The sequence below is a fragment of the Microcebus murinus genome, chromosome 8, assembly GCF_040939455.1.
Source record: "Microcebus murinus isolate Inina chromosome 8, M.murinus_Inina_mat1.0, whole genome shotgun sequence".
Classification (NCBI taxonomy): Eukaryota; Metazoa; Chordata; class Mammalia; order Primates; family Cheirogaleidae; genus Microcebus; species Microcebus murinus.
The window spans coordinates 80,272,142-80,541,942 of NC_134111.1; the positions used below are offsets into that span (position 1 = coordinate 80,272,142).

Genomic DNA, 269,801 nt, shown 5'->3' on the forward strand with positions numbered 1-269,801 from the left:
TAGGCTCTGGACCTTGAACCTGAAGACCTGAGTTCAAATCCATCCCTACCCTCAACTCATTCTGTTAACTTGGACAATAATTTCACTTTTCTGGGTCTTTTTTTTTTTTTTTTTTTTTGAGACAGGGTCTTGCTCTGTCACTTGGGCTAGAGTACAGTGATGTGATCATAGCTCACTGCAACCTCAAACTCCTGGGCTCAAGCAATCCTCCTGTCTCAGCTTCCTGAATTGCTAGGACTATAGATGTGCACCACCACGCCTGGCTAATTTTTTATTTTTTGTAGAGACAGGGTCTCACTATGTTGCCCAATCAGGTCTTGAACTCCGGGCCTCAAGATCCTTCCTTCTTTACTTCCCAAAGTGCTAGGATTACAGGTATGAACCACTGTGCCCAGCCCACAGTACTAGACCCTTTTTCAAAGGGAAAAATTATAGCTCAGAGATTAAGTGGCTTGTCTAGAGTCACACAGTTTATAAGAGAAAGATGAAAATTTGAGCCTTTTGACCCTAAGATACATGTTGTTTTCTATTGAACCATGACAAATCCTCTTGATAGTTGCTTATTTACAACAAATGCTATTTTCACATTTTGATTTAGAAGTACATCTTTCCTGTATATAAAATAGAGTTAGGTGCTTGAGTTTTTGTTCTTTTCCATAGGGAGGCTATGGGATTTATAAGTCAAGGGATCAAGTTCTCAGTTTCTGGGACTATAGAAGTAGGTTTCTCTATTGAATAGGGACAAAGCCTAAATAGACAACAATAAGGAAATGGTTTAGTCGGGTATGATTCTTCTGCTCAGTGGAATACATTGAAAAGCAAAGGTGGAGTCTGGAATAAGCAAGGCAGGTGGGGGGGGCAAAGAACCACTTTGGCTGGTGACGGGAATCAGGATTAGGGAGTGACAGTTATAAGACAAGAACCATAGATGGAGCAACACTGAGAAAGAACTTGGATGACAAGGTAAAGATCAGGAATTTTGTTCAGGTGCTTGAGCCAGAGGCAATGTGCACACAACTGTGTTTTGTGGAGTATAATCTGGCCATCATTTGCCAAGTAGATTGTAGCAAAGAAGCTCTGCTGTTTACGGGATCCCTGGAGATCATACCAGGAGTCCAGGGATGAGGTGAAAAGACCCAAGCTAGGTCAGTGGCTGCAAAAGTAGAAAAAGAGAGGCAGACACTAAGCCATCATTCCTCAGCCTACCCTGCCTGGACATGACTTTGACATTCCACAGCATGCGCTTACCTCCCCTGGCAAGTCGTAATTACTGTGACAGTTATTATCTTGGGTGTTACAGGTGTATAATGCTGTTGATTGTGCAAGAACATGAGGGTCAACGACAATCATGTTCCACTTGCATCTCTGGCTCTTTGTCCTCAGACTGTCACAGATTGAAAACTGATGGGGACCATGTCTTCCAACACTGCTCAGAGCTGCACCTAGCCTGCTGCCTCATCTGCCGTGAAATCATAAGCCTAAATCCACTTCCTGAAAACAAAGATTTTCTTGAAAGTTATTTTTCTAGCATTCAAAATTCTAAAATTTTGATCGATGCTTTTATTTAAAAAAGGGTTATTAAAATAATATGCCGCTGTTTAAAAAATGAAGACTGTGAACGCTATCATGTAAAAAGGTCCACGCTCTATTGTTAAATGGTAAAAGCAAGTCTGCTGACAGTATGACTGTGCACTGCTTCTGTTTAAAGCACATTTAAGACTGAAGTCTGGGAAGTCATCCTCCAGGTCCAGACAGGGACTGGGGAAGGAGGGGACAGTATGGGAAAGCTGCTTTGTGCTCCATCATTGTCATAGCAGCTTACAATGAGGTTATATTCATAATGAAAAGATTTTTGGAAGCATCTAGTATATCCCAGAGCAGGACAGCCCCCACATTGCCTTCCTCAGGCTTGAGGCTACTATAGGAAAATAGAAGGAGATGTTGGTTAGGGAAATGCAGGCAGGACAAAGTATAGTAAAGGTCTTCCTTGGTTCTATGGACTCTACTTTTTTATACTAATGGCCCAGCATAGGCTAGTGTGGTTACAAGCTTGGGCCTGTCCAGTTGAGCAAATTAGTTAATGTCTCTAGGCTTCAATTGCCTCAACTGTAAAATGGGGATGTTTTGATTAAACGAGGTGAGATTAAATTAAATTACCAATAGGCATTAAGTTTGACATATTCGAACAAGGACATACTCTGTAGCCATAGATGGATACTCGTTATCACAGAAAGATGTCCCAAATATATAGTTGGTGAAAACAGCTGGTTATCAAACAGTATCTATAGACTAATCTCATTAAAATTATTCACAGAGTTCATATTTTTCTATATTTTCTGAATTTTTATAATGAACATGTATTACATTTACAATCGTAAAAATCTATAAAACTATTTCCACCTTGAAGAAAAAAATAAATTAATTAAGAAGTATTACTTTGCACACAGTGGCCAACATCTAGTCAGCTTCCAATAATTACTGGCTCTTGCTGTTACTATCTACCTGACACCTGACATTCCAAACGTCTCACAGCGACCTTGTACTTTCCCTTTACTCCTTAGTTACTTACTTCCTTGCCTTCTTGCTAGGATGTGCAACCCAGGAAGGCAGGTTTTGAAAGGTTTTAAAATTGTTTTTCACCCTTGCTAACAAAAATAATACAATCTTACTGGGGAAAAAAAAATCTAAGAATCTGCCTTAATCTCAATTCCTAAAGATAATCATTGTAGATAGTGGTTTTTATAGATCCGTCTAGCATAGTGGTTCAGGCAACACTGAGACCCTTTTTCCTGTAAAGGGTTAGATGGTAAATATTTTGGGCTTTGTGACCACATAATCTCTGTTGCAAACTCTCAACGTTGCCCTTATAGCTGGAAAGTGGCATTAAAGAAAAAATTATTCACAACCCTTGTTAGATATGGGAAGGGAGAGTTTATTCAAGAAGAACAGGGACCACCGTGGTGGGGGGTTGCAGCGGGGAGAGAGAGACTGGGCTCAACTCTCAGACCAGCAAGGACAAGCGTGGATTCATAACCAAGGAGCAGTGGGTGGAAAATTACTAGGAGGAAACACCAGGAGTAAGGGGGATTCTTGCTGGGCTGACTCAGTAGAATTCTTGCAGAAGGCAGGCCAGGGTGATAAGATATTGAGGGTGGGGGATGTTCACTAAACTGACTCAGCAGGATCTTGCACAAACTGGATTCTACAAGGGCAGAGAGGGAAGCTCAAGGTCAGCCCAGTCCAGCAGAGGAATCAAAGAGACTGACTCAAGTTTGTTCAAAGGAGAGAGTCTTTGTCAGCAGCCACGGACAATCCCTAAATGAAGGAGTGTGCCTGTGTTCCAATATCACTTTATTTATAAAAATAGTATTTGGCCCAATTTGGCCCTGCCACCATAGTTTGCCCTGAACTTAGAACAATGCTGTCCAACAGAAATAGAATAGGAGCCACATAAGTAATTTTACATTTTGTTGTATTCACACTAAAAAAAAAAAAAAAAAAAAAAAAATTAAATAAAGGTGAGTTCAATTTGAATATTTTATTTCACTCACTATATCTACACTATTATTATTTTAATGTGTAATCAAAATAAATTATTAAAATATTTTACATTCTTGTATTTAACTAAATCTCTTCAAAATCTGCTGTGTATTGTACACATACAGCATTTTTTCTTTCTTTCTTTCTTTTTTTCTTTGAGATAGGGTCTCACTCTGTCACTTGGACTAGAATGCAGTGACATCATTATAGCTCACTATAACCTCAAACTCCTGGGCTCAAGCAATTCTCCTGCCTCAGACTCCCGAGTAGCTGGGACTACAGGCATATGCCACCATGTCTGGTTAATTTTTTGTATAGATGGGGTTTTGCTCTTACTCGGGCTGGTCTTGAACTCCTGGCTTCAAGTGATCCTCCTGCCTTGGCCTCCCAGAGTACTAGGATTACCACAGCACATTTTAATTCAGACTAACCACATTTTAAGTGTTTGATAGCCACCTGTCAGACAGTTGAGCTATAGATTCTAGATTGTCTTTGAATGCATATAATTACATATACTTTAAAAAATAAAAACAGTATAATATACATTTTTTTACTAATCTTTCTTGTACATCTTTCCTCACCATTTCATAAAGATCAACAGTTTGGGGGGACAGTTATAGTATTCCATTGTTTAGATTTATCATCTATTTTATCAGTGCCCTATTGGTGGACATCTGTATTGTTTCTAAATTTAGACTGTTATTCCAAATAGTGCAGGGATTGTCCTTTTACATATAACTTTTGGCACCTGTGGGAGTATATCTTTAGAATACATTTTTGTAAGTTGAATTGCTGGGTCAAAGGCTGTAGTAACATTTAAAAATTTTCAATAACTATTGCCAAGCTGGAGAGCTGAAATTCTATGCATATTTTGTTTTTCTTTGTATCACCAGCATGTTGACACTCAATGAATAATTGTTAAATGAACAGGTGGATAAAAAAAAAAATATCCCAGCATGGGGGTGGGGGTGGGGAGACAGAAATAAGTAAATGAAATGGGATAAGTGGGAACAGCTAATGGCATATGAAGGAGACACAGATTGAAACCCCGGGGCTGGTGTACCAAAAGGTGCTTGTTTACTACCTGGTTAAGCTCCTGACTTTCACTGGATCCCCACCCCTTCCAGAAAGCCTCTAGGCCTTGGGTCTCAGGCTGTGGCACTTTGTGTTTCTCTGGGAAATTGCTCTCTACGTTTAAAGGGCAGTGTGAGTCTGAGTCTTACCTGCTGTGAGCAGGACAGAGTTTCTGGCCCAGCAGAGAGGGGGTGGTTAAAGGTCCTGTCCCCGCCCAGGGGCATCGGAAAATCCCCTGCTCTGCAGCACGCAAACTCCCAGAATGTCAGGAGTCCTGTCTGTGGCGGTCTCGGACCCCAGCCCGCTGCCCTTCTGAAGTGAGGGGAGGCTTCCTCGCCAGAGGGAACAACTCTTCACCACCACGGCCAGGGAGGTTCTATTCCCCAATAGCCAAGCACACGGATAGAAAATCTAACTACGAAAACCTGAACTTATCGTGAGATCGCCTCCCTTCCTCCACCTGTCGCGAATTCTCCCCTGGTCCTGTCTCTCAACCCGCCCCTCTGGCCACACTCCCAGCCCTGGCTGGTCCTGTCCAGCCACAGCCGCAGCCTCGGGCTGGCTCTGTTCACCAGCTTCTCACGTCTTCCAGGTCAGCCACCCCCATGAACCCTCACCTCCAACCTGATCCTAAAACCTAGCTCTTCTGTAGCCCCCGGAAGGCGGGGTCTGGCTTCCTTGTGTTTCCCAGAGGTGTCCTAGTGCCAAACCCATAATAAATGTTATTAATAGTTAAATAAAAGGATAAAACGATCACCAGATTTTTAAATTTGCTATCCAAGGCCTTCCATATTCACTGGGCAGGTATTTGTCAAGTGCCAATGATACTCCGGGCATCGTGTCAGGTAAGCAAAACAGAAGAGTCCTAAATTCACGGAGCTCATGCTCTCTGATCCTGTCCTGACCATATCTAACACTTCCCTAAACAAATTCTTTTCACAGCTCCCCCAAACACCCATTGAGCAATCTGTACTTTTATTCAATTTAAAATTTTATTTGAGCACCCATGATGTGCTAGCATTATGCTAAATATGCTAAAGATAGCCCCTTAACTTAGTGCTCACAAGAATCCTTCCAGAGGGGTCATCCTGGCCCCATTTTATACAAGGGGAAAATGAGATTAAGCAACTCACTTAATCCCATGTGAAGGTGCCCACTGCCCACTGGTTAGCATTCCACCCCAGGCAGGCCCCTCTTATCATCCACACCTGTCCCCTGGAGCGCCACTACTGGCAAGGAAGCATTTGACCCTGCGGGGCCGGGGGCATTCCAGTCCAGGTACGTACCTGGAGCCCGGCAGGAAATCACCCTGTGTGTGCATGTCTGTCTGTCTGTCTGTGGGACCGGTCCCATTTGGCTGTGGAACTAGAAATAAGGATATTGAGAGAAGACTGGAAAAGACAGGAAGTAGCTGGCTGCAGAGTTCCTGGATTGCTTTTCTTTACATCCCTAAACCGTAGTCCTCAGCACTTCCCATGGCGAACTTCTACCGACATCTGCCTCGTCTTTATTATTGTACTGCTTTGTGTGTTGGCCAAGGAAGCTCCCAGAAGTACTCAGGATGTGAGGCAGCTGGTCCAAACTGCCTTGGTTAGTGGAGGGTCAAGTCTAGAATCCGAGCTTACTTTCCAGGTTATGTTCATTGTTATTTTTTGAAACAAAATGAAAGTCAGTGGCATTCTTGCGTGTTCGGTGCTGTGACCAGAGCGCAGGCGTCGCGCAGCCCCGGCGCAGGAGCAAGACGCTTCGCGGCCCAGCCTTTGCCTTCCATCCGGCTCCGGAGTCCCCGCCCCAACCCTGCTTCTCGCAGCTGCCAAACCGTCTCCCTCCCAAGACCATGCTTTTGGGAGCAAGGAAAGAAAAGCAACAGTAAGTCATTTTGATAAAATAAGAGCTGATAGATCCAGGTAAAATTATTGTAATTGGAGCCACAGACGCTGCACTGGCTAGCATGGAAAAAAATCAATAAAATAATAATGCTCACATCTCCTCTCTTTTTTCCCTCCCCTTCCCTGAAGTTCTACTTTGAGCCGTGTATTTTCTGCCTTGGCAACGTTTAATATCTTGCCAGAGGCAGGGACACAGGGGGAAAAAGCTCCTGCCTACAAAGAAAGGGAAAGGTTTTGTGGGAAAGACTTAGAATTTCGAGACTTATATATTGGAACTCGCAGGAGGAAAATCTAGCACTCTGGAAATAATGATGCCAGCACTGGGTCACGTGGGCAATTCAGCTTCCCTGCATTGCCTCAACAATGATCCCGCAGCCTGATTTCTCCCCAACCTGACGTCAGAAGAAGGATGGTTTGTTCATTCATTCAATATGTTTGTCCCTTACTATTTACAGGGAAATTGAAGAAACACAAAATGAAAACATAGCTCCCTGGACCCCTAGGTGGTGTCACAGGGCAGTAGGGAAGAAAAAACAACTACAGAGTGACCAACACAGGTGGTGGCCAGAGACTAACAGGGGTCCTCACACAGCCTCTGCTGTGCCACTCTCCGCCGAGGGGCCAAGACTGAGGGTCAACCAGCAACGTCCCGTTACAAGTGCTAAAGGGCACCCTGCCCCTACTTTCACTTTTCACGTAGCACCTCACTTCCACCAGCACCCCTAGTGTTTAGATATTATTATTATTATTATTGTTATTATTTTGAGACAGAGTCTCACTCTGTTGCCCAGGCTAGAGTGAGTGCCATAGCGTCAGCCTAGCTCACAGCAACCTCAAACTCCTGGGCTCAAGCGATCCTCCTGCCTCAGCCTCCCGAGTAGCTGGGACTACAGGCATGTGCCACCATGCCCAGCTAATTTTTTCTGTATATATTAGTTGGCCAATTAATTTCTTTCTATTTATAGTACAGACGGAGTCTCGCTCTTGCTCAGGCTGGTTTCAAACTCCTGACCTCGAGCAATCCGCCCGCCTCAGCCTCCCAGAGTGTAGATATTATTATTATTAGCACATAAAACAGGGGTCCTCAGACTTTTTAAACAGGGGGCCAGTTCACTGTCCCTCAGATCGTTGGAGGGCCGGACTATAGTTTAAAAAAACTATGAACAAATGTCTATGCATACTGCACATATTTTATTTTGAAGTAAAAAAACAAACAGGCAAAAACACCTGCATGTGGCCCACGGACTGTAGTTTGAGGACACCTGACATAAAATCTAGGCTTGGATCTCTGGCCCTCTGGCTTGTGGAGAAAGGAAGAATAGGCACAGAAGATGGGAAATTCACCTCCACAAACTGTGAGCTGGAGGCTAAACAAAGAGACAACTTCCTGGATCTAAAGGAGTCACTGATTTATTTTTTTCCTGGCCATGTGCAGAAAGTCACAATGGACATCGTCTTTTCCTCATGTGTGCTCAGTGATGGCATGCTTACCACACATTTTCCCAATTCCAAGTTCACAGCCCACCCTCCTTCCTGGTGCTCCTGCCTGAAAATGTGCCTCCCACCTTCCGCCTCTTTAGCATGATTGCTCCTCTTCACAGATGAGGAAACTGGGACCCAAAGACAAAGAGCCTGTCAGAGGAGAGGCCAGGGCAGGGGTGAGGTCTTCTAATCACAGTTCCTGGTATTTTCCATTCTAAAATGCTGCACCTCCTCATTCCAGCTTTTATTTTCCCAAAACTCTCTCTGCCCCCATTTCATCCTGGCAGTGGGTCACAAGTCCCTGAGTGATAAGAATGCATAAAACAGTCAACTTTAATCCAGCCATTCCACTCCTAGATATTTACCAAAGAGAGAGAAGATGTGTCTTTAAAAAGACTTAGACATTAATTTTTTTTGCATCTTTATTTGTAATAATCAAAAACTGAAGACAGTGCAGGTGTCCATTGATGGATGGCTGACGTATTAATGGTACACAGACTGTGGCAGGTCCATGCCATGGAATATTGCTCATCAATAAAAAGGAACAAACTACTGGTGCATGTAAAAACATGGATCATCTCAAGACATTATGCTGAGGGAAAGAAGCCAGAGACAAGAGCACACACCGTGGGATTCTGCTTAGATGAAGCTCTAGAATGGGCAAAACGGGTGTTTGCTCGCAGGGACTGGAAGGATGCAGAGACATAGGGGGGCTGCAGGAGGAGGGAGGAATTAGCTGGGAAGAGGCAGGAGGAAACTCTTTGGAGCTCTAGATCTTGAAAATGTTCCCTATCTTGATAGGTGTGTGGTTTCATGGATATATGCACTTGTTAGAACTGACCAAATTGTACACTTAAGATCTGTGCACTTCAACATCGTGAGTTCTAGCTACACATGGAAGACAGGGCAAAAAGGAAGTGCATGACTGTTGGAAAACTATACAGAAGTAAAGAAGTAAGCAGAAATGATCCTGATTTTCTGACATCCAAATTTGACACCTCCAAGTTAACTCCTATTCATTGTTTCACGCAATTACCTTTCTGGGCATCCTGGAATATAATTATACTTGAATGGGCTCACCCATTTGACTGAGCTGTACCCGGCTCCATGACAACACATAGAGCAATAGGCCAAGAGATGGAAAACAACCAGTTCTGAATCTCAACAGTTTCCTTTATTTTGTTAAATATTAATTGTTTTTCCACCTTAGAGCACTCAGAAACATTTTTGTGGTTGCCACTGACGGGTAAAAGAATGTTTTGATGACATATTTTTCTGAATGGTTTTTCTTTGGGAGCCACACCCTCCTTCCCCACCTCATCCCAGGTTCCCATCTCCTTATCCCTCTTCTCTTCTTGACATGCTGTCTAATCATTGCTGCCTTTTTTCCACTTCAACTGTGCAAAACTCTGCCACCTCTGCCACCTGAGCCCTCCTGACAGGCACAGAGACAGTGTTGATCTCTCATAGGCTGGATTAGAGTCCAAGAATGAGGACTCCTCTGAAAGTCTAAACACTGCAAAGACATTCCTTGTGACACTTTTGTTATCTATTAAGTGGGAGAATACACAGAGAGGAAAAGCTACTATTAATTACATGTAATGCCTTTAAATGGATTTGTATCTTATTAACTATAAGAGAATCTGTATGCATTAAAACATTATTAAAATAATAATAGCAGCTACTATTTATTGTGGACTTATTATGTGCCAGGTATTTTGCTATAGTAATTGTTCTCCATGCATTTATCAATAATACAGCATTAATAGCTATAATAACTGCTACATCAATAATATAGCAATAATAGCTATAATAACCACTCTCCATGCATTTATCTGTAATTTGTGCCATGACTCTACAGGGTGGGTACCATTGCTATCCTCACTGTATAGGTGAGGAAACTGAGGCACAGTGAAGTTTTTTTTTTTTTTTTTTTGAGACAGAGTCTCACTCTGTTGCCCCACCTAGAGTGCAGTGGCATCAGCCTAGCCTACAACCTCAAATTCCTGGGCTCAAGCGATCCTCCTCCCTCAGCCTCCTGAGTAGCTGGAACTACAGGCACGAGCCACCATGCCTGGCTAACTTTTTCTATATATTTTTAGTTGGCCAATTGATTTGTTTCTATTTTTAGTAGAGATGGGGTCTCACTCTTGCTCAGGCTGGTTTCAAACTCCTGACCTCGAGCAATCCACCCGCCTCGGCCTCCCAGAGTGCTAGGATTACAGACGTGAGCCACCACGCATGGCCTTACAGAGAAGTTAAGTAACTTGCCCAAGCTCACACGAATGGGCAGGAGTGGCCCAGAATTCAAAGTGTGACAGGCACAAAGGATTTAGTGCCACTCGATCCTGCCTCTTTTATTTACTTACTCTGTGGACAGTGTGTGCCACGCCTATGGGTTCTCCAGCGCCTGGCTTACACTCGAGGGCCTCCCAGGAATCTGAGTCTGCCAGCAGAGAGTCACAGGCTATTTGGGGAAGGTAGGTGCACTCAGCGTGGAGTTGAGCTTCAACCTGTGGGCCGGCATAGGACCTCACTAACTCTGGCCCCATTCTTTGAACATAGCTCAATCCCCTGAGCTTCTGCCCAGACCGGCTTGTCCCAGTGTCCCCAGAGGCTAGAGGGGTTAACAGTTTGCAGACCATTAGAAACAATAATCACCTTACCCAGTAACCTGATCTGCCTCCAAAGAAGGGTCTTGATTTTGGCAAACAGTGTAAGTGGCCCGTGTGTAAAGTGGAGGGCGGAGGCAGCTGCCCAACTGCCACACTGGTGTTGCTTCTGAGGCAGTCGGAATTCGTGCAGGGATCAAGCCAGGCCCAAGGGTCAGTTTCTGGGCCTAGGAGGGTGAGCTCACGCCCTTCTGGCTGCTCTCCCCTCCTGGAATTCTGGAAATGCCTCTCCTATATATATGGTGGTTTCCCACACCGTTGCTTTCCCGGCCCAGCCAGGGGGAGCGAGTGACTTTCTTTGATGTCCACTTGACCAAGCGCATTCATTGACTCTTTACTGTGTGCTCAAGGGCACGCTCTTCTTTAATCCTCACCACTAAGCATTTTTGCTTATTGAGATTTCCATTTTGCAGGTGAGAAAGAGGAGACTTAGAGACAGCAGTATGCAGGAGCCAGATGGTTAAACTTTCAGGAATTTGGCAAGCTAGCGTTTAAACACAGTCATTACTGAAAGTTAAAATTATGTAAACTTATAATTAAATACGTTACATTTGAAACAAAGCTAATAAATACTCAAAATTCTTCACTTCCTGATGATTTTACTCCATTTCATGAGTACCGTGCTTTGGAGGTTGTTGATGTCTATGGTATCTTTTTTGTGGCAGAAATGCTGTAGAGCCGTGTGCTTGCCCTTCTACTTCTCTTCTCAACTCTCCATTCAGCGACATCATGTTGATACCTTGAAGTGGGCCATGGTGGGGGTATATTTACACCACAAGAATTGGCAAATGTACAAATTAGGGGTTGCATTTTTTTTTTTTTTTGCCCCAGAGAGCTGGTTGTTAAACATTTACCAGTCTCCCAGTGCTTAGAGGGGTCAACTAACTTGACAAGGTCACAGGGCTTGTGGTGACCCAACCAGACATTTGGACTCCAGAGAGCTTACAGCTATGCTCTTCTACCTCTTAAAAAATAATAAATGTTCTTCAACAAGTTAATTGCTAGAAAATAATAGACATGAAGAAGGGTTAAAAAATGTCTTTTTTCTTTTAAAGCACTGGATATTACAGAAGAAATGATATGATGTCTAGAATTGGCTTTAAGAATAATACCAGAAGTGGCCAGGTGTGGTGGCTCCTGCCTATAGTTCCAGCTATTCAGGAGGCTGAGGCGGGAAGATTTTTTGAGCTCAGAGTTCAAGACCAGCCGAGGCAACATAACTGAGACCTTGTCCCTAAAAAATAAATAAGTAAATAAATAGAAATTGAAAAAATAAATAAAATGAATGGATCATTCATTCATCAGGGATCCTCAAAGTGTGGTTGCCTGACCAGTCACATACAAATCACCTGGGAACTTGTTAAAAATGTAAAATCTCAGGTCCCACCTCAGACCTACTGAATCAGAATCGGGCCTGGCCATGTGTGTTTTAACAAGGTTCTTCAGATGATTCTGATGCAAACTCAAGTTCAAGAAACACCAGTTTAGGTGAAGCATGATTCACCATGAGTTGATGGTTATTGAGGCTGGTGACAGGTACATGGGGTCTGGGGAGTTCATATGTGTCTTTGAAATGTTCTATTATAAATATATTTTTTTAAATGATTAAGCACATTGGAAGGGGGGAGTGTCAGTATGATTGGGGAGGGGTCACTGCTAGATGACCTGTGGATATGGAGTAAGACAAAACGGGTTCTTGTGCCTGCATCTTTATTGCCTTTTGAATTAAACATCTAAGATTAACAGGCAGTTCTCCCCCTTGCCCTCACCTCCACCAAGTCCAACTCCTCATGTTTCTCCTCATTCGGGGATTAGATCCTGGAACCTCAAATCTCTTAGAGAAGCAGCTATTTGAATTATCAGCTTCTACCTAAAACCGTGTGACTATAAAATATGCCACCCACCAGACCTGCTTTATCAGCTGCAGACTTGAGGCAATTAATTAATTTTATGCAGCCTCTCACCACACAAGCTGCTGGACTCCTGGCCCATTGTATTTCTGGTTTACTTAGCAGATAGGGCCTAAGAGCCTGTAACTATTTACCTCCCTCTGGAGGGGCCCTCTGGGGCAATGAATTCATTAGTTGGTGTTTGCAAAGCAGCAGGAAACCAAAAGAAGCATTATGCACGTTTTTATTTTTATTTATTTATTTGGCTTAAGCTCACATCGTAGTAACGTTGTCCAGTCCTGTGGGTGTCAGTTTTTCTCTGTCTGGGTCCCTCATGCCCCCTTCTCTCCAGTTCATTTTTCTCTCGTTTTTGCTATTTCCCCCAACTGGAAACCTCTTTGATGAAGTTCTGGCTCTGTCTGCCCATCAGATGAAATATTTAAGAACTTTTAGGTGTCCTTTTACCCCATCTCTGAGCAGCAGTCCTTTTTCTTTTTTCCTTTCTTCCCCACTTTTCTTTTGTCTCCCTTCTCTTTTAAAAAAGTCCTAATGGACTTTGTCAAGAAATAGCAAGGTCATCCTTTCTAGGAACTATGGAGAGGGGACAAGAAATGGAATGGTGGTTTTCTTGTAGAGAAGGAAAGGGAAACAGACTATAGAAAAGGAGTTTGATTCCGCCTCCCAGAGTGCAATCCGCCTCCCAGAGTGCTAGGATTACAGGCGTGAGCCACTGTGCCATGTGTGGCAAGTGATACACATTTAAACATAAGTTTCCACATCATTCCAGATCCAAGTGCTTGTCATGATCTCTTTGATTCCTTAAGGGATACTTATTGATGAGAACTTTTATTATTCTAAAAACAAGAGCAGGCAGGCATCTGTATGTAGCCTAGGGCCTGGGTCATAGGAGGTGCTCCACTCATGCTTGCTGAATGACTAAATTAATTTTGGACAGCACATGGTTTCATTAGTGTTTCTTTTTTAGGGTTTACTGTGATTAGTCAAATCTAGAAACTAAATTAAGTCTCCATGCTACCTCACAACACAGTCTTCCCTAAGTTTAACCTGTTCTACCAGTCTCGGAAAAAAAATTCAGCCAAATTGCTTATAAAAATAGTAGATAATTCAAGTTTCTGCGATTTGAAAAGCACTGCAAGGACACTGTACTGCACAAGGCTTTATGAAAAGGAGAATCGTTAGTACTCAAGCAATCCATAGCTTAGGGAGAAAAAAACCACAGTGGCAAAGGGACAAGTCCTTAACTTGTCTCCCTACCTCTTCTTCAAGAAGGGTAATCCCAACTGTAACAGCTACCGAGGATTACAGGCTTAATATGCTAATACCAAATAATTTGCTGAACACTGTACAGCTATTATTTAATATCTCACTTAATCTTCATAATAATCCCACAGGGAAGTATTATCATCCCATGTCACGAGGTGTGGAGGGTTTAGGAAAGCTGAGTCCCACACTGAAGGTCACACCATTGTGGTAAAGGTGGAGCTGGGACTTCATCCCTGGCCCTTTTGGTGAAAGGCACTGAAATCTTTGTCACCATTATCCTAGTCCGTGCTCCTGGAAACCCTATCGATGGGTTCTAACAGGAATCACGATCAAGAGCAGGTGGCTTTGCAGGCGTGTGTGCACATGGAAGTGGGCAGGACGGGCCCGTGGCTGCACTGTGGGAGCCTCTAAGGCCGGTGCGATGACCCCAGTTGTCACCCCTTGGCAGTAGCTCTGCTTACTCCTCGGTGACGCTGCCTCCTGACTATGGCCTCTGACTGAGATCTCTGCCTTTTCCACCTCTAACCACACAGAGAGTTCGTGATTCATAACTTAACTCGGGCTTGTAGTCATTCTTGTATTGCTCTCTAAACTTTGTTCCTTGTCACACCACCAGACAAATAGTGATGCTTCTGAGGCCAGAGACCTGGCTTACGTTTTTTGTACACAACTCTTCTTAAATAGAGCACTGGACTCAAATATTGACTGACAAAGTACATTTTTAGTAGACAACCATCCCAGAGCCTCTATGAGTCAGTTAAGATTAATGAACATGAACAGCTACTCTAGCAGAGGAGGAGAAAAATTGAGGAGGAAACCCTCAAACCCTCAAACTGAATTTTATGATTCTGGAAAGAATGCTGTGTATCTATTTTTAAATGCAAATAGCAGAACTTTAAGGGGTGGACATCTCCCACCCTATAACACACATAGTTCAGCTACCATTTCCTTCCTCTCATCCTAACTTCTCAGCTGTAGCTAATTTTCTAGCATCTCCTGTGAAGACAGGGATATCCTTAGGGCACCTAGAGTCTGTGCAGTGAGGGTGGGGGGTGGAGGGATGGTGGGGGTGGGGGATGAGGGCAGGGAAGGTGAGGGGAAGAACCAACATTTTGCTTGGAAGCCTGAAAATAAATTTATCCTTTTGATGCTAATAACTTAAAATAGCATATACAATTATAGATCAAATCCTGTAGATATTTTCTCTTTTTTGCAACTTTGTGGATCATTTTAAATACAAAGAGGCGGGTGGGGTGGGGGATTTACTCTTTTGTAATTTGTATGTGTGGTCCCGATTCTTGGTGGTCTAGGTTTGTTGTGATTTCTACTAACCTAGCTACTCTTAACTTTGAAATTGTGTGCAGGCAATCTACTGTTACCTGTATCAGATACAGAAATCCTCAATGAAAGAAACAATGCACCTTGAAAATGGAATCCTCTCTCTTTTTGCATCACTCAATCTTTGCCCACCCAGCATCAGACCTACCTCCACTGGTGTGCCCGGCGCTGGAGTCCTGGCCTCGCAGGACCTGTGGCGAGCCATGATTAACCTCAACAGGAATTCCTTGGACACTCTGGAGGAAAGGAATGTAGACTAGTCATATTGCCCTTGGTAGCCTAATAGAAATATTTGACCCCAACAGGTATTTCCCTCCCAGGTGTGGAAGACTTTTCCCCCTAATTTCACCGGCAAGGCTAAGGGTGTCTACACCAGGGAGAGTCCCACCCTGTGGTTGGCAGCAGAATGTGTGTGGAGAGAGGCTGGTATCAAACAGGGAAAACAGAAAAGACTGCTTTTCTTTTCACTGAAAACTTTTCTCCTAGGGAGGTGTCCAAGGGCTTGAAACATGCAAAGAAATCTTCCTGAAACAGCAAGGTTTCCGAGCTGACTCGCTCCCTGGCCCATGGCAAGGATCAGGTAATGTCAAGGAAGGCTATGCTGTCCAATGCCACATGGGGCTACTGAAATTTAAATTAATTAAAATTAAATTAAATATTCAGTTATTTAATTGCATTAGTTACATTTCAAGTGCTCAATATCACATGTGACTAGTGGCTACTGTGCTGGACAGCGCAACTACAGGACATTCTCATCTTTCCAGAATATTCTACTTGACAGTGTTACTGTAAGGCAAACCACTTAGCAGAGGCCGCCTCACTGGTCCCAGACGGTGGTGAGCTGCAGCCATGATCCTGAGGGCCCCTGGTGAGGCTGGAGTGAGGATACAGAGTCATAATAAAGCTGCACAAACAGCACAGGTATGGTCATCAGAGTGAACACTTAATGACACTTTCAATAAACACCTTTCTTAAATGTAGCACTTGGTTCAGTGTCACTCCAATAAGCATTAGAAACCCTAGTTCTGTGCAAGTCACAATGTCTGCCCCCTTGGAGTTCTTAACCTCTAAGTAGAGGCAGGAAATAAATAATAATAAGCTGTGATAAGCTGAAAAGTAGATATTTGCCAAGAGACAATAAATTACTTGGAGAGGGGGATCAGGGAAGGTTCCCGAAGACCAGGATAGGTAAGCCAAATTTTGAAGGGTAGCTAGAAGTTTGCAAATAGATGAGGGGGTAGGAGAAGGTTCAAAAAAGAAGAAACTGCAAAACAGTTTGGAGAATGCAGGACGTTTGGCGTTAGAGGATTGTGAAGCGGAGGAGGGTTAGTGGCAGAACAGGCTGCCGCATTTGCAGGGCACATGCAAAAGGAAACTGCAGGGACCCTTGCTCAAAAATGATTCAGATTTTCAAGATGGTGATAGGTGAGCATTAAATCCAGTGAATGCACAGGTCACATGCCCATGAAGCAGGCTATCCTGGTGGCAGGAGATGAAGTTAAAGAAAAAGGAAGGACCATCTCATTAAGGCCTTTTAGGATCGGGATTCAGAGGTTGGACTGTGTCCTAAAGCCAACAGTGAGCATGAAAGATTCTTAAACTGGGGGAGGTGAGGCCAGGCTTGCATTTTATAGAGACTATGCTGGGGGCAGCACCGCAGGAGCCCTGCAGGAAGGCTGGTTAAGAAGTGATTGAGGCAGTGGCTCATGCCTGTAGTCCCAACACTTTGGGAGGCTGAGGTGGAAGGATCCCTTGACCCTGTCTCTATAAAAATAGAAAAATTAGCTGGGCATGGTGGCATTCATCTGTAGTCCCAGCTACTTGGGAGGCTGAAGCAGGAGGATGGATAGAGCCTAGGAGTTTGGGGTTGTTGTGAGCTATGATGACACCACAGCACTCTAGCCCAGGAGACAGAAGGAAGACTCTATCTAAAAAAAAGGAAAAAAGAAGGAAGAAGAAGAAGAGATTGAAAGATTGAAATGGGACATTGTCTGGAGAGAGAACGAGGACAAGAGCAGTGACAGACCATGGGACAGAAAGGCGCTGGGGCTCTCAGAGCTCTGTAGGTGTGAACCGCGTAAGGCACACTGACGGGCTAGCCTATGTGCAGCCGGCTGCTCTCCAGCCAGATCTCTTGTGCCGTCTCCTTGGCATGTTCTGGAGTCTTTGGGTTCCCATTACCTCACACAGGGCAAAGGCTGAGGGAGGAGGGACAGTGGAGGGGCTGATGCAGGACCTGCCACAAGCGCTGTGCCAAGAACCCTTTCAGGAATCGCCCTGCTCTGCTTCCCAGAGGCAGGTGTTTTCTCCAGCTCTGATCTGGGGAGAGTCACATAACTGCTCCTCTCCAATCCAGTTCTAGAAACACAGCCTTCAGAGGAAGGTAAATGATCGTGGTTTCAATAACTGCTCTCTCAGATTTGCATTTCCTGATTTGGGTATCTGTGACATTCCCTGGGCCATTGTCAGAGGGTTTCACTTTTCATTTCCTAGCTGAATCAGGACCTTTTGAGGCTGGTGAGGGTGAGGGAGCCAGGATGTGACAGGACATCCACTAAGAGCAGAGGATGATTCCACAACGTAGCAGAGAGGGAATAAAAGAGAAACAAACACCATGAGGGCACAGCCCGGAGCCCTCCTTGACTAGCTGGACAAAAAAGGAAAAGTGTGTTATCAGTGCCAGGCCTCCTTGCTTTTGATGGACTATCTCTTCTAATCCTCATTGCAATGCCTTAAGGTGAGTATAATAATCCTTTTACACATGAACATGCCCAAGACTCTCCCTGTCCAGGGCCACCTGCCCGCTGGTTGGTGGGATGTGGATTAAAACTTTGGTTTCAAATTCACATCTGGGGGTGGCTGCCCTGCCCCTCCCGACCCTAGTGAATACCTGGGAGCAGCCCTGCATCTTCTTGTTTCTATTTCACCTGCAGAAAGACAAAAAAGAGAAGGCAGGACAGTGAGACAGCCTTGGGTAAATTCTACCTGCCTTGTTTCTAAGGGGTGGTGGTGGTGGTGGAGATTTTATTCAACTCTTGCATAGAGCAGACGTCTCCATTAGCTTATTTGTAAAAAAATTAAAAAATGAACAAACATTAGGACTCTGGTCTGACCCAGAGAGGGAAAGGAAAGGCATATTTAATGCATTTGATGGGAAATAAAGAAAAACACAAGTAACAGAATGAAGCAGGTACAGGCTATGAATTGGCTGCATTGGGCTAGGTTGTTCTAAGACATTTTTTAGAAATGCTACATGAATACCCTTGTTTGGTAAGTCTGACTTGGTGAGGTGACTCTGGACTTTCAGGAAATCAGGGAAGGTGGCGGGGCTGGGTGGGAGCGAGCCAGAGAAGGAGAATGAACTCGGGCATCGGTGAGACCAGCCTAATTTTAGGGTAGCTCCTCTGCCCCGCAGAATGTTCCTCGTACCATGAGCTCTAACAAGCGGGGAGCACACCCGGTTGTTTTAGGGATGAGTGCAGAGGAAGAGAGGGAGAACGACACCAGGAGGAAGGTTCCAGCACGGAGGTATCTGCACAAGAGCTCAGAAGAGAGGGCTGCTTTCTCAGGGCGATCGCTCGTTCACATTGGGGTATTAATTTTACAAGCAGGAAAAGCTGTCCTAGACATAAAAGTTTTCGTGACAGAAAAAGTCCACAACCCGTGAGCTCTGGATGAAAGGCCTGGGCCTCTGGGGGCATCTTCCAGGCTGCAAAAAGGGCCAGGCTGCTCGAAAGGTACTTGAAACAAATAAAACAGTGACTCTAAAACGCACCCATATGTCACATTCTTACAGAAAAATACCCTCTGTAATTAGTTACAAGCTTTAGAGAATAAAATCCAATTTACCTGTCAAAGGGAGAGGCTGAATTGTCCCCCCCACTGCTGGGGGGTTGTGTAGCGTGTGGACTCCCTCCCTCCCAGCCCTATCTTCCTCCCACCCCTTTATTGGTGAAGACTGGAAAAAAAAAGTTGGAAAAATCCTCTAAAGACACACAGTGTTCCAAGCACAATCAGACCACTAATTACTGTTAAGCTTGAGCCCCTTTTTGTGTTCTGAGGGGGGACTTCAGTGGGTAGCAACCACTTGGGCCTTTTCATGAGTTCGGGCTCACTCCTGAATAGCAGATCTTTTCTTCTTCCCCTTTTCAGCGTTTGCTTGCCACCGCCTTTCTTCTCCTTCATCTTCTTCTTCACCTTCTCCTTTTCTTTCTTTCTTTCTTTCTTTCTTTCTTTCTTTCTTTCTTTCTTTCTTTCTTTCTTTCTTTCTTTCTTTCTTTCTTTCTTTCTTTCTTTCTTTCTTTCTTTCTTTCTTTCTTTCTTTCTTTCTTTCTTTCTTTCTTTCTTTCTTTCTTTCTTTCTTTCTTTCTTTCTTTTTTCCTTCTCCCTCCCCACCCACCCCGCCCGTTTTCCCCTGCTTTTGGCTTTTCTGATAGCGTTTTTTCTTCTGGCGTTGTGTTTTAAGTCTCTAAATGAAACTTGACTGTCCCCACGGCCGGTTGGAGAAGCACAAAGGCCTCCCCTTCCACTGGCTACAGTAACGCCATTGTGTGTCCTAACAATGCACTAATTGGCGGTGACAATTGTGGAGTTGGGGAGGAAGAAGGGGGCCGCCTTTTCCAATCAGGGAGGCACGGAAATAAAAGGAGAGGAGGAGAAGGAGGAGGAGGGCGGGAGGCCCAGGTTCCTGCCAGAGAGGGGGAGCAGCCCCACGGAGGGGCACAGCGCTCCGGTTTGTACCGGGCTTTCTATATTAATAATAAAAGTGAAGGAGAAAAATCATTGTTTTGGAAAAACATAGAGACTTTGCTGCAGTCTGCTTTAGACCCCTGGTGGCAGGAGAGGGGAGGGGACGAGAGGGAGGTGTTAGTGGACAACCCTGCCTGACAGAAGGGCAACTTGAGGGGAGCCACCCCCCGGGCGGCCAACACGCCCGGTTCCCGCAAGCACACGGATGGTTGAAAGTTGGGGTGTCCAGGCTGGTGCATAGTGAAGCCCCCCCCATTTCAACCACATTTCTGAATGAGTGGGTGAAGCCAGAGAAGGGAGTCCAGGAGATGTGAACGGTTATTCTGACCTTTAAAGAGCATGTGGGTTGGATGGTAGACAAGAACAAAATGGTAGCCAAAGAACTCTGGGGCCCAGGATCTGCTGGAGAAAGGCGGGAAACCCTAGCAGGTCACCTGACACCTGCAGGAATCTCAGAGCCACCCGGTTGCAGCATATCCCCCCCTTTACACAATGACTCACCTTTCCAGCCATCTCCTGGGATGCTCTTCCTGGTCATGTGGGTCAACCCACATCCTCTCTCTTGCTTTCTCTCGGCACCCTGGAAATAACGGATCCTGACTGCTACCCCTGCCCCCGGGTGCCTGGCTCAGTGCTAAGTGCCTTGTACACATCGTTCACTTAAATCTCACAGCAGTCCCGTGACTTGACTACTGCTATTGTCCCCACAGGAAAGGCAAATGGGGAAATTGAGGCCACTTAACTGCTCTAAGAGGTTAAGTAACTTGCCCAAGGTCACCCAGGATGAAAATGGAAGAGCCCAGAATCTAAAAGTTGGACTCTAGAGCTTGTCCAACTTTCAATGTCTTCAGGAGCATCTGACAGAGGACTTGGCACACAGGAGGGGCTCCGTAAAGGTCTGCTGGCTGAATGGGGGTGGCAGAGAGGGACAAAGTATTGGCAGAGATCCTCGAGCTTGCAGTGGGTCTCAGACTTCAGTCTGCACCAGAATCCCCCGTGCACGTGAGTGCGTGTGCGTGTGCATGTGTGTGTGTGTGCGCATGGTGGTGGTGATGGTAAAACACAGGCCCCTGGGCCCCACCCTCAGAGTGTCTGGGACAGTAGGGTGAGGTGCTGCACCCTGAGAATGTGCATTTCTAACACATTCCCTACTGACCCAATGCTGCTGGTCTGTGGACCGCGGCGTGCAAACGGCAGCTCTAGCTGTAGTACACTGTTCCCATTGCAGCAGGGAATTCCATTTCTCCCATTATCTCTGTCTTTTTGTGGCTCGAGATCAGGAGTTTTATTAAGGGGAAATTAAAGTTGAAAAGTTTTGACCATAATGATAGATAATTTTCGGCTCCCACCCGCTTTAAACAACAATCTTAATCAAAGAGTCATTTATATCTAATGAAAAAAAAAAAGTCAGTTTTGTCTCTGACTAACCACACTGCGAACAATGACATTTTCTAGAAAATATCTGAACAGATTCTTTTATTTGGGAGGACCCTTTTGGGGAATCTGTCTCTCTCACAGATTTTTGTGCCTTTTAATTTTGTTTCATGAATGTCTAATACTGTCAACTCAGATACTCACCCAGTAGAAGAAGTGAATAAAGAGCACTTGAGTCTTAAAGGTTTTTTTGCTGGGAGCAAGGCTGGAGATAGGTCAAGAATCGAGGCGTCTGTCCCTGAGGCCCAGGGTGTTGGCTTGGCCTAGGAGGTAATAATTCCTTGGGTGTCAACAAGGTGCTAGGGAACAGGCAGAGACTTTTGTACCCCGGGGTTCTCTTTACACTCAACTCTGTAGGACCCAACCTCATTTCTCGAGCATATCATTTCAGTTAGTCAAGTTATCTAGCACCCTAGGTAAGTCATGTAGAAAGCTTCTGAAGAAGCGTGTTGTCTCCATTAAGGAAAGTTTTCCTTCCAGCCCTGGTAGAGCTTTCTGGATGTAGAGGCCAGGCACGGTGTGCCCTGGCGGGGTCCCTCGTTTGTGTTCACGCTGCAGTTAACTGTGGGGTGCGCAAGCCGGGATGAGCTTGCAAATGCATAGATACAGGAGGGAAACTGTCCTGAGAGATTGTGTGGGAAAGGCATTGGGCCAGAAACCCGTTCTGACCAACTTAAAGAGAGAAGTCATTTGTTGCATAGTTGATACAATGTAAGGAATAAAAAAAAAAATCAGGTTTCAGCAGAACAGAATTCGGGGCAGTTTCAAGGGAGCAGAAATTAAGGGACAACTTCTTCAGAGGCTGGAGTTCAAAGTGTGTGCTTAGCATTCCCCCAAGATTCGAATTCCTGCTGGCCAAGCTTGCATATGGGGCTCACCCAAGGAATAGGGCATCAGGGCTACCTGGGATAGGGGCGTGGGGCGCCCTTACCTTCAAGAAGGAGGTAGGCATGCTGGGGAAACACCACTGCCTTTGACATTTTATCAAGCCTTCAGGAGGGGGACCTCATATTCATTCATGCATTTACTTATTTATTGATCTTTATGCAGTGGCACAATCACAGCTCACTGCAGCCTCCAACACGCCAGTGCTCAGGCGATCCTTCCACCTCTGCCTCCTGAGTAGCTGGGACTACAGGTGCGCGCCACGCCCTGCTAATTTTTGTAGCGAGGTAAGTGAGGTGGGGCAGGTGTGCGTGCGTGCGTCACTATGTTGCTCAGGCTGGTCTTGAACTCTTGGTCTCAAGCGATCCTTCTGACTCGGCCTCCCAAAGTGCTGGGATTACAGGTGTGAGCCACTGCATCTGGCCAAGAAAAGACATTTTTGAGACAATTGGATAAATTCGATTTAGAACTGAAATCATACCAAGAAATTATTGTTCCTCATTTTAGGTGTGTAACGTCATTGTGGCTGCACAGAAAAAAATAAACATCTCTTTTAGATGCATACTGAGGCATGTGGGGATAAAATGTCACTATGTCTGGGATTTGCTTTGCTTTGTAATATTTCCTCAAAGAAGTTAATAAAAGAAAAAAACAAGAGTAAGAAAAAAATGAGTTGAAAAATCGCATAGGTTCATATTTTTTTAAATGTTCATTGAAAACACCCTGTGTGGACTGTTTGGGTGCTTGGGGGACTGGTTTGGGGTGATTTGGGTCGGTCAGTTTCTGGGTTCACCATCTCTTTATGTCCACATGCAGACAGACACTCACTGCAAGCACTGGCACTTGACATAGTCTATAGGCGGTGCCTGCATTCTGATGTCCCCCTGTCACCTTGCAGTGGAATTGAACGTGCAGGAGCAGAAGCTGCTTCCCGAGACATCTGCAGCCAGGCATCTTCTCTGGGCACCTCGGCTGCCAACAGCTGCTTCCTAGGTTGCCTCACTCATGGGCAGCAGTGAGCAAGCCATTTGGGGAGGTTGACCCAGTTTAGAATTCAAATTCACTCCCTGTCTATGCAATTGGAACTTATTTCCTCTGCAAAAGGCTTGAGTCTCAGAGCAAAATACCTCTAGCTGGCTTGGGTACACGTGTGGTGATCCTAATGGAGAAGAGCTCTGGTTTATTTTCATAACGGCGTGTACCTTGCGATATCCTCAGAGCCTGACATTATTAAGAGTGTGTTATCACAATACATCACGGAATCTAAGGCAATTTGGATGTCCTTGGGCCCAGAATTAATATGTGCTTTGTATAGTCTTGTAATTTGGGAGGCAATTTTCCATAACACAGTGAGAGATGTTCCTTTATACATTTGAGATAATTTAGCTCAATGTTCATTTGGAAAAATTACTGTGCTAATAGCAGCTCTTCAGCCTCAGAACAACAGACCATATTGGGAGAGTCTGGACAAAAGCTGGAGGAATTTTCCCCAGACCAACAGCTGCCTGAGGTTGCAGGACAGGATCTGAAATATTATGTGAACTCATGAACTCTAGCTAATTTGCTTAAAAACAATAGCCCTTAATGGAGGAATATGAAATAAAGGTGGAGGAATAATGAATTTCCGTATTGTCCAGGTAAATTGGTTGTCAGAACACATAAATCAGAATGGCTGTATGCTCAGCTATGGGAACGATTTGTTCTTCCTGCTAGACTTTTCTGCCCAAGATGTGAGGGAATAGATGCAAATGAGAGAGAAAGAACTGTATCTTTCTGATGGGTGTGTTTTGCCTCAGGTTTCCAGAGTATTATGTACCAGGGGCCTTTGTTATCCTGGGAGAGAAAGCCTCTACCCTAATCAATATCCAATATAATAATAAAAATACATTGAAAACATTTTTTTTTCTCCAATCAGGAACGTGGTTTCTAATGATGCTGCTTTGGAGCAAGTCCCAGGTAAGACCCTGATAGACCCAAGTTCATTTCTAGTTGCATTCCTGCCCCTTGGCACTCGCCTCCCACAGTGTTCTAGGAGAAGGGTGTTGCTGCCACGTGTTAGGCATTGTAGGCACAGAGGAGATCACATCTTTGGTAGGAGACTCTGAACTCTTTGGTGAAGTGCTCCATTAACCAGGAATACTTGTCATGAGGTAATTTACTGACTTCATAAAGGCAGGAGAGGATAAACCTCCCATCTTTCTAAGTTTCCATTTACCTGTAACTGGCAGTTGCAGTTGAAAATCAGCAGTTCCACAGGTGCCTGGATTGGGAATGACTCTGGTTCATTTTATAGCCTGGTTCTTCTAAGAACCAAGGTAAATCTGGACACAGCTCAAGATCTCCTGAATAACCTGGGACTTTCTGGGCAAGAAGCGCCTACCGATTTTCCATTTTAAACACCACCGTCCACAGTGATGAAGTTCATGTTCGTTAGATGGGCCTGAACTGGGAGTGGGCTCTCACATGCATTTAAGGACCAGTGGCAGCATAACAAGAAAGACTGAAAAATTGAGTGGGAGAATACAAGGCTCCCTTTTTGGCCAGTTTAGTCACCTACAGCCATGACCTGGACACTTCTATTCGCCAGGCTCTCTGGGGATGGTATACGCTGGATAAATAGAAGCTAACCACACCCTGGAAGAAAATAAAAGGGTGTAAAGGTGAGGTTTTATGAAATGATTGCAGTCCATGTACAGCAAGTTCCGAAGTACTGTTCTGTGTTTGTTGGGGAAAAGGGACATGACAGCTGTTAACTCAAGGGTGACTGCAGCCGTTCAGTCCCTCCACATCCCTTTGACACTGTTCCTGCTGTTGATCACCAACATGCCAAGCAAATGTTCATTTCAGGGCAACTTGCTTCATTTAAACGAGTGGTTCTTAATTTTCAGAATGCATCGGATCATCCAGGGAGATTTTAAAAAGTAGAAATGCTCAGGCTCCATCTAGGGAGATTCTGTTTAATCGTCTGCTAGGAGGCCCTGATGTTCTGCTTTTATTTTTGTGTTTCTAATGTGGGAACCACTAATTTTAACCATCATCCTGAGCCATCATCAAAGGACAGGATAGGAGAAACAATTAAGGGAGATTGAAATCACGGTTTCCCAAGGGTGGGAAGAGGTGACCAAAATGGTGTCGCTTTGCACACTTCTGACAACATCTCTGCCTACCTTCCCTTTGATGATAGAAAACTTCCTGGAGTTACCTGCCACACCAGTTTACCACGACTGGGGGAGAGCTAACCTGTCCTGTGGATCAGATAATCCGGGCTCTGACCATACCGTATGTCTAGTTTGCTTCAGTGAAACATTAACTCGTTTCTTTTTATCGTGGATTGTGGCAGGTTTCGTGTGAGGATGAAGTCCAGTGATTCCTTGGACAGAGTAGGGGTGAGCCCCGGTGGTGTCCTGAGGGTGGGGTAGCAAAGGCTGCGCATAGACTTGCTTAGGTGTGTCTCAGGGAGCAAGGCTCAGGGTTCACCATCGGTGAATGTTTTACCAGAAGTGCCTTTTCTAGTCTCTTTTCAATATCTTTCTTTGGCAAAGTGAGTTTAAATGTTGTTGCCTTTGAAAGGTTCTGAGTGGACAGTTGTTGCACTCTGTGGCTTTTTTGGTGCAAGGGTGAGGGCCGGCCCAGGCAGGAGGTAGTACAGGTATTTCTAATCATGCCCCGAATCCCAGAGAGCTGCTATTTCAAGCTCAAACCCTACTTCTACTTTTCACTCTTTGCTCCTTCATTGCTCCCAAAATGTGGTCCCCTGTGGAACGACCAGCAGCTCTGCCTACCTGAGTGCCTGGCGCTTGTCCATCTAATTTGGAGAGTGCAGGAGTGAACTGAAACCAGGATGAGGCTTGGGGAAGAGCCAGGTAGGGAACATTCCATACATGAACTTTGGCAGCTTTGTCTCAGAACTGAAGGTAATTGTGCTTTGATTCAGCAAATAAGGCTCATGACACTACATCTGCTTAAAAGTTGCACTATAATTTATCATTAGCATGGGAAGGGCTGATGAGCATATTGAAGGTTGATGAAGTTAGAAAAAAACCAAAGTCTATCTGTAAGATATTAAGAGACATTTTAAAATCCTAATAGCTCATTTTCAATAAAGCTCAAATCTTGACTTTGAATTAATATCCAGGCTCCTTTGGGCTTCCACCACCCCCTCACGAACAGTATTTTAATGAAGCTGTTACGAGAAAAGAAAGTACGTTCTGCATTGTTTATTGAGAGAGAGAGAGATAACTTTATACATGAGGAACTGGTGCACTTAAATTATGTGACAGATGATCATAAAATTAGGAGTCTTGTCAACAGTACAGCTTCAATTTTATATTATTATAGTTACTGATATTTAAAAAATGATGTAAACAAAAACATGGATAAGTTATGCCAAAACAAAAGGCAATAAATCCAGAAAACAGAAAGAGCACATATGTAAGTTAGCACATTAGCTACTACAAACAGCTGAACACAGAGCGATATAATAGCTCAAACTCCAGGTTTTAGTCAATTCTGTACTGCATGGGCAGAACTAAGAAAAAACGACATGGATCTGACCCAGGAGCATGAGAACAAGTTGTGCAGGAGTCTTCCGCATGGCCATGTTCAATACTCTTCATTTGCTACCTAAGTGTTTTCTCCCCTTTGACTATTCCTTCTTTTACCTACCATTCCTAAGAAACTGAGTTTTTTCTTAAATCTTCTATGGGAGGATAGTACCGTGTTTCCCTGAAAATAAGACAGGGTCTTATATTTATTTTTCCTCAAGAAGACACCCTAGGGTTTATTTTTAGGGGATGTGTTACTTTTTTAAGTATGGTACAACAATCTACATTTATTCAAATATAGTTAAGTCGTCTTCTTCTGGAACATCATCGTAACTCTCCAAATCCCGAATTCCATCCTGAATTTCTTACAACTCTATTTCCTTTAGAACCATTGGCCTCAATCTCTCATGTCGAGCAGTAGAGCTCTCATGGGGCAGATGAGAAGGGCTGCTCGTCTTCTTTACCACTCTGCGACAAAATGCATGGGTTGTGCAGATACGCTGCGTAGCCATGCCCATCACCAGGTCTTATTTTCGGGGTAGGGCTTATATCGTGCAAATGCTTAGAAAACCTGCTAGGGCTTATTTTATGGGTAGGTCTTATTTTCGGGGAAACATGGTAGTTATTCACAGTAAGATTTTCATAGGTGACCAAAGCCAGAAACTAGGCCTCTGGCAGCCAAAGCCTAATTTGAGAGCTGACCACACCACACAAAGAGACATTTTTATCACAATTTATCCAAGAGGCTTCCCACTTCCCATTTGGAAAACAGGTGGCAAAATAAAAAGAAAACCTTTATACAGTAAAGGAAAAGAAAATCCTTGTGTATGTGTCATTTTTGAATTTGGAAAAGGCTAACTTCACTGACTTTACAGATTCTAGATAGCTGGTTTTATTTCTCTACCCATTGGCCTTTGTGACATCACGATATTCCCCTGAGTTCGGTTAATGAAAGCAAACAAACAAAAAGAGTGATTAAAAAACAGCATAAAACAAAGTTAAAACATCATGTGGTTGTGTCTTTTGTATTTTCGGGTAAAAGTGCCAATGGCACCAAGAAGCTGATGTTTGTAGCTTTCCACTTTAACGACGTGTTCCCAACGTGAACCCCATTACTCATGAGGTTAAGGCACCAGGTTAAACGCTGACATGCAGCAGAATGCGCAGGCTCCCAGCGCACCTGTTTCAGAGTAGCCAGCAGGGAGAAGCAAAGGATCCATACTTAGCTGAAGAGTCCTATAGGCTTCTAGTGGAGGCAGACAGACTAGACTAGAAGCACTAGATGGTTCTATAAGGCACTCCTACGGGGAAAACAACAAACAGGATGGTCAGCATGGAGAAGGAGCCACAGGCCCCGGGTGCCCACTATCTGTTATTAGCAAGGAGGCCTCAGTCTGGGCTGGAGCTCAGAACTAGGGCAGGGAGGACCGAGGGAAGGAGAGAGAGGCTGGTTTGCAGCTTCACAGCCAGGAAGAGGAGATCCTCACTGTGCTAAGGGTTGCTGTAGGTGCCTGAATCTTCTATCCTGGGCAACAACTGCCTTCACTTGAGAGCTTTCTAACAAGATGAGCAGCCAGTGGCTTCTCTTCCCACAGGGAGGAACCAAAGCAAAGCAGCAGTTGTCTCACTGGAGTTTAACAATACCTCCCATCACATCACTTTATGAGGAACGTGCCGCATAACATGATCATTTGGAACCCACTTTAAATAAAACCTCTGACAGCTACAGGCATGCTCAGGAGGGTATTCCATACTTTTCTTGTGTCTTTAACCTAGAGTTTAACAATAACGTAGATTTTACCTCAGCCATGCAGCCACTAAAACACACTAAAGAGTCAGAGATTTTAGAATCTAATGAAGCTGGAATCGTCTACCAATAAGGAGACTGCAGGGTGCTGAGACTTAACGGCCAAAACACTGTCCCGCATGATAGAAATCAACATTTGTCTGTTTGGATTAGCCGAGCAGAGCTCATTCACCCATCAGTAGACTCAACCTCAAGCAGTTAGTCCTACTAGACTCGGGGTCAGGAGAATGGTACAAGGTGTCCATTACTAACAGGTACCAAGGAAAGGACAGTACCGCTAATGATGCAGTTCATGCCAGGGAAGAGGTTTTGTTTCTTTCAGTCTTGCCCCAAATTCTCTATATTTTCACATCATCTCAGAGTAGAAAAGAAGTAGGGCAGAAAGCTCAAGAAAAAAAAAATGGGCAAAAATTGCACACATCTTTATTTATCATAGAAGTAAAAAGAATAAAATAACTTTCGTGTTGAAGCCAGGCAGTATTAGAATCAGGAGTGGAAGATTTAGTTCATAATCTAGTTATCCCAATAAAGTGTGGCCGACCAACAGAGATGGGTAATTCTGCACAAGCACACGAGCAGCAGCACTGGCTTTGCCCTAAATGAGGAGAGCACGCATCACCACTTCCCCGAGAATGCCCCTCTGCGGGGAGGGTTTGGTGTCTACGGGATCATGCTAGTCCCACCCTGATATATTAATTCATAGATGGCCTTTTCTGGCCAATGGGTAGAGAACAACCCCCCAGGTGTGGGATCAAGCCTCTCTGAGGAGGCACAGAGAGAAACTATCTGGTGCGATGTGCAGGGTATGCACACAACACAGAGACAAAAACAGAGGCTGGACTCAGTCAAAGGGCGCAAAGGCTGCATTCGGCAGCTAGAGTGATAGAAACACCTCGGGTTCACTGCGGCCGGAAGGAAGTCGTGGCGCAGCCCCATTTCAGGAGCCTGAAGGATACCACTGTGTTGGAAACCACAGATCCCGAGCACTAGCTGTGTCCCCTTGTTGGTGGAGGCCCAGAAGGATCAGAAAGCGGTTACCCTCTCAGCGGACCCAACGTTAAAGCTCCTAGCCAGATGACCCTTTAGCACTACAGACAAGAAAATGACTAAAACACAGTCCCCCGAAAGGCAGTGAAGCAAAAGGGGACCACGAGGGTTTACATGGTTTTTGTATAAGGAGGCTTTTAGCTTGGGAGAAAGGGCTCTGGAAGGAACGCTACTCCCATTCCAGTTGACTGCCTGTTAAGTACTCTGCGGCCTTCCCGCAGCGGTGCAAAACGAGGTCTATTTTAGGAACTGGCTTCTTCACTGCGGGGTTAGATGCCAACATTTCACCAGGGTTGGACGATCTCACACATGAGTTTCTGGCACTTTTAGGAGGGATTTCCTCAAGTGATCCACCAGGGACTGGGCCTTTCAGTGAAAAGCGGCTCCCCGGAGTCAGCTGCGAGCTCTAGGAGATTAATTGGCCATTTTCTCATATGCTTTATGTGCAAGATATTTAATATGAGATGAAAAACGGAACACGAGGAAAAGCAGGTATTAGCGTGGTCTTAAAGAGGTGGTAATCCACAGATTTGCTTTTGTTTCGACAGTTTCTAAGCAGTGGAACAATTACCTAACAGTGCACCAAGTAATTTGCTAGGGTTGAAAACAGTAAGGGCGTTCATGTGCTCTAAGGCTTTCTGGGCTGAAAATAGCAATTTTGAATTTTCATGGCAGACCCAACTCTGAAGCTGGCTCCGCTCTGTCCTATCAGATTTTGGTGGTGGTGGCAGGGAATGAGAATGTCGCAGGCCTGTGGCTGGTACCAACCAGGCTGTCAGGGCTGTACAAAAAGGAGAAGAAACAGAAGCAGCCGGGAGACAGCTCCAGTTCTGGGTAGCTGATGGTGATAGCACATCTATTTTTTTTTTTCCCTTTTGAAAATAAGCAGAAAACGATGTGGGTGGAAAGTTCTCCTTATGTGTTCACAGGGACTACTCATATTTAGCAGGGCCCTCTGAATGGACACTGGTGAAAACAAAGGTGTTTTGAACAGGGATCCAGAATTTCACCCTTGTCTCTCAGTAGGCCTGATCTGACCCTGGGTGCCGTGAGTTGGGACAGGAAATTCTGCACCTAGAGCAAACATGTCAGAACAGGAGGAGACGCCCTGCACTTCGGGTCTCCAAATGCAGTGTGCTGGGAATGGCCTCGCTGACAGCTGGAATCACAGATACATTAATTACAGCGAAGGCAAAAGTAAGCTACAGTGACAGGGAGCTGGGGGCGGAGGGAGAAGGCACTTTGCCATGGGAGCACATCTGTTTTATAATAAGCAGGTCTATAATTCTCTTGTGAAAGATCATGTTCTGCTATCTTTTCTGAGGCTGGAAAATATAAATACTGTATTTCATGAAGGGAAGGAGGAAAGGAGATGATCAAATTTGTTTGCCTGTTTGCCAAGTGTTTGAGATTTTCCACCCTTTTTCTTTTGTGTGCAACGTTCTCTATAACTAGGATGGGGGGGGAAGTCAACCTGCTTTTTTAAGAGTAAAAGGCACCGTGAGGAGTCTCAGGAATAGGGCCCTGGCCTTTTAGCAAGTTTTCATGCCTTGGTTACGGCTACTGTATAGTCAGGAAATGAATGCATGCGTGGTGCTGAGCTATTAGGCTGAAATGTGTGGTCTGGGGCCTAAGCACCTGGCACAAGTTGACAGGTAAAAGCACAAAAGTTAGCCTGAAATGTCACATCTCTAAATGGACAGAAATGTCCTGAGTTGGGATCTGGAGGGCACAGGACAGGAGTAATGGGGTTGAAGGTACCGTGAACTCTGAGCTACTGATTTCCCAGGTCCTAACAGCAGTGAAACTGCTAAACCATGAAGGCATAGAAGACATCTGCTCAGTGCGAACAATACAGAATCTTCTCATAAAGTCTATCGAGAATTGTTTCATTTTAAGCATATTTTCCTGTTCCAGAAAGAGTTAAGGTGGAAGGAATGGGAGCCATGAGGTTTCCAGTGCTGTCCTGCCTGCCATTTTGGTCACAATGGCTGCTACACTGGCTTTTAAAAGGGCACTGCAGTGGGAGAGCACCGCCCTTCAAATAGCAAAGCAGTTCATTCATTTTCTTCTTCCTATTATATTATTTATTTGAGCTCTTTTTCTTTTATTTTAAGCTGGCAATTATATATGTGTCTATATATTTAAACGACAGTAGATTTAATTCATTAATTATATCTGTAAGTTTGGTACTTTCTTAATAGTCTAAAGTTGGTATTTTAAAGTTCCATGTTACTCTGACTTTTTAAATAATTCAAAAATGTAAAAAGCAAGAGTGGTTAAATTGACAAATTAAAGGTCAAAATGAAAGTGCAGTGAAGAACAATGAGAAATAAAGCATTTAAAATAAATAGGTAGAAATGGCCTACAGAGGATTCTGTGGAGAGACACTGAAGACCATCTCTTTGAGTATGTGTACCGTATACCTGTACCCTGTCTACCGGTCTACACGCCGATGTCTTTAACAACAGTCCCAGGACATTTCCTCTGGCCAGCACCATGAAAAAATCATAAATATCACCCTTGACACCCTTGGAAAACCGTTCTTAAGAGAGCGATGTTTACAACCCGGCAAATACGGAAGGTGTCACATCGTTCGGTGGGCGCTGGGGTTCGTGGCAAACAGACCGACAACACGCAGTTATTGGTCACAGAGGTTCCTTCTTTTTTCAGGACAAGCCTTTCTGAGATTAACTTCACAACCAGAACCGGCTCTCCTCGTAAATTCTGGGTGCATGCTTTCTGTCAGAGGAGCCCGCCCTCCTGCTCTCCAGCATTCGGCTCTGCTTGGGTCACCCACCCCTGCGGGAGGAACGGAGGCGGGAGCGCCCGGGACGCCGGGCCCTGGAAGCTTCCAGAGGCATTCTTGTGTTTTGAAGATTTTCTTTCGAAATGGATGATGATAGATGCCTGCCTCAGTTACCTCAGTCTCTGTGAAAGCTAAAAATAAATAACACAAAAATAACCCGAAGCGCCGTCGTCCTGCAGGAAATGCTTCCTCTTGTGTCTTGTGTAATAAAATGCCCCAAGAGACAAAAAATAAAGAGTCTGAACTATAAAGCATTGTGTGTATACCACGTTTTGCCTGGGAGCAAGCAGCTGAAATTCATGGCTAAGTGTAATTTAGCTATTGGTAGTTTTTCAAGCCACAGAGGCTCTGTGGACCTTTTAGACAACGATTTATACAGAACATACGCACAGGACGTATAGGTGTGTGTGTGTATATATATAAATAAATAAATTCATCTATATCTAGCTGAAGATGAGACACACTCTTCTTCCAAGGGGTCTAACTGGCTAGTCAGGAAGCCGCTCCAGGGCTGGCGGGTCTCTGATCGGTGATTCCCTGGTGTTCGGGCTGCCGCGTCAGGTGTTCTGGTAGGACAGCTCGAACATGGTGCAGGCCTCCTCCAGACTCTCGTCCATGTTCAGCCTCTGCCAGAAAGACTTCTGCTTCTTCTGCAGCTCTCGGCGGACACACCTCGGGCAGGGGACAGACTTCTCTTTGCACTCAGAATGGAAAACGGCTCCACAGCTTTCACACCTGCAAAAGCCAACCGTGGATATGATGACCAGGACACAAACACTTGAAGCCCAGTGGCCTCTGGGGCAGCTAGGAGCACAATCGGTTATTCTGGACAACCCTGCCAGTGGGAAGAGAAATGACTCACAGAAATGGGCTGTCTGCTTTTCCAAAACGCTCAAGGTTGAATTTCAATTGAAAAACATTTTTGTTTTCCTGATTCGGACTAGATTATGGCGTATGAGTGTGGGGGAGGGGAGCTGGCAGTCACATGGCAACTCTGATTATAGTGACAATGGACAGAGCACGAGAAGCTCTGTGTGTTCATGTCCTCTCCATTGAGAACGAAGTGCGGGTAGTAATTCTAGGGAAAAGAGGCAGAAAACGAGGGGGAAGTGTGAGTGCAGACGCCCCGCACACCAGTGACAACCCTGTGTGACATCTGTGGAAGTGGAGTTTCTACATCAGTTAACATGAGCCAAGTGGCTCTCTGTTAACTCACTGCCTTTATTTGACAGTATGAAAAGGTAAAAACGACACATTTTCATTTTCTGAATGACACTCTGTGGTCTATCAAATTGTGTGAGTTTTTCGAAAATTAGGAAAAATCTCCTGTCTTTATAAGTCTACCTTTATAACACAAGCATGAGCAATAAAGCATGAGAGAGTGAGGAAGAAAACATTTCTTTTTCCAACAAGACGACAGATATTGTAATTTATAGAGAGGAGACATTCCAGGTGGATGACTAGTTTGTTGTTTGGCTTACTGGAAGCCTGCACAGGAGTCTGAATAGCTTGTTTTTACTGCAAAGTTTTTAATAATGAGTAACTGACAAGCTCAACTATAGCTGCCCCAGTGAGTGGCTTGCCAATGTGGACCGAGTTCTCATCCTTCCACAAAAGTGACAAGCAACTGTTACCTCACCCTCGGAGCCCAGGAATTGCGCCTGTGTGGTTTTGTTCAGCCACCAGCCTCTAGGGACTGGGTTTAAAGAAGGCTGCAAAGGAATCGGTCCTCAGGGCTCAGCCTCGGGTTCTTTTGCTTTTCCCACAGCATCTGGAGATTGAGCCCTGGGCACAGGAGGGTCTTGGGGGCACTGTTCCTGCCACTGACTTACCCCTGGCACCATTCAGGTTTCAGAGGGTTTGGCCAAAGGAGTATCTTCCTACCCACCCTCATACCTTGGAAGGAAGTGAGTTGGAAGGAGAGAGACACTGTGGGGCAGGGGAGGGTGTTTCAGCTGGGGGACTGGAAGAGAGGAGCTTCCCTGCACCCAGCAGCCCCAGCCCCGGCTAAGCTTTCTGGTGGTTAGGAGAGCCTGCAGGGGGCACGTCGTATCAATTTCTGGATGTAAGATTGCTATGAACTGAATTGTGTGCCCCTAGAATTCGTGTGTTAAAGCCTTAACGCCCAATGTGACTGTATTTGGAGAGAAGGTGTTTAGGAGGTAATTAAGGTTAAATGAAGTCACAAGGTTGAGACCCTGATCCAACAGGATTAGTGTCCTTACAAGAAGAGACAACAGAGAGCTCTCTCCCCTCCCCCACGTCAGAGGAAGGACCATATGAGGGCACAGAGAGGAGCCGAGAAGACAGGCCTCACCAGAAACCAACCCTGCTGGCACCCTGACCCGAAACTGCCAGCCTCCAGAACTGTGAGAGATGCCTTGCTGTTGTTTAAGCCACCCAGTCTGTGGCATTCCGTACGGCAGTGCGAGCAAACTAAGATAATGACCTCCAGCGAGTGCCTTCGCCTCTCTGTGCTTCAGTTCCCTTATCTGCTGAACAGAGATAACACTGGCACCCACACCTCATGGGGTGCTGCGAGCCTCACATGACATGACGCTGTTGACATGGTGGATAAAGTGCTTGGCACAGTCCCTGGCCATGGTGAAAGACTGCTGCTTCCATCGAGGGCCCCAGGCCTGCTGCCTCTCTGGGAGGCTTCACCTACGTCACTACAGTGACCCGAGGCCATCTCAGTCAGCCCCCTCACTGCCTAGATGAGAAAATTGAGACTCCAAGAGGGCGACTGATTGTCTCCCAGGGACACAGTGGCTGGAGACGGGGCTGTGACTAGAACCCAGGGCTCCGGGCAGCCCAGCCGAGGCGCTTACTGAGCGCCTCTCTCCTGGGCCGAGGCCTGGTCACCCGAGCAAGGACACAGGGGGACCTCCAGTCAGAATACCTGTGTCAAATCACAAATCTTTCTTTAGAGCTGAGTGATCTTGGGCAGGTTATTGCTTCCTTGGTGCCTTGGTCTCATCTGTAAAATGCTGCTCACAATGACCTTCTTCCTACTCACAATGTCCTTCTTCCTGCTGTGAGACTAAAGGGAACAGATACATGTGGAAGGACCCTGCAAATAGTAAGTGTGACACCCCCCTCACAGGTGACTCCAGTGCCTGCTTCCTTGACACTGGCGCTATCTTGGTCTTGGCAGGGTCACCTTTAGCAGTGGCCTCTCCCCAGCCCCTCCCTCCTTTCAGTGAGGATAAAGGTCAGACCCAGGCCTCTCTCACCTAGGCGAGCTCCTCCCTAGTGGCAATGGCTTTGTCACCACTGGGTCACACCTCTGTAACCTCCTATCACTAAAGTGACACTAATGGTAGCTTTCTCAAATAAATTTCCTCCTTCCTGCCCCCTTGGCCCTGCTGGGTCAGTCAGTGATTTATACCGTAGGGTTGTTGTCCCAGGGCAGTGGGTGGTAGGAGGTTCCTTCCCTCCCTTATCTCTGCTGATACCAGGCCCCTGTGAGGGGAGAGCCTGAGTCTTATTGGATATTTCTGGCGCAACAAACACCCATGGAGTGATGCAAAGAACAGTGCACCTGCTCTTTCTAGCCAAAGGTCAGTAACTGAAAAAAAGCATGAGATAAAAAAATTAATGATTTCAAAATAGTACCAATCTTATTTTCTAGCAATTTGTAACCCAGCGGGCATCTTTTAAACTGTTGTATGGACAGACTGATCAATGACCTTCCCATGTCCAGCAAGTCTACAGTTAATCCCTCCCCCTGCCCTGATTTTCTCTTTAAAGGAAAAGAATAAGGACTGGAAAAGGAAGGAGAAAGAGAAACTGTTCTCTTACATAAAATTTATGTATCTCTGTAATAAAAACGTAATGTGCAGGAAAAATATTTACATAAAAAATAATATATAGGTGTGCTCTTCTTCAAGAATAGGGCTTTATTAAAAAGGATTTTTCACTTTAAAAAGATTCACTGGCTCCTGAGTGTTTACCCAGTTTCCTGACTATATTTAAAATATGATTTAATGCACACAACTTTTCAGGAATACATCTTTCATATAAGGCAAATCTACAAATGTAATCATCTCTGCTGAAAATTGCAACAGGTAATGAAAGAGAAATGTCCCTTTGGTGTTCCTGTGTGATACATCAAATGAAAGCCGGCGTCTTCATTTCTGAGTCATCCGGTGCAGCCCTGAGCAGTTTCATTGCTTTTTGGCTGTTGCTGTACAGCACAGGAAACAAAGACCTATGTCCTCCTTTTCCAGTGTCATAGAGAATGCAACTGGAGGGAGATATATTGACCCGACCAAAGTCATCCAATGGGTCTTTCTATTTTTTTCAGGAAAACATTCATTGCTTCACTTAATCTAGGGATCTCAATTTGGCACTACTGACATTTTGGATTAGACAGCTCTTTGATGTGGGGAGTTGTCCTGTGCATTGTAAGATGTTTAGCAGCAACACTGGTCTCTCTACCCACTAAGATGCCTGGACCAACGTCTTCCCTCTCCCCAATTGTGACAACCAACAATATCTCTAGACATGCCAAATGCCCCTGGGGGACAAAATCATCCCTGTTGAGAGCTATTGACCTAATCTATCTGGAAAAGGCATCACAGAGGGGGAACTCAGGAGGCACTTAAACTGCACCTCCCCACACCGAATTTGCAAGTGTCACCTGCTGGCTTATACTCTTACCAACCAATAAAGTCAAGCACAGTGTATTCATATAACCTACTTACTCTGATTTTTCAGTTCTACCCAAGACCCATCTTGGTGGTTGGTCCTCAGTAGCATTTGTTTGGTCTTTGGCCAAGAACTCTGGGCTGTTTCTCTGTGGTGTTTTCTGCTTCTTTACACCCTACCTAGGCCACAAAACTTTTATATTTGCTTCATAAAACAAATTGCTTTCGAGCAACTGTGAAGCAGTTAGGTTTCAGCAGCTTCTGCAATGAAAAGGAGACCAGTAATACACGAAGGAGGCTGTTTACTGCAGGGAGAAGAGCTCGACTTGTGTGAGAGGTCCTTGGCCCAGGTTGGCCTTGGCATTGCAGGGGTCTTGGGTCAGTTACTCCATTTCTAAACCTCACACTACACAGAAGTTGAGTTAGATGGGATCTAAGGTTCCTTTCAACTTGCAGATTTTGTGTGGGGGAAGAGAGGGGGTGGGAATCTACTCTGGGTTGTTTCCTCCTCTCTTCAAATTTTCTTGCTTCAAGGTCCATTTGCTACCTCCCCCTTAGAAGTCTCAAACTGACAAGCTGGGACTGAATGACATCAGCCTTAGGTGTAAAGCATTACTTTTAATTTTATTTATTTCCATTGATTAATCAAGCTATAAAATAGCTTATATAAACTAGTATATACAACTCTGACTATCAGGAATTTGGCCAAAATGAGCTGACTCTGCTCCTATCTCATAAAATTTCAATTAAACATAAGGACTCCTTTTTAAGCCATCTCCCAATCCTCCCTCACCAGTACCCCTTCTTCCCACAAAAAGAACAGAGTTGTTAAATGTTGTGGGGTTTTTTTGGGGGTGGGGTGGGGGAAGCCTGGCTAGAGGCAGCAGCCATTCATCACCCTATATGGAAATATTTTTGTGTTTTAACCACTGGGGCAGCTGCGCTGAAGTGAACCAGGTATATACACCATAAGATGTAGGACCAGGGTGGCAGGACTGGAGTTCTGTTTCTGTGGAAGCTCCAGGGGGCAACACTACTAATTATCTGTGTGTGCCCTGGCAAACTGGTCCCCTTCCTGGGACAGGGGAAAGAGAACCTCTTCACTATTTTGGGGCAACATAAATCTCACTTTGCATCTTAGGAAATGCACCATGGAATGAGACTATGCATTTTATGAACAGTCTTTGACCTAAACATTAGCTTACTGACCCATGGCAAGTGAGGAAGAAGTTCATAACCTAGGAATCTAATAGTCTATTGCCAAGAGATAGGACAGACATGATATTCTTATTATAGCTATCGAAACCAAAAAAACGAACCTGCTGCAAACTAGCAGAACTAAATATGTGCAGGGGAAAAAGTTTCACTTCTCAAATATTATGGCAAAGAAGCAAGAATTCCTGGCTGCAGACTGTTTCCTGTTCTGGAATGCTGATGATGTGAGACCAATTAGAGACAGGCCCATTGGCTTTGTCTGCACCCTTCCAGATTCTAGCTGCACACAGGGAGGTCACAGGAAACTGCTAAAGGCCCCTGCCCCGAGTTGAGGTCACTGAAATGCTTCTGCTCTGTTCCTGTAGGGTTCTTCTCCTGCTGCGTTTTTATTTTTGGCTCAGATATTTCACTTGGATTGAAATTCAGGCTTCAGTTTGGTTGGATCTCTGACAAGCAAAAGGACAGGCCTGCAGAGCAGGGCAGAGCCTTGGCTGATTGCCACTCTGCAGAGCCCACAGCGAACAGGGTGGGGCGCAGAAATAAGTGCACGTTATCAGGTATGCGAGTGTGGTTTTGTGTGTGGCTACTATGTAAGGCGCCCCATATGGCCACTAGCTATTATTGGTTTTTCCAAGAAACCAAAATGATTACTTAAATCTCTTAGCTGAGGGAGGTAGTTATTGGGGCCTGGTTATTTTAATGTTTTGGGTTGGTGTTTTCTTCTGTTATTGTGTAAGTAAACGAACATAAGCAAACAATTTGTAATTTGTTTAAATTAGGACATCAGCCAATGTCACGTATGGTATCTGCTTGCATGTGAGCATAAGGGTATGTATGTTATTCAGAAAAATACACAGAACAGGTTACTATACATTCTAAGGTTAAATGAATTATATGATTTAAACAAATGATAAGGTCCATTTTTAGGGGGTAAGTAGGAAGATTAATATAAAAAAAGGTTAACGCAATTTCAGCAAGAAGCTGACAATAGTTGGGTGCTGACAGCTGGGGAGAGAGTCCAAGTTTCACAGCTGCTGCTTGGAGCATCACCTCCAGTCAAGACTTTCTCCAGGCTGAGCAGAAATCCTGACTCTTTAAATGATCCTCTATTTTGCTCAGTAGCTCAAAGACCCCAGGAGAAGCTATTCCAGTAGTTTTGAATGGCAAATACAAATACAGTAGATCAAAATTAGACATTTAAGTTAGGCAACATCTATACTGCCCTTTGCCTCTATTTATAGAAATATTATTTCTTTTTCTGTTTTTTTTCAGAGATGGGGTCTCATGTCTTACTACATTGCTCAGGCTGGTCTAGAACTCCTAGCCTCAAAGCAATCTTCTGGTCTCAGCCTCCCAAGTAGCTGGGACTACAGGTGTGCACCTCCCACCCTGTGCCCAGCTAAATTTAGTCCTTATAACAGCTCTCCCACTTTTATTAAGTCAGTCAGTAAGTAAATAGATGCAATACAATAAAATATAATAACTGACATTTTATCTGGCTCCAGAGTTAGTAAGTGGGTGATGAACTTTGGACTTGATTACAGTGTTCTGATTTGAAATCTGGCCCTCTTTCCCCTGTTACCAGCCACATAGTTCCTTAAGTTATTCAACACATGCCCAAATACCTGCTAAGACCCAAATCTGGGAAGAACAATTGGTATGTCCTGCATGGATCTTTTTATCTAACCTTTAAGCCCCAGAGTTAATTAAGGAGGAGTTTTCCCTGATTGCAGCCCACAAAGCATTAAGCTTTCACAGGTCTTGCACTTTTAGTTTGCAAACCAAGCTCAGCTAAATACCTTTGACAAAAGCTTTACTTAAAATCTTGGCTTTAAAACAGAATGTAAATAGGGGTTAATTAATTCATTTGTTAATTTTGCTATCCTACTGGGAACATTAACTCATGGTCATCTTTTGTGCAAATGCTTAATAAATTCTTCTTCCTAATTTGCGGAGGGCCACAGAATTTCTCAGTTATACTCTATATATGTGTATAAAATCATAATAGATTTGACCTCAATGAAATCATTTTTGGCAGATAGTGAAAAATAGACATTTCTGACACTTCTAAGTTTTTATTTTAAAGTTCACCTAGCAGTTAATGTAATTCTCAAGAAACAAATACCCATCTTTTCTTGGGATTACTTTAGAAAAATCTCTTTAATATTAGAAAAGTAAGGAAACTGCAGGGGGATTTTACGCATTTTTTACCATTTCTCAAAAAAAGCTAGAATATATAATTATAGCCATAGAGCAATGGTTTTCTGTAAAAATTCCTAAAGTAGTTCAAAATGCCTGAGTCCAAGGGATGTTTAGAATTGTCTTGCTACATCTAAGATAAAGGCAGTGAATATAAGAATATTATTAGGCTAATGTAGCTTAAAACAAATAATCTTGGTTTATATATGTACTTCTGTTGATTTATCAGTCTACCTTTTTGTGTAAAATTGAAAAATTTAACTGCCAATTTTTGAAGTAAGCTCTTCTAAAAGAAATAATAATTTATAAGATGATACATTTCTAAGACTATGGGGCTCAATTTTATTTAACATATGTTATTTCAGTTTTTCAAAGTACTAAGATACTTAGTAGAGCCAAAATAAAAGAACTTTTCAAGCATAGGTGCATTAAAAAATGCAAAAAAAAGTCTGGAAAACTTGTCTCATTTTATGAGCAACATGATTAGTTGCTGAGGAATAAGTTATTGGTTATTGATGTAAATTCAGAAGGAGAAAGGCCTTCAAATAAAAGACCTGAAGCTTTTTGTCAGCTTTAGATTATTTCCCTATTTGTCTCCTGTCACTAAGACAATTCTCTTTACAAGATGGTATTACATAATTTTCTAATACTCAATTTATTCTAGGCTACTAGTGTTCAAAGTGTGGTCCCTGGACCAGCCAAACCAGCATCACTAGAGGATTTGTTAGAAATGGAAATTATTGAGACCCACTCCAGACTTACTGAATCATAAACTCTGGTGTAGGGTCCAGCAATCTGTGTTTTAACAAGCCCTTCCAGGGAATTCTGATGAACTCAAAAGTTTGAGTACTACGCCTCTAGGTCAATCATTTTGAAAGACAGCAGGGCTTTTATTATTCATATATTTTAAAAAAAATATGGCCTTTTCAAAATGACAGTAGGAAGTGATATTAACCAATGTTTTTATGTAGGGCTTTACATTTCACATCTCCTAAGATTTTCTCATAACTACTAAGTAAAAATCTCATTTTCCTTTAAAGTACAATATGGAGTTGTTTACCTCTTTATTGGCCATTTACATATTCTTTCAGTAAATTAGTTCATGTCCTTTGTTCATTTTCTATTGACTTTTTATTTGCTGATTTTAAAAGATTTTTTATATTAAAGAAATCAATACTTTGCCATATTTTTGAAAGCATTTATTTCTCCAAGTTTCCTGTTTACGTTTGCCTTTACCTGTAGAATTTTAAGCATTTAACACTTTTTATGTATTTAAAAGCATTTTGCCTGTATGGCTTCTTGATTTGTGTCAAGCTTAGAAAGTCCTTTCCCACTTTAATATTATACAAATATTCACCAACCTTTTCTTTCTTCTACGTTTCTGGTACTTCTTGGGTTTTATTTTTTTATGTTAAAATCTTCGATTCACCTGGAATTTATCATGATTAAGGAGTATGGTAAAATCCAGCATTATTTTTCTTTTTCCAAATGACTAATTAGTTCCCAATTCCTGTTAAAGAATGGTCTATTTTTTGTTTCACTAATTTGCTGTGCCACCTTACTTGGGTCTATTTCCATACTTTCTAAATCTTGTTCCATTAATTTGTCTATCTCTAGGCCAATACTATACTGTCTTTTTTTTTTTTTTTTTTTTTTTTCTGAGACAGAGTCTCAATCTGTCGCCTGGGCTAGAGTGCATCATATCTCACTGCAACCTCAAACTCCTGGGCTCAAGCAATTCTCTGATCTACGCCTCCAGAGTAGCTGGAACTATAGGTGTGTGCCACCATGCCTGGCTAATTTTTCTATTTTCTTCAGAGATTGGGTCTTGTTCTTGCTCAGACTGGTCTCAAGCAATTCTCTTGCCTCCACCTCCCAAAAGTGCTAAGATTACAGGCATGAGCCACCGCACCCAGCGTAGACTGTCTTATAATACATTTTTGTATATGGTAGAAACAGTTTTCCTTCATGTACATAAAACTTTGAAAAGTCAAATTCTATAATTCTATACTGAATATATTAGGGAAGTTTACCGCCTCCCATCTTTATGTTAAATAAAAGTAATTTTTGGAATGTATTTTACCAATATGTATACAATTTAAAATTTATATTATAGTTTTATGTATAGGGCTTATTTAAAATGAGATGCACCTGTATAACACCTCAGGTAGTCAGAAACTAACCCTGGTTTAGATGTTTGACTTTCTGAGCATCTCAGATTTTTTTCATTTTTATATGAGGATAAAAGTATTGTACAAGTTTGGTGGGTTAAACTAATTAGGATGATTGTTTACATGTTTATAAAGTTAGGTAACATGGTTTAATTGTTTAATAATGTATACACTTTCAATAATTGATTTTTTTCTACTTGGTATGAATCAAGCATGCAAGAATGCTTTAAGCCTGATACGAACTAACACCGAATGCGGGAAGAAGATTTGAACAGCAGTGCATGTTTTAGCAGCTCCTTTTATTCGCTGAGAGCATACTTTGGAGCTTTTGCTTCCACTCTGCCTATTAGTAAGAGTTGCGTGGAACTGATAGTCACAGTAATAAAAATAGTTATGCTATGTACACAAGCAATAAACAGACATGAGAAGTCACTGAAAACCTTATTTTTTTCAACACCATGTATACTCATAAGATAGGGACAGAGTAGAGAAGGCTAAATGGTGACATTTCAACAATGGAATCTCTCACAGGGAGCAACCCACCCCAGTGGCTCACTGGAGGAAGCCAGTGTGAGCCTCTAGCTTAGGCTAAAGCCAAGAACTGCGCTAAGAACTCAGCTTTTGCTTTTCACTGTCTCTGAGTGGTGACCTGAGCAAGCTCTCCAGAACCCTCCATAAAAAAAACTGAGGTAAGAAGATTTCAGGTGGAGTTAGCCTGGGAAAAGGAGGCTTGAATACTGCTCTTAGGTACTGTCAAAGTAGTAAGGCTGCCCTAACTGTTCTCTCTCTCTCTCTTTTAAATACTGTGTACCTCAAATATGCTCCGGGAAGCTGGAAGAAGGGAAAAGTCATTTTTCTTGCTTGCTACTTGGGGACCCCTGGACCCCTGAGCTGGTGATTCTTTCAGCTACTGCAGGAAACCACGCTCTCCCCAGAGGAGGTGAGCTCAGGCCTGGCTCAGCCCGTTCCACCCCGCGCTCTCCTCCCCAACTCCTGTGTCTTCCCTGCTGCCAGGGGAAATTTGCCTGTTTCTTTTCATTCTAGAATTTGAAGATGTTCTTTCCAATCATTGATGTAAACTGCTTTGCCACCAAATCTTTTATTTTAAATTTCCTTTCTCTCTGCCATCAAGGATTCCCTTTCTAGAAAAAAAGTGGATGTTAACACTCTTGTTAAAACATGGCTTTAAGATACTTCAATCTCCCAACTCTCTAGGCCAAACTAGATCTTTCAGTTTAGGTTAAATCAGTTCAAGTTGGTGGCTGCCAATATTTCCAAGGCAGTCTTTGAATCAGCTTCATTATTTGTAAGTTAGTCTGTTATTGATTTTACAAAATGACAATTCACACATTTATTTTTCACATGAATTATTACTACTTTTTAATGCTCTCTCTCCGTTTTTTAATCAAAAGGCTACAAAATTCTTCCCATTAATTGTGGTGGTAAAGAACCCCCACTCACCACACTGACTACTAGAAGTGAGACTAGTTAAGGGTAGGTGGTAGAGTCTTTTACCACCCTAGATGGTTGTGGGTCCCCAGATTTCAGAGCTAGTGCTCTGACAACAGGGTCAGGCAGAAACGATACCCACTGGTATTCAGCAGCCTGGATCTCCCAGTAGCTATAAGGGTGGTGCTGGATGGCAATTCTGGCCTCTTTGAGGTGGGGGTGGGGGGTGGGTGGGGGGGTGGAGAGGGGTTGTGGGCAGATGATTGCTCAATTCCCTGCTGGCTCTACAAAGGTTCTCTGCTCTGGTACAATTCAGTCCAAATAGCAAATTTTGTACAGAGTGTTAACATGGACCTTTATTTCTATTTCAAGTGCTTTGGAAGTATCAAGAGCTGAAGAGGTAATTATTAATGGTAGCTGTAGATAGTATGTGAAGATGTTTTCTGATGCAGCATTGTTGAGTGGTTTAATATTCAGAATATTGCTGGGGTTTAATAAATATATGATAATATGTATTAGATTTTAAAATTAAAACAAAAAAGAATTTTTAAAGACAAATTTAATAAGAGAGCACTATGTGTATTCCTGTAATTAGTTATATGGAAAAAGTCTCAAAATATCATAAACATATACTGACAAAACCAAGATACTATTGTCCCTTTTGTAATTCTAAAGCATGAAACAGTTCATTTCAGAACATACTGCTCAGTCTGAAAAGTCAACATTTTTTGTATGGAAAGGTAAATACTCCTTCGCTTCCCTATTGTGTATTCAGGTTACTTATTTACAGTCCTATGGGGAAGAAAAAAAAGCACATGCTAAAAAATCACCTAAAAAAAGTTTTGAAAATTAAATTATCTAAGTTAGCTTAGCAGAGCTCAAATTTTTGACATCATCTCTCTTCTGATGTTAAAGTTTCCCTTGACACAGTAAAACGTATGTATTTCTAACATATGATAGAATGTTAGCTGTCACTCAATAAAGTCACATATCTTGGGAATGTCCACTTAAATAACAATTTCCCTGAAATCAGTTTGTAAACCATTTACAAGGAAAAAAATATGTTACTAACTACAGATTGGCAAAATTAAAATAATACTAACTCTCTATTCATAAATTATTTTTTGAGCAGTTACTGTGTAGTGTTCTAGATGGAGCAGTGAGCAAAATATATAAAGTCCATTTCCTCATGGAGCCTTCATTATTTCAAAATGGTAGAGTGAATCACAATTTGAATTTGTGTATTAATCTCTTTGGGTAACTAGTATCAAAAATCAGTCAATTTCACCAAAAACATCATGACAAACTGTCAGACAAATATGAAATGCTAGGCAATACAGTTGAAGCAAAGATCTTACCCCTTTTGTCAATAAAAGCTTAGAACAGTGCCATATGCCTGGTGAGTAGTGGTGGCTTGTCAAAGATCACACAGCAAGTTAGTGGCAGAGTTAGGAATGACATCTAGACTTCTTTTTTCCTGGTCCAGTGATATTCCCATGGACTAGCCTACCTCTACTTATTAAATTGATCTTAATGATTTTAGAGCCAATTAAACTTTATTTTCTATAAAAGTAACCCATCAATAAAAGTTTATACATTTAATGTGACTATTTTCCTGGTTCTGATATTATGTGATAAAAATGGATATAAAATTATATATTCAGTATGATCCAAATGTTATTTAAAAAGATATATATGCATACATATGTGTAGGAAAAAATAAATAGGTAAAGATTTTTTCTTCACTTTGGTGTACTTTTCAAACCTCTATAATGAATATCAATTAATTTTACAGTTAGAAAGTTAAAATATGAGTTAAATAATGATGAACATTTCCTCCATTAAATAATAAAAAATTAGATTGTCTGAAATGCATAAAGATAAGATGATTAACACAGTATTAACCAGATAACTAATTAGATGCTTAATAAGAAATGTGTCTAGGTGGAGATGACAGCTGTCTATTCAAGTGACCAAATGGTCTCAAAACACAATGGCGGCCTTACCAGCTAGGACTGTGCTTAGAGATGCATAGTATTTATTAAGTGGCTTGATGGCATAAAGGGTCAGATTACCCCTGAGGGTTTCACAAAAGTCTTGTCTGTGTTAACAGACATTCTGAAATATTTTGACACATGAATATAGAAGCCACCAGGCCAAGGTGAGATAAAATTTACCAAGTTACTCTTTGACCACAGTTTAAAATCCAAAAGAACTAGCATTGTGTTGAAGAGTTTTTATCAAGGAAAATCATCATTGACACAATAAATACATTTAAGAATGGGCAGCCTCATAGCCTAAGAAGGGTGGGATTCCATCTGGGAAGTTATCAGTCTGCTTTTGCCATGTATAAAACGTGTGAGCTCTCTAGGCTTCAGGTTTTCCAGTCTAGATGGTCCCCATAGTTCCTTCCATCTCTGTTAGTTTATAATCCTAAAACATAAGTAGGAGTCTTGTCTTCCACCATCAGTGTTAGAGGTCCATTGAGAAAGTTCCTCAAAATGCTCTTCTTCAATATCAGAGCGAGAAAAGAACAATAAGAAGATGGAAACAAATAGTTCTTTGGAAAAGGTGCCTACAAAGAGGAGTCCAAATTTCCTTTAGCTGTTTCTACGATCCCACATCTCATTACAATACTCACTGAGTGGCTGCTTCCCAAGAAAAGCCACAGAAAGGAAATATCATTAAAAAATCGTATATATACATTGTGGGAAGCTGTTACCTCCCTAAGGCCAAGCTAGCCAAGGCTGTTGTTCCCTATTGTTGAACAGGATGTAACAAGACTGCCAAATGCAGCCCACAAACCTGCTAATTAGGTGCACTGACAGTGTTTGTTTTGGAACCATTTACCAACAAAGGAATGTGTCAGGCTGATTAGTGAGAAAAGAGTATGTAATGTATGTGTATTTGAGTCCAGATGAGGGCATAATCCAGGTATTCAGTCTGTTTGTGCAAGGACTCACACACACACACAAAAAAAAACGAGGGCTGAACAAATAGGAAGCCACAGTGAAAGAACCTGCTTCTGGGCAGTGCTTCTCTCTCCTCCTCCAGAGTTTTGTTCCAATTCCTCCCTTCCCCACCAAAAAATTCCTGCCTAAACACTTAACATGAAATTCTCTTTCAAAAAGTGACAAACTACAACAGGCTCCCCAGAAAAATGAAAGAGTCTTTGTAAGGTTGCTGGTAAATCTGGAGTTTGATGGATATTTTGGCATGTAAATGACAACTTTAGGCAAAACCATCTCCACATTCAGCCTCTCTAGAGCTTTCTCTGAGCACTGGGCTAACATGAGCAAATCAAAGGGAAATAGGGCAACAGAAAACACAGCTCCTAATGGATTGTTCAAGCTGTGCTGAGAAAAATTATGCATCTCAGCATCTTCTTGGGAAGAAGTAATTCTGTACTTTATAATAAAGTAGATCCTTTCTTTATAAACAAGCCTTTATAAGGTTTGACTACAATTAGGTATTTAAAGCCTCATGTGTATATGAAGCTTAAAGAAGGGCAGAAAGTATCAAGGCAGAGAAAAAAGTCCATGCCCCAACACGTCTAGGTCCTCAGGGGCAGGCTGGTATGGAGTGCAATGAAATGCAAAATGACAAAGAGCAATTCAAAAGGTCAGGTGCGTTGGGAGGAGTCTCCATGTTCTTCAGTACAAGCTGGACATTTCTGGAGTTTGGCCAGATGGATGAAAGCAATGGGGCTCGGACTAAGTTCCTAGGGAGGCCTTCTTTTTCTGTAAGATAACCTGACGAAATAGCAGAGTATGTTAACTCGACTGACAAGAGTTTGGAGTTAATAAGTTCAATGTCCTGCATGCCATCGTCATTTCTTGGAGATGGGGATGGAGTGGCCGACTACTTGTACACAAAGAAAAACTGGCAAACAATGCTCAGTCTGCACTTCCAAGCACTGGTGCTTTAAAAAACAACCCTTTAAGAAGGGAAACCACTGAGCTGCAGATGCCCCACTAACACAGGAAGAACACCTCCTCTGACTCCTTCCCCAGGGCAAGGGAATATTGTTGACCAGGGGTGGCTGATGCTCCCATCAGAGAAATAACCCTAAATGGTAGGTTGATTGCTTCAACCCTATATATTAATATAAAGCTGTAGCGTTATTTTCAACTTTTACTATGCTCCTCTATCTTTGAAAGTATTTTAATTTCCCTTAATTAATTAATTAAGAACTTTGTCAGTGTAATTATGAATGCATATATACCTGGGGGAGCTGAACCAAACAATAAGTATTTCCTGAATGCTGTCTCAGTCTGTTTGTGTTGCTGAAACAGAACACCCAGGACTGGGGAATTTAAAAAGAAAAAAAGCTTTATTTGGCTCACAATTCTGGAGGCTAGGAGGCCCAAGAAGTATGGCAATGGTCTTGCCTCACAACATGGCAGAGAAGTGGAAGGGGAGGTGGGCATGTGTGAAGAGGACCAAACACTAGAGGCAACCTAGCTTTATGACAACTCCCTCTTGAGGAACTAACCCATTCCCTCCAGGACTAATCCATCTTAATGACCTAATCATCTCTTAAAGACACTACCTCCCAATACCGCCATACTGGGAACCAAGCCTCAACATGAGTTTTGGTTGAGACAAACAATATTCAAACCATAGCAAATGCCTATTACATGGAGAATACCCAACTCAGTGTTAAGTATCATCTTCTTATAGAATACCCACATCTAAATACAGCTCCAAATGGCACAGGAGTCATAAAGTCTTGAGGTGCAACATTTTCCATATTGGAAAACCTGTGGGGATGACTTGCATGTCACATGAAAAAAAAATCAACAAAGCCAAATGGATCAAGACAGAAAGGATGGAACTAATTTATGATAGCTGGTTCATTTTCTAAGTCCCATGTTAAAATGCATGCTGAGTGTTTTTGAGATGAAGTGTTTATGTACTTGTGATCTCGAAGCACTTCAAGATTCAGAAATGGCATCTTCACAAAAATGTTGAAAGCAGGATGGTCTTCTTAGCATTAGGAAGGTGTTCTTATAACAAGAGAAGATTAGTGATGTGTAGAGATGTCAGAAAGAAACCTGCATAGGACACAACTTAAGGATTTTAAAAAAATCTAAGTCCTGGGTCATTCTGTGGATTTACATGATTTTTTTGCTTTTACATTCATTGTTTTCCCTTAATCTTAGAGCAGTGTCAGCCTAATCTTCTGATTTATAATTCTTAAAAGTTACAGCCCTTATTTCTTGTTATCAATCAAGGAGGGCATGTTGTATCATTTCTATTTCTTTAGGATATGCAATTTTATCATTGTTTTAGCAAAATGTTTCTCTCTCCTAAAGCTGTGCTTCCCTTATAGTCCTCTAGGAGGGTAAATGCCTGATTAGGCTTAGGCAAAGCAATTTTACAATTCAGGATCTTCTATTTAAAATCCTGCAATTTGGATTGTAGGGTTTTCCTATTTAGGTTCAAGAGAAGTCTGTACTTAATTTGTGTTTGAGAGGAAAGCGTATCTCAGGGTAAAGCTGGCAGTGTTATCTTCCGAACAGAGGGGAGGCTGGCGTGGTGCACCAGACTCGAGTTTGCCTACCGAAGCCTGATTCAGGCAGACCCTCAGCTTCCTGCGTCCCCCTTCCCCACCCTGACCTGCCTAGGAACGCACAGGGGTGGAAGCTCTGCTGTAGCCGCCTTCTCCACTCCCTTTCACAGTCTTTTGGCCTTTTTACAAAAGAAAGGTATATCGTTCCCTCACTCCAATCTAGCCATCATGGCCTACTGCTCCAAGTGTAAAAACTCCCAAGGTAGTAAATTAAGGGACAATTCAAAATAGCAGTTTTAGGGGAGGCTTCTTTAATGACAAAGGTACATAATTTTTTAAAATTAATTTTAAGGGATATATTGCAAAATGGTTTGAAGACTACAGGTACAGAAGTAGTAGTGATATATAATGAAAAAGGCATGGATTTGAGTCAGATGTAGTTGGGTTCAAGTTCTGGCCTTATCTCTTGGGCCAAGTTAATTGGCTCCTCTGAACCTAGGTTTCCTCATTATTAAAATAGAGGTAACACTATTTCCTCAGAGGACTGGAAGAAGAATTAAATGATGAGATATGTAAATTGCTGGCTCTAGTACTAGTAAATATTAGTGCCATTCCCTACAATCCCAGCACATTCTCTGCATCTGTTAGAGATGGGGTCCTAAAAATTAATACTAGGGGTGTATTTAAAATTACATATTCATGAAACTTCTACCTGCATAATGATTAATTTAAAAAGAAAAGAAAGTCTGAAAGAGTTCACCAGTGTTTTATATATGGTCATAATCAAATAAGCATGCTAAAACTGAGTATATTCAAATCCTGAAGTATATTAATCAATCAGTGTTTTAAATTTCCACATAAAGCTCCCTAATATTTTTATCTTCTTCTTCTTATTTTTTGAGACAGAGTCTCACTCTGTTGCCCAAGCTAGAGTGAGTGCCATGGCATCCTAGCTCACAGCAACCTCAAACTCCTGGGCTCCAGCAATCCTCCTGCCTCAGCCTCCTGAGTAGCTGGGACTACAGGTGCAGGCCACCACGTCCCGCTAATTTTTTCTATTTTTAGTAGAGATGGGGTCTTACTTTTGCTTAGGCTGGTCTTGAACTCCTCAGCTCACGCTCTCCTTCAGCCTTGGCCTCCCAGAATGCTAGGATTATAGGCGTGAGTTACTGCGCCCGGCTTCCCTAATATTGTTAGAAATTGTGGAACAACTTTTCTCACTCACAATGCACACTGCTCCTAGGGATGACGGAGCCCCTCTTGGAGCTCCAGGTCCACCTCTTCTACTGTGCTCCTGCCACACTTTCATAGAACTGCCTAATGGCTTGTCTGTCCCTTACTAGACTGAACTACCAGTATTTGTGAGTAAGGAGCATGCTGAATTCCTTGTGTCTCCAGAATCTAGCCCAATGATATACTCAGTAAATCACTTACTGAAAGAACAGTTCTCGTGCTTGTGAAGCATTTTTTACTGAATTGTAATTATGCTATTCAAATGACATTTGGATCTGAAAGGATAGTTAATATATTTCTGAGGACACAGAGGTGCTGAATTAAGCAGGGTGCATATGTGGCAACTAATTTACTAAATATCCCTTTTCTAAGATTTTTACATACAGATTTTTCAACATCTTTTATTATGGAAAATTTCAAATGAATTAAAAAGTAGAGAGAATAGTATAATAAATCCCTGTGTACCTATCACCTAGCTGCCACAATTATCAATATTTGGTAATCTCTTATATCTATATCCATCCCCCTACCCCATTATATTATTTTGAAGCAAATCCCAGATATCATACTCCTTAATCCATAAAGATTTCAATTACACATGGATTTTAAAATTTACTTCATTATTCAAATTTATTTTTATTTATCGCATTTATTTATTCAACACATCTGTATGGACATGTTTTGAATCAGAATTTGGTATTTCTGACTAAAATTTTCCTTTAATAATTTCTTTATTAGTGTTTCTTTTTGCCTTTTCTCATAGACCTGTATAAACCACTCCCAGTGTTTAACTGGAAACTGAATACCAAGAGAAAGCTCAACAGGTTCCTGAAAAGTATTAGCAACCTGGAATTCCAGGAAAGCTGGTCAAGGTTCCTTGTGACTCAGACATTTGTGCAAGCATGGAGAACTGCACTGACCACGGAAGAAACAGGAATCTAAATAGCCACATGGTCCTTCCGAGTGGGTAAAGGCCCCTAGGAACCACAGATGTGCTAATGTCGTCATTTTGGTGAGAATCCAGCACCTCTAACTATGACCACAACTATCTTAGAGGAGTGATTCTTTTTTCTGGTGGCAACTCATAATCATATGAAGTCTTTAAAGATACAGTTTCTGGGATTTCAAAAAACCAAGTTTCACCAGAGATTCTGATCTGCAATCAGAGGACAGCACCTCTGCCCCAGCTAAGGGATAAGTCCAGGAACTGAGGGTTTTAAAAATGTATGCAAAACCCAGTGTCCAGATCTTGGTTCCTAATATCATTCTCCAATAAAAGGAACCAGGGCTCCTTGGACAGATGGCTGCTTCTAGGATTAGGGCAGGAAATATATGATGAGCCTGGAGCATCTAGTAGTGCCAGAAAGTAAGAAAATGCTAAAGAAAAAACAAAACAAAACAAAAACCCCAAAGAAAAACCTGATCATATTATAACTGGAGTATGTCAAAAGGATGAAAGAGCCAACTGAGAGTTTGAATGGCCAAAGTTGGAACAGTTGGAGCAATAAAATGAAGTATTATTGGACTATAACCCAAAATATAAAATAACTATATATAAGTCTATACTGATATGAATAAACAATTGAAAAAATAAATAAATGGGGAAGAAGAAAACCTCCCATGCAGAAGGATTCCAAATAATTTTGCATATACTTTTCTCCCAAGGGGCGGAACATAACTCCCCACTCCTTAAGTGTGGACTGCACATAGTGACTTTCTTCAAAGGGTACAGTATGGAAAGAGAGAGAAGAAGAGTAACTTTACAGTGGAGAAACCTGACACAAACACTTCAGTGATGAGTCATGTTGATAGTCTGTACCTGTGATACGATGTGATGAGAGTGGCACTTTACTTCCATGGCCTTCCTCCCCAAACCCATGAGACCCAGTCTAATCATAAGACAGATATCAGCCAAATCCCAACAGGTAGATTCTATGAAATATTTGATGAATATTCCTCAAAACTATCAAGGTCATCAAAAAACAAGTCAAGTCTGAGAAACTGTCAGAAGTGCTAGGGAGATGTGAAAACTAAACATAATGTGGTACTTGGAAACAGGAAAACGGTATTAGGTAAAAACTAAGGAAATCTGAAAAAACCACGGACTCTAGCTAAGAATGTACTGCGATTGGTTAATTAATTGTGAGAACTATACCACACTAAGGTAAGACATTAATAATAGGGGAAACCGGTTGTGTGTGTATATGGGAACTCTCTGTACTATTGCCATGGCAAATGTAACATTATTCCAATAAATTGTCTGTTCAGCTTTGATGATAGAGTCAACTGTTCAGTTGGATGAATTTTTTATTTTAGTAGACTTCATTTTTTTATAACAGTTTTAGATTTATAGAAAAATTGAGTAGAGTTCCCATATTCCCTGCCCTGCACTTGCCACATTTTCCCTGTTACCATGTTGCATTAGTGTGCTACACTTGCACAATTAATGAACCAATACTGACACATCATTATTAACTGAAATCTACCGTTTAAATTAAGGTTCACTCTGTTGTATAGTTCTAAGGGTTCTGATAAATGCATCATGTCATGTATGCATCACTAGAGTATTATATGAAATAGTTTCATAGCCCTAAAAATCTCCTATGTGTCATCCAGTCATCCCTCCTCAGCCCCTGAATACCTGGCAACCACTGATCTTTTCACATCTGTATAGTTTTGTCTTTTTCAGAATGTCGAATCATACAGTATGCAGCCTTTTCAGAATGGCTTCTTTCACTTGCAGTATACTTTTTTTTTTTTTTTTTTTTGAGACGGAGCCTTGCTCTGTCACTCCAGGTAGAGCGCAGTGGCGTCATCATAGCTCACAGCAACCTCAAACTCCTGGGCTCAAGCAATCCTTCTACTTCAGCCACCCAAGTAGCTGGAACTATAGGCAGGTACCACGCCTTGGCTAAATTTTCTATTTTTAGTAGAGACAGGATCGCACTCTTGCTCAAGCTGGTCTCAAACTCCTCAGCTCAAGCAATTCTCCTGTCTCGGCCTTCCAGAGTGCTAAGATTATAGGTGTGAACCAATGCACTCAGCCTGCAATATGCATTTAAGTTTCCTCCATGTCCTTTTGTGGCCCAATAGCTCATTTCTTTTATTGCTGAATAATATTCCATTGTATGGCTCTGCCACATTTTGTTTATCCATTCACCTATTGAAGGACATCTTGGCTGCTTCCAGTTTTTGGCAATAATGAATAAAGCTGCCACAGTCCTGTGCATGTTTTTGTGTGAACATAGTTATCAACTTGTGTTATTTAGAAGTACTTTGTTCAATTTCCAAATATTTCAGGATCTTCCAGGTATCTTTCTGTCATTGATTTCTAGCTTAATTTTATTATGGTCTGAGAGCATATTTTGCATGATTTCTATTCTTTTAAATTTGTTCAGATACGTTTTATGGCCCTGAATGTGTTCTCCCTTGGTAAATGTCCCATGGAAGCTTGAGAAGAACGTGTACTCTGTTGTTGGTGGAGGAGTCTGTGGATGTCAATTAGATCCAGTTGATTGACAGTACTCTGTTTGGTTTTTTACTATGTTTACTGATTTTTTGCCGGCTGGATTTGTCAGTTATGGATAGAAGAAGGGTGTTGAAGTCCCTAATAGTGAACTTACCCATTTCTCCTTTCAGTTCTATCAGTTTGTGCCTCATATATTTCAACTTTCTGTTCATAAACATTAAGAATTGTTATATCTTTTTGGAGAATTGACTCCTCTTAATCCTTGTGTTAAGGATTTTATTATTTCTTTAACTATTCCATAAAATTCACTGGTGAAGCCCCGTGGCTTCTATTGTGGGAAGATTTAAAATTACTAATTCAATTTCTTTACTTGTTATAGGTCTGTTCATATTTCTATTTCTTCTTCTTTTTTTAGAGACAGGGTCTCACTGTGTTGCCCAGCCTGGACTCAAACTCCTAAGTGCAAGCAATCCTCCCACCTCAGCCTCCAAAGTAGCTGGGACTACAGGCACACACCACTGTGCCTGGCTCTGTTTCTTCTTGGGTCAGTTTTGGTAATTAGTCTTTCTAGAAATTTGTCCATTTTACCTAAATTGTCCCTTTGCTGTCATAGATTTATCATACTCCTTTATAATTCTTTTAATTTCTGTACCCTTTTTCCTTTCTCATTTTGGCAGATTGCATCTTCTCTTTTAACTTTTTTGATCTTTCAAAAAAATCAACTTGTGGTTTTTCTGTTTTCTATTTCACTGATATCTGCTCTAATCCTTATTCACTCCTTTCTTCTGCTTGCTTTGGGTTTAATTTGTTCTTCTCTATCTAGTTTCTTAAGGTAGAATTTAAGGTTATTGATGTGAGCACTTTCTTCTTTCTTGAGATAGGTACTCATATAGCTATCAATGCCACTCTAAGTATATTTAGCTGCATTTCATATATTTTATATTTCATTTTCATTCATTTAAAAATATTTTTAAAATTTCACTTGTGATTTCTTCTTTGACCCATCAGTTATTTAGAAGCATATTGTTTAATTTCCAAATGTTTTAGGGTTTCCCAGATTTTTTTCTACTGTGGATCTTTAATTGAATGTGCGAGAGAACATATTTGGTAGAGCTTCAGTCTCATAAGATCATGTAACTATCAATACAATCTAATTCCACAACATTTTTATCACCCCAGAAAGAAACCTGTACCCATTAGTAGTTACTCCTTTCTTCCTTCCCCTAAGTCCCAGACAAATACTAATCTACTAATACTTTCTGTCTCTACGGATTTGCCTATTTTGGACATTTTATATAATTAGAATCATAAAAGATTCTAATCTTTTATGGGTTTTGTGTGTCTGGCTTCCTACACTTAGCATGTTTTCAAAATTAATACATGTTACAGCATTTATCAGTATTTTATTCCTTTTTATGGCTGAATAATATTCCATTGTTTGGATATGCCACATTTTGTTTATCTACTCATCAGCTGATAGATACTTAGGTTGTTCCCACTTCTTAGCTATTGTGAATAGTGCTGCTATAAATATCTGTGGACAAGAGTTTATGTTGTGTGCATTTTTAAGAGGTATCTAATCTCTAGGGTATGAGCTAAGTATTTGTACTCAGGAAACTGGAGGCTGGACTCTGTGTGTGTGTGTGTGTGTGTGTGTGTGTGTGTGTGTGTGTCTGTATGACTGTGTCTATGTGTCTGTTTTTCTGTGTGTGGGACCAACCCAAGTTTCTGGATGTTTACAAATAGTCTTTAGGGTTAAGAAGAGGCCAAAAGGGCTTAGTCAACTCTTAATGTCTTAGCTCTACCCTACATACTTCAACTCTCCCTGGCTACATGCCTCACCTTCTATTCTGAACCACAGTGTAAGTAAGCACTGCAGGGCGGGAAATGAGCCATGACATTCATGCCCAAAGCAGCCAGTGCACATACACACACCCATACATAGACTGTATATTTCTATTATGCTTTGGGAATGAAAGGAAAAGTGATATGTATCATTTTGTGAGTCAAGAAAAGCAACAGTAAAAACTCTGATCTCATGTTATGGGAGAAAAAATCATCCATCAATCAAAGGATGTGATGATGTTCAAATATTACTTTGGTTAGAAAAATAATCCCACATAAACTCTACTTTTCTCTCCTTTGAATCCTAAAACTTTCCTTGCCGCTGCAGAAAGAAGCATGTGGCAAGGCAGACAGCTGTTCATCAGCATCTCCAATTTTTCTCCTAACGCTCGGTCTGGTTTTGGCCTCCTCTGAGGCTGCAACTTCCCATTCCCTATCACTTGGCCCTGAAAAGGTGGTGAGGATTCTTCCTCCCCAATCTTCATTCTAAAAATGAATCTGAACACTCTTTGTTACCTAATAAGGCAGAGTTAGGCGACGTTTCTTTGCAACTCTGTTATCTCATTCTGGATAAAGGTAGCGAGGTAAGGGTTGAAAATAAATATAGAAAACCAAAGGGTAAAAAATGTTCTCCAGGAAAAAAAGAAACCTGATCCAGGGTAAGAGACAGAGAGATACAGTACTTGACTAAAAGTTGGCCTGAGCTGGCCAAATAAGACGGCATGCGACATATTCAGATATTCTTTTATAAGACGGTACCTGCTCGTTGAAATATCCTCAAAAGGGTAGAGGATCTCTCCATTGTTACAGATTTCGCAGATGAACCCCTTCTGGCTACAAAGACTGCAGCTGTACACATGTGCAGTGGCAAATTTAATGACCTTGCCCAAGAATGGAGCCAGCTTTCCCTCTATCACCTGCAGAAAGAGAAATTGGACAGGGAAGCAAATTCATTGAGAACAGAAGTCTTGCAGACACAGGAAAGCAAAGGAATTCCTTTCCTTTACACAACAGGAAAACCTCTAATTATAATTTCTCAGCAACTCTGAGGAAGAAAAGACATAGTGTTTTTGCTCCAAAAGAACGTTCTGGTTTAACCACTAGAGGTTGGAAAATGAAGATGTTGAAATTTCTTTTGTATTCCTCTTTATTTATAGTGTGGTATAGGGCACTGAGGACAAAAAAATGGGGAACCCTATTTTCATAGACCAACTTTATAGTTACGATGTCATGTAAGAAGAGTGTTGCAGGTTTTCCAAAATAATTGAAAATATACATAGTAAATATGAACACATAAGTTTATGTTGTAAATTCAGTAACATCTTTTTCTTAGATGAATTAATGGGATAGATTTTTTATCATCTCCCCCAAGAACACATAGCAAATGTGGAAACGTGGGTTTCTTTTGCCACTGGTATGTATAATATAAAGAAGTTGTAATTTGGCAGTCTGAGGGCCATTTTCAGCCTGTAGATTTTTGTTTCCAAAAAACTCATAGTGTTAAACAAAAATGAGCCAATTTAAAAATTGGGAGATTTCACATTAAAATCCAGACTTTTTGGGTTCTTTTGAAAAATTAGAAGATCTAGCAAAGCTAGGCCTGAACATGATTATTCTCCTGGCCCTGTGTAGGGGCTGCTTGTTCTCAAGGAGGCACGTGCTCTCTCCACTGGACCACTGCACCCACCAGGCTCGGGTGTCTTGCATCTTCCTGCCTCCCACAGTTACCCGACCTGTTGCTGGACACACTTCCATGAGTCTGGAACCCAAGGTCGGTCAGAACCCTCCTCACTCAACTGAGAGCCAGGGGCTTCAAATACTTCAGCATTTCACACACTAAGAAGATAAAATCTGCCTTTACTTCACTCTCATTAATGCATCTACATACACATGCCGATTTTGATATAAGGAAAAAAAAATTGAAGATTAAATTTAATTTGTAAATAGCTGGAAATAACTGGAAATAGCTGGATACTTTCTTTCCAATGAATACATAGTTAAAATTATAATTTTACATAAAAATAACATCAAAGAGAAAAATAGTAAATCATACCTAAAAAGAAATTACAATGTCTAGGTGAGTAGGTAGTAGTGACTGGTAATACAAAAATAAAAGACTACAAAGAATATAATCATGTCTTTTGTAAAAACTTAAGCTATATATAATACTGGAGATTAAAAACCTGAGGTGGTTTTTAAACATTATGGAACAATCCCACAATATTTTAGAAATAAATATAACAGTGGTTAATTCTAGGGAGGGGAACAAGTCAGATGAGCACATCTGTCACTTTGTATACAGTTGTGTTTTTGCATTTAAAAAACAATGTATATTAATTTTGCATTCAACTGCAGAAGATGAACAGAAAAATCAGGTTTACTCTCTGTAAGAGTGGGGTTTTTTTTCTTAGTAAAGGGGGTAGAAATCATCCTGGCTGTTTTTTCAGTCAAACAAGTACATTTTCCACCATTCTTCAACTTACTCTCCTCTCTCCACTACCTTTAGGAAGCCATAGAGAGACCACATTTTATTTATGTTCTCTGAGAGACCATTAACTCCAATAACCCCCAGTAAGGCATGCTCCTAATACCAACCCATGACACATACTTTCTAAGAAATAACCACTATCAAATCATATATCCAACCACAAGTAAACACTTTCCAATGTGCCATGGGGTTGTTTCTAAGTTGTGGTGATAATACTTTAGTTGAGTTTGGTTTTCCTCATTTTACTCTTCCCTAAACAATCAAGGCTAATGACACATTTAAAGAGAGGAACTAACAAGCTATAGCTCATTTAGGGGAAAACAACCAGGATATAGAACAGCCTGGAAACCAGGTGAGTAAAAGTTGTTTGAAGAAACTGGGAATGAGAAAAGAAGACCTTGAGGAAGACATGAGAATTACTATCCAGGATCTAAAGGAGAAGCCTGAGTATCTTTGCATAAAGCTTTTTCTCTAACTAGATGATTTCCTAGGACAAAGAATATGAACATTTTGAAGGCTCTTGAAATATTTCACCAAATTTACACTGCCAGCAATGTACACTTATTCTTAAGTAGGGACTTTAATAAGCTTCAGGGATTGATATCTTTATAATATTTAGTCTTCTTATCAAAGAATGTGATACATATCTCCATTTTATTACATCTTTGTTATTGCTTAATAAAAATTTGTTTTTTTTCCTTGCATAATCTACTCACATTTATTATTTAGGTTATTTTAAGGGTAAACTTTTGTATAACATTTTCCTTATTAGCTCTTGCTGGTATATTAGAATATACTGACATTTGTGGACATCTTACATATGACCCTATTACTTAATTTTCATCAATGCTAATCATTTTTAAATGATTCTTTTAGGTGTTCTGAAAGTAATTAACTGGTTTCTTTCTTTCTAATATTATGCTTCTTGTTTATGTTTCATGTCTTATTGCATTGTCCAGGGCTCCTGAAACAATATTAAATAATAATGGTGTTAGTGGCCATTCTTATTATTTCAATGAGAATCAAACTGGAAATTATGGAGTTTATAGTGAGTGACTTATTTTCTCCACAAAACACATATATCCTGTCATTCACCATGTTTGATTGGCTCCTCTTCTCTCTTTTTAAATAATAGCTTTATTGACATATAATCCACATACCATGCAAATTCACCTAAAGTCTACAATTCAATGGTTCTTAGTTTATTCAGAGTTGTGCAACATCACTACAATCAATTTTAGAACATTTCATTAACCCTCCCCAGAAAACCCATACCCATTAGTAGTCACTTCCCCTTTCCCTTCTACCCTCCCCACTGAAGCCCCCAAATCTACTTTCTATCTTTATAGATTTGCCTATTCTAGACATTTCACATGGATGGAATCATACAATATGTGGTCCTTTGTCAAAGGATTTCACTTAGCAAAAAGTTTTCAAAGTTTATGTTGATTCTCTTTTAAATGCCTTCAGTGTAAGTTTCTTTTTTCCATCCTACCCTGAATTCTCATCATCCTTTTCTAGATCAACAAAATACTCTAGTTTTATTTCTGGATACCCATCTTTTTCCTTTGATCCATCTAGCTTACATATTCATCAGTTTTAGACATCATTTTAATCACATGTCATCTCTTCCCTCAAAACTTCAGTGAATTCTTATTTTATCATTAATCAAAACTCTTTATTCTTTCATTTCATAAAATTATATTGAGTTACTATGTCCCAGATACTTGATATGACAGTCAACTAGACAAAACTGGAGCTTATATTTTGACTGGTGTGCAAAATGCAATCTTTACAAGTTAATTTCACACTATCCTTCCAAACCCATTTTCCATTTCTCAGTATCCATCTTCTGTTATAAGCAAACTTTTCCCTGTGTAGAATATGCACGCTTTTGTTCCTGTGTGTTCACCTATATCATTTCCTTTATCTGGAGTTTTACTTCTTTTCTTAACTCTTATTTAAATTTCACGTAGACCTCCTGGCTTGCATCTATTCTGGTTCGTTCTGGAAAGCCATCTTTGGTTACTTCAGCTACCATAGATCTCTGTGGTAACAGAGATCTCTTCCATAATTTAACATGGAACTTGGTGCTGTTTTCTACTCTTTGCTTTTAACATGTGATTGTTTTGCTTATCCAATTGTGGATTGAATATTTAAAAATGATGACATTTGACAATTCTTATCCATAAACATGGCAATTTTATATGGGGCAACCTAAGAGAATATAAATTGCTTGAGGGCAAAGACTGAGTCTCATATTTCTTTTTTTTAATTTTAAAATCAACTTTATTGAGACATACTTTGCATTTAATAAAATGTACACATTTTACACATTCATTTTGCAAATATATGCACCCATGTAACAATGACCTCATACTTTTTTAAATATCCCATCTCTGCCAGGCACTTGAGTTCTTGTTGACTGACCAAGGATACTTTTCTGTCTTCTCCCTTAGCTGTCAGCAGTCCTATCTTAGGGCTGTCTTGGTGTCATACACATTTTCAATCATTCTGCTGTGTGATTTGGGGAGGGACATAAAGAGTGCATGGACCTGGTGGTAGCTCAGCTATTCTGGGACCCTTTTTTCTTGTTTATACTTGATTAACAGCTCTTCTCATTTGTCAGCTTAGGTTCATGGCCATGTTCCAAATGGCTGAAGCTGCTGGACGTTTTTCCTCCAGAAAAGTGAGGTAATAGTCTTAAGTTTATTTTAGAATTTATAAACATTCCTTTAATATTATAGAAGGGAAAACTTTATAATTTTCCAGGGGTAAAGATATATTTAAAAGCTTTAAATCTTGTCTTTGAATACAACTACTAGCAGCATTGGGAACAGAACCCAGACATTCTGGCTTCCGTTCTAGAGGTTTCTTCACTATGAAGAAGTTGGCTCCAGGTGTGATATCTCCTAAGGTTCTTTTTAAAAGCCAGATATACATTTATTTTGGATAATTGCTCAAAAATAAATCAATTGTCTTGTCTCCCACCACCTCCCCTCCAGCACCCCAAGAACCTTGCATCTTTCATTCCCACTTCCTAGCCATCTTGGTGGGGGCTGACAGTTAAGACCATATTCCACAAACATTAGGACAATGGTGGCCTCAAGCAAGATCAAAGCCTGAGAAGCCTACTACCTTCAGGCTCCAACCAATTACGATGAGTAGAAAAGAGCTGCTGAGATGCCATTGAATCTGGAAAATGACTATGGTGAGACAAAGTCAAATGGGACTTTTTTTTTTTCATTTGTTATATGGAATTCACAATAAAAAGTATTATGTTTTTATTTGTAAATGTGTATTAAACATCCTTTATATCAGCACAACTTATAATAAATTTATTTAAGTATATGTGTACACACACACACACACACACATACACACACACACATATTTTTTCTGGATAGCTAGTTGTCCCAGTTGTCAAATGGTCAACGAGTGCACAACACTGAGGAAAGTCAGACATTTGAACTCTGCTATGTCAACCCTAAACTCTTGTGCCATGCTAGAGTGACAATGGTCCTCAAGAGGCCTAGCATGGAGAAAAGTCCTACAAACTGTGTACCCAGGCTAGAGTTGATCCAGGGATTCTCCTACCTCTGAGATCAAGCCAGGACTGACTAAGACAAAGTAAACCATAAAACTTAATAAAACTGGCCAAAGGTTGTTTAAAAAAATCTAAATATGATATAGTTTTTGCTTCTCAATAAGTTGGGGTATTCTTCCAGTGGGTAGTAGCTTAACTCATTAGGGAGTTTCCCAGAAGGGCTGAACCTATGGAACTTCTGACACCCCATCAGAATTCAGTTGTCTCTGGATATTGGGAAGCAGTGGGATAGAATGGAAAAAGCAGGGCTGATCTGAGGACAAATTCTAGCTCACCCATTTTCTAGCTATGAGACTTTGGCAAGTTACTTAACTTCTTTGAGTCTCAGTTTCCTTAACTGAAAAATGAGGATGATATCTACCCTTGCAGGGTTGAGGGAAGGATCAGATTTAACATAATGACATCTGATTACAGCAAGTGATCAATAAATAATAACATATTATTAGCTTGTCTTAATCTAAATAGAACTTTTCTATGATTGAGACTCATGCCTCCTTTTAAACACTTGAGATTTATGGCAGAGGGAAAGAAAAAAGGTATGAAGGTCATACCTTCATATATCATTTTTTAGAGGCAGATAAGTGTTCTTCTGTTTGGATGGGATCAGTAGAAATTAATATAAACCAGTCAGATCAATTTCTTTTGATATTGCTGTAAGTCAGAGAACAGGGCTTATATACATATACTGGGGAGAAGTATGTTTTGCTAAGGCCAAAATGCTGGGGGGAAAGACATTTAACACATCTCAAACTTGATTTGAATCACTCATGTAAGATAACATTTTAGCAACACCTAAAAATTGTCTTTCTTATTCCTTTCCTACTTAAATTAGTCACAGGTTAATATAACTTTATAACAAGCCCTCAGAAGTCAGAAGGACATTTCATCTTTAGCATTAAAAGACTAGTGGTTTTAGTTAATGACCCAGGAGGTCATTTGGATATGTCACGAATGATGGTGAAATAGACCTCTGAGATGAGGTTTTAGTTATCTCTATTTATTTCCCTCAGAGTACATGTCTATGTGAACAAAATCATGACAAAGTAATTAGCAAAAAACATGTGTAGCTCTTCTCCTGTAGCCTCACTCCCCTACACTCAACCTCCTTTGTCTCCATATACCAAATTGCCCTATCTCCCTGAGAAAAGGCAGATGTCCAAAACAGGGCTAAAGAGTTTGTTTCTGTTTTCCATTAAATTTAATTTCTTGCACTAAAGAAGGTACTAGTCTGATTTATTTACTTGGAGAGTGTGTACATATGACTATTTCAGAGGTGTCATACTGACTGAGTGTTCAAAAACTATACACTTCATTTGTAACTTAAAATTATGTCATTTTATCACACTATAGGACAAGGGTAAAATGTAGCATAAAGCTGATTATCTTCTTCCAGATTTTGCTATTTTTCACTTTTACAGTCTCTCTATAATTTCTTTTCACTATCATTTCAGCTACTTCCAGAACTCGAGGGACTGTCAAATATCACTTTCCACCATGCAGTCCCTGATAAATACACCAAATATGCTTACCCTCTTGTGTGAAGGCAGCCCACGAAAGCTGACTGGGTGAACTTCCAGCTCAGGGATACACATATTTTCCCCCTTCTTCTATTCTGGTCAAGATGGTCACCATTGGAATTTGAGGCCTATGGCTTTCTTGCAGACTAAGACAACAGACTTTATTTGATTTACTTTCTTGCAGACCAATCAAAAATTACAATTAAGTTAAAAAATAACCTAGTGCTGCCTTCTCCAAACCACAGTTTCAGAAACAGCTGCTTATTACTCATGTGTGGCACCAGGAAATTGCAGTGTCATGTTCAAGGTCTGCAGCCAATAGAGATCTGTGGGATTGGGAAAAGGGTACAAATGATTCTTTTATGTCGGTTACCTTCACTCCCTTGGCACCACCACAAAATTCAAAATCTACAGGGGGAGAAAGAGCACTAGTAACTTGGACAAGAAAAAAGAAAGAAAAGGCTCTTTCTCTTTGAATTTCCTTATGCATCAGCTAATTCCTTCCCTCTGATTTGTCAAGTTACCTTCCATTTCAAAACAAGCTTCCTCGGCCATTGTGTTACATCTAGCTTCTGGACAACTGTTGGGAATACTTTGATGAAGAGAGCTGCTGCACTTGACAAATGGCTCCTTTCTAAAAGTCTAACCAAAAGACCCAATTCACATTGAACAAAGCCACCTGCCACTCACTAGGAACAAGCTAACTTGAGGAAATGCAAGAATCACAATCGTCACACATTGTGAAATAATTTCCAATATAATTTAGTTTGCATTTCCTTGGCCAGACAACCATGAAATGTTGTATTTTGTCTCTAGTGCCATTTCTCAGCATTAACCAGTGGGTGGAGTGAAGTCTGGTGACCTAGGCCAGGTGAGTTGTGGGAAGTTAGGAAAAGACAGCCTTGTGGATTCTGCTCAAGCTTGAAAACTCTAACATACTGTGAGAATATTCTGAATCCTCATTCAATTCTAAATTTTACTCCTCTTACTCACAAATCCCTCAAAATAGAAAATAAAAAGCACGCCACCGAAAGTACATGGGATATTCCTACTTTAAAATGTTGGTTAGAATCTTGTTTTTCCATAATTAACCTTTGAACTCCTTATTATGGCTCAATGCTGGATGTTTGTACATGAACACAAAAGTGTCTCTTTTCTAGCTAGCTTTTCTAGCTGCCCCTACTCTCCCCTAACCATTTTGAGACTGTTTTAACAGGACTTAGATTTTGGATAATCAAGCACTTCACTGAGGGTAGATTGTGATGCCACCAATTAGCTCTTATCTGATCCTCTTCCAAAGGTGACAATTTCCACTTAGACTTTGGAAGCTATGTGATAATTTGATCTGGTTTAATGGGTTTAATGTAATTGGGTAGATTTGTGAGTGGCCATCAATCATTCCTATCAAATTACATTTTGGTTCCTGCTGGAAACTAAGTTTTAGGGAATAAAAGATAAAGGAATTTAAATTTAAATTTTCTGGCCAGCCATGGTGGCTCATGCCTGTAATCCCAGCACTCTGAGGGGCCAAGGTGGGAGAATCACTGGAGTCTAGGAGTTTGAGACCATCTTGGGCAACATAGTGAGATCTTCATCTATATAAAAAAATTTTTTTTTAAATTTGCTTTAGTGGTTAGAGATGAATCCATGAATGTAAATTTCTTATTCAGAAAAATACACGGAATGGGGCCTACTTTAGACAGTTCTTCTGCACTAAGTAAAAGGAACTCGATGGAACTTAAAATGAAGCATTTGCAAAGAGTAAGTACAATAATGTGGTCCAAATATTCTGAGCCCCAAATAGGCTATAAAGTCTGCTACAGGTACATGTATATTACTTATGGGGAAAATAGATTAAAATATTTTAAATTGAGATAGTTCCAGAAAGTTCTCATGGGTGATCAGAAGAATTTTGCTTCTCTGTTGAGTTAATTAGCTATATGTTTGAAATAAAACTGATTTAGGTCTCTACTATTCATTTTGGCTATAGTTCTGACAGTATTGACTCATTGAACAATAAATGAGGAAAAGCACTAAGTAATCGTTTTAACTCAGCTTCCTTATTTAACATATAAGAAAACTGAGGCCCAAAGAGAATTGCTTAAGACCACCCAGCTAAGACTCCTGACTCTCTTAAGCACCCTTCACTATTCTAGAAAATAGAGGGCACCTATTGAGGGCATCTGAGATCAGTGTACAGCCCCAGGGTTTGGTTCAGCCCAGGCATTCTGAAGTCACTGGATGCCCACCTTGCAGAAATGAAGGATTTCTAAAACTACCTCCATGTCTACACGGAAGCATGATGCTAGATTAGCCCAGGCATATATATACCCACAATTTTGATCTGAACTAGATCTGCCTTTGGCTTATACGAAGATAACACATTTAGTTTTTGTATAAGGCCCTTGCATAAAAATTTTCTTATGATCACACCTACATAATTTTCTGAATATGGACATGATCTTGTATAGTGTCTTATTAATTGGTTGAACTACTGGGAAATTAATAAGTTAAAGTAACACAAAATTTTGTGACAAGAATGGACTTATCATCAACTTAAATCTAGGCTATTTACCAAAACTACAGAAGCAACTTTATTAAAGGGAAAAGCAGCCACAGCTGGAAAAAACAAAGCAACCCTCTATATACACGTGTGTAGGAGAAACTGAAGAAATATAGTTTTTCAGAGAGGACTTGGGGAGAGGCCAACGTTAACAAAAAATGACAGAAGACCCCACATTTAAAGGGATAGAGAAATAGAGGATAAACTAAAGTAGCATTACCTGCACACGTAAGGGAATGAACCATAAGAGTTAGGAGAGACATAAAAGGCTGAAAGCAAATAAGGGAAGAGGAGGGGAAAAGATGGAAGCAAAAATTTAAAAAAAGGTTAAAATATAGCAGATGCTCACAAAGAGAGAAAAAGGGATGAAGCTGATTGAGATCTGAAATGGGAGCTAGAAATCTTGGTTTCTATTCCCAGCTATGTCCCCAGTGAGCTGTATGACCTTTTTTGTAAGTCACTTAACTTCTCCATGCCTCAGTTTCCTCATCTACAAAATAAAGTGATTGTGCTAAGTCATTCAAAAGTAGACGATCAATAAGGATCTCTTTCAGTTTGAAGATTCTATGATTTTGTGATTAACTAACAGGGAAACATCAAAAGAAGCTTATTGAATAACCCCAGGAATGTAGAAAGGGAATATCTGGGGAGATAGATAAAAGGTGAGTTTAACCAGACTAATTAGAAGATATCCCAGGAAATTTTCAACAGAAGTGAAATAATGTCACCAGCTTTTTGTTCCCCTGCTTGCTGAGTGCCATTCAAAGAGGGAGGTAAGGCCTTTTAGGAATCATCCCCTCGCAGGTGTGCAACCAGATATCAGTCTCTCTGGAGACCTCTGCAAATCCCTTCCTTTCATCAATGCATTTAATTAGTTAATGTTTAGATAGCACTTTAGGGATGAGAAGTATAATATAAGTGCTCAGTGTTATTATTACTTAACAGCTTTTATGAGACCAGCCATACCTGAGGTTAAATGAGAAATTAAAGTGAGTCCCTGGCTAAAAGGTTGTGATTTAATAAATTGCTGGTCACTGAGGAGGAAAAGCAAATCCTGCACATAAGGTGAAATAGGTGCTCTTTGTGAGCTTGCGTCCCATTGTCTAAGATTGTCAGTGCTTTTTATTCTTTGCCTCAAGGTGTCAACAAGTAGGAAACACCACTCACAACACAGTACTGATTATGACTCCATGCATCCTGTTTTCCCAGAATATTATCTGCTGTGTCTACAGTGTCTGTATGCCTGGGCATCTCTATACCCAAGATATGCATTCAAACCCGTGGAAATTTAGTATAGGATAAAGATGTGGTAAGATCAGTTATTTATAAATGATGTTGGGGAAACTGGTCCAACAGGGGGAAAAATAAGCTGAATCCCTAACTCATTTCATAAACAGTGTATTTCCTGATAAACTGAAGATTTGAATATGAAAAGAAAACCATAAATGTATTTTTATTTTTTTCCACTGCTAATCAGACATAAAAGTATTTTTAAAGCTGTAAGAAGGTATTAGAGAAAAATATTAGAAATTTAGAATTTCTAATAGAGTTTAGAATATTAGAAAATGAATTTACCCCATTTATATGGGATAATGATTTTATGATCTTAGAAGCTATAAAAGGGGGATAAATCTGAATCTTTAAAGTCAAAAATTAGCACAATGCAAAATGCCATTTTTGAAGCCAAATGACAAAAGTCTGTGAAAAGTATTTCTTATTTATATGAAAAAGTACCAATTTCCTTAATATACAAAGAGCTCTTTCAAATTAATAAGACCAATCACATAATTTAAATACTGGTTAATTAAAATGGCAATTCACAAAAACTACAAATGGCCAGTAATGATAAAAAAAAAGATGCTCAATCTTATTTCCAATGGAAAAATGCAAATTAAAATAACAGTGTGATGGTTGAAGCTCTGACAACTGGGGTGGGGGAGGGGGGAAATAAGGGCAACACATGTAGATTTGTTCCCCCATAATGTGCAGAAATAAAAAAAATATTTAAAAACTAACAGTGTGAAGTTATCTTTTATTATCAGATTAGCTAGGATTAAAAATATATAGGAAGTTAATGTGTGTTCAGGAAACAGACACTCCCAAGACACTGAATGGAAGTATAAATTGGTTTCACCTTTTCAGAAGGCAACTGCAAAGCATGCATAACCTTTGACTTAGCAGTGTCACTTTAATGAATTTCACTAGAGATATATTCACACATATGCACAGGGAAATGGATAGGGTGTTCATTGCAATATAGGTCCTAAAAGAGAAAAACTAGCATAGGTTAAAAAAAACTTAGGTTTAGCCTGGCATGGTAGCAAGCACCTATAGTCCCAGCTACTTGGGAAGCTGAGGTGGTAGGATCCCTTGAGCCTAGGAGTTCAAGTCCACCCTGGGCAACACAGCAAGATTTCTTCTTTAAAAAAAACAAAAAACTTAGGTTTAAGTTACCTAGCTTAACTTACCTAATTTAAAGCTCAGTTATAAGGTAACTCTATTATGCAGCTGATAAAAAGAATGAGGTAAATCTTTATGTGTACCCAATGTGCATATATGCCCAAATGTCCACAGTGTACTGTTAAGTAGGAAAGGCAAGCCATGAAAAGGTAGCATAGTCTGATCCTATTAAAAAAGAATTTACATTTGAAATTATGTAGAACTTTCTACACAATTGTAATTGTGTAGATTTTAAAAACAATAAAATTCTGTATTCTTTGATTTTTAAATAATGAATATGAATCGTCACTTTTATAGTAAACGTTTAAATTGTAAAAAAACAAATGATAGCTTTATAAAGCATGGCTTTAGAAATATATAAACATAAATTACATATGTGTATATGCAAACATTATAAAAATGTAGAAAACTTTCTTCATGTTTTTGGTTTTATATGACCTATGTTTTCACTTGTCCCTAACAACATGTTTATTTTCGCAGAAGTTGTTGAAAATTGCCAATCAGTTGAAGCTGTTGTGAGTACATCAGACTTGACGTTTGTTTCCGAGGAGACCTGTCTGCCTAATCAGAATGTTTCTTGGGTTTTGAAAAGTAACATTGTCCATTCAATTAGAATGACTTATGTAGAGTGTCAATAGCCATATCTAATACCAGGCAATTTAAGGGTGGTTTTTGTTTACATGCTTTAACACTGAATTCTAGACATTTAATCTTATCTCTTTAAATACTTGACTGGGAGTCCATAAGTAAGCAGTTAGGATGCATATAGTGTTTTCTAAGAATTTACTTACATGTTTTAAATGCCCTCTTTTGCTAAGCTCCAGCTCTGCCCAGCCAGGGTTGTTTCCTTTCTGCTCTATCAGAAATGACCTACTCTTGCTGGCTGCACCCCCTCCAGCATGTTACTTCCTCTTGATCACCTGGTTGGTCTCATAACTTGTGTTAGTTTCAGATTGTGTTTTTTGTAATGAACAGCAAAAGGAGGAGAAAGTATTGGTTTCAGATTTTGCAATGCATTCCCTCTCCATTCAGAGCTCACGATCATTTCACACCATCCAGGGTACCACTCAGTGTGATGGCAACCAACCCAAGGAAGAGTCAATGTACTGACTGACCTGCCTACAACTTGGCATGAAGAAAGAAAGGAAAACCATAGTTTTACAAGACATTCAAAGATAAGATTAGGTTCAAAGAGAAAAGCATTTTGAATAGCATGCCCACCTGACACATGTTCAGAGGTTTGGTAAAATCTAAATAAACAGGAAAAGGTCCTATGAAAGGGGGCCCTGTAAACAGCCTATTTTCCAGAGGGCTGGGGGCAGGCAGTCTGTGATCCGGCCCAACACCTAACGTCTCTGCACTGTCCGGTTCGCCTGCTTTATGCAGCTCTAGCATCTCTGCACTGCCAGGCCAGGAGAAGACAGAAAGGGCTCTCATCTAGATTCATTTGCTACTGCTAGAAGCTCTAGCAGAGGAAAAACTGTCGACCAGGACGGAATCTTGTATGAGCTGTAGAGGTTTCAGTTTTCCTTGGGCTCCCTGTCCTCCAAGAACCAGGGTAATTGCAGAAAAAGGATTTTACTTAGTCCCTCATAGTCCATTCTCTTAAGTGAACAGAATTCAACTAACTGAAACTTTAAGAGGTTTTTAAAATTACATTTTTAAAAAATTGTAGTATAACAGATATAGGGTAAAGTGCATAAATCTTACATGTACAACTCAATGTATTTTTATACATGTATGTGAAATTACTACTGTCCTACTATCTTGGCTTCCCGTTCCAGCCACTCTACACCGTTCTCTATGCCATTGCCAGAAGGATCTGATTAAAATATAGATTTGACCAAATAACAATAAAAAGGACACCAGCAACAATCACCACCACCTACCTAGCACTGATTGACTGAAATATGCCAGTCACTGCCTTAAGATTTTTCTCCCCTTTAAGATAACACAGGCAAAGCATTTAAATATTGGCAGGCACACAGTGGAGCATTAAATAAATAGTAACTATTATTTCTATTATTCACGAGAGCCCTAAAAGGTCAATATTTTTATCATTACCAAGTTACAGGGGAGACAACTGAGGCTTAGACGGCTAGTGTAGAGGGTGGAGCTGGATCCCCAGAGCCCAAGCCCTAATCGCGATGCTTTAGTGTCTTGCTAGAGCTGGCATTTCTTTAAAGAGAAAGCCCTGAAGCCTCCTCTGCCCCTACAGGATGAGGTTTCAACCCCTCAGCATGCTCTACTGTCTTTGCATAAGCTAGGTACAGCTTATTTTTCCACACTTGCTTCTAGTCTTTATCTATTAATATCATGCATCCATCTTCTGCTCTTGCATTGCCTGCTTATTCCCTGAAAAAGTTATGATCATAATAACTGTCATTTATGGCTGTTATCATGTATGAGTTCTGGATGCTTTCTGTATTTATTTCCAATTCTTATTGTAACTTTCCCAAATAAATATTACCATACTCATTTTATACATAAGTAAACTGAGACATAGAGAGATTAAGGGACTTGTTTATGGTGAGAGGAATTATGCATCAAAACTAGAGTCTGAACTCAAACTCATGTGATCTTAATGCGTTGTTCTTCCTCCTCTACAACTACTCTCAAGTCACATTCTTTCACACCTGGCTCAAATGTCACCAAGTGTCTAAGGCATTTTTGACTTTGGTCACTAGTTTGCCTCCTCTTGCTCTGTTACCATCCACAGTTATAAACAGATCACTCATTAAGGAGGAAGGGCTCTTGCCCCATTTCTATTCTAGGCCTTTCTAAGAACATTTAAGCTTTGCATTCAAAAATCTGAAACTAAATATTTCTGGAACATTCTCACTGCTGGCCCTGGATCCAAACATTTAAATTGCAACTTTGTCTAAACAAAATGGCAACTCTTTGACCAGATGGGGTTATGGTCTAATGGCATGAACAAAGAGGGCAAATGGAGAAGTCGCTGCCAGTTACGTACCACACATACTTAGAAGAACCTCTAGAGGATGTGTGATTCATGAGCTCTTGGGACATGTGCAATTCCTGAGGGATGAGCTAGCCAGTTCTCTAAACATGAGGACAACAGAGGGTGAATTCTGTGGGCAGCCAGAAAGGCCATAATGGGCAATTCTTGAATTGATCTTGAAAAGCATTTTATCATTGGAATAGCTAACATTCTTGTTGATTATGTAGGATAAAAAAATACCCAAACCTTTGAACATCTGATACATGTTCAGCTCCTTCTGTACACCAAAAGTGAACATGAATGTCCAATCTGTAAAAGTCTCACAACTTGATGGGAAGTGGTTCTGTAACTGCCTCCTGACAAGTATTGGTGGCATTTGGTTGTGATCATTCAATCTTACTTGTATTTAAGATTATAAAATAAGTTAATTCTTTAACTTATTAGTTTTACATTAATTTAAACTACATATGTATTTCTTTCAAGTCCCAAATTAAAAATTCTCATTGTTAAAGAAAAAGCAAAAAAATTAAGCTCAGAATAAAATTAATTTAAAAGTAAATTGGCCAGCCTGGGCAACATAGTGAGACCACATCATATCACAAAAAAATAATTAAAAAGTAAATTGGGTTGATAAGATGATTCCAGAGTTGATCTAGAAGGCTAAAAGTTCGGGTATAAGGAAGACAATTTTTTAAAACAAGAATATGAAACTGTACTTGTGCTACCAGACATCAAAATATATCATAAAATTCAAATAATTGGTACTGGCATCAAAATTGCCATTGAGGAAATAGATGTGATGGCTCAGAAACAGACCTCAGGACATATATGTACTTATATTTGATGAAGATGGAATCAAAAGTCAACTTATTCAGGATAGATTATTAAAAAATGGAGCTGAAATAACTTAACCATTTAGAAAAATAAATCAAGACATATTTCTCACTGTATACCATAATTAAAATAAATTCCAGAAATTTATTAAATTAGTAAATGTATAAAATAAATTATTTTAAAAAGACAAGAAAATGCAAATGATTATCTGATCTGAGAATGAGGAAGGGCTTTGTAGGCTTCAAAACCACAGAAGAAATCACACAAGAGAAAAATGAATAGATCTGAACACACAGGAGTTGAAAACTTCTGTTTATCAAAAAACATCATATATAAAATCTAAGGGCCAAAAACAAAACTAGGGAAAATATCATGCGTAAAATATTGATAGATTTAAATACAGGAAACTCATGTAAACTAACTGAAAAAACAGCTTTCCCCCAAATGGGCAAAAGATATGATCAAATAATTCATTAAAAAATAGATATAGTAATAAACATGTAAAAAGTTTAACTTCACAAATAATAATAAAAAAGATATGTAAAATCAAGCAATCATAGAAACATTTTTAACCTCTAAAATTACCAAAGATTTGTGTATTTTTTAATGACAAAGATTAACACTCCAAATGAAGGGAAAACTTGCTTATACTATACTATATGCAGAACTTTCAAAAAGTTCAAACCCTCTGATTATAGTAGCCCCTCTCCTGAATTTATCTTAAATAATCAGAAACTAAACGATTTTGCACAAGGATGCATATAATAGTATTATTTATAATAATACAGAATTGGAAACTCCTAAATGTCCAATCAAAAGGAGAAGCCTAAACTAACTATAGCAATGGCATCTTATATAGGCATTCAAACTAGCTAGTTATTCTGAAGATTATTTAATAATTTAAAAATTTATTTTAAAGCAGGATAAAAACTGATGTACTATAAAGAATGAGTCATGTTTTATACCTATATATACAGAAAAGAACAAGCTGGATGTGTAAATGTTAGCCTTGGTGCTGTAATAAAGATTACAGCAGCTGTAGCTAACACCAAGCATATGATCTATATGATCCCTTTGAATCTTCACAACATCAATATGAGGATCTTTTGACTCCTGTTTTATAGATGAGGACCCTGAGCAGAGGAGCTGGAACTCAAACTCAGGTCTACCGAGAGCGAAGGTCTGAATCTCTCTGTCATGCTGCCTGGATGGTTATTTTCTCTTCAGTAACTGTCTGTAGTTCCCCAATTCTCCACAGTCAGCATACTTTTATAAGCAAGAAAAAACAACTTTTAAAAAAGTGAATTTGGGCCAAGAAGGCCCTTTGAAGTTCTGTGTTCTGTCCCGTGACAGCCTGCGGTATAGGGATGGTACCGCCACTGAGTCAGTCCTCTTACTTTTCCCCTTGGCCCTGGGCTCCCTTCCTTCAGTTTCCCTGCTCTTTCTCCAGTGTAAATCATGGAGGCACTTGGCCGAGGGAGGGAGGGAAGCCTCGATGCGCGGAGGTGCTATCCCCAGGCCAGTCTGACCTACTGGTTTTCTTTCCTCTGCCTCCCTCTGTTGCTTCCCTCCTGCCTACCCTTCGGCTTCCACCGCCCCCTGGAAAGGAGCCTGGTTCAAGGTCCCATTTTAACAAAACAACACAGGGCATCTTGGGGTTAACTCTGGGGTTGGCCTTTCACAGTTCTATGATTAAATTGCATTTTTCAGTGGTTCTGCCTTTAAACTCAAACCCCTTTAAAAAGAAATTTAAGGAGAGCAAAACATAGGAAACAGTGCCAAATGCCAGTAACATATTTTAGTAGTTTGGGGAACGGGCAGCTTTAGAAACCGCAAATTCCCACTTATGCAAGGGCTACTTGAGCTTTTTTCTTTATTGCTTAGTGACAGAAGCCTGGCTCTTAGACCATGGTCAGAGTTGTTCTCTCTTGTTTTCTTTTCTTTCTCTCTCTGAAAACAGTTATAAAAGGCCTGGGTTATCACAATGGGAGTTGGCTAATCCTACAGCCCTAATCAAATAACAAAAATCATTTTCCACTGATGATGTAGTTCACTCAGACTACAAGGCAGACCAAGTCTATGACTTAGTACGTGTTATACCAGCCCGACAAGCTCAGTCGTATTGAACCATACATTCTAAACTTTGCAGGCGCCACACCTGTGATTTTACCATCAGCTGGCAAGTCTTTGGTACCATGTGTTCAGCTGGGTGTTCTGTCTCCTTTCTCCTAAAGAAAGTGACTGAAAAGGGAACATAAGATGCGAGTGTTGTTTTGTGACTATGCTTTCCAAAACCATGGCTGGCCCAAAATGGAAAGAATTCCAGACAGCTCTTTTCTGTGGCCTTAGATCTATTTTGACTATCAGGGACTAAGCATCAAAACATCAGAGTCCCAGTGGTGAGGTTTTTCTTCTCAGGCCTCTACCATCAGAGCTAGATTAAGGTGTGGCCCAGCCAGCCCCACATAGGAACTAGTAAACTGCATTCAATTACCATCAAATAATTAGAAATAAAGTGCCAGTGAGCTCAGGTTTCCACATACATGTCTCAAATTACGGGCAAATATGAACTAGTCCCACTTGAGGATAAGTAGACAGCAGTGAAATTTTTAAAAATTTCTTTATGTAGCGAGTACTAAGCATTTTGGCGGTGAGCACATGTAAGGTGTAGGAACAACTATGAGCCAGGAAAGCAGCCTTGGAATGAGGCACCTGACAGTCATCTGAGTAAGCAACCAACTAACTGAGCAACTGATTTTATCATATAAAGGTTAAAACGGACTGATTTGGTAAAAATTATAAACAAAAGACTAGAACAAATAAGAAATATAGAAAAGTTGTAAAAAGATACAAATACTTTCAGCAAAATACTAGCAAGCCAAATGCAGCAACGTATAAAAAGGATTATGCACTTTGACTAACTGGGATCTATCCCAGGAAAGCAAGGTTAGCTTAACATCTGAAAACCAAACAGTGTAATAGACCACACTAATAGAATAAAGAACAAAAACATATTGATCATCTCAATAGACACAGAAAAAGCATTTCACAAAATTTAACACCTTTCTGCAGTTAAAACACTCAACAAACTAGGAATAAAAGGGAACTTCCTCAATCTGATAAAGGGCAACTATGGAAAACTCACAGTTAACGTCAGACTTAATTAATGGTGAAAGACTGAATGTTTTCCTACTAAGGTCAGGAACTATAATAGATAAGGATGTCTGCTCTCATCACATCTATTCAATATTATACTGAAAGTTCCAGCCAGGGCAATCAGGCAAGAAACAGAAATGAAAAACTCCAGAATGGAAAAGAAGTAAAACTATCTCTAGGCTCAGATGACAAGATCTGGTATATAGAAAAGTTGGAAATATTTAGATGCCATGAAAGTTAGAAAAAAATATATTTTGAATACGACTTTGTAACTATATCCAGTATATTGCTTCTACTCTTGAAGAGACTAAATGACTAACACTACCCAGTTCAGAGTTACGGAAACACTTATTAGGAATCTCATTCCAAATAAGTTAAAAAGGTAGTGTTACTGCAAGAGCATGTAATTCTCATTTTCAACACAATGATTATCTATCTATATTTTATTAAGAGAAAATCAGTTTTTCTTCCTCTATCTACTAAATATATTGAATACTATTTAAATGCATATTGAAAATATGTTTACAAAGTATCAATGTGTAGGATGCCAAATCACTAGCCTGCCTGGGTGCCACACAGTTCAGTTTGGCCCTGCTTCCTGCAGGTACTCTGGGGCATGGCTACTCCTGAGAGAACAGATGACATTAGTCTGGTAGGCCTGCTCAGGTCCCCTTGGGCTCAATCATAAAAGACTCCACATGAACATGGGGCTACGGTCAGACTAGAAACAAGCCATCACCCTGTGCTGCTGGAACTGAGGTCCTCGGGTAGGTTAATGTGAGAATCTGCAAGTCTCTCTACAATGATCCTTAAGGGCACAAGGAAAGCCATGTATGGGACAGAGCCACTCAGACACCTTAGAGTTAGAAAAATGCAAGCTCCACACCAGCCAGTAATATCCATTGTGTTTACAGAGTGATCCAGTGGTTTGGGAATGTCTTGGTCTGAGAGATCTCTGAATAGTTTCTACTCTTTTAGAGCAGAAACTTTAGTTTCTGCTCTTTAGAGCAGCAACTACAGCAGTGATCCTATTGCTTTGGGTTTGCTGGCTTATACTGGTCTTGAAATTACCAGATCTTCTTTGGCTAACCCAGACAGCATATCCTGACAAACCACCTTAAATCTTGCTGGAGTTATTAAACTTTGCTTCTTGTTTGTGCTTTGGCCCTACTGTAACCCTTCCTTGACATGGGGCATCTTGGGGCTTTTGCAAATCTATCAGCATCTCCAAATGGCCTCTTTCTAGACCAAGTCTGAAATCCCATGTAAAATAATGTGTTCATCAAAGCAAGAAATGAAGAAGCTGAGACAGAGAAAGGATGGGCTTTTAAAATTTTCTTAAATATGTGCAAGATTTTTAGCTTCTCTATTCTCCTGAGTCCCAGAAACAACAGCAGCAACATTAAAGAAAAAAAAAAAAAGAAAAAGAAACATAAAAACCCCAATGACTGTTTAAGTATTTCTCAATTGTGCTTTGAACTTTCCATTTTGGAAGTGAATATGAAATAGACATATCTTAGCAAGTACTATGTAAGGATTCCATAGATTGATTGCTCACAATAATTAGTTATTATATTTCAGATACTTAAATTATTTTCTTAATAATTAGGATTGCAGTGCTGATAGGAAAACTATAAAGCTAGGGAACAGACATAAGAGAGTTTCACAAGCAGAGGAGCTCTTTAACAATCTCCTTGAAGAAAAAAACAGTTGAGTACACTTTAAAAAGAAAGACTGGTGTGAGTCCATATCACCCTTCCTAAAATACTCAAACTGTTAGGCAACTGGGAGGAATTATATTATGAGTCGAGAGTGACTGAGCATGGCATCCAAATTTTGTGTTTTGTAGATCAGCACAATTTTTTAAAATTTTCCAATTTTTAATTTTTCCAAGTAAGGACACCAAAAATAAAATCTAACTTGTACCATCATCACCATCATTTCACAAAAAAGGGAAGAGGATTTTAACACTAATAAAGTAGAAACATTATGATTTTAGGAAAAATAAATATTTTAATAAATTGAATATATGTGTTATTATTAAAATTTGGTGAAAACTCCCTCCCAGATGAGCCTCAAACCCATGGAGGGAAGTTGGGAATCTTTGTGATAAGAACATGGTGTGGGAGTGGGAGGTGGTGGGCTTGGTGGCTCATGCCTGTAACCCCAGCACTTTTGGAGGTGGAGGTGGGAGGATTGCTTGAGGCCAGGAATTCAAGACCATCCTGGGCAACAGAGTGAGACCCTATCTCCACACACACAAAAAAGACAGAAAAATTAGCCAGGCATGGTGCATGCACCTATAATCCCAGCTCGGGAGGCTGAGGCAAGAGAATCACTAGAGCCCAGGAATTTGAGGTTGCTATGAGTTATTGCACTCCAGCCTGGAGGTGACAGAGCAAGATCCTTTCTCTAAGGGGGCTTAAAAAAAGGACACATGGGATTCCAGCAAGGAGGAGAGAGGGAGAAAAATAACCTAAAGCTTAAAAGCCATTAAAAATTATTAAAAACCAAAGCCATTGTTCAAAAGTGAATTTAAAAATGAAAGAATCAGGACAGTGTTTCCCAAATTTCAGTCATGTGAAAACACCTTCACAAGCATTGTCATAGGTGCATTTCATCTGTGTTATTATTTATTTAATGTTTTATTTAAATTGAGTCATTTATTTACTTACATAAGTTTATTTAAAATAAAACTTTATATAAATACCATAATTGGAAAACCAGTGTCCCTTGCCATAAAACGAAGCTAACATAGATGCTGGAGGTCCCTGAGCCTTCTCTGTGGAAAAGGGAGAGTAGCAGGTGTTAGGGGTTCCAGTCATACCAGAGCCAGAATGAAACTTTCTGTTTGATTTAACATGAATGACAGAAATAGAATTGAAGAGAATAATCTTCTCATTATGTATTTCAAGGTCATTTTAAGCTGTGTCTATATACTGCCTAAAATCATTTTCTATACTAACTAATATTGTTTTGGCAGACATTTCGTGGAATCATAGGCATCCTCACATAATAATTAAGAACACTGGCCAAAATAGCCTTCCTGAGTTCAAACTGTGACCTTTCCGTGTACTAGCTGGTGACCTTGAGCAAGCTATCTACCTTCTCTTCTAAGGTTGCATCTATGAAATGGAGATAATAACCGTAAGCTCTTAGAATAGTAAATGGCCCATATTAAGAACATAAAAATGTTATTCATTATCTCACACTTTGGGAACCGCCAAATTAGGATATTGGTGTAGGGCTACATTAGACTAGATCAGGCAAATAGTAAATACAGCAACACATTTCTGGAAAGAATATATGGCTATGGTATAAGAATGACAATTCTTTTGCTAATATAAATTACAACGAATAACATACTACACATGTACCTAAGGCAATTTACTATTCATTTTGCTCATATTTCCTTCCATGCCTCATTTACCTGACCAGCAGCAAGTCTGAATGATATATTTCTGCCTTCAAGGCATAGTACACAATGCATTTGACACAAAGATGTCGCACCACAGAGAAAGCCTTTCAGGATCTTAACTATAAGTCACTACTTAGGTAAACAAAGCTGCCCAAATATATTAGCTTTTAAATTATGAAATCAATGTCTCCTATATTTAGAGTAAACAACAGAATTAACGTAGGATTTAATCCTCAGCCTGGCTACACGTTATAATTTAATTCACATTGTGAAATACAGTAAGGGAGGACTTACTGATCAGTAAATCATCAAATAAATCTGCTAACATCAAAAAGCAGTAGTTCTAGGGGTCTCCTAAGATGGATTAGTTGGTCCTGAACAAGAAAGACACATATTAACATATCCTAAGCTGCTGCCTTTCATGTGCCTCATCCCTTTGTCCCTGGAACTATATTTAGTACACAGAGAACAACGGTGCTGCCAGGGCAGTCAAGTAGAAAGAGAGGGTATTAATTTAGTAGGACGTGGTCAAGGTTAGGGCAGGAGATAGTGGACAAGTACATATTTGCCTTATTGAACTACAAGATAAGGTCATATTGGAAATTTACAGCAATCCCTAGACCTCGTACTGGGCCTACCTTGATGGTGGTCTCTCTCAGAAAGAACTGGACTATAAAAATACCTGTCTTCCTCAGTCCCTATCCATTCGCCAAAGGACTGTTTCTTCCACTTCTGCGGCATGCTTCTTGGTAACGTCTTTGTCACCTCCCCTTCCTCTCCACTCAGCTCTGGTTGCTTCTTCCTCCAGCATCTCCATGTGAACCCTTCACTTCAGCTATTGGTTTTCCCTGTCACCATCCACCATTTGCAGCTCGTCCCTTTTTCTTCGCAGACCCATTCACTGCCAGGCTGCTGCTTCTCTGAGGAGGCGAGGTTGTCATCCTTGCTCACTGTGCCCTTTCAAGCAGGTCCCTCAACTTCAAACATTAACTAGTCTTCCTTTAAAAACGTGGTCTGTCCTTTCCCGCTTTCCTTCTTCCTCTCACACTGTCAGGGATATATACACATGTATTTTTTTATATATGTAATTCCTTCACTCTACTCCTGTTATGTCTATAAGCAATAAAATGTTCCCGATCCTGGAGTGCATCACATACTACTCCTCTTACTTAACAGGCCACATCTTTTCATTTTCCTCTGCACTTTTTCCCTAGAACCTATTTCTTGTAGAAGGCTTTGGTACTTTAGGATACCAAAAAGAGCAGAATAAGCTCAGATGCAATGCATTAAACTCCTTTCCCCATCTATTACTGTCTTTGCACCTGGCCTGGGGTATCTAATCAGAGTGTCCAGGACTGGACCTCCCTAAACTTAACTAGTTATTAGCAGTGGCTCTAGATCTACACTCTACCTATAAATGGCCTCTATGTTCTGGGGTAAATTAACTTTTTTGTCCAATTACTTTAAATTTACAGTGTAAATTAACACTGTCCAATTACTTTACAGTGATCTGAATGGGTCATTTATGAAAGTAAAAAGTGTCCTAGAAATGTCATTTTGCCACCAAAATAAGAAGAAAAATCTTCCTATACATTCAAGAGGAGCTTGCAGTATGTCTGGCACTGTTCCAGGTGCCATGGATACGGGTGAACAACCCAGACAAGGCCTTGCTACTGTGGAGCCATGACTTCCTATTTAAAGGCCAAGGAAAACGACTGCAGTCAACGCTGGTCAAGCAAACCAGGTTAAAACCATCCTACTGAGGAGGAGGGGATCAATTTGTCGGTGGATAGGCCACTATATTAACAAGAGCTCCACCTCCCTGAATTGGGATACACATTTAAGAGTGGGCTGGAGGTTTTTAAACACACACACACACACACACACACACACACACACACACACACACACACACAGTCCTAACCCAACCCAAAAGATAATGGGAATCATCTGTTTTGCTCTCATGTGCAAACCTATAATTTATGGAAAGATGGGAAAGAGAAAGTCCCTTAGGAGGCCTAGCCAAGTTCTGTGGTGAAAATGCAACTGCACTCAAAGCTCAGACTGGAAGAGGTGGGGGTGGAAGGGAGCAAGAAGCCACAGGAAAAATAACATGTCTTGAGGCAGCCAGCTCTCTCTGCTCTCCCTGTTTCCAGTGCCATTCCTGGGCCAGGCTGCCTTCCTCCCTTCCTCCTGCCACCCCCAGCCCTTCCACATTCACATGTTTTTCCTCATTATTTTTCATTCATTTTTTAAGAATCACAAACTACCTGCTCATAATTCTTGTCATAACGTGATGTCTGTCGTGAGTATAATTTACAGGGTACCCTAGAAAACAGGCAGTTAAGATCAAGTGAGAATACGTGTTCATAAAGTGAAACAGAGTTACCAGAAATTCTCAAATTATGGAAAGGAGTCCATTTCCTTGAATGCATGACTGTGTGTAATATATATTTGCGTATATATCTGTGCACACTTATAAATATGTACATATAAAGTAACTTACTGCTAAAGGACATACTGTAAGACCTGACAACAGAAAAGGCCATTACTTAAGAGTGCAGTGTTGCTAATGATATCATCCCAGCAAACTCTGATTTTGAATCTCAGCTCTATATTGTGATGGCTACATTGTCTCTTTTGCTTCTTCTATTGGGTTATAGTTACTTAGCTTTATAATATTGCTTTTAAAGTTATAATTACCAAAGTAAGTCAACTACTGTTTTCACTGTATTTTTTTAAATGTGAGCATCAGCGATTTCTGCTGGGCCATTTGAAAAAGCATTTTTATTATAGTTAATTATTAGCTAACATCCTTCAATAAAATTTCAAAATCTCAATTTATATTTTACTAGTTTCCTTATCAGTCATTATTATCCATGTCATAGAGGAAGAAATTGAGGCCACATAAGCTAGAAAAGATTAGAAGTGGTGGAAATAGGATGTGAAATAAATGTCAAATTGTCCATGTAGGGAATCCCCTTTGTAACATTTCAGATAGTTTCTAATGTTGGTTAAAGTGTCCTTGGTATTCATGGATAGTTTTAACTGGTGATCAGAATAAAAAACACAGGGAAAGAATCTGTGGTCATGGGGGCATGATAAAGGCTCATTGCAGTGTCATAAAATCTAGTGAGCCTTGTTAATATTACAGTACGGGGCTTTCAGTAACAGCATTCACTGTATGCCAAGCATTATCCTTGTTTGACAGAGAAGGAAACTGAGGCACAGAAAGTTTAAGTAACTCTCAAGGCCACACAGCAGGTAAAGGGTACAGCCAAGATACAAATACAAGCTGTCTGGCTTCTGACTCTATGCCCTCCACCATTAGGCAAACTGCCTTTCAGGGGCCATGCTGAAGTTAACCAACAGATCAGGGTTATCTAAAGATTTACTTGGACGTCAATTGTTTACTTGAACTCAGGACCAAGCAGTCCTAAAGAAAAAACAAAACATAAATATTAGTGAGGTTTTCAGTTCACAAATGCTCACTTATGCGATGACATAGCTTGAATGAACAGATGGCCCCCTTTGAGTTGACTTTTATCCTCACCTCCTCTTCCTATAACTGGATCATTCTTTCACCCCATATTTATTGGCCACTTCCTCTTGCCCAGGCACTGCTCTCAGGAGCAGGACCAGGATGGATAAGATAAGGACCTGCATTCAAGGATGAATCTTTACTTACAGATTATTTTAAAAGGCTCCTGCGAGCAGGCCCGAGAACTAAGCAACTCAGGTGACATTTTATTTTGGGAAGGAATGACACAGTCTTGGCAAGAATCATAAAATCACTTGTGCTTGTGCTCCCAGCCTAGGAACAGAGGATGCCCAGCTGGGTGAGCCCCTAGACCCCGGGTATGAGGGGCTGGTCATTCCCTCCTCTCAGTTCCGACCAATCTTTCAGCACACGCCCACCTAAAATGTGTGTCTTGTCGTACACATATTTTGAGTTCACTGCATCACAGTGCATTGGACCTAGCACTTAAATACTTTAAAGGTTGTAAAATATACTCCATAAGTCAAGGAGTGCCAGTACTTCTAAGGTGTTCATAATCATTTTTTAACGGAATGGTATTTTTTTTCTTATTGTGGCAAATATACATAACATGAAATTTACCATTTTAACCATTTTTAGTTGTATTATGATCAGTTTCGGTTGGCTACACTTCACAGACTACCTTTCTAAATACTCTAGCTCCTCCACTGCTAACCATTTCATGGTAATAACAATTGCAGCACAGACAATAAGCTAGTCTTCCCTCACTAGCATGCTGGCCATGTCCGTTTCTGTGAAAGACTTCAGCTCCTCTCCTAGATGGAGATGATTTCAATCCTGTGGTCCCCTTTCCCTCTCCACCCTCGGTGGATTCAGAAGCTAGCTCCAAGGTCTGAAGTTTCCTTGCCTTCCTCCTCCGAAGCAGCTGAATCAACTTCTCTCTCCACCCCTTTCATTATCCCATTCCATCCACCCCATTGCCATTAGTGGGGTGGAGACTCATTGCTTAAAGTGTGCTGAAGCAAAACCCAGAAGCAAGAAACTAGAATAACTTGCTCTTGCTAACAAAACAAACCAGAAAACACAGCAGGGGCCAAGACCTCACAGTCGCCGAGTTCCAAATCCTTCCTTATCCCAAGGAGACAGACTGCCTGCCTCTCTATTCTAAGCTCCAGCGATGTGGCTTAAGCAAACTCAGAGGAGGAATTCAAGCCTCAAGATCCATTTTCAGCTTCCCCCAGCCACCCATGTGCCTTTTCCTTGCCCAGGCAAACCTGGAAGCCTGTGCAAAGGCCATTACATGCCTCACTTTGAAAGGACTCAAATACCCTCATGAACTAACTCCTGGCTGAAATCTTTGGTCCCATGGAGCCAGAGCAAGCAGCAGCCAGTTGGAAAAGATAAAAAAAAAAAGGGTTGTTATCTCTATGTTAAATTAAACTCAGATTTGCTTAATATCCTGGCCAACTTACACCACAACTATTTTGGCCCTTTCTGCCATCCCAAAGCCTTCTGTGGCCAAAATGTGCCATTGTGCTGCCGTGTGACGCCGTGTGCCAGGAGGCCCCTGGGCCAATGCCAAGTAACGCCCTTCCTTCTTTGGGTTCTGGGTTAGCAGGGGAGGGTTGCTAATTTCTCTTGTGACCACGGACTAAAAGCTGAGTGGTCAAAAACTTGATAAATTATATGTATACCTAATGTTCTCTAGCTTTTCAGTGGCTGAAGGAAACCTTTAGGCTGATGGCAGTTCTAGAAGCCAGGTTTTCTAGCCACATTCTGTAGGAGAGATGCTAGAACTCCAGACAGGTGGATCCTGAGCAGCACAGAAGCATCTTTGATAAGGGCATATGCCAGTGATTAACCAGTGGAAGGGGATGGGAATTAAAAGCGCAGTTATGAATACACACATGCACGCATGCACGCATGCACGCATGCACGCACGCACAAGGATGGGGGAGAGAAGAGGAGAGGAGAGAGAGAGAGAAAGAAGCTCCACTCCAAAAGTTCTTTTGGAATCAGACTAGCTATAAATACATAAACACACTGACACAGGTCAGCCATAGCTATAGATACAGAAGGCACTAACTCCAAATTTTTGAAAAATGAAACAAAAAGGGCATTCACAGCACCATAAATCCACATCTAATTAGCTTGCTCTCCCTTCTGGACTGTAACATACAGTCTGTGGATTATCCAGTTTCTTTGTTCTAGAATCTTGCTGTTTTAGATGACTATAGGTCATTGATGTGGATACAGTAGAAATATTTTGACCACCATGGCACTGGTTAAAACTGATCTATAAATAATTTTAGGGTTCATGGCCTATTTGGGGGAAACTAGGCAGGAAGCTGGGCCTGACCAGCACAATCACAATGTCTCTCTGGGCACTGGGTTTCTGCCACGTGTGGTGCTGCCACACTGGGGCTAGTGATGGGGGCGCCTGCCTGGTTCTCTTTGCCCTTTGCCCGATTATTTCTTCCTTCCATCCAGTGGGAAGATGCGGTGGAGCTGCAGAAATGGGGGTGCAGGGGTGTGGTGGGGTGCTTGCATTGCTGCCAGGTGGATTTGGTAGCAGTTTCCCCTCTAGAAATAGAGAATGTTAGTGCTGGAAAAAAAAACAGTCCAATTTGGTGGTTCAGAGTATGTGCCCATTTCTCTAATGAAGGGAGTCCTTCCGCTGCAGGAACAGCCATGAACCTGGTAGTATGCATTCTTATTTATGTTTTGATAAATCTGAAACATTTCACACAAAACTGGAAAAACAAAAGAAAATGGATGTGTGCTAGAACATGACAGCTTAGGTTTGAATCCCAGCCCTGCCAGGTTAGCTAGTCAACTTTAGGCAAGTTCATCGCATTGGTAACATGTGGATAATAATAGTACCCATCTCAGGGGGCTGTGGTGAGGATTAAATGAGATAATCCACGTAGATTTAGAGTCTGGCCTAAAGTAAGCACTCAGTAATAAAAGTAGGTATTTCTTGAGCACATAATAAAAAGGAGCTATTATTAATCTAATTATTTAGTACAGCCATCTCATTTGATAAACATTTTAAGCACCAGATAGATATCTTTAGTAGCTTGGTATAGGGTAAACTGTTATTGCCACCCTGGCTCGTGGGTTTTCTGATCCTCCCTCCCTCTGTCCTCCTGGCTGAGTGCTGTGAACGAGAGTGAACTGAGCAGTCCCCTCGCCTTCAGTGAGACCACACCTTCACAGTCAGGGCTGGAGTGAGCAGGCTGGCAATCCTGGTCCTTTCTTAGCCCCTTCTGCCTGTCTGCCACACGAGCAGGCCCTGTACCCAGCAGGCAGGAAGGCAGAGAAAGGAGAAAAAGGTGAAACTCAAATCAGTAGTTTTATTACCCACGACTGCCTAGCCTACTTTCTCTCTGCACCCTTGACCTCTGTTCTCACAATCTCCTTCCCCTGATTTCCTTTTTCCTCTAGCTCCAAACCTTCCCTTACAGTGCCCCATTCCTTTAGTGCCCCTTATATCACAAGTCCTTAAATAGTTCCACCTCTTGCACACCTGATCTGCAATGGGCTCTCTGCTGTTCGCCTGAACACAAACATCAACCGTTTTTAGCAGGAAACCCACTAGATGACATTTTATCTTCTGCACATGTTTGCTGGTCAACTTTTGGGTGCTGGCATTATTTTAACTGCCACTGGACTGTAAGGTATAAAGAAGACAATTTGTCTTTAAGAAATATATAAATCAGTATATTTTACTTGCTTTTGTAAGCTGTCCTTCAGATCATATTTGTAGAAAACGCATAAAACTGCTATTTAATGACAAAAAGTTGAAGCAGCTGACCTTTGGCAAATGGAAATCTCGCCATTTGTCACTTAGAACTGAAGGTGCTGAGGGCACATTCGGCGATCTGGCTCTCATCCCAGGTTCCCTGCTGCACCCAGAAGCTTGGATGTTTTATGCAAACTTGCGAGAAAGTCCCAGAAAATGATACATGCAGAGAGGCTTCCACAATTTAGTCACCTCTCAAGGAACATAAAATCATAAAACCAGGACCCTACAGCTGGAAAGGGCTGGAAAGATTGCTTAATTCAACCTTCTCACTTAATGAGTGAGGAAACTCAGGACCCAAGAAGTAAAGTAAGAGACAGTTTCTATGCAAATATATGCCTGTGGTCCTCTTCTTGGGACAGAAATGTACCAAAGCCAGACTAAAAAGCGGTCCCAATGGGCTGTACTGTATGAAATTGTCATTTAAAGCTGCCATATATCTTTAACAGGGGTTAAACCAGGTTGAAAATAATCTTTACCAGGGTTAAGTTAAAAATCCATTTTTAAAGAAAGAAAGACACTCTGCTTTTACAAAGTAATGAGAAATGATGGAGATGGGGCTATTTTCAGAGGTAAGCTGTGCTTCCACTTCTGACTAAGACTTAGTGGAGGAGACACATTCAGGGAGATGCATGGAATTTAAACACAATTCAACAGCAGTTAATTCTAAAAGTAAAGGCCCTTCAGTCCAGCTCCCTTCCACCTCAACGTTAAAGGAAGCTAGAAAGCCAATTACATTCACAGCAGGGCCTCTTCCCGACTGCAAGGGAAGAATGTACTGCAAATTCTATGTGTGCTTTACAAGCTAGTAAAACTATAATTGCAGGTGGGAAGGAACATGGCTTCTCTTTGTTTCTGCCAACATTTCAGTCTGGTAAGCTTCTCTCCTCTGTAGCTGCAGAAATAGTGTGGGCTCCATGATTTTCTTTAAGCACAAAAATGTGTACTCTGATTCTACAAAATTTACAGAAAGATTTTGTTGTTGTTGTTAAAATTGAAAAGCTGTCTGTGCACACCCCTGTGCATCCTTCAAAGAAACCCATGCCGAAGGTGCTTACCTTTTTCGGCAAGCCAAATCCCACCTTGTGTTGCAAGCTCTGAAGATTTCTCTTAGTGAGAGCAAAGAACGGTGGTGAGGCTCAGAGGGCAGTACCTGGCGCTGGCGTAGTCTCAGGGAGAGCTCACTGCCTCCAGAGGGTGGGGATCCCAGAGGCAAGTTCTCCGCAGAGCTGCTGGGGAGGTCCAGCCCAGCACCCTACTGGAGGCAGGAGGAAGGCAGCGAAGGTTTTTCTGCTTTCACTACCAGGGTGCTGCTCTGCACGGGGACCATGCGACTGTGGCTACAACAGGTTCCTATGGCCTAGATTCCCTTGCAGAATGTGACAGGCAAGTATTACGTGCCTGTAGCAAGTATTACTTCCATAGTGATGGCTGCACTCCAGTGTCCACAGAGGCAGCATCTTGATAACGCTGAAGAAAGCTCCTGGGAGCCATTTATACAAGGTCCATATCTCGCAGTAAGGCTAATACCAGCACTTGTGATGTCAGTAGAGCTCCCATCTCCTCTGCCCTTGTGCATCAGGCAGAGCTCTAAGAGCTCTACATGAACTAACTCTAGGCCTCACGACAACATTTGGGAGCAGGTGCTATTATCCCCACTTCAGAGACAAGTGCTTGAGGCTTGAAGAGAATGACTTGCCCAAGGTCGCCTGCTACATCTGGGGTGAGTTGGCATTTGAGCATGGGCAGGCAGCCTCCAAAGCTCCAGCGTGTAACCACAGCAGTGGCCGGCACCTCTGGGATGCCCACTGTCAGCAGATATCATCATCCTTTTGGAGACCTTTGCTCCAGGCAGAAACTCCATCTCATGTTCGCCTCACACTGCTGTGCTGGCCTCCTAAAAGCTCCTGACAGCCATCTTAATTTTGATTTCTATTTAATTTTCCACCTCACAAAGCAATGCCAGGGAGAGGGAGTCTGGTGATATCTTTTGAATATGATTTATTAACCAACGGCTCGAGGAAATGTGGGGCTTCCTTGCTGCCGCCTGACCTTTGTCTCCGGCCTTCCTAATGTTTGCATTGCTGCCCTGACCTTGCAAAGTGACCTGGAATAGCTTCCCTGCTTCCTTGTGTGTGTCCACTTTCAGAGCCCAGCTGTCGGCCTGTGCAAGTCTGTCAATTAGTATCTCAAGGGTTTGAGATGGGGTCTGCAGCCTTTTGAGGAGCACAATCTAACACTAACCTCCAAATTCCTTCTCGTAATTGAGCATTCATTAGTTTGACGGAACAAAAGCAGGCATTCTCTATTATAAAGCAGAGGTCAAAACTGGTGGCTGTGTTTTGTTTGGCCTGCAGAGTGTTTAAATATTGAGAAATTTCACATAAAAATACGGATTTCCGGCTTCTCTTGGAAAACGGGAAGAGCTGACGCCTCTGGGCCTGAGTTGCCCCCGTCAGATAAAGGTGCAGTCTCTGGTTCATCCTCACATCCTGAGGACTCACCTAAGCCTGCTTTGGGCACAGATGCCATTTGCCGGGTCTCTGCAGGGATCCCAGTCAACATAGCTCTATTCTAGAGCCATAATTCCCTTCTTTAAAACATGGAATGGATTGGCAAGCCGGCCTCTCCGACGCGCCTGCCACACCAGTACAGAGCTGGGAGAGAATGTGCTCCAAGAAGGTGCATGCTGTGCCCTTTCCACCCTGTCCCCAACACCTGCCACAGTAAGTGCCTGGTACATGATAGATGGTTATCACTTAGATGAATAAATGAATGACCAGCTCTCAAAAAGACAGTCAGTTTCTGAGTGACAAGAAACCTGCTCAACAGCTACAGAAATCCAGGTTTATTAATGTTCCAGCAGCTTTTTCAATGCTGCTTCCGGTACTTCTCGTTCACTTTTATGTTATAAAGATCTTCCCTGCTATCATAACTTGTTTTGAATCTCATTTAAAATTCCAGGCGCAAATGTGTTGCTGGTTCACTAGGATTTACCCAGAATTTAAAATAAAAGTTAAACAGCAACATGAAAAGCTGCCTCTGTCAGCCTTCTAATGTTTCCTTGGAAAGATGGGGGTGATATTGTTGAAAAGCTGCAAATTCCAAATGTAGGTGGAATAAATAGTAGGCTACCATCACATGTGGGCAGTGGTGTCCACGAAGACAACATGGTGATGGTGCTGTCTTATGAGGTTGCCATACTTCCTGGTTCCATTTCTGGAGCATCATCAAGTGAAGTGCTAGAAGCCTCTTTGGCCCTCAACACCTGAATAGACATGGCCTTCTAGTTATCCCTCTGGGTCCTGGAAGGTCAAGGAGAGTGTGGTGGGTTGGTTGGTATGAGGCATCAAGGGTAAAGTCTCCTTGGATATCACTCTGCTGAGCAGAATCACGAGCAGCTTCTAACTAGAAGTTTTTAGCACACAGGCAGGTGCAGGAGTTGGGCTGTAATTGGTAAGAATCATTAGTCCTTTTCTGAAGATGTGTCCTTTCAAATTCAGGGCTAACATGGCTTTTGGCACATGGTTTGTGCTTGACAAATATTTACTAAATGAATACGGAGAAAACAACAGGCCAGGGGCCTGGTGACAGAGAGTTGGGCCCATGCTGCAGGTGCACAGGTGGGATGGAGAGATGGAAAATGCAATTCCTTGCTCTTTGCAGCTCTAGGCACATCATGGACTCTTTCGTTTCTGAGGGAAGTGAAGTGATACCATTATACTCATTCCATGAATGTTTTGTTGAGACAATTTATCAAAATAATCCTGAAGCATGCATCCAATGTTCTTAAGAAATGTCAAAGTTAGTAATGCAAATTTTTCTCCTGCTTGCCCCATGACAGAAATACTGTGGATCAGAGCATCGAGGGGATTGAGGTTACCAAGGCCTAAAAGCCCTCTTCCTGTTCCTCTTTGCTGGCCTCACGATTACAGGCCCCTCATCTTAACTTTCAATCATAGCCTCTAGGAAGCCTTCCCTGATGGCAGAGTTACTGGGTGTTCTGGTTACCATTGCTGCAGAGCAAATTACCCAAACCCTAGTGGTGGGAAACAGTCATTTTATTATGCTCAGGAGCAGAAGTTCTGTAGGCCAGGAGTTCAGGCAGGACACAATGGAGATGGCTTGTTTCTGCTCCAGGATAGCTGTAGCTTCATCTGAAGCCTTAGCTAAGACTTGAAGGCAAGGAGCTGGAATCATCTGGGGTTGTCTTTGCTTATAACTCTGGTGGGTGACGTGGCTGTCATCTGGTGCTCAGCTGTGCTGTAGGCTAGAATGACTACACATGCGGCCAGTGCATGTGATCTTTCTGTATGGGCCAGTCTGGGCTTCCTTAGGACATGGCAATTAGGTTCCAAGAGTGAACGCCCCCAGAAAGCACCAGGTTGAAGCTATATTACCTTTTATGACTTGGCCTTATAAATCACATGGCTTCACTTCCATGGTCACAGGTCCACCCAAATTTGGGGAAAGGGAACACAGATCCCACCATTGGATGGGAGGAGTGTCAAAGTCACAGTGTAAAAAGGGCACATAGGATGGGAGGTACTGTTGTGGCTATCTTTGCAAAATACAATCTGCCACACCTGGTTAGATGTGTTTCCAGGTATCCTGTATTCAACTCCATTGACAAAAAACAAAAAACCATAAATCAAACAAAAAAGCTTGTCTGCCTCTCTCATTAGACTGTAAGCTCAGTGAGGGAAGGGACTGTGTCTTATTCACCTTTGCCTCCTCTGTCGCTGGCACAGCGCCCGGGGCACACAGGCATTAGATATATATTTGTTGGATTGAGCTGAGTAGAAAGGAAGAACAAGAGGGACTCCTGGGGCCCCCTTTTATGCTGGGTATTGGCGGCATATGTAAGTTTGACCAGGACAAGAAAAAGCACCTCACTGGGACCCAAGGCCATTCCCTGAGTGTATCACAGGGGAGCCTTTGCTTTCTGACGTCTCTCAGGCTGTGCACAGTAACTGTAAGAATCATGATTGACTTCGTATTTCCCTTTTCTCGTGCTTTTTGAAAATACTATTTTATTTGTACCCCTTATATCTCTGTGCCGTAAACACGGCAGGTGTCACATTACCCAGGAGGCTGCCTATTTTTATACATATACACCCGTATGGCACAGGAGAAAGAACACTGGACGAGGAGTCAGAGAACCTGGGCTCCGTAGTAGAAGCTGGGTAGCTCTGGTAAGCCAGCTAATTTCTCTAATGAGTATAAATGTGTATAAAATGAGGCAGGCGTGCCTCTCAACAAAGTTGTTTCGGAAATAATGCTTTTTAAACTATAGAGCAATAAACAAACATGAGATGTTATTATAGGATATGGTGGTTGTTCGTTGATTGATTGATTGATGTGATCTTACTCTGCTGCTCAGCCTAGGGTATAGTGGCATGATCGTAGCTCACTGGCATGATCGCAGCCTCAAACTCCTGGGCTCAAATGATCCTCCTGCCTCAGCCTCTTGAGTTGCTGGGATTACAGGCATGAACCATTGTGCCTGGCAATATGGTGATTTTAAAATATATTCACGTATGCCTAATGTGGAGCCTAATTCTCCTTCTCTTAAACATAGGTTGGACCTAGTGATTCATTTCTAACGAATAGAATGTGGCAGAAGTGATGGCACCTGACTTCTGAGGTGAGGTCATGAAAAGGATAGCCTCACCTGGCTTTCATTCCCTCAGATAATTGACGAGCCTGCTCTCATGCCACGTGGACAGTGAAGCCACCTGTGGGAGCCTCCCACGCACAGCCACACCAACGCGCTGGCCGTGGGAGAACCCTCCTTGGACGCGGGTCCCCCAGCCCCACCCAAGGCTTCCTCAGGTGACTACAGCCCTAGCCAACATCTTGACTGCAACCTCGTAACAGACCATGTGCCAAAACTGCCCAGCTAAGCTGTTCTGGAATCCCTGGCCCACAGAAACCATGAGAGACAATTACTGTCTACTTTTGTGTTAAGTGATTAAGTTTCGGGGTAATTTGTTATACAGCAACAGATAACTAACACACAGAAATGTGCCTTGCTAACCAGCAGATAGTGTGGCAGGCATTTCAGTTTCTCTGATCACAATGGGTTAACTTTGACCCAAGCCCTCCCTCACCTGCTCTCAGCGACTAGTAGACTAATAATGTTTAGGTGTGAGATGGCAGGCTGAGGGGGCAGGCAGGGGACAGCCCAATTCCACCACTGGCAAGGTTGACCCTAACTTACTCTATATCTTTAAGTAAATCTTCTTTGAAGACAGGCCCTCACCTAGCCAGTATTATGATTGTTTTTTATAAATGTGAAACAACAAAAAAACCCAACAACATTCAGATGACTGGAAGCCAAAGCAGAAGTTGGAGCCAGGAGCCTGGACTCCAGGGAAAGCGACTGAGTATACACCACACTGACTATACACTGTCCAACCCTGCGGCCGCGCCCTCACCCTCTACTCTGTGTGTACCTCGGGACTCCGGGATGGCTTCTGGAATCCTTATCTCAACTGAGCTCTTTAGCACCTGGACAACCGGGTTCTCTATCCAACACATTCAACACTTAGTCATCTTTCTGATCTGGTTTCCCAAAAAGGGCATTACCTTTGCCCTTAGCTCTCCACATTTTCTACCACAGCCCCCACCCAGTTCTCCCAATGCTTTTTTTTTCTTTTGAGACAGAGTTTCACTCTGTTGCCCGAGCTAGAGTGCTATGGCATCAGGCTAGCTCACGGCAACCTCAAACTCCTGGGCTCAAGCAATCCTCCTGCCTCAGCCTCCCGAGTAGCTGGGACTACAGGCATGCACCACCATGCCCAGCTAATTTTTTCCTATATATTTTTAGTTGTCCAGCTAATTTCTTTCTATTTTTTTAGTAGAGATGGGGGTCTTGCTCTTGCTCAGGCTGGTCTCGAACTCCTGAGCTCAAATGATCTGCCTGCCTCGGCCTCCCAGAGTGCTAGGATTACAGGCATGAGCCACCACGCCCAGCCTCTCCCAATCCTTTAATGAACTGTGGACTGATCAGAGTCAGCTGTGCTGCCTGGGTGTGCAGAACAAGAGATGCTTTCTCTGGGCAAAGACTAACCAGCTTACATGAAGAGCAATCTGCACCATCACTGTGTTGATCACCTGCTCTAACCCACTCAGCTAACTGGCCTCACCACCACACTAGGAACCCAGTAGTTAGGATCAGCAGGTGGTAAAGACACCAAAAACTGAAGGTGAGGTGTTAGAAGACCCAGCTCCGGTCTTGGCACTTAGTAAGTGCCCTCACCCCACTCCCCGGCACAAGATTTGAAATCCCCTGGGAGCCTGAACACGAGGCGTGAATGTTCAGCACCCACTCAAGATACACCTGCTCCCCTGAGAAACTGCACTTCTCCATTCGCTCTGCTGCTGACCTGTCAAGACTTCAGAGTAACACTTGATCCCTTCCTTCCACCTTAGAAAGATCTTCGGAGGAAGTGTGCATTCATTTTTTAAAAATCCATTTATTTAAAAGGCATGATTTGTTCCCCAAATAACTTATGGTCCTCTTTCCTAGCTCGTTAATTGGTTGGAACAACCCGGGCTCAAATAGCTAACAGAGATTTAGTGATGTTTTAATGGAGTCCTCATTCCTGTCTCGGCCCAGATTACGTTCAGGGGTTTCTGAAGGCAGTGCCGGCTGCAGCGGACACAGGCACTGGCCGTGGAACAACACAGGCGAGCTGTCACGCTTTGTTTTTCTGCTTGTTAAATCCGAATGCTCCTAATTAGTTATCCTGCTTGCTAACGCCTGGGTGGACAATGGCGCTGGGATCAGGGCTGCTGAGAGGCTGTGAATAAACGTTCCTCCAGCTCCTGTGGCTTGGGACTGGTGACTCGGTTGTGGGCACTGAGGCGCTGTGTTCCTGTGGGCTGTGGATTCAGAGATGTCAACCGCCCTGTGAATAAAGGTCATCACCTGTTACTTCTTCGGTGAAAGGGCAGCTGCACTGGGTGCCCACTTAGGCCGGGCCTTTGTCTGCTGACTGTGAAGAGTGCCCCAGAGAAGAACATTCTCTGATTGTGTGTTTGCTTGCTGGGGCAGGGCCATGCAAAATAACTCACATAACTTTCCTGAAGAAGAATTCAGTAAACTATGTTGTTAAAAAGTGGCCTCAAAACCCCTTACACATTGCCTTTTGGTGATCTTAAGCACTAGCTAGAAAACACTAGGAAATACTCAAGGTGGCCCTACTGTTGGTATTATTTCTTTCAGGGGCCAATTCTGACAAATGTTTAGGTCACATAGAGGACAATTTCTAAGCTCTATGGGTATGAGGAACTGGCAAAAACTTTAACTGAAAAGTTAGCTGTTCAGGAATGCTTGGCGTTCAGAAAGTTTGCAACACAGAACTACTCACCATTATTCAGAACTTGTTATTTGGTTTTAGAATTCTGTGCATTATTATTTCACAGGTCAGCATTTCTAATTCTGTTTTGCTTAGGGGCTAACTTCAAATTAATTAGTTTCCTTTGCTATTGGGGGGAGAGAACTAGTGAGTTCAGGATAGTACATGTATGTATGTATGTAAATATTTATCCATCTATTCATCAATTCATTGAACATTTGCATGCTCTGTAAGTTATGTCAGTTGCTAAGTGTTTATTGCTTTAGTATAAAACAAATAGTTCAGACAATTCCAGGCAACTCCAGAAATGCTGTGTGCATTTGGTTACTCCTCTCTCTTTTCACGGCTCTTGAATGCTGTGGGTCCTTCCCGCTGGCATCCTTCCCAATTCAAAACTCTTTAGTAAGTACTCAAATTCTAGAATTTTCCATCTTTTTTTCCTTCATTAAAACTTACCTGTTGAAATGTCTCCCCCCCACCAAATATCATGCTGTGTTTTCAACTCAGTAAGACAAACTATTTGTGCCAAAATAATAATTTATTTCTCTCCAGTAATATATTTCATATTAATTAGAATCTAAACTGCCTTAACCTAAAGGTAGAGTTTATTAGTTTGGAAATTTAGGACCCAGGGAAGGTAAATAATGGGAAAAATCAGCTCCTTAGTTTGTCTCACCAGAGAGGGGTGGGTGTTGGAGGGTGAAGTGGTGGGGGTGGAAGGGCCACTCTAACCAACTGCCTCACCCATGGGATCATCCAGTATCCTTTCTCAGGAATCGCCACAAATAGAATCATTCAATGCTTAACTTACATATGCCCCAAAGGTGCGTAACACCAGAAGAGTTGGTCATTAATATACATTTTAGGTTTTGTCACAAGAGCACAGGTAGCCAAAATTTAGAAGTCAAACCTGACCTTTTCTTTCAGCAAGTAGAAGGAACTTCAGAAGAATTCTCCTATCGTTTACACAATCCAAAGAATGACATATTAAACCAGGGTTCTGATTTGCTCCTTAAGAACAACTAAGAACTCTTGACCATTAATTTACTTATACTAATGTATTCTACTGGCAAAATTTGGAGCCTTTTTATCGCTGTTAAAAGAGCCAAGGGGATGTGAGTAAGGAGATGATTTGTCACATAGTTCGCAGGGAAAGGGGACAGCTAATACATAAAGTTAAGGCATTGAGAATTATAGTACTGTTCCTGCTATCTCATATGAACGTATCTTTTTATTGTGTCTTAAAACCTTCCCATAGATTTGTAATACTGCTGAATAGACTGAAAATAACAAAACACAAATTCTATTCTCAAATTTCTCCTTCTCAAAGTAGCAAACCAAGAGAAAACTCTTAAAAAGAAGGGCCTTAGTTTACCCATTCAAAATATGGGGAAACTAAGGAATGGACCAATACTTGTCCATTCATTCATATATGCTTAGTCATTGCCTACTAAATCCCTTACAAGGAACTGCTCTCTCAGTTAAAAAAAAAACCATTATGCATTCACTTCTCCTGAAAGAATGTTTGTAAGATTTTATTTAAAAAATAATTTAAAAGTATATTTGGTTAGACTAGGATTTGCAGAGCCACTGTCTCTAAGTTAGGCCCCTTCCTTGGTCCTGCTACTAGGCTAGGAGCACTTGGCCCTATTGTACATGGCATGGCTAAATGCTGCCAGCTGATTACAGTCAGAAAATGACTATGTGCTTTTCAACTAATACCTTTTCAATATGCTAGTAATACCCGGTGAGCAACTCAATCAATGGTGAAATAAATAGACAATTAGGGGCTTAGTACCAGCATAAATTTTGCTAATAATTGTCACTCAGTGACCAGTGGGCAAGCAACTATAGATCCCAGAACAACTGGAGGAAATCTCCTTTGCTAAGCAATTGTCAGTTCTTGCTATTTTTTTTTTCTTCTCACATCCAAGTGTACAATAGTAAGGGAGAATGCATGCAAAGAGGACAGTAAATTCAAATAAGGAGAAGAGGAGGGAAAACTGTCTTGAATGTAACAACAGAAGCACTAAGGTAGCTTGAAATCTTCAGCCAAATTGTTGAATAGCGTCTCCGCTAAATTTTAGGGATTGTTACTATAAACAGGAAACCAGAGAGAGACAAGAAGATTGCAAAATGTTTTTGTAGCAGAATTCTTTCAGCACCTTTTAGTAGTATTAGTGCTTTGTGTACTATATTATTTTAAAGTTATCTATAAATTATAAATCTTCCTTTACCATGTTTATTAAATTCTTATCTTTTTTCAGAGAGGAAAATGTCTATGTTTTGTTTTTTAAATAAAAGCTAATGGGAAAAATCACACTTAAGAGAAATTTGTAGGAAAGAATGTGTGTTTAGGAAGAATATCTGTATTATTATCCAGGATCTAGATGTCTTCAATCACTTGCTTTAGTTTATCTCTTTTCCTCTGCAAAACCTGTACACCGAAAATCCTTTCCTATAGTTATTTTATATGACAAAAAGATATATTTTCATAGAAACTTTTAGCAGTGAGGAGGGGAATCAGGGAGAAATAATTTACTCTAAAGGTCCTGAAACTGGCCAGGCTCGGTGGCTCACACCTGTAATCCTAGCACTCTGGGAGGCCGAGGCGGGCGGATTGCTCAAGGTTAGGAGTTCGAAACCAGCCTGAGCAAGAGCGAGACCCCGTCTCTACTATAAATAGAAAGAAATTAACTGGCCAACTAATATACATAGAAAAAATTAGCCGGGCATGGTGGCGCATGCCTGTAGTCCCTGAGGTTGCTGTGAGCTAGGCTGACGACACGGCACTCATTCTAGCCTGGGCAACAGAGCAAGACTCTGTCTCAAAAAATAAAATAAAAAAATAAAGGTCCTGAAACTGACGTGACACAGGATGATGAATCAGGACAGCAAAGTCCAGAACACTGCAGGACACCCTGGGGCTGGTGGCTGTCAGGTAGGTAGGGTTTCCTGCTAGCACTACATGCTCTTTCACAAAGCAGTAGTATTTTTCCCCTTTCTCCTTGTGTCCCTCCCCTTACATATTTGTAAGAACAATTCAGATCTAGAAAGCATGCTTGTTATTTACTCAGAAACCAGGGAAAGATGGGGAGAGGGTGCCTTTCAGTGCTGATAGTCAAGATGTAGACAGATCAAAAGCTAAATCCAATTTAACCCACCTCAGGCAGAAAAAGTAATTGAATTAAACTTCCTCTAAATATGATAAGTTTGGGGCTCTGAGAGCCAGGCACAAAGAACCAGGTTAGAGTGAGCTGTTAAGTAAATGGAGGCATTGAGCTCTAGCCACCCCACCCAGGGGGAGTTTGATAAGCTGGTGATTGCCTTGATCACTTTACTACTGAGGCCGAAAACTGATTAAGCTGCTTATGGGGCTCCGGGGGCTAATGGCTTGGCCCACCAAGAAAACCGCTGCCACTAATTTAAGTAAGCTGCTTGGCACGTATGGTTTGATTATTACAAGGGGGAAAAAAAGAAAGGGGGGGGGGAAGACAGCAGGGTACAGGAAGCCTGAAAAAGCAGGCTTTATTATTCCAAATGGATACACTACTCTGACACCCTAAAATGAATAAGGAATTACTCTGATTCTTTCTCTTCATCCGATATCAAAACTCGTTTTTGAAAGGCTTCCTCAAAGAGTACTCACTTTGGAGCCCACCCATTCTATTTTAAACCACCTTTACAAGAATGTTCTGGGCTTTTCAATGTACTTCTCAAGTGATAGAGTCTGTGTCCTCAGATACTATGATCAGATAGACTCTGGAAAATAGACAAATGTCTAACGGGTGTTTTAACCAGTTCCTTCCCTTGAACACCACTAGACAATTGTAATTAAAAATATATCCCTTTCCAGCCCCCCCTGCTTGAGTGTATACTAAAGGGCAGGCAGCACTGAAGGAGTTGGGGAGCTGATGACATGCAAGTTAAGTTTAAACTTGACACACAAGTAGAAATCGAAGCCCTAGTCTTCTCTCAGCTCCTTCAACTAAGTGCTCTAAAATCATTCCTGCCATTTAAAATACATTTCCTACCTCTGGGTGTGTGTAGGGGGCAAACAGAACACAAAAGTGTTAACTTTTCAAATTAAAGGGGAAAAAGAGACATTTAAAAAAAAAACTTGAAAAGAAATTTAAAGTCTGAAAAATGACTGAAGGATATGAACACAGTTTTTAAGTTGACCTAATTTCTTCTGGATAAACCCACCAGAGAGGAAAACAACAACAAAAGATCAGAATCACAGCAGTCTGAGACATTCTGAAAGTTGTCACAATTGTTGTTGTTTTTTTAAATTGACTCTTGAAAGAATCATTTAGTGTCTAACAGCTTCTTAGGGAGTAAGTTGTTGATTTAAATGATTAACCAAAGGTAACATATTCAGGCTTAGAGCTGAACACAACAAAAGGTCAGTTTCTTCCTGGCTGCTAACCTGGTCAATCATTAAAAGTACATGTGCTAATAAAAGTATAAATAGATGATTTTGATTCTTATGTGCTTTGCTATATTTTATTAAACTTAATGTATTCATTACCTTTTACATCTTTTTTCTTGATATGGTTTTTATCGATAGAATTCACGTACCATAAAATTCACTCTTTTAAAGTAAACAATTCAGTGGTTGTTAGTATATTCACAAGGCTGTGCAACCATCAGCACTACCTAATTCCAGACACTTTCATCAGCCCCAAAGAAACCACGTATGCATTAGCATTCGTTCCTCATTCCTCTGCTCTCCCCAGGCCCTGGCAACCACCAAAGTACTTTTTGTCACCATGGATTTCCCTATTCTGGACATTTCATTTAAGTTAAATAATACAATATATATTTTCTGTCTGGCTTCTTTCACTTAGCATGATATTTTCAAGGTTCGTCTATGTTGTTGCATGCATCAGTACTCCTTTTTATAGCTGAATAATAAATATTCTATTATATGGATACACAACATTTTGTTCATTCATCAGTTGAAAATTTGGGTTGTTTCCACATTTTTGCTATGATGGATAATGCTGCTCTGAACATTTGTGTACAAGTTTTTACATGGACATAGGTTTTCAAATCTCTTGGGGATACACTTAGGAGTAGAATTGCTGGGTCATATGGTAACTCTATGTTTAACTTTTTGAGAAACTGCCAAACTGTCTTCCAAAGTGGCCATACCACTTTACATTCCCACCAGCAATGTATGAGAGCTCCAGTTTCCCTATCCTTGCCAACATTTGTTGTCCTATAATATCTTTTTATACTAAATTCTGCTCCCCCCTCCCTGTTCTGAATAGAAATTAACTGAGGACCAGGGCTCATGATGAAAACTGCCCCCATGATGGTGGAATTCAGTGCCAAGACCATAATCAACAGAAAGAGAACCAAAACGAAATGGCCCCTCTGAGCACTTACCTGCTGCAGGTCGGCGAGGGAATACAGGTGGATCTGTTGAAGGAGGTATTCTCTGGGGAAAATTCTGAAAACAAGGGCAGATACACAAGTGAACTGTGGTTCTGCTACAAAACACATTTCTTTCTGTTAAGTTTCAAAGTCTCATTCAGGAATTCTTTTCCTCTGCCTTCTTTCCCTTCTACCTATTCTCCTCCTCCCCAAACCCTCTGAGAAACCTGTAATAATTTCCTTTTCTCAGATATTTTTCTTCCTAACACAGATATCAGAATGCAAGTAGAAGTTTGGTCTTTGATTTCTGATGTAATCTGAAATGCTACTGTGCAGTGGCCCAGGCCTGAGGACCAGAACATGAAGTTTCTAGTACCAGCTGTGTGTCCCTTCCATGCTATATGATCATGGACAAGTCCCCAAATCCAACTGGCTTAGGCTTCTTCACTGTAGAATAAGAGTGACTGGACATGGAGTATCTAAATCTTTCTAGGTGTATTATTCTATATCTAAATAAATTGATTTTAGGGAGAAAAATTGGAGTTGCAACCTGTGTGTCTAAAGGCTTCTATGGCTTTCATTAATGGAGAACAGTGGCACTGAACATCACATTACATGTGATGTCCTTTTACGTGTACAGTGATGATAATTTTTAGCACCCAGGTATAGGTGGGAAGAAAGGGACAAAATATTTTATTTAAATCAGGACTCCTCCACAAAGTCCAATCTCTTTGGCTGCTGTCAGTTTACAGCATCTGGATAGCTGACAGCGAATGAACAGGAAAAAACAACCCATTATGGACAAGCTGACAAATACCAAAGTGCAGATGGCTGGAAAACACCACACATACAAACTAAATCCAAAACAAAGATCCTGGTGCTAGCATTCTCTCTCTTTGTCTTATGTGTACTATGCAATTTTCTTCTGTTTTAAGTGAAAGAAATCATCAATTTATTCAATTAACATTTATGATTTCCATTATATGCCAAGCACTGTGCCAGGTACTAGGAAGACAATTATGAACTCAGTATCTGAGTTCAAGGAGCATAAAGCCAAGTGAGGAAAAGACACACAAACTGCTCATTGTAATACAATGTGGTAATTGCAAATGGTAAGAGTTATGCATGGGGTACATATTTTTAAAATGGCCTAACATGGTGGATTCCAACCCTGGTGGTCTATTAGAATCATTTGGGGAGCTTTTAGAAAATGACAGGGTATACATGTGGGTACAGCCCAGAATTCAGTGTTAAAATGAAACAAAAACTATCCTGGTGATTAGTACAGCAATCAAGTACACATTGTTGCCAAATCCTAGAGGTTAAATCATTCATCCTTCCATCCATCCATTATTGATTAAGCACAAACCGTATACCAGGCACTGTACTAGGCCACTGAAAATGGAGCATTGAATCAATGTGACAAAAGTCCTGACCCCATGGAAGACTGGGGTAAGTGTATTCTAGTTTGGAGCTCTCCTGGAAAGTAGGATAGGCACTGAAGAACTCTGCTGAAAAGCATCACTTCACCCACAGGAATGAGACAAACCAAGTGAATGACAAGGGCATTATATTCTGGGAAATAGAATACAGTTCCTAAGGCTGGCCTCCCTTCAACTGTAATGGTTCAGAGCTGCATCTGTGGCAGGAAGCAGAGCATAGGCCCAGCGCAGATGGGTAGGGTATAGGGAAAGTGCTCAATTCCTCCACCTGGGATTAGCTTCCCTACAGAAAGGGACCTGGTGTGGAAGGAAGACCATGGTCCCTTGGGGGGCCATGAGATATAATCAACCTCCATTTTCAATAACATACACACATGGCAGAGATGAGCAAGGGACCTATTCCTCAAGGCACCCTAGTGTTAGGCACCAATAACAATAAGGGCAGCATACTCTGAGCTTGGCACGTGACAGACATCATTTTGTTTAATCCTCACTACAGCCCTGCATGGTAAGTACAGCCTCCATTTTACACAAGAGGAAACTGAGGCTCAGGAGCAAAGACTAATTTGCCAAGGTAACAAAGTTCAGATTCAAGGTCAGGACTTTCTGACGCCTGTGCTCCTGCCATTTTCTGAGGGTTGGGGGTGGAGGAAGGAGGGAGGTGGCTTGAGTTGACCATCTAATTTAGCTATATCATGCAAGTATTTTCTAGGTAGATGTTTCTTACTGTTCAGGCCAGTAGCAATACAGAGTCACTGATGCTTTTTTTAAACAGGAAAGTCACGCTGATGCCCTCTGTTGTGCCCTCTTTCTGAATGCAGTAAGCTAGGTGGAGAGAGGTATCCCTGACGAGCCATTCGAAGGTCTGTTGTAGGGTAACAACACGGGGATAGTGAAAGGACTAGGAGGGCAGATACAAGAGACTTTCGAAAACAGAGCTGAAAATGTTAGAATGAGTGAAAAAGGAGAAAGGAATCAAAATGATCCTGAAGCATCCAGCGTGGGTATCAGAATGGTTATGCCATTGGCCAACAGAGGCCAGGCTGTCGGGGCTGGGAACAAAGGATTGGGTTTACATGTGCCCAACATCCAGTGCTTGTGGGGGTGGGGCAGCAAGTATGGCTGTGGGACTGAGACGTGGAATGGCCGGGACACTTTTGACCTCAGCACAGAGGGCACGGGTGGAGCTGAGGAGTAGATGGAAGGGACCGAGGAGAAACCTGAATAGGAAAGGGACTGAGCATGGATGGATTGTTTTTACTTTGTTTACATCATAATATCTAGAACCATCTAAAAGTATATTTTTGGTGGCCTGCAATGTTCTCATACTTGCTCATACTTGAAAAATTATGTTTTGAAAATAACCAGGATGTCCATGTATACTTCAGGTTCTAACATTTCCTCTTTTTTTTGATAAAATGTTCATCCCTTGTACCCTTTGCCAGCTTCCCCTAATGTTTACATCTTATATAACCATGGTACATTGATCAAAACTGAGAAATGAACTATTATGTACATTATAGACTTTATTCAGATCTCATCAGTTATGTCACGAATATCCCTTATCTGTCCAGGATCCAATCCAGACTATAACATTCCATGGATTGTTGTTTTATTGTTGTTGTTTAGTATATTTAAGCATCTACAAGGAGACTTGAGACACAAACATATGTGCAGAAAAGGAAACCTATGACATACTCTTTCAGGGCAGCAGTGTATGATAATACAGAGGACAGACAGTATTGGGGGCAGTTGAATGGAAGGAATAATTTTTTCCAAAGGTAACTGATCTACAGCAGGAACAAATGCAGGATAGCATATCCATAATGTTTTGCTGCTTAAAGTTCTTTCTTCTCTAAAATCTTAATATTTCTATGACTGGGAGTATATAGGATGTAAGAATTATTTACAAATTTACAAAGCAAGCCATGCTGGTATATCCTTCCTAGAATATGATAGTCAGCGAGTTATCACACAGCCAACAAACCCATATTGAGTGCCTAAAATAAGCCAAGTGTGCTAAGTGCTGGGCATGAATACTTCAATGAACACAGTTGATGAGCAACAAAGAGAATTTCCAGTTTTGCCTTAGTAGGCTGAGTCCTTCTTGCTTCCAAATGCTGTTCATTATTCTTCTCACAACAATAGACCAACTTTGGTTACAGTCATCTCTAATACTCCTTCAGCATTATTTATACAGTATAGCTAAAGTTAGCTATGTATTTAATGTTTCTGTGTGTACAAATATATCTCACATGTTTATTTTCTCTCTCCCTTTAGAAGAGATTCTAAGTTCCTCCAGAAGCACTTGTCCTATTTGTCCCTGCATCCCTCTTCAGTGTCTAATACTGTAATTTACATGAGGTCAGTCATAACAGACACAAAGAACTGGAAAATGCAATATAGGCAGAAAAGATAAAGAAACCAAGCTTATTGTGTCTGGAGATGTTGTGTCCAAAAGATTTAGCGGTGGCCATTAACCACACAGACATTCAAGATAGATAATGTCAATCAGCTTTTCTTCTCTCTGGAGGACAGAATTTGTAGCATGAAAGCATTGAAGTCAAATATGAGAATAAATTTCCTGAGAGGTAAGACTGGCAAGTATTAAAAAGCATCTCTTATGCTAATGCTTTTTAATGTAAATAAAAAAGAAAAGGACTTTTTGGGGCAGCTTTTTAGAGACAGCGACTCATTTTTCTGCTTTGAGGAGGTAAGGGTTTCCAAGGCAGGGCCAGATGACTTAGGCTCGCTGCAGCTAGTTCATTCCTCTTTCTCCTAAGGCAGGCTGAATTTGCAGGACATTCTCTGAGTATCTTCTTTAGGCAGACCAAGCATGGCCCAAGGTAAATAAGGACTACAAGCCAAGCTCAGGGAAGTGTGGGCCAAGGCAACTTCCCATCTGGGTGACACCAACAGCTTTTCCCTGCGTGGCTTACGTGCTATAAGTCAGCCTGTGGGACAAGTGGCCTTTAGGAAATAGACAGAAAAAGCAGGTATCCCCAGGGTGGGTTCTCCTTAAACTCAGATTAGTAGAAGGGGTTCTGGAAAACCTGTAGGACCAATGTGTGCTCAGGTATCATTAAGCTGCCTTAGGCAGATCTGAGTAGGGAAGACAGGGCTCCATAGGGCATACAGAGATGAATTTGCAGTCACTTCAGGGACTGGGGAGTGGGAGAGCTGTTCATGCCTGGGAAGCAAAGCTTGGTGTCCCCTTAAGATAGTCATGTCTGCATTAATTTTACAATTAATGTATTCAATGAAGAATGGTTATTTGCATTTTTGTCAGAAAACACTTGTAATCGCCACATCTCCCATGAATTTAATGCAAATAAAGCCCAGCTTTATGAAACTCTGTGACTTGTCACCATGCTTAAAAACCTAAAATCAGGCTGGGTGTGGTGACTCAAGCATGTAATCCCAACACTTTGGGAGGCCAAAGAGGGAGGACTGACTGAAGCTAGGAATTCGAGACCAGCTTGAACAAGAGCAAGATCCTGTGTCTACAAAAAATAGATTAGCCAGGCGTGATAGTGCATGCCTGTAGTGACAGCTACTCTGGAGGCTGAGGCAGGAGGATCGCTTGAGTCTAGGAGTTGGAGGTGGCAGGCGTGCGCTATGATGACACCACTGCACTCTAGCCTGGGTAACAGAGCAAGACCCTGTCTCAAAATAAATAAAATAAAATAAACCGTAAAATCAGAACCTAAAATCAGCACACATTTCATTGCAATAAGTAGATGCTGGGTACATAACTTGTGCCAGGCATTGTGCTGGGCACTGATGATTTGGAAAAGACATAGCCTTTTAATGTCAGAGAATATGTAGCCCAGGAGGATCAGCAGACAAGTAAACCAAAAGTTCCAGCTCCCAACACAAAGCGCTGAGCTCTGCAGATGCAAGTGCAGGGAGAGGAAAGCCCGCAGGACGCCTGGTCAGGACAGGCCTCAGAAAACTGACAAGTCAGAGTTATTAGGAAGAAGCTGAGGGATGGGTGTTCTAGGTGGAGGGTAAGAGAGAGCACAGGGGTAGGGAGTGTAAGACTTTCAGGAACTTGCTCTCTGGGCAGATGAAGGCGTTGTCTATGCGCACGTGTTTGGAGGGTAAACGGCAGGGCACGAGCTTAGAAAGTTAGGTCGTAACCAGACATGAGGAGTCCTGGAAGCCATGCTAAGAGTCTACCCCAAAAGAGATGGGGGCCATAGAAGTGCCTCAAGAAGAATGACATAGTTAGCTTTGTGACTTTAAAAGATCACAGACAGCAGAAGGGAACAGAGAGAGAAACTGAAGGGAGAGAATTTTTTTTTTTTTAAACTATGCAAGAAATGATGAGGGCCTGAATAGAATGGAAATGGTTGCCCTGGGGTTGGAGAGAATGGGCCTGCCACAAGAGAGATTTTTGAGGCAGAATCTACTGGTCATGATGACTCCCAGGACGTGAAGGCCAGGAAGAAGCCTGGGATTGCTCCCAGTTTTCTAACTAAGCCCAGTAGGTAAATGGCAGTTCCGTTTACAGACATTGGAATAAGAAAGTGGAGTTGTCTTTGTGGGGGAAAGGGTAGCTCAGATGTTGGGGCAGAGGACTGGAACTGTCTGGAATGTCCAGTGGAGTGGCCTGTGAGTCCAGATAGGAGCTTTGTGGGCCCCGAGCCTATAGGCTTCGGGTGAAGCCATGAGAGGAAGTGATGGCCTGGGACTGCACAAACCGGGAAATGAGAAGAGATGGGTCCCTGGCGAAACAGTGCTATGTGAGGAGTGGATGCAGGAGGAAGAGTGGGGAGGAGTGGCTTGACCAGGAGGAGGGAAAGCAGAAGAGCCAGTGCCAGAGAAGCCAAGGATGGAGAGAGTTTCATGAAGGAAGACGGTCAGTTGCATCAGAGGCAGTGGGGAGGTCAAATGACACCAGGAAGATGCCTGGACAGTGCCTGCTGGATTTGGCAACACAGGCCCATCAGTGGCCTCAGGGAAGTTTCAGGGGAGGAAGGGGGAAACCAGATGGCGGAGGGGTGAGAACTGTGGATTACTCTTTTAAGAAGTTAACTTTAAAGGAAAAGAGGGAAATTGGGCCATAGCTAAAGAAGGATGTAGGACTAAGAAAGGAATCTTTTATTTTTTAAGAAAGGAGAGACTTGGGCATATTTATATGCGAAAGTGAAAGTTAGTACAGGGGCAGAAGCTGACGACAGAAAATTAGAGATAATTAACAGAGCCTGGCCCTGGAAACGCCTACCAGAAATGGGATGTAGACCCAGCTAGACACTCTTTCAAGTACACACGTTTGCACATGCATGAACATGTACTTGAAATGATTCAAGTTTTTACTACAATGTTATATAAAAAAGTAAGTATAATTTCTCCAGTGTAACCCCCAAACTTCATTATATTAAGAACCAAAAGCTACAAGCTAACTGAAGGTTATCTGACTTAGCAGTCCTTTGGTAAACAGGGTCCTTGCTACAGGAGAATGTTGCCTTTTGTTTTCTGATGAGGCTGCTGTGTTTAGGGCTTTCTGTGCATTAGGTGACCTCATTGCACTGCAGGCCTATTAATCACTAGGTCTGGCAGCATTTCTGCAGTTGGCCTACCACATGGACAGCCCTGCTATGCCAATCCAAGTTTATCTGGTAGGCCCTGACACCATGGTCAAAGGACAAATGAGATAAGTGTCAACTCCACACTTTACTGACCCATCAAAGGAAACCGCATCACTGGCAGGCAGCACTATAGAGTTCCTTGTTACCAAAGAACACTGAAGAAACCTGTTAAAGGATCATGAAAATCAACTAGCACAATTGTTTTTAGTGTTAACATTTTCTGTTTTTTTATCATTTTTAGAATTTCCTGACACACTGGGAAGGTAACTTAGGCTTCATTTATAGATATAGCTAATGAGAAAGATGAGAAAAGATGAAAATTAAAAAGGAACAAGGTCATATATGATTCACAGCCCTTATATTATGCAGCTGGTACTTGGGTTAAAATGCAGAGATAATTGCCTATGAAATCAAAGGCAGTAATCTTAACAGAAAAGGTAGGGGGGCCTCATTCCATTTTGTTCCATGACATTAAGTCGAATAAATCAAGACTCATTTAACTCGACTAATTTCTGAGGACTTTCAACTCAGCTCCCATCAAGCCCTAGTGCTCATAGGAGAAAAAGGAGTGGGTCAGGCTCTGAGGTAGGTAGACCCCTTGCAAGATTCTGATAGATTTAATAATATCGCCATTTCCTTGAAGCTCAGTTCTTAGAGATGCAAAATTGGCATTTAAAGACCCAATGATTAAAATGAAAAAAAAAAAAGTTTACAATGGGAATATCTCATTTTAGACAGGCTTCAACAAAAAGACCCACACAACACAAACACACACACATAAGATCAATAATGAAAACACAACACCAAAAGCAAACCTCTAGAATTTGATTCTAAATGATAAGAGTCTAAAGGAAGAATGTGTATTAAGGCACATAAAGAATAGTTTAAAAAGGAAAAACATTTATTCACATAGTATTCCTGTGTTTTCCAAGAATATGTGCTCCAGAGTAGGTAATTTGTAATGAGTATCTCTCCTTTGGAGGGCACATGCACCCACAGTGAAATCAGCAAAAAGCACTATGAAGCATCTCTGGGGAGATGCAATTTGGTGTCCTTGATATGAGCTGCAAACTCTTCCTGAAATAGTTACATTAGGCTGGATGTGGACAAGACTCATGTGTAGCCATGCTCCGAACTAATGGAAAAACAATTTTAAATCAAAGGCAGATATTTTGATAGCCCAGGTGGAAGAAACAAGCTTCAATCATTTCTCTAGGTACCTCATTTTGCTAATCTCATTGGCTGAAAAAAATGGCAAGATTGCACCAGATATTTTATCTTGGCAGATAGTTATGGGAAATAAGGGTCTCTTTTACTCGCTCATTCAGAAATTGTGCTTAAGTTTCTTAGCAACAATCTAAAGCCTTGAACAGAAATACTTGGGCAGTAATATTGGTTGTGATTATTGTGGGGTCTGATTATGAAGGTGACAGATTGTGTCACAGCTATTATATGACCTAGTTCAAGTTCTTAAGGTGTTTAACAGTTGTAAGAATGTAACACTTTTCTTGTAATATGTTTTATAAAATGATTTTAGAGAATTTATATATATTTTGATCTCAGAATAAGGTAAAATCACTTCCTATTTGTAAGATCTCTCAATAAAGAACTATGTTTGTGGACAGTTTAGTAAAATTAATATATAATTTTCCAGAGGTCCTTTTCAAAGTTTTTTAATCTGTTTAGTTGTGAATGACACTTTTACAGGCAGTCTGTAGCTAGCTCCCTTTTAGAATGTTGATACTGGTATACGTACTTTGCTGAGTGAGATCTCTGGAGAAAATGAAGGAAAAGAGAGGAGCTATTAGGAGATCAGGAAGACAGATGACTTGAAACCATACTTCTAGAAGTCACCCATGGGAAAAAGAATTGTTGAGGTAGAATGAGAAGAATGGTTGCTATCAAAAACTATCAAAATGACATTCTGTATTTTAGTAGTTTCTGAGTCTTGATAGATTCATGCAGCTAATTTATTAAGGTGAAAGCCCCAACTGCAGCTAATAACATTTGTAATTAGCTAATTTGAAAACTATCCATAAAAGTTTGGCTAACCTTAAATCTTACAGAGAACATAAAGAGTTGTATTCATTTACAAGAAATGTTACTGATACATTTGAAGAGCTAATAATTACTAGTCTTTAATGAGACTAATTTAGCACTAATATTATCACTAAAGTAGACCTATTCTTCTAAAATTCAATATTGACCAGGCTTTGCACATTTAGAGATCAGATTTTGCGAATAAGATATTCCTTATGTTCAGTTCCAGTCTGTATAGATTGTGTGTTAAGAATTAGTCTGCTGTTCAATGCTGTGTACGGAAACTTAAAAAAGAAAAAAAGAGGCCAGGCATGGTAGCTCACGCCTGTAATCCTAGCACTCTGGGAGGCTGAGGCGGGGGTGGGGGGTGGGGATTGTTTGAGCTCAGGAGTTTGAGATCTGAGCAAGAGCGAGACACCGACTCTACTAAAAAAAATAGAAAAAAAATTAGCTGGATAACTAAAAAAAAAATTATATATATGTGTATATATATAAATAAATAAAATTAGCAGGGCATGGTGGCGCATGCCTGTAGTCCCAGCTACTCGGGAGGCTGAGTCAAGGAGGATCAACTGAGCCCAGGAGTTTGAGGTTGCTATGAGCTATGCTGACGCCATGGCACTCTAGCCTGGGAAACAGAGTGAGACTTTGTCTCAAAAAAAAAAACCTAGTACGTACAAGAAGGATAGTTACCATAGGCTGGGAAGGGTAGTGAGTGGGAGGAATAAAGTGGGGATGGTTAACAGGTATAAAAATATAGTTAGATAGAATGAACAATATCTGATAGCACAACAAAGTGACTATGGTCAACAATGAATTATGGTATACTCTAAAATAACTAAGAGTGGAACACAAAGAAATAATAAATGCTTGAGGTGATGATACTCAATTACCCTGATTTAATTATTACACATTGTATGCCTGTATCAAAACATGACATGTACCCTACAAATATATACAATTATGTACCTATAATAATTAAAAATTAAATAGTATGTATAATATAAAACCATTTTAATAGGGGAAAAATGATCTGCAGAGGAGAAAGTCTGGGAGGACATATATCAAAGTGGTAGGATAATGGGTAGCTTTTTAATTTTTGTTTTCTATGATGAACAATATTTTTTAGAATTAGGGAAAAATAAATTTGGCCAAATTGGGCAGAATCTTGGTAATAGTACTACATTCACTTAGTTAATTTATTCAACAGGTATTTACTAGCCCCTACTCTATGTCAGGTATGGCTCTAGGCCCTGGAGACATAGCAGTAAGCAAAACAGATAAAGAGCATAACTTTTTGTGCTTACATCCAGTGGAGACAGCAGAGCCACTGCATATGGTTGCATAGGTTAAGCAAAGCAAAACCTCCATATTCATACATGATAGCCTAAGAGAGGGAGGCAGAAAAACCAAAATACTGTGTTATATGGTAAGCAAGGAAAGAAGACAGGAGGTGAGTGTGCTGGTAGGGAGGCAGATGGACACTGGCTGCAATTTAAAATATACTGGTCAAAGATGCTTCATTAAAGCGACCGTTGTACACAGACCTGGAAGAGGTTAGGAAGCAAGCTCTGCAGTTATCTGAGGAAAGTAAAGATGGAAACTCAGGTAGGAGCCTGCTTGGAGTGCCCAAGGACCAACAAAAAGGCCAGTGTGCCTGGAACAGAGTAAATGGTGGAAAAGTCGTGGGAGATGAGGCAGGGAGGTAGCAGGGGCCAAGATGGTGTACAGCCTTGGCTTTGACTTGGAGTGAGAGGTGAAGCTATTAGTTTGGGCCAGGAGCGACATCATCTCATTTATACATTAACTCTAGCTATAATCTTAAGAACAGACTGAAGGGGGCCAAGGGTGGAGCAGGAGATCAGGTACTACAATAATCCAGGTAAAAGTTGGTGATGTCTTGTGCCCAAGCAGTAGCAGTGAAAGTGGTGACAAGTGGATATATTTTGAAGCTGAAGCTGACAGGGTTTGCTGATGGATTGGACGTGGCATATAAGAGAAAGGTGTTTGGCCTGAATAACTGGATGGATGGAGGTGCCACTGAACCAGATGGGAAAGACTGCAGGAGGAGTGCTTTGCAATGGGAGTGGGGGGCCGGGGTGACAGGTGCAGCTCAGTTTTGGACATATTAAGTTTGGAACGTTATTAGATGTTCAAAGGACATTTAAATCTTTGGACTTAGCCTCAACTCCTGTGAACTGAAAGACTGTTTTTCTCATATACCAATGGAAGAAGTAGGAAGAGAGTCTTGGTAAAACAAGTGACATTTATGGGGACTGGTCTAAGAGCTGAACAAGCTGCTAAAGTTTGCTTGAAGGAAGAGGAAGCAATGAAAGTCTGACAGGACACACACACATACACACAAACACACACACACACACACACTCTTTTTCTGGTACTCACCAGAATAAACAGTATTCATAAAAATGGGAATCTTTAAGATGGAAATCTCTTACTACTCAGTAAAGCTGGTATTTCAGTAGGAACTCCTGCTGGATATAATCATAATTTCAAATAAAATGTGAGACCGAGAGACCAGAAAAGGTGATTCTGGTATTCGCTTAAGACTCCCAAGTCAAGCCATTACGTTGCTTGGAATGATCTAAGGCAAGAATTAAACTTGACAAACATGTAGGACCAAATGTTCCCTGAGAAATGACACAATTCTCCTCTAAGCAACTGGGAAAATAGGCTTAATATTGCCTGTTGCCTTCAACTGGTGTTGGAGAGACACTAGTTTTAAATTTATATCATAATGGAAATGTTGGATTTACCAGGCACCCTAAGGCCCCAAATCACATTTTTGATCACAGAGAATGGGAATTACTGAAACATCTACATAAATTTCCCTAGAATGGATTTCACTTCACTCAAAAAAGAAAATATGACTTAAATTGAGGTTTCTGAAAAGCTAGTCCAAACAGCTGGTGTCAGCCTGGTGATGTTTTCAGCAGTCCAAGAAAATAAGGAAAAAAAAAAAAAAAACAAAAAACACTGGAATGATTTGTAAATCTATTCAATTTTAAAAAACTGTTTGATTTCTGAAGCTATCTGATTTCTGAGGCAGTTTATCTTTTTTTTTTAGTGTTTCTATGTCCTTATGTGAAATGATGGTGAGGAATAGATGGTCATGCTACGTTTGTTTTTATTTCTGTTTTGGCTAAAGACAAATATAAGGCAACGCTATAGGTCTCTCCACATTTCTGCTTTTAAGTTTACAGGTCTGAGACATGGAAGGGGCTGGCAAATGCTGACCGACTGCGAATGTACTTGCCGGCACTGCGCCAGTTGTCATGCCTGGTTCTCCACGGCTGACTGAGCTCGCCAATCGGCAATCCTGCCTCCTCACTCAAGGGACACCACCGTCTGCCACCTCCCTGCCTTCCTTCACACTCTTCTAGATGACCTCAATAAGAGCTTCAGGAGAATTAAACATGGTTCCTGTGGAATCACCAACAGCAGTTGTGCTGGGGACGCAGCATGACCTAAGCAGCAGAAAACCTGGTTCTAGTGTAGATGCTGTTGCTTACCAGCTTTGTCACCGTGGGCATGTCGCGTAGCATCTCAGAGCCACAGTTCTTTCTCTTCTTCTTTTTTTAAAAGTATTATTTTTAATTGACATGTAATAATTATGGGGTATACATGTATTGATATCAAATGTGTAATAAGCATACCTATCACCTCAAACATTAATGATTTCTTTGTGTTGGGAATATTAAAAATCTGCTCTTTTAGCTATTTGAAAATATACGATAAATTATTAGTAACTATAGACACCATACAGTGCTACAGAGCACTACAGCTTACCTGCCCTTCCCATCTATCTGTCAGCGCTGAGGGAACCTGCAGAAAGTCAGCTGGGAGGTGGGCACTCTGAGTATCAGGGAGCTAGAGGAAGATGTGGGGGCCCACACATCTCCCCATACGTAGGGTCGGGAGACCCGGACGGGATGAGTGCAAAGAAAGGCAAGGAGAAGAGAGGCCTATGGGAAACGGCAGCCACCGATGCCTCAGGGAGTCAGGGTGCCAGCAAAGTGCAGGCCTGAGTCAGGCCGCAAGGGCCCAGGTGAGAAGTGAGTGAGTAGAAAAGAGAAAATGGAGACGTCTCTGAGAATTCTGGCAGTAAAAGGAATGCCTGAAGATGTGAGCTTAGGTGACAGCACAAGCAGGAGAAGGTGTTTGTTTGTTTTTAAGTAACAGGACAGTGAAGAAAACTAGAGAGTGAGACATTAATTAAGTAAGCTGAGGGGGGATTAGGGGCACAGTCTTTGAAGGACCCCGCTGAATCACTGCTGGTGGGCCAGAGTCCACATCTCATAACTCCTGCTGCTGCTGCTCGCTCTGCACAGAGTCGTGGCGGAGCCCAAACCCAGGCTCGCGGGTGCTTCCACACTCACTCTCTCTTTCCCTCTTCCCACACGCTCACCTCGTGGCTCCTCCTGAATTAGGATCTGCTATAAGGAAAGTCACGGCAACCAACATGTACTGAGCACTTAATCTATTCTGGGCATTAACTTTCTCAATCCTCAGACTTTTGCTATGAGGCGGTATTGTTGTTATTCCCATTTCCAGGTGAGAAAACTGGCTCTGAAGGCCATCAGTGGTAGAAGTGAGCTCTGAGCTCAGGCAGTCTAACTTCAGAGCCTACAATAAACCATGTCCATTGGTGCCTCTACTGTATTCCTTTTCCTCAGTTTACCCTACCTGGACTTGGTAACCCAGCTCTAATCCTTAGCTGTGTGGTGACCGGGAATCACTGCAGGGTGCCGCTGCAGGTCATGATCCCCCACGTCACTATACTGCAGCTGCCTGCAAAGCATGTGGCGATGGCCCAGCCCAAGCCCAAGGATACCCCAACCTGTCTTCAGAGGAACTTCAAAGTTGACCTGGTGTGATTTCTTCTAGTTCATAAGCTACTGTTTGTCTTTTTTGTTTGTTTTTTGAGACAGAGTCTCACTTTGTTGCCCAGGCTAGAGTAAGTGCTGTGGCATCAGCCTAGTTCACAGCAACCTCAATCTCCTGGGCTTAAGCGATCCTACTGCCTCAGCCTCCCGAGTACCTGGGACTATAGGCATGTGCCACCATGCCCGGCTAATTTTTTGTGTATATATTTTTAGTTGGTCAATTAATTTCTATTTATAGTAGAGACAGGGTCTTGCTCAGGCTGGTTTCGAACTCCTGACCTCAAGCAATACACCCGCCTCGGCCTCCCAGAGTGCTAGGATTACAGGCATGAGTCACCATGCCCGGCCTACTGTTTGTCTTTTAAGAGAACCACATCTACGATTTTGCCACCTTTTGGGATGGACCTCCCAACTGAAATAAGAGTTATGGATCTGGTATCTGAGACATTAGCAAACTATTCTTAATATTGAATTACAAATAGCTGGGGTCAAAACCTCACGTGCCTACAGACCCAGGCACCACCATACAGAAATCAAATGGGCTCGGGGTAAGAAAGACAGGGCAGCAATGTGTTACATACCAAGTGACATTCGGATTGGGGAGACAAACAGGAGCAGTAGAGGCTATGACACAGTGGAGAGTCAAGCATCTAAAGCTGGTTGCTACTATACAAGAATGAAGGCCCGTGTTATCAGAACTGGAAAGCGAAACCAGAAAGCTTCATTTTGTGTGTGCATGAAAACTCCTGATTATTTAAACGTTAGCAACTATTTCACAATTTCAAAACCTGGTGGGGGCCATTGTAAGGCCAAACAAAACATGTCTAGTGGCCAAATGTGGCCTTGAGGTGTCTGTTTGTGACCTCTGTTTTACACATATCCTACTGTTCCTGTGTTCAGCGGGATGCAGAGGGCCGAGGCCCTTTCCAGCTCTTACTGCCCTCCCAAAGACTACCCTAATGGCTGCTGAGCCAGACATGTCCTGACATTGCCGTGTGTGCCAAGAGTTTCCACAGAGTTCTTCATGCACCTTCACGTGTGGACAGTGTAAATAATTCTTCTCATGAAAAGTTAACTAGGCCTTGAACTCATTCAGCAGGGCCGCCATCTGGGAGTCCTCAGAAACAGTGAATTGTCAGCACTGTAAACATTTTAGGCTTCAGGGAGGACACTGACTTTTTCTAAACTAATCACCCCTGCCAGTCAAGATTTGCAGTATGGGTTCAAGAACAAGGCGTTCATTTAACAACAATAACAAAAACAGTGAGGATGAAAACCGGACAGTCATCATAATGAAAGGCCTAAAAGCAAACTGTGACTTCCCTAATAAGGCGACAGCCAAAGTTGGCTCCCTGGCGGTCGAGCGCCAATACGATTAATCAGTCTGTTTTCAGTTTTCTCACGACAGCAATATTAACAGTTTGCTTTATTCTGTTTATATGGTGCTGACAGGTCTTCAGCATGTTGGGCCTACTTGCTGGAGATTAATGGCCACTCGTGTACTGAGGTAAAACCAGGCAGGGAGAGTGCCTTTTACGACTAGATAAGAACTGGATTCTCTTGAGTTTTTTTGTTCCCCCATTGGCCATCAACTCCTCCCTCTTTTATTAATAATTTCTATCAGGGAAATGTAAGATTAGGGATAAGCTGTGTCCAGCATGCTCCCCCCACTGTTTAAACCCGCCCCACTTTCGATGTCATATCCTCAGGCAAAACAAAGGGAACCTTAAATACTGATTTTGGATAATTTTATCTTGAAAGGTATTGTTGGATAACTTTGTTTTTAAAAAGTCAGATTCCATATAAAAGTAATAGGAATTTCAACATATTAGGTGGGCAATGGTTCTTCTTTGTATTTATAGTTATTTTTGTAGACACTGAACAAGGTAGAGTTGACATTAAATTTGACCTGGTTACAGGAAGTATGGACACCCCAGAAAATATCTTAGAGCTTATTTCACTAAATAGTTATATTTTAAAATAAATCAAAAATATTTGAAATAATACAGTAAGACCTGCCTCTCCTTTATCTAGCCCCCTCCAAAATCTGTAAGAGTACTACCTGTTACTGGTATACTTTTCTCTGTCCCAAGTTGGAAAGAAACAGTAATCTCAAATATTATTTTAATAGTATATAAGTATAGAAAATCTAAAATAACAAAATTGAAAAAGCAATCCTCTAAGGTTTGGGAAGAATCAACGTCACATTGTTTGCTCTTAGGGACATTCTGTTCCACTGATTTTGTGAAACAATCACATGGTTTGCATTGTATACCTACGAACTGCAGGCCTTGGCCCAGCTAGGTGCCCAACCCATTCCCCTTACTCACTCTTCCCCTGACACAGAAGCAGGAAAAGGGGATTAATTCTAGTAGAGAGGACATCAGGGATTGATGTTTAAGTGGAACATTCTATCTAAAATTTTTAAAGCCAGATATAAGAACAGTCTAGGATAAGAAAGCATTAATAACACTAATAGCATTTACTGAATGCTTACTATGTACACATACTATTTTAAACACTTCAGTTATACAAACATTTAATTCCTGCAACAGAAAACTTCAAGGGAAGAGTGAATAATTTTGCTTGAAGTGCAGGATATTTGAGAGTGTATTACAATATACTGGGCTAGATTTGGGCAGATCTTGAATTCTATACTTGTATTCTAATAATTTATCTAATACAAAAGTTGGATTGGAGAGGGAAGAAAGTAATTTAGATAGATTAGTTAGAAGTATATGGCAATAGTCTTGAGATTCTCAACCAGGATGGTACATTGGAAGCAAAAAGGAAAGATTTGAGAGCTATCTCAGAATCAACTAAATTTTTTTGACTGATTGGATTGCTCTTTCATTCATTTGTTTATTCATTCAACCACTATTTTTGAGGGTTTTAAATGGATCGGACACTATGCTAGATGACAGGGAAGTAAGAAATATAATTTGAAGACTACTCCTTCGCCCAAATTGAGCTGCTAGCTGTTGCTCAGTGGTCTAAAGTGACACCTAATGACATCCATCCCACCCTCCTTCCTTATCTCCCTCTATCTAGCCATTCAATACTTATTAAACACTACCTTGTGCCAGGCATTGCATTATATAATGGTCATGAACAAGTTTCAGTAAAGAAAAATGAAGGGAAAGTAAAAAAAGACTGCTGTCTTCACTCTCATAGCTGTGGGAGTGCCTTCTTTCGAGAACTTCCATTTTTTTTTCCCTGGTGGTCTGGCCATAAGGCACAGTACGTGGTGGTAAACCACCAGACTGCTAGAATAGAGTAGGGATTCTTAGTCATCCATATGAGGAGAAGACCTCCTATTTAATTTCTAAATGTGTGCCCTGATTTGGCATATTTTAACTAAAGCACAACATTATGCCACAAACATATCTAACATAATGCCCATGTGTACATTTTAATATCATCTAAAAATATAAGCACAAGAAAAACAAGCTCTGAGCAAAGCCAAAAGGTACTGAAAATAATAGAACAAACATACTTTGAACATGAAAAATCTTATATCTAGTTTAGTTGGTAAATTGGTTTGAGGCATATAATTCCATTGCCTTCCAAGGTAGAGCCTGATCTTTTAAAATTAAGATCTGCCAAGACTTAATAAATCCTGACCGCTTTCTGGTGCTTTCTGAAAAACAACTAGGTAATAGAATGACTACCACTGAGAAGTATTTTACTTTATGGCAGCTGCCTTTTCATTATTATTTTATGAGAGCTTGTCTAGATATTATGTATCCCTCACTATCTACATTTGGTTCTTTTAAAAATGTCTTCTTCAGATGCCTGGGGTTATGTCAGTGTTGTTGGATCCAATTGGATCTCAAATTGCAAACTCCATCACTTTAATATTTTCCAAAGGTTGTTATGCAGGTAGGGTTACCTCCAAAAACATTTAACATGACTAATGTATGCTGTCGGTCATTTCTATTAAAACAAAAAATCAAAAGGTATTTTTAGGGACTTATGAATGCCATCAACAATCATTTCAAGTATAAGCTAGTTCGTATATGCCAATGGTAAGACATTAAATGACCATAAAATCTAACTGGAAAAGAAGGAGTTTTATGAGAGCAGGCACATTTTAACTTCAATTTTATTCTGAAGATCTGAGTCTGGTTTGGACTTGCATGTCTGTGAACTATGAGCTAACTGAGCTATGAGACAGCAGCCTTCACCAACTGTAAGATGAAAGGGCATGATCCTGAGCCTGTTTTAATTCCAGCTCTACTTCCTGCATCACTTAGCAAGTTTGGGTATTTGTTTCTGTATGGAATGTAAGATTTGAATAACCACCTACTTATTTCCCGTTGTAAATGTTTTTTAGTTATGAAATATGCTTTTCAGTTATGCTTATTTTTCCTGATGATAAACAGGAATTGAAATTGGGAAAAGTATAAAACACCACATAAGTGACCAGTGAAGACACTCTCATGATTATTGTCTCAAATTAACACATTGGTAAGAGAAATATTCACCTTCCTGGGCACTCAATGGACAATTAAAAGCCTTTAGATACACTGAGACGTTATTTTCATTTTGCTTGGTTCAACCAGAGAGGAGACCTTGGAGGACATAGTCAAAGATGAGCCCGAGGGAGGCCAGTGGTGGAGACGCAGAGGGAGAGTTGGAGAATTAGAGGCGATCCGTGTTGGAAAGGCCCTTGGAGATCATCTAACCACCCTCCCAGGGCGGGAAAGAAAAACTAACCAGAGCCGTCAGACTTTTATGACTCTTACCTGCGGCGCAGATCCTCGGCCACCGCTGCCCGGCAGCTGAACAAATAGGCTCGCAGCGATTTCAGCCGCTGGCGCAGCCGCACCACCGCGGCCAGCGGCTCGGCGTGCTGGTACAGCAGGGGGTTCTCCTGCTGGATGTCGATCAGCGGCTCTTCGAACACGTACTCCAGGAACTCTTTGGCCTGCTTGGACACCTACGAGACATGCATCGTCAATCAGTTCCGGTGAGCCATCCAGCTTTCCATACCTGCTCACACGAGGAATCACAGCTTAAATATCACAGCAAAGTTATTATATTCTGAACACAGCCAAATGAAAAAGCCCACAGTTGAACCAAATATAAATTCTGGCTTCACTCCCACCTAGAAACTCCACGAATGACACAGACTATACTAACTCATTATATTAATACCAATGTCAATGTCCTATTTTTTTAAACATATATTGCACTATAGTTACTTAAGATGTAACCAATGAGGAAAACTGGGTGAAAGGTACATAGGACCTCTCTGTACTGTCTATGCAATTTCCTGTGAATCTTATTTCAAAAAGAAAAAAAAAAGGAAATCATTAAGACCCTCTTAACAGCAACGCTGATTTAAAAACTACAAAAATATATACATATGTGCATGATATATGTATGTATATTCCGTAACACTTTTAAAAAGTAGCCACTTTTAAAAAGTAGGTAACTCATGCACATATTACAAAATTCAAAAGGAATAAAAGGATATCCTCCAAAAAAATGATATATGCAGAATAATTTGAATAGAAAACAGGCTCAAACACACTGCTTCAGTAACTAGAAAGGCACTGCTCTTATTAGAACAACTTTGAACTTGGGTGGACTCTGGCCAATATATCCATCCAACTCTATATCCACTGCTTGTCCTAAATAACAAAGACTACGAAAGTTGATTTTAAAATGTCCTGTCATCAGATGAAATAAAAAGTGCATTGTAAACAATGCATCAGAGATATAGAGGGAATAGCTTAAATGATACAATAACATGTAGGTAATTTTTCAGAATCTCTACATACCAGTTCACTGAAACTGAGATGTAAATTGGCTAGTGATATAAAGAAAGCTGGCTCAGTTTCTATTTATGGAAGGTAAAACCTCTCCAAAACTTTCCACTAATACCTCTCTAGGAGCAAGGCTGGAATTCAGCATTAAAACAAATAAACAAAAACTTTGCTTAATTAAAAAGAAAATTGAAAATCTATCTTTCACACTCTAGGCTAGAAGCTTAGAAGATACCTTAAGAAGATTAATATCTTAAGAAGATATTAATAAATATGATACAGTTACTACCCCGAAGGGGCTCACTATTTAGCATAAGAGACAAATATTTAAAACATGCTTATGCCTGTAATCCCAGCATTTTGGGAGGCAAAGGCAGGAGGATAACTAGAGGCCAGAAATTCAAGACTAGCCTGGACAACAAACATAGTGAGACCTTATCTCTACAAAAAAAAATTTTTTTTAAATTAGCCAGGGATGGTGGTGCACACCTGCAGTCCCAGCTACTTGGGAGGCTAAGGCAGGAGATCACTTAAGCCCAGGAGATCAAAAGTACAATGAGCTATGATAGAGCCACTGTACTTCAGCCTGGGCAACAGAGCAAGGCCCTGTCTCTAAAACAAATAAAGAAAGAAAGAAAACAAAAACTGCATGTAACATGTGGCCTGTAGCTTGTCATACACTACAAAAGAGTTACAGATAAGGCCCACTCATGGCTTTAAAGGAGGGAGAAATCAACTCTCATGGTCAGCAGAGGGCTAGGAGCCAGGAAAGGCAAAGCAAGTGATACTGGATCTGGGTCTAGAAGATACATACAAATTCACTTGGTGGACAATGGTGGGACAGAGAAGAGTATAACAGCTGGGCACAAACACGAAAACCCCTCAATATGCACATGTGATAATTAAATGTATAGCTATTGTGTGTTGATTTAAAATACAAATTTCTTATACATAGATATGAAATTCAATATGATTTTCTTATATTGTAAAGCTCATACTAAAGTTTATGTTCCTTAAAGGGATGTAAAAATTACATCATTTAAAAAAAAGAAGTCATTTTTTTTCCTTATAAACAATTATTTTTGAGGTACCTGTTGTATTGTGTGATCCTGTGGCATCCTGCAGAGTTAGAGTTAAAGAGTTAGAGAAGCTTATGGTCTCTGCAAATCCAGGTCACAAAGAGGCATGTAGTTTTAGCCAAAACCTTCAACCATTTAATGAGATTGAAAATAACAGTTATTCCAAGGTGATAGAGCTAAACAATCCTCACTCTTATTTTTGAGGCATATAGACAAAGGAATATGCCTGCTACCATAACAGGCATTAGGCAATCAGTAGAGGATAAACCAGGCATGGCTCTGTCCTTACCTAGCTCACAGTTCAGTGGGAAAAGACAGAATTGGGTTTAAATATTTTATTTATGATGTTTAAATATTTGTTATATATAAATATCTTAAAATGAGGAAAAAACTGATGGCATTCAGGGAAATGAAGTACAATCCACTTGAAACTGTTGCAAAAAAATGATGTATTGTACAATTCAATTAGTCTTTCTGGCTCTATTGAACAGTGTTTATATGGAGTCAGAACCCTGCTGAATTAGGTTAACAATGCTACCTTTTAGTAGGTGAACAGAGGGACAAAGGGCACTGGCCAGTCTCCCAGGCCTTAAAAGGCTTCTCTCTTCAGGTGGTACTTAAGCCCAAAAGGAAGAAAAAATCTTTTACAGAGACAGTCAAAGCAGTGAGACAAATGGGATAGCTACTGACATCAGTATTCATAAACTGAAATTACGAAAAACGAAAACAGAGCTAGTTTCAGAAACGTTGAAGGCATTGCCTTCACAAGTTATTAAGGAGTGTTAAGCATATAGAACACATTGTTACTGCTGCTGCCTGAGTATGGGAACAAATCCCTGCCACGTTGAGCCATTTTTGGCAGCAAGGCTGAGCACATGCTCTAGTTTTTGAGAATCAACCACTAACACCGGTGAGGGAATTTCTGAGGGAACTAAAATTTGGCATGAAATGCTATTTTTACAAAATAGAGCACTGTATCCCCACTGATTTCCAAAGTTCTAAACAACCCTCCATACTGGCATGAGGATTCCACTTGCAAACTCAACTATAATTAAGAAGCATTTTAGAAAAAGAAAATGTTAAAAAAAAAAAAAAGTTACTTGGGGGAAAAAGGCAATGATATTCTTAGGTGATAAAGTTTATGTGTAAGAGAGTTTCTTTCTTGTTAATATGAGTAATATGTGAACACTGAGTATGTTCCAATGAAGAGCTAAGAGCTACTGTCCTACTTCTTGTCAAACAAATTATGGAAAATATTAAAAGCCCAAGTGTTGTTTCTGATGTAAATAAAAATGCAGTTCATAGTCAGGTACAGATGGATGAGCCCCAAACTCTTTATTTTTAAAAATGAATGCTGTTGGCTGGATCTCTTTTCCATGATCCACTCCATTCATGTTAGAATCAATTTTTACAGGGTCAATGGTTCATTTTTCAAGCCTATTGGCCTATTAGTATTATGCTAAATAATATTTCATATTTATTAATGATATTCATACTATTTATATAAATGAATTTCTTTAAGAACTCAACTCTGTGACTGTGGATGTATTGCAATTTGTGAACTGATTCTCTCTTCACAGCCCCGCAATCCACATGATTCAGAGAGATGAGGAGGAGGAAGTCTAGGGGTAAACAGGTCTTTTTCCCCACCTCACATTCAGGAGGAGTTGGAGAAAACAGCACAATCACATTACAATGAGCTACAAACTACTAATGACCAAATCTGCTATTTATACATGTATAAGTAAACATCTGTGTCATTTGATTTGAACATTAAGTGTCATCAGTATAGATTCTAACATAGCACATCTTTTGTTATGCTGGTGGCAACTATCTCTTTAAAACAAAGTTCTTGAATGTTGTTCAGGTTTGCAGTATCATGAGAGAGGTTCTGGAATGGTGCTCTGGTATGTTCCCCCACAAAAATAGCCCTGAGCAATAAAGTAATGGGGCAAAGGGAATGTTTAACCATAGACCTCAGTTTGGAGACGATGTAGTGTTGAGGTGGTGGGTGAAGACTTTACTTTTATTAAGGGAGGAAAATGTATCAGAATAAAACATATGAGAGAACATAATCGTAGAATAATAAGGACTGGTAAAGATAATCTAGTTCCGTTTTTTTCAAATTGTGTTCCTGGGAATATTGGTCCAACAAAAAAGATGTTCTGAGATCCAATAAGAAATATGCCACATATCACTTTCTTTTCTTGGTGATTCAAAGTACAGCATGTTAGCATATTAAAACTCTGGGACATCTTGTACTAAAGAAAATCTGCTTAACCTAGTCATTTACCAAACCCATTTGACTACAGACAGGGCCGCTATTTCGTGTTGCACTGGATGCAGGGGGGCGGGTGGGGCGAGAGTGTGGGAGCCTGGGCCCCACCCACCAACTAGAGGAAAGGGCATCTTTCCTACCTTGCTCCATCCTTTTGCCAAGCTGTAGTTTGCTGGGCTGTGTTACCTTGAGGGGTCCTTTTCTTTTCCAATTCTCATAAAGTTGGCCTAACTGTGGCCCTCCTATGGAGCCTCTTTTTGAGTAACATCTGTTAACATGTATAGAACTTGTTAATGTTCCATGGAATACACTTTGAGAAACACTGAATTAATCTATCCAGAGAGCTTAAGTGACTTACTTGTGGTCATTTCACGGCAGAACTAGAGCCAGAACTCCTATCTCTAACTACTCTACTCTGTGCTTTTTAGTATTCTTTACATTCACGGTTCTTTTTATTTTTTAATTACTCTGCTGGAATCGATTAGCTCATCACTCTATAAAAAAGGTAATACTGGGCCGGGCGCTGTGGCTCACGCCTGTAATCCTAGCTCTTGGGAGGCCGAGGCGGGCGGATTGCTCAAGGTCAGGAGTTCAAAACCAGCCTGAGCAAGAGCGAGACCCCGTCTCTACTATAAATAGAAAGAAATTAATTGGCCAACTGATATATATATAAAAAATTAGCCGGGCATGGTGGCGCATGCCTGTAGTCCCAGCTACCTGGGAGGCTGAGGCAGAAGGATCACTCGAGCCCAGGAGTTTGAGGTTGCTGTGAGCTAGGCTGACGCCACGGCACTCACTCTAGCCTAGGCAACAAAGCGAGACTCTGTCTCAAAAAAAAAAAAAAAAAAAAAAGGTAATACTTCTTTGCCTTTAAGCAAGTAGGCTACAAGTGGAGACTAACCTATAAAGAAAGTAGGCAGTACACTGGCATGCAGACTCCCATCTGATTTTAACTTTAAAACAAAAACTGAAGTTCAGTAACATTTCACTTATCCAAAAGTCACTTATTTGTGTTATTTGTTTACTGTCTTCTTCCTGCCACCGGAGTAAGAGCATCCATGGGGCAGAAATTGTGTCCCCAGTGCCCAGTGCCTAGAACAGTGAGTACAATAAGGATCCAATAAATACTTGTTGAATGAGTAATTTACGATGCTTTAACCATGACTTTGAACCACATACTTTTGCTTTAGACACAATTCTAACAGCTTAGTTATTTGTTTCTAAGTTTATAACACATTTAGAGTCAATAAAGGAGAAAAGGGGAAGGGCAGCTAGAGGCAGCACAGAGACGACAGAAGTGACGGCTAACATCCTGGCACCAACGAAAGAAAGTCGGCTACAAGATCCAAGGTAAAAACAGAGCATACGGCCCCTGGTGAGGGCAATTTGGCACTATCATCAAAGTCATGAATGTACACACCTACATCTAGGAAGTCATCTACAGATAGTTTTACTCATGAATGAAATAATTTATATTTAAAATGATAATGATATGATATAAAGTTATTCATTGACTTGCTGTCTAAAATAGTAAAAGACTAGAAAAATCTAAATGTTCATAAAAAGAAAACTGGTTAGACAAATTCATGATGACATATGGAGTGGCTGTAAAAACAAAAAAGTCCCAGGAAGAGTTTTATGATCTAAATGGAAAGCTCCTCAAGCACAGGATGGACACTACATCACCTCTCGTCATTTTTATTTGAAAAAACACATGTATGTAAAATATCTCTGGAAGGACACACAAGAAAGGAATATTTTGGTTGCCTGTGAGAAGGAGAATGAGGTCAGTGAAAGAGAGATTATTCTGTGTGTAAGCACGCCTCTTTTGTATCTTGCAATTTGTAAAAGTATATTGTATTCAAAAAAGAATGAATAAAATATAGTAGTATAAAGCATGTGGAGGAAAACAGCCTCCTTTACCACATCAAACCCTGAAGTTATCTATCCCAAGACAGAACAATCATTTATAATTATAATTCTGGTGCATTAAAAAAGTTCATTTCTAATATGTATTTTAGAATACATGACTGTTAAAAAAAGAACACATGTCTGAAAAGAATACATGACTGTTAACATTTATAAAATTATAAAAGTCATATAATCACATTACTGAAAATTTGGAGAATAAAGATCATCAGAGGAAAAAAATATCCTTAATTTTATCACAGTAAAATAATCACTACTGCTTAAACAAAACATTTCCTTCCAGTATTTATTCCCATCTCTATTGTGAAAAATCATAGCCAAAGAAAGTCTTAATAAAACCGATCCTGACCATATTTCTTGGTCCTGTGGGGTAATGGAGGAGGAATCAGGAAACCTTAAGTTTAATTACAATTTGTTCTCAGAATCTCCAAATGACCCTGATCAAGTGGTTTTTCCCACCAGTGAGCTTTTCTCCAGCTCAGCAAGGGCAACAGAGCTTGCCTTGAATGCCTCTCAAGATGTAGAGATAGGACATGGTTTATGTAACATGGAAAACCCCTAGCTAAATGGAATGTGAATATTCAGGCTAGGATACAAAAAAAAAAAAATTTTTTTTTTAAGCACAACTAAGGGGAACTATTTAGGAAGAGTTGGGGCTGTTTGAATTCCTTGCCACCTCTTTGTCATGTTTGATATTTTTTAATGTGGGCTAGGGGAGGTTATCTTCAAAGAGAATTTCATTAGAAAATGGCTATAGAATTTGAGGATAGGGTTTAGCTGCTTCGAGTAATCTTGGAGCTCAATTCAATCTGCAGGATAACATGAGAAAATAGATGAAATCCTGCTTTAAAAATAATTAGGATTATTAATGCTCCAGAGGGCAGACAAGGAAGTGCTTAAGATGACAGATTTCATTCTGTTCTGCAAAACCATTTTTTCACTCTTTTAAATGGATATTCAAGCCAGTCACGTACTTGCTATTAAGGATAGCAGGCAGATCTAACAGAACGATGTCTGGTCTTGGAAACAGATAGATCTGAATTGATCCTCACAATTAGGAGCATTAAGTTAAATCCTGGTGTCTGAGCAAAGACAGACAGACACTAGACTAAATGGAATATAGTTACTTAATGCCAGTGGGACATGATCCAGATATAATCGACCTGCTCTATTCTGCACTAAAATATTCCCTGACCCACTGAGAACTTGGGAAGAAGTGGTCTGACAAAGGAGATTTTCCTCATGTGCAACATGGATGAAGGGAGTGTACCTAGTATCTTCAATTAGTTACCTATTCAAAATCAAACCTAGTACTTGAATGACTACCACAACAAAACATCCTGCTTTATAGAAAGATTTCAGGTGTCAGTGATGGCTAAACTGATGGTTTTTGTGGCTTTTAGAGCTCACTGCAAACAGATCTGGATCTCCTCCTCTATGTCATGCCTTCATAAACCATGCTTGTTTTTCCTTTATTTCTTATTCAGTGCTACCTTTTCTGCTTTTGCTCCATAAATTGGTGTGTATTCTGCTGGCAGGTGCTACCAGTCTGAGCTCTCAACGGATCATAGGGCTGAAACTGCCTCACTCACTCGCTCTCTAAGCACCTCTCTATGCTGCCAAAGCCCCGCTCCAAGAGGATTAATCTAAACCTTCTAAACCAAACTCAACTAGCATTCTTTTCCTCTAAATACATTTTTATCTAATACACACATGGCAAATATATTTATAGCCCATATTCAAAGTGTCAAGTACACGATACAGAAGAGAGAATGATAATTCTGTCTGGTAGAGGGGAAGGAAAGAATCAGGAGAGGAAATGAGGTTTTAAGCTGGGTTTTAGGATTTGCTATGGTGGGTGAGGGCAAGAGGAAGACCAGAGGTGTGAAACAGCATGGCATGACAGGGAAACTAAAAGGATGCATGCGATCTTAATGAAGAGATCTGTGTGGGAGAGGGGCTGTGGATGGACAGGCCAGGCAGGCAGGCAGGGACTAGGAGATCACAAGAGGTCTTGTATGTCAGGCTAAGAGAATTGTATTTATCATGTATACAATCATAGTAAAAGCTAATCTTAACTGAGTGCTTATTGTGTGCCAGACCCTGTGCTAGGTGCTTTCTGTGAATCATTCACTTAAGCAAACAGCAACCTTATGAAATAGGTAGCAGTATTATCTCCATTCTAAAGGTGAAGAAACTAAGAGTGCAAAGGTAAAGGTAGGACTTTTTGAAATATACCAACCAGAGGGGCAAGGCTTAAAGGCAGGAAGCACAATTACAAGGTGACTGACCCCCTGCATGTGAGTGATGCTAAGGGTGTTGGAATCTGTGTGGTGGGAAGCAAGACCTCGAGAGCCAAAATTAAGGGGTTGGTTTCGCTGACTGCTTAGGCAGGGCAGGTGTGGCACAGGGAGGAGTCCAGGATGTCTCCTGTCTGGCAGTGGTGACTGTGCCATTCACCAAGGCAGACAATGTGCTCTAGGGGGAACATTTGGTGAGCGTGATAAAGCCAATTTGGGGCATGTTGAGTTTGAGGTGCCCAGGGCACAGGCTTCATTCTTTCATTCATTCAAGAGACATTCCTGCTCACCTACGAGCCAGGAGGTCTGCTAAGACACGTTGCCTGTGCAGGCGCTCACCTTTATAAAGAAAACAGACAAGCAACCAGCTATTATACAGATATGATGATAATGACAATAATAACAACTTCCATTCATTAAATGTTTATCACAGTCATTTGCTAAGGGCTTTTCTTACATTATTCCAATTCGCACAACTCTTTTAGGTAAATATGTGAATGATGGTAAGAATAAATGCTTATTTGGTACACACTACCAGCTAGGCATAGTTCTAAACACTTCACATGCATTGATCAATTTAACCATCAGTAACCCTACAAGATATTATTCTCATTATTAGGAAACTGAAACACAGAGAGACTAAATAACTTGCCCACATTAGACAGCTAACATTTGACAAAATCAAGACTTGAACCCAGGCAGTCTGAGCTCATTTTACAGATTAGAAAACTGAGGCTCAGGAAAGTTCAAGCAATTTTCCCCAACAAATCAAGCACCTAATAAGAGGTAGAGGTATAATTTGGACAAATGCTTATTTAACTCCAAGCTCCTCTATTAACCCTAAATAAGTGCAATTCTTGAGGCCTGTGCATGACATGATGATGGCACAAAGGAGAGAGCCAGCAGTACAGCAGATGGGGACAGGTAGAGAGCAACAGAGAAGCTTTCACTGAGGAGCATGTGCTTTCATTAAGCAGGGATTACTAGATGAATAAAAATATCTGGAGCGCATGTGGAAGGATGATCACTAAACAAGAGAAGGGGCTCTTCTGTCTCTCAAGATATGAGGTAAAGCAGTAAGGATAAGTGCAAACAAATATAGATAGATGTGTAGATATTCAGCTCCTATAACTTCATTTTTCTCCTTGCAGTAAGAGGCAAGGTCATATGCTGAGGGGGATTAAGATGAAACATTTTGTAAACAGTGAGGATTTGGATGGTTACTGGGTACAAAAGGGGACAAAGTTGCTCAGGGATAGAGAAAAGGACATAAGCCAATTGGCCACTCACAATTTTCAAGTTTGTTTTAGAGTTTAAAGATTCAAGGGAGGTGACAGCTCTAGGGCCCTCCCCTACCTACTTGCTCCCAGGTAACACAGTTACAGTGAAAGTAAGTCTCAGACATCTATTAGCAAGGTGATAAAAAAAAATCATAAACACACAGACCAATGGGACATAATAGAGAACCCAAAAATAAATCCACACATTTATAGCCAACTCTTTTTTGATGATAGTGAGAAGAACATACACTGTAGAAAGGACAGTCTCTTCAACAAATGGTGCTGGGAAAACTGGATGTCCATATGCAGAAAAATGAAATTGGACCCATCTCTCTCACCATATACAAAAATCAAATCAAAATGGATTAAAGGCTTAAGTGTAAAACCTAAAACTATGAAACTACTAGAAGAAAACATTGGGGAAACACTTAAGGACATTGGTCTGGGCAAAGTTTTTGGGTAAGACCTCAAAAGCACAGGCAACCTCAAGCACAGGCAAAAAGCAAAAATAGACACATGGGATTCCATCAAGCTAAAAAGCTTCTGCATAGCAAAGAAAACAATCAACAAAGTGAAGATACAACCCACAGAATGGGAGCAAATAATTGCAAACTATCCATCCAACAACAGATGAATAACCAGAATATATAAGCAACTCAATTCAATAGCAAAGTAATAATAATCATCATCATCATCTGATTTAAAAAGGTCCGAATCAACAATTCTGAAAAAAATATATACAAATGGCAATAGGTATATAAAAACAATCACTCAACATCACTAATCATCATGGAAATGCAAGTCAAAGCCACAATGAGGTATCATCTCACCCCAGTTAAAATGGTTATTCTCACAAAGACAGAAAATAACAGATGCTGTGAGGATGCAGAGAAAGGGGAATGCTTGGACACTGTTGGTAAAAATGTAAAGTAGTATAGCCACTGTGGAAAACAGTATGCAGGTTCCTCTAAAAACTAAAAATAGAACTACCATATGATCCAGCAATCCCACTGCTGAGTATAAATCTAAAAGAAAGGAGACACAGAATCAACCTCTGTGCTCACCAATGGATAAATGGATAAAGAAAATGTGGTACATATACGCAATGAAATATTATTTAGCCATAAAAAAGCACAAAATCCTATCATTTGCAGCAACATGGATGGAATTGGAGATTATGTTAAATAAGCCAAGCACAGCAAGACAAATATTGCATGTTCTCACTCATATGTGGAAGCTAAAACAAAACTCATGAAGGTAGTGAGTAGAATGATGGCTATTAGAGGTTGAGAAAGGCATGGGGGTGGGGGGAGGAATGAAGAGAGATTGGTAAATGGGTAAAAACATACGGTTAGAAGGAGTAAGTTGTAGTGTTTGACAGCACAGTAGGGCAACTACAGTTAACAATAATTTATTATATATTTCAAAATAGCTAGGAGAGAAAATTTTGAATGTTCTCAACATAAAGAAATGATAAATTTAAGGCAATAGATAGCCTGATGTAATCATACACATTGTATACATGTATCAAAATATCACTTGAACCCCATAAATACATACAACTATTAGACAACTATTAGGTATCAATAAAAACCACCCATACAGCCTGTTTGTATATGAAGCACCTTGCACAGAAGGTTCATTCAAGGCAGATGTCACAATATTTTGGCAGAAGTATCAGAAAAGCTTCTAGTAATATCAAGTAACAGAAGTATATTATCTACTATATGTTTAAGACCACAACAGAATCCTAAGCCTAGAGTACCACTCCAGTGGGGAGTTAGATTCCTGGACTTGCTGAATTCTACCACCTTGTCTGCCCAAGGGTAGACATGCTTATACAATAAAACAAACCAATTCACACAGCTTGAAGACTACTAGGTTGAAAACTAAAGTTGAGATGTCCAATAAGCAATTAAAGCAAAAGCTCTCGATTTCAGTAGCAAAACTGGAGCTGGAAATAAAAGGAGGAATCATCGGTACATGCGTTCTGGTAGTTAAACCCAAAGAAGGGAAATCAATAACCCAACAGAAAGAGCATAAAATGGGAAAAACAAACAAAAGAATGAACCTTAAGGAGCCCCAGTATTAAAGGTATAAGCAGAGGACAAGAAATCAGAGAGGATGCTTGAAAAGGAAGAGTCAGAAGGAGGAGATGAACTGGGGGTGTGTCATTAAACCCAAGGCCATAAAATTCAAGGAGAATGTGGTCCACATGCTCAAATGCTGCATCCCAAAAAAGTCCAGGAGAATCAGAAACTGCCAAGGGTCAACAAAATTTGGCAAAACCATGATGGAGAAGGGAGGAGTTAAGACCATGAGCAGAGGCAGAAGGAATAAACTTTTGTAAGAGAAGTCATGGTTCTTCTGTGCTGGAAGGAGGACAATGAGGGCACATGTGGATGCAGACAAGTTTGTAGATAGGTGGGCTGATGAAATTATTGTGCAATCATTCCCTGTTTTCTCTATGAAGTAGAAGGTAAACACACTTCTCACAGTGACCTGGGCTCTTTAAGATCACAGATGCTGAAATAAAAGAATCTGATGAAAGCTACTGATGTAAATGGAAGAGAACTTCCATAAGCTCCTAACATCACATCTACCTCCCCACCAGCTCCCATCTCCAGACTGCCTTTTCTCTTATTCCATGCTCCAAGCAATGGCCAAACCCTCTTATTGTCTACATGACTCCATCCTTCTCACTGACTCAACCATATTATTCTAGCAATTCTGTCTCTCCTGGATAGTTCACATCAGCACAAAAGACATGCCATTATTTTTTTCACTAAAACAAAAATTCAAACCTAACTTGACCCCACTTCCCTTTGAGTTACTCCTGACCTCTCACCTTCCCTTTATAGCAAAACTTCTCAAAAGAGTCATCTATTCTTGTCTCTTATTTCTCTCTTCCTATTCTATGTTAAACCCACTCCATTCAGTCCTTTGCTCCCACCACTCCATTCAAACTGCTTTCATTAAGGTCACTAATTACCTCCACATTACTAAAGCCAATGGTCAATTCTCAGTGCTCATCTTATTTGACCTATCACCATCTGTCACAATTCATCTGGAAACACTTTCTTCCCATGGCTTGTCAGACACCCTGGGGTCCTTCTACCTCACTGCTCACTCCTTCTTGGCCTCCTTTGCTGGTTCCTCCTCGTCTCTCTCCCCTCTCAAGTTGGAGCATCCCAGGGTTCAGTCTTCCCGTTCTCCTCCATTGACTTGCATTTTTGTAGCTACTAAGCCTGCTATTTTAAATATCCTCCTTGGCTGTTAGCGGTTACTTTGCAAAGCTGTTAGCATATACCTGAGCTTCTCACTTGCTCCTCTTTTTTAAAAAAAACAGTCCTCATGAAGGTCTGAAGATGGCTCAGTGCACTGTTTCTTGCTCTGGGACCCCACCGACAAGTCTTCATAGCTTCTTTGAAGGTTCCAGGAGCCTGGATTTGCTAGGAGACTGACCTTCACATGAGTAGGAGTGCTACTCTACTCTAAGAAATACCTTGGATTATATAAATCCCCTCCTTGAAAGATTACTAGCATGCTCATGCATGTATTATTTTCCCATTTTTATCTCCCCATAGTGCTGCAATATTAGAGGTAAGATCTAATAAAAATTGAGAGGCCTTTTTCTCTATCAGAATTCTCTCTTAGCACCTACAGTTAATTACCAAGGTCCAGAAGTAAAAACTGAGACATATGTCTTTTTAAATGAGAAAATTAATAGGAGTCGTAGTTAAGAAGCCTTAATCTATGAGAGATAGGAGAAGTATTAGATAAGATCTTACAGCTTTTGTCAGACTACCTAATCAAGTTTACTTCAAATTCTTTTATCATTATTTTTTCAATCCACCTGACAACATATGAACACATGAATTCCTGTTATTAAGCAAACCCAGTTTTTGTACCTACCTTATATTTAGAAGTATCCCAGTTGTGGACGATGCGAGCCGGGATGAGAAAACTGTCATCCACGTGGCAGGTGCTGCAGTAATACCACCCACTGTAATTGCACACTTTGGCTTTCCCGTTGGAAAGACCTATGGCTCGCTGGCATCCTGTCCAAGGTAAAAGAAAGAGCCTATGATTATTGTACATTTAACATCACACAATGATGTTAAAGAACAAGGTCACACAATGCTCAAATGAAAGTCTGCAACAACAAAGAACTTATAGAGAATGGAGTTGTATAGATGTGTCCTCTTCTTCCTAATGTGACAACCTCCATCCCTTCACCCCCTGGAAGATGACTGTAAATGTCATTAACTGGTCCCCTGCCTCTGGTCTCTCCTGATGCCATCTCTTCTACACACAGTGGCCAGTGACTGGTCTCTCTATAACCCCACCTTTTATCTCCTTACTGCCCTGCTCGGGACTGTATTTCCACCGGGCGCTTTGCTGAGGGCTTCCATACAGGATCTTGTTTAAGCTGTACAATATTTCAATGAAGGAGATATTATCAATTCTATTTTATAGTTGAAGAACCTAAGATTTCTGTGAAGCTAACTATCTCATCTGAGGTCACCTAGCCAATAAAAAGCAGAGTTCAGATTTGGCTGTAGCCTTATCTAAATGATCCCCAAAACTGATAAGTAGCCTTCCTTTGCTTACAAAATCAATATAAGGAATTTGGTCTTTTATTGGCCCCTTCTCACTTTTCCAACTTTTTCTCTCGCTACTCTCCACTGGGAATATAATCTCTTTATTCCAGTCGGGGAACTCTTCTCAATGTTCCCCAAACAACACAGTGTGCTCACTCCATCCACTGCATTGAAACGTATATCATTCCTCCTCACACAGCACCCTCTTCTCTGATCTCTACTGCAACACATCTTGCCCATTATTCAAAACTACTGGTTGCCTGCAAGTGATTAATGCCTTTTTGATCCAAGAAAGTCCAGGATTCTGTGAGCACTGTTGTGGTACCGTCAGGGGACCTGGTAATACTCATGGCTCTGCCACAAAGAAGCCATCACTTTTCTTTAGATTGGAGGAACTACCTTCTACTGAGGAGTATAAAAATTCTGTCACAATCATCCCAAAGGACAAAACCTTGACAGCCCCAGAACAAGCAGTCAAGAATACACAGTGTCATTATTCTTACATTTCTGATCTACAGCTTTCATTTTAGAAATCCTTCCATGTGGCCCATTTCATGGTTAGGTACCAAGAACTATATTGACCAAAGAGATCTGACACTAAGCCTATTTCATGATGTGGGTACAAAACTGAATTACTCTTTCAATAATAATAATATAATGATCATTATTGCACCCCATTTCCATTATAAGGAAGGAACATTTATTTACCAAACTGCCAACCTAAGAAGATTCTGATTCACACAAAACCCCATGAATGTAAGTATCACAAAACTCAAAAGAACTTTCATTTTCCTCACAAATAAAATAGCATCAGGAATCAAGCAGTTTCACAGTGCATCCTCCAGGAAGAGAATTAGATCCTATTGTTAAATACAAGAGGTATTGAAATACAGTAAGTAAATATATTAGTAGTATGCCTTAAGAGCTTGATCCTGTTCCTTCCTGGTATGGCTCTTTCTTTACTATTGAGCAGCAACAAAATCACAAGCTCCCGTCTTTCAGACTGGCTGAGGAATGAAAAATGTGTGAAAGGTAAGGAAGAACCAAACACATGTAGCTTCTGTGTGACAGAGGAGACCCTGGCACAATCACAGGGCTGTGAATGTTGGAACATGGTTGCTGTTTGCTGCCCTCACTCACTGCATTACTCATGTGCCATTTAGCATGTGCTTCCTTAAATTATCATGCCTTTTTATGGGCACGTACAGCCAGGAACATGCTATAAACTCCTCAGATCTATTTTTCTATCTTCAGCACTTAGCACAGAGTTTTACACATCGTGGACAATCAAATATTTATGTTGAAGGGATGATAAACTGAGTATTGTTTGGCACACCTATATTCACTTACATATGCAGAGATTTTAATTTTCTATTACTATTCCAAAATTCGTCATCTTAACCTGATCACCTGCCTCTCAAAACAGCCTACTTTCATTAATATCCCTGTTAAAATATGCTACCATTCTAAGAACAATATATTTCACATGAGTTCATATGTAAACTGTGGAACATAATTCTGTGGAACAGAATTCAATGAAACTTGATTTATCCTAGACACTGAGATATTGCTGTTTCCAAAAATTAGTTAGTCAAGTTGACTTAACACTAAAATGACACTGAATAGAATTCAATCTTCCCTAATGATTTAGAAGGTGATCATGATCTTGCAGAAATTCAGGATCATCATTAAAGTTTAAATTGTCACCACAGAATACTGAAAAAATTAATTAGGTTATTTTAGCTTTTGGTTGTTTGAATTTTAGATATAACAGACATCAGTAAGCATTTGCTGAATATTTACATATCCTTTGGTAGGTAATATTGGGCTTAGTCTATAATTTTAATGATTTTATTCTAACTTTCTGGATGCAATATACATAGACAATATTAAAATATACAAATATGTATTTTAAGAAAGCACAAAGCCCAAAACTATTTATATCAACTGAGCACACAGGTCCAAAGCTCAACATGCTAGGGGTTCAACCATATGAGCCAACTAAATGAGCTAAACATCCTTGCAAATTTGCATAGGTCTCCTGGCTCAAAAAAGAGAGAAAGAATGAGAGAACCCCGGCTAAAGTTCATTCAGGGTTTAGTTTAGACAAAAGCAGCAGCACATAAACTCCTACCTCTAGTCCTTGGGTGTCTTTGTCTTCATACCTTATTTAGAACCATACTATCCTATTATGGGTGCTGAAATCACCCTAATGACCCAGAAGTAGGCTTGAACCTGTCTGGATGCTTGAGACTGCTTTGGACACATGGTGCACAGAGGAGAACGAATAGTCTAGGGTCAGGAAGCCTGGGTCTGTTCTTGCCTAGGGCACACTGTGAGCAGGACCTGTCAAACGCCCTAGGCCTGCTTCCTCACCACAAAATAAAGGAGCTAGCTAGTCCAAATTGGTGGATTGCTAAATTCAGTGAGCATGAGCATTTTCTGAAGATTTTTGTGATAAATGTGGATCCCCCTTCCACCTGAGATGATTTTGATTCTGTAGATCTGACGTACGGACCTGGAATCCGCATTTCTAATGAGCAACCTCCTCCTCCCTCCCACCCCCTCACCAGAAACTTTGATGGGTAAAAGCTGAGGACTGCTCCCCAATTTCTAGGTGACCCCCAAGGTCCCTCTAAGCTCTAAAATTCTGATTCTATTCAAGAAAAGTGCAGAGGGTGTGCAGACTGTTCAGTGAAAAGCTCATAATTTGTCACATAGTTTAATCTCTAGGCTTCCAAAATCAACATTTCAGGTTCTTAGTCAATTTCTAAAACTTGGCTATGTAAATACAACCTGAGTTCATTTTACCAGTGTTTTTCCAGAGGATTCTTGTCTCCACTGGGAGTATCCTATTCACCTTAGATAGAATTAAAACTTTTAATCCCCAAATCCAACGTATTTGTCTTTGAAAGAACATAGAATGATTGGGAAAGATTAGAGGCCAGTGGTCTCATGTAGACTCATTTTCTAAAAAATCAACACATGCCATTTATTTGAAGAAGGAAACACCAGCTTTTTCAATTAACTGCAAGATTTCCTTTACTATCATAATAGCAAATCATGGAGTAAAAATGTCTGCAACAATTTCCCACAAAAATACACGATCTGGGATTTTACTTTACCATTATGAGGTTTTCAACAGGGCGAAAATGTGTTTTGTTAATAATGACTGTTACAGAAACACATTTTTTGGAGGGTGCCAAAGCTGGACTCTGAAAAGCGACATTATAGGGAGAAAAATAGAGCTGCAAAGTAGAGACCAAAAATAATTAATTGAAATAACTAATTAGAGCTTATTTACATATTATATTTTTATGTACTTTCAAACAGACATTTCAACAATGTTTCTAAATTAAAGGATATTTGTAGTAAGGAACACTCCACATGTTGGATCAAAGAAAATACATTCTTCCCAGTCTCTTTTTGAAACTTTTCAGAGTGTATTCAATTCACAGGAACAAAAAACTATCTCACAAGAGAACCCACTGGCCTTTTTTTTTATTGCTTCCCACCCCACTTCAAATCTTTAATGAACACATGCTCTGAAGAGCTTAGCTTCCCCTCTGATACACTTTTGGAAACAAATGTCACCATTTAACCAAAATCCTATTTGCTGCATGTACAGTCCATTTCCCAAATGGCCTTTCACTAAATACACCCCAAAGAATCTGTTGCTGGGGGCTGAAGCAGAATTTTGGCATAATTCTCCACAAAAGCACAATCTTTCTTCTCACAAGTGTACCTAGTGAGCTCAATTGGCTGCAGTGGGCTGTTATTGAAGCTGAGATCTTGAGGATCAGCCAACCACCTTCTTTCTAGTTCGTGGCCACCAACTTCAGCCCTCTTTCCCCTGACCAGCAGTTGGAAAACTCGTGGGCATAAAAGGGAAGAAACAAAAGTTGTCGTTGGATCCAGGTAAATCTCTCACTAAGGAAGGGACTCATACAAAGCTAAGTGAGCTTTTATCTAATTTAGTAAGGAAGTCCAGTATTTTGTATTTGGAAGGTAGAAATGCTTTAAGAAAAGAAGAAAGGCAAACAAAAAGAAAGAAGCTGCCTTTGTTAAAGAAAGGAAAAGTGATGAGAGAACAAATTTTCATTTGCTCTATAAAAATAGAAAGCAAAAAAACCTGGTGAGTTTCGTACCCTCTTTTACTATATGCACGATATAGGGAGACACGTTCATAGGAATAAGGAAGAGGACTTCCTGTCCCTCTCTCCTTATTTCCCTCCAGTGTTCTGGCCAGGAACAGTGAGCTACAGCCAGCAATATGTAAAGTATTGCTCGGAGGCCTGGTTGGGATTAGCACAGAGTTGGGCACAACGTTTAAACAAAGAATTCTTTGACACAGGGCACAAGCAATTTTTGCAATGTAGCTTTGGTGTTTATTAAAGGAAGTGGAGGCAAAGCAAACCTGGGCCCTAGACTTGCATCTTCCACTGCTGGAGGGGACAGAGCTGAGATGTGAGACCAACCACATGTGTCGTTTGAAGTTAACATGGGGGAACTGAGGCTATGGAATCCTACATAAATGTAGAATGGAATGGGGACAAAGGGTGAGGGACACTGAGAAAGACCTACTTAGAAATCAGTAGTCCAAAACTTTTCCCATCTCAAGCATGCAAGTTACTTTGTCTCTGGGACAAGGTGGTGAGTCATAAAGTAGGAATCATAAAATCAATTAAGACATTAAGTATTTGGATGGAGAATCAGACACATGCCATTAAGTGTGCAATTTTGTCTTTTATAAGGCAAGTAGTATCCACAAGCATCTCAAATAAGACTAAAGGAACAAAGGGGATCCAGAAACCCCAATTGTGTACCACCTGCAGTTGGTAATGTAGACGGTATGGCATTCTGCTCATAGTCCCTTTGTTGAGTTTATGGCCCCACTTCAGACTGCAGCACTTCAAAATTATTTTCTTCATAAGGTTTTAAGTCCCTTGATAGTGAATTCTCTTCCCAGGGGATGAAAAATTCAAAGGCTGGGAGGGAATACACATGCTCAAATACAATCCTGAAATGCACTGACCGCTTATTTCCAAAGCTGTACTGAAATTCATTCCTGTTCATCAGAAAAGAATTTCTTTCTCATGGGCTTCATTTTATGTTCATCTACAAATTTTATAACAGTGAGAGATTATATATGAAAAACTGTCACTCCTTGTTGGCTGAAACTTTGACTCATAAAGTTCTGCTGCACGGTCAGAGGGCTGACACATGTTAAAAAGCATAAATAATACTTGGAAGAAAACTGTTCCTACTGTGGCTGACACATATTTAGGTTAACTTAAGCTGGCACTTGTAGAATGGACTGCAGCTGTTGTTAGGACAGCTATGTCCTTAAGAATCTACCATAAGTAAATATCTCCTCTTGGACAAAATGGATGTGCCTAACTAAGGAATTTTCCTTTCAACACAGCAATATGGCAAATATTATGCTTGTAAAGTATTAGCACTGCACCTGGACACAGTCAGTGTTCAATACACATGACATCTAAAGAGACACAGACAGATGAGAAAAAGATTGGGAGCAACAGATATCAACTATCCAAGACAGAGTCCATCTATGAAGTATAATCATATATTATTTTATTATACTTATAGAATTAAGGCAACCAAAGAAATACTACCAATTCAGATTGGAAACTCCAATCTGATTTGATTGGTTTAAAATTTAAAGATATCCTATAAGCTGTTAGATGAGTATCTTGTTGTGGTGGGGGAGGGGTGTGTTTTACACTGAATATTTAAACAGCTAAGGCTAAGTCAGCTTTGCCTTGTAGGGCCTATGTTGTATTAACAGTGCTAACGGCTCTATATTTAAGTAAGAAATGAAGTAAAAATCGCAGGTCAGGTAATTACTGCTGATTGAAAATATAAACTTGCTAAACTCTACAATGTTTATTTAATCTCATGGAATGTCGTTATTAAGATTATAAATTGTGTGAAATAAATTAATAAATACCAAGTAGATTCCAATTCAAATTGAGAAGTGTCAAGATTTATTGGTCTTTCAGGTAAACAATGATTGAGAACCTAAAGTCAATATTTAGTTTAAATTTATCTTGAAAGGCAATAAATCTTGATTTTTGCTGAGGCATGTAAGTAAATATGTGCACCATTCTAGAGATTCTGACTGCTTTTCTATCTACTAAATATCTACCTTGAGTTGTAAATATAATGATCTGTAACACAGATTTTCACTTCCAAAGACATGATTTGAGTCGTTAGGTTACTTTTAATTTTTCTTATGATAAGATGTTTTAATAGCAGTGCTTATATTAGTGTAAGATAAGAAAGGTTTAATAGTGAGATATTATAAATTCAGCTTCTAGTATATTTAAATTTATATAAGTCTAAATTTAGTATTTTTATCCTGTTTTCTTAACAGTCTATGACTAGACTTTCTCATTTACTTCTGTATCTGTCTGTCCTTTTATTTCCCAAAGACTTTCAAGAAAATGGCAAGCAACTTACTATAAAAATGGAAATAATAAATAAGAAGAAATAGCCAAGTGGATAAACAAACACTTATACAGTGCTTACTTTAAGCCAGGCACTGTTATAAGCACTTTATATACATATGTGTGTATGTATATATTCATTTAATCCTCATATCAATTCTATGAAGTAGGTATTATCCCCATTTTATAGATGAAGAAACCAAGGCAGAAGGCAATAAAGTAATTCTGCCCAAGGTTGTTCAGCTGCTAAAAAGGCAGGGCCTAATAAAATTAGCGGATATGGCATTTTATGAACAACACCATTCTATTATAAAAGTGAATTTCCAAGTAACTATCTCTTTGGAGAGGACATTACAAAAAATGTCCCCTGCAGATGAAAAAATGATAAGGGCAGAAAATATGAATCAATTTATACAAAAGAACATAATTTAGCTCATCAATGAATCATAATTTAGCATTACCATCAGCCTACATATGGAAGGTGAGGGAGGCAAGAATACAAATCTATAAGGTGGAAGGTAGAAGATAAGAGATGAGCAAAAAGCGGGAAGTGATCCCTACTAATTGTGGAGATAGACGAAGATGGTGTAGACATAGGGGCATTTGAGCTGAGCCTTGAAGAAGAAAACAGATTTTAGAAGAGGAACATTCATAAAGGCATACATCAGAAAAATGGGAGTATGTCTGGAAAACATCATTTATTCTAGTTGTTTGAGGCTCATTTTAAGTAGAGGGAGATGGGCAAACAAATAAAGCTAGAACATAAGAATTCAGAATGCTCAGGGTGAGAAGTCCTTATTAATCAGTAAGACACAGGAACAGCTAGAGTAGTTTGAAGCAGAAAATAATAGAAATATGAACTTTGAAAAGATTAATTAGTAAGCAAATAAAACTGGAAGGAGAGAGAACCGGTTGCTAAGTTATTGCAACAGTCCGAACTTAATTAGGCGGTAGGCTTGGAAACAGGAAGGAAGAAAGAGAAGAAGTATGGGGACAAAATGCAAATGATCTGGCAACCCACTTATGTGGAGGGCATGGGAAGGGAACCCTTTCAGATGCCTCTGACCACTATGTAAGAAACGCATCAACCAGAAAGAGTAGGTGGTTTGGGGGAGAAAATACTGTTGGCTTGGAGCATTGAGTCCAAAAACAGAGTTCAAAAAATGTGAGCTACCAGATCAACTGATGCCTAAAGCTTGGCCGATTGAGAATAATTCCTTTTATTGTACAAATCAGTTTGAATTGGATATTCCGTTACTTGTTACTGAAAGCATCTGACATATTTGATATTAAATGATGGTTGGTGAGGGTTCTATTTCCATAACCTACTATTTTTACTTAAATCTACCCATTTAGATGCAGAAGTCTTAGATTATAAAATATTAGCTGCTATGAAATAACATGTATTTCAACAGAAGACATGTATCATTTTATAAAGATGTGAAGAAAAACTGACTGAAGAAAAGAAGACATGGTTAGTAGGCTTTGTTTCTTGATAGCACAGTGGTTCTCAACCAGGGGAGATTTTGGTTCCAACAGGGGGCATTTGTAAGGTTTGCAGACATTTTTGGTAGTCACAGAAGGGTGGTTTGGGGTGACTACTGGCATCTAGTGATAGCGACCAGAGATGCTGCTAAACATCCTACAATGCGCAGGCCAGCCCTCCACAACAAATAATTATTTGGCCCAAAATGTCAATAGTGCCACTGTTGGGAAAGCCCTAGGACAATAGAAAGAGGGCAAAATAAAAGATTTGTATACTGATCCTACTTAATCACTTTTCTCTACCAGTGATGGATATATCATCTATTATGGGGAGGAGGAAAAGCCCTTTCACCAGTTCTACTTTCTTACTTAAAGAAAACAGTTCATGCTGCCAAGTTAGTTTAGAGTGAAATAGTGCCATGAAAGAGAGGCCTCGTCCATACTGCACCATTATCTACTAGACTACCTGCTAGTACATGTGCTTCAAGCTCAGGCTCTTTTCCTCACAAATTATTCCTTTTGGTTAAACACTGACCCAACAATAACTCTTATTTGAAAACTCTTATTTTAAAATTTGAAATAACTCTTATTTCTCACATGTAGAAACAGAAAGGGCTCAGCTAAGCTGATTATTTCAGATATGAAATCTGCTAGTAGTGGGACTAATGCTCCTTGTCACAGGTGACCTCCTTCTCTCTATTCTATCTGAAACACAAGGTACCAGGGTTTCTTGTATGTTCTCCTGCAGTCCCACACGGGGAAGGGAGGCCAGCCTCACTATCCTTGAAACAAGGTAAATGCTGGGCTGGGCTACTTGGAACTTAAATATTGAGAGAGCTTTGGGGGAAGATATCTTATTAAATAGACTATCTTACTGGAATAAGTAAGAACCAATTCCAAGCCACATTAGAAGCTGAAACAAAAGGAAAAATCAGTAATACGAATCCTGTCTATATTTAAACTTTTACATTTTGTTCATCATGATTGTTTTTCTTTCTTTTCTTTGAGACAGAGTCTTGTTCTGTCACCTGGGTTAGAGTGCTGTGGCATTAGCCTAGCTCACAGCAACCTCAAACTCCTGGGCTCAAGCAATCCTCCTGCCTCAGTCTCCCGAGTAGCTGGGACTGCAGGCCCTGGCCACCATGCCTGGCTAATTTTTTATTTCTGTTTTTAGTTGCCTGGCTAATTTTTTCTACTTTTAGTAGAGACAGGGTCTTGCTCTTGCTCAGGCTGGTCTCGAACTCCTGAGCTCAAGCAATCCTTCTGCCTCAGCCTCCCAGCATGCTAGGATTTTAGGAATGAGCCACCATGCTGGCTATCATGATTTTTTTTTTTTTTTTTTTTTGAGACACAGTCTTACTCTGTCACCCTGGATAGAGTACAGTGGCATCATCATAGCTCACTGCAACCTCAAACTCCTGGGCTCAAGCAATCCTCCTGCCTCAGCCTCCTGAGTAGCTGGGACTACAGGCATGCATCACCACAGCCAGCTAATTTTTCTATTTTTGTAGAAATCGGGTCTTGCTCTTACTCGGGTTGGTCTTGAACTCCTGAGCTCAAGTGATCCTCCCGCCTTGGCTTCCCAGAGTGCTGGGATTATAGGCGTGAACCCAGCCCATCATAAATTTTTTTGCATTAATTTTGATTTTTTTAAAAAAATATTTCATTCGAATACTATTTATCTTGATTACTGAGGGGTTTTGGGCACCCTTAAATTCTGTGCCCCAATTCTCTCCCTATCCCTCACCCAGCCCTCCACATTGACTGCTTCACTCACCTTACCCTAGTCCAAGTCCTGCTCTGAGCACTTTTGCCTCACAGAGAATCCAGTGTGTGCCCCAAATATGTTCTTTCTGCAGTGATTTTCCCTGATATTTAACGTACTATTAAACCACCACTAATTCTCTTTGTGATTCTCCAGTTACATCTGCTATGACTGCTTCGAAAGGTCAATAACCACTTATTGGCTTAGAAATTCAGATTATCTTTTTGGTTTACCTGAAAAGCAACCTGTCTTTCCTTACTCTGGTTCTGGAAGGTATGTTTTCTCCTTGCTTAGATTTAGAAATCTCTTCCTACATCAGCTTCATCCAGTCGGTAGCTTCTATCACACACAGTGTCCCACCAGGGTCCCCTCTGACTTCTCCTTCACGTCACTCCCCACTCTTAATGCCTGCTTCTCTTTCCTTACATTTTTACAAGAGTCTCATCTCTTTGAACTTTGCAACATCTTTAAAACACAACCTGTTCTCTTCTTTGCTAAAACCTCCAAAAACATCCTGACAGCTTTTCTCAGAGTAATTCTACTTGAGCTATTTTAGTAATGACAACAATTTGATAAAATTAAAGTCATGAAAGTGGATCCAAGTAGTACTTAGGAACAGTCTCAAAGTGAAAAAGATTACTTTCATCAGCTTCCTTTAAATCCATGCTTGAATTTCTTCATTTTTCACCCCAAACCCAATTCTTTATGTTCTATAAGATTTAGGGACTGCCTTGGTCCACTTTCTTCCTTTATTCTTTTCCTTCGTGCCTTCTTTCCAAGCTTGCCTGTCTAGAAACACAAGTTTGTGATCACCTCCAAAGGTAATCTTTTAACCATATATATATTCAGTATTTGCAGATAGGCTGCTTAGATCAGGTTATTTAGACTCGGTAGGCAAGAAACAAGTAGGCAACTCCTATTTTCTGGTCTTCATCTTGCCATTTGAAAGGAAGTCCCTAGAATAATATTCTCAGCTTCTCTCCCCATCCCTAACCCAGCCTTCCTCACAGATGGGGGAAATGGGGTATCTGACTGGTGAGCTGAGAACAAGGACCCTGGCAGGGTTATGCTGCAGTTTGGCCTTCAGGGAGCAGGGAGAAGGTTTTCTGTCTGCTGTGGTAAAAGGGCATGGCTGTAGGGACTGCAGTTGTGTCCAGGTGAATAAGTCCATCTACTACATAATAATAAATATGATCTATAATCCCCATCTTCCTGAGGCCTGGGAGGAAAAAGAAGAGGTATTATTTATTAACCCTATAAAACCCCTGAAAGGATGATGGCTTGGACAGACTTCACTTGATTTTCTTCAAGTGAAGAGGAAAGGGAAAGGCAATTAGAATATGCATGTCAGTCATATTATTGAGAGATGAGGATCATACAGGAAAGTCAGGCTGAAAGGGTTGCCTGGAAACCTTCAGCATGATCAGTCACCTTTTACTCAAGTCAAAATTCCCCATCCTAACAACAGATGAGAAAGGTTATTTTCCCAAAAGTTTCTCACCCATTGTTAATCCACAATAAGACTTTGCTTTATCTAAGAGAATATTTGGAGAACCTCCTCATATTTTCTGGAGGAAAAAAATGCTGTGATGTACAGTATCACTGAATATGTCACTTTTGGCTCAGCTGATATTTGGTAACATTTCAGTTGTACAGACAAGACAGTTTAATCTTCCCTCAGAATAAAGTGTCAAAGATGCTGCCCCACAAGACTCTGGCAGGCTGGCCTGAGGCTGCACAATAAATTAGGAGCAGGGCTATAAACAGAAGGCTGAGCTCTTGTGTTCCTAATTTACTACCCATCCCACTGAGGCTGGATGCCTCCCAGCCCCACATCATGTGTGTCTACTATTTCGTCTGGTCTCTAAAAGTCTACAGCTCAAGAAAAATATCCTTATCGATAAAGACAGTGAAAGAGACACAGGGGGCCAGTTCACTGTCCCTCAGACCATTGGAGGGCCGGACTATAGTTTAAAAGAAAATGTGAACGAATTCCTATGCACACTGCACATATCTTATTTTGAAGTAAAACAACAAACAGGCAAAAACACCTGCATGTGGCCCGTGGGCCATAGTTTGAGGACGCCTGGACTGAGACTTTCAAACTAAGTCTATCCTCGGTGTCAGAGGTACAGGTCAGGTGATTTTAAAGGGAAGTGATTTTCATCAAAGCTTTTGGTTGAGCCCCACATGATGTATTTTATGGAAAAAATATGAGCAAGACACAACCCACGTTATATTGGTATATACCTGATTAGAATGTGATTTTCAATCTTTTGGATATTGGTACAAGCCCCCATGTCTTAGGTTTTGGTATTCTAGTTTTATTCTAGAAGTGTTATATATAGCACACACTAAATTTTTTTTCAGTTAAAGGTAATAAATAAAAATAACTTTATTGGTTACTTTTATATTCATTAAAAAAGGAAACACCCTCTATTTTAAACCAGGATTTAAGTGTGGTATCCAGGTTATCTGGGTTAGAGAGTGGGGAATCACAAAGTCACTGGAAACTAGGGAGCTTGTCAAACCCTTGGAATTTCCTCTGAGTTACATAAGTATCTTTTTTATTCATGAGCCCCTTAGGTCACGTCTGAATTTATGCTAATAGGTGACCATAGTGGGCCACCAAATAGCTTCAGGATGGGGGGTGGTCACCAGAAAGACCAACCACATGGTCACACAGTTTGGCTTTTGAGCTTCCCTGACCTCTAGGTGGGGGGAGAGGGGCTAGAGATTAAGTTCAGTCACATGGCCAATGATCCAATCCATCTTGCCTACATAATAAAACCCCAATAAAAACTCTGGACACTGAAGTTCAGTAGAGCTTCCTCATTGGTGACCATATTGACATCATGGGAAGGTGACACACTTTGATTCCACAGAGAGGGCACAGAAGCTCTGCATTTGGGGACCTCCCAGACTGAGTCTCTTCATTTGGCTATTCCTGGTTTATATCCTTTATAATAAAACTGTAATTGTAAGCATAGCACTTTCCTGAGTTCTATGAGTTGTTCTAGCAAAATATCAAACCTGAGGGGGTTGTGGAAACCTCCAAATTTGTAACCAATCAGTCAGAGTGTGGGTGGCCTGGGAACTGCCTGAACCTGTGGCTGGCATCTGAAGTGGGAGCAATCTTGTGGAGGACTGAGCCTTTAATTTGTGGGGTTTGTGCTAACTCTAGGTGGTTAGTGCCAGAATTGAATTGCAGTATAGCAACTGGAGTTGAAACAGAATATTCGTAAATATGTCAAATGGCTGGGTACAGTGGCTCACACCTGTAATCCTAGCACTCTGAGAGGCCGAGGCAGGAGGATTGCTTGAGCTCAGGAATTCAAGACCAGCCTGAGCAAGAGTGAGACCCCATCTCTACTAAAAATAGGAACATTAGCCAGGCTTTGTGGTGCGCACCTGTAGTCCCAGCTACTCAAGAGACTGAGGCAGGAGGATCCCTTGAGCCCAGGAGTTTGAGGTTGCAGTAAACTACAACGATGCCACTGCTCTCTACCTGGGGTGACAGAGCAAGACTCTGTCTCAACAACAATAACAAAAAAGGAAACATAAATATGTCAAATAAACTTTGACAGAGCAGTGCCCAGATTAGGGGGTACTACCTTATATATGAGCATGGTTAAGTAAATTTTAAAATGTTGTATACTTATCCCTTACATTAATATAATAAAGGCTCTAAGAGGTCCTATAGTTAAAAAAAATTTTTTTTAAGTCCCTGTAAACCCGCAAGATCACAACTGGTTTTCCAAAAGAGTAAGTTTTGGGCCCATCATCTATTACCATTTTTAAACAACCTAGTAATAGACTAGGGAACGAGTTAATTGTATCTACAGATGATAAGGATTCCTAGAGAAGATGAGGAAAGCAGGAAACCCAATGGTGGAAGTGGGGAGGGAGTTTCAGGCATTATTACAATAGAAGGAATTTAACAGTTCCTAAGTCAATTTGAGGGGTTAGAGAAGGTGTTCTTGAGAAAGTGACATTTAAGTAGTGACCTGAAGAATGAGTTGGCAGTGGCCACATTCCAAGGAGAGGCAACTGCACACAAAAAGGCTCTGAAGTAGGTGGACAGGAGGTGGTGCATTTAAGGAACAGAGTGAGGCCAGAGTGGCTGGAATTTAGTGTGTCGGGGAGAAAGTGGCAAGAGGGCGAGAGCTGAAACTGAGGAGGTGGGCAGGGTCACTGTGGGGATTTTGGTCTCCAAAATAAGTGGGAAACCACCGGAGGACTGTGAAGAGAACACTACCAGGGTTAGTCTAAACTTTAATAAGATCACACTCACTGCAATTGAGACAGGATTTGGGAAAGGTAAGAATAAAAGCAGAAAAACTGGTTAGGAGACTATTATGGTCATTAAAATGAAGATGATCTGGCTGGTAGCAAATGAGGTGAGGGAGGTAAAGGCTGTCTCAAACTTCAGACAGCTAATATGTATGCTTATCCAGTACAAAATAAAAACTAAGCACAACATTTCGATGTATTAAAAATGAAGCCAGAATGTAGGTAAGGGATTTGAACTAACTTCTCCCTTTCTTCATACTCATCACTTGGTGGAACCCTATTGGAACATCATTGAAGTTTCTAGAATGTAAGGAAGACATGGAAACCTGGAGATGTTTCAGCACATTAATAACTCAATGGCTAAAATGTTGAACATATGTAGAAGAAATAGTTAAAGAAATGTGCTTATATAACCTAGAGAAGACTGAAGTCTGGCTTGATTCATTCATTAAAAACATTCTATGGGCTAAACCAGTGGTTTCTCAAACCACTGTATGCATTTCTCAAACTGTATGCATTCAAATTAATTGGAAAGTTTATTAAAATTCCCAGAGATTCTGACTTTAACAGGTCTCGGGAAGGGTCCAGCCACCCCTCCCCATATCACACTCACGATTCTAATGCAAATAGCATTCAAGCCACACTTTGAGAGATCCTGGGGTAGACAGTAGACACACTGGTGCAAGGCACCTACCCTCGATAAAGTGAGACCTGAAGTCATGCCCATGACAGGAGTCCATGGGGCGAGGGGAGGGTAACAAAGGAGGAATGTTCAATTATACTTGGGGCCTTACAGTGGGGGGAGGAGAGGAGGGTGGTCAAGAAAGGCTTGGAAAAAAGTCTTTAATGGTATAAAAGATAGAAATCTTCAGCCAGAAATCTTCAACAAAGTATAATACAGAACTGTGTCCAGAACCATAACTAACATGTTCAGACATCAGCTGTCATCCCTGATCTCAGGGCTGATCTCAGGGGTTGCTTTGCAGGCTTGCTCTGTTTTTCATCTGAAACAAGGGATGGAGTTTCATGCTTTTTGTTTTTTATTAATGTGATTTAATTAAAACATTTTCTGTGTTAACATATTTCAAAGTTTAGAGACATACAGGCATACATATAGGCATATTTCCTACTACAAAATTAACTTTTAGTTTACCCCCAAACCTCAATTTCTGGGACTGTATGTATAAATTAGTATTGCTATATTACTAGGTTTCCTTATCCAGAGATGTATTTAAACATGGCAAGTTTTCCACTTACATATGTTTCTGCCTTCAGGCAGTGTAATGGATTTTAGAAAACCTCTCAAGAAGCTCTTACTCTTAAGAGCCCATGAAAAGCTTAATTTTTCAAGAAACTTAGCTACAAAATAAGGAGAATCTTGACCTACCAGAGTTTATCCTAAAATCACACCTAGACCAGTTTCTCTCCCAGTGGAAGGTCAGTAAATAAAAACTTTTAAGTCAATATGGAGTCCAAGAGTACATTAACACTTTCTTTAGAAGTTAAGCCGGAAATGAACACATGATGAGAACAATGTTAACCAAAAAGGAAGCTACAAAAAGGGACAAGAACTTTCCAGACCAAAGTATAGCAACAAAGACAGGGAGAAATGAACGACTTAAAAAAAAAAAGACAGCACAGCTATGGCCTATGAAGTTCAGGAAGGTCTATCAAAAGATCTCTATCTTCTGAAATTCAAAATGATTTTATTCTTCTGAAACATATCAAAGACCAACATGTGACTTCTATGATGAGAATACCAGGAATAAATCAAAAAAGCAAATTTATATCCTATAAAATCAAACGGCCTACTTATATAAAGTGATCAAATATCTTTGAATTTTAGGATGTGAAATAGTTTAAAACACAAATTATATAACATTCTTCTTCTTACACAGACTCACATTACTATTTCACTGTGTATTCACATTCTACTTATACATTTATTTTTATTTAAAATTATTTCTTGGACCTAGAAACTTAGACTACAAAAAAGGGTAAAAAGTAAAGTAATTTATTCAATGATAGACATCAGAGCCAGGAAAAGGATTCCTATCTCCTGTCTCCTTAGTCAATTGATATTTTCACTGGTTTAAATTCTCCTCTCCAAAGGAAAAAGGTATTACTTATTAAGTGAGCTTTAAATGGAAGACTACATTAATCTCATTTTCTCTAATCTTCTATAGACATCGAAAGAATCACAAAACAAGAGATAAAAGACACCATACAAAGCAAAGCCATTCCCCTCTAAAATATGCCAGACAGAGAAGGAAGAGTTGGAAGGAAAATCTAAGAGCTGAGTTCAACTGTGTGTTATAATTATTTATTTGTCTGGCTTCCAGTTTTCGTCTGGCTTCTAGTTTTCAAGTTCTGTGAGGACACATAATAGGATTATTTTGTTCACTATGCAGAAACCATGGTACTTAGAACATAGTAGGGCTTCAATAAACATCTTCAGAAAGGCTGAATGAATAAATCTACTTTACAGATAAGAAAACTCTAGATCAGACAAGTGAGTTGTCTTGAAGTCAAAATTCTAGTTTTTCTACTCTCACTGGCCAAGCCTCTTGCCATTCTACTCATTTTCCCCCACAGCCACCGAGTTTTCTTAAATAAGGAAAATGCCATCCACTCTGGGTATTTCTGTTACCTTGGGCCAATGGAATTACACAGAGTAACCCTATTTTCTTTTCCCTTCAAATATGTGGAGATAACACTCCTGTTCTCCCTATTCTAGGTCATATTTATTGCATGCTATAGTTTTTCGTGCTTCGGTATCTTAATAGATATAGATGTTTATTCTTAAAAAGCAGCATCCATATCTGAAACTTCCAGGTGTAGTCTGGCCAGAGCAGAGCACAGTGAGGATATTATCTCTTCGTTCTGGACTTGCTTTGTGAATGCTTTTGATGTAGCTACAGCAGCACAAACCTGGCTTCCGGGTTGCCTCAGTTTTATGCCCACCTGGGCTGCCATTAACTCCAGTTTCCTCTACCTTCTTTTGTTGTGGTTAATTTTCTGAATATAAGCAGAAGACTATTTATCCCTACTAAATCTCATCTTGTTTGTTTTGTTCCATTCCTTTGGCTTGCATTTCAGAATCTCAATTCTGTCATTCAACATATTAGCTGTCCAACCTAGTTTTGTGATAGCTGCAAATTTGGTAAGTATGCTTATGATATCTCTATCTAGGTAATTATTATTGTCATATGTGGACAAATACTAATAAGAGCCAACCCTTATATAGCACTTACTATGTGCCAGGTACTGTTCTAAGCCCTTAAACTCAACTTATTCTCACTACAAACTAAAAAAGTAGAAGTGACTATCTTCTCACATCTGAGATGAAAAAAATGGAGATACAGAGAGGTTAAGTAATTTGTCCAGGGTCACACAGCTAGTGAGTAGCAGATCTGGAAACGTAGGCAGTCTTGGTTCCACAGTCCTTGCTCTTAATTACTAAATTATGCTGCTTCTCATTATTATCATGATCCTTTACTGACAACCTTCTAGACTGAAAGGGATCCATTAATCCACAATCCTTGAGTAAAACTGCCAATCTAATCATTCACAAAGCAACATACAGATTATAACCTTGGCTTATCCAAGTTTCTCTGTCGAGGGTTTTGCCAAATGCTTTTCTGAATACTAAAGGCTATATGGTATGGACCTGACCTAATTATCTAGCATCTTTCATTTTCCTTTGTGCATTCTCAACCAGACTATAAAGTTCTGGGGGTTCCAGACCACAGCTACACTTCTCTTGCATCTCCCATAGCGCTTAATACATAATGAACACACAACAGAAATCCAAGTTTTATCTTTGCTAGACGGCAGTAAAAGCCAAAGAGGTTTTTTCCTAAGTTTAATTCTGTAGGAAATATAAAGACAAAGTTTAAAATGGGTTAGGGAGTGGGGGGCCACTTTAGCTTTCAAATTCTCTAGAACAGGGATCCCTGACATAAGTAGAGACAGGGATGTTAATAGTCTCCAACCCAGTGGCTCTGATGGCTTGACCCCTGGTCACCCATTCCGATTCTCTTGCTCACCCCTTTCAAGCCCTCTATACCAGTTGGGTGGGGGTGTGCAGGGTTCTATAAGTCTTTGAAGAACACAGCTTGTACCCCATTCCTATCTGGATATTCCAAGGTGCCTGGCAAAGCATATGGGGCATGCACAAGCGGTTTCATAAATGCTTATTGAAATGAACCGTCCACTAAAACTCCACTTAAGGATTTTTACTACCAGCAAGCCTTCCATGATTATATTATTCAGGGTTGAAAAAATAAAATTCAGCTCTTCAGTACAAGAAAAGCCCTAGGGACTGAGACAACGGTCCACAACACCCAGTAACAAAATGACCCAGACAATACAACATGAGAAGGCAACAACAGACTGAACAATTCTCATTTATCCAAGCTGTTTATATATTTTGGGGGCATATCTTAAGTTTTTCTTCATTGTCTTTTCCTCCTCCAACTGGCCACCTGCCTACTCCCTGACTCAAATAAATCTTCATCTTATTTCTAGCAAGTGGGAGGCAAATTTGAAAATAGTAGTAAAGATAGTAATTGGAGATATAAAGCAAAGTCAATTTTTTTTTGTTGCCGTCTCTCATTTCCTTAGAAGATCTGGCACTTTGGCTACTGCAGGACCTCCTAATTTTTCACATGGGAATGAAAACAGATTTTGGCTACCCTTTTTTTTAAGAGCATAATAGACAACTGCCCTTTTTGGCATTTGGAAACCAACAGATCTTTCTTTATGTAGATTCACATGCATAAGCAGCTCCCAAATTCAATTTCTCTTTTTCTTAAGAATTGCTAATCTGCATGATTTACCCTGAGACCAATAAGTAACTAACTAGGTCCAACACAGAAATATTGCTTTCTTCTAGACTGGCACCTATTTAAAGAATAATTAACCACCCCATACTTTCTATCAAGGATGCTTGTATTGCTAGGGTAAAGGTATCCTTTATGTCTAAACGATGTCATAAAACAAGACTTTGCCAGAAATACGCCCTCATTTATCACATGAAATGCCATGTGGTATTAACAAGGTCGATAATGTTTGCTTAATATATTTTGCTTTCATAGGAGCTTGAAATGATTTGTTTTTGCAGCTGTAACAGAGTTAAATTAGGGCTTTAGCTTCAGCTTAGCTAGTTGAGCATACATAACTAGGAGCTATTAATTATCTGCCTGGAGTCCTTTGGTCATCTTCCCACAACTTCCAGCATCCTTGGAGTTCTGAGTTACACTACAAGCAGCCAGATTTTATCCTCAAATAATCAATCTTGGCTTCTTGGGAGCTGTGGAGAGAGACTAAAAATTTGACTTTTTATATCTTCCTCCACGACTCCCCCTCCAAACATGTAAATGTTATTAGTGCACAGATTTTTCCAAAATTGAGCAAGGATTTTAGAGAAAATTAGTACAAAGACAAGTTTCAGACAGACGTCCATTCTCACAAATGAAAAACTAAAACAACAACAACAAGCAAAGAATTTTCTGGCCTTAAAGCACCAACAATCAGCCCTCCTGCTCCCCTTTTCTCCCTTCTCACACTGCTGTTCTACCTTGCAAAGAGCAGGGAGAGAGAGGAAGTTAGCTCCAGAGATAAACTTGTCAAAAGTCTGCACTACAATTCTAATTCCCCTCTACCTGTTTGTGAATGTTAGCTGGAAGCAACTGCTGAAAAGATGGGGGGGGGGAGCAAGGGGGAAAATAAGACAAGGGAGAGAAGAGGGGGTGGGATGGGGCAAAGAAAAACTGGAGTGCAATTCAAACAAAAATGAAATTCTCTCTCTCCCCGAGACACACAAAGAGGGAGAAAGTGCCCCCCCCACCCCCACCCCAGGTCCTAACAACATACTTCTTTATCAGAGGTTCATTGTCAATCAATTAGCCCAGGCAGCAGGGGTCTGGGAGGTGGGGGCACCCGGAGAAACAATGGGCAGCCCTGTAGTATTACTATTTAATCACTTTTGCTAAATAAATAGAGCAGCCCTGAGGTGCTGTCATGTCAAGGGAATTTATAACAAAAAAAACTTCATTTTTCATTGGTCATTACTTTTTTCCCTTCAGGACAAGAGAGGGTTATTACTGTAGCCTTAAGTTCCATCTTTGTGTTTCTTGCCTTTGATTCCCACTCGGACCCTGCCACTTTCTGGCACTAATTTGTCAGGCTGAACAAAGAGGGGATTTGTACCTCCTGTAAGGTCTCAATTAGGAATGGCTTCTGCTGTATTATGTGCCATTCAGGGAAGACACAATGCCGGTAATTACAGGAATTTGCACTAAATGGCTGAAGAATTCACAGCAAAACTTCTCTCCTTCTCCTTGGGTTTACCCCTCCCAAGGGCTGGAGGGAAAAAAAGGAAAGCAAAAAGCTCTTAATGCCAGAGAGATGTAATTACCAACAGTAGTCCCAAGAGGTTAAACAGCAGCCAAAAGAGTAAAACCATAAAAACTGACAGTGTGAAAATGGTGTAGGGGATCTCCTAGGCTACTGTTTTTCTTGCCATCTCTTCCGTTAATATGTTCAACTTCAGTTCAGAATCAGGAACACTGCCCCACAGCGGGCCATCCAATTTCATTTCCAGATTACAAAACAGTCACACAAGGAACACTTTCAAAGGTGAGCTTTGCATCTCTTGTCACACCTATAAACAAGTCCCTGGACTCTTTGAGTACAGTACTCAATTGCTAGGTTTCTTGATTGCTGGGAAATTACAGGAAAAATACCTGTGCGTGCTGGTGCCAAGAAAACCATGTATCTCTCAGTTGTAAATAGGTAGGTACACGTGTCAAATTCCTAATGAAAACAGAGCTGCTGCTGCTTTCTAATCTAATTTATACGGCATTTTGTGAAGAACCTAATTTAGAACCACTTACAGGTACATAATAAATATTTTAATAAGCTGCATAGTCATTTCTTAACACCACGGATTCCCCATTGCCAAACATAATTTTACACTCCAACCAGACATTTCACTAAAAAAGCACACCTCATTTTCTGTTACAGAGGTGTTCCTAAAAAGCTGTACTGGAACACCAGCAAATTAACTTCTTAAATACCATTCCCATCATGTGCTTCTCTGCCCAAGAATCTTCTGCGACTTCAGGGTCAAACGTTAAGTTCAACTTTATCAACTGCCTTTTGATTTTGTAGTTCAAAAATGACCGAAAAATCTGGAATTTCATATTGTTCTAGCTGGCACCATCTCTAATAGTTCTCTAATCCGATGCGTGGGACTCACTTCTGTAGCTCTTGTCACAGCTGCACTTGGCATTCGTTGATGTGATTCTTTGATTAACATCTTGTCTTACCTAGCAGATTACAAGTTTCATGAGGGCAAGGACCACATCTGTTTTCTTGTAGCATTGACTCATCTAGGTGCACACAATGAATGATAGAATGAATGAACTTTATTTTCAAGTGTCCAGTAGGACCAGTAAGTGTAAAGGTCCTGGAGGCCAGCATGACCATGACAGTTTCAAGGAACAGCAAGAAGACCACAGTTGCTGGGACTTCCTAAGCTTGAGGCAACCATGGAGCCAGAGAGGATGCCATGGAGCAATCACATATGATTAACTACAACAATCAAAAGTCCAAGCACATGTTTAAGAAATATACAATTGTGTATCAGTATATATTCTCAAAACCATAACCTCAGACATTTTTGGATGGTCATGGTCCATTTTTTCTGCAGGAGCTGTTTAAGTTTTAAAGAAGGATATAGAAAATTCTTCACTTGCAGAAAGAATTTAATGAAATTGCCCAATTGCACTATTTTATAGATTTAAAAGGCAATATTTGTGGCTCCCCTGAATAGCAAGTGAATGACATCATAATAAAGAGCAACCCAGTACAATCTTCCCCTTTTAAAGTTTATTCATCCGAAATATTTAAGGGGGGGAGGACTAAGACATAAAAACTTACAGTCTAAAGATGCACACTAAAACTATGAAATACTGTGAATTAGCTTCTCTTTAAAATAATACATAAAGCCCAAACTCACTAAAAACAATGTGCTAGACTTTTTGGCATTTTGGAAGGTAAACATGCTCTGCGACCAGCTTTTCACTGAATGTGTGTTTTTTATGAGGATGCAAAGTTAGAGGATATAGGTACAAAAGGAAGAAGCAGCTGGTTTACATTAACTGTGTTTGTAAGACACACAGATCAATTTTTAAAGTTCATCTGCTATAATCATCTTTGATATAATGAACAGCCTCCCAAGTAAGTTAAAAAACATTCAGAGGTTTGCTTAACAAGTTTTTGCCTTTTTCTTTTGAGACTCTGCCCCCTACAGGAGATGAAGTATTCTTATCTGAGGAAGAAAACCAATATCCAAGTGCGGGCAGGTATTAAGAATGAAAAACAACTTGGTAAACTACAGAGCAACTAAATTTAACACTTTCTGATGGAAGAAGAAGCATTTAAATGAAATCAATTTTTTTTGCTTTGGAATGTGGTACACTATACAAATTAGGACTGACTTCTTTCCATCCTAAATTAGAAATGTACCTCTGTCCCATAATTAGAACTCTAAACCAAAGCATGGGCAGACCAAATGAGTTTTAGGCTGTGTTACCCCTATTCCCTGGATTCCCTACTACTACCCTTCCCCAAACTATTCTCCAACCAGCCAAATTTTAATGGAGGCATCACACGGAACCTAAAGCAACTGTCAGAAAGTTCTATTCCTGGCCATTATATAATGCCTTTCTTCTTTTTTCCTACTTGGCCTCCTTCTCCCTAACTCTTTTACTCACTTTTCTTTGTCTTTTTCCCAGTTTCACTTCTCTAACTGCTGGATGCAGTGGGTTTGCTGAATGGTACTCTCTACCTTATATTTCTCTGTCCTCTGAGTACTATAAATGCTACTATCGCAGTACAGAACATGGGCAATGCACACGCCATTAGGAAGCAAACTTCTGAGAGGAAAGTGAATTAGGTGACAACTCTTATGTAACACCTGAGGCTCTTCTTCCCTCTTTTACTATAAAGTTTCTTGATTCAGCTACTCTAGTCTCTACCTTGAGAACTAACCTGAGTTGTTCTTCCTTATTCCAATAATATTATACAACAGATTTGATGACCCTATCAGCAATCTAAAGCCACAAAAGTGTACCATAATTCCAAGATATCCACAGAGTAAGCACTTAATAAATTATTGTTGAATGCCTAAACTTTGAAATATATGTGCTGGTATAAGACACTGAAATGTCAATAATTTCTTTTAAACAACAACAACAAAATCAAACAAAAACAAGTATGCTAAAACTAGTATCTCCTTATTTCAAAACCATTTTCCAAAAGTAGCTGGGCGGACTTAACACAAGGGCTTTCATGCCTGCAGATACATGTATATGGCTTGGTGTTTCTGGTCTACAATCCCACCCTGAAGAGTTTTTGGTCCAGAGTCTCTGAGGAGCATTTGGGTCAAAGCTGTAATGACTCACTTAATTCCCCCTTTAGGTAAATTATTTTTCAATAGAAAAGGCCATCATCATCACTTTCCTAAATTCAAAACATAAGCTTTCATTGTGCCACCACTATTAGGCTTTTTTCAATACAGGAACAAGGACAAAATTTAAAGTTTGGTTTTGGCTGGTGGTAAGCTTCTTGTTCATTTTTAAACAACATATTTAAATCTAATAGACTTGAATGAAAAACTCCCAAAGCAGCCTTCCAATCGAAGCTATTCTCATGTAAGTTCATTTTTACAAATTGTGGGGTTTAATGAAAAGGAAATAATTCAATTTAGTTTATATTCAATTTAGATATATAGATATGGTTTAGTGAGGTTTTTAAAATTTTTTTAAATTTTATTGTCTTGGGAAAGGCGGGAAGAATAGGGAGCAGAGGAGGGAAGCAGTAATAAGGTTTTAAGAAATAAGATTACTGACCTCGAACTCAACTTTGTGTCTCATACTTACATAGCAGTTCCAGAAGCCCCGGGCTTCTGCATGGTAAGGCAGGGGCCCATGGTGACTCAGCAGTCATCTGCTGAATCATCATCTACCCTGCTGTTAGCCACCTCTACATTTTCTGTCAAGGCTGATTTTCTATATTCCAACTTAACAAGATCTGACAAGGTCAAGATCAATGGCAGTTACTGACTATAGATATTTTCCTTGCCTAAGGAGTGTTTGTAGTCAGTTTTGGGCCCGAATGTCTCTTATGGGACAATATGTGATATCCATATTCAGTGACCTTTAATTCAAGAAGGCAGAGAGAATGAAACCAAGCTGACTCAGGAAGCCTAAATTCTAGTCTGGTTAGGCTCCAGCCAAAGCATTTTGACTTAATGGGGTGCATCATAGCTGCTTCTATTTACTTCACCAGCATGGTATGAGGATAGATGGATGTTTTAATATAGCAAACTCTTTGGAGGGAAGATGCTTTTTATAACAGGAGGAAGCTGTGACTAGCCTATTGAGGAGATTTTTAAAGTAAATTCCAATTGTGGGATTCAGGATCATTCTTTCGTGAATTTTAGGCTGAAAATTTGTCTCATACCTGCACATTTGAAACTCTGAGCAGTGAGTCCTCGTTCCAAAGACAAAGTCGTCAGAATGCTCAGGAAGCTGGTGGTCACGGACTGTCGTTTGTTCTTCCTGAGTTCATGCCCACCCATCTGTTCCTTGGGTTTGTTCCTCAATGTCACTTGCAGGTTTTGATCTGAACTCCTTGCCGCATTGGCAGCTGTTTTCAGAGCCTCCATCCATTCCTGAGCCCTCTGCCGGGTCTCAGCTCGGAGACGGAGGACATCTTGGGGGAAAATGACTTGAAAGCAAGAGTCACAGCCATCCAGGTTGTCCATCTGGACAGCTAGACACACGTCCACATTGTAGCTCAGCAGTGGATCTTCATCTAGCTTGCCAGGCTGAAAAGCCATAAGGTAGGCCCTGCTCAGCACAAATGAAAATGCCTTCCAGTTGTTTTGGACAGTCAGCCTGTAGAGAGTCCCTGATTTAAGGATGTTTTGGTACTGCTTGGGGCTATCCAGGACTGGGGACGGTGGCTGCAGCCCATTGGATTTCTTCTGTAAACAATGATTCTGAGTACAGTCAACATGATGACCAAGCCCAGGTGAGTTTGCCAGGTCATCTTGCCGTCCCACGTAACCAGGCACAGCAGCATGTACAACTTCCCAGAGCTTCTGCCCCCAGTCCAAAGCTTCCCACGGTGACTCTGCCTTAAGCTGGAGCTGGGTGTTGTCATACAGAACAGTATCCACCATCCTGGCCTCAAGATTGCCCAAAACAGATATGCTCTGGAAGTGTGAAAGCTGGTACGTGGCATAGAGGTTTTGATTCCCACTGTTGTCAAGGCTGTAAAAGTTTAGGTTGTAGGGTGAAAGTTCTGCATAACAGCTTTGCCAATAACTGTCGTGGTCTTTCCTAATCTCCAGGTAACCCTTCTTGAGAATGTTTGGGAATGTCTGTTTGTGTTCTAGAAAGAAAAAAAAGAGGCAAAGTATTAATTAGTTATAAGAAGGTAGGTACAAGAAACAAAGCAGATCAGAGGTTGATAGCCTTCTGGTTCAAACTATGTAAAATAGAAGTAGTAAAATTCCAAGATGGTATCTAATTGGCAAGATGTAACTGGGGGAAATATATATATATATTTTTAGCTGTGTTCCAATAAAACTTTATTTATTTAGGGAACATCTTGAGTCTAAAAAAACTGAACTGGGGTGGAATTAGAAATGCAAGAGTAAATATGGGGTGTGCAATATCCATGTGACATGCAGAGGTCTGTGTGGTAAACAGAAATACTGGAATAACTGGGACTAGCTATGCCCTGTGGATCTAGGAACCAATCACACCCTGCCAGGGCTCCTTGTTTCTAGGTAACATTGTACAGAGTAACAGATACACCAGAAAATGTTTCTTCTGCCACTTGACCTAACTCCCTGCTGACACTTATATCTTTCCCCAGGTTGGTAAAGACAGGGAGCATCAGTGGGAAGGAGAGAGCATAAAGTGTGCTGCTCACAGACATACCCATTGGCCCTCAAGGCCATTCAGGGGCCTTCGGTCCAGTTCTCCAGGCTTGACCTGACCAGCTCACTTTTTAGGTCTCTGCTTAGATGGCAGTTTTCCCTCTGAGCCTGACTGTGCTTATGCTGTTCCTTTGGCTTGCAATGCTCCTTCCCTGTGCCTCAACCAGCAACTGCACACTTACCCTCTTCCAGAAAGGGAGTCCGTCCTGACTTGCCCAGCCCTGCCACTCAACTCTCCTGCACACACACACCCCGGTCAGAACAGGTATCCCTACTATATTATTCCTCTATCGTGGACTCTTATCAGACTGTACTATAATAGTTTATTTAAATAGCTGAATAAATAAAACACATTTTAAAGTTCTTTTTGTAAAATGTATGTCTTCCATACTGGACTATAAGCTTCACAGAGAGCAGGGGTGAGGTCTCTCTTTTCATCCTTATATCACAACACCTACAGCAATGCCTGGTACATAGTAGGTGCTTAATAAGTACTTGTTGAATTAGAAATAAAGCTCCTAAGACAACACTCAGCACATAGTAGGTATAATTCCCTTCCCTTCCTCCTTTCTCCCTTCCCCTCTGCCTCACAAGTTTATCTAGTAATGTCATCTTTAATCAATATTAGCTGCAATATATACCAGTTTGGCACTTAATAAAAGGCGACTGTCACATGAGAGACTTTCTCATACTTTTATCAGATATGAAAATGGCATCCATGCAAGAGGGAGCACTTCTCCCTGGTAGAGATTTTATTTTCTGAGATGTTTCTCAGTCTCTTTGCTGACACACATTGGAGATAGTCATAAACTAATTGAGTCATTCCCTAAAGAAGACAAATCACACTGCCAAAGGGTATGATTTCTGCTTTTGGCTGCAGATCTAGATCTTAAAATAGCAAACCAAAAGAGAAAAGGAGAGCAATGAGGCAGAGAAAAGCCAATTTTACCTGCTTTACATCTCTGGTCCTGACATTCATTAGTAGTACTCTGGTAACTCAAAAGCCATTAATTTCTTGCAACCCACACTAATCCCTTTGTAGAAAGGGATAATGGATGCCTATTCGCAGGTTATCTTTCTCTTCTGATAATGCAATAAGGGAGGCAGTGCTGTTAGAGACACTGCCGCTGCATTTCCATCAAGCGCTGATGACGGTTCAACCTCATCCATAATAAGACTTAAAGCACGTGTCCCTCTATCCCCATCCCACCCGTGACCCAACGGCTCAGCCTAGTCCCTGAGTAAAATGAAAACCGCCTCTCCTGCTTTTAGCTAGGAATTTTCCTCTTTTCCTCTTACCTCCCTGAGAGCTTTTAACAACAGCTCCTAGGAATTAGAAATTTTACTTTAATTGGGCCCAAACTAGCAGAAAACCTGACTAAAATCTCACTTCTTGCTGACTGCTAGGGTGGTAAGTGCCAGCTTGGGTGGGCTAAAGGAGAAGACCTGCTAGGGTATCTCCAAAGTTCCCTCACCTTCTTCATGTAGGATAACGGTGAAGGAGGCATTGTGTTCCATGTTTTTCCCACTCAGTAAGCAACATTTCTCATCTCTGTTCCCCCACCTCAGCTTCAGCCCGCTCTCTCTAAACAGTATGTTAAACTGGACAGAAAAGAAAGGGTGTTAATCACAGGAGATGTCCTATTCTTGTAGACTGCAGTTTGTAGTGTAATGTCTTGAAAAATAAGAATCAAGAAGAAGACAGAAAATGAGATCAGAAAAGTATTCTCTGGGGTGCCTATTATTCTGTGGAAAGCCTGTTTATATCATATGTTAATATCCCTCCCTCCCTCCCTTCCTTCCTTCTACAGGGTCTTGCTGTATCACCCAGGCTACAGTGAAGTGGCCAGTGGCATAATGAATCATAGCTCACTGCAGCTTCAAACTCCTGAGCTCAAGCAATCCTCCTGCACCCAGCTTATCTGCTTGTAAATACACACACCCACACGCACATACACACATATATACATACACATATGGGGCGGGGAGGGAGAAGCTGTGTATGAGGGTCTCACCATATTGCCCAGGCTGGTCTGGTACCCCTGGCCTTAAGGAATCCTCCTGCATCAGCCTCTAGAGTTGCTGGAATTACAAGCGTGAGCCACGGTACCTCGCTCTTACTAATATTTTGTGTGTGAAATATTAATTAGTTTTGATTGTAGAGGACTGGAGAACTATCATTACTCTTTAATCTCTAACAACTGCTACTTTTCATTGGCTCTGAGGTTTATCTTTAATATTTTTGCTACTGACAAATCAGAAGTTCTACATTTAAATCAAAGCTTTTTCATTAATTGACCATAGTTCAACTTCTATTTCCCCAGACCATATCAATTCAACTCATTTAATTAACCCCACATGTATTCTTTAAAAGTATTCAATTTCACAAATGAATAATAAAAGTGAATTTTTTACAAATTTTTATTCACTTACAAGTGAATAATTTTACAAATGAGGCCAGGCATGGTGGCTCACGCCTGTAATCTTAGCACTCTAGGAGGCCAAGGTGGGAAGATTGCTTGAGGCCAGGAGTTCGAGACCAGCCTCAGCAAGAGTGAGACTCTGTCTCTACCAAAAAAATAGAAATCATCTGGGCACCTAAAAATAGAAAAAAAATTAGCCGGGCTTACTGGTGCATGCCTGTAGTCTTAGCACTCTGGGAGGCTGAGGCAGGTGGATCGTTTGAGCTCAGGAGTTCAAGACCAGCCTGAGCAAGAGCAAGACCCTGTCTCTACTAAAAATAGAAAGAAATTAATTGGTCAACTAAAAATATATAGAAAAAATTAGCTGGGCATGATGGCACATGCCTGTAGTCCCAGCTACTCGGGAGGCTGAGGCAGGAGGACTGCTTGAGCACAGGAGTTTGAGGTTGCTGTGAGCTAGGCTGATGCCACGGCACTATAGCCCAGGCAACAGAGTGAGACTCTGTCTCAAAAAAAAAAAAAAAAAGAAAGAAAGAAAGAAAGAAAAATATCATTCAACTTCATAAATGAATAATATCACAAATGAATACAGTTGACCCTTCAACAACATGGGTGTGAACCCTGTGGGTCCACTTATACATGTATTTTCTTCCATTTCTGCCACCCTTAAGACATCAAGACCAACCCCTCCTCTTCCTCCTCAGCCTACTAAACATCAAGACAACAAGGATGGAGAACTTTATGATGGTCTACTTCTACTTAATGAATAGTAAATATATTTTCTCTTATGATTTTTTTTACATTTTCTTTTTTCTAGCTTACTTTATTGTAAGAATACAGTATATAATACACATAACATACAAAATATGTGTTAATCAACTATTGATAAGGCTTCTGGTCAAAAGGAGGCTATTAGTAAAGTTTTGGAAAAGTCAAAAGCCATTTGTGGACTTTCAACTGTCCAGGGGATTGACATCTCTAATCCCTGAGTTATCCGAGAGCCAACTGTAATATAATTTATTTTACAAATAAATAATAGTATCTAATATCATAAGTGATTCAGATAGATCACTGACAAAGATTATCATCATTTCCCCAAGGAAGATAGAGAAAGGTAAGCAAAATGAGTCACTCGACCCAAGAGTTTCATACTAAAACCACGAGACAAATTTCTCACGAAAAAGAAAAACCCCAGAACTCCCTGTTTCCTCATGGCTTTCCACATTGGCTAATATGAAGACCTAGTTCCTCCTCAGTGAAGATCTCTTTTCCCTCTCCCCCTCATCCTCACAGTCCCCAGCAGAGTGGTTCTGGACAATAATTGCTACTGACTGAAGAGGAAGAAGCGAATTCTCTCTGTCACGTACTTGATTCACTTCTGTACTGTCAACGCCAAAGAGTTGACCACTATTTCCTCTATCCATTCTCAAAAAAGTTTCCATCCTCATGGCCACCGTTGTCATCAAGGTTGAGTCCTCCCCTCTCCCAGCCATTTCATGCACTGTTACCAGCTAACCTTTCTGAGTCTCTCACAGTCCTTCCCATGCCTCCCTCAGGCTAAAACCCTTCACAGGTTTCAGGGTGCCACACGGTCAAGTTCACGCTCCTTAGCTTGGCCTTAAATATTTCATTGGAGAACATTTTAAACACACTCAAAAGCATGTGGAAGTGTAAAATGAACACCCGGTACTCATTGCTTAGCTTCAAAAATCATCAAGTTTCTGCCATTCTTGTTTTGTCTCTCCCAACCCGCTCCAACTCTTGCTTTTTGTTTTTTTGTTTTTATTTTTATTTATGCTGGAATGTTTGAAAGCAAATCACCAGCATTTTACCATTTCACCTATAAGTACTTCTGATATATCTCTAATCTAACAGAAAAGATCTTTAACATATATGATACTATTTTCACACCCAACAAAATTAATAATTCCTTATTTAATACCCAGCCTACATCTAATTTTCCCAGATTCTCTCAAAAACATTTCTATAATACAGATGATTTGTTTGAATTAGGCTCACACATGGATTTTGTTGATATGTCTTTTAAGTCTCTTTAAATCTATAACAGTTCCCTCTTCCTCCTTTTTTTTTAATGCCTTGTATTTACTGAAGAAATTGGTTCATTTGCCCTGTAGAGTTTTCTATATTCTGGATTTGGCTGAGCTTATGTTCATGGTATTGCTTAAATGTTCCTCTGGTTCCCACGTTCTTTGTCAAGTGCTACTTGGATCTCGAGGTTCAGTTAGTTTTTTGCTTTTGGTTGTTTTTGCAATAATATGTCATAGGTGGTTGACTGACTTTTAAGGATGTTAAGATTAATTAGGGGGTTCAGAGTATATTAGCCTGACCCCTCTATTCTAAATTTCCCCAGGAACCTGTCCACACAGTGTACCACTCTTGTCGACGCCCCATCCTCCAGTCAGCTGGATTGCTGTTTCCACCACTCACCCCCGCCCCTGACCTTCATGCATTTTTGTTCACCTGTCCCCCACCTAGATTCCCTTTTTTGCTACTTCTCCACATCTTTCTAGAGGACTAGGATAAAATCTCACCTATTCCTGAAGCCTTTCTTCACCCCTTCTACTTGAAAACAATTCTCCTCCTCTGAACCATGCATGGCTCCATGTCTACACCACTCTGATGACTCACATCATCGTTGTCTTCTATTTCAAAAACTATTTCATATTCACCAAATATTTATTAAATTTTATAATAAAATTATCTCCAAATTCAGTAAGAAATGTAAAGAGCAAAAAAGTTTCTGCCTCCACACCCTGGCAGCCACAATCCTCTTGCCTAGACTGTATACTGTTTGGTATGAACCCTTCAGACATTTTCTGCTAGCATATATAAATAACATAATTAGGAACACCAATAAACATATATTGGCATACATAATTATTGAAGAATATATGCTTTCATTTTGGTTACTTTATAAAAGTTTGCCTTTTTGAAAAACACCATTTCTAATGCTCTCTCCAGGCCTCAGCTGTGCTAGCACCTCCCTCAGGAGACTGGTGCAGGTGGCCAGCCTGTTCTCCTCCAGAACCATGTGCTACTGAAAGGCTGTGATAAAAAATGTGGGCATGTCAGAAGAGATGTAACAGGTCCGTGGAGTACACTACTCAGGCGTTGGAGAAATATAACATAGAAAAGGACATTGAATGACTAAGACCCTAATGGCAATCACAGCAACAATTAAAATAATGGGACTTGATTAAATTAAAAAGCTTCTGCACAGCTAAGGAAATAATCAATGGAGCAAATAGACAACCTACAGAATAGGAGAAAATATTTGCAAGCCATGCATCCAATAAAGGACTAATATCCTGAATCTACAAAGAACTCAAGCAAATCAGCAAGCATAAAAAACAAACAATCTCATTAAAAAATGGGCAAAAGATACGAACGGAAGCTTTTCAAAAGAAGGTAGACAAATGACCAATAAACATATGAAAATATGCTCAACGTCACTAATCATCAGGGAAATATAAATTAAAACCACAATGAGGCTGGGCGCGGTGGCTCACACCTGTAATCCTGGTATTCTGGGTGGCCTAGGCGGGCGGATTGCTTGAGGTCAGGAGTTTGAAACCAGCCTGGGCGAGAGTAGAGATCCCATCTCTACTATAAATAAAAAGAAATTAATTGGCCAACTAATATATATAGAAAAAAAATTAGCCGGGCATGGTGGCGCATGCCTATAGTCCCAGCTACTCGGGAGGCTGAGGCAGGAGGATTGCTTGAGCCCAGGAGTTTGAGGTTGCTGTGAGCTAGGCTGATGCCATGGCACTCACTCTAGACTGAGCAACAAAGCGAGACTCTGTCTCAAAAAAAAAAAAAAAAAAAACAATGAGATACAACCTTACCCTAGTTAGAATGGCTTTTATTAAAAAGTCCAAAACCAACAGATGCTAGCATGGCTATAGAGGTAAATAAACACTTATACCCTGTTGGTAGGACTGCAAATTAGTACAACCTCTATGGAAAACAGTATGGAGCTTCCGCAAAGAACTAAAAGTAAACTTACCATTTGATCCAGCAATCCCACTGCTGGGTTATCTACCCAAAGGAAAAGAAATCTTTTTATCAAAAAGATACCAGCACTTGAATGTTTATTGCAGCACAATTCACAACTGCAAAGATATGGAATCAACCCAAGTGCCCATCAATTCAGGAGTAAATTAACAAAATGTGGTGTGTATATACCATGGAATACTACCCATCAATTCATAAGTAGATTAATAAAATGTGGTATATGCATACCATGGAATACTACTCAAGCACAGAAAAGAATGAATTAATGATTTTTGCAACAATTTGGATAGAACTGGAGACCATTCTCCTAAGTGAAGTATCTCAAGAATGGAAAAACAAACACCACATGTACTCCCCATTAAATTGGAACTAACTGATGAGCACACATGTGCACAGAGGGAAGTAAAACTCAGTGGAAATGAAGCAAGATAGGGGGAGGAGGGGAGGGGTAACAATCTACCTAATGAGTATAATGAACATTATTTAGGTCATGGGCACACCTATAGCTATGACTCAAGCATTACAAAAGCAATCCATGTAACCAAAAACATTTGTACCCCCTTAATACTTTGAAATGTTAAAAAAGGACATTGAAAAAATAAATAAATAAATAAATAAAAATAACACCACCATTTCCAGATCACAATAAATGAAACATTTATGTAACCTGACTTACCAAGAAAATCTAGACTGCCTAAGTCAGCACGACAAATGAATTCACAAGAATAGGATTAGAAAGAACAGGCAATAGTTGGAATGAAAAACAAAGGGCAATATTTTAATGTTTTCAAAGAATTTAAAAGCCCATTTGGTACCAATATTCCAAATCAAAATTTTCTTGGAAAATTAAAGGAAATGCTTAAGTTCTTATAACAAGATTAATAAAAGTGAAAGAAAGCCAAAGTGGAAAGTGGTTGGAGTTCTCATAGCACTACAATATAACAGTCTGTCCCAGGATTGCCTCTCTGTCAAAGTTCAGCAGATATATTACATTAATTTCACTCTTGATCATCTTTCTTTTCAGTTTCTCTAGGCTATAGTTAGCTCAGTTATCCAGGCTATAGTTAGCTGTAACAATAGATGATTTTAAGATCCGGAAGTCTGGCTGGGAGCAGTGGTTCATGCCTGTAATCCAAGCACTTTGGGAGGCCACGGTGGTAAGATGGCTTGAGACCAGGAGTTCAAGACCAGCCTAAGGACCCCATCTCCACAAAGAATTTAAAAAATTAGCAAAGCATGGTAGCTTGTGCCTGTAGTCACAGCTACTCAGTTACTTGGGAGGCTGAGGCAAGAGGATTGCTTGAGGCCAGAAGTTGAAGGTTATAGTGAGCTATGGTGATGCCATTGCACTCCAGCCTGGGTGACAGAGTGAGCCTCTGTCTCAAAACAAAAAATAAACAAGCAAAAAATCTGGAAGTCTAGGAAATAGGGTTTACAACTATTATATGAGCTCAAAGATAAGGGAGTAAAGTAATTAGACACATTTACTGAGCACCAACTATATGCAAGGCAGAGCACTAAAATTTCTTAAAGAAACAAAGGTGACAGAAATTATTACGGCACTTACAATTTGGTTGTGGTAAATGACCCTAATACAGATTTCTGTATCAATGTAAATTGATTAGCTTAAGATAAAAGAAAAACCACAGTGTCACTTCAGAACAGAGACAATCCTTCAATTCTGTTTTTCTTCCCCTATAGCCAATGCCAATTAAATGTACTCACCTGCTATTGTTTCTTGACTTCTAGACCCCATCTCCAGCTTCTCAGGCTATAATACCGCTTGGTTCAACCTCACCTCACAGCTCTGGGCCTGCGCTGCCAGTACTGCACTGACAGCCGAGAGCCTGGGAGAATGTGGTCAGACTTCCTGAGAGATACAAAAATTCCTGAGAATCACCCAACCACCTGCCTGCCCTGTTCCCTCTTCAAGACTGAGAAGCAGCCTGGGGTTAGTCAAGACCTCTAGGCTTTAAGATTCTGCTCTAGCCACCGACTCTAATTCCAGGGGACTACTGGAGTTCATCTTTTACAGACTGCCTCACTCTCAGCTCCACCCACCCTTGGCCCAACAACAGCCCCGCTGGCACTGTCTGAAGCAGGGGCAGAAGGCAACTTTCAGTGACTGCTACCAACTGCCAGGAGCTCTGTACTGAAAAAGGTGCTGAGACCACATCTGGACTCTGTGGGCAAGAGCACTGTGATGTTGCTGAGGTGGGTAATAACATACGTTGTGGATTTGCCTTCTGATTTTAGGATCTTCATCAACACAGCCCCTTACCCTCTGACTCCAGACACCAATTCCCTCTTCCACAACAGACACATATTAGACCTTTCAGAACTACTACCTTTAAGCTACTTATCCATTCTAACTTGGTACTCCCTCATTCCTTACACAGGCATTTTTCTCAGTTCATCTCATCTACCTTCCACTCTATTTTCATGAGGGCCATTAATCACGAAATCCCCTCTACCTCACCCTTTACACTATCTTCCTTGTTTCATTGGACTCCTTCCTTCTCTGGATTGTGCAGTCAATAGTTAAATCTGTTTCCTCTTACTTCTCTGATTTAATCACCAAATCTGGATCACACCATCATCTATACTCTCTACTTAGGCCTACCTTTCTTGAGCAAGATACAGAAGTGCTAATGCAGACAACACAGATTCGTATTGCTCACCTTCTATCATATCTTTACTTCTGAGCATTTATTCTTTCATTCATTTCAAGGGATCCCAAACAATCCCCAGAATAATTTTCCACGGCACCTTAACTCTCCCCAAACACCTCATTCCACTGTCTCTTTCTCTATGCCCTGTAGGGAGCTCCTTTATATATACCACACTTGGCTTCACTTCAACGTCACACTAACCAATGTCCTGCAGAAGTGCCACAGAATACAGTGGTTAAGGCCACAGTTGCTGGAGCCACCAGCCAAGGTTCAAATCCCAGTTCTGCCCTTACTGACTGTGTGACCATGGGTAAATTACCTAACCTGAGTCTCAGTTTCCTAGTCTTTAAAGTGGGCCTATAATAATAGCACCTACCTCATTGTACTATTGTGAGGAAGAAAGGAGTAGCTCTTAGAAGAATGCCTGACACTACGTAAGTGTTCCATAGATGCTTCCTATTTCAGTCTTTTAGTGTCAGAAGAAGAAACTTTGCCTCCTTGCTAAAGCTGACCCATCCACCTCTACTCTGTAACAAATTCCTCCCTACTTCTCCAGAATCCTTTCCTCTAAAACATCTTAAAATTCTCCCTTTACTAACCCTTTTCCTCCATTTTCCTCCCTTTACTAACCCTAAAATCTGTTGTATCTATTAAAAAATTATTTGCTTGATCCTACCTCTCCTATGGCTCAATCTGTCTTCTTGCTTTAGATTCCAAATTCTTACAATGCCTCTATTTCCTGTTCCACACTACCTGGCCTCTGACCTCATCTCACATCGTTGCATACCCCTTCTCTCACTCCAGCCATGATCCTCTCTCATGTCTTGAGCAAGCCAAGCATATTCTAGCTTCAAGGCCTCTGAAGTTGCTGTCCCCTCTGTCTGGAACTTCTCTCCCCAGCTCTATTGCCTTATTTTTCTCCCTCAGTTTTTCACCTCTTTTCATCTCTCTCACCCCCAAACACCAGAGGCTGGCTCCATAAATATTTATTGAATATATCAACAAAGGACTATGCTAGAGTCTGTGGAGATACCTAACGAATCAGACACAGATCCTATCAACAGAGTTGACAGCACAGTAGGGGAGAAAGATGGGTCCACAAGTATTTGCAATATGGAGCAAATAAAATATAACTATTCTGTCCTTATTTGTAAGCACCAATACATACAATTTCATATGCTCACACTTGGTACAGTACAGAATTTTCTACAATAGGTTCATATCTTCCAGAGATTTCCAATCTGGTGTAAGACATGGATGGATAAGTAATTACCTATCATGCATAGCAGAACAGAATGTTCTGTAGGAACATAAAGTGAATGAAAAAAAAAAAAAAGGATTTTAATTGAGAAAAATCTGTAAAGGTCTCAGGGAGGATGTGGCATTTGAACTGGCCCTTGAAAGATAATGGAAGATTTCTGGAAAGTGAAAAGGGCAGAGAAGCATTCTGGGAAGAATACTATTCTACTAAGTATTCTATGAAGAAACAGCCTGAGCAAAGGCCTGGGGAACTTGAAAGCACGTTGCACATTCAATGCTGGCAAAAAGGTTGGGGTGGAGGAAGGTATAGGTGATAAGGTTAGGAAAACATCTGGATGCTTTATAAAGTTTACACTTGATTTTCTAAGGAATGGAGAACCATAGTTCATTTTTGAAAATAGAATGGCATGAAAAGATTTGTATTTAGGACAATAACTCCAGCAATTTGAAAAATTAGTAACCATAATTTTCCCTACCCAAAATAATAATAAAAAAATAACATTAAAAGAACAACCAGAAAAAAATATCAGACACTTCATTTTAAGGGTTCCCATACAGAAGAAGTGTTAGGAATCAGAATGTGGGCTGTCAATGAGGCATACTGGGTTTCCAAATAGCTGCCACAGGCCAACATTCAATAATATAACCCATGGAAACTATACAACCATATAAAATCAATTTTCTGTGACCTATTTTAGCAACTTCTTTGTACTGACTAATCTTGCTGAAGGGTGAATCATAAATTCAGCAAGAGACCATGTCCTGGTGACCTCACTTGTTCTTAGCCCGCAGGAATATTCCCACCTCTACTGGTTCCAAGGCTTTTGAGAAACATCATAATTGAAAAAGCAGTCATTTTAGTACAATTCTCAAATTTGGCTTTTTTTTAAAAAGTGAAAGATGAGGAAAAAGGGAATCGAAACAGAGTAACATAAAACCTGGGATAAAGAAACTATACTGCCATGGTTTTTCTAGCCCTAAAGAAAATCTCTGCTTGAGACCTTCTCCTGAAGAACTTAGAACAAGAAAATACAGGCATAGGAATGGTACCAGGTCACCAGAGAGTGAAACCGACGGAAACAAAAGCCCAGTTGACCACTGCCCTTGCCAAGCAGATGAAAATGTGAACGCAGTCAGGGAGGAAAAGTAAGTTAGATTCTGGCAGATTGTTGAGTTTCAGAGCTCTATAGCTAATGCAAAGGATTTCTTTTAAAATTTTTGAATTTAAAAATTGCAACAGCAGTTCATCCAGAAGTAGAGTTATAAGGCACACAGAAATCTTTTTCTGTGTTAAACAATCTCAACTATGCCTACGTTTCCATCACAAACTTCTATTGTGAATCTGACTATAGTAATTAGCTCCCACACAACCATGAGTCAGGATCAGTTCAAACATAAACATATCTAGAATGATATAATTTTAGAGTTGGGAAGGATAATAGAGATAATTTTTAACTTGCCTCAGTAGGTTTGCAAACCAAAGGCAACAAACAGTAAAGTGGTTTATCCAAACTTACATGGTGAGTTAGGAGTAGAACTAGCATAACCTTTTGAGTCCCAGTTACATATTCTTCCCATATAGCTTCACCTTTCTCTACTATGTGCCTACACTTATAGGGGTGTAAATGTGTGTGAGTTTGTGTGTGTGTATGAGACACCCATTTTTCTTACATATAACATATCTAATGTCCACATGTTCATATGACTTTTTTATGTTCTTGCCTTATGATGTTTATATTTAGTGATGTTTATTTTTAGATTGCAATTCTATGATGTCCTGAAGACAGGACACTGTCTTCTTTATCTTCTGGGGAATTCCTGGTGCTATAACCATAGCACCAGGAATTACTCAATGGACAAGGATAGGATGACAGAGATACAGAGGGGAAAAGGGTTTAGTACGGGTACTAGTCAAGAGCATGTCTTTAAAGAACTAAGATTAGTGCTAGGACTAGAAATCAGCCATTCTGGTGGTGGGATCACGGCCCCCTTTCAGCTGCCTAGGGCATGGCAGACCTTGGGATGGCAGGAAGGAGAGGAGCTGACCCCGAGGAAGCCTTGGTGCCCACCACCTACCTCGAGGTTCTTTAGAAATAACTGCTTCTGCTGCCACCTTGTCTTAGATCTAGTCCTTCCATCACTTTATGTCCTAACCTTCTAATAGTTCTATTCAATATCTTCAGATAATGCAAATAGTGTTAACCAGGTTGGATTCAAGCCACACCCCATAGACCTATTAAGACTCACTGGCAGCTCCCTTCATCCACTAGCACAGCCAATATTCCTCCTTAAGAAGTCAGCCTAGGTGTGCCTCTGCCCGAGGCAACACAATCTCTAGAATACATTCACAGTCTTCTAAGTAAGACAGCCCAAAGATGGGACAAAACCCCAAAGCCCTCCTTCCATGCCTACAGACTCATGAGGGTCAGTTCACTTCACTCTTTGCATGGCTCACATTCAAGAGTGTGAAAGGCAAAGTTACAGCCTTCCTTTTACAGATTCACTGGTCCCCTAAAGACCTGTGACCAGCTCTGTGTCTATGTATTTATTATATTTCAGTGAATATGTTAAATGCAGGAAACAATCCTTACTCAGCTGCATTGCTTTGGTGTGCCTCAGTTTTTCCTAACCAGTGGTGCCCCGAGGGACTAATTTTAGGTCAGTGAACATTACCCAAGTATGTCTCTTTCACACTGATTCCCACCAGCTACCCCCACAGGGATTGACTGCCAATAAGGCTTTCCAAGAGGAGGGCTATACAGATGGAGGATCACTGGCTTCCAAAGCAAGGGTCAGCCCCAGCTTAGTGGAAAAGAACACAGACTCTGAGGAAGACCACCTAGGTTCAAATCAAGACTCCACTCCTCCCTAGTAGTGGGGATTTGAGCACATCACTTAAGTTTCTGTGCCTCAGTTGCATCATCCTTAAAATGGTGTCAATGAAGATACTTGTATCACAGGAGTATTACGTAAATTAAACAAGCTGCTACCTATAACACACTTAAAACAGTACACAAACTAAGTGTTAGCTGCCACAGCCAGTGTTGTTGTTTTTTCCTCTCTTTCCACCTGGGCTTTCTCACTTACATGGAGGACGAACACATCAACACATTGGGTGCTCGGGTGCTGGCTTTCACAGTAACAAACAGACTGGTAATCTGTTTCGTGTATGCTGCTCTCATATGTCCCTTCCCCACTCTAGGAAAGAAGTGGCCTCCAAATCCAAAGAAATAATCTTTATAAAGAACACAATCAGGGAATAGGGAAACATTGAAGGAGGCAAAATTATCTCAAATGATTGCCAACTTCAGAAAGGCTAAAGGGCAAACCATAATTATCTCACCAGGCTTTGTGCTCACCAAATACCAGATTCCTCTAAGAAGGTGCATCCTAACTATACCTATGTGATATAGGAGTCTGAGATGGTATTTGGATACTCCTTCAAGGCCAGGGCAACATTCTTCCAACATTAGGTCTGCTTTATAAGCCACACACAGTTGGGGGGCGGGGGAAGAAGCGACCATATTCATGGTGGGGTTGTCTCTTATAATAAGGATAGTTCAGGGCAGCCTTTGCGACAAAAGCAAATTTTCATTTTTAGTGTTACTGCTGCTAAAGAGCTTCACGGAGAGGAGACACAAGGTATGAAATGCTAAAGGATGATGTGAGATTTTCAGAAAAGAGGGTAGGGTCATTCATTTTCTAAAAGGCACAAACAAGGCTGGGTGTAGTGGCCCATGCCTGTAATCCTAGTACTTTGGGAGGCCGAGGCAGGAGGATTGCTTGAGGCCAGGAGTTCAAGACCAGCCTGAGCAAGAGTGAGACCCCATCTCTACAAAAAATAGAAAAATTAGCTGGGTCTGGTAGTGTGTGCCTGTAGTCCCAGCTATTTTGGGAGGCTGAAGTAGGAGGATTGCTTGAGCCCAGGAGTTTTAGGTTTCAGTGAGCTATGATAATGCCACTGCACTCTAGCCTGGGCAACAGAACAAGACCATGTCTCAAAAAAAAAAAAAAAAAAAAAGCTAAATAAGTTAATGCTTTATTTTTAATTTATCAGCTTGATTCATATCAGATTTACATTAATTTCACATTTAAAAAAAGTTTTTTGAGCACATACTAGATTCAGAGCACTAAGTTAATTACTAAGATAAACCAATGGGTAAGAGTTACAGGATACAAAATAAACATACAAAAACTAGTAGCATTTCTATTTGCCAAAAGCAAATAATCTGAAAAAGAAACCAAGAAAGTAATCCCATTTATAACAGCTACAAATAAAATAAAATACCTAGGAATAAACTTAACCAAAGAAGTGAAAGATCTCTACCATGAAAACTATAAAAGATTGATAAATGAAATTGAAAAGGGCACAAAAAATGCAAAGATATTCCATACTCATGGATTAGAAGAATCAATATTGTTGAAATGTCCATACTACCCAAAACAATCTACAGATTCAATGCAATCCCCATCAAGATACCAGTGATATTCTTCACAGAAATGGAAAATCCTAAAATTTATATGGAACCACAAAAGACCCAGAATAGCCTTCCTGAGCAAAAAGAACTAGACTAGAGGAATCACATTACCTGACTTCATATTATACTATAGAGCTATAACAGACACATACACCAATGGAACAGAATAGAGAACCCAGAAATAAATTCATAAATCTAGAGTAACCTTTTCTTTGACAAAGGTGCCAAGAACATACAGTGGGGAAAAGACAGTCTCTTCAATAAATGGTGCTAGGAAACTAGATATCCATATGCAGAAGAATGAAACTAGATACTTATCTCTCACCATATACAAAAATCAAATCCAAATGGATTAAAGACTTAAATCTAAGACCTGAAACTATGAAATTACTAAAAGAAAACGTTGGGGAAATGCTTCAGAACACTGGTCTGGGCAAGGACTTCTGAGTAGTACCCTCAAAGCACAGTCAACCAAAGCAAAATTGGACAAATGGGATCTCATCAAGCTAAAAGCTTCTGTACGGCAAAGAAAACAATCAAAAAAGGAAGAGACAACTCATGAAATGGGAGAAAATATTTGCAAACTATCCATCTCACAAAGGATTAATAATGAGAATATATAAAGAATTCAAACAACTCAATAGGAAAAAAAACAAATAATCTGATTAAAAATGGGCAAAAGAGGCTGGGCATGGTGGCTCACGCCTGTAATCCTAACACTCTGGGAGGCCGAGGTGGGCGAGAGCAGGTCAGGAGTTCGAAACCAGCCTGAGCAAGAGCGAGACCCCATCTCTGCTATAAAATAGAAAGAAATTAATTGGTCAACTAATATATATAGAAAAAATTAGACAGGCATGGTGGTGCATGCCTGTAGTCCCAGCTACGGAGGCTGAGGCAGTAGGATCGCTTGAGCCCAGGAGTTTGAGGTTGCTGTGAGTTAGGCTGATACCATGGCACTCACTCTAGCCTGGGCAACAAAGCGAGACTCTGTCTCAAAAACATAAAAAAAAAAAAAGTAAAAAAAATAAATGGGCAAAAGATCTGAATAGACATTTCTCAAAAGAAGATATACAATTGCCCAACAGGTATATTAAAAAATACTCAACATCATTAGTCATCAGAGAAATGCAAATCAAAACTACAATGAGATATCATCTCACCCGAGTTAAAATGGCTTTTATCAAAAAGACAGGTAGTAACGAATGCTGGTGAGGATGTGGAGAAAGGAGAACTGTTATACACTGTTAGTGGGAATGTAAATTAGTGCAACCACTATGGAGAACAGTATGGAGATTCTTCAAAAAACTAAAAATAGAATTACTATATGACCCAGCAATCCCACTGCTAGGTATATATACAAAAGAAAGGAAATCAGTATATTGAAAAGATAATATCTGCACGCCCATGTTTATTATAGCACTATTCACAACAGATAAGATTTGGAATCAACCTAAATATACACCAACAGATGAATGGATAAAGAAACTGTGGTACATATACACAATGAAATATTATATAGCCATTAAAAAGGATGAAATCCTGCCCTTTGCAACAGCATAGATAGAACTGGAGAACATTATGTTAAATGAAATAAGCCAAACACAGAAAGACAAATCTTACATGTTCTCTCTCACATGTGGGAGCTAAACATTAAAACAATTGATCTCATGGAGACAGAGTAGAATAGTTGTTACCAGTGGCTAGGAAGGATAGTGGGGAGTGAGGGATAAAGTGGGTAAGTTAATAGGTGCACAAATGGAGTTAGATAGAATGAACAATATTTGATAGCACAATAAAGTGACTATAATCAACAATAAGTTAGGGTATACTTTAAAATAACTAAGACAGTGGAATTAGAATGTTCCTAACACAAAAAAATGATAAAAAAAAAATTGAGGTGAGATACCTCAATTAGCCTGATATGATTAATACACATTGTACGTCTATATCAAAACATCACAGGTACCCTATAAATATAATTATTATGTATTTGTAATAACTAAAAACTTAAAATTAGAAAAAAAACAATAATTAAGAAACAATCCTTTCCATCAGTGACTATAAACTCTGGTGTAGAAGATAGTACACAGCTGATCACAAATCAATACGAGAGAGGGAATGAAAGGTCTATTTCTTATTACCAAACCAGTTAATAACTATGAGAAGGTATACTACAGAAAGGCTAATTAAATTTAAGAAATAATTTTTGTGAGGTCATTTTATGAAGGAGACTATGCCAGAAAAAAGTAGGAGTGATTGTTAGTGTTACCTTGATTTTCATTGATGAGTTTTAAATTCAATTAGTAATAATAACAGTATCATTAAAAGTTTAAAACTTTTATTAAATATTCACTATGTGCCAACATGATTCTAAGAAGTACTTTAGATGTTTTAACTCATTTAACACTCACAATAAATTTTGAGGTCAGTACTACTATTACCCCACATTTGGTGGCCAAAAAGAAAATATGGAGGCACAGAGTAATTAAGAAACCTGTCCTATACTGCACATCTGGTAAGTACTAGAGCAAGGTTTGAAATGCTAGCAGTCTAGGTCAGTGTTTGCAACCAGTGTGCTACCTTGTTTGATCAGAGTCCTTCTTCAGACAGGCTCGCCTGTTACCAAAATAGCTGCTATGCCCTCACTATCCACCGCCCTCATTATGGCAGAACCCAATTTGCTTTATATCCAAAGCAGCATTTATCTTCCGTGAGGCTCAAGAGCTCAGTTATTCATTCATTGCCAATTGAGACAGAGGATGTAGAAGGCCTACCTGATGAATAAGACCCTTAGACTTGTTATGAGAGGAAGGAGAGGGGATGATGAGGGTAGGAGAAAGGAGTGGACATGTAGGAGAAGAACCATTACTGATAAGTCTATTCAGGATTAGCTCAGAAAAGGAACCAGGAAGAAAAATTAACCTCAACTGAAGAAAATGTAAGACCAAGCAGTAATAAAGCCCACAAGTAAGAGAATGACAGGGCTAGACACAAAACCAAGTTGATCTCAACAAAAGAAACCCATTTTACTAAATTTTATTTCTTCTGAGGGGCCCCCAGCCTCTCACTAACCCTTGTTAACTTCTTAGAACAGGAGTGGGAGATGGGAGGATTATGGGTCATTTGGGGACACTTTAAATTTGAGGTGCCTCTGGAACAGTCCAACAGAGATGTTCACCAGGCAGTCAGCTATACGAGTCTACAGGAAGAGGTCTGGCCTGACCCCAAATCTCCTGGGACTTCATCTCCGGCTCGAGCCAAGATACCACGATGTTTCCCTCTGCTTTTGGCACATTCCTCAGAAGAAACAATGAGGCTTTCTTCAGCTTGGATTGCTAATTTCAAAGGTTTTAAAGTAAACTATACTCAAAGATCTTGGCTGATATTGACTAGTCTGCACCTGGATGTTGGCATACCTCTTCTCAAATGCTTGTGAGAATTACAGTCATCAGCGTAAGTGATCAGCCATGCATCTGGAACTCTTCTCTACTCCCAGCCTGAGAATGGATGGCCACTGTTTGCCTTTGCCCTTCACCTTGTGAGCAATAACACACAATTTATCTTTCCTGTTCTCGAGAGCATGCCAGAAAGAAAAGCTTGGCATGCCATTTACCCAAGTTTGCTAACTCCTGCTAGGATATGTATCTCATGGGTGATCAAAAGGTAGCCAGGATAAATTATATCAATACCTTCAAATGCCATTTGTTACAGCTTACTTTTCAAAATACTACTCAGTTCTTATATTTCAACATAATTTAATATTGAACATTTTTTAAACATTGAGAATTAAAAAATAATAATCTGGTCTGTCAAACACTCAAGGGAGAAGTTCAGGGCTTTAGAGAACCTAAGGAAGGTCTGGTTCTTGGTGTTTATAATCAAAATTAGATAGTAAAAATAAAATTGGAAATATGACAGCCTCTTAAATTGGGCTATAGCAGGAATTTAGGTGGATTAGTGATAAAAATCTATATGAATTCTAAGATACCAAAGAACTACTGAGGTTATTTGCTACTCAAAAAGTGCACCTGTTTGTACATGAGCTCAAGGCAAACCTATCATTCCACCAGGCCTGGGATCACAGCAACTTGTTTGTCCCTTAACATCTAATCAGTCATCAAGTCCTATGCTTTATAATGTATTTTTCTTTTTACTCCCATGGTAACCACTCTTGGCTAGATGTTACAGAAGATTGGTGAGAGCCTAGGAGAGAAGATAAGGAATTATAAGTCATGAATTTGAGTAGTGAAAAAAATGGATTTTAAAAGCATGGATTTAAATGGAATGTGAAAATAATGTGGCCCCTCATAGGCAGGAACACTGCATTTCCTTAAGAGACATACTAAACTATATCCTTGCCTCAGGTTATACTTATATAAACTAAATTCTGTAATTAAAATGATAATGTATCAATGGCATGCCAAGCAATAATAGAGTCTGCAGTAATACTAAAACAGCAGTAGAATACAAAAAATGGTCTCCCAGTTAACTGAGTAGAAGCTATCTAAATTAAGAGTTGAGAAGGGTGATTGAAGAATCATCAGTATAATGATAACAACTGATAGCCTGTATACATGAGGTTATCTTGAAGGAAAATGCTGGGCAAAGTGAAGAGATGGTTTGTTATGTCTCACAGAGGAGCAAGTTCACGTGTGAGTACATGAGTGTGTACTCACATGCACATGTATATGTGTAAAGTCTGAGGAAAAAAGAAATTCAAGACCCTCACCATGAGGGCGTAACTACCATCTCCAACCATGCCATCCCACTACTTGCCATGGGATTCTTTGCTCTGCTCACAAGGGTCTGCTAGTTCTGCTCTGTACTCCCACCTCCTCGCCCTTGTTCACACCATAATCCTGACCAAGTGTCCTCTTTCTGCATCTTAGTGTCCTTCCAGGTCCAGCTCAAGTTCCATGTCCCCTTGCAAGCCCTTCCAGACAAGCCCAGCCCACAGTGTCTTCTCCTCCCTCTGTCCTCTTATAGTCGCTGCCACTCACTAGTGTACAGAGGAAAACAAAAGTTCCCTCACAAACATCTCAATCGACCACCTACTGTCTCTCATTCCTGGGTGCCTTCTTGAGTCTTTCTTAGGGTCAGATGCTCTCAGTAAATGAGAAGTTGTTGAGGGGAGGGATTGTGTCTTCACACGTCTTTAAATCTTTCATAGCACAAGGCCAAGCCCAACATGTGCTCCAATAAACATCTGCTGATGTGAATAAGCAGTGTCATATGATGAATGTTCAAAGGAAAATACTACATGAAATAATGAGAATATTCAGGCCGGGCATGGTGGCTCACTGCTGTAATCCCAGCACTTTGGGAGGCTGAGGCAGGAGGAGTTTGAGACCTGCCCGGGCAACATAGCAGGACCCCATCTGTACGACAAAATTAAAATATTAGCCTGGTGTAGTGACATGTACCTGTGGTCCTAGCTACTTGGGAGGCTTAGGGATGAGGCAGGAGGATCCCTTGAACCCAGGAGTTCAAGGTTACAGTGAGCCATGACTGTGCCAGCGCGCTCCAGCCTGGGTGATGGAGCAAGACCCTATCTCTTAAAGAAAAAAAAGAGTATGAGAATGTTCTGATTCTAACATATAAGAATTGTCTTTTCACTCAATACCTCTTAAGAAGATAATAAGACTGCTGACTTGAGGTGAGGTAAAGCTCGAAAGTAAATGGAAGAGGGAGCTTAAGTACGCAAAGCCAGACTGGAGAGTAAGATTCTCACAAGGTAGGTGCAAGACATACGTAGGAAAAATCAACAATTGTTTGATAGAAGTCAGATGTAAAGATACAACATTGTATCCAAACCATAGCACCAAAAAAAGTAAAAAAAGAAAATAAATTTTGAAAATGTAAAAACATACCAGTATTTCCTTGAGCATCTTCCACCTTATTTGGTGAGGGCAACAGAAAAGATGGCCTGGTGAAGTGAGGGCCTTGAAGAGACGGCTGCTGCTGGGGCTGCAGTGGCGTGGTCGTGAGGACTGTCCTCCAGTCCACGTGGGTGATGTCTGATCTCGACCGAGCGTGCCCTGGCTTGAAAGTAGAGGAGGTCTCATCCAGTAAGTCATTCACAGAACGAGGTCTGTCCCTCCGACGCTGACAGATATTGAAAAAATTAAAGGTTGATGCTTCCTTTTGTTCCATCCAGGAGAGGTTATCTGGGGTTGTTCCTCTCTGGACCGTAAACTGTTCTTTGGCAGGGAAGACATTTTGAGCTTTGGTTTCTAAGAGCCTGCTCTTACAGTGGTCCCAAATCATGCCCCCCTTGCCCAGCGAGGGAACGTTTCTCATAGCACCATTGCCTGTTAGGTTGCTGAGTACCTCGTGCCCCACCAGTTCAGGGACTTCCTGGATCCCATAAACCTCTGCGTGCTGCACAGCCTTTTCTAGCTTACTGTCCAAAGTACTAAAGAAATCCTCAGTAACTTCTAAGGCCGGACTGATATCATCCACTTCCAAAGCTTCCATGTCACAGGCTCCAAGAGGCCTACACCTTCTAAGCTAGTTCAAGAAAGGGCTTCATGAACATTCACCCAACAAAGAGAGGTGCTTCGGCAATAGAGCTATGCAAAAAACTGGAAGAAACCTTCATTCGGCTGCCTGGAGCAGGCCAAGCACATGCAGGTGGCTGATGCTTTCCCGGTCATTAAAAACATTTGCTAGCTGCAAATGGACACTAACAGAGGTATGGGGAGACAAATGTTCCTTTGAGATTATTTTTCAGTGAGATCTCCGTGAAGACAACAGGAAGTGCTTGATTTCCTGGAAGAAAATAAACAGAATAACTTTAGCACATGGTTCTTTGTATTCTGTAGTACACAAATCTGCCCAATTAATTTTCCATTTTTACACCTCTTCTATGGCAGTCATGTACAAAGGTGAACAACACCTACACAGAAGTTCCATTGTCAGGAGTACACATCACTACCTGCTTTGTACAAGAACTTACCCAGAGCAGGGTGGAGCACTTGATAAGAGGAATTAAGGTCAATAGCTTTTACTCACACAGAGAATCCTTTGAGAGCAGTTGTGAAAAGATTGCCCTGGCAAATCTCTGATATGGTGACCTAAAATAGTAAGCAAAAGAGACTAGGAATTCTGTGACTATATTGTAATCAGTCTGAAAGTCATAAATGCTTGAGTCCTTTAACAAACCTTGAAAGCACTGATGATTTTTGGGGCTTAAAGGAACAAGAGGGAAGCAGAGAAGGAGGTTCTGCTCTTTCATTAAACCCAAATGTTACTGCGTTAGATTATACAATGCCTAAGGGTGGCTCTGGATTTCAGAATTCTTGGAAGAAGGTTTCAGGCTCCAAACTCCTTGAGACTTGCAGGATTGGCCTCAGAGTACAGGTCTAGCCGGCTGGGCGTCTAAGAGCCTAAGGTGAAGTTATGGCTTGAGTGGCAGGTTGAGTTCATCCTTTTCTGTCCCCAGACCTCAAGTCCCAAACCTTACATACAGCTCTGGCTGGGCAGAGAAAATCCTGCTTGAGCACTAACCCACATTCTCTAAGGTCAGGTCAAATTAGAGCAGACCTCGGCAGTGATGCTGCCTGATATGGTAGACACTTGCCATATATGGCTATTTAAATTTAAATTTAGTAAAATCGACGTTCCTCAGTCACACTAATCACATTTCCAGTGCCCAGCAGTCACATATACATTTGTATCTTTAACAAAAAACAAACAAAACGCCCAGACAAGGGCTTTTTTCTTCTTTAACTCCTTGTAAGTAATACTAGGCAATTAGCAACATCATTATAGGTTACCTCAAGGGTAGACAGACGTGCTTTCTTTTTAAAATAAAAAAAAAAAACTTCACAATTTTTATGGTTAATTAAATTCATTTTTAGTACTTCGGTCATTAAACAATTACATTTAAATGAACGGCACAAGGCTGGGCATGGTGGCTCATGCCTGTAATCCTAGCACTTGGGGAGGCCAAGGTGAGAAGATTGCTTAAGGCCAGGAGTTCAAAACCAGCCTGGGCAACATGGTGAGACTCTCATCGGTCCAAAAAATAGAAAAATTAGCTGGGCATGGTGGCACGTGCCTGTAGTCCCAGCTACTCTGGAGGCTGAGGCAGGAGATCACTTGAGCCCAGGAATTTGAGGTTGCTATGATCATGCCACTGCATTCCAGCTTGGGCAACAGAGTGAGACCCTGTCTCCAAAAAAAAAAAAAAAAAAACAGTTTCAATGTACATTGCTTAATGTATGTAAATTAAACTAGTATATACACACCTTTATTTTAGATGTATCAAGGAGATTTGCAGTTCACAGAAACTGTAGAACCTCTGGTAAAGTGATAATTACTATGAATTTGTCTATCTTTATATATTTTGATATTAATATTTATTATGTTAGTACTTCATAAAGTAAAGCACAGATTTATCTTTAAAGATAAACATCAGTTGAACATTTTTCTAGTTGCCAACAGGGTATTTTTTTCAGGCTCTAAAGTTAAGCCTTCAGTCTGGCGAATTTTGCAAATTTTCAAAATTACTTCTGTAATTTTGAAACTTGGGTTTTTTTCAATTTCATCTTGTACACCAGAGACTGAAAAAAATTAATAAATCATAAAAGCTTTAGTTTTTTCTTTACTAAAATTTCAAATGTACATAAAATACAAGTTTCCTATTTTATAAAAGAGGTACCAAGATATAGAACATTAAGTTATTCGTGTAAGATTAGAGATATCTCTTTTCTTACCCAGTGTTTCAAATTCAGTCTTTAATCATGCTAGAGAGAGAATAAATACCTCTAAAATTATTATTTCTTTTTTTTTCATTTGTTAAAATATCAAAAAATATTCTTTTTGTGCTCTCAGCTTGGGTATTTGCAGGCTGGTTAGAAGCATGTAACCACTGCTGACTTGTGGAATTCTATACCACATAGTCTAAAACCATAGACTATTAGACAAGGAAGCAGCCTTTGAAATCATCCTTTCAACCCCAGCCTTTCACAGAAGAAGACACTGTAGCCAGAGATTAACAGGTCCCGTGAACACTTCATGCTATTCTCAAACATGTAGACAAGTTCCCACCTCAGAGTCTTTCCATTGGCTGTCCCCCCAGACACCAACATGGCCAAATCTCAAAGTAATTGTTCATATCTCCTTCTCAATGAGGCCTACACTGATTGGCTCTTTAAAATCGTAACACACATCTCTGACCCAAACTCCTGATCTTCCTTACTCTGCTTTTTTTTTAAATAAACTTTTCATTTTAGAACAGTTTTATATCTATAGATTTATTACAAAGATAAGGAGAGTTCCTATATACCCCACACCCAGTTTTCTCTAGGTAACATCTTACATTAGGATGATACATTTGTCATAATTAGTGACCTAATATTGATACGTTATTATTAACTAGAGCCCATACTTTATTCATCTTTCCTCAGCTTTTCCCTAAGGTTCTTTATCTGTTCCAGAATCCTATACAAGGTACCACATGACATTTACTTGTCATGTCTCTTTTCTTTTTTTACTCACCACTATACTAACAAGGATGTCATGTCTCTTTAGCTTCTTCTCAGCTGTGACAGTTTCTCAGACTTTACTTGTTTTTGATGACCTTGACAGTTTTGAAGAATATTGGTCAGGTATTTGATAGAATGTCCCTCATTTGGCATTTTTCTGATGTTTTCCTCATGATTATACCAGTGCTGTATGTATTCAGGAAGAAGATCACAGGGATGAAGTGCCATTCTCATCATATCATATCAAGGTTCATGTTAACCTGGGTCTCCTGGCTTGAAATACCCTTTTTCCTTAAGCATTTACCTTTTCTAACATATCACTTAATTGACTTATTTAACCTTCAGTGTTTCTCTCCCTCTGCTAAAATATAAGCTCTATGAGTCCAGGAATTTGTGCTCATCGTGTTATCTAATGTATCCCAAATACATGGAATAGTGCCTGGTACACACACACACACACACACACACACACACACAGGCACTAAACAGATACACGTTGAATGAATACATTGTTATTTCTCTGCATGACATTCATGGCCCTTCCTGACCTATCCACCTCCCCAATTTATAGATCTTGACCAATACCCACCTTGCTGTTTGTCCATGCTTTTGTCCAAGTTGCGGAGCCTTTCCTAAGTGTTCAGGCTCTCACAACACCTTGGGTTTGCCCCCTTGTGCTGAAATGATTCGCCAATCTCTTAGAGCCCACTCTAAACTCTGAGCTACTTGACAGCAGGCACAGTGCCTTCCTTCCTTACTCTCCTATATGATCTCTTTGTCTTCATCCTTCCAGGCTCTGTTTTCCAACCTTATTCTTTTCAGGAATTTCACCTTTTCCCTGGGCTCTATAGCCCTCAATACACTATAGTAAATGGGTCTGATGTCAAATTTGGTTTTTATAATTGAGTGCCTCTTCTAGCCTGCCTCGTTTGGTTTTGAAACTAACTAATTAAAAATTAGTTAACATATTTAGACAGGACAAGATATGAAAGGTACCTTCCTCTGACAAACTAAACTGAGTAAAATCAGTGTGTGGGCGCAGTGTGGTTTGTCTCGGCACAAAACTGGAAATCAGGAGCAAATTAGAACTGTGTTCTACAGCTGGCTTAACCACACACTTACTGGGTGGCATTTGGCAAACCATTTAAACTCTGGATGGATGCCTTACTCAGCTACCTGTATCCAATAAAAGTTGCTAATATCAAATTATTTTGCATGTGGATCATTCACTAGGTGGCTATTCCAACAGGTCTTTAAAAATGTCTACTGCTATATATAATTATGGAGCACTCCACTGGACCTCACCCATTCAACCACCATGTGCTCCTGGTCTCTCTCTGGAATCCAACAAAAGCCAAGTCAGCAACCAACTATTTATAATACACTACTTTTCAGCTAAACTCAGTGACCTACTGACATTTTATCTTATATTTATATAGAATGCCCTTACTGTAAAAAGGGGTATTTTCCCTATTTAAAAGATTGAGAAAATTGAAGTCTATCTGCCAGTGTGGTAATAAAAGAGCTTAACACAAAGAATGTCATGCATGCATCAAAATGTAACAGGATGGAGAATCAGTGCATTGCTATTTCCTAACAAGGAAATCTGCCATTTACATGCTCATTAAGCAAGGCTAATTAACAGGATGAATACGCAGTCCTCCCATACAGAAGCAGAAGCAGATATGAGTAATAACTCTAGCCTGACCCACACATAGATGCCATGTTCTCCAGAGCTGGATGATAAAAGTGCTGACTTCCTCCCTCTCTTGACTAAATGACTTGTAATCAGAATTTAATGAGTGCTGAAGGTGTCTGGAGTCATGCAGTTTCAGAAGCAGCTGGACTAGCAAGAAAAATGCAATGCAAGACACCTAGGATACTCACAAGGATGGTCAGCGCTCATGGCTCTCACATAGACTTCACTTTGGTTAAGGTTGGGACTGACTGAGAATTTTCTAAGAGTTACATAATGTGAAAGATCCACCACAAGTGGATCTAACCTTAGTAAAACGATCTTTCTGGCCCAGGAGACTACGTGATTTTTATGGTGCTTTGTCATAAAGACAATGTAAGTATGTCAGTGGAGCACAGGCATGCCATAAGCAGCAGATATGGAAATGGTGCCAGTGAAGACCTCATAAAAAGAGTTCAGGGGACTTTCAGATGAAATGGACAGCTAGAAACACAGACGGAATCTCATGTTCAGAGGCTTGAAAGGAAAATCAAATGGCTACATTGTATCCAAATTTCAATAAAAGAGAAGACTATTGCCATGCAATACATAAGGAGCATGTCATTTAAAAAATAATTTGTGCCAGGCGTGGTCACTCACACCTATAATCCCAGCAACTCAGGAGGCTGAGGTGGGAGGATCGCTTGAAGCCAAGAGATCAAGACCAGCCTGGGCAACATAGCTAGACCCCATCTCTAAAAATATATAAATAAGTAAACACATTAGCCTGGCATGGGGGCGCGTCCCTCTAGTCCCAGCTACTATAGAGGCTGAGGCAAAAGGATCGCTTGAGCCCAGGAGTTTGAAGCTACAATGAGGTATGATTGCACCACTGCACTCCAGCCTGTGTGACAGAGAGAGATCCCATCTCTTAAAATGGTAATAATAATTTGTATAGTGTTTTTTCCAGTTCTGAAAGTAACAAATACTCAGAATTGCTAGAAAATACTGACAAATATGGAAAAGAAAAGAAAAATCAGTCATGGTCTCATAACTCAGAAAATCAGTAAGTATGTATTTGTCCAATATTAATTGGAATAAAGATTATATATACAATTTGGGCACACTGTCTGTTTAAATATATGCTGCAAAAGCAAATACCAATAAACACTAACCTTGAAAAAAAACAAAGGAAAAAGAAAAGTCTCCCAGGGAGTGCTGTATCCACTTACACCTCACAACCTGGCCCAAGACCCCACTCAACTGAACTTCTTTTCTACAGCTGCCCAGGGACCTTCTCATTCCACAGCCACTACTGTCTTTCAAAATGCTTACCCTCCTTATGCTGTTAACCAGCCCCTCCTTAAAAGTTTCCTCCCAGGGTTTGATGGGCACTGTACTCCCTAAGTTTTCCTCTCATTTCTACCCACTTACTCTCAGTCTCCATCTTCCTCCTTTCCTTACTTGCCTCCTCATCAAATGTGGACATTGTCTGAGCTCTCTTCTTTGGATACAGCTACGTGTTCTCCTTAAGTCAATTTATCCACACTTGCAACTTCAATCATTAATTCTATATTCATGCTACTCAAATTTCTACCTTCAGTCTCAATCTCAGATCTGACCTCTAGTCTTATATTCCCAGCTACTTGTAAGACATTTCTACCTGGCTTACCTCGTGGCAAAATCAGATAAGCTCAATTTGTGTAAATCATACTCAGTTATTTATACAATAAATATATGCTGGACGCTGTTCTAGGCACCAGTGAAATAGCAGCAAATAAAACCCTTCAAGGTTCAACTCTTTATCCCGACATTCTAGGCCTTTCACAATCTTGGCCTAACTTGCCTGTCCAACTTTGCACTTCTCTTCTATGCACACACTCTTTTCCTCCAAACTGGAATGCTATTGTTCAGATTCTATGCTTTTCCAACTCCAAGCCTTTGCTTGCATTATCTCTGAGATAGCCTTTTCTTGCCTCTACCTACTAAAATTCTATTCACTCTTCAAGGCCCAGCTTAAATGCCACCTCTTCCACAATTTTTTTTTGCATTCCTGATCCTAAAATGGTCTGTTCTTTCTTTAAACTGTCACAGAATGTCTTTGGTACCTCCCCCACAACATATATTGCATGTTCTTTCTGAAACAATGAGGATGATAATAATCATAATTTATCAAAAGCCTATTTTGTGCCAGGTATGTTGCTTGGTAATTTACATCTCTAAGCCTCAAATGTGTTAATGTGGGTGATATCATCCTTATTTTGCAAATGAGGAAACGGAGGCTCAAAGATATCAAGTAATTTGCCTGAGGTCACACACATACCTTATGGATTTATAACAACTTAAGAGCAATGATTCTACATTCTTCCATTTTTATAACCCTCACTGGGCCTAGAACTGTGGATTGCACAGAGTGAGTGCTCAGTAAACATTGTTGAATGAATATGTGGATAAAGAGTTACACTTTCAAATCACTGACATCTATATCTATATCTATACCACTGTAGTTTTCTGGCAAAAGTATATTTGAATTATTTATAAGCTCATTTTAGTAAAATTTAACATATTTTCCAAAGTGTTATGTTGACTTAATCTTTTAAATTTTTTCTTGGTAGAAAAAGCTTCCTAGCTTTGAAACCAGGGCTTAAAAATAATACAGCAAAGGTCAAGTAGAAAAGACTTCATTCAGACCTTTTATAGAAACAAAAACACCTATGCAGTACTTAGAAATGATTTTGTGAACCACTATAATATCAGCAAGTTGGCTGGGATAATTTTCCAGTGACTTAGAGCTCTTTCTAATACCAATAATGAGATGTTCCCTTTGAAATATCCCAGACAATTTAAAACATTTTTCAGTATATCTCTGCACTTGTTTGCCACCTGAAAAATCATTGAGACATTTGATTCCCCAAGATGTATTCCCAGAAACCAAACTAAATATAAGCATGATACTTCAAATCTCAGATTGCTTTGCTACTGAAAGCAGCAATGTTATTATGCCCCTAAGTCAACCATTAGATTGGAAAGCCAAGAGTTCTGGTTGGGAAGCTCATTTTCATAAAACCCATCAGAGACCCAATAAGTCCTGCTCTTAGAAACAAAACAGATGAACACAAACTTCAGTTATGTAAGTATCTAAAAATGCAGACTCAATATTTTCCATCCCCATTTGCCTCCATGGTAGGGAATAGTGATTAAAAAACAAACAAAAGAACCACTCAAATTATCTTCATCCTGGGATGGAGGTGAAGAAGGTGAAAATTTCCATCATAAAAACCACATGTTGCTACTTCAGTTAGCCTGACTAGGTGCATGCAGGGACCATCACAGCCAGGCCAGCCGGTGGGACAGACTGCAACAATGAATGAAATAAGGAGGAGGTTCAATGAGACCAAATTTGCAAGATACCCAGAAAGGGCTTCACATTTAAAGATGTTATCAGTTCATATAACTATTTAGAATCTTCTACTTGAGCCTGAGTAATGGGGGCTGCATCTCCAAATCCAATACCGGACTCAGTTTACAATTTTCTCACATAACTCTTAAAACTGAGTTAACCTGAGGAAAAGATTTTACTGAGAATAATCATTTTTCACATGCATGATTTAGAGTATGGTTTATAAAGTGTTTGATAAGCTTCTTAATAAATACTGGTAGTAATCACAAAAGAGAGAGGTGAGTAAAGTAGTATGACTATTTTAAAGATGATGAAAGCAATCCCAAGATGATTCATCTATTGTCAACAGAAGGTCCCACAGGGAAGCAGAATTAGTTCCTGGAATCCCTGTCTAATTATCAAGTCCTGTGGGCTACCCAAGTTCAACTGCCTTTTAAATCACCTCAGATCACACAGGGGTCCTCGTATTAGAAGGACCATAAACAAAGAGCAAGTAGGTTGAAATCAACCCATGAGCCACTCAGACTAAGTACTGACCTTGTTCAGTGGAACAGAGGTGTGGCAAGGGGAAGAACACAAATTTCTGACACCAGGAAGGGGTTCACACCCCAGCATCGCCTTCTAAGCTGCCTGACATCCAGTAAGTCAGGCTGATTCAGGGCTTCTGGGCCTTCTTATCGGCAAAATGGAAATGCTGCCAATGCCTGCCCCCGGAGAGTTGGGAAGCACAAATGTGGACAAAGTATGTGAAAGTTCTTTGGTAAAATCTAAAACAGTGACTACTCCTATTAAAAGCTACCTGATTCCTAACCACACAACCATTTATTCTCAACAAGCATTTACATGGACCAACTACTCAAACACTGATAGATGCTAGGACACAGAACACACTCCTGCCTTGAAGAGCTAAATAGCTAGTGGGGAAAGAGACACAAAAAACAAGTATAAAAAATGCCTTAATAGAAGTATAAAAAAGATGTTTCAGGAACACAAATAAAGAGCTATTACTAATCAAGGTACAACAAAGAATCTTAAGTAACAGAACACAGTTAAATGACAATGACATGTACACAGAGATTGTTTCAGTTGAAAGAAACCAAAGACAGGCCAGGAGCGGTGGCTAAAGCTGTAATCCTAGCACTCTGGGAGGCCTGAGGCGGGAGGATTGCTTGAGTTCAGGAGTTCAAGACTAGCCTGAGCAAGAGCAAGACCCCATCTCTACTAAAAATATAAACTTAGCCAGGTGTGGTGGTGTGCACCTATAGTCACAGAGTCCCAGCTACTCAGCAGGTTGAGGCAAGAGAATAGCTTGAGCCCAGGAGTGTAAGGTTGCTGTGAGCTAGGGTGACGCCATGGCACTCTAACCCAGGCAACAGAGTGAGACTCTGTCTCAAAAAAAAAAAAAGAAAGAAAGAAAAAGAAACCAAACAAACATACAACAAAACCAATCATACCTGCTTTAGATATGACACTGTTTCTGGCATGAAGCTGTCAGCCTGCAATAACAGCTTCAAAAGTCCCACCACAGGCCGGGCGCTGTGGCTCACGCCTGTAATCCTAGCTCTTGGGAGGCCGAGGCGGGCGGATTGCTCAAGGTCAGGAGTTCAAAACCAGCCTGAGCAAGAGCGAGACCCCGTCTCTACTATAAATAGAAAGAAATTAATTGGCCAACTGATATATATATATAAAATTAGCCGGGCATGGTGGCGCATGCCTGTAGTCCCAGCTACCCGGGAGGCTGAGGCAGAAGGATCGCTCGAGCCCAGGAGTTTGAGGTTGCTGTGAGCTAGGCTGACGCCACGGCACTCACTCTAGCCTGGACAACAAAGTGAGACTCTGTCTCAAAAAAAAAAAAAAAAAAAAAAAAAAAAAAAAAAGTCCCACCACAGAGTGAGCTCTGTGTGAACTAACAACTGCACATATGGAAGGCAAGAAGGCAAAGGCCCTCTTCACAAGCTCCTCCAGTCTTTCTGACTCACAGAAACATTCCTGTCTAACAGAAGGCCTCTGCTGGGTGGCTGGGATGTCATGGGAAATGAATAATTGCCTCACACCCTGTTGACTTTAACTCCTTAGGTCATTGGAGCTGATTAGCAGAAGGGATAATACAACTTTAACCTTCAAAACAACAACCAGCTTATGGGTTAGAACATAGTCACAAAGTAATTCCATGGGCATTCAGAGTGAATATACAAGAAAAGTAATTAACTGATTTTTTTTCTTTCTCTGCTGCACTTGAACCTGCTAAAAAGTAAGCCTGCATCTTTGTTAAATGGCATCCCAAGAGTACCAGAACAATGATAAGATCTAAGCAAAAGGTGACTCACCTCTTGTTTGAAAGGACAGACATACTCAGTGGTGACAGGCTGCCTCCAGGACCCCTCTGTCCCTTTTGGACTTAATTTGTGACAATGGCCTTCGCTACCAATCAGCCTCTTACCAATGTAGACAGGAAACAAGCAAGGCTGGCAAAGGCAGACTAAACACTGTCTCTGACCCTCAAAGATAAGCACAAGATAAGGCAAAATAACAGAATGAGTCTTTGTTATTTAACTATGTACAACAAGAAGACTAGAAAAATCTCCGCCCATCATATAAGACTCAGGAAAAGGAAAAGTGTGAAGGATTAGAATAGTAGAAACCATATTTTCATCACTCAGAACTGGGTTTAAATTTCTTTTATTATGGACTATCACCCATTAGTATGGAATGGATTTTTACAAAACAATTCTGCTATGGTTGAACACTCTGGATTGAATTATGGAGCTCTGATTGATCCCTATTTCTTTGATTATTCTGATCTGACATTAGGATGATCGACATGTGAGAGTTGGGACTCAAATAGTTGCCCACCATCAGGAATTACTACTGCTGTACTTAAACTCTTTAAACACATCCTGCAGAGGGCCTCTTCGATGTGGATGGACACATATGAAAGGTAGAATGATACATTTAATAAAATGTTTAAAAACACAATAAAGATAGTTCTTATACTCCTCAGACCAAGATGAAAAGTTACAGCTAATATTTATTGAGCAATGACTAAAGCACTTACTACTTATGTTAAGCCCTTTACTGCGTTATGTTGTTACATGCTCACAACAACCCTATCAGACAGCTGCTATTATTAATATTTTACAGATAAGGAAATTGAGGTTTAAAGAAATGAAGTAACTTGTCTAAGGTAATATGGTCAGTGAGTGGAAACAAGACTCTAAAATGCACACAGTCCCATATGACAATTCAGAGCAAATTAATAACCCTGGGATAATATGGCTAAAATTTTATACACATGCTTTGAATTTCAGTGTCAAACACCAGCAACTTTAAGTTTATTTACTTTTAAATCTTTGTTTGTTAATCCCATGACCCAGAGAATTAATTGCTAAATACCATCTTTACACCCAGGGAAATTGTTCATACTCAATTTACAAAAAAATCACCTCCATAGTACATCTGTGTTATTGTAAGTTCTCCAAGGGGATGGTAGATGAGAGGTCCCTGAACAAACAGTAAAAAGCTGTTCTCTAACTAAATTGCTAACCTCAATTCTCTTAGTGACCTTGGACACATTACTTGGAATGTTTGCAAGAATATAACTATGACTTAGTTTAGGACAAACAAGTGCTTTTGCAAATATTTACATAGTCCTAATTGCCCAAACCTTTTACTAATGTTTCCCTGAGACATCATTTTTCATTTACCCACTAAATAGAAACACTTGTAAAAATGTTTGCTTAAAAGAACATGCAAACAAATGTTTCTGTCAAAGGAATTAAAAATATATTTTCAAAATCAATGTTACTATATATAATTCAAACATATTTTAATGATTAAGGCATGTACAAATAAATTGCTTCCTTCTTAAAATCAACTTGAGTTTTCTGAGGCAGGCAAGTATCAATGTATGTGCAGTTCAAACAAACTAATGAAATCAACCACAATCTTCAGTCTTGTTTCTTAAGTCAACTAAAAGATGATATGCCCAGGTTTAATATTACTACACTACAGTGAAAATATAGACACCATATCTAACTTTTCAGTGAACAGCAATCACTTTTGAACCACAAGATCTGGAATTAGAAGACCAGAGTCTTAACCTTCTATGCATCACTACCAGAAGTGTGATTCTGGACAAGTCACTTGAACCTAAATTTCAGTTACAGTCATCCCTCAGTACCCATGGGGGATTGGTTCCAGGACTTCCTCAGATACTAAAATCCATGGCTGCTTAAGTCCCTTATATAAAATGTTGTAGTACTTGCATATAACCCACACATATCTTCCTGTATACTTTAAATTATCTCAAGGTTACTCATAATACCTATTACAATGCCTACACATCACTTCATTCTATGGATTCAATATATTACTTGGCATGTGGCAAATTCAAGTTTTGCTTTTTAGAACTTTGTAGATTTTTTTTTCTAATATTTTTGATCCAAAGTTGATTGAATTCATGGGTGAGGAACCCACAAATGCAGAGGGTTAACTGTACTTTGTCTGCGGTGTAGAGCAAATAAGGATACCTGCCTCACCTTCAAAGGTTGTTTTGGAGCGCAAATCAAACAGCATAATGTAGTGCTTTATGAACTCCAAAGCAGGGTGCAGGATGCCCACTGGTATCTGAATGGTACCAAGGAAAGTCACCACATTCTCTTTGATCTCCATTATACAGCAACAAATTGGTGGAGAGAGTGGTGATAGCAATCAGTTTAAGAAGCTCTGAGATGATGATTTAATCTACTCAAGGGTTCCTCTTGCATTGTCAAGGCAACAAGAGTTGTCATGAATCAGCTTTTCTGGTGGTCTTGAAATGGAGGGATTCAGTGGTATAAATGTTGCATCAAAATTCAAAGAGTATCTCTTCTCAAAGAAGAAAAAAATAAATAAAACCCTCCTTTGCCTCTCAAGTTCCCCTACAGCTGGGATACATTCCTCTTCTCTCTTTTTCTTCTAAATTTCTTGATGAAATTTATTTTTTATAGTTTCTGATTCCATTTTGCATCATCCATTCATTCTCCCCCAAGAAGCAGTCTGGTTCTACCCCAGCTGAACTTCACCAACAGTGTGTGGTTTAACACTCCTTAACATTATCTGAAAGAGCTCATGGCCACTTACCCTACTGGGCTTATCTCTTGAATCTCCCTCTTCACCCCTTACCCCACCCTATGTCCCCACATAGAGAATTTATAGAAACTGGAATTTTTTGCATGCTTTCTCATCCATCCTGCTTCCTCTGCCTGGAACACTGTTTTCCAACATCATCACCCTCATCCCCTTCATCACCACTGTCCCTTCCCTAACCACTCCTCCCCATATGCACACAAACTGACTAGTTGTAATTCAGCTTTCAAGTCTTTGCTGAGTAATCACGTCTCCCCTGACCTCCCAGGTCCATTTCAAATGGCCCTCTTATATGCTCCCACAGTACCCTGATTTCCTCCATTATAACGCTTCTCACACTATTTTAAAATAGCCTGTTTACTTATCTATTTCCCCCACTAGACTATAAACTTCCCCAAGCCAATGACTGTGCCTGTCTTCTTCAAGGTTGTATCATTCCCGGCTCCAAGTATGGTGCCATAGGACAAAACAAGTGCTCAATTCTTACTTGCTGAATCAATGAATCCCTAAAGGCAGAAAAGAAGTTGTTCTGGAAAAGTTAAAGTGCTGATAAAAGTGGATCAACAACATGTGGGAGGAGATCATTTAGTTAATTTCCTGGCACATAAAAACTGCTGGTTACATTTCTGATGTTTTCTAACCTATAATACATATTTCTATATGTAACCTATATCCATATTTCCTGATCTGTGACTGAAAAACAACATTTATAATCACATATACATGCCACAAGTTGAAGTGAATATTTAACAATCTCCCAGTTAGATAAATATACACAAAAAAACTAGATAATACAGAATAAGACAGCTTTAGTTGGTACTGAATTATAAACTGGTTACACTAATCAAGATAATTGGATGAATAAATCTCTACTATACTCATAAATATGGCATATAATTGGATAATCCAATTTGAAATACATAATTCAAATTAACATTAATGTGTATGAAAAACAAAGTGTTAATGAAAACAGTATACCTGACATCTCAATGCAATGGCTTCTATATTTTGACTTTGGTTTTTGTTCATAACTCACACTGTCATTGAGATTAATTACACCTATAGCCCAAAGAAAACTATTACCTTGTCAACTAGAAGGTAAATTATGTGAGTTTTTCAATGTCTGGTATGATCCATAGTAGCCAATGAAACAGAGTAAACATAATGTATGAAATTTATTGCTAGTGGTCATTTTTTATCACACCCAGCACCAAGTCCTCTGAATTATTTGGCTTACACCAGAAGCTCCAAACTAGAATATAGTTCAGTTTCTTATGAACCAAATACCAAATCTAGTCTAAAAGAAAAAGGAAAGAGAAAAAAGCAATTCCTTGCTAGATATACTTCCACACCATTTCTTTTAAGGCAGTAGCATTCCCCAAGAAGCAAATCTGCATTTGGCTAGCAGCCAACAAGTAACAGATACTTTCTGTACTTTTCTATGAGTGTTAGGAGGATACGGTGCAGTGGAAGTAGGAAAGAGAGCCAATGGGAAAATGAAAGTAGAAGCAGTAGTAGCCCAGTGCTCCTGGAAACTGTCTAGAGATGGAGAATCCTGAAAAATCTGCCCAAACGAAGTAATGTTTTCTAAATTCTTATTAAAATCAGATCTTCTGGAATTAGTAATTAAATTAGCAACCATCTACCTGACTACTTCTTAAAAATGTAAATGAATGACTTGACTTCAAGTCTTACGCAAAGGCTATATGCAAGATTAAACTGGAACAGAACATATCAAATATCTGATAAATATTCAATAAATATTAGCTTTGGCTGTTTTTTTAATGCAGATGTTACTAGGCTAGATCCTGCTTGGTTTTCCTAGTCATGCAGGGGTTTTTTTGTTAGTTTGGTTTTTGTTTTTTGTGAGTTTTTTTTCCTGCAAATGGTTACATATTCTTCACAGTTCTTTGTTTTCTACTAGTATAAGTAACCTGGGTCTATAGCCCAAATCCCAAATCCATCCATGAGAAAACAAAATCTTTTAATGAAAATGCAATCTTACACCTTTTTCTATTACTTCTGTATAATATTGGGTGATCCTTCCACTACAAAGCTTTCACTGATTAGCCTACCAAGAAATAAGTTCCCAACTTTATTTTCATTCTTTCTAATAATATTTGGTTTCTATCTCATATTTTCTAAAAAAAAAAAATCACTTTCTGTCACATATTTATGTTATTTGTGGGTTTTTATTATTTTCATTATTTGACTGTGCAATGTATTAGAATAACTGTATTCCCTACAATGTGGAGACTTAAGAGTTTTTTAAAATAATGTTTATTGACTTTTGTGATTATAAAAAAGTACTACATGTTCCTTGTTCAACATTTTGAAAATACAGAAAAGAATAAGACAAAATAAACAGCTCCAATTCACCCTCCAATGAAAAAAAAGCACTGACCCATTTTGGCTCTTTCAGCACTTTCTCTAATTAAGAATACACTCTAGATACAGTTTTCTGTCATATTCTCCCCAACTTGTCAATAATTGGTAGCACCTTTCTACACTGTTAGAATTCTTCATAAATATCCTTTCTAATGTCTGTATAACACCATATCTTTTGGTGATACTATAATGATGATTCCTATTGTTGGGCATTTGAGTTATTGCCAATACTTGACTTTTCTAAAGAAAGATATATTGAGCATCTTTGAACATTAACTTTTAAATTTTTTCTCATAAATTAATTTGGATAGATTCCTAGTAAGTGGAATTACTGAGTCAAAGGGTAGGAGCATTATTGAGGTGTTTCATACATTGATCCAATGCACTTTTCAGAAAGGTTATAACAATTAATTGCAGGCCCCTCATAGCATTTGAGAGTGGCTGCACCACTGAACACTAACTGATTTGGAGAATTAGAATTTTTTAAAATCTATGCTAATTTTTTTGAGAGCTGAAAAAATGGTACCTGCTATTGTTTCAACTTTTATTCTTTGATTAATGGAAAGAGAATGCATTTTCATCTATCTATTAGCCATTGAATTTTCTTTTCTATGTATTGTCTGTTTCTTTTGTTCATTTTTCTGCTGGAGTCTGTATTTGTTTTCTATTGCTGCATAACAAATTTACACAAACATAGTAGCCTAAAACAATATCCATTTATCATTGCACAGTTCTGAAGGTCAGAAGCCTAGGTGAACTTGGCTGGGTTCTTGGCTAAGGCTCTTTCTCACAAGGCTGAAATCAAGGTGTTGGCCAGCCTGGACTTTTATCTAGAAACTCTGGTAAAGAATTCAGTTCCAGCCGGGCCTGGTGGCTCACGCCTGTAATCCTAGCTCTCTGGGAGGCTGAGGCGGGCGGATTGCTCAAGGTCAGGAGTTCGAAACCAGCCTGAGCAAGAGTGAGACCCCGTCTCTACTATAAATAGAAAGAAATTAATTGGCCAACTAATATATATACAAAAAATTAGCCGGGCATGGTGGCGAATGCCTGTAGTCCCAGCTACTTGGGAGGCTGAGGCAGCAGGATTGCTTGAGCCAGGAGTTTGAGGTTGCTGTGAGCTAGGCTGACGCCATGGCACTCACTCTAGCCTGGGCAACAAAGCGAGACTCTGTCTCAAAAAAAAAAAAAAAGAATTCAGTTCCAAATACTCACTGGGATAGTTTGACATAATCTAGTTCCTTGTGGCTTTACATCTGAGGTTTCCATTTCTAGGCTGGTTGTTAGCCAGCGGCAACCATCAGCAACTCTAGGCTTCCAGCACTCATCGAGGCTGCCCGAATTCATTCTCAATGGTTCTCTTCCATCTTCAAGGCAGCAACAGCATGTTGAATTCTTCTCATGCTCAAATCTCTCTGATTTCTCAGCTAGAGAAAGTTTTCTATTTTTACGGGCTCCTGTGATTAGATTAGGCCCACCCAAATAATCTCTCCATTTTAAATTCAACTGTGCTATACAACATAACATAATCAAGGTAGTGATATTTTATTGCACACACAGGTTCCAGGGATTAGGAAGAACAATCTTGGTGGAGGGACATATTTAGAATTCTGCCCGCCACAGTCTTAGGTGTTGTTTCTTATCATTTGTTTGTGCTCTTTATGATTAAATCTCACTTGCATGAATCTACTAAATAATATTGCTAATGACTGGTAAAAGCTGTATTTTCACAATGGCAAAGACAACTAACATGGATGGGGCTGCTGCGTGCTAATAAAGATTTTGGATACATAAGTTTGCTAACACTGGTACTTTTTATTTTTGATTGTGGTAAAATATACATAACATAAAATTACCATATTACCATTGTTAAGTGTACAGTTCAGTATCGTTAAGCACATTCACATTGTTGTACAGCCAATCTCCAGAACTCTTCTCATCTTGCAAAACTGAAACTCTATACCTATTAACAACTCCCCATTTCTTCCTTCCCTCCAACCCCTGGTAATTACCATTCTACTTTCAACATTGGTACATTTTTATTTTATGTATTTATTTACAAACACATATATAACAATTACTATATGTCACTGTTCTAAGCACTTTAAAAATATGAAATCACGAAAACCCTAATGAGGTCAGTACTGTTATTAATCCCATTCTACAGATTAGGAAATATGGCAAGGCTAAGTAAACTACCCAAGATTACACAACTAGGAAATGACCAAGCAGAATTCAAACTGAGATAGTCTGACTTCATAGTTTTTGCTATGAACCATTATATTGTAAAAGTACATTGTATGTACTGACCTTTTAGAGATTATATGTATAGTCCAGTTTTTTGTTAAGACATTTTCCTAAAGTTAATGAAATTAAAACTGCCTTGTATTTTAAGTACACTAATTATAATTTACACGTGGTACTTTATAATAGAATACTTTATAAATACAAATCACAATTCACTATGATTAGTGAAATTAAAATTTAAAGGAAAAAACCCAAGTGTTTCTCTAGCTCCTTCCAAGGAGGAAAATAACCTTACAAATAAGTTTACAACAGCATGGTTCAATCTCAGTTTAACCTGGTAAATTCAAATTTGTCTTGTTTTGCAAGCTATACATCTAGACCAGTCTCAATTAGTCATCCAATTGTATATATCAGTACTAATTTATTTCATTTAAGGGGTGGATCTGAAATTTCCTTATCTTGATTTTTTAAGTTTAATTATCCTTTCACCAGCCCATACTTGTCATCAGTCATGGGGTGTCACTTACTATACATTAAAAATCGGCAGAGTCAACAGAAAGAACAATCGTTCTGTTTTCTGGGAGTTCCAGCTTGATGTGAGTTAAAAGCTAGGCTGGGGTTTGGTTTCTATAACCTCCCGGCGGGGGCGGGAGTGGGTACTAAGAGCAACGCACTGAACAGGCTCACCCTTTTCAACTACTCTCTTGTCCTATTACATACCTGGTTCACAAAAATAAGCAGATAACGTAATCTCCCCTCACCCATTATCCATTGCACTGTAGTGCAGTCTCCAGCATGAAATAAAAACCAGAGTGTGGAAGAAACAGCAAAATCACCGTTATCCCCTGGGAGCTTCTCGGATATTTACAATGCTGTCATCCCTCCTCCCCGCCCCCGCCCGACCGGCCAGACTGCATAGAAGCAGGCAGATGCTCACCGGGTCACCGGCTGCTACTCTCCCTTCACCGGCGGGGCCTGCAGTGCACTCCTGGCTGGGGACCGGCTTCGGCAGCCCACCACCCGCTGCCGGATGACAGCCCGCCTAGCCGCTGACCATCAGGCCGGGCTCTGTTTACAAGCGGCTTCTCACGGTACCACCCTTAAATGCTTCCCCCTGGCAGCCCGGGCAGTCAGAGCCCGCACACAAGGTTCCAGACAGGGAGGACACGTCTTTCCTGCACGAGGGACTGAGCTGCCTGGCAGGGCCTGACCGCGCCCACCAGGCCTCCTTATCTCTGTGCTTTCTTACAGGCAGGTCTTATCTCACCCACTGTGAAAGCTATGGCGTGTGCCACGGAGTCTCCTCACCGCTCCTCCCAGCGCCACAATGGATATTTGCAATTGGAAATTTTCAGTGGGAACGTATCAGGGCCGGGCCGGGTTTTAGCAGCTTTCCGGTCTAAGAGAATTACTTAGAGAAGTTCTTTCCAAAAGTAGTGCTATTAGAACCTGGCGATTGCCTCTTATTTCAGGTTTGGGGCTGCTGTGAAAATCAGTTTTCGCTGCCCTTTCCTGTTGCATACAGCAGGTTGAAAGGGGGTGGTTTTGAGGTAAGGTCTTCAACCTCACTGTAGCTTCCTAGCAAAATACAAAAAGTGTGTGTGTCTGTGTCTGTACACCTGGGTGACGGCGGGCCCTCCTTAGTGGGGCCACCCACAGCCCTCCCCGCAGTGACTTGGGCAGCTTTGCAGGGATATGCTAATATGGTTGGAGAGACCCTCCTTGCAATTACCAGTCTTATTCTCCATCAGAGCACACTTCGTAGCCATTTTCTCCATTTATTTTTATTTTGTTGAAGAGACGGGAGTCTCGATATGTTGCAAAGGCTGAAATTGAACTCCTGGGCCCCAGAGATCCTCCTGAGTAGCTGAGACTACAGGTGCGCACCACCATGCCAGGCTCAATCTATAATTACACATTTATTTATCTGTTTTATTGGCTTTTCCATTCTCACCTATAAACTCCCTGAGGGCAGGAACTATTTCAGTTTCACTCACCGCCACATGATAGGCACCTAGCACACTGCCCGATGTACTTATGAATAAAAGAAAACAAAAAGAAATTGTGAGTGGGGTCAGAGGAAGCAGCATCACAGAATTCTAAAAATCTGATTCCCCCAAAAGATTGATAAACAAATCTTTAATCATTGAGTTAAAAAAAATATCTCCTTTGGTTGATGTTCAGAGTTTAAATAAGCTTTTTTTTTAAACCCTGCAATTTAAGGTAAATTTTTTTTCTTACCTAAACTTAACAGTGTTCTCTTTTGCTTCAGGACTTTGTACATGTGGTTCCCTCTGATGAGATTCCTCTCCCCTAGCCCATCTTCTTATTTAACCTGGCTAACTTCGCCTTGCTCTGTAAGAAACAAGTAACATCACACCTTCCCTGACAGGGAAACCTGCTCCTTTTATGCACTCCTGGAGAAACTCACGTGCCCCTTTATAAATGCGCTCATCACACTGTGCTGCCTTCATCTACACACTCATCAGTCTGCCGTTCAATTAGTGGTTCTCAAAATTCAGCATGTAACAGAATCTCCTAGGATGGTGTTTATCAAACTTCTATGGGTGAGAATCCTGTCAACACACAGATTCTGATTCTGTAGGTCTGGGACGAGGCCTCTGCAACATTAATGAACTTCCAGGGGAAGCCACATTTTGAGTTTCAAGGTTCTTGAATGCTTGTTAAAAGTGCAGATTCCTGGGTCACATACCCACAGATTTTTATTTCCAAGGTCTACCTACAATAGGGTCCCAGATTCTGCAATTTTAACAAGTGCCTCGAAGTGCTTTCCCATGTAGGTGATCTGCAGACCATCCTTTAAGAAAACTATACCTGTCTGTGAAGTCTGAAGGCAGGGCCCATGCTTTGTCATTGCTCTTCCACTATGCATTAAGCACTAGGGCTGGCACATAAAATGCATTAAAAAGCCACGTTTGCAGAATGACTGAATTTACTATCACTAATACAAACCCTCAGCACTATTAAGGGGTGATCCCAGAAAAAGATGAAAGGTTTAGGGATGAGAATAATCTCAGCTGTGCATTGCTGGCTTGTGGGCCTCTGTTTGTTAACTGGGGACATTTTGTTTCTCTAAATGTAAAACATTTAAGTTCATGTCTCCTTTCAAAAGGCTATCTGCTATTAGCAACCCCATCACCATGGTGTTTTGGGGGGGGATTGATAGACTTATTTTTTAAGAGATGGAGTCCACTCTGTTGCCCAGGCTGGAATGCAGTGACCCAATCACAGCTCACTGTAACCTCAAACTTCTGGGCTCAAGCCATTCTCCTGATTCAGCCTCCTGAGTAGCTGGGACTACAGGCAAGTGCTGTTAATTTTTTTATTTTTGTAGAGTCGAAGGTCTCACTATGTTGCCCAGGCTGGTCTTAAACTCCTGGCTTCAAGCAGTCCTTCCACCTCGGCCTCTCAAAGTGCTGGGATTATAGGCATGTGCCACCATACCTGGCCAAAATAGACTATTTTTTAAAGCAGTTTTAGGTTCACAGCAAAATTGAGCAGAAAGTATAGAGAATTCCCATATATGCCCTATCCCCCCCAACACATACATAACCTCCCCCACCCTGCACCACACTTATTACCTCATTTATTGGTGCATTTATTATAATTGATGAACCTTCACTGACATATCATTATCACCCAAAATTCATAGTTTACATTAGGTTTGTTTTTTTTGTTTGTTTGTTTGTTTGTTTTTTGAAATGGGATCTCACTGTGTTGCCCAAGCTCATCTCAAACTCCTGGGCTCAAGCAATCCTCCTACCCCATCTTCCTGAGTAGCTGGGACTACAGGTGCATGACACTGCACCCAGACATGGATCACCATCTTTTTAACTTTATACATTGACATTCTGGAAAGCCTCTCTGCATAATTTTAACACAGAGTGGAAAGAAACCTATTAATGGAAGATGATCTAGTCCAACTATTATCCGCAGTCCCTTTTTTACTCCAAAACTTTAATGGCCTAATATTGTCAGAAGGAGTTCAGAATCCATAGCCTGACATTTGAGACTATCTACCTTGTTTACTCCTTCCCACATGTGGGGGACATCTGTTTGTTTTTCTCTACTCAACATTCCGACCTCCTTTGGGAAACTGCCCCTACCTGTAAGATACAAGATGAGCATGTGATCAATGCGAGGCCAGTCCTACTGCCCATGGTACCCTGGTTTCTTGGCTACAGTGGTTGATCCAAGGGTGGACATGTGACCTAGCCAATCAGAGTCCTTCCCTGGAACTGGTCTATTTGAAGCTATGGAAGGGGCCTTGTCTGTTGAGTCACAAGGCTGAAAGGATATGAAATTATTTTTTTCCAGCTTTTTGAGGTTAATTGACAAATACAAAGGTTCCCCTTTTATCCCCCTCTGCATCCCCTGAAGAACAAGGACCTTATCTGATTCGTCTTTGCATTTTCCATAACACTTATCATGGTACCTAGTAAATTATCTCAATAAATGCTTGTTAAAACAAAATGAAATACCAAATGACATATAAAGAAATTCCATCATTAAATTCCTTTATTAGATTTTTTCCCCTTTTAGCTTTCATTTATTAAAGTAATGTTCAGGCCATTATTTAATAAAGTAATACTGTCTTCCAAGAAATAAAACAAAAGTCTCATCTAAAAGTGTTTTAAACTTAATCAGAAAATTTTAGGTGCTATTTATAGCTTAAGGTTTGTAATTTGAAAATGGTCATTCAACAAACATGTACTATAGGAATTCACTGTCCTTTAGGTAGGGGTTTCATGGGCTCACAGTAGCTTGTATAAGGTCAGTACCAGCTGGGATCCCCATATTAAGAGCTTGCCAGTTGAGAGAATGGTCCAGAAAGTCAAGATCTTGTAAAGAAAAATTGTCTCAATCTTGAGGTAGGATAGAACTGTTTTGTATGATATATTCGCAACCTCCTTCTGGGTAAAATCTAACATCCCTAATAAAATGCCTAAGTAATCTGCCAAATTTAACAGCATTAAGAGTTTTTGTTGCAGATTGGTTCCTTGAAAAGGAGACTTTGAGAGAGTTCAGTATTCAGGGATCAACACATGTGCAAGGGATGGGGGGAGTTGAATTGAGCCAAAAGAGAAATATAACTGTGAGGTCCAACAACAGCCTGGGCCAACCCCAGGCAGACCTCTGAGGTACAGTAGACTTTGAGAGGCTTCAGAATATCCCTAATTGGGGTCGAAAACAGTAATGTGCTCATAAACTGACTTTCTGAAAAAGCAAAAGCACTGTGTCTGCCAATTCCCACAGTGTATTTAAGTCCTACCATTCCTAATTTCAAACTCTGGATGTATCATCACAGAACACAAAATTGGAGAGACACACAGCCAAGCTTCAAGAATCAGTAGATGCTGGCTCCAGCATTCCACTGGTCAACATGGCCAGGACTTTACACTCTCAACGTCCCTCAGTCATTGAATAAGTGCCGCCTTTGGTGGCAGGGGTGGGGTGTGGCTGGCATGGCCATGGGCAGGGCAGCTCTCTGCAGCTGACACAATCCCTGAAGGGGCTGGCCACTGAAGGCAGCTGCTGACAGCACTCCTAGTGGCTGGAGCAACAATGTCACCCAGCCTGGAGTGCAATGGTGTGATCACAGCTCACTTCAGCCTTGAACTCCTGCGCTCAAGCCATCCTATAGGTGTGAGCCATTGCACCCAGCCACAAGTCCTTTTTTCATGGGGGATCTGGGCAGCACACCATAGAGTCTTCCATACTTGTTATGGGAAACCAGTCCCCTGCCCACCCAATTATCTGTCAAGAGTCTAGTCATCTTTCACTTTTGGATGGTAGAGCTAATATATATAAATATGGAAAGATTTCCGGACAGTCCCTAACAGTAAATATCCAGGAAGATATGAAGGCAAAGGAAACTCCAGGAGTTCAGAAAATCAGACAGAGCTTCTCAGTTAGGTCTGTACTAGGAGCAAGGGCTTGAGCCTGCCTTGAAGGATACGTAGAGTTGAGGCAGAAAAGCAGTAGAGACTGAATATAGAGTGTCCCCAGAGTCTGCATACAAAGGAAATTTGGTAAGGAATATTTTGTAAATAAAGGTACATCTAGCTACGGCTTCCCATTTTCCTTATGTATGGTGACTTTTGGGACACCCTGTAGAAGCAGCATTGCATTGTGGTTAGAATCTTGGCTTTAGCACTTAGTTCTGAGGCCTCGTACAAACTACTTCTGTGCCTCAGTTTCCTCATGGGTAAAATGTGGATGATGATATAATAATGGTAATAATATTATCTACCTCAAAGTATTGTTGAAATGAGTTAATTCACAGTGAGTTTATATTAGTGCTTGGTAATATTTGCCCCCAATAAATGACCTGTTACTGCATGCAGCAAAATGAAGATATCACATTGCAGAGGAGTAAAAAATAAAAATAACAACAACAAAAAAGAATATACTAACTTTAACCGGAAACAACGACCTATTCTCTCTTCCTGCAAAATGTCCTACCAAGAGTGAAGCTCAGATTGGACTGCCCTGGCAGCAAAAATGTAACGGAACTTTGACACATGCTCAAACCTAAATTGCCAGAAAAGTTTCAAAGAGCCAATGTTCACTTCATCAGAACTGGTCCTTGATGGCCCCTGATATTTAGAAGGACCAGGACAAGAAAAAAAAAATAGGTGCCCTCAGTTTCCCAGTCCAGGCCCTGTCCTGCACCACAAGGACCCACACGTGTATGTAGACATGCCAGCTGCCTCTCCCTAACTTCACTGAACGCTTCTCCAGACAGCCACTCCTCAGGCCTATGAGGACACACTGACAGGGGTCAGTCCCCAGGAGGACAAGCCCTGGGGGCAGGCTCCCAACTTTTGGGGCAGGAAATTTCGAGGTTCCAAGTACCTGCTCTAGAAGGAGGGAGCTCTGGGTGGCTACCTTTTAGGCCAAAGAGGGATGCAGCCAGAGGAGCGCCAGAGAGGGGCCCTGTAAAACATAGAGCCCAAGTCAGTGGCTGGGTTGACCAGGTCTAAGGGCAGTCCATGGAGGTTCTGTAGCCGATCAACTTTTTCATGCAATATTTTATCTTTAGTACATATGGGATTGTGATAAGGTAATTATGTCATAAAAGAGGCTTTGCTAGAACAAGCACTGGATTGGAAATCAGGATATCTGAATTATGATCCTAGATGAAAAGTCTAGGGTCATGAATTATTCTCATTATTCTTCACAACGCCAAGCACAGTGATGTCCCATAGTAAGATCTAGGGAGCAATTTATTTATTTATTTTATTGATAGTTGTTTTATAGAGATAACATCCCCCTCTGTTGCTCAGGCTAGAGTTCAGAGGTGAGATCACAGCTCACTGCAACCGCAAACTCCTGGCCTCAAGTGATCCTCCCACCTCAGCCCCCCAAATTGCTGGAATTATGGTGTGAGCCTCCAGGCCCAGCCCCAGCATGGGAGTTTTTAACAAAAACTCACACCAGCTAGCAATTTTTATTTGATCTCAAAGACTAATGAGATTCCACAGCCAGTGTGGTGGTTCACACCTGCAAACCTAGCACTCTGGGATACCAAGGCGGGAGGATCGCTTGAGCTCAGGAGTTAGAGACCATCCTGAGCAAGAGTGAGACCCCATCTCTACTAAAAATTAGCCGGGCATGGTGGCGTGCCTGTAATCCCAACTACTCTTTTTTATTTATATATAATTAAAATTAACAAAAAAGACAAAGACTATTGAGATTCCAGAATTGCATTTGGTTCTCTAGAGTGATTTTTAGGTTTTTTTATTGTTTTGGTTTTGCTTTTTAGATAAAGGAATACTAGATACCAAAATGTTTATTAGGAGATGGGCATATAATCATCCTTCCACTTTAAGATCTAAGATAATTATTTAAACAGAAATCAAATAAATACCTATGACAATCAAGGTAAAAATTCTAATTTGTCTATAAGCAAAGAGTATTTTGGAGAGGACTCACTTATTCAAGTTTTGGTAAACAGATCATGTTATTTTTACCAATGTATCGTAATCAATTGGCACCGTGCTCTCAAGTAATTTTTTTTCCAGGCCAAAGAATTTCTATTTAATTTCATGGTTAGTAGTTGGAAATAGGAGATTCTTTGTCATTAATTTATTTTTAATGGATAAATAATAATTATGTATCTTTATGGGTACAATGTGATGTTTTATGTGGTATAATGTGATCTATGTATACATTGTAGAAAGATTCAATCAAGCTAATACACATATCCGTTGCCTTACCAACCTATTTTTTTGTGGTGAGGATGTTGAAAGTCTATTCTTTTAGCAAATTTGAAATATACAATACATTATTATTAGCTACAGTCACCATGCAGTGCAATGCATCATTAAAATTATTCTTCCAATCTACCTGAAACTTTGTATCCTTTAATGCACATCCTATCTTTCTCTACCTCTTTTCCTTTCACCACCTCAGTCTCAACTCACCACCTTTTTACTCTGTTTCTATGAGATCAATTTTTTTTAGATTCCACTTACAAGTGAGATCATACAGTATTTGTTTTTTGGTGCTGGGCTCATTTCATTGAGCACAATATCCTCCAGTTCCAACCATGTTGTTGTGCATGACAGAATTTCTTTTTATTTTAAAGCTGTATAGTATTCCATTGTGTGTATATAACACATTTACTGAAGAAAACAAATAACCTGGTTTGAAAATGGGCACAGGACCTGAACAGACATTTCTCAAAAGAAGAGATACATATGGCAAACGGATATATGAAAAAGTGCTCAACAGCTCTAATGAGAGGGGAAATGCACATTAAAACCACAATGAGATACCAACTCACATCTGTTATAATGGCTATAATCAAGAAGATATATTTGTATTTTTGATTATGATATGGAGAAAAGAAAACCCTTGTACTCACTGTTGGTGGGAATGTACATTAGTAGAACTATTTTGGAAGATTATATGGAATTTAACTAACAAACTACAAATAGAATTATCAGATGACCCACCAATCCCACTTCTGGGTATATATCCAAAGGAATTTAAATCAATATTTCAAGGGGATATCTGCACTCCCATGTTTATTTCAGCATTATTCACAGTAGCCAAGATATGGAAGCAACCTAAGTGGTCATCAATGGATCAATGTTTTTTGTTCTTTTTAAATCTTACACAAGGTCAAATCCTATCTCTAAGAATCTCATCTCGTTTTCCTTCCCTATATGATCTAAAATTCTGTCCTTCACACCACTCTAAGACCAAGTGAGCTTTTACATTATGAGTCCTTTTCACCAGAAATGGAATCACTGATACAAAAGGACCCAATACCCAAAACACAGAGGTCCTCAGTCCCTGCAGGATGATGCCTTACTTCACACATTTTAATTGACCATTATGCAAATGGGAGTTACAACCTGTTACCTGACAGGTTGTTACTGGTACTTGTACAAGTAACCAACATCTCTCAAATAATTGTAAGTTCATGTTTATGAAAATAAATAACAGAAATTTAAACTAAGTTATACAGAAGGGGGCCTGAACGTAAGTTATTCACATTCATTAAAATGAAATGCAGATCAAAGTTAGAGAGAGTAAGAACTGAATGGAGCATCCTCTTAATTTTCTTTTTCTTTGCCTATGCCATCTTGCTAGAACCCAGAACCAGAAAATGACTCTTTTATCCTGTTGGCTACAGTGTAATCATTCTCCCTAGAAGCTGACATATTATGGGGGCAGTATGGGATCAGGAAGAGGCTTTGTGATACTGAGCTGCAGATACTCACTCATTTGTGTAACTGGAGCCATCCCACTCCCTTATGTTAGCCTGTTTTCACACTCAGTTTGTTTTAACGCTTTGAATCAGACTATTCTGGAACCCCTGAAAAAGTCCTCCAGACAAAAGTGGGCAAGTGAGAGTTCCAACCACCATTCACTGAAGCGTTTCTGAATGTTGTTTTAGATAGCTTTGTTACAAAGTAGTTTATGATCCAACTTATTCACACTTTCATATTGGAGAATTTGACCCTTTCTAAATAAATTAAGGTTGCCCTGGTCCCACATTCTCTGTCCAGGATATAATCTGTCTTTAAATATAACTAAGTATTCTAATTACCAGGAAAAAAAGGAGTTGCAAAGCGTTAGGAGAGAGGGCCATGTAAGAAAATATTCCAATGACCTGGGCATTTCCTTCTATAATTTTTGTCCCTCCCCTACCCCCATCATTTCCTTCCACATTTATCAAGCTTTTTAACGTTTTTCAACTCTGAATGGCAGACACTTATTGGGGTGACTTTATATTGTTTGTATGATTGTGATTTGGGGACTTGAAGTTCTTAAGGGGCTGGAGCATGTTTAAAATCACAGCCTACAGAGAAGTAGGTAAAAATGAGAGGCATCTTCCACAAGCGTCTGAAGGAGTCTCTAGCCATTTTCAGTTAGGACAGGTTGTTGCTCAATAGACAGATGACCCAATAGACAGGGTGGTGTGTCTGATTCCTGGGAGGGAAGGGAGGAAAAAAGGAAGAAAAGCAACATTTAAACCTGATCCCTGCCATAAGCTGAGCTCCTCACCATACACGTGTTCTCTCTCTCTCTCTCTCTCTCTCTCTCTCTCTCTCTCTCTCTCTCTCTCTTTCTCTCTCTCTCTCTCTCTCCTTGGCATGCAGACACACACAGAGCCTTGCTATTCTTCAGCTAATGGGATTGGCACCGCTTAAAGCAGACTGCTAGGTCATTGTCTGCGACCACAGCAAGAGAAACATTATTTAAAGACCATTCAGACCCTAAAAGAAGCGGCTGAGCAGAGTAATTATAGGAGACTCTCCATTAACTAGGGCATCTCTGCTCTTTGTCTGGGTTGGCTTAATAAGGCCCACTAATGGGACTGTGCAGGAGGGGGTACACTAATGGTTCTAAAAAAGCCTGTTTTGGGCTTCTTTATTATTGGAGACCATCTTTAGAGATGCTGACAGTAAAGCCAAAAGTTACCATACTGCAAAATGACCTTCACAAAAACTTGGTTTGGTCCCCTGCAGCTTAGGACTCAGGTTTTCAAAATTAGGAAACATCTTTGTCTTCTTCACTTTTTTTATTCTAAGGTGGTTTTTCCCCAGTTCCTCTTACTGTATTTGCAAAGCCCTTTGGTTTCTCGGGAACTTGTGGTTGGGAACAGCAGCACTCAGTGGTAATAAAGCAGAATGACACTCCGGAGGAATTTCTCCTTTAGCTTGCTTTTTCTACTCATTTGCCAGTGCTTTACTTCTCCAGAAAAAATTACCTGTCTCATTATTCCTTTTAAAATATAGAGCTGGAAGTCAATTGCGCAGTTACATTTCAAACTTAGTATGGCCACCTAAATTCAAACTGCTATTTTATAATCAGCCAGCTTTATAACAAAGGCCTCAAACACACAACTCTCCTAGAAGCTTGCATCACACAAGGGTAACTCTTTCTCATTATTAGTTTGGGCTGGGAAGTGGCCAGAGCTGTCGACTTCTCATTTCCCTTATCCCAACCCTCGACTAAGCTTTCATCTTCTCACCTCTGGATGATGCAACAGTCCCGCAATAGCCTCCCAACAGCACTACTGGCCCTTCCAATTCATTGTCTCTACCAGAGCCAGAGTAATTCTTTCAAAACAGAAACCTGCTTAAGCATTTCAATAGCCTCTTATTGCCCATAAGAATTCTTACTGTCAGCCATGCGACCCAGGTGTGATCTGGTCCTTTCTTCCTCTCTAGCAACATCTTGTACCATGGTCCCTGTCAACTGTCTGCTCCAGCCAGTAGTGCCTTTCTGAGTTCCATGAACAGGTCATGCTCATTCCTGCCACAGGGCCTTTGCACATCCTTCTGCCTAGAACACTCTTTGCCTTGGCAGCCTCCATTCATCCTTCAGTTCTCAGTTCAGTAGTCAGACCTTCAGAACAGTTTTCCCTTGCTGCTCTTCCTAGGTTAACGACTTCTATTTTATGCAGGTGTAGCACCATATACTCCTCTTCACAGCATTTATAGCAATTAAACTTTTATACTTACCAAAATGCTTTTATATTAATCATTACCTTACCAAGAGGAGAGAGAAGGGGATGAGTAAAATCACACCTAACTTCCTTATAATATCCTGAAATTAAAAAAAAAAAAAAATCACACCTAACAGGTACAATGCACACTATCTGGGGGATGAGCATGATACAAAAGCAATTTATGTAACCAAATCATTTGTACCCTGTAATATTCTGAAATTTTAAAAAATGAAATAAAAATTACCTTATCATGAAACTGTAAACTTCATGACAGTACCATAAGCTCCATAAGCAATTATGCCTGTTTTTGTGTGCCGTTATATCCTCACTGCCCAGTACAAGGTTTGTGACATAAGTGCCTAATAAATATTTGTCACACTGTAGATAATGGTTCAAAGAACTGTACCCCACTCCTCTATACTTGTTTTCAATTTATCAACCAAAATTTGTTGCCTGAGAGGTTCCTATGATTACTATGTTTAGGAACTACCTATATCCCATATTTTCCCATATCAGTGCAGGCTAGATGTACTTCCTATGGGATTAAAGACTAATTTTCTACTTTCAGGGTAGAACTAGAAGGTCATTCTTGTTTCGCAGTGAGTGGATCTTGGCACAGTAACACAAACTCAGAAGGCACACATAAACACACATAAGCTTTAATGATGTCTCCTGTCTTGTCAGGACCTAGTGGGAAAGAGAATGGAGGGTCTCACCAAAGAAGAGAGTGAAGAATTAGACTTTCTCAGCACTCCAGCTTGCTGGCACAGAGACGGGTAAGTGGGATCACTCCAGTTATCTATGGTCCCCAAGAAAACTGGGGACTTTCTTTACTGGTTTGAGAAGGAAGGGTGGGCTTCGGCAGATGTAGTGTAACAGCATGGATGAGTGTGTGTTCTGTTGTTTTGGGCCATCCTGGAGAGATGGCCTTCAGGCCAGCCTGTATGCAGCCAGCTGAGTGTGCCTGACCCACACTGAATGGGATCAGGCATTCGTACAGTGGGCTGACCGAGACCATGTACCGTACCGCTCCTTTAAAAAAATATGTAAAGCTAAAAGTCAGTCGCATGCTTGTATTTTGCATTCAGTATAACCACCTAGATTCATACTCCTCCATTTATAATCAATTTGTATCAGCCAGCTTCAGGATCACACCAATTTAGGGGACAGTCTGGAAACCAAAGAAAAACAGTCTTATAAAATAGTGTTTTCAGAAAATCTGAGGCACCATAAAAGAATTGTCCTCCCATGGCAGGTGTTCATGGCCCCTTGACCTATATAAAGTCACATGGTCACATTCATGAATGCCAGGTGCATTCCAGTTCAGAGCCAGAGCCAGAAAACTATCTAGAGCTGATACTAGAAGATAATGCTGCAAACTCTTACATAATTTTTACCCTTGTCTAAATTACTGAGAAAATGTGCAAAACTCCAAGCCTAAGTTAACATGTATCCTGTGAACATCTTGTAGCCCTCTGGACACCAGAGAATACAGAAGAATATAAAACAAGTTTCCTACCTTCAGGGAGCTGACAATCTAATAAAAGAGATACCCATTTCATAAAATAAAGCAACAGAATGCAATGAATACAGAATGCAATGAATACAGAATACAATAAATCCTAAATTATTAGGTTCTGGACCAGTGCCAGAAGTGTGGTCCACACCCTGCAGCATCCATATTTGGGAATATTGTTTGAAACGCAAACTTTGGGGGCCCTACCCCATCCTACTGAATCAAAATCCCTGGGGGTGGGGCTACGGGATTATTAACTGTCTCTCCAGAGGATTCTTATATGCAGTTTCTTCAGCTAGGTGGTGGAGTCTTTTGGCCTCAAACTGTCCCCTCCCTAGAAGTTTGGAAGTCTTTAGAATCAGAAACTTCTGTTAGTGACTGAAAGTCTCTATCGCTGTGGTCTGTGAAGTTTTCTTCTAGCATCCTTCCTCCTGAGCTCATCCTTCAGACCATGCGATGTTCTGAGGTGAGAGACAACAAGAAAACAGATATCTGATATTACAGATTTTTGCCAACAAATACGTTCTTCATTGAGGGCAAATTAATAAAACAGGGGCCTCATACTACAAGGGAAGGAGCTAGACTAATGAATCTGAGAACTTCTCGGTTTTAGGTAGACTTGGCATTAAAAACAGCACCTGAAAAATGACCATTGCTTCTTTTATTCCCTTCCTTCCAGGAGTTGCCTCACAGGTGTGGCCAATGACCTAAGCAAATGGTAAATAGTGACTATTGCTACTGGGGCCACTACTGCTTTCAACTCTAGGCAGAGTTAAGAACTTGAAAGATGAGTGGATGGAAAATGTAGTGTCAATATTTGCCTTTGGAGTAGCCTGCTTCTGGTTTTAATGGTCTCTACATCTTATGATATTTATTCGTGGTGATTGAACATGATAATATACTATTTTAACCTTTCTTGGTCACAAAAAAAGAAAAGTGACACAAATGGAAAAATATTAAAATATAAAAAGTGGAAATATGAAATAATTTCTACCCAGAGCAATTACAGTCTCTACCACACCAGAGTTAAGCATCTTTCTTAATGAATCTTTCTCATGCTATAGCACTGGAAATGTTACAATTATAGTGATCATCACCACAAGTTTCTGCTCATGGGAAATTCAAGTATACCCCAAATTCTTTTCAGTAACTAAAAGAATTTAATAGCTCACATTTCATCTCCAGGTAGTTTACTCAAACAATATCCATTTGTCCCTACCAAAAGAACCCCAATTTTATTTGGTGTGACAATGCACGCAGCTAAAATAGAAAGGTTTTATTTCTCACTCTCTGTTGCACTATGGAGTGGCCAGTCGGGCCAATGAGATGTAAGCAGAAATCCAGTGGATGAGACTTCTAGGGAAGCTATTGTTTTGCTCATGAAAAAATATGGAGTTAGCATGTGTGAGCATTTTGCTTTTGCTTTTTCTGCTTCTTCCCCAGTGGAAAGTCCGGCAGCTATTTTATGAGCTTAAGGAAGAAAGACAGAAGTGAAGGATGTTGGAGCCAAAAGCCAGAGAGAGAACATGCATCACCGCCGGCGATGCTCAGCTGCTCTTTCAGCCCTGGGCTGTCTGTTACACAGAAAAAAAATATCTTTCCCTCACTTCCTTCACCCTTCCTATTGGCTTTCTTATCCCTGCTGTGAGCACATAATGCTAAATGATTAAACCAAAGTCCTTTCTTTGCAGAATAATTAGAGAAAGAGAGACCTAGGATCTGGCCGGTGTTCAGTTTTACGGCCAGGGTTATCAGAATTACTAAAACCAGTGGTAGTCCAAGGGCAGGACAGCAAGAGCAAAACCAACTGAAAGCCGGGCTGTTCTTTCTCCCACCGCGAGCTGGCAAATGTAAACAAGTCAGTGATGAAATGCTCCTCCCTGAAAACCCCCTTGGCCTAAATTCTGAACAATTGCTGAGGTTACTGAATTTTAACAATATGCACGTAAACTTCAACTTATCGCATTTTATTACTTATCCTTCAGTAAACCCTGTGTTCTACATGGAAGTTAGTTATTTAATACAAGAATTTCCTGTTACACATTTGACTTCCAACACACAGGGGCGCAGTCTGGCAGCTCCTTTCAAAAGTAACTTTATAATATTATAGTCCAGGATTGCTCCAGCTCGCTGTGGGGGCCTAGCTTGTGTTTGCAATCCTAGTGTACTATAAATGTCTGTGTTTAAACAGTAGGTTTGAGATAAATAAGGAGTGCAAAGACAAAGAATCAGAATACGAGTTAACTTCAGTTCTGTCATTTTCTGTGACCTTTTGGACTTTGGGTATTTAAAATATAAATCAGTGAAACGATGCAAACTGCAAAGTGAATAGTTTTGATTGGCAAGTACAGACTTTCATTTATACATGAAATACATGCTGAATTTGGATACTATCTTTAAACTTGGAATTTCTTGTTTTTAACGTATTAGTCTTTTGTAATTATCAAACTGTAATGTTATTATTAATTACTGTGACTGATCAAAATGTAGATACAGGGTACAAATTTTTTCCTTTTTGGCAAAAAACAAATTCTAAAACACACCATTGTAACTAAAAAGTATTAATCCATATATCCCTTTTTTGGAATGTAATTTTTTTATTGGTATAAAGTTTAATAAACTATTTTTACTGTATAATTCTTTTTTGAAAGAAAAAGAAATTAGTATTATTAATACAATTATTTGTCTTCTTTAATGATTCTTTTAAAATTAATTTTGACATATAGAGGATGAAGATATTAAAAAATAATCTGTCACTGACTAAAACAATCTCAATTTTTATTAATAAGTACTCACCAATTGCTTCATTCCATGGCTTATCAGTTCGTAACTTTGTTTAGATTCTATCTTAAGTAATTTTTCAGAAAGGGTACATCTTTTCTGAGTGCTTTCAAATTGCAGGAGTCTTTCTATTGTCTTTTCCTGAATGGATATGTAGCTGAGTACTATTAACATTTCAACCTTATTCCTCAGCACCCTGTAAACATTACTTTATTGTCATTAGGAATTTTGTGTGGTGCAGGAAAGAGAAGCTTGTGACAGTCCTACTTTTTAAATTCTTTTTCAGTTGTTCTTTTTTTTCTTAAGGGGAGAATATGGTAGTATTTTTTTTATTAAGCCTATGGTTCAAAAATTTTGTCCAAATATGTCTAGGTATAGTTTTTTCTTGATTGATTTCATCTGGGACATAGTTTAGCATTTTTTATCTTTTTTAACAACTTCACTCATTTATTTGTTCATTCATGATCTTCTATCAGACTTCTATTTTACAGTGGTCCTTATGTACTTTTTTTCTAACACAACTGAAGGGCGTACTACAATCCAAGCAGCAGACACTAATCACTGCAATTCAAAAGCGCAGCACTCCTTCCAGTGCTATTCCCATCATGTGACCACCCAGGCTGTTGTCACACACCATCATGCCCTCCCTCCACTGGAGAATCACTCTCCTCTCATATCTCTGGTGATCCTGTCTTTCCACTTGTTTGGAGTTCTTGAGAAAAACCAGTTGTTCCTCTAGTTTTTGTTATCTTTCATTTCTATCATCTTACCTTTTTCATTCCTTGTCCTTTTGTTTTCTGCATTTGGGGAAAGTTACTTGTCTTCCCTATCACAACAGCATCAATTTTGCTACACCTCCAACATAGTTAAAAAGAAAAAAAAAAAAAAAAAAAACAAACAAAAAAAACCTCCAGCATGCAGTTTTAATTTCCTTGCAATCTTTCTACATCACATCATTTTTTCTTTAAAAAAAAATCTTGTTGCATGCTATGGTCTGAATGTTTAATTCCCCTCACCAAACTTATATATTGAAATCCCAATCCCTAAGATGATAGTTTTAGGAAATGGGGACTTTGAGAGGTGATTAGGTTATGAAGCATGGAGCCTCATGAGTAAGATTGATCTCCTTATAAAAGAGGCCTGAGATCTGCTGTAGTGGTGCCTAAAAATATGAAAATTAAAAAAAAAAAAAGCTTGAGAGAGGCCCCTTGCTCCAAGCTTCTTCAGCCATGCAAGATTACAGTGAGAAGGTTGCAGTCTATGAGGAAAAAGGCCTTCACTAGAAACTAAATCTGCCAGCGCCTTGATCTTGGACTTCCCAGCCTCCAGAGCTATCAGAAATAAATTTCTGTTCTTTGTAAGCCACCCAATCTGTGGCACTTTATTCTAGTAGCACAAATGCATTTGAGCTACTATAATTATGCATTGCATTTTCATTTCATCCTCATGTCTTCTTATTTTATCCCCTTCTTTTAATAACTCATAGCCTTTCCTTTAAAACAAATCTGTCTTGTGCCTATTAAGGATACCAGTTCCCTAAAGTTTTATTCTGTATTCTATAGTAGATCCATTCTCCAGGAAAGCTCTACCCTGGAGTCTTCCTGAGGTTGTTTTCTTTTTCTTATTCTACAAAAGTTTTTCCTAGGCTGCTGTTTCGCTATCCTTACTCATCCTTGAATAAGGTAAGCTATGTCTAGACTGAAGGTTTATCACCAGACAAGCTCTTGAATCCATTCTCTGTCAAGTGGAATAGTGGTTGAATCCTCTTCTCAGACACCTCTGGAGAAGAGGTCACCTACAGAGCTCTCAGATCGATTTTCCAGGTTTCGCTAGCTTTTGCCTATCTCTTGTACAGCGGCATTTTTCACTGGAGCCCACTCCTTGATTATGCCTTGACCAACCCTATCCCATCCTTCCCCTTAAAACTAACACTATACCAACATTTGTCATTTTTTCTATAATTTTATCAGCTATGTGGTAATGCATCCCTAAAAGTGTTAATTAATGTTATCTTTTATTGACTTCATTTAAATGGAAGTTTATATTTGGGGGACTTGCTTCTTTCACTCAATTTAATGTGGCAATGGCCTCCAGTCCAACAGGAACACTCCTACAGGTGAACAAGTTGAGTTCATGACTCATCATAGTGAGGGGAACACACACCATTGGAAAACAGGGGCATCTCAGTAAGAGGGTGTGAGGACTTTTTATAGGATTTGGGCTTCTGTTAGGTGATTTGGGGGAGAGTTTAAGGATGCTCTGGATTGGATACTGTCAGGAAGTGGAGGTAATTCTTAAATTGAATATCACACTAAATCTTATCTAGAAAGAGGGAAGGTTAGGCCAAGGCTAAAGTTATAATTGGGAAAGAAGCAACAGTCACTATATTAGCTAAGATAAGAGGCTATTTGGTCATTTTTGTGGTTTGGGTAATATCCATGTTTTGTCTGTGGGCAGATATGATTACAGAGTAGTCTTGTTTTTTTGTCTTGATCTATCATGGTCACAGAGTGACCTTGTCTGATGTAATGCTATGTGAAATTATTTACGTTCAACAGGAGAACACCAATGCCTAACTGTGAATGGCCATCTGATAGTCCCAGAGCAGCTCCTAAATGTCAAGGACCTGTTTTTTTCTTTCTCGGATATTGATGTGATTCATCCATGTTGTAACATGTAGCTGTAGTTAGTTCATTTTCACCACTCAATAATATTCTATCGGATAAAATACTATTGAACATTCCATATGCACTATAATACATTTATGTGTATTACAATACAATCATATTTTATTTTATTTTGCTCTACTTTTCACTTAATCTTAGCCAAAAGGCTAAGAAATGATTATTTGCTCTACTCTTTTTTTATTTTATTTTTATTTATTTATTTTTTTTTTTGAGACAGAGTCTCACTTTGTTGCCCAGGCTATAGTGAGTGCCATGGCGTCAGCCTAGCTCACAGCAACCTCAAATTCCTGGGCTTAAGCAATCCTTCTACCTCAGCCTGCCGAGTAGCTGGGACTACAGGCATGTGCCACCATGCCCGGCTAATTTTTTCTATATATATATTTTAGTTGGCCAATTAATTTCTTTCTATTTATAGTAGAGATGGGGTCTCGCTCTTGCTCAGGCTGGTTTCGAACTTCTGACCTTGAGCAATCCTCCCACCTCGGCCTCCCAGAGTGCTAGGATTACAGGCGTGAGCCACCGCACCTGGCCTTCTACTCTTGAAGGACATTTGAGTTGTTTGCAGTTTTAGGACTATGCTAATTATTATGCTGCTGTGAATATTCTTGTACATGTCTCTTGGTTTGTGTATTCAAGAAATTCAATAGAGTTTACATTTAGGGCTATAATTGCTGGGTCATAGAAGATATTACAGTAGTCCCCTTTTATCCATGGTTTTGCTTTCTATGGTTTCAGTTACCTGCACTCAAGGTCTGAAAATAGGTGAATATAATACAATGAAAGAGAGACCACATTTCATATAACTTTTATCACAGTATATTGGTATAATTGTTCTATTTTATTAATTATTGTTGTTAAGCTCTTACTGTGTCTAATTTATTAATTAAATTTTATCATAGATCTGCACATATAAGAAAAAACATAGTATGTATATAGGGTTCAGCACTATCCACGGTTTCAGCCATCCACTGGGGTCTTGAAATGTATCCCGTGCAGATAAGGAGGAACTACAGTAATCTTCAACTCTTTAATGTCAGATGTTTGCCCAAATGCTCATTACAGCTTCATTCCCTCACCCCACTACCTCGCTACTTGATTTTCCCATACTTGAAGCTTAACGCAGTGCGTGGAAAACTGTAAGCCCTGGGATTCAGTGCTATGGTGTTCTTGCTCTATACTCCCTCCCAGCACTTCACTTAGGGGGACTAGAACTGTCACTGTGCCACATACTTTCTGCTTCACTTATAATTGTAGACTCTTGAAAAGTTTAAAATGGAGATGGGAAGGAACCAGTAGAGAATGAAAGGTTAAAGATACAGGAGAGAGAAAGTGATCTGTAGGGTGAGGTTCCTGGTCAGGTGAGAGAAGATGAAATCCAGAGCCCGTATACAGACGTTGGCGTTTCTTCCATTGCAAAATAAACCATAAGGAATCCTGGATGAGCTTACAAGGAATTCATTGTCCTGTAATTACTCTAGCAGGTTGGGGCGGTCAGCGAAGGCTCTAGGTAGAAAGTATTGAAGTTGGACCTGGACTTGAGGCTACGCTGGAGATGGGTGGAGAGGAGGGGACCAGCTGATGTAGGGTTAAAGCAAAACCTCACAGGGTAAGTGCTGGTGTGGAGGGTGAAGCCGTGGGAGGTAATACTGGAAAGAAAGACTTAAGCCAGACGGAGGAAGGCTTGAGATCTGAGCTAAGGATGAAGTCTTTCCCTGAGGGGAGTTCGAAGGCTTTTGTGTAGAAGTAATGTGATGAATTCAATGTTTCATGAACACGATGGTGCTTCTAGCTAGGTTGGACTGGGGTCTGGGTATGAGCTACCCAAACATAGCTTAGACTGAAAAAGAAGGGTTAGGTCTCAGACACCCTAAGAAGCAAGAATTAACACCCCAAGAAGGGAAAATCGGATTTGTAAACTGGCTATTTTATTTAAGGAAGAAACCAGAGGAAGGAAGATTAGTTGTTCAATGTTAGATATGTGTTGGGTTGACCTTTGATTTTTCATATCCAAAAATGTCAGGCAAATCCTGTTTGTGTTTTACTAAATTATGGATTCAGCAATCTACTTCAAATCAGAAATGGAGACATTAGACCATAAAACATGTAAACTAAATACCAACTCTGTCTGCTCCCATACCACCCCATAAAAAAATCCCATTCTGTAGGAGCTTTTGTCAATCTGCCTTCTAATAACCAATTAGGAGGCAGTTCAGTCCCCCTCTCTTCAGCAGTTACTTATGTATGCTTCTAGAAAAAAAACTATGAAGCTATATTCATATAGATCTGTATTTTTGAAATTTATTCAAATGGGTTTGAATTCTGTGTCTGCCGCTTGTCTTAGTAGCTATGTAATGTTGGGCAAGTTACTTAACCACTTCGGGACCAGTGTCAACTGTAGTTGATAGCCACAGATGAATGCACAAAATGACTTTAGCTGACAGCTGTGATATGACTTTTCTAATTTTTCATTTATCAAAATAAAATTGTGAACATTAAAAAATAACATAATGAAAACATGTATATATATATATGTTACCTATTCTGATATTTACATACAAGTAAAGCTGCCTATAAAGTAAAGCAAGCTTTCAGTGCTTTAAAGCTTTCCTCATCACACAAGAGCAAAACGGATTTGTCGTCAATGCACAGCACAAACTATCGTGCAGACTATGAGTGCCAGCTGTGGGCAAGGTTTCGCGGCCAGTGAGCGCGGTCCCGAAGTGATTAAACTTACTGTGTCTCCAGAAATCAGAGGCATTCATATACGCCAACAACAGTAAAAGTGAGAACCAAATCAAAGACTCTATTCTCTTCAAAATAGCAACAAAGAAAATAAAGTACCTAGGAATATATTTAACTGAGGAGGTAAAAGACCTCTACAGGAAGAACTATGAAACACTGAAGAAAGAAATAACAAAGGACGTAAACAGGTGGAAGAATATACCATGGTCATGGGTTGGCAGAATCAACATTGTTAAAATGTCTATACTACCCAAGTGACCTACAGAGTCAATGCAATCCCTATTAAAATATCATCATCATTTTTCACAGATAAGAAAAAATAGTTTTACGTTTCGTATGGAACCAGAGAAAACCCCGTATAGCAAAATCAATCCTAGGCAATAAAAACAAAATAGGAGGTATCAATTTACCAGATTTCAAACTATACTACAAGAATATACCATGGTCATGGGTCGGCTTAAAACAGCTTAGGACTGCCACAAGAACAGGGACATTGACCAATGGAACAGAACCCAGATATAAAACCATCCTCATATACCCAACTAATCTTTGACAAAGCAGACAAAACATACACTGGGGAAAAGAATCCTTATTCAATAAATGGTGCTGGGAAAACTGGATAGCCACATGTAGAAGACTGAAACAGGACCCACACCTTTCACCTCTCACAAAAATCAACTCACACTGGGTAACAGACTTGAATATTAGGTGTGAAACTATTAGAATTCTAGAGGAAAACTTTGGTAATACTCTTCCAGACATTGACCTAGGCAAAGAATTTATGAAGAAAACTCCAAAGGCAATCACAGCAGCAACAAAAATAAATAAATGGGACCTGATCAAATTAAAAAGCTTCTGCACAGCCAAAGAAACTGTCAAGAGAGCAAACAGACAACCCACAGAATGGGAGAAAATTTTCGCAAGCTACACATCCAATAAAGGGCTGATAACTAGAATCTATTTAGAACACAGGAAAATCAGCAAGAAAAAATCAAACAACCCTATCAAAAAACGGGCAAAGGACATGAACAGAAATTTCTCAAAAGAAGACAGAATAATGGCCAGCAAACATATGAAAAAATGCTCAACATCTCTAATCATCAGGGAAATGCAAACCAAAACCACAATGAGATATCACTTAACTCCAGTGAGAATGGCCTTTATCACAAAGTCCCCAAACAATAAATGTTGTGGTGGATGCGGAGAGAGAGAGGAACACTCCTACACTGCTGGTGGGACTGCAAACTAGTTCAACCTCTGTGGAAAGCAATATGGAGATACCTTAAAGTGATACAAGTAGATCTACCATTTGATCCAGCAATTCCACTATTGGGCATCTACCCAAAAGATCAAAAGTCACTTTATGAAAAAGATACCTGCAGTCGAATGTTTATAGCAGCACAATTCACAATTGCAAAGTTGTGGAAACAGCCCAAGTGCCCATCAATTCATGAGTGGATTACTGCATGTAAAGCACCTAGAAGAGTGCTTGGCACATAGCACTCAATAAATTTTAATTATTTTTATTGTTCTCAATAAAATATTAGTTATAAATATTTATAAATTAGTTATAAATAAAAACTCAATAAACATTAGTTATTTTTATTGTCCTCTTGGAGATCGTTTCATATCAGTCCATATAATATTTTTAAAGGGCTATATAATATTCCCCTATCTTTAGATTTTCATATTTTTCTATTACAACAATGTGCTTCTATATCCGTTTTTGCAAGTATATCCATATGGTAATTTTTGAGTTTGAATTGCAGAATCAAAGGATGTTATGCATTTAAATTGTGAAAGATATTGCTAAATCATCCTCAAAAAAGTATACCAATTTGCACTCCCACCAACAGAGTATGAGAATCCCTGTGTCCTATACCCTTAACAACATTCATTATTATTTAGCTTTGTAATATTGTTGCGGCAAGGTGTACAGCTGGTGTTACAACCCTTGTGACAGGGCTTGACAGGGAAAGAACCGAGGGGCACACGAAGAGTTGGAGAACCATCTTTATTCCTCTGGCAAGCTCAGCCGACTTCTGACTTCTCTCTTCTCAACTTCTGATTTCTGAGCTCCCCCTTCCTTGTTCTCCTGCTTTTATACCCTTGGTAGGACTCCAAAAAGCGTCCAATCAGCAACAAGCTTTAACATCCAATGAGCAACAGTGGGATTCAAAAAGTACCCAATCAGGATCACGCAGCCAGCGTGGCCGGAGCACAGGCCGGGACAGCAAGCTGAGGCACCCAGGGCCCGGTCCCAGCAGGCTGCCCTCCAACTGGCCCACAGGGAGGCTGAGTCTCGACGTTTTCTGCGTCAATATGATATACAAATCCAACGTACATCATTGATTTTTTTAAACAAGCTTTAAAAAAATAACAGCCTTATTGAGATATCATTCACATACTAGAAAATTCACCAATTTAAAATGCACAGTTCAAGGGTTTTAGTATATCACAGAGTTGTGCAACCATCACTACAACCAATTCTCATGACCCCCAAAGGAAACTCTGTATCTATTAGCACTCACTCCTCATTTTCTCCCAATTCCCACCTCCCAGCCCTAGGTAACAACTAATCTACTCTCTGTCTCTTAGGATATACCTACTCTGGGCATTTCACATAATTGGAATCATCCAACATATGCTCCTGTGTCTGGCATTTTTCACTTAGCATAATCTCTTCAAGGTTTATCCATATCATAGCATGTGTCAGAATCTCACTCCTTTCTATGGCTGGATAATGGTCTATTATATATATTTTGTTTGTCCATTCATCAGTTGATGAGTATTTGGGTTGTTTACACTTTTTGGCTATTACTAAATAATGATACCTTTTATTGCCAGATAATATTATATAAATATACTCATTATTATTATCATTATTATTATTATTTGACACAGGGTCTCATTATGTTGCCCAGGCTGATCTCAAACTCCTGGGCTCAAGTGATCCTCCTGCCTCAGCCTCCCCAGCAGCTGGGAATATAGGCACATGCCACTGAGCCCAGCAACATACTCATTATTTTTATATGCAATTATTTAATTATGAATGAGATGATGATTTGAATATATTTGACCATTTTCCTTTTGATTTGTTTTTACTTATTGAGTTGTACAAGGTGGTATATATTAATGATTTTATCTCTGTTTCTCAAATACATTGCAGTATTTTTTCCAGTTTGTATATGGTCAGATTTATTTTTCTTTTCCTTTAAGACTTTGGGATTGTGTATCTTGCTTAGAATGTCATTTTCTTAAATATATTTTATTTATTCTTTTTTTTTTTCTTTTTCAGCCACCAGACTTTGATTTTAGGATAAGAATGTCATTTTAAACTCCAAGATTATATACAAATAAATTGACCAAAGTTTTCAACTACTAATATATGTATATATACATAAAACATTTCTATCTTTGAACCTTCTGGAAATTTTTGACACATAAAGAATATGGTGAAGGACCCCTTTTATTTTATTTTTCATTCCTAGGCAGTTTACCCATCACTGTCTATTGACTAATGCATCTCCCCCCCCAAAATTTTATCCATCTACCTTTTTCACATTAAATTTGAATATGTATTTGGGATTATGTCTGATTATTCTAATCTATTTTACTATTTCTTCTCTAGAATAAAATATTTTGATTATTGAAACTTTATAATACATTTTAATCTATAGTTGTATTAATTACCCTCTCATTACTCTAATTTTTCAGAATTTTTCTAATTGCCCATTTACATTTCCCGATGAACTTTAACATTATTTTTTTCAGGTTTTTAAAAAATCACCTTAGGCCGGGCACAGTGGCTCATGCTTGTAATCCTAGCACTCTGGGAGGCCGAGGCGGGAGGATCACTCAAGGTCAGGAGTTCAAAACCAGCCTGAGGAAGAGCAAGACCCCATTTCTACTAAAAATAGAAAGAAATTAATTGGCCAACTAAAATATATATATAGAAAAAATTAGCCGGGCATGGTGGCACATGTCTATAGTCCCAGCTACTCAGGAGGCTGAGGCAGAAGGATTGCTTGAGCCCAAGAGGTGGAGGTTGCTGTGAGCTAGGCTGACGCCAGGGCACTCAGCCTGGGCAACAGAGTGAGACTCTGTCTCAAAAAAAAAAAAAAAAAAAAAAATCACCTTAGTGTTTCATTTGGCTCTGCATTGAATTTACAGATCAAGCAATGAAATTAATGTCAATAATCTTCTCTCTTAATAGTGCAAGCAAAGAGGGAAAATCTGAAGTGGAAAAGGAAGGAAGAAGAGGAGAAGGAAGAGGGAGATAAGAAAAAGAAACAATTTCCCTCATAATTCACATTTTAAAATACAATGTAAGTTGTATTTTCCCTCTGAATAGCACGAAACACTTCTAAAAACCACATCAGGATCTAAAACATCCCAGCAACATGCAGTTACTATTTCTAATTGATAGACTGAAAGTTCAAGGCAGATTCCTGGCCAAGTTCTTTAACTTTTATATAATCATTCTTAAGTGATTTCTTTTCTTTTGGGTATTTATCAAGAACTGAGTATAAATCTTTCCTGCCTTCAGGTTTTTGGCAGCCTCTGCCAGAGTAAAATTAAGTAATGGATGGTATAATAGAAAGGCTATATATAGCTATATATGCAAGCAATCTAATTGATGGCAACTTTACCTTGGCATAAATTACTTCATGTAAATTTGGACTGTTCCCCCAACTTCAAATCTTATCCCACTGTCAAAATTATTTCCAGATTATCCAAAGTGATAGATAATAAACAGAAAAATAGATTGGCATTCATTCTTAGTTTCTCAGACCTCTTAATTTTGAACAGTTTCCTTTGGAGAATCATAAAATTAAAGGTTATTTTCCTGCAATTTTTCTCCTTCTAAATATTTGGATAACATACTAGGGTGACTAAATGGATAGTTCGAATCCACCGTGAAGACAGCCAATCTGCAAAGAAAAGCTAAGAGAACAGGGAGTCCAAATGCACTTGGAGTACCTGAAATTACACCTGGCAGCCAGCAACCTTTTGTGCTTCTTTGTTGTACTGTATTTTCTGGCAGCAGGCTTTCAAGGGTAGCTTTATTTCACTGATTACTAAATTAGTGTTGGATTTAATGAGAGAGATCTGTCCTTTTATTTGTGCCTTTTTTCCTTCTTCTTCTTACTTAAAAAAAAAAAAGGATCAGCATCACAAAAGCTTTGTACATTTCTAGTTTGCTTTTGATGATGTGACCGTTTGCTCCCATCTATCTCCATGGTAATAAGCTTCCTCCACCCCCTCTTTCCGAAGCTTCAGGTCCTTAGGAAGCTTCAGGACTAGAGAAGAGTTGCATGCTAAAATAATGCAGAGAAACAAATTTGTCTCTGTAAATAGGCATGATCTTCAAAGACTTCGAATTTTCTTCAAAATGTGATACATTTTTCTTAGCTTAAAAACAGGTGTATTTTAGATAAAATATTTGAAAGCAAAAATTTGCATCTCAGCAAAAACATCTCCGTAAGTGACCAGATTCTAAAATACGACTTGGGTAGCATTTTAAAACTGGAAGAGGCTTCAGGCTTTATCTAGTCCAAGATATTTATTGTACACTTGAGGAAACTGAGGCTCAAAATATTTCACTGTCTTGTATCTAATCATAACTTAGGGCTGAGACACATGCCTCTTAGCAAGGTACTCTTTACTCTGTTTCTAATACTTCAATAATAATATTAATAATTATGTTAATAACAATAGCTATGATTAGTAATAAAAGAGGTAACACATATAAGAAGCTATAAAATGCAAGTAATTATTATGTCTGTGCTGGGCAACTTTTCCCTATAACTTGAAGGTTTTTAGAAGTTGATCTTTTAGTTTTCAAATCATGTTCTCTTAAAGAACACACTCATAATACTCAATATTCCTAAAACATGATTTATATGTAATAGAAAAACATACACACACATATACTCAAAAACATATAATATATATTTACAGTATATAAGTAAAATATTAACAGTGATCCCTGAGTAGTAGTTAAAGTTAACTTAAATGTTCTTTTTTAATAGTATTCTGGGGTTTTTTTATTTTCTATATAAAATCTGTATTATGTTTCTTATAAGAATAAAAGCCTTTTTATTCTTGGGGAAAAAAATACTTCCCATTTGATGCTTAAAATGTAAAGCATTCATACTTGGCCCAATCCCACTGTTCTTTTCCCACAAAATGCAAAATAATTTATGCTTCACAGTAGTTAGAAATATTCTGCCCTGCTGTACCTGCTATGGCTTAGTGCTGGGGCCTGGAGTGGCTGTGCTCTTGTCACTATTCACACAATGTCAGGGATTCTCACTTAGCCAGGAAAGAATTGAAGGCAGAGCCCAAGGTCTTTATAAACTATATCCCTTTCACAGGTTTGTTTTTTTTTTTAATTCATGTTTCACTTATTGTTTTGTCTAAGAGCTCTTTTGGGGTAAAAGATAATATTAATTGGTACTTCTGAGAGCTTTTTACCTGAGCACCTCAAAGCACTTTGCATGCCTTAACCCAGTGATCCCTAACCTTTTTGGCACCAGGGACCAGTTTCATGGAAGACAATTTTTCCACAGGCAGGGGGCGGGGCGTGGAGGAAAAGGATGTTTTCTGCACATTGCATTTAGTGTGCAGTCAAACCTCTCTGCTAATGATAATCTGTATTTGCAGCCACTCCCCAGTGCTAGCACCACCGCCTCAGATCATCAGGCATTAGATTCTCGCAGCGAGAGCGCAGCCTAGATCCCTCGCATGTGCAGTTTACAGTAGGGTTTGTGCACTCTTGTAAGAATCTAATGCTGCTGCTGATCGGACAGGAGGCAGAGCTCAGGAGGTGAAGCGAGCAATGGGGAGCGGCTGTAAATACAGATGAAGCTTCGCCAGCTCGCCTGATTCTCACCTCCTGCCGTGCAGCCTGGTTCCTCAGAGGCCAAGGACCAGTACCAGTCCGAGACAGGGGGCTGGGGACAGCAGCCTTAACCCATTTATGGTCTCATTAAGATATGTGTTTGGTCTTAAAGACTTTTCACAATTCCACAAACAAAACCGAAATGATCAATTGCGTCTAAGAAATCACGGGAAACCCTCTGGGATTAAAGAGGTGTCCAAGAACAACAATAACAAGGGCACAGTGTCTTGTCGAGACCAAGTGCTGAGAAAATGTTCTGCGATTCCAATCCAGAGATTATACCAGGGCTTGGTTATTTCTTAAGGCCTCAGCCTACCAGGTAACCAAAGCACTGTGATCATGCACCATTGGCCTGAACAGAGCCAGTTGCAAGTTATAAGTTTAGCTCTACACCTGACCATGTGAAAGATTACAAACGACTTAGTTTAATCTCCACTAATTTTTTCCCTCCTTGACTACAGTTGAAATTAACTAGATCCAAACAGCTTTTACTATCAATAACAATATTGATTTAATCCTTTTTATAAGATAATACTAGAGACCTTGAGAAATGATCAAATGATCACTTACTATATCTTCTTTTACATCTAGCTTAAATATCTTCCTCGGAACAAATCTAATTGGAGATGGGAGAAGAATAGATAATGGAAATATAACTTATGCTAAGATATTAAAAATTCATGGGAAGTAGCCAAGTATCTTAACTAATGTGTCCAAAATAGATCTCTAGATTTTTTCCCCAAACCTGCTCCTGCTAAAATCATCACCCCTTTTCAATACATGGTACTGGTTGCTCCAGTCAAAAGCTAGAGAACCCCTGGGCTCTTCTCTTCCCTCTACTCCCAAATTCAATCCATCAGCAAGTTCTATTAGCTCACCTTCCAGAAAGTTCCTCCATTCCTCCTCTTCCCCTCTTCCTTTCCTCTCCTTCCTTCTCCTCTCCAGTCCTCTGGTCCAAGCCCCTGTCATCTCTCACATGAACAGCACGATGACTCCTGGCCAGTCTCCTGCTTTCCCCTCACTACAGTACGTTTTCTTAATGGCAGCAGATTTAAAAAACAAATCAGATCATGCATGTCATACCCCTGGTAAAAATCATCCTTTCTAACAGAACAAAACTCAAACTTCTTGTGGAAAACCTAAAGCGCCTACCTGATCTAGTCCCCTATCTCCCCCTGGCTTTGTCCTCTGGCTGTGCAGGTCACCATGCTGTCCCTGGCTCTGCAGATGCTCCCTGTGCAGGGACGGCTCCTCCCCAAGGACCTTCATGTTGGTTTACCCATTTGCATCATTCAAATCTTGCCATGTGCTTTCTCCCCAGGAAGGCATTCCCTTTCCATCCTGTCCAAAATAGCACCTTGCTCTCATCTTCTTGTCCTGCCTACCTCTTCCTGAGAGCTCTCATCACTACCTGAAATTATGTTGTATTATTTAACTTGTTTGTTCTGTCTCTGCTTCTAGAATGCAATTTTCACAAGGAGGGATGTGGTCTTTCTTGTTACCCACTATGAGTTCAGCTCCAAGAGCAACTCTTCACATAAAGAAGGCACTCAGTAAGTATTTGTAGAATGAATGAACGGCCTCATTTTAATCCTTTCTTCTTCTATGAAAGAGAATATTTTTGGGATGAGGATCAATGTCAGAAGTGATCAGGATACCTGGAGAATAAGAAATCAGCATGCAGCAAATATGCAAGAGCAGACAGATTGTATTTCCACCGTGGATGGCTGCGGATACATGCAAGTGCTTCACGTACTTGGGCTGTATACTTCTGTGGCCCAGAGAAATGCTGACCCACAAGATACTGCATTAAATACAATGTAATTTTTATGTAAGTGCTTATCGCCCTCTTCAGGTGGTCTTGACGACAGTGACAATGACTCACTCATCCTGTTTTGTAATAGTGATTTGCAAATTTGCAGCTATGTAAATACTTGTCAAATTGAATAAAATTGGTCCTTTAAACATCTGGAATGAATTTTTAGATGCTGGGGTGTGTGTGTGTATGTATGTATACATTCAAAATATCTATTTTGAAGTGCTCAGACTTGGGGGACATGTCAGTTCTCCCTGAGTCAATTTGTCACAATTCCAATGAAAATGCCACCAAACTTTTTTATGGAGACAAACAAGGTGATACTAAAGTTTATGTGAAAAAATAAATAGGCAAGTATAGTCAGGAAAACAATAAAAAGGAAAAACTTTTAGCAAAGACTAGCCTTATCACATGTTAAAATATCCTATAAATCCCCTATTAAAACATCTCCTGTTCTTGGATAGGAAGACTCACCACCGCAAAGACATCAGTTGTCCCTAAGTCAATTTATTAATGATCACAAACCTAATAAAAATAGCAACAACTGTTTGGTTTTTTTTTTTAGTGAAGCCAGACAAGTTGATACTAAAGTTTATAAGGGAAAATAAATGTTCAAAAATAGCCAGGGAAACAGTAAAAACAACAAAAACCATTTTAAAGGAGACTAGCGTTATCAGATATTAAAACATACTAAAAAGCCTTTATAATTAAAACGGGGTGGTACTGGCCCACCACTAGACAAGTAGACTAATGTGGTAGAATAAAAAGCCCCCCCTCCAAAAAGGAAATACATGTGGAAATTTACTTTATGAAAAAGTGGTATCTCAAAACTTTGGGGAAAAGATGGATTTTTATAAACGGTTCTGGAACAAATGGTGCATTTGGAAAAAGATAAACTTAAATTCATACCTCACACCATACTCAAGATTAAATTACAAATTATCAGGCATCTAAATGCAAAATACTAAATCATACAAGTGCTAGAAGAAAACATGGATGAATTCTTCTTTAACCTTGGTGTAGGGAAAGCCTTCAAACTAGAGGCAATAAAAGAAAAGATTGATAAATTTGACCATATAAAAAACTAAAACAATTTTTTTGACATGGCTAAAAACATCACTATAAACAAAGTCAAAAACAACAAGAAAATTGGGAGAAATGTTGGTAATATATATCATAGATAAAGGGATAATATTCTTAATATGTAAAGAACTTTTAAAAATGGAAGGCCAAAGGATCAAAACCTGATCGAAAAATGGGAAAACTACATAACTAGACAATTCTGATAAGAAAAAGGGGGAAAGTTTTAATTTATTAGTTATATAAGGAATAGCCCATTTGTATCAGTCTCCATCAGCAAACAGAAAACCCAGATAAGATAATTTGGGGGAATTTTTTAATAAAGAGTCATTTAATGGCCGGGAGCGGTAGCTCACACTTGTAATCCTAGCACTCTTGGAGGGTGAGGCGGGCGGATTGCTCAAGGTCAGGAGTTCAAAACCAGCCTGAGCAAGAGTGAGACTCCGCCTCTACTATAAATAGAAAAATTAATTGGCCAACGAATATATATAGAAAAAAACAACTGGGCATGGTGGCGCATGCCTGTAGTCCCAGCTACTCGGGAGGCTGAAGCAGGAGGATTGCTTGAGCCCAGGAGATTGAGGTTGCTGTGAGCTAGGCTGATGCCATGGCACTCACTCTAGCCTGGGCAACAAAGAGAGACTCTGTCTCAAAAAAAAAAAAAAAAAAAGTCATTTAATTAAGGGAAACTAACAAAGAATGGTACAGTACCCTGGAGTTTAGTGAGATCTAGGAAGCCAATACCACTCTGGGCCTGAACTAACTTAGCAATAGCATGGCATAGCTGAAAGGAGAGAATGTTGCCTGGAGAGCCATAAAGCCAAACCACAATGACTCAGCTGGGATGGACTTGGGAGAATAAATACAGTGACCTCACTCACTTCCACCGCCTTTATGGGACATCTACTGGTATTACCCAGTCGCTGAACTCAGCCAGAAGCCAAAAGGGAAAGCTCTATCTTCTGGGGCACAGAGCAGGGAAAGAAAGAGAAAAGACATTACTTGGGGAGATGAATGGGAAATACTCAGCACATCGACTCTTTCAAACACAGTGTGCACCATAAGCCAAGCAGAGAGTCTCAAAATGATCAAGAGACACCACTGTATATAAGATAAGAAGTTGAGGCCATCCCCTTATAAGAGTGGGTCTGGGCAAGAACTAAATGATACCTGAATCTATGCTAGCATGAAACTTTAGTATATTATTAAAACCCTAGTAATGAAAGTGTGGCAGATGAAAGATGACCACACAGTCTTTGTCATCACTCCCACTGAGAAATGGGACACAGGTGTCTTCTCCCCTTGGGTGTGACTGCTTTGACCAGTAGAGCATCCTGGAAGTGGCGTTGCGCCAGTGTCCAGACTTGGCGCCTTAAGAGACTGGCAGCTTCCATTCCCTATTTCCTGGGAAATGGGACGTAGACTGGAGCCCTGACCTCCTGTGACTCTCCAGGGGCTGCCATCAAATAAGCAAGCCTAAGCAAGCTACATGAAGACACTGTGGGGAGGGGCCGGGGAGGGACAGAGGGAGAGAGAAAGTGGTGCCCAAATAGCCCTTAGCTGTTCTAGGCCCCCAGTCATTCCAATCATTATAGCTGAGGCCCCAGACATTCTGGAGCGAAAATGCTCTGTCCCTTGCTGTGGCCTCTTTGAATATAGTGATAACAAGCTATTGTTTCAAGCCACAAAGTTACTGTACATTAATAGATAACTTGAATAGAATTTGCTACTCGGGAGTGGGCCACTGCCATAACATATACCTAAACCACGTAACACTGGCTTTGGGGACGGGGTGTCGGGGAGAAGCGAAAAAAGCCATGAGGAGACTGTTGGGGAAGATGTGAAAGACTAGGGAAAATATTTGTGGAGGCTGGAAAACAGAGGACTCCTTTTATAAAGCTACAGAAAGTGTGGCAACGCTGCCGCCTACAGTCACGTGGGAAATAGAAAGAGTACTTAATAACTTGTGGGGTTGGCTGGGGAAATGTCCAGACAGAACTCAGAAAGTGCCAAGTGGCTTTTTCTAGTTGGCTATGATAAAATATGAGACCAGAGAGATGGGGGAAGAAGAAAAGTTCCCAAAGACGAAACTGTTCACGTTTTTAGAAAAATTGGAAGAAAATACAAAGCAACCGAGGTTTACTGGGTTCTAAAATAAAACTATTGCTCATTCTCAGTCTTTCCCACTGAAATATTCCCAAATAAGAAATGGCTTCAGGCCTAAGATCAAATCCAGAGTAAGAAGCTTTGCAGAAAAATTTAAGGGCAGTCTTGGTAGTACTTCTAAGAGTCTCAAGGATGTGCTTTGTAGACCCTCTCAGTAAACAGCCGTAGACTCTTTTTTTTTTTTTTTTTTTTTTTTTCTGAGACAGAGTCTCGCTTTGTTGTCCAGGCTAGAGTGAGTGCCGTGGCGTCAGCCTAGCTCACAGCAACCTCAAACTCCTGGGCTCGAGCGATCCTTCTGCCTCAGCCTCCCGAGTAGCTGGGACTACAGGCATGCGCCACCATGCCCGGCTAATTTTATATATATATCAGTTGGCCAATTAATTTCTTTCTATTTATAGTAGAGACAGGGTCTCGCTCTTGCTCAGGCTGGTTTTGAACTCCTGACCTTGAGCAATCCGCCCGCCTCGGCCTCCCAAGAGCTAGGATTACAGGCGTGAGCCACAGCCTAGACTCTTAAGGAGATTGTCCCACATCAGTCTCAAAGGAGGCCCAGGTATTTCTAACGTGTAAAGTGGGCACATTCGTATCCACTTCACAGGATTACTGTGACTATTAAACAAAATAACATCCAGCCATTCTAAATATACACTGAGGGTCTACCCTACGCCAAGCACTGTACCAGTGCTTGCAAATTCCTGATGGGTGTTAATCTTTAGGATTCTGGAACAAAAAATAGGAATTCTCAGGAATTCTTGGCAATTCTCAAAATCATAATTTAATATGAATTTTCCTATAACACCTTCTTTACATGTTCTTAAATAACAATGAATGACAGTAATAGTAAACAGTGAACCATTTTTCCATGACAGGGTTATACTAAAAGGTTCTGGGGTTTTCTGCAAAAAACCAAAAATAGAAAAATACAGCCGAGCATGGTGGTATGCTCCTGTATTTCCAGCTACTTGGGAGGCTGAAGCCAGAAGATGGCTTGAGCCCAGAAGTTTGAGATCAGCCTGGGCAACATAGCAAGCTTCCATCTTAGAAAAAAAAAAAATTTAAAAACAAAACAGTGATAATGAATTCATGAATTATATGGTTTGTTATTATTATGGGTGTGTATATCTATGGAGACAAGATTATACTACATTTTAATGACATGTAAAATGATTCCTACCCAATATAAACATTTGATAATAGAAAATATTCACAGAAGAGAATATTAACACAAAATAAATGCCAAATAAAATGATTTAAACAATTGAAAGATAATACCACACACATTTACATTTTAAAAGTTATAATTCTTAAAATAAAATTTAAAAACACATAAAGCATGAACTGCCCTATCTGATCGTATTGGTCCTTCTTTCATGACAGATATTACAGATGTAGAATGTTTCATTCTGTGTTGATGTTAGTTGAATTATTAAGAGTGTGTCTATAAGCATCTTCAAGTTGGGTGTTAGGGTACATGTTGTTTATTATAAACTCATTCCCTTTTCTTTTCTTTCTTTCTTTTTTTTTTTTGAGACAGAGTCTCACTTTGTTGCCCAGGCTAGAGTGAGTGCCGTGGCGTCAGCCTAGCTCACAGCAACCTCAAACTCCTGGGCTCAAGCAATCCTGCTGCCTCAGCCTCCCGAGTAGCTGGGACTACAGGCATGCGCCACCATGCCTGGCTAATTTTTTCTATATGTATTCGTTGGCCAATTAATTTCTTTCTATTTATAGTAGAGATGGGGTCTCGCTCTTGCTCAGGCTGGTTTCAAACTCCTGACCTCGAGCAATCCGCCCGCCTCGGCCTCCCAGAGTGCTAGGATTACAGACGTGAGCCACCGCGCCCAGCCTCGTTCCCTTTTCTTAATGATGAAGGTATTATCTCCTTTCCTTAATTTTGATTTTTCTCTTGAAGTTGATATTATCTTTGCTAATTCGAATTTTAGATCAGTTTTTGACTTCACAATAGAGTAGTCCCCAACTTTTATTCCTCTTTGCATTTTTGATAAAGCATACTTTCCTTCACCAAAGTTTTTCCATTAATGATTTTGCTAATTAAGCTATTTCATTCTTGTTTGCCAAAGCAAAAAAGTTGTCCACCTCATACAAACTACTAACATTACTTAAATATTTAATGAGGGATATTAGATCTTTTCTCCTGTAGTAAGCAATTCGATTCTAATTTCTTTTAAAAGCATACTGCTCAAAGCAGAATTCTGTTTTTGATTAGAAGATTTGCATTGTGATTACTTAATGTTTCAACTACTAATCAAACAGGTTTTAAGCAATTTAGTGTCTCTCTCATAATTTCATAATATGCCATGTCCCATAAATGGTCTAGCTTCAGCTGTCATAAAATAATTTTTATCAGATTTAGGATCTTTAACAATCTTTCAATCATTTTTGTGTGTGTATTTGAGAGTGCTTTGCAGTCCAAAATGAACTGTGGGTTTTTTTTCTTCTCATTCTTTTTGCAAAAGAGAATTTCTCATTGGAGAAAATTTAAACAGTTTTACAATTTTTCTTATTCTAAAAATTGCTAAAAGAACATCATCTTGCAGATCAGACTGATCAGCTCCAGCTGCATCCCACGAATCAATTATTGCTTTCATCTTTCTCAGAGTCAGAATCTACTCTGTATTCACTTTCTCTGCTAGTTGTTTTTGATACTTCATCTTTAAATTTCTGAGTAAAACACTCTTGTTACAGCAAGATAAAGTAACATACCTACTGAGAATTTTCCACACTTATTCATTACTGCTGTGTCACCACTGGTTGTTGATATTGACAGAATTCCTGACTGGTGACATTTCCATGAAGATTGTTAAACTTTATTTCACGCAGGAAGAATTATAATGCTTTCTTCTGGGTTTTTAATTAATTTTTCTCAGGACCCACAAAAACATTAATTTCCCCAAAATTCTGAGAAGGAATGGAAACACCACACTGGAACAGATGCCGGGATACAGCAGTGAACAAGACAGACCAGACCCTACTCTCAGGTAAACACAATGGTCAAGATATTTCAGGGAGTGAAATGACACTGAAGAGAATAGGGAGAGAATAGAGAATAGTGTGAGGTTTGCCTATGATATATTTAGTTAGTATTGAGGTTTGGAGACGTACTAGTAAAGCGGCAAAAAACAGTGGCTTGAATGAGACAGAAGTTAATTTTTTTCTCACATCAAGGATGTCGTGAAGCTGGTATTGCCCACTCTGCCCCCATCTCGCAGTGCCATTGGCTTTCCAGGCTCCCATCTGCCCTTCCTCCCTTCCTCACTGCCCTCTCGCAGTCCAAGTTGCTTCCAGGAGCCCCAGTTAGCACATCTGCATTGCAGATAGGAGAAGAGAAGGAAATAGGAAGGAAGGTGGGCACGGTGGCTCACGCCTGTGATCCTAGCACTCTGGGAGGCTCAAGGAGGATCCCTTGAGCTCAGGAGACCACCCTGAGCAAGAGAGAGATATCTCTGCTTAAAATAGAAAAATTAGCTGGGCATGGTGGTGCATGCCTGTAGTCCCAGCTACTGGGGAGGCTGAGGCAGGAGAATTGCTTGAGTCCAGAAGTTTGAGGTGGCAGTGAGCTATGTTGATAGCACTGCACTCTAGCTCAGATGACAGAGTAAGACTCTGTCTTGAAAAGAAAAGAAAAGAAAAGAAAAGAAAAGAAAAGAAAAGAAAAGAAAAGAAAAGAAAAGAAAAGAAAAGAAAAGAAAAAAAGAAAGGAAAGGAAAGGAAAGGAAAGGAAAGGAAAGGAAAGGAAAGGAAAGGAAAGGAAAGGAAAGGAAAGGAAAGGAAAGGAAAGGAAAGGAAAGGAAAGGAAAGGAAAGGAGAAAAGAGAATAGGAAGAACAGCTGTCTGCTTCCCTTTGAGGTGGCTTCTAGAAAGTCCCAGTTACGTCCCATTAACCAGAAACGTGGCCACATGCAGCTGCAAATGAGGCTGGGAAATATAGACTAGTATACTGGGCAGCAAAATGTCCAGCCAAAGATTCTATTTTGTATGTTGGGAGGAGCAGACAGGAATGGATGGTCTGGGAAGTCTTTTCCAAGGAGGTAACAATTATCCTGGAACTTGAATGATAAGCAGCCTCGTGTTAGATGCTGGGAGCAGAGAGCAGAATGCTTCAGGCAAGGGAAACAGCAAATGCAAAATGGTGATTTTGAAGAAGCAAGGAGGTCCGAAACATAGTGAGGAGGGTAGATGAAAGGAGATGCATCTGGTAGATGGGCAATAACTAGACCATACAGATGCCTTTACCCATCGCAGTAAGAGCATTGCTTTCATTTTTAACAAAAGTAAAGATTTTTCATTGCACTAGGAATTAATTTTAAAAGAGGGAAGTGGCATGCTTTAAATGCTTTCTAGAGTGCTTGGGGCATAGTAGATGCTAAAGAAATCTGCTCTTAAATACGCTGGAAATGTCTTGGTTTTAATCCTGATTTCATCCCTGATCATTTAATGGGATGTGGCAAATTACTGATGAGTCTGCCTTTTATTTTTATATAGGCAACATATAAAATTATATTTGTTCATTAGCTGTCTGAGTAAGAAGCAAAGAACATCTTACAGCAGATCCACAGTGGAACGCTTTCTGCAGAGGTGCGGGGCGCGGCAGACACGAGGGACTTGTGCCAGGGCACTGATGAATAAGAACGCGTCATAGTGTGTCTCTGCTGGATTGAGGTCAGTTCTTTGAGGGTGTGTGAAAGTCAAGAGAATCTATCTCTATTTAGATAGATTCCTTTAGTCATGGCATATTAGCTTTTGCTCTTTTTTCTTTTTTAAGGTCATCAGGCATTTGGCAGGAATCTGCATTATAGTGTTGGGTGAGACTAGCCAGCAACATTCACGTTTGTAAATTTACACTAAGTTCCCCCGGAGTAATTTGGGCTCCTCCAGTGCTAGCGACAAGAGGTGAAGCTAAGGAAACTTTCAGGCTCCAGTTTCTTGACTGCTTTAGGAATTGCCACAGATTCCTGTCTGTGGCCGCCCTCTGCTGGACTGGTTGAGCCTAATGTTCCTTTCTAAGGTCTTCTGCCAAAGCCTACTCAGACTTGAGGCCTCAGAGAGGCTTTTCAGTATCTTCCCTCTCTCTTCAACATCTTTTTTTTTTTTGAGACAGAGTCTCGCTCTGTTGCCGGGGCTAGAGTGCCGTGGTGTCAGCCTAGCTCACAGCAACCTCAAACTCCTGGGCTCAAGCGATCCTCCTGCCTCAGCCTCCCGTGTAGCTGGGACTACAGGCACATGCCACCATGCCTGGCTAATTTTTTCTATATATATTAGTTGGCCAATTAATTTCTTTCTATTTATAGTAGAGACGGGGGTCTTGCTCTTGCTCAGGCTGGTTTCGAACTCCTGACCTCAAGGGATCCTCCCATCTAGGCCTCCCAGAGTGCTAGGATTATAAGCATAAGCTATTGCGTGCGGCCTCCTCATTGTCTTTTATATATTGATTTGTGGGACTATTTGATTGGCATTTGTCTCCTCCCCATCTAAATTAGGCTGTACTGTGCATGAGGGCTGGGAGTCTGCTTCGAGCTCCCTGACACTATTCTTCAACTAATGTATGTTAAATGAACGAATAAATGAGTGAAGGGCTCAGGTGTTGAGAGCAAGCCTTTCACACCTCACTCCAGCTGACTGCAGTGCAGGGGAGGAAATATAAATTCAAGGCATCTGTCCTGGAAATTTTCTTAAAGCAACTTATGCTACTTTAAAAACCCTTTTTTATTGAAGTATAACATATATACAGAAAAGTACAAAAATGGCAAGTGTACAGTTCAATGAATTTTCAAAAACTAATCACACCCATGTAACCAGTATACAATCAAGAAATGGAACATCACCAGGATTCCAGAAACCCATTTATGAGTTCAATAATGCCAGTCACTACCCTACCCTAAGAACAACAGCTGTCTGTCTTTGTGAAAGCCAATAAAGACCTCCTACCAACACAATACATTTGGGATCTAAAAGATCCAAAATATTACTTGTCACATCTGTGACATTTGACACTGTTGATTACTCCTTCATGAAACTCTTCTTTAGCTTCTGGTGATACTCTCAAAGTGTCCCCAGATATCATTCCTTAGCTTCTTTCTCTCTTTCTTTCTCTCTTTATCTCTTTCTTTCTCTCTTTCTCTCTTCTTTCTTTCTTTCTCTCTTTCTTTCTCTCTTTCTTCTTTCTTTCTTTCTTTCTTTCTTTCTTTCTTTCTTTCTTTCTTTCTTTCTTTCTTTCTTTCTTTCTTTCTTTCTTTTTCTTTCCCTCCCTCCCTTCCTTCCTTCCTTCCTTCCTTCCTTCCTTCCTTCCTTCCTTCCTTCCTTCCTTCCTTCCTTCCTTCCTTCCTTCCTTCCTTCCTTCTTTCCTTTTTTTGACTCAGTCTTGTCTACTTGTCTACTGGCCCTTCCTGCTCCTAAAATGTTGGCATTCCTGAGGTTCCTTCCCCAAGCCTCAGGTTCTTGTAGGGTCATCTCATCTACCACCATGGTTCCTGCTGCCACTAATACAAAAATGACTAAAAGGAAAGAAGAGGGAAATAAGTATGAGAAATTGAAGGAGTCTGGAAACAGTTTGACTGACCAAGCTCAACATCCTGATCCTGTCCGACTCGTCCTCGCAAGGGAATACTGGGAAATCTGGCCAATTTGGTAGAAAGGTGTTGGGGCCAGATTGCCTATGGCATTTACCCAGCAGGGTAGGAGGAAAGAGGGCATCCAGTAGAACACAGAATTGTGTTTAAGGAGATTGCCAAGGGTCAAACTGAAGAAGCCATTGGATTGAGTGGTCAGTGCAGCTGGAAACAGGAAAGTATGCTGAAGTACAGTCACTGTCTGAGGTCCCTGCCTTCTGCCTTCCTCACACCTCGCATCTTCCACAAAGCTGCCAGGGCTAGATCTGTACCGTTTACCTCTGTGATAGTACCACTCGTCTGCTTAAACCTCATGTGGTCGTTCCTTACTGTCTGCAGAATAGAGGCATTTGTATGCCATCTGAGGCTTTTCAGGAGCTGACCCCAGCGTATCTGTCTAGCCTCAGGTTTCCCCTAATCCCTACCTTTGCTCTTTTTTTTTTTTTTTTTTTTTTTTTTTTTGTAGTTTTCAAGTCATTTTATTCAGAGTTTTGTATTTGTTTCCTGAATCAATAAATACTATACAAAACAATGCAAAAATGGCTATCATTTTCTCTCCCCTACTCCCCCTAACTGGGGACAATCCCCTGGGCAACCTCATTGGGGGGTTTCAGGGGTTCTGCCTCCAGATTTGGGCCAGCCTGCCTGTCCCTCTAACGGGAATGGCATTTTGTTCACGGGTCTCAACTTCGTGCCTGAGTGCTCTACTGGGAAGGAAGCCCAGAGCTGAGCAGCAGCCGGGTTGCTGTGGGCCCTGGCACCCGGCCAAGTTCCTGAGGTCCATCTTCACTGCTCCTAGTATCTCTTTTACTGAGTAAATTACTGCTAGAAATGCTGTCCCGGAAAAGAATATACATATCTCTCTGTGACTACCCTTCCCTGCCATCTTCTAGATCCAAGCGTCTCCTTATCTGCACAGAGATGGTACAACTTAATGGTGAAATGTCGGGAAGTCCTGGTTCTGTGCCTTCTATTTGTGTGTGGCACTGGATGAATCCTTTAATCTCTGAACTCAGATACTTGTTACATGCAAATACTCCTAGTACCCAACTCGTATGGCTGTTGTGAAAAGAGTGTGCAATCAATGAATGTGAAGTGATTGCATAGGGCCTGACACACTGGAAGCAGTCTATAAATGCTGTCAATTATTATCACTGGCTGCACGGCAGAAAGAAACGCTGTAAAAGTGACGGGACAGCCTTCCAAAGCAGTTGTCCTTTCAGCAGCTGCTCAATCCTTGGTCACTGGTGTGCGGGTTATATTACACACTGCCAGCAAGCCAGTTTTCCATATCTGGAAATAGATTCCAGATGCTTAAAGAATTTCAATATTTCCCTGTGTCATAAACCTCAGTGGAGAGACATCTGAACAGTGCTGATTAGGTTTTATCTCTAAAGTTATAGCGATGTGTCTTATACCACATAGGACATTTTTTGTTTACGCCCATAGAGGTATTGAAATAGCTCCACTGAGGAAGGGGTAGGGAAGAGACCTCTGCCCACAGTGTCACCACCTTAAAAATCTCCCTGTGGGGTGGTAGCAGGTCCAATGCACCCTCACCATCCCTGGACAAGCTGGGATATAGCAGTTTAAACAGGTCAAGCTTCTGCCACTGGGAGCATCATCCGGTTGGCTCCTATGTGTGCTCCCTCCTTCCTCCGGTTTTTTCTTAAAAGCATTTTCTTACTTTCTGGTGCCATAAGATGTTCCAAATTCATTTTGTACTTTCTCTGCTCCAGTCCTGGAATTAACCACTTCTGCTGGGAGCCCTGGTTCTTTTACTGGAGAAAGGTGTTTAGAGACCAAGCTCCGATTGCTGGGTGTGTCCTTATTTCCTGGGATGTCACTGCTTCTAGGCCCTCTCAGCAGACAGAGCTATGAGATATTTGCATGTCTAACTCACACATAAACACATTTCTATATTTCTCTATCTTAAAAATCATGTGTTTAGGCCCGGTGCAGTGGCTCACGCCTGTAATCTTAGCACTCTGGGAGGCCAAGGCGGGTAGATTGCTCAAGGTCAGGAGTTTGAAACTAGCCTGAGCAAGAGGGAGACCTCGTATAGAGAAAAAATTAGCCTGGCATGGTGGCACATGCCTGTCGTCCCAGCTACTCAGGAAGCTGAGGCAGCAGGATTGCTTGAGCCCAGGAGTTTGGGGTTGCTGTGAGCTAGGCTGACGCCAGGGCACTCACTCTAGCCTGGGCAACAAAGCGAGACCCTGTTTCAAAAAAAAAAAAATCATGTGTTTATATTCATACCTGTGATCCCAATCTAAGACTACAGGGCTTATAGCAATCTTTTCCCTTTTTTTATTTATATCTTTTTTTTTTTAAATCTATGACCCATTTACTCATTTGTTCAGTTCTAGTATACTTCTACAATAGATTCAGAATTGGTAACCTCTACCCTTGTGAGAAATGTGTTTATTAACTATACATAGCATTTATGTACTGTTCTTTTCATCTTTAGATTTACACTAAACAGTCAAAATATTACTTACCATAGTTACTTAGTTCTTTTCTTCTCCATCCCCTTCAGAGTGGTGTTATTTATTTGTAATTCAGCTGGATTCATTTGTTAGTGTTTGTGTTCCACTTTGGGTTTCTCCCACTGCCTGACTGGTTTCAGTAGTTGGTTTATTTTGGGAATATATGAAACATTACGATGGTTCTAAGAGTCAGAGTTATATAACATGATATAGTCAGAGAGGTGTCAATCCCTCCTCATCCTGTCTACCTCATTCTCATTCCTTCTTTTTTCCACCCTTTTCCTATCCAAATCAATATTATCTTTAAATAAGAATAAAGTTCCCAAAGTTCTCATAGTTACCACCCCTGATGATATCAGGGACTGTTTTTGTCTTTCTGGTGTCCAAAGGGCATGCCCCACAGGGGACTCCTACCAGAGCAAGGGACTGCTGCAGACAGTGCTGGTGGCTCTTAGAGCACTTACTCCTCCCAGCCAACAAGCTGTTAACAGAGTATGTCCGTCCTAACCCTGTGCCAGGCACCCTGGGAAACTACGCAGGGCATCTCCTCCCCTCACGCCTTTGGACTTGCTTTTCCTCTGCTGGGAATATTCTTCCTTTACAACCACTCTTTGTACTAAATTTTCAAGGTGCAGTTCCAGGCCATCCCCTTGCTGAACTGGGTTTAAAAATATTGAAATTCTTCCATGCTGGTTGGCAAATCGGGTCCCTCCCTTAGGATTCCAATTCAATCTCAGGCCCTGCAGCTGGCATCCATGCTGATTGGGCTATGCTACTTCTTAAATGTTTATAAATAGTGCCCCTGGTGTTTCCCTCAGCTCAGTCCCACAGAAGTGTGTTAAACTTTCACGGCACATTTTCTTTTTTCCATTTCAATCCGTTTTGTGAATTCCTGTGTCTCTTCGGCATCGACAACTGTGTCTATATGACATTCATTTTCTGAGATTTTACAACAATGTTTGGTATTCCCAAAGCCTGTTATATATTGAGTCAAATTGGTCCCCTGATCTCCAGCCAATCATGATCAAGGCAGTTGGCTTTGAAGACAAAATTGTAATGCTTTGTTTTATTTATTTGTTTATTTCTTTTCTTCCAACATTATTTTCATTATGTAACTAATAAATATTTATTGCAGAAAAACAGAGGTAGCTAATCAAAAATATGCCACCTTGAGTCCCACAACTTAGGGATAAATATCATTAACATTTTAGTGTTGATTCTTCCATATTATTTCCTACACACTCGCACACACATACACACAGACAAACAAAAAACAAAAATGGGATTGTATACTTTACATGACTTTACATGCTCTTTTGACAAGTGTTATTTTCCTGAAAGTATCATGAACAGATTTCCATATTGGTAAATATAGACTCACATCATAGACCCACTACCTATCACTAGTTAATTGGCACATTTTTATTAAACAGTGATTACTGTGGGAATTTTAAAATGCCATAGTTTTCCTGAAATTATCAAGCCTCAAAACTTTTTATAGATATACTAATATTATCAATAATGTCAACATCATTGGTATCGCGGGTACTTAATAAATATTAATGCCATGGAGATAGCAGGCAGAGCAGAAACTTTTATTTAGATTTGGAGGGCATATCCAAAAATGAGTTGGGTGTGCACCGCCGCCGCCTGCCTAGTTACCATCACACCCGGGTAGGAGCCGCCGCAGCCGCAGCCGACCCGAGTCACCGTCCCCGCAACTGCGAGCAGCCGCGCGCTGGCCCTCAGCGCGGCCCACACCAAGCCCCGCACCACCCGCAGCGGCGCAGGGAGCAGCGGTGGCCCGTGCGGCCTTACATCGGCGGGGACAAGAAGGTCATCGCAACGAAGGTTTTGGGGACAGTAAAATGGTTCAATGTAAGAAACGGATATGGTTTCACCAACAGGAGTGACGCCAAGGAAGATGCATTTGTGCACCCTACTGCCACAAAGAAGAAAACCCCAGGAAGCACCTTCGCAGTGCAGGGGATGGAGAGACTGTGGAGCTTGATGCTGTTGCAGGAGAACAGGGCGCGGAGGCAGCAAATGTCGCAGGCCCTGGTGGAGTTCCAGTCCCAGGCAGTACACATGCAGCAGACCATAACCATGACAGACACTGCCCGCGCCGCAGGGCTCCCCCACGCAATCGCCAGCACAATCATCAGAACGGTGAGCGTGGGGGAAAGAATGGGGGATCGGAGGGTGCTCCTGAGGGCCAGGCCCAAGGACGCCAGCCCTGCCTCAGGCGGAGGTCCCCACCTGACCACACGCGGAGACCCCAGGGCGTGGACCACAGGATTCCAACCCTCCCGTACAGGGGGAAGCGGTGGAGGGCGCCGACAACCAGGGTGCAGGAGAACCAGGTAGACCACCAGTAAGACAGAACACGTATCGGGGTTGCAGACCACGATTCCGCAGGGCCCTCCTCGCCAAAGACGGCCCAGAGAGGACGGCAACGAAGAAGATGAAGAGAATCAAGGAGATGAGACCCAAGGTCCACGCAGGCGCCCAGAAAACCCTAAACCACAAGATGGCAAAGAGACAAACGCAGCCGATCCACTAGCTGAGATTTTTCTCCGAGTCTGAGCAGGGCCGGGCTGAGTAAATGCCGGCTTACCATCTCTGCCATTGTCCGGTTTAGTCATCCAACAAGAAATGAATATGAAATTCCAGCAATAAGAAATGAAGAAAAAATTTGGAACTGAAGACTTTAAGTGCTTGCTTTTTGCCCATTAACCAGATAACTAGAACTATCTGCATTATCTATGCAGCATGGGGTTCTTATTACCTAAAGACGTCTTTTTTGGTAATAATAAACGTGTTTTTTTAAAAAAAGCCTGGTTTTTCTCTATGCCTTTAAAGGTTTTTAAGTTGTTTCATACCTGGTCAAGTTGAGATTTTTAAGAACTTCATTTTTAATTTGTAATAAAAGTTCACAAACTTGATTTTTTGGAAAAAGTCAACAAACTGCAAGCACCTGTTAATAAAGGTAAATAATTTTTAAAAAATGAGTTGAAACTTGGGTACTTATTGATATTTGAAGCAGATGTGAAGAAGTGGTCTTTGTACACAAAACCTTCCCATTTAAAAGGCATTTGTGAAAATCTTGGAAAGCTACTTAGTCCATTTAAGAAACAAGGTATCCTACAGGGAGAGTGTGGCAGATCTCTAGGTACTCTACAGAGTAAGCCCTTTTCGTTTGTGGTTCATTTGCACCAAATTGAATCTAACTGGCTCCCACTTTCCAATGGTCATTATTCCTAGAAAGAAATTATTTCTGGATTATTTTGGTAGTTATAATTGGTCCTTACAAATCTCTTATAGCAGAAAAATGGGGACCTATAAAGGAACATGTTCACAGAAGGGAAAACAAGGTGTCATTCATATTCACAGACGAACAATACCTTGCAGAAGAAATGGCTCTCTTGGGCACAGCTATTCTCATCTGCTATTCAGGAGCCTCTTGTAGCAGGTCTCTGTTACTTTTTGTCAGCCTCACATCTCTTCCCTCTGTCAGCAGCTCCTCCACAGGTGGTGTGAGCAATCATAAGACCCCATCTCCCCAACGCAATGGCAGGCACGTGCCCAAGGCTGGACACTTAGAGTAGCTGTTCTCAGGGTTCAGGGGTGGCAGCTCATCCCAGCAAGAATAACAGGGGTCCTTTGAGAGACCTGATCCAGCCGTTCAGGGAAAGAGACAGGGAGTTTGAACACTAGTGACCCGGTAATCCTGGCGTTTCTGAGGACAATCTCATGGGGAAAGCCTGTTTAAGGGTGACGCTCACATAAAGGAAAGCATATCATTGCACCCTGGAATCCTTCTCTGCGTGACAACAGCTGTGGTTTCCTACTTCTGTGAGTCAGTTAATCCTTTTCAGTTTAAACTTTTTTTGAGTTGAAGATGTCACTTGCACCTAAAGGAGTCAAATATACTGCCCTAGAATTATATAAGCAAACTCCCCTGAGTAAGAGAGACCTCCGAGTTAAGTGCAATTCCCATCCACACAGAAATCCCTTCTATTGTTCTTCAATGTCCGAGCACCTCATTGAGCAGGATGTTCGCTACTATGTAAGGCAGCCCATTACATGACTGGGTGCTTCTGGTTACCTTAAAGTCGTTTTTAATGTTGAACCCACTTTAGCCTCCCCCTAAATTACACCTGTTGGTATTGATTCTGTACTGGGCTCACATGGAAAACTAGTCCTGGCTCTTTTTCACATGGTAAACTTTTAGATGTCTGGAAATACTAACTTATTCTTCTCCAGTCCCAACAGTCTCCATTTCCTTACTCATAGGAGACAGTTTTACACTCTTCACAATCCTGGTGTCCTCTTTAGAAAATAAGACGTTTTAGTAATGATCGCTTTACAATGTTTAGGATTGAGTAATTTGTTTGACTAGTTTAGAGAGCAGTAGACTTACTATTTCCTGAATTCTAGGTCTATAAATATAATTACATTATTTTTGGACAAATTGTCTCATACCTAAGACACCCATCGCTAAGTTTTGGACCTCATGATAATCTTTTGAAAATCCACAAGTACAAAATAATACTTGGGACAATAAAAGTAGACAATAAAATGTAACAATAATAGCTAATGTTTAATGAGCTATCATATGCCAGACATTGTATTGCATTACATATTATCATTCACTTTTCACAAAGCCTCAGGGAGGTAAAGGAAGACAAAGGTTTTTAAAGGAACAAATGAGAAGGATTACATACTTGTTTTAAAATAATTATCCTTAGCTACAAAGATCAACAACTAGGATGATACCAGTCCAAGGCTGGACAGGCAGTTGCTGGGCAGATGTCCTTGCAGAAGTATTTTTTGCATAAGGCTGCAATGAGCCTTGTGCAAGGTTACGGGTTTTGCAGAGTTGTTTGTGATGGCTTTGTTATTGAGCATGTAAGCATGAGAACTCTCTCTTCATAGCCTTCCCCAACTCTACTAGTCAGGGTGTTTTTGTTTTTGTTTTAACATTAGTGACTCTATTTTGATTCTGACAACTTTCACAAGGCGGAAAGGCAAACATCGCTTGAGGGAACTATTCAGAGCAGCCTGCGCTACACAGCGTGGGTGTTATTTGACAGTCAGGGCTGTGACCTTCAAACGCAAGGACAGGCAGTAGAGGGACAACACTGCATACTCCCCCTGACCTCTGAGTACACCTAGATCGATTTGGGGCATCTTACGATGAGTGGGATGAGGATATTCTTATAAGTCTGTAAACACGGAGAGAGGGATAGAAGAACAGAAATCAGCCAACAACATTTGGAATAGGTGTCCTTATTTTTTTTTTCCTAAAGAAAATGAATCAAGACTTCTATAAAAAAAATAAACAACTATTCATATACAATGACAAAGAAAACTGGTAAAGCATATAAAAAAGGGTTGATTGCGAAAAATCATAAATAGATAGGTGTTGAGCTTGAAGATGAAGTGGAGGAAATATTTGAACGAGGAGGTGGGATCTATTTCACTCACGGACTCAAAGTTTCGTAAATTAGATGTGGACCAGTCAGGCATCTAGAGACAGAGGAAGAAGACACAGAGCTCTATTGAAAAGCACAGAGCGGAGGCTGGATTCTCTACATAAAATGGCCACCCCTGCTCTGGTGAACACAAGACCAGTGGCATGGCTCTCTTCATCAGCTCTTAGGAAAGGCTTATGATGTGTCACAGAGATCTCAAATACTTCTTTTTAAACAAGATCTATATTTGCTTAAAAACCACTCTGGCAGGACAGGCGCAGTGGCTCACGCCTGTAATCCTAGCACTCTGGGAGGCCAAGGTGGGAGGATTGCTCAAGGTCAGGAGTTCCCAACCAGCCTGAGCAAGAGTGAGACCCCGTCTCTACTAAAAAATAAAAAGAAATTAATTGGCCAACTAAAAATATATATAGAAAAAAAATTAGCTGGGCATGGTGGCGCATGCCTGTAGTCCCAGCTACTCGGGAGGCTGAGGCAGCAGGATTGCTTGAGCCCAGGAGTTTGAGGTTGCTGTGAGCTAGGCTGACGCCATGGCACTCTAGCCCAGGGAACAGAGTGAGACTTTGTCTCAAAAAAAAAAAAAACACTCTGGCAAAATTATAATTTTACCCTGCATACACAGCATAGCAGAATATATTTAAAAGGTACAAAATAATCTCTTACTATTCGTGATTTTGGAAAAGCCTTTTAAACATACTTGCCTTCCTCCTAGTGAGCACCGGGTGGAGCTCTCATCCTGACCCAATAAAAGCATCTTCCAAATGGAAGAGAAGGAAGCTACTTTAAAGAGCTGGCACCGACAGAATTTTTATCCATTCAGTCTCTGTGAGGCATAAAAGGCTTACAACTTTTCACTAAAAAAGAAAAAAGAAAATGAAAAAAAAAGAGGAGCTATAAATCAATAATAAGGATGTGAGAAGCAGAGTATAAAGAGGGAGATTCCTGAAACGTGAATGGAAAACTGTCTTGTTAATAAGTTCTACTGATAGTGAATTTAAGCACAGCTGGGTTCTGAAGCCTTCTTCGTAGCCTAAAAGTCTTGTTCCTGAGCAAAATATTAATACATGCCTCCTTGATCCTCAGGCACTTTAGGGGGTCTAATCAACAAAAAGTCCAGCTTGGAATGGGTCACAGGGTCCCTCCATGCTGGGGCCACTTGTGCTGCCTGACCCTGCCACCAGCCAGGCCTTGGCCCTGGGAAGAGCACCTGTGGTCTGATAGTTGCTCTGCCTGTAGTTGGTGGTTAGTACGATTTGAAAAGATGTAGGGAGCCCCATCTTGGCCCTGGATCTAAATCTTGTTTTCTAATCAAGCTTTATTGTTATTAAATATTAGGGACATTTGGATACCCAAAATAAATAAGTAAAATAGTATACATAAGTCAGTAAAGTTTAAATCAGAGGAGAGAAATTATTTGGAAATCATGTAATTATTTCAGAATTTGAGAATGAATGCCTGAGTGGGACCCAGGGATCAGCATTTTAAAAGGCACCATGCATGATTCTGTTGTACAGCCGGACTTGAGAATCAGCGATCTACACTTTACTGGATTCAGGGGATAGGATACTGGCACTCTTTAGCCTAGAGCTTCTCAAGCTTGCGTGTACCTAAGGATCATTTGGGGATCTTGTCAAAATGCAGATTCTGAGTTAGCAGGTCTGGGGTATGGCGGGAGAGTCTGCATTTCCCACAAGCTCCCAGGGCATGCCCTGTGCTTCTGGTTTGCAGAGCACACTTTGAGAGGAAAGGCTTTCACCCATAGGTCCCACGTGTTTCATATCATAACCCTCACCAGGGGAGCTTGTTAAACTATACAGATGCACGGAGCACTACCTGAAGATTTTTCACTGCATCCATGTCGACATCTATTATTTTTTTAATTTTTAAAAAATTTATTTTTATTTCAGAATTTTTGGGGGGCATACATGTTTTGGTTATATAATTTGCTTTTCAGTCAAAGTTATAAATATTCCCTTTACCCAGTTACTGTGCATTGTATCCATTTGGTGTAAATTTATCCATCCCCTTGTTTTTTGATTTTTTTAATAATGGCCATTCTGATAGGGGTAAGGTGGTATTTCACTGTGATTTTAATTTGTGTTTACTTGACTGTTAGTGATATTGAGCATTTTTTAAATATGTCTGTTGGCCATTTGTATATCTTCTTTTGAAAAAACTCTGTTCATATTTTCTGCACACTTTTTTTTTTGAGACAGGCTCTTGCTGCCCTTCTCCCTAATTTTTTCTCTTGGGAGCTCTTCCCCAATTAGTTACCTCCTTCAAAATCCTTGGCTTACGCTCTATGTCTGGGGTAAACAACCTAAGATTCTTGATGCAAGAATCTTGATGCAAGAGACAGCTGAGATTCAAACTGAGCAGTCTAACTCCTAACGTGTTTTAGAGTTCAAATCCCTGTTATATTGCCTGTTATGTCACTGTGATGAGTCTATTTCAATTTTCTTTTTCCTAGTAAACGTTAGACATTTTACCAGAGGAATCATGGGGTGATATCTTTGGTACTTGCTCAAGATTCTCAGTATGATGTGGGGAACATTCAAAGTCCTCCCTAGGGATAGACGAAGTTGCATTTGGAGCATGTTAGAATACTGTGACAAGCGTCTTCTTCCTCTATGCCCCCACAGCCCTTCAGACATTCTGCCTCTGTTATACCACTGGGGTAATTATTTTAAAAATTCTTTTGGATTTTCTGCTCCCTTGCTAGACTGTGACTTCTCTGGGACACGGATCCTGTTCTGCTCATTGTTGTTTCCTAGTGTAGAGTACAGTGTCTACAATGGAGGTGTTCATCTTTGGGGATGTAATTCTGTGCAGCAAGAAAATAAGTTTAGAACTGTGGGTATCAAATTTCATTTGCTCTAAGAATCATCTAATGGTGGGGTCTAAGACTCTGTGTTTTTAACAAGTATCCCAGATGATTGTGATGCAGGTGGTCTTTAACCCATCATTGATACTTCAAAAAACACTAATTTATAAAGTCCAAGTATTCAATAATATAAAAAAAACAGTTATGTAACGAGTACTTATTATATAGCAGTTACTTTGTGCCTGGCATTATTGTTAAAGAATTACAAATAATAACTCATTTAATTCACATTGAATCCTCATGAGTTGAAAAGTATTATTAACCCCCATTTTTACAAATTAGGGAACTGAAGGACAGAATGCTAAGTAACTTGCCCCAACATCTATAGCTGGTAAGTGTGGTTGGACCTATGCATTGTGACTCTAGGTGCTGAGCTCTTAGCTGCTGCCTCACACCACCCTTTCCACGGATATGTGCAAGAAAACTCATGTTATCCCTAGCTTTATTTGTGCTGAGCCCTTCCGAGGAGGCGGAAAGGAACAGAGGACCACATTACTGCATGAAACACACAGGAAATATTTTATTAGCTTCCAGATGGAGAAAAGAATAGAGTAAAAATATTTCAATAGAAATCCACCGCTCTCCTCAGAGACCCCACTCTGGCATCCATGGCTCCCCAGTCGTGGTGCCGCCTGTAGTCCCCCGGCCTCAGCAGGTACTGGCGCCCACGGTAGTTGGGCATCTCGTAGAGGATCCAGGAGCCCTCCAGCACGTTGAAGGAGTGGATCTCACTGAAGCGGAAGCGGTCGTGAAGAGAGGAGCAGTCCTCAGTGGTCTCCACCATCTGGCCCCTGTGGTCCTCTCGCTCGTAGATCCTGATCCTGTGGGAGCTGGCCTGGGGGTTCAGCAACAGCACACGAGAAGTCAGAAAACCTGACCTTATTTCAGCAGCGACCCTGGGGAATGGGCATTTCTTTACCTTTTCTATATCAAAGGTGACCAAATTAAAAGAAAGAGACTGCGAACACCAGAGGCTGTGAACACTGTGTATAGTTGAGCAGGTTGTACACTGTGAAACTCAGGAGGGCTCCATTCACCATTCATTTCAGATGAATGATGCTCCCTAGTGTTTTCTGGTAGTGCAACCTACGTGAAACATACACACTGCTCAGTACCCTTTTAAGTTAACAATTTTGATGTATCTGTTTTGTTTTCTCTTTCATAGGTTTGTGGTGGTCTGGGGCTCTCCTTGGCTGACATCCAAAATAATTAGATATTAAAATAAAAAGACAAATCCCTGGGAAAAGGTGTTGTTTTAAATCTCAGTAGCATTGGAAGAAGCCTAAAAGAGAGGAAGTTGAATTGCTTTTCACCAAGTGAGGCACAGCTGGGTGGCAATTCAGGAAGAAAGTCCAGCCCAGGCAATGCCTTAATCCTTGGCTTTCTGCGTTAAGCCCTGCTGCTCTAAAATGCTGAAAGGCAAGAGCCATCACAAAGATCAGGTTTCAGTTCTGACTTCTAACATACGCTTCTGCAAATCAGTTTTAGGTAAAAACCAAAAATGGAAGTTCAAGATCATGAAGGAGGACTGTACAGAATCAAGAGTGTAAAACCTTTAGAAAAATGGAAAGTTAGGCTCTTTGTCCTGAGCAAATCCTGTCTCTCTTGTCTTGAGCACTTGTTTTTCCTTCATCTGCTTGTTCCTTCCCATTGTCTCAATGTTTTTCTTCTTCCACCCTTAGAACCCTCTGTAGGAAAGATTCTCATAAGCAATTCATTTTGAGGCATAAACGACTGCTAATAAGGCATCTTTCATTTGGTCAGCATTCCACGGTTTGCGAAGGACTCACATGTTGTTGCCTCATTTGATCTTCCCAACAGCCTGGCACACATAAAACAACCATCATGAGCCTTTTCCTCTTTTATGAGAAAACTAAAGATGAGCGCTCACAGTCTGTAATTGGAAGAGTAGGACTTGAAAGTGGAAACCCACATTTTCATGCTCCTAATGCCAACTGGGTCCTATGAAGCTATTAAACCCTCCCAGGGGGTTTTAAACTTCACAAACAGTACCCTAACTGTGGAATTCCAGGCTGCTGGGGCTTCATTTGGATAACAGTAGGCTTTGGGGGAGCTTTGGGAATCTCATTGTTGGTTACTTGTTTTGCCTAATCAAAAGGCAGGACGGAGAGATCCTTCTTGTCCATAATAATAGTTAATGGGTGAGGGTGTGTGTGTGTGTGTGTGTGTGTGTGTGTGTGTGTGTCCCCGCCCACACAAGCACCCCCTTTCATCCTCACTGCAGCCCTGGAAAAACAAGCTACTTGGATCAGGCCTATTTTACAGATGAAAAGAGTAAGAAATAGCCAAGTAACTCGCCTAAGACACCTGATAGTAAGGAGTCTACCTGTTGCTCATTCATCACCTGCGGCATAGACGCTCTGAACTAATGCTATGCACCTTATTCCCACTAGAGGTGAATGCCATTTTAGCAAAGTACAATAAAATGTCCAATTGAAAGCACAGCATCACCTGCCTTTTCAGTGGAAGGAAACCTTACAGATGTTAACAAAGGAAAAGAGAGTACAGTCAGAGCCAGAAACAAGAAGGCTGCCACCCCATCCCCTAGCCCACAGGGCGAACCAAACATCTGGATCACGGAAGTGACTCGAGGGCACAGAAGGGACCAGGCGGCCCGGACTCACGTGGGGGATGAGGCGGCAGGAGCGGACCGAGTCGCTGAGGCCCATCCACTGCTGGTAGTCCGGGTAGTCGCCGCGCCGCAGGAAGTACTGGCTGCCCGCGTAGTTGGGCTGCTCATAGAGCATCCAGCAGCCGCTGTCCACGCGCACCGAGTTGCAGCGGCTCAAGTAGGACTGCAGGTTGGGGTGGTCGCTGCTGCATTCGTAGTGGCGGCCCTGGAAGCCCCGGTCCTCGTAGAAGGTGATCTGCAAGGCAAGGCAGGGCGAGGGCTCAGGGGCCTGGCCGGGGCTCGGGAGCCCGAGTGGCGGGGAGCCTCCCGGGGCCCTGGGCGCTCGGCCGGCTCACCTTCCCCATGGCTGGTCGGGCGGACGGCAGAGAAGAGCGTGCGGGGCGGGCGGCGCAGCGGGTCTATATAGCGGGAGGGCTGCTGCGTTGGCAGGAACCACACAAAAGGGGCCCGCGGGGGGGAGCGGGGGCATTTTCTCTCTTTCTGTTCTATATAATGACTGTGGGGGCGGTGGTGGGGGATTTATTGTATGTTTTCCCTTAGGCTCTCCAGAGCTTTCGAATTGATGATCTAGTTAAAATTGTCATGTCACTTAGTGCCACTCGGGCCTTTAAATGAAGCCTATTTGGGAAACTGGAATTGAGCAAGTGCTTAACGAGTTAATAATTGTAATTAATTTTTTTAACTGTTAAGATTTCCATCCGAGTAACAACATAGGGTAGTGACCAAGTCTGAGGTCAGCATGGACTACAGCGTGAGGCATTTATATTAGAGAGAGGTTTTCTGGACATGAAAATGTGAAACGTGGGGATGATGAACTTGGCTTGTCCACGGGGCGTATAAAGTAGAATGGGATTTTCCTCCGCCTAAGAGAACCTCTCTGTGATCCCATGTGCGAGTTAGCAGGGGATCAGGTCTGCTCCAGTAGCCGGGGGACCAAGGACATCTCCCAGGCCGAAGCAGTGTGCCTCTTACAGCACAGGCAACGAAACTCTCAGCTTTGGGATCCACGAAGTGACCCTCTGGTGGTTACTACACTGGTCACTTCTTATTCAACTAACACTTCTGCTAACTGAGGGCTTAATTTAGTTGGTTCTAGTTGCAGACAAATCCACGTTGACATGCAACTATAACAGAGTTTAAACCCCACAATCTTGCAAAGATTTTGCCTTCTTCACCCTGGGGCAAAAACCTGGTGGCTCTCTAGTTAAGGCTCTGACTCCAGGGGCTGAAGTCACCCTTCTTTTCCACGAGATCCCCAGCAACTCCTGGTGCTTTGCTCTTTGGAGCAGGGTTTCTCAACCTTGGCACTATTTTGATATTTTGGCCTCAAAAATTCTCTGTTGTATGGGCATGTCCTGAGCATTGCAGGATGTATAGCAGCAGCCTAGCCTCTACTGGCTAGGGACTAGTAGCATCACTCTCCAGTGTGACAAGAAAAATGTCTGCAAACACTGCCAAATGTCCCCTAGGAAGCAAATCCCCCTCCCTCCAGTTGAGAACCACTGCTTTAGAACAACCTTGGTATAGCCCATCTCATTCCTTAGTTTAGATTCTTGCTGCCTAAGTCTAATACTAAAAAAAGTACAGTGTGGCCCCAAATTCACCATACATAGGGAAAATGGGACATTGTAGCTAAATGTACCTTTATTCACAAAATATTCATTACAAAATTTTACAAAATTCTTCCTTTGTATGGAGACTTTTGGGACACCTTGTAGTTTTCCCTGAGCAAATTTTATGTGATCCATAATAAGCCTCGCTGATATCTTTTTCTTTTAAAAAATTATAACATTTATGGAAAATTTGGAAACTAAAACAGTAGAAAGGAGAAAAAATTTTAAACCATAGTCTCATATAAAAATAAGCACTGTTGGTGTATATTTAAAAATTCTTAATTTTCATCCCTTTGATCAAATATTTCCATGTCTAGGAATTTGTCCAAAGGAAATAATTCAAAGTACATAGAAAGATTATGCACAGTGGTATTTTATCAAAACACTGTTTATAATATAGAAAATTAGATACAAATAAAATGTCAAAATAAAGCATTAATTAAATAAATTATGGAACATCTGCTTGATGAGATGCTACGCAGCCACCAAAAATCATGTGCTCAAAGAATTTATTTATTTAAGGGTATGGAAAATACCATGTCTTAAGTTTTAAAAAACCCAAATATATTATACACTGAAAACTACAAAATATTGCTGAAAGAAATTAAAGAAGAGATAAATAAACAAGACAACATCACAAACATCCTGTGTTTGTGGATTGTTAAGATGTCAGGTTCCGTGGCTCAAGCCTTTAATCCTAGTACTCTGGGAGGCCAAGGCAGGAGGATTGCTTGAGCTCAGGAATTTGAGACCAGCCTGAGCAAGAGCGAGACCCTGTCTCTACTATAAATAGAAAGAAATTAGCCAAACAACTAAAAAAATAGAAAAAAATTAGCCGGGCATGGTGACACATGCCTGTAGTCCCAGCTACCCTGGAGGCTGAGGCAGGAGGATCGCTTGAGCCCAGGAGTTTGAGGTTGCTGTGAGCTAGGATGACACCATGGCACTCTAGCCCAGGCAAGAGAGTGAGACTCTGTTTAAAAAAAAAAAAAAAAAAAGATGTCAGTACTACTCAAAACAATGTACAGATTTAATGCTAGTCCTGTCAAAATCCCAATGATTTTCTTATGTAGAAATAAAAAAAAATCTATCCCCAAATTAATATGGAACCTCAAGGGACCTTGAATAAACAAAACAGTCTTGAAAAGAACAAAGAGGACTCACATTTCCTGATTCCAAAACTTACTACAAAGCTATAGTAATCAAAACAGTGTGGTTATAAGGGTAAATTTAATAGACCAATGAAGTTAATTAGAGAGTTCAGACAAAAAGCCTCTAAATTATATTGTTAAATAATTTTTTAACAAGCGTACTAAGATCATTCAATGGGAGAAGAGTAGTCTTTTTAATAAATAGTGCTAGGAAAACTAGATATCCACATGCAAAATGAAGCGGATCCTTTGCCTTACACCATATACAAAAACTAACTCAAAATAGATCAAAGACCTAAACTTAAGAACTAAAACTATAAAACTCTTAGAAGAAGACATAGGGGAAAGCTTCATGACATTGGATTAGCAATAACTTCTTGGATATGACACCAAAAGCATAGGCAATAAAAGAAAAAAATAGGTACATTGGACTTCATCAAAATTAAAAACTTTTGTGCATCAAAGGACATGATCAACAGCATGAAAAGGCAACCTATAGAATGAGAGAACATATTTGCAAATCAGATATTTGGTAAGGGATTAATATCCAGAATATATAAGGAATTTTATAATTCAACAGCAACAACAACATAACCCTATTAAAAAATGGGCAAAGGTCTTGATTAGACATTTCTCCAAAGAAGATATACTAATGGCCAACAAGCATGTGAAAGATCACTAATTGTTACAAAAAGGCTATCAAAACCACAGTGAAATATCACTCACCCATTAGGATGGCTACTATTAAAAAATAAAAAAGCCTAGAAAATAAGAAATGTTGGTGAGGATACAAAGAAATTGGAACCCTTGTGTACTGTTGGTGGGAGTGCAAAATGGTGCAGATGCTTCAGAAAATAGTATGAAGGTGACTCAAAAAATTAAAAATAAAATTGCCATGTGATCCTGCAATCCCACTTCTGGGTATATATTCCAAAGAATTGAAAGCAGGATCTGGAAGAGATATTTGCACGCACTCATGTTCATAGCAACATTATTCACAATAGCCAAGAGGTGGAAGCAAACCTACTATCCATCAACAGATACATGGATAAACAAAATGTGGTATCCACACAATGGTGTATTATTAAGCCTTAAGAAGGAGTGAAATTCTGACACATGCCACAACCTGGATGAACCTTGAATACATGCTGAGTAAAATAAGTCGGACATAGAAGAACAAATGTTGTATGATTCCATTTATTTGAAGTAACTAGAATAGTCAGCTTAGTAGAGACAGAAAGTAGGATGGTAGTTACCAGGGGTTTGGGGGAGACAGGAATGGGGAGGAATCTAATGAGTATGGAGTGTCATGTTTGAGATGAATAAGTTCTGGAGATGGATAGTATTGATGGTTGCACAATAATGTAAATGTACTTTATGCCACTGAATTGCATATTTTAAATGGTTATATCCCTCCTTAATGTAGCAGAATTTAAAAAGAAATGGTTATATGGTAAATTTTGTTATATACATTTTACCACAATTTAAAAATTCTTCCATGAACGACAAAGGCAAAATTAAGGAAGTACTGTATCCATAGTAATTTCTTGATTTTGATCATTACACTGTGGTTGTAGGAAAATATTCTCACTACATATGGATAAATGGGACATAGTTTCCCACATGCCACTTTTTAAAAGAGAAAAGAAAAAACAGGTGGGTATTATGTCTGCAACAGACTCAAATGTTCAGAAAAAAAAATATGTGTATGTATACATAGAGAGAGGGAACAAAGCAAATGGGGTAAGATGTTAACATTTGGGAAATCTGGTTGGAGAGTATACAGGAATTCTTTGTACTTTTCTGGTAAATTTCTGTAAGTCTAAAAATGATATAAAAATAAAAACTAAAGGAAAAAAGAAATTTTTTAAAAAGCAGACTGCAAAACATTTTAAATGTTATGAACTAGTTAAGAAAATATTTGTGCCTAAAATCATGTGAACCAAAATGCTAACTGTGTTCCTTCTGTGCTTATTTCCATAAAGAGTGGAATTATGGGTAACTTTTATTACTTTCTTCATAGCTTTTCTTTATTTCTCAACAATTTTTTGTGACAAAAATGTTTTACTTCAAAGTTAGAACAAAGAGAGCAATAGGTACTCATTTTAAAACTACTGTTGAAATTCTGTTATACTTCAGTTAAAAAGTTTAATGTTTAGGAGGCAAATATAATTACAGATAAAATGTTGAATCTTTTAATTTCAGTTAACATTACATTAAATATTTTTTCTGGATACCACTTCATAAATAGTTCTTTAAAAAAACAGTAAAGCACCAGCCTGAGCAAGAGCGAGACCCCATTTTTAAAAAAATAGAAAGAAATTAGCTGGACAACCAATATATATATATATATATATATATATATATATATATACACATATAAAATTAGCCAGGCATGGTGGCACATGCCTGTAGTCCCAGCTACTTGGGAGGCTGAGGCAGGAGGATCACTTGAGCCCAGGAGTTTGAGGTTGCCATGAGCGAGGCTGACGCCATGGCACTCTAGTCTGGGCAACAGAGCGAGACTATGTCTCAAAAAAAAAAAACACAAAAAAACAGCAAAGCATTCATTAAGTACATATGCTATAAATTTCCTTACCATTCCTTTACTATTAGGAAATTGGCAATTTCCATTTACTCTTTTTTTTTTTTTTTGAGGTGAGAATTAGCCAGCTAGACTAGGTTTAGATGATCCCAATTTTGTTGGCAGTATCCAAAGCATCATAATCAGGAGCCAGTCGAACATATGCCTTCTTCTCTCCATCAGGGCTGATCAGGGTGTTGACCTTGGGCACATCCATGTCATAGAGCTTCTTCACAGCCTGTTTGATCTGGTGCATATTGGCTTTGACATCCACAATGAGCACAAGTGTGTTGTTGTCTTCTATCTTCTTCATGGCGGACTCAGTGGTCCAGGGGAACTTGATGATGGCAGAGTGGTCAAGCTTGTTTCTCCTGGGGGCGCTCTTCCGAGGATATTTGGGCTGCCTCCGGAGCCGCGTGTCTTTGGCCGCCAGAAAGTGGGTGATGTACGTATCTTCTTTTGTTTGTGGCTTTGGATGCCTTTCTGTACTGCCTTCTTGGCCTTCAAAGCCTTTGCTTTGGCTTTGGCTTTGGCTTTGGGAGGGGCAGGAGCTTCCTTCTTTGCCTTCAGTGCCATCTTGTGAAAAAAGCCATTTACTCTTTTTTTTAATTTCAGAATATTATGCAGGTACAAACATTTAGGTTACATACATTACCTTTGCCCTGCCCAAGTCAGAACTACAAGCATGCCCATCCCCCAGACAGCGTGCACCGCACCCATTAGGTGTGAATACACCCATCCCCTCCTCCCCCACCCGATGAATGTTACTACTGTATGTACATATAAATGTTGATCAATTAATAACAATTTGATGGTGAGTATATGTTGTGCTTGCTTTTCCATTCTTGTGATACTTCACTTAGTAGAATGGGCTCCAGCTCCATCCAGGATAATACAAGAGGTGCTAGATTACCATTGTTTTTTGTGGCTGAGTAGTACTCTGTGGTACACATATACCACATTTTATTAATCCACTCATGAATAGATGGGCGCTTGGGTTGTTTCCACATCTTTGCAATTGTGAATTGTGCTGCTATAAACATTTGAGTGCAGACGTCTTTTTTATAGAATGTCTTTTGTTCCTTTGGGCAGTGGTCAAATAGTAGTTCTACTTGTATCTCTTTGAGGTATCTCCATATTGCTTTCCACAGAGGTTGTACTAGTTTGCAGTCCCACCAGCAGTGTATGAGTGCTCCTATCTCTTTGTGTCCATGCCAACATTCGTTGTTTTGGGACCTTTTTTTTTTTGAAACAGGGTCTTACTCTGTTGCCGGGCTAGAGTGCAATGTCAAACTCCTGGGTTCAAGCAATTTGCCAGCCTTAGCCTCCCAAGTAGCTGGGACTACATGCATGTGCCACCATGCTCGGCTCATTTTTTCTATGTATTTTTAGTTGTACAGCTAATTTCTTTCTATTTTTAGTAGAGATGGGGGGTCTCACTCTTGCTCAGGCTGGTCTTGAACTCCTGACCTTGAGCCATCCTCCCACCTCGGCCTCCTAGAGTGCTAGGATTACAGGAGTGAGCCACTGCGTCTGGCCTGTTTTGGGACTTTTTGATAAAACCCATTCTCACTGCAGATATCACATTGTGGTTTTGATTTGCATTTCCCTGATGACTAGAGATGTTGAGTATTTTTTCATATGTCTGTTGGCCATTAGTTCGTCTTTTGAAAAATTTCTGTTCATGTCATTTGCCCACTTTTTAATGGGGTTGTTTGATTTTTTCTTGCTGGTTTTCCATTTATTCTTTATTATAAATATTATTTATTATAAATAAATATTTGAGTGAATAGTTTGTGTATAACATTTTTTCCATGTTTAGAATTTGTTTCTTAGCTAGATTCCTAGAAGTAGTCTCGAAAGTTAGTTCACATTTCTACCTCTCCTGCTCTTAGGACATTTAATTCCTTATTATCACAAAGTGGTGTAAAAGTTTGCCAATAATAGGCACCATCTGCAGCCAATAATAGACACCATCTGAATTGTTCCCCCAAATGGGGTGAATTTCAGGGATTATAAAGGAATTAAAGAGTGTCTAAAACAAAGTTTATTTTAAATTTTTTATAGTCCTTTTAATTTATAAAGAGAAATAAAAGAATATTTAGTATCATTGACATCTTTAAAATTTCTTTTTTATTATTAGTACACTTCCCTCCTTGGACTTCCTTCCTCTTTCTCCCTTTATTCACTCCATTCAGATTTCCTTATACCACCAAAGCTTACACTCAAGAACCTGAATTTGGTGAGCAAAGGACTTGAACAGAAACTTTTCTAAAGAAGACAGAAGAATGGCCAACAAACATATGAAAAAATGCTCAACATCTCTAATCATCAGGGAAATGCAAATCAAAACCATAATGAGATATCACTTAACTCCAGTGAGAATGGCCTTTATCAAAAAGTCTCCAAACAATAAATGCTGGCGTAGATGTGGAGAGATAGGAACATTCCTACACTGCTGGTGGGACTGCAAACTAGTCCAACCTCTGTGGAAAGCAATATGGAAATACCTTAAAGCAATACAAGTGGATCTACCATTTGACCCAGCAATCCCATTACTGGGCATCTACCCAAAAGATCCAATGACACTCTACAAAAAAGACACCTGCACTCGAATGTTTATAGCAGCACAATTCATAATTGCAAGGCTGTGGAAACAGCCCAAGTGCCCATCAATCCAAGAATGGATTAATAAAATGTGGTATATGTATACCATGGAGTACTATTCAGCTCTAAGAAACAATGGTGATATAGCACATCTTATATTTTCCTGGTTAGAGCTGGAACCCATACTACTAAGTGAAGTATCCCATGAATGGAAAAACAAGCACCACATATACTCACCAGCAAACTGATATTAACTCAGCAGCACCCAAGTGGACACATAGGTACTACAGTAATAGGGTATTGGGCAGGTGGGAGGGGAGAAGGGGGTGGGCATATACATACATAATGAGTGAGATGTGCACCATCTGGGGGATGGTCATGCTGGAAACTCAGACTTGTTGGGGGAGGGGAGGAAAGGGCATTTATTAAAACCTTAAAATTGTACCCCCATAATATGCTGGAAAAAAAAAAAGAAAAAGAACCTGAATTTGTGCTCTGGACACAATTGTGCTGTAGGCAACAATTGCTCTTCTGGTATATTGCCCCAGTTGTAGCTAACAGCTATCCTGTGGTTACCAGGGATACCAGGTTCAGGGTGATGCAGATGCTAAATAAGGCAGGACGCAGACAAAACCTGGGTCCCTGATGATAATGTTGAGCTGCTGAATCAACTGTCCCTCAACCCTGTGCTTCCAGGACTTCCTGTCATGTGAGCCAGCGGATTTCCATATTGCTTATCTGTTTGATATGGAGTTACTGCTACTTTCAGTCTAAAGCAGTCTAACTGATTCAGATTTGTTTTTAGCTATGGAGTTAGAGTGAATGTTGATCTGGCTTTGGAGGATGAGAAGCTCACCAGGGAGAAGGTGGGGAAGAGTAGTCCAGGCAAGGAAAAGGTGTGAATAAGAGCAAAGAGATGTGAAAGTGTTTTGTATGCTTGGAGGATGGAGTGAGATGGGGGCAAAGGGTGACTGTGGACAGGTGATAGGAGATGAAGTGGACAGGCTGGGGCCAGGTTCTCAGGATTTAGAATTTTTTCCTGTGGGCAGTGGAGAAACATTGAAGGTTTTTAATCAGGGAAATGACAGGAACAAATTAGTCTCTAAGCACATATATAGTCACTCCTTTCTAGAAGTCTAGCAATGAAAGTACAAGTAAGACAAACCAAGAGGGAGGAAAGGAGCCAATATAAGTGAATATAGTGTCCTACTTCCCTATGACCTTAGACATAGTATACTAACACTCACATATATGTATATTATATATGTACAAGGTTATATACATATATATAACTGTATGTGTGTGTGTATACTGAGACAGTGCAACTTTGGATTATCTAATATATTGAACTCTGTTCTTGTTCAGTTATTTGCAATGATCACATGGTAAGAATTTATAATCTAGTAAAGATGACACTTTTCTATTTTTTTGGTAATAGAAAATCAATGATTTCTGAGCTGTGATTTTGGATTCTGATGCCATCTCTATTATTAACTATGTGACATTAGAGTTTCATCTCAGGTTACCTTACATAAAGTAAGTTACCTATGTTAGATGATCTCCTGGCCTAACACATGTTAAACATCTTCTCATCTTATGACTACATTGTTCTATAATGGTCTCTCTCCCTCCCTCATCCTCCCTCTCTCCCTCCCTTCCTCCTTGCTTCCTTTCCTCTCTCTCCTAAATTCATATATATACCGTGTCAGCTAAAAATGCATGTGGAACTGCAGATAACACCCAGTTATAGTGGCTTACACAAATGTGGGTTTCTTTCTCTCCCATCGCAAGAAGTCTGAAGGTCATAGGTTGTTGCCATGGTTCCGAGGCTGGACCCCAGCAAAGCCAGCATCTCCATAATCCTACCGGCCTTTCCCTCATACTTTTCATTTCTCGGGTGTAAGGGGACTGAAATAAGAGGGAATTGTGGCACCGGGGACATCTGCTCCCTTTCATTAGGAAAGCAAAAGTTTTCCCAGAACCATCCCTGCCTCATCCGTATCAGCATTCCTCCACTTAGGATTCAGTGGCCCCAGGAGTGTCACATGGCCACCTCTGCAGTAAGGGAGTGTGACAGAGATTTGGGAAGTCAACCCCTGCATGCAGTTTTAGGGAATTCAAAAATCTTCCGAAGCCCACTGTGGTACCCAGGTTGGGAATCCCTGATTTAAAAGGTGGATCACACTATCCGAACCTTGGCTTTCACATCTTCACTCCTCAGAGTAAAACTGAAAATCTAAACAGATTTCGAATCCTCTGGTTTAAAGCAACAAGTTGTTTGAGGTCCAGCGAATCAAATGAGATAATGTCTTATGAAACTGTTTTGCAAACTGTGAAGTTCTGCTTAATAGGAAGGCGTGTATTTCCATTGGGAGAACTTTCTTCGTTACCTATGTATCACATATCTTGGCCGCCACAGATTGTATGTACATAAAATAATAAAATAGAAACAGGACAGAAGGAAAGACACAAGCAAATCAGTGCCAGGAACACACAGAAAATATTTTATTAGTTTCCAGATTGAGAAACGATGAAGGAGAACATATTTCAGTAGAAATCTAGGACTCTTTTCAGAGAGCCCACTCTGGCATTCACTGCCCCCCAGTCCTGGTACCGCCGGTAGTCTCCGGGCCTCAGCAGGTACTGGCGCCCGCGGTAGTTGGGCAGCTCGTAGAGCACCCAGGAGCCCTCCAGCACGTTGAGGGAGTGGATCTCGTTGGAGTGGAAGCGGTCCTGAAGAGAGGAGCAGTCCTCAGTGAACTCGATCATCTGGCCTCTGTAATCCTCCCTCTCGTAGAGTCTGATCCTGTGCGGGCCGGCCTAGCACACCCAGAAACGGAAAGTGGAGAAAAACAAACCGTGAAATGATTCCAGCGCATCAGGCAGTACAATGTGGTGAGAACCGGCTCAAGCCATTTCGAAATATAGGATATAAATTAATTAATTATCAATATTTATAAACTCCTCATTACCGAGGGCAGAGACTCAGTACCTTTTCAAGATCACAAAGTGTGACTGAATGAATTGAAAGGGAAATCTCCCTCTTTAATATATTCAGATATTTCCCAGGATGAACTATATGCCTTTCATACTCAGAACCCGGTATCACAGAGAAGGCCCACACCTTTAACAGCTTATTACAATTGTCTGCGGCTTTGAAGAAATGTTTTAAAAATAAAATAAATATATTAAAATTCCAATAAAATACATTTAAAACATAGCTATTTTAAATGTTAAAATATAAAATATCAAAAATCTTAAGTCTTACACAACAATTAATTCTCAGTCAAGAATTTATGAATAGAATAAGGAAAAATGGGAAAGAAAAATCAGTCCAAGGACTAATTTTTCATAAACTTTAGTGTTTTAAAACACATGTATGAAATATATTTGGCTCCTGTGTAAAGTATCTGTTGGTCTCCGTTGAGGGAAAGTACTTTTATTTGTATGGGTTGGGGAAAAACAGAATATTCAAGAGGGAAGCAAAAAGGGTAAAGTCTTAAAAGAAATTACCCTGTAATTTTCAGTAACTGCCTTATCATCTAGCACTCACTCTTCTGCTCGGTGTTAGTGGTTTTTCTACAACTCCATTCTAAATGATTCCAGGACGGGACTTAAGTCTTATATCTATATCCCTCAGGGCAGCCAACACATTCCTACTCCATAAATATTTGTGCGCAAATTTGTGATTAATTGGGATCTCGGTAATACTTTGCTTTTGTGGGCAGCAAACTATATTATAGCCCTAATCCCCTATAGCTTCTCTTTTGTCCACACACTCTCGGTCATTGTGAGTGATCAGTCTTTGCAATGTTTAACCTTTGCTGGAAACCAGCCAGCCAGTGTCCTCAGGGCCTCTGTCCTGACATAAAACCGGACTCACGTGGGAGATGAGGCGGCAGGAGCGGACCGAGTCGCTGAGGCCCATCCACTGCTGGTAGTCCGGGTAGTCGCCGCGCCGCAGGAAGTACTGGCTGCCCGCGTAGTTGGGCTGCTCATAGAGCATCCAGCAGCCGCTGTCCACGCGCACCGAGTTGCAGCGGCTCAAGTAGGGCTGCAGGTTGGAGTGGTCGCTGCTGCATTCATACTGGCGGCCCTGGAAGCCCCGGTCCTCGTAGAAGGTGATCTGCAAGGCAAGGCAAGGCGAGGGCTCAGGGGCCTGGCCGGGGCTCGGGAGCCCGAGTGGCGGGGAGCCTCCCGGGGCCCTGGGCGCTCGGCCGGCTCACCTTCCCCATGGCTGGTCGGGCGGACGGCAGAGAAGAGCGTGCGGGGCGGGCGGCGCATCGGGTCTATATAGCGGGAGGGCTGCTGCGTTGGCAGGAACCACACAAAAGGGGCCCGCGGGGGGGAGCGGGGGCATTTTGTGTTCTCTTTTTTTCTCTTTGCTGTCATAGTCCACGAGACTCATTGTGGGTTTTGGTCCCATTCTTTCTGGAGTATTCTGGTTGCTATCACTGGCTGATGCTATTGAGACTGTTTGAAAAAAAGTAATTTGGGACATTGTCTATTTAATAATAGAAGTAGAGCTTCAGCCATTTCATGTATAGTCCATGCTTTTATCTGTATAGGTTGGGGAAAAGCAAAAAAGTGTAGGTCGGGGAGCAAAAAAAGCAGACTCTTAAGATAAATATAAAATGATCTACCATTTACTTACGTGCCACAATATTGAATACTGGCTGGTAACAGGAGGGAAATGAGCTTAACTGAATATGGAGACTTTTAAGTTAGTCCTTTAAAAGTACTTCATCATTGAAGAGTGGAAGAAATCGGAATGTGTTGCCCTGGGAGTTCACAGAATTGCAGACTTTCAGTGTGGTAAAAAGCACAGCAAACACAAACCTCCAGTGGGGTCAGATCGGGTCTGATTTTGTTGCAGTCACTCCTGGAAGTAGACTGAGAATTTGTTTTAGCTAATGGTGGTGCTATAACTTAAATGGGAGAATAGTTTTAAGATACTTAATCTCAGAAAGAAGAACTAAAAGGGAAATAAGAAAAAGTAATACGTTTAAAACACAAAAGCAGATTACCTCTTAGCCTGTTATAAAATAAAACCAAATTCCTAAGAAACCCATTTCTGATAGGACCTAGAATGCATCTTTATTCTCTGGTGAACAAGAGTAAACAAAACCTTTGACTCGGAGGAAACTAATTGCATGAACACAAAGGGGAGCTATGGCTGGAATGATGTAGGGAGAGGAAGGAATAAATATCTAGAAGCTGGACTCTAGGAAGACTTTAGAAAGTACTTACTGGCGTGGAAGAGAACAGTTTGATGGACTGGAAAGAGCGCTGGAGTGGAAGATGACCTATGCGTCTAGCCTCTTTCATGTTCAAAGAATTATTCACAGTCCTGTGTTGATCCATGGAAGTTCTTTGCCTTGTAGTTGAGTCATAAATCTTTGTAATATGATGATTACGATTCTTATTTTCTGGCTCTTGACATAGTGGCTTTCTGACATAGTGGTTATCCACTATGTCAACACATGTGTTTGCAAAATTACGGATGTTTACATAGTGGAAAATAAGCAGCCAGGATCTAAAGAATAGAAATCATCATTTTAATTAAAAATTTAAAGTAACAAAAACAATGTAAAATCATCATTAAAATAATGAGTTTTATTTAAAATAGAATGTATTATTCATGATTAATAATATGATTCTTATTTAAAATAAAATTTAAAATAATCATTATTACATAGAAATATTCAACAGGTATATAAAAAATGTTCAACAGCACTAATTGTCAGGAAAATGCAAATCAAAACCACAGTTAGAATGGCTATTATGAAAAAGACAAAATATTAACATGTTGGTGAGGATGTGGAGAAAGGGGAACACTTGTACACTGTTTATGGGAATGTAAAGTAATATAGGCATTATGAAAAACAGTATTGAAGTTCCTCAAAAAACTAAAAATAAAACTATCATATGATCCGGCAATCCTACTACTGGTTATATATCCAAAAGAAAGGAAATTAGTATATTGAAGGGATATCTGCACCCCATCTTTATTATAGCACTATTCACAATAGCCAAGAAATAGAATCAACCTAAGTGATTCTTTATCCATTCATCAACAGATCAACAGATGGTTGGATAAAGATGGTATATGTACACAATGAAATATTATTCAGTCATAAAAAGGAATTAAATCCTCTCATTTGCAACAACATAGATGGAACTGGAGGTCATTATGTTAAGTGAAATAATTCAGGCATAGAAAGACAAATATCGAATGTTCTCATTCATATGTGGGAACTGAAAAAATGTTTCTCATGGAAGTAGAGAATAGAATAGTGGTTGCCAGAGATTGGTAAGTGTTGGGGTTGGGGAAGATGAAGAAAAATTTGTTAATAGGTACAAAAACACAGTTAAATAGAAGGAATAAGTTCTAGTGTTCAATACCTCAGTATGGTGACTGTAGTTAACAATAATTTATTGTTTATTTCAGAATAGCTAGAAGAGAAGAATTGTAATGCTCCCAACACAAAGATAAATGTTGGAGGTGATAGATATTCCACTTACTCTGATTTGATCATTACATGTTATATGTATGCATGTATCAAAATATCATAAAATATGCACAACTATGCTATATCAATAAAATTTTTTTAAGAAACCATTATGTTACTCAGAGTTATTTCTGTGTCCAGGCTTCCTAGGGAGAGTGTTAATGGATGAACAGTAAATACGAGAAAACCAGAATGCAAAGTATCCCAGAGAACACAGACACAGTGGTTCAGGGAAACCTTGAGGAGTATGGTGGAGATGTCTGTGAGGACCCCTATCTCTGTTGACATGCAGTTACAACTGAAATTTAGGGTACATCCGGAGGACAAAACAAGAGGACTTTCGGCTTGCCTTTTCCATTGACCAGGAATAAAGAAGGCTTTATTTTAATCTGGGGCTGAAGAAACAGGGATAAAACCCCAGACTCTTCAGAGAGCGGAAAAGCAAAAGGCTTGAGCCAAAATGTGGCTTGATTTTGATGCTCTACAGAAAGTTCCAGAGTGACCAATGTGTGTAAGACCCAAGCCTCAAGTTGTACTTAGTGTGCTAGGTGAACATAAGGTGAGACCTGAGAATGCTGACATCTGTGGCACAGAAGTGGAACTCTACACAAGTTTCCTTGAATGATTGACAGGCACTGTCTTTGGAGGGGGAACAAGAGATGAAGAATAGGTACCATTGTCCCAAGCTCTATCTAGTCCAGGAAGTAGTCCTTTGTCACCTCCTAAATATTCAGGTGGTTTCAAACAAAAGTAACAGTGAAAGAGACTACCTCAGGTGAAGGTTTTGCCACATGCAAGGTCAATAATTGTGCACCTGGTGTAAATGCTAGTCTACAAAATAAGGTATATAAGAAATAGAACTTTTCTTTTTTCTAGAAGTCAAAATATGAGACCTCAGTCTCATTCCATTTCTTTCCACTGGGATGGAGAGAAAATTTAATGTTAATTATTGTTGGGGGTTTCTTTCCTAACTTCCCCAGTCTCTATGGTAAGGTTCTGTGTGCTTACGTGGTACCAAAACATTTCATGGGGGTGGGGAGGATGCACAGGGAATACTGTGATATCCATGGATGGTGGCTCTCACTGACTTTCATGACAGCTTGGAAATGAGAACTGCTAGCCCTGAGGGCTGTGAATCTAGAAACGTGGTTTGTATAACTGGTGCAACGTTTAGATTTTTTAAGTAATGCTTTGGGTTGGTTCATGCTTTCCATACATAGTTCACCATAATCCCCATTCTTCCTTGTTATTATCTTAAAGGAGGCTGTTTCACTTATTTATACCATTTTGGCCCCTAAAAGCCTTGACTTGCAACCCCAAACGAGAGTTTTCAAACTCTGCTCCATTTCAACGAGTTTTTACCAACTGAGAAAACTATATATCAAGGCCAAGTTCCCAAGTATTCTTTCTTAGTCTAAACAATATTTTATTAGGAACTTTTGTAGTGGAGGTGGAGGGTAAAATATTATTTTGTAAATATCTTTTCTTTCAAAAAATAATGTAAGAATAGACAGCACTTAGTTTTTAATTTTTGTTTTGCTTTTAATTTTAAATGTCCTTGCTTGGTAAAATAAAAATTGTCAATCCTATGTTGGTCCTCATTAAAGAAAATTTGTCTGGGAAATCTAAAATATTGAAAACTATGTGATTTAAAAAATATGAAAAATATAGTGAGTATTTTGGGGCATCTGTTTGTTATAATGTTTCCAAATCCTATCCTAGAATTATTTTGGATATTATTATTATTATTCCTCTATATAACTCTGCACATTAGGACCAAAATAACAGTTAAGGACATTAGACAGACCTGAGCTGGAGTCTCAACCTTGCCTCTTACTTGCTGTGGGACCTGGATGTGTCATTGAATTTAGCTAAATCTCAGGGTTTTTTCACAAGTATTACAAATAATAGGCTTAATTTATCCAGTATAGAATCTGCTTATATGATTGAACTAATATTTTTTCCTTCAAGATAATGTTCTTCATTGAGACAATTTTTCCTGTAAAACTGTCACTCTCTTCTTGTTTCACATGACATTTTCATTTTAAATAAGTAGTATTATTCAAGCACCCTCATCCCTGTCGCCACTATCATAAACTATCATTAATCTTTATTGTTCTCGGAACATTTCACTAAAGATGTATGATTCACCAGTAAAGGCACAAAACTGACTGTAAAAGTGATTGGAACCTGGTTCCTCTCTTAGAATTTTAAGGAAGAAAAAGGCCATTTCATATTGGATTACAAGCTCACTGTAATTTTGTATGAGTGAAAAGAAGTTGTTTATAGAATGTGTGGATTATTTTTAGCATTTCTGACCCTTAAAAGATTTATATGTGAGTTTCAAGCACTTTTAACACAAGAAATAAGCAGTTTTTGTAGCTCTGGATCATTGTTAAAATTTCTCCCCAAAGAACAGGAGGGACATTGGATTCACTTTGCCTGTACCCCAAGACCAGTGGACTGGAGAAAGAAAGAAAGGAGCAGAAAAGAAGATGGAAGTGGAGTGTGAGGAGGGGAGAGAAGGAAGGAGGGGCCCCTAGAGGTGGAAGTGATCCACAACCTATGACTACCTCCATCTTGGTCACGTGTTCCCCAGCCAAAAGGCTGGAAGCAGGAAGTAGCTGCTCCTGGAATGCAACCCTTCATCTGCTGCCAGTTGCAGCAAAGACAGAGTGTTTCCTATTCACAGGAAACTGTGCTCATTGGAAATGTTCTGAAGCAGAAAAGAAAAAAGTGTTGCAGAAAGGTAAGATATGTAAGGAAGGGTTAAATGTGGATGTCATACCAGGAAAAC

General features: G+C 40.3%; 3 protein-coding genes and 2 pseudogenes across 6 annotated transcripts; 1 reads left to right on the forward strand and 4 right to left on the reverse strand.

The window, feature by feature from the left end:
• Positions 1 to 26,441: 26,441 nt before the first annotated feature.
• Positions 26,442 to 199,883, reverse strand: PLEKHM3 (pleckstrin homology domain containing M3). 4 transcript variants are annotated; one of them, XM_012752117.3, is made up of 8 exons: positions 199,641 to 199,878; positions 180,249 to 181,149; positions 158,019 to 158,954; positions 132,784 to 132,929; positions 118,977 to 119,170; positions 100,261 to 100,324; positions 56,951 to 57,108; positions 26,442 to 33,178 (listed from the first exon to the last, which is right to left on the reverse strand). In XM_012752117.3, exons 2-8 carry the CDS (start codon positions 180,853 to 180,855, stop codon positions 33,001 to 33,003), a joined length of 2,283 nt encoding a protein of 760 aa, XP_012607571.1. In that variant the 5' UTR covers positions 180,856 to 181,149; positions 199,641 to 199,878; the 3' UTR covers positions 26,442 to 33,000. The 4 variants fall into 4 exon arrangements, with proteins under 4 accessions (XP_012607571.1, XP_012607570.1, XP_075861991.1 ...); XM_012752116.3 differs by lacking the exon at positions 26,442 to 33,178 and having other exon boundaries at positions 44,365 to 57,108; positions 199,641 to 199,882; XM_076005876.1 differs by lacking the exons at positions 26,442 to 33,178; positions 56,951 to 57,108 and adding an exon at positions 183,883 to 184,055 and having other exon boundaries at positions 96,575 to 100,324; positions 199,641 to 199,883.
• A 43,246-nt stretch (positions 199,884 to 243,129) lies between these two features.
• LOC105864296 (B box-binding protein pseudogene) lies at positions 243,130 to 244,091 on the forward strand (annotated as a pseudogene).
• A 6,355-nt stretch (positions 244,092 to 250,446) lies between these two features.
• Positions 250,447 to 252,881, reverse strand: LOC105864302 (gamma-crystallin F). The gene is made up of 3 exons (XM_012752077.1): positions 252,873 to 252,881; positions 252,530 to 252,772; positions 250,447 to 250,719 (listed from the first exon to the last, which is right to left on the reverse strand). The coding sequence occupies exons 1-3, from the start codon at positions 252,879 to 252,881 to the stop codon at positions 250,447 to 250,449; spliced, it is 525 nt and encodes a 174-aa protein (XP_012607531.1).
• Positions 252,882 to 257,985: 5,104 nt separating this feature from the next.
• LOC105864297 (large ribosomal subunit protein uL23 pseudogene) lies at positions 257,986 to 258,461 on the reverse strand (annotated as a pseudogene).
• Positions 258,462 to 262,973: 4,512 nt separating this feature from the next.
• LOC105864301 (gamma-crystallin D) lies at positions 262,974 to 264,774 on the reverse strand. Its single transcript, XM_012752076.2, has 3 exons — positions 264,719 to 264,774; positions 264,376 to 264,618; positions 262,974 to 263,312 (listed from the first exon to the last, which is right to left on the reverse strand). The coding sequence occupies exons 1-3, from the start codon at positions 264,725 to 264,727 to the stop codon at positions 263,040 to 263,042; spliced, it is 525 nt and encodes a 174-aa protein (XP_012607530.1). The 5' UTR covers positions 264,728 to 264,774; the 3' UTR covers positions 262,974 to 263,039.
• Positions 264,775 to 269,801: the final 5,027 nt, after the last annotated feature.

Excerpts from the sequence above, each read along its gene's own strand:
- PLEKHM3 (XM_076005875.1), bottom strand. The coding sequence starts at position 180,855 with ATGGAAGCTTTGGAAGTGGATGATATCAGTCCGGCCTTAGAAGTTACT. Across the intron at positions 158,955-180,248 it reads AGATGCTCAAGGAAATACTG|AACACAAACAGACATTCCCA; the intron begins GTATGTTTTTAC and ends TTTTCTTTCTAG. Across the intron at positions 132,930-158,018 it reads TCAGAGTTTCAAATGTGCAG|GATGCCAGCGAGCCATAGGT; the intron begins GTATGAGACAAA and ends TACCTTGGACAG.
- LOC105864302 (XM_012752077.1), bottom strand. Across the intron at positions 250,720-252,529 it reads CCTGCCGCCTCATCCCCCAC|GCCAGCTCCCACAGGATCAG; the intron begins GTGAGTCCGGGC and ends CTGAACCCCCAG.
- LOC105864301 (XM_012752076.2), bottom strand. Across the intron at positions 263,313-264,375 it reads CCTGCCGCCTCATCTCCCAC|GCCGGCCCGCACAGGATCAG; the intron begins GTGAGTCCGGTT and ends TGGGTGTGCTAG.